This window comes from Neopsephotus bourkii, unplaced genomic scaffold (assembly GCF_033783945.1).
Source record: "Neopsephotus bourkii isolate Nb327-2 ecotype Australia unplaced genomic scaffold, CSIRO-AGI_Nbou_v1 NB_1760, whole genome shotgun sequence".
Lineage (NCBI taxonomy): Eukaryota > Metazoa > Chordata > Aves > Psittaciformes > Psittacidae > Neopsephotus > Neopsephotus bourkii.
Window position 1 is genome coordinate 7,744,267 of NW_026902234.1, and position 276,430 is coordinate 8,020,696.

Consider the following 276,430-nt stretch of genomic DNA (forward strand, 5'->3'; position numbering starts at 1 on the left):
GAGAAGTTGAATACCGTGAGAACAGTTGTAAGATAATACAAAATCTGTATGAACAGCCAAATCCGAAACTGGCAATTGAGCATTTCAGAAGACTTTTAGGAAAAATAAATACTTTTCTGTTGGCTTAGTGAGCTAAATTGACTTGATTCTTATGCCATTAAAGCTTTCTTGACAAATGTATAGAGTTGGTGTTACTGGAGTTACCTATCACACCCACCACAGGGCATTACAGATAACAGGGGTAGCAATGGACAACCTACATGCAGCTCTGACCATACACGGCTGGGTAACAGCTAACAGGGTTTCCACATTGGACGTGTCCTGATGTGTACACATGGACAAGGGATGGTAAAGGATGGCTTGCAACATATTAGTGTAAACTACATCCATATCTTTCCAGAGGATTTTACCCTAAAATACTGGAGTAAACTGAAAATTTAGTTGTGAAAAATATATGTATTGGGGTGTGGGGAGAATCACTGAATGGTTTGGACTGGAAGGGATCTTAAAGATCACCTAGTTCCAATCCCCCTGCCACAAGGAGAGACACCTTCCACTAGACCAGGTTGCTCAAAACCCCATCCTGGGGGGCTTTCCAGGGATAGGGCAGACACAACTTCTCTGGGCAACCTGTGTCAGTGTCTCACCACCCTCATAGCAAAGAATTTCTTCTTAATGTCTAATCTGAGTCTCCCCTCTGTCAGTTTAAAGCCGTTCCTCCTTGTCCTGTCACTACATGACCTTGCAAAAAGTCCCTCTCCAGATTTCTTGTAGGTCCCCTTTAAGTACTGGAAGGCTGCTCTAAGGTCTCCCCGGAGCCTTCTCGTCTCCAGGATGAACAACCCCAACTCTCTCAGCCTGACCCAAGCTTCTCCCGTAAGGCAGCACTGGGTTGGGTTTAGTACCAGCTATCTCCCTCTGTAGCGAGCAGCCCGGCAGTACGGGAGCCAGCCGCCTTCCCGCCAGCTCCCTGGGGCTGGCCGCCCGCCCATCAGCCCCGCTGCTCCCATTCCGCCCCGCAGCTCAGCACGGCCTTTCCCGGGGGCCGGGCAGGTACGCGGGGCCGCGCTTCCCCGCTGCGAGGTGTGTCCCTGGGTGGCGGTGACTTGGCGAGCGATTGGGTAGGACGGGCGAGCGGCTCCCCGGCTCCCCTGCTGGGCTCCCCGGCGCCGCGCTCCCGCAGTAGCAGCGCGCTCCCCAGCCGCGCCGCCGCCCGCCCGCCCCGCTCGGCTCCGCTCCGATCCTCCAGCGCCCGGCCCTGCCCGGCTCGGCTCGGCTCGGCCCGGCCCCAGCCGCCGCCGCACCATGCCGCATCCCTCGGCGCCCCTCGGGGCCGCCCTGCTGCTCGTCCTGCTGGCGGCGGACTCCTCGCAGAGTGAGTACCGCGGAAGGGGGTGGGAACCGTCCCTGCGGCACACGCCGCATCCCGAGCATCCCCCACCGCCGTGTGTGTGTGTGAGAGCGGGCTGGGGAGGTGCTGGGGCTGCGGTGTGTGTGTTGAGGGGGGCATGAACAGCTTCACGGGTGCGGCGAACAGGAAGGCGGTGGCGGTAGCAGCAGGGAATGCCGGTGCCGCGGCGGGGTCGCCAGTGTGAGGGGCCGGAGTGACACCGCAGCGACCCCCGGGCGGGAGGGGGGTGTGCTTGCTGCCCGCGGCGGAGCGGTTTGGTGTGCTGGGACGGGAGTAACTGGGCGGCTCGGCAGGCTCAGCTGATTACCGCTGCCTCTCCTTCCTCCTGCTCCTCTCCTCCTCTTCGTCCTCCTCGTCCTCCGTACACCCGCGGCGACCGGCGGCCCAGACGTGCTGCTGCGCGCCCCGGAGGCTGCCCAGTTCCTGAGACAGAGGCATCGGCGAGCCTACCAGATCTTCGAGGAGACCAAGCAAGGGCACCTGGAGAGGGAGTGCGTGGAGGAGCACTGCAGCAAAGAGGAGGCCCGGGAAGTGTTTGAGAACGACCCCGAGACGGTAAGGACGCAAAGCCGCCGCGAAGATTGGGGTGGCCTGTCCGCTCTGCCCTCCCTCCCACCATCAATCCTTCCATCCCTCCATCACTCCATCCTTCCATGCCTCCATCCATCTGTGGCTGCGTGCCAGCTGCCTGCACAGCTGGTGAAGCCATTGGGAGGAGCAGGAGGAGGAGGAAAAGGAGGAGATGGAGGAACTGGAACCATTAGGTGAATGACTGGAAGTCACCCAGCATAACTAGCACCCAGACTGTGCAAGGGCTGTATCAGTTCTGTCTGGTTAGGGTTAAAAATGCTTCCATGAGGATGGTCTGGGTGAGCAGCCCAGCCTGGCACCTGCTGTATGACTGCTCTCTCCAGAGAGTGGAAGGTCCCTGTTCACCCAAGGTGTGAATCCACGTAGCAAGACCGGTGCAACATAATGCTGTGCCTTCTCTGTCTGGACACCTTACCATCCCTGTTTCCTTAAGCCTCCTGTCTCAGCTGTATTTAAAATCCCCTTAATGTTGTGGCATATGTCAGTATAGGGGTTTCTCAGAAGAAGTATGTCATAAACACACTGTAATCCTTTTGGGCCATATTCAGCTTGGTCAGCATTTTGGAATCAGTAGGTTCATGACATACCACTGCAACAGCAGGAGAGCACATGTACGAGAACGTGGTGTTGCTGCATATCTAACACTAAGAGTGAATTCACATTTACAGTGTGCCGACTTTCACTTCAGTCTCCTTTTCACTTCAGGCAGCATGCGGTTGCGTTTGTGTTGCTTAATTAACCTTGGCTTACTCTTCCAATTATTTTACACCTCCTCTCTATGCTGTTTTGGATAGGCTGTTCTCGTTACAGAGATTATTTGGCATTGATTTAGCAGTGGGAAGTGGATTTTCTTGGTGTTCAGACCGAAGCTTGGTATTGCACAGCATGTTCCTATTAACAGTATGATGCTCTAGGGAGAAGATAGGACAGAGTTTGTGAGTGTGTGTATACACAGAGACACACCACAGGCAAGGGAGGAACTGAGGAGATGTTTTATTCTTCAGTCAGACGAGTCTTGACATGTGTGCTTCATTAGCAGGCTCAGTGCTGGGTATACAGAGCAGTAGCTTGCTGTCACAAGGCAGTAGTAAATACAGCAAAAACACTGTGATGCTGCCTTTTGTTTTTGTCAATCTTTAATTTAGAGCTTAATCCAGAGCACTTGCCCAGGCAATGTTTAATGGTACACCTCTTATGTGGACATGTGCATCTGCATGCATCAGTGTTTGCTTTTGTCCTCTAAAACTGAGCTAATATATGAGTATGGGTAATTGTAATTTGGCGAGAATAGCTGGCACAGCAATTTCCATATTCATGTTCAATAACATAAGTTTAAGCTCAGTATAAACATTCACCATATAGTAGTGAATGCAGGAAAAAATACCCCAAATATGGTTTTGTATTAGTCTGGAAAAAAGGTGATCTGAGGTCTCTGGTTTTGTAAACAGGCTTCTGGCCATGAAAGCAGCTAAAGTCAATGCATGGATAGATCACTTCAGAGGGTGGTAGACTCTGTAAATGTGTCAGGAGTCTTTAGCAATATTCAGTACTTATTTTGTATATTGGAAAAAATATATAGCTCTCCTACTGTAATGCAAGCAGTGAAATCACTTTGGTTTACATTTTTTTAACGTGTAATATAAATTGTCTAAGAAGATCCAGTCATGCTTTTAAGTGTGCTTTGCAGGGCAATGCAAATAATTTTGATTTTTTTGGGTGCATTTGTTTTATTACTACTGCTAGGTCTCTCTCTAGTTCTGAAGACCTCTGAAGAAATATCACTAAGGCTAGATGAGCTTCTAGTGTCTGTGCCCCTTGCTTATTTTACATGCGCTTCTACACCAAAGTACTGTATTTTATAACACTTCTAGGTCTGCAGTGACATAAGAGCCTACCTTTTCTGAGACACAAACCTCCCAAGAGCTGTGAACATGCTTGTTACGTGCAGTATGTGGTACTCCTTGCTGTTACTTTGCTTCAATTTGACTGGGAAGCAAGCATGCCGCCTATCAGGGGGTTTTGCAGCCCTTCCTATCCATTCTTCAATCAGTATGCGGAATGAAGGCAGCAGGTGATGTTCAGTAGCAGTTTTCTAATACACGGTGGCAGAGTTCACGTATGCAGGCTGTTATCAGTCTACACACTGGAAGCCTTCAGTGCTTTGTAAGGCTTAGGTGACTGCTCCTCTGTCAGTATCTGTGGATTTGAGTATTAATGCACGCCTGAGGTAATGGAAGTGTTTCTTAAATGCTAGGAAGATACCATGCTGTCATTTCACTGATGCCATATGGGATGCAACCAGGATGTTGTATCCTGGTGACTGACAGAAGAAGAAAACTAGCTGAGAAAGACTTGACTAAGGAAAGATGAAAACTGTTGATAAACAATGCCTTGCAGTTTGAGGAATTACAGTTACTGCGGTCACACTTAAGCACGTTGTCAGGCTGCAGCTGGTCCATGCTGGTAAAGAGAGGAGTTCTTGACCAAGAGTGATTCCATGTAGTTTAGTAAGGCTGAAACTTTTGTTTCTGCCTGCTGAACCTGGTCACATGGAGTAAGTACTTAGGTCATAGCAGAAACAGCTTCAGCTACTTTTTGCACTGCACTGAGCCCTGTGGATAACCTTGTAGTAGGAAAGCTATGAGGAACACATCAGTGCACTGCTTATCTGTGCTGCTATATCTCCCAGCTTTTATGCTTTAAAGCATAAAGGGAGCGTGAATGTAGGCATTTGGCTGGTTTTTGTCCCATGGAAGCAATGGTCTTTCAGCCTTGACAACTGAATTTGAGATTCATTAATAGCTTGTTGTTTCTCTGACCTGAAGAAAGCCTTGCCATATGAGCACAAGTATTTTTTCTCTTCCCTATCCCTCCATTAGGTGATCTAATGTAAAGGAAACGTATGAGTCTTCCTTAAAAATCTTGCCATTCTTAACTCTCCTATGGTCGTGTGAAGAGAATTTGCAGGCCTAATTTCAAGACCTGTAACTTAAAGATGCGATAGGAAACTGCATTAACTGATTCAATCAGATGAAGAAAGGCTGTAGTGTAGCTTGTGGTGCATATATATATATGTATACACACACATATATATATTATGTATATCTCATAATGCCCTTTTTGCATGCCTTCCGTTGTTTCAGTGATCAGCTTTCCAAAGCAACATCTGCAGGCAGTCAGCAGGAGATACACATTCTCTGAAACCTGAATGTGGGTGTTGCCACATGTGTGATTACTTACATCAACTGCTAAGAATAGTGTATTAGGCAGGGCTAAATAGTCATTCATTTGCAGGCCAGTGCAGCTTTTGTCTTTTATGTTACGGAAAATATAAATATCAGCTCACCCAGACTGGAGGAAGGAAGATCAATTGAAACATTTTTAGATTGTTTTCTTTTTTTTTAGGGGGCAGAACAAAACTCAGTCTGAGCCATTTGTATGACTATACATGGTAAAAACAAGTGTGAGCCTGGGTTAATGACTCCTGCAGCCTATCTATCTTTTTCATGAAGTTGATTATAACATCCTTAGATATTACAGCAGAATTCTGGGATGGTTCCTGTTTTGCTAGGTTGAGGTACCAAACAGAAACATGGAAAAATAATACGCTGTGAAAAAATAAGGATGGAAAACATGTTCATGGGAGGTATGAGGACCGTTTCTAAATGTGATTTATTATAAAGATATGCTAGGTGTGATAGATGAGATGAAGTTGCAAAATATCTTTGCGATAGAGATAAGAATGTTATCTTACTTGAAATGTTGATGGGGCCTTATAAAAAACAGTACTGCAGAAATATTTAACCTTGGTATGCAGTCAAGGTATTACAGCTTATTAACAGACTGATAAACTGCCCTGGAATTTCACTGACCTCTTCTAAAAATGTGGTCATCCAAGGGGCAGAAGGGAGAGTAGTTAATGGTGTTCTTGGAAACGCTGATTTCACTGAAGAGTAAATACAGCAAAATGTGCAAGCAGTTTCTCTGTTTTGAAAGGCTCAGCATAGGGAATGCACTCAAATGCAGCCTCTTGTAATTTGGTATCACAGTATTATCAGTACAGCATTTGTCACTGCACATCTTGCTTGTTGTTGTTATTGTTGAAAAATTACTGGTCTTCCTGCAGGTCACCATTGGATTTGCCATGCTGAATGCTTTGAAAGGTGTTAGGCCCACCAGAAAAATCTGATGTAGTTCAGCCTGGCTGCCTGTGTTTGCTGTTTATGGATTTGTCCCTCAGTAGAGTACCTTGGAGAGCTAGCTGGTTTTCATATGCATGCAGAATAAACATTTGATTGACAGGCAGGGACATGAAAAGTTCTCATGCTTCTCGAGGGACTTGCATCCAAACTGCTGTTAAAATCTATGGCTCTATGTAAAATACTGGCAGAGAATCACAGAGTAACTTTAAGGGGATTGAAGAGGTCTCCAGTCCACCCATCTAGTCCAGTTTCCCACTTAGTGGCAAGAGCAGCAGTGAGACCAGACAAGGCTTTTCAGGGTTTTTTGCAGTCATGTCTTGAAAATTACTGATCCTAACAAAGCATCCAGCAGCGTCAGCATTCTTTCTGCTAAGCTGGGTTAGGGACAAGCCGAAATGCAGAGGAAACAATGTACAGGGTGTGATAATGGCCAGTTTGGTTGGCTTTCATAATGTTAGTGGTTCATTGGTTTTATTTCTTTATTTGTTCCACTATGTGACAGGGTCATGATAACACAAGATGTGCTGCATGCATAGACTAGAGTCATCCAAACTTTGATCATTTAGGAGGGGTGCTTGGCAGACAATATTTAGGTCTTATTCCTAAGAATAGCAAGGTAAATACACACTTGTAAATACTAATGAGAAAAGTATGAAGGCATGTAGGGGGAGGAGAGTAGTTGCCGGGAATGTTGAGGAGTGTAAAATTTCTCGGACTAATTTAGTGAGTGTTGTGTAGTCTAGACATGAAAAATACTGATACCATCTTTAAATACAGATGTCATCATCCCTGTATAGAATATTCCTCTCTAGAATCAGGCAAAAATTTAGTTTTATCTGTTGTGAAAATTTTTCTCAATATGCTGATTTGTTATGGCATTTTGGAAGTGTGGAAGGACTAGATTTATAGCTGGTATAAATTGATGTATCTTTTCTTGTCGGTGCAGAATTCATCTGAGAGAGGGAAGAAGTTACTGGAAAACTCTGTGCTGGTGCTTTAGCCTGCTCGGATTCAGTATATGGAAGAATGGATTCCCAGGCACAGTGGTACCTACTTAACAGATTTTGAAAAAGAAAAATAGGGAGATTAGACTTTTGCCCAGGAATGTATTGCAGGAGAGAAGGAGGATCTTCTTGTGAAGAAATCTGCGTGTCGACCAGATGTTCTCCATTCCCTTTCTTCTCCCTGTAGTTTCTTATAAAGGAATACAGGATGGGAGAGCATTGTACCAAAATCCAGTGGGTTTAACTGATCTGGAAGGCAAACAGGTTGGGACTGTGGAGCAGGATGCATGTACCTACTTGGCAGTACAGACACAGCATTTGTGGTGATGGAGTTCAGTAGCAGGAGGGTGACAAACATATTCCTGCCTGCTTTAGAAAGCATTTATTAGCTAAATGCTTCTTTATCAAAAGTTATTGAGAATGGTGAACAAAGGTTGCTGTTTGTAAAAGCAGACACAGCTCCATTAGCTTTGCTGGACTCATGCCTATTTGATCTTCATCTGTTTCCACTCATGTGGGTTAAGCCCAGAAGTTCAGAATAGATCTGGAAATACTGAGACACCACATCATGAAAGTGCTATGTGCTAACCCTCTTGTGCATCAGGACAGAAGGAAGAAGAGAAGACAAAAGTGGGTAATATTACATTGAGGAGCTGTTTAAGCTAGAATGGAAAAAGATGCAAAGAATGGTAAATTGAAGTAGGGGAATTATACAGCTTTGGATCAAGAAATGGTAATGGAAAAACAGATAAAGTTAAGGTAAGGCAGTTTTTTTTTGGAGGAATGCAACTGCCTAAGAATCTGGTAAGAGACTGAGGAGAGGGTTTACTTCTCCTCCCCTCACATTACTTTTCAGGCTTTGATTTCACGTCTGGGAGCTCAGCTGATGTAGTTGGAGTAAGCAACTCCCTTGCCTATTCTGTTCATCCTTACTGCACAGCAATTTGTGCAACTGCATGGACCACTGTGAGTAACCGATCTAAAGAAGAGTGGCCTGGAGAGAAAAATCCTCAAGCCAATGAACAACCAAGCCTCGAAGTTTTTCATAATGTCTCCCTTCTGTATCTCTGTCTTCATCACTGTTTTGTTACGACCTGCTGTCCTAGAGGCTTTCCACCGTGCACACAACTGTGGGGAAGTATCCTTTACTGTTTCGGGTTTTCTTCCTGTTCTTTTGAGTGACACCTAGAGGAAGAGCAAAGTTGGAAAGTAATGAGGATACTCAGGTGTTGTCTTCACTCTGCACACCTGCCAGAACAAAAGGGTGCATAAGTGAAGAAGTAAAAGGAGAATGGGTCATGCTTGCACTGTACAAAATCTTGTGCATCTGGAGAGCTACCACATTTGGCTGATTCCTGGAACAGGGAGTCCTGGTTCACTTCCAGAAAACATTTAGGACAGGAACAGATGAGCAAAAGTTACTATTCTGTCACAAGGGTCTGGTATTGTCTCAGGTGTCACTACCCTATACCTCGCTTGCCTGTACCCCTCTGAGGCCAAATGCAGCAATTCCTTAAAGTGGACAAAGGCTGTTAGTGTGAGTTGCAACCTCTGCAGCTAAGCATAACCTTAAGAAACATTTAAGAAAATAAAACTAGGTTGCTGAAAGGGGAAAAATGCAGTATTTCTTCACTTCCATGTATAAAATGTTATAGAGCCTGCAAGAGAGAGATCACGAACATTTAAATCATGTTGGATAGTATATATAATCTGTTCTGTTTTAAATATGGCTTAAATAAGTGCAGAGTAATGACACCATGTAGGATGTTGAAGGGCCTTTTACTTACTCTGTTTTGCCTAATTTGACTGAAGTTTCTAAGTGAGTCTTGGTTTAACCACACAAAAATATTGTAACTATTGCTACAAATAAGGATTCAAACAAGCAACACTGAGTGAAGATCTGTTACTAAACTGAGATCTTCTTTTCAAATTGCACATTAATACAGCTGGAGGGAAAGTAGCCTTTCCAACCCTAACTATTCTATGATTCTGTAATTCTGAAGCAGTGGAGGAAACCTCAAGGCATTTGGGATTGGATTGCATGAAGAATAACTTCAAAGCACATGCAACCAACTCGTTGAAATGACTCTATAAATTATTTTTGTTGGAATATTTGGAACCAGTTGGACTTTGGAACCAGTTACATCCACTTCACATCATTACTGTGCAATCAAACCTCAGGTCACATATAGAAATCATCTCTCTGCCCCTCCTACATCTTTACAAATGCAAAGTATCTGTGGTTTTGTCAGCTGGGACATGCAGGAAGTTTATTTTTTTTTTTATTTTTTCATTTTATTACTTTTTTTTTCCCTGTAATTATGCATTGGTGGGGTTTTTTATTGCAGAGCAACATCTGCTGAAGTGGCACCTCAGTAAGATGGTGGGAAATAGTCCTGCCCCTTAGAACAGGGCAAGGGAAGCTGTGACAATAGATGCTTTTTATCGAGCTTTCAGGATTCTGCAGGGATGCCTGCTCTCTATGAAATGGGTGATAGTGGAGAGGGTGGTCTTGAATGCTTCTTGTTTGGAAAGATGGTGGAAGGGGCAGTCACAGTCTTTGTGCACCAGAATAGCTGGACAGCGTGGATACTTTGCAAACGGACACAAAATCTAAAAGCTACCCTAAGCAGCTATAACTTTGGTAGTAAGAGATGAGACTTGGAGCATGCTTTTGTAGTGTATCATGATCTGCTTGCTTCTTTAAAGCCTCACTTCCTAAATTGTGGAGAGAAGTTTTCTCAGTGCATTGCATGGAGGGAGCAGATGGGGCCAAAGCAAAACAGGAAGCAATCTAACCTGACTGAGCACCTTGCATGGAAAGAACAGATAGGGCCAAAGCAAAATAGGAAGCAATCTAACCTGGTTGAATGTAGGTATCCTTACAATGAGAAGGAAAGCTTGTTCAAGCAACATAGCATTGATTTGAGCATAACTTCTAGAACTACAGGTTCTACCTACATATCATCTCAATTGCAGAATTGCTTGATTACATTGTATGGGAGGAAGGCCTCGTTAGTCAGCATCAGGTTTGCCATGCATCAAAAGCCTAGGGCTGAGTTTCAAAAAATGCAGAGAGCTCTTGAGCATTACTGAGATTTGCATTCTCAGGTTATAACGGTTAAGCAGCTGTCAAACACTATGTTATAGCAAATTATGGTTGGTAGCGGCTGATTCGTTGCAAGGATAGCGCAGGACCGCAGTGTGGAAACACGAAGTACATTTATAAACAAGGAGGTCTGGCCATGCCCAAGACAAACATTCAGTCCTGAAGGAAAGAGGAAAAGGGAGAGTCATTATGTGGAAATAAGAAAAGGGCATGATGTGGGAGTTGTTGCTGCTCTCTAAGAGGTAACTAGGTAACTAAGAAAGTGCTTTTAAAAATTACCATTGCTAACACAAGTCTGGGAGATCCTCCAGTGTTAGCAGCGCTGCAATCACAGAATCACAGGGTGGTTGAGGCTGGCAGGCACCTCTGGAGGCCATGTGGTCCAACACCCCTCCTCAAGTAGGGCCACTAAGAGCCCATTGCCAAGGAACATGAACTGGCCTTCTGTAAACTATGTCTTTTATGTGCTGCCACTACGGCTCAAACATGATGATTAGATTCAGTGCTGATCAGGCTTACCTGACCTAGTCCTCAGGCAAAACAGACAGAAGCAGTTGGCAGGCCCTTTTGGCTGAGTCTTCCAATGTTGTCAATTGCTTTAAATCACAGTGAGTACATTTTCCTGGTGTAGACAGGGTCATTGTTATGTTTTCAGGAGGGCTATTTTTATACAGTGAGTCATGTTAACGCCTGTTCTGATTTGTTGTTCTTCCACCTTCTTTAAAAATGAAGCAGGACTAATGCATATTTGGCATAATTTCACAAACTTCTGAATTTTAACTCTGAGTTTGGCCATGGAGTTGAAAACAGATGGTGACCCCTGTCACACTGTAGGTTTCCTTTGGCAGGGAAACTGATGTAGGTACTTCTGTCCCTTCAGCTTCACAGCTGTCCTAGGAACTGTTACCCTCACACTGCTGTTCTCCTCAGCTGTTTCAGTGCAGGGTATTGTGGGGGTAGCTCCACACAAACTGTTCTTCACTATTTCACTGCAACCATTAATGTTTGGAAGAAAAAACAAGTATAAAAAGGAACATCCTGGAGTTTTGGGGGTGTTTGGGTTGGGTTTTTATGAGCATATTTTTAAATTTCTGCTCTTTTCATTTTAGACATTCCCACTAACAGTTGCATGACGTTATAAAGGTAGGAACAAATTCTGGATGTAGGTTGGAGAGGAACTTCTTAACCCCATGAAGAAGTGTTTGGTATCACTCTACCCTGGAATAAAAGCATGGACTCTTAGATTTTGCACTACAGTTGTGGAAACCACTAATCGGGTTTAACGCATTGAAAGCCTTGCTTCTAGCATGTAGATGTGTTCGTGTGAAAGGGGCACAGGCAGTAGGGCTTAAATCTTTCCTGATAAAGCACAGCTCTGTCACCTGGACAGCAAGGGAAGGGTCCTCAAAGTGAGCTGAAATAAGCAAGTCATCACCTGCCTGGGGGGACTGGCCTCGTGCCATACTTTCCACTTCACTGAAGTGGAAGGTATTGTCTTCCTCTTGCATGCACTGGGATATTGCTACTGGACAGATTGGATAGAAAGCATGATGAGGTCAGTGTCTGTACAGCAGCTTACACAGAGGATGTTTATGTCCAACGTGTATTTGTTTATAGTATTTTTATTTAAAAAAGCCCATTGCTTCTGCTTTTATTTTAAGCACTAATTAGGACAGAAATCCAAAGAGGAAGGGCTGACAACATTTAAATGTCGACTTTTTTACCAGAGTCCAAGCTGAAAATTTAACACTTAGTATAATTCTGTGGTGATTTTTTTTTCCCTTCATCTTTTGCCTGAATGGAAATACATTGTCACTGTATTTCTAGACACCTGTTGTAAGGAAAACTAATTATGGAGAAAGCTGAAAAGTTAATCAAACAAGATTGTGAGGTGGGCTGATGCCAATCTCATGAAGTTTAACCATGACAAGTGCAAGGTCCTACACCTGGGCACAGCTACAGGCTGGGCAGAGAAGAGATTCAGAGCAGCCCTGCGGAGAAGGACTTGGGGGTGCTGGTCAATGAGAAAATGAACATGAGCCAGCTTCAGTGTGCGCTTGCAGCCCAGAAAGCCAACCGTACCCTGGGCTGCATCAAAAGGAGCGTGACCAGCAGGTCGAAGGAGGTGATCCTGCCCCTCTACTCTGCTCTCGTGAGACCTCACTTGGAGTATCTTTACAGTTCTGGTGTCCTCAACATAAAAAGGACATGGATCTGTTGGAACAAGTCCAGAGGAGGGCCACGAGGATGATCAGGGGACTGGAGCACCTCCCATATGAAGATCGGCTCAGAAAGTTAGGGCTTTTTAGCCTGGAGAAGAGAAGGCTGCGTGGAGACCTCATAGCAGCCTTCCAGTATCTGAAGGGGGCCTATAGGGATGCTGGGGAGGGACTCTTCATTCGGGACTGTAGTGGTAGGACAAGGGGTAATGGGTTAAAACTTAAACAGGGGAAGTTTAGATTGGATATAAGGAAGAAATTCTTTCTTGTTAGGGTAGTGAGGCACTGGAATAGGTTGTCCAGGGAGGTTGTAAATGCTTCATCCCTGGCAGTGTTCAAGGCCAGGTTGGACGAGGCCTTGGGTGATATAGTTTAGAGTGAGGTGTCCCTGCCCATGGCAGGCGGTTGGAACTTGATGATCTTAAGGTCCTTTCCAACCCTAACTATTCTATGATTCTAAGAATAAACGAAGTTAGAACCTGTGATGATGTTACTTTATTTTAGAATGCTATTATCAGCAGGAACTGTAGACCTGGAGAAGTGCTTCTGATCAGCAAGTAGATTTGAGTTAAATTTCTATTAACAGCCTCCTGTTTAAATCACTTGCCTCTGTTATGTATCTTGTGAAATGAAGCTTGTGGTGGCACAGTGTTTTGGAATTTCACTCTTCTGCTGTTCAACTGTCTTTGAATCAATATACAGTCAGTTTGCATTTGGAAGGTTATTTGTGCAATGAAAATAACTAGTTACCATAATATTTCATTGAAAAGTAAACTCTGTGCAACTTTTCTAGCACTCAATTCATTCATCAGAGGTCAAATGAAAAATGAAGTTTTATGCCTTTGCCATCACTGACTTCAAGCAATTAGGCTGGTGGCCATGAATATGAAAGCTCCTATTTCTTGTCAGTGCAGAAAAAGTTGTTCTTGCCAGTGCCTGCATTATCCTGTTGGTGGTTAAACACATCTGAGCATTTTTGTGTCGTATATTGAATAAAGAGGAAACAGTAAAAAACATGTTTGGAATATTTCATCACATGCTGCTATCTTTTTCTCCCTGAGTACTGGCTGAAGTCCAGTTTGTGGTTGTAGCACAGCTGGGCACCCATCTGAGTACTTGGACTGCTTAGACTTACATTTATTTTGACTGTATTTTTTGTTTTTACTTGTCTTTTCTGAAACTAAACCTTAAAAATAAAAGAGGGAGAGGGGCTCATAATGAGGTCTGAGCTCCTCACTCAGTTTGTTAACCCAAAGAGATACTACAGAGCTTAACCTCAGAAGTTGCCAAGCCTGTTACCCTCATGTCAGAACTGAAAATCAGAACAAGTGTAAGCTACTTTCTTGATGCTTTCATGATTTAGGCTGAATATTTACATGGTGCCTTTCAATAACTGGAGCATATTTGCCAGAAGCAATTGCTTTTTTCTGGTGAATGACAGCAATGCAATTGATTGCATTAGACAATCTGGGTCAAACTGAATCATGGTGTGTGCCTGTCTCTACTGTGTGTACATGCCTGTATATATGCATGAGCTTATCCAAATATCCATAATAAGAGGAGAAGATAAAATAGTTCCTTATCTTGCACATGGTATAGACCAAGTTAATTTTGTAGAATACAGGGTATTTACTGTCCCAATCTCACTGCAGATAGTGGTATATGAAATTTCCTCTGTTGCAGGAAAGAGAATTATGCTTTCACAATTAGCTGAGAAATGGTTCATTTTAAGAATAAAAGGCATAAACACTGATAGAATCCATAAGTTTTCCCTCACTGCATGCCCCAATGACAACTTTAACAGCATTTGAACTAGTGTTTAGGCATTACAAGATCTGGTATGAAATGAAGTTGGAAAGAAATGCTGTTTTCTGGCCATGAGTTTTTCTATTTTTTTTAAGAATGTAGTTTAACGATCAGCTCAGGCCAGTCTCCCTCCCTTCCATACAGCATGGATGCATTTTCCTGCTGTTGTTCTGTGTCAGTGCAAGCAATTGTGCCACTGGCAAGGCCTCACCAAGCTGAATATTTTTCTAACATGCAAAGTTAAATCCACACCACAGCAGCAAACTGTTGCTCTCCTTGTACAGCTATGCTTTGTTGACACAAGGTAAGGAAGAGTAACACATGGCCATGTACCATGAGAGGAGTGGAAATGCCTTTTTCAGTCTAGTTTGAGATTAATGAATGTTGTCTCCTTTCACTTGCAAACTTCCACTATTCCCTGATGTGAGCAGACCGTCTGTCTCCAAGATGTGATGGAGTGGGCAGTATGGCAATGGGTGCTGCTAGAGTTGTCGGATGTTTGTCGTAAGAGCAAATAGTACCGTTTATTTTAGTGGTTGTGGTGTTAGCATGTTGCCTGTGTTCTGCATCAGCAGAGGGCCAAGGAGGAGGCACTGAGTGACTGAACGTACTTTCCCTCTGTGGTTTTATCTCTAGATTCCTCTTCCTTCCCCTACCTTATGCCATCATCAGCATTGTTACCTCTTGGATAATGGGCAAGTGGCTTCATGCTCTGCCACTTACCAGGTCAGCCGTTGTCAAAAAAATAGGTGGAGACTGGAGCTAGTGTTTCTTTCCTTTTTAAAAGACAAAATGCATGTGTGATACTGTGCTACTTCTGGCTCTGAATAAAAAGAAACTGTTGGTGTTTGGACCTTGTTAAACGACTACCACGTGAAGACCACCAAACTTAACAGCAGCTCTTAAATAAGTGTGATGATAAAAGCAAATATTATTAAACAAATCTTTATTTTTGTTTTGTTTTTCCTCCTACAGGAATATTTTTACCCGAAATACTTGGGTGAGTTGGAGCTTTCACTTGCACTTTGTGGCAGTGCTGGTATCTGGTGCCTAACACTGGAGCTTGTCACAGCTGAAGTCTCTGCTAAGGAAAGTGATGGAAATCTGATTGCAATAAACATGCTTTGATAACTTTTAAGATAGACTGTAAGCTCCTTATGTGATTTTGAGGTGTGTTTTACTTATGTATAGATTTGCATACAGAGATCCTTATGTGTTCTGCATGTTAAAATGTTGATGTTGCATTTATACCTGTAGCTTGCATCATTAGTAAATAATTTTAGCTTTTCTATCTTCCCTTTTTAACTCAGCTATTAACTGATCTCCTTATCTTAAAAATAAAAACATGCCTTTACTTATTAAACCATTGGCTTACTCTATTGACTGTATCATAGTCATGGCACCATACTGGTTTTTATTTGTATTTAATATGTGGTACTTAAGATCACAAATGCTGACAGTTTGAGAAAACTCCATGTGCTTTTTAGGCTTTTTAAGGGATTTAGTTGGTCAAATTTGATGAGCTACTAACATGCTTTTAGAATCATATTAGCATCTGGTTAAGAGATCATCCTTTTCAGATGGCTTATAACTCTACTGTACACCTGAGCTAAAATATTTTAATGAACTTGAGCATTTTAAGACATCTGGGAGAAAATAAAATTGCATCGATTTTGCCTCCATCCTCCAAATCCTTGCTCAATGAATCAGCAGGTCAGGTATCATTTGACACGCTTTGAACAGCTGCCAAGTCATCATTATAATAATAATAATTTCATTTTCTGTTCTTCAGCTTGTATTCAGAAATATGGGTCGCCGTATACAAGGAGTCCTGATTTCCTTACATGCGTTCATAGTAAGCACTTTCCTTTTGTATATTGTAGTTAAATATTCTTTCATTCTACCTGAAGGAGTAGGACCAGCTCAGCCATCTCCATTTTTGATAGTATTTTAGTAGTGATCTTCCTATACTGTAGGCATGAGACTCCATATCACTTTTCCTATTTGAGGAGCAAAAAAAGATCTTTTCCTTTTTATAACCTGTCACCACCTCACTGCTGTGTTTCGGTGCTTTGGTATTTTATGATGCACAACATTTCTTTCCCACCAATTTCCCAAGATCTGAATAAACTGAGAAGCAAGAGGGATGAAAAACAGGGTTTACCATAACATTATACCCTATGCTTGGCCTTTCATTGTCTTTCCTCTTAAATAGTACCCCTGTTATAGGAACCTTAATAGCTTACCCCTGTTAAGGAACCTTAAAAAAATCTTTAAATCAAACACAGGCTTGTGTCAGGCTTCTTCACAAGGATATTGGTTTCAGGCATGTGACTGTGCTTTAAATACCACAACCTTTACAAGTTTAAATCAATTTGGAAGTCAAACTGTTATCTTCATAGATGGGAAAGGGGTATATTTGTTCGCTGCTAACACTAGAGATCAGAATGTAATGAACACTTCTAATACCTTCCCAGTTCCATCTTGAAGCTTAGCAGTGCTAAAGGTATAAAGCTGCATAAAAGTTCTAAAAATGTTCTGGGAGCAGATCAGTTCACATGGGGAGAAAATCACATGTGTGTTAATTTATTTTCATTTTTACCCCTGTGGTTCAGTCTTTACTGTGAACAAGCTTGATTAGTCATGTCTTCGTACCAGTGCTGCCAAAGGAGCATCAGGATTTAGTCAACCTCTCATGTTTATAAACTTAATTACAGCAGTTTTTGAAGAGTGAATTCCAAAGTTTGTAAGTGGTATGTGAAGACTTGCCCTCATATAATGTAGCCGTATCACTTACAGATGTTCGAGTCCTTTGAACTGAGGATTCTAAGATCTATGGTAGTCATGCCAACTGTGGTATGCCAGGTAGTTCAAAGTGAGACATAAGGCTGAATGCTTCCTTTTGTTCATGTGTGTGGCACAGTGAAGAGGCAGGAGTTTCTGCTGAAAATGACATTATCAGCTGGGAACACTTGTTCCAAACAGCTAATCAGTGTTTTAGAAATGTAAGTTTAAATGATAGTGATGAAAACATAAAAGATAAATAATTGTTTTTAGGGATTTTTGCCCTTTGCAGATGCAGTGGTTTGGAAATAAAATTATAATATTTTCTCTCATTAAAGTATTAAAATGGCTGAGTTTTGGCTAGCCATTGTCAATTCACAGGAGAAGTAATGGAGAAGGAGCCTGAGATGCACTTGGAAGAATGACAGGCTTTGTGCTTGGCCAGTTCCAATGTGCCTCTTAATTCTTCACAGGTGCTGCTGTAGCTCTGTGAGGCTGTGCCCACAAGACACATTTACATTTTGTCTCTTAACAGCCTTTCTTCTCTCAAAATAAAGTAGTGGAAGGCTCTTTTAATCTGGCATTGCAAAGACATTGCACAATCTAAGGGCTGGAGGGTGATCAACTAGACTAGTTTATACTAGAAACAGGATAGAAATTTTAACTGTGACAGTAATTAGATAGCTTGGCAGAGTATTTGAGGATTCTCAGTTTCGTAAGATCTTTAGATCAGGGTTACAGGTAGGATTCAGCTCTGGATTCAGAGAGGTCAATGCAGGTGTTTCCAGCATGAGTGCCTACATGAGCAGTATTCCCATCACAATAGTGGAGAGTTAATATAGAGGGATTCCATTGACCAAACTGTGTCTACTCTGGGAAGAGCTGAATCATTCTATTGACTTTGTTGTACTGACTAAATCTCTACTTACTGCAATGAGAATTTACGACAACTGCTTTGCAGATAGATGCTTACCTTATGCAGAGGTACCTGTACTTTCTTCTGCAGATCTGCAAGGATGTCAGCCCAAGAATTAAGGATTTGTCTGGAAAATTCCACAGATTTTTTAAAAAATGAAGCTGCATGTGACCTTAAAAAGTACAATGGGATTTTTGTTAGGTCATGGGTGTCTGCTTTTTAATAGTGAGTGCCATAACCTTCACAACCTATCATTTTTCCTGATGAAGTTTTAATTTGCACTATTTTGTGAATATCAAAAAGTAAATTAGCAGAACAGAGTAATGAACTGGAAGCAGCAAGCTGTGTAAAGCCTTGTTTCCATAGACTTCAAAAATGGAACTGGTAGTTCTATTCCCTGTCTGCACTTACGAGCTATATATGTGCTATGAGAAATAGCTCAAAACACATTAAGAGGTCATGCTCTTCATTACTTTTAAAATCTGTCACGTAAATGAATGGAAACAAAAGCTTCATTTTCTCTTGTGGTGATTTAAATCAGGAGCACCTTCTGTGAAGCTGGCAGAATTACACAACTTTGAAGCCACCAGGAGAGTATAAGCCTGTGCCTCATGTTCTCAAGCTCTCATGATGAGAGGAGCAAATTACTGGCACAGTGGTGTTGCGATAGAAATGTCTGAGGTTGTTCCTGCCATTCACCATGGGTTGTGATAGAGTGTATTCAGGTGGGCAGCATTACTTCCATCTGGCTCTGCAAGGCACATCAGAATCCAGTTTGAGAGAAAGAATCAGAAGCTTGAGGATATACCAGATGAGTCATGCATAACCCTATTGACTTGTTTTGCTAATCAAGTGACTTTGAAAACCCTGCCATGTCTGGGAGGCTTAGATTGTGCTGCTTCCAGACTTGGCTTACTATACCTAAACCATTCTGTTTACGGTATACAAATTTTGGTCTGTCTACAAAAGAAAGATGCTGATTAGAGCTTACTCTGCCTTAACCTTCCCTGTCCTTCCCTGACTTTTCCACCTCCAGCAGTGTATTGTCCGGGCAGTGATTTATCGGGAGGTATTCTGGCAGTTGTACGTTCAGACAGCCCGTGTAGCTGTGTTTTCTTTTGTGTGGACTGGCCTCCTTTTTGTCAGGACAAGGGTATTCCCTTACCCTTCCTTTAGCTATCTCTGCCAAGCACTGTCCCTGGGTGTTTTATAGATAGGTGGGTAGGTAAATTTGGAAAGGTGATGTCAGTTTGTTGAACAGTTACTTGATAATCTGATATTTGTTACTCCAGCCCTCCCCAAAGTATGGTGACCGCCCTCTTGCTGCTTTTCTATGGAGAAAATCCAGTGTGCTGTCTGTAAACTGGATTAGAGGTTTGCCATTCTTATGCTGTTAACACATTGGTCTTTCTTTTTTTATTCTCATTCTACACAATAAAAAAAGCCTAAATTGGACAGCTCTGACAAAAATTTCGGGTATAAACCTTCGCTAGCCACAAATCTCAGCCCTGGTAAGATCCTCAGTTGAACTACTGGGAGTCATTTAAAAGCAAACTCATCCTATCTTGAGTACTTATTACTTTAGTTGCTACCTGCTTTGTATTTTCTCCAAAGTAGGGAGTGTGAAATTAACTTTCTTAAAAATAAGCTACTTCGAGTTGCTTCTTTCAGGGTGTGCCCCTCAGATATGGGGTGGTAGCTCATTCCCTTTTGCAATGAAATGAATTCCACTGCATGTGCTCCACAAAATTCCTGGCACAGCTTGTTCAGCATGTGAGCACTAAGAATTAGCTTCTAGTTTTGCCAGGTGTGAGTATTTCTGGTAGTAATTCCCCATTACTGTTTAAGCTTCCTGACTTTTAATGAGAGTGAAAGACCCAGTTGTTAGTAACTTCAATGTATTGTTCTCGTTTTGTTTATTCGTGGTTTTTATTCCTTATATAAATCAGATTTGCCAAACCAGTGTTCTCCTGACCCTTGTCACAAAGAAGGGACTGTCAAATGCGAAGATCTCAAGGGGGACTTCTACTGTGAATGCAAGCATGGCTGGCAGGGAAAAACATGTGAAAAAGGTAATTGGGTTTCATTATCTTTTACACGTGTAACAAACATGTATTGGGTTTTGTAATATTCTCAAATGGTCACTCATACTGCGCAATTTGAAAGTCACAGAATTGAACCTGGATTACATGCTGCTCATGTTTTTATCATCTGTGAATCAGGTAACTCTCTCACATCAACATTTTTAGACATTAATAGATCTCAGCTTGGTCTTGGCAAGGTACTCTAAGAAGTTATGCTCCAACTTCCTGTGTCATCCCTCTGAAAGAGGCAGCAGAAGTAGAGTTGTAGTGGCTTTTCAAGCAAAACTGCAACAGCTGCTGCTGTGAATCCTGAGGAAACAGATCACAGACTGCAGAGATAGAGAAGCTGGCCCATCTTCCGTTCTAGCATGCCTGCAGTGGGAATGGTGACTTTCAGCAGTCAAGTTGGGGTCTGAGTCTGATGGCACACAAACCAGTGAAATTAATCTGCTAAAGCCTCCTTGCTAATAGGACCTTATTCCACATCCGCTTAATTCCAGTGTGTATTTGGATCCCCTCCAAAGAGAATGTTCAGGCAGAAACTATTTGTGCAAGAAGTTCCAGGCCCCCAGAGGGATTTTCTCTATTCCCTTATGAAATACTGAAGTTATCTTCCCTCCCTTTGTTTTCTGGTTCCTTTTTAATTCTCTGCCTGCAGGGTTTCCTGTTAGGGCCACTGCTTTTCTGCCTTCCAATATGAAGTTACTGCCAGCAGTCACATTCAGCCAGTCCAGAATCCTGGCAACGAAAACAGCAAGAGAGTCAAAGCCTTTCCTTCTGATGTAAATATTGTGGGGAGATTATAGGATCCCTCACAAGCAGTATGTTTAAGCATTTGAGACAGTTGGCTGATCAGTATACAGTCAGCTTTGAGAGCTCAGCAGCTGATTAGTCTGAAGCATATCCCCTTTTTTCTTATAAAATGCCATGGAATGTGTTGTTCTACCCATCAGCTATCTCCTAAGTCCCATATACAAGCAGGATATAATGAGCAGGTAAGGCAGATCAGTGGTGTAATCCAGGCTCTTCTGGATCTAACAGGCTTTTGCTGTGAATTTCTCTGGAGCATGGTTTAGGTCACAGTGCTCAATAGCTGTGAAGTTGAAGTTTTTTGTCTTCTCATGAGTTCTGTAGTAGTAAGGATTTAGTGTCATTGTTTTATTTAAAGCTTTCATCCTGAACTTATTGGTCAGAGTATAATTTTAAAAGTTAGTTGCAATATAAAATACATTAGCTATAATTAGTTTGCTTTTCTAAACAGTGACTGATGATACTCTTCTGCATTTTTAGAGCTGTGAAGGAGATACTCAGTTACTGTTCCTTCTGTCTTTCTTTTTGTTAAATGAACTTGAAGCTACCTTTCTTGAAGTGTTTGAATGAAACCTCTGTGCTTTTTGTAACCATCGTGTTGCAGCTGTAACAGTGTTTCTTGTTTGGTCTTTCTCTTCCCCAACACCTATCCCATTCTCACCCTGCAGATGATTTACAGAGGTGAAAAGCTGACTGTGACACTTTTTTTTGATGTAGATATTGATGAATGCAGAACACAGAATGGTGGCTGTAACCAACTCTGCCTCAACAAGCTTGGCAGCTACCATTGTTCATGCCTCAGTGGTTACACTCTTAAAGACAGCAAAACCTGTGAAGGTAAGCTTTGATGGGCCTCTCAGTTTGCTTCAGTGAATGCTTAGTGACTTGTGACTCTCATTTCCGAGAGCTGGGTAGCACTGAGCAGCCCTGTTCTAGTCCCTAGCCCAGCTACCAGAGACTTGCTGGTAGCTCCTCTTGGCTGAGTGCTCCAGCCAATGCTACATGCCTGGGCTTGTCAGCAGTCACACCATGCTACTTGCCAATATCACAACACAGACGTGATTCACAGAGGATTTGTGGCTTGGATTGTGCTAAATTGGTTTAGCCGATCGGTGCTCATCCTGACATTGAGAGAGGGAAGGGCTGGCCAAATGCGTTGTTATGATTCTTTCCAGTCTCATGCTGTTGTAGTATACCAGCCATTTGTTTTTCTTTTGTATGTTTCTTATTTTACTTTCTAAATTTGGATATATGCAGCAGCTAATGAATTCAGATAGTGCAGATGGATAAATTCACTGCAACTGAATATTAATAGCTGTAGAAAGGCCCTGGTGAAGGTTGGCAGCTATTTTACCTAGCAGCTGAGAACAGAAAGTGAGGATCTGAAGTATTTGATTGAAACTGCAGAATGAATTTACATAACCAAAACTTGAGCAACTGAGATTTTAGAAGTGTTAAGAAACAGCATGCTGAGGCAGACTCGTTAATGATCACAGATGGCTGTTAAAGGTATGTGCATCTCATGAAGAAACAGACAAGTCCGTGTATGTACGTTCTATAGGTGGATGTGATGACACGCTTGTAAACAGTTTGCATACCTGATCTGAACAACATCATTAATGCTACCAGCAAAAACACACAGATCAGGATTTTATTTCTGTCACTTTACATAAATGAGTTTTATTTATTTTATTTCTGTCACTTCCACTGTGAAAAGTGACAACTCTGTAGATTACGTGGTATTCTTTTCTAATGGCAGCAGCCACTTAGAAGAGCCAGCCTCACTTTTGAATTGTCCTCTGGTGCCAGTTGGCACGGGCAGGTGGATGGAGAGTGGGCTCACAATTACATCTGGTTTTATATGTGTATGTATTTGTATAATACCCTAGTACTGTCTGCTAGAGCACTGTGAACATAGTGTATAAGCATTCTGCAGCTTCAACATGTGACCCTCTGTTTGTGAGTTTACTGTCAGCTGTGGTTAATGCTGGCTGAGATTTATCATTGCATTTCAGTTTTCTTTCGGATTTATTCCTGTCATTATGCGCACATACCAAAGAGTTAGGTTTTGTCTGTTGATTTTTAGACTGTGCTACATAGCATACTAAACAGACTACCATCGGCCAGTTCCCTCACACATGGAACATGTAATTGTAGTTTTAACATGTCCTAGAAAGCAAAAGTAAATATTAAACTCTCAGTACACTGCAAATGTTTTGTCAACACCAGGATTTTCCTGGGTATTAGTTAAAATGTTACAAAAACACTTATTTGTTTTTATGGTCCTCCAGTTCCAGCCTACTGGAACTGCCTTCATGGTGAAAGCCCACATCTTTCAGACATAGAATCATAGAACAGTTAGGGCTGGAAAGGACCTTAAAAGATCATTACTTGTTCTCTGACAAACTGGGCTGCTTCAATTCCCCTTTGCCACTACAGATCAGAAGATTTAGACCTTAGTTTTGTGAATACATGAAAAATTACTGTTTACCTGTCTGAGGAAGGAGAAGAGAAATCTGTGATGCTCCACAGGCTGCATGTTCCTTCTGTGTTTAGGTAAACTGCATACTCGCTGTTCCTCACTTCCTGCTTTTTTTTCCGTTTGCTGCTTTTTCAATCTCTATTTTCTGCCCCTGAATGGAGTGGGGCTTTTTGGTTTTGTGGGAGTTGTTCTGTTTTACAGCTTTTCTCCTGGCTTGCTTTGCATTGATTTTTCAAGTAGTAGTTAATGGCTTAAGGAAAGAAAGACCAACTAGTTTTGAAAGCCTGAATTCACTTCTTACAGCTAGCTAACCTTAAAGGTAGAGTCTTAAAGATACTGTCTTCTTTAGTTACCAAAATAACAAAGGGCTCTCTTGACCCTGAACCCACTCCAGTGTGTGAACACGAAGTGATTGCACTCTTCTGAAGTCATGTTATTTAATTGCTTGTTTTGCAGACATAGATGAATGCGCAGCATCAGCAGACATCTGTGGAGAAGCTCATTGTAAAAATTTAATAAGTTCATATGAATGTCTTTGTGATAAAGGCTACAAGTACGATGATGTGAAAAAGACTTGTCAAGGTAAGGTCATGAAATAGCACCATGTTAGCATTTATTGCATGATTCAAAGCTGTAAGACCCCAGAAATTTAATTTCAGGCTTCAGTAAAAGCTTTTGATAAAAAAATCTTGCTTACACACTGGTCTTCTGTTCCCTTTCTGTAGCTGTGAGTTTGCAGTTTGCAGTCATCCTTGAGTTCATTGAGTTTACAGTCATTTTTGATGACTTGAACCAAGCTGTATGAGCCAGAGTACTGAGCTTTCTTGAATATATGACAACTACAAGACCTGGTAGAAGCTCAGAAGCATCTGTGCGTGTTGCTGTCTCTCTCTGTAGGACGAGAAAAGTTACAGAGCAGTAGCTGTTGTTCTTTCAAAACCTGTCTTGTGATATTACACTGAACTAGGACTTTAATATGCATTGGAACCATGCACAGTTCTGCTGGCTACACTGCCTGCAAGCTTTCTCAACCGAGTAAGTTTTGAAAGTGTTCCAAAACTAGCATTGTTCCCTGCCTTTTGTCTGAGTTAATATAATGACTTGAATCACAAGCCACCCAGCCCTACCGGGCTGTAAGTGTTTATCTCTGCCTGAAGAGATCCCTGTGGGCCATCACTATTTGTTTTCCTGCATTTATCTGTGAGAGGATAAAAACAAGCCAAACGCAAACAAACAAACAAAAAAAAACCCAAACCAAAACAAAAAAAAAAAAAAAGAGAAAAAATAATGAATGAGAAATTCAGCTTTTACTTTGTTGAGGATCCGGCTGCTGAGTAGCAATGAAGCAAGCAGTCCTTAAGTTGAACCCGAGCTGAAGGAGGCACAGGCATACCAGAAGGGGCATGAAGGGCGTGAAGGGAGGAGGTCTTGTCTAGAAGTTAGAGGCCAGGGCTCTGCACCAGCAGACAAGGAGTTGAGCTCTGCTTCCAGCCTTCCCACTGACTTGCTGTGTATATTTGGGCAGCTGGAATCTGTCTGTGAAAACAAATTTGTGCAGATGCTAATTCTAACCCTTCCCTCCTATAAAGATACAGCATAGGGTAAGTACTGGCTACAGAGCACTTGGCCATGCTCAAATGACAGGTGCTACAAAACAGCACTAATCATGGGGGTTTTTGCTCAGATGATTCACATTTAAGTTAACTCAATTGGTGTTTTCTCCTCTCTTACTTGCTGTTTTTGTGTAGATATAAATGAATGCGAAGAGAAGCTCTGTGAACAGACCTGTGTCAACTTGCCAGGGAGTTATACTTGTCATTGTGATGGCAGAGGGGGAGTAAAACTTTCCCAGGACATGAATACCTGTGAGGTATGTTGGTCTTCATTGCTGTAACTGCAGAACAGCCCTTTATTTTACATTGCAGCTAAGAATAAATGATGAAGCTCTGGACTAAAGCCATCTAAGCTGAGTGACCAGCAGGACAGTATCATATTGGCAAATTCATGTGAGCTGGTGACAGTAGTTCTCCTGAAAAGAAATTTCCTTCTGAAAGTCTCTCTTCTAGGCTCCTCCTGTCCCCATTCCAGAAAGAACATGACAGTGATAGCTGTGTCACCCTCTGTTTTGCTATGGCTGCACAAGCTTTTCTGATTTAGACCCAGTAGGACAGTGTGAAGGTCTCAGGGTGAATGGTGTAAGTTATGGACCAACACTTGGCACTTAATGTTTTCCTCCTCCAGGCATTTGGGGTGGATGGGCTTCAGTGGCACAGACTGCCTCTGCAGTAAACAACCAACAGCAAGTTCTTAGCATATGTTTTGTGGTGGGCATGATGCTGCAGTAGAAATTTTGTGCTGTGCCTTATGAGTATGATTTCATTTTGCAGCAGGAAAACATTCCTCCAGGGCAAATAGGGGGGAGGAGGGAAGGAAAGAGGAAATGTTCTCAGTACCAAAACAACTGTACGTTGAGAGTTTAAACATTAAAATGCCCTAACCTACTATGTGAATAGCAACTGCATGAGAAAATAAGAGGAGGCATACTCTGTGATTCTGTTTCTGCTGTGTGAGGAGAAAACTCAAAAAATATGTTTTGATTATAGAACATAATACCATGTGTGCCTTTTGCTGTTGGAAAAAGCGCTAAATCTATGTACCTGGGGAGGATGTTCAGCGGCGCTCCTGTCATCAGGCTGCGCTTCAAAAGGAAACAACTGACGAGGTGAGGACAATTTAGAATGACAGTCAAATGCGCCATCTGGCTTAATGCATGCAATGGAGTTGTTACAGTAACAATTAGTCCTGTCATCACCACTGTTTGTTTGGATTATGGAGTCCTGTAGGGCAAAACATTATCCAAACTAGTAATTGAGAAAGGCAGCCTTGACCGCAGAGCTCCTAGGATAATTGCTGAAGTATAGTAACGTATTCTTTATTGTTGACGCTATTTTAAAACCTGACTTCACAACTTAAGTCTTTCAGGAGTGCATTAAAAGCTAGTGTGTTTTAACAGAGCTTTGTAACTGCTAGAGTTGATACTATCTGTATGGAAAGTACTTTGTGGTTGTTGAACCCTGCGTAACTAATTTATTTCTTGGCACCTGTGCGGTCAGACTTGTGGCTGAGTTCGACTTTAGAACCTTTGATCCTGAAGGTATCCTTTTCTTTGCTGGAGGCCATCAAGACAGCACATGGGTAGTGTTGGCTTTGCGCAAAGGACGGCTAGAGCTGCAGCTGAAATACAACGGGATAGGCCGCGTGACCAGCAGTGGACCGGTTATCAACCATGGCATGTGGCAAACGGTGAGTCCAGACCACTGCTGAGATCTTGCCCTTTCTTGGCTGGTTCCTGATGGGCTCTGTGAAGTGCAGCTAGACCTTGTGTATTCTTGAGGAGATGGTTTTCCAATCTACCTATCCATTCAATGCATGCCAGTACCTTATACATTCTAAAGTGAGAGTGGGATATTTTTCTTAATAAATTGAATTACACTTTATATGCATTATAAGCTAGATTGCATCACTAATTTGCACAACCATAGCAGACACAGTGCCTTTGAGATGCAGCAGTGCTCAGCTGACTTCACATGAGTTTGAGAAGATGCCCTCTGTGTGAGGGTTGAAAGAGAGTAAGAAGGAAGGAACTCCAGCTGTTATTTTAAGGAAGTTTCAAAGGGTGTTTGGTGTATGTGTGGTTGCTTTTGTTTATTCATCTGTTTGTTTAGTCACAGGGCTCAGACTTGGCATGTCTCTTAACCTACCCTTTCCTTTTTTAAAGTCTTTTGGCTTGTTTATACACAAAATAGACTATTTTCCTTGTTAGGGAAACCTGAGGTCTATTAGAACCTCTCTATCTACTAACGCAATGCCAGCAATCTCATGATGCTGTGCATCTTGGAGCTTGTAAGGATTCATGTTCTTGACACCCTTGCAGAACATTTCCTGGTGATTCTGGAAGCATCATGGGTGCTACCATTTGTGACAGGATCTACAGTAGGTTAGCAATTTATATATGCCTCTTCAGTTCTGCCTTTTCCTTTCCTTTCATTTCTTTTACTTTGTTAGATCTTTTGACTTTTAAACTGATGTGCATTTTGGGGAATGGGTGGGAAATTCTGAGTAAACTCACATCAGAGACAAATACAGATACTGGTAACTGAAGAATTTTCTGTGAAAAAAAAAGTATAAAAAAATCAGAATTATGCATTACGGAAAAGAGCAAGGTGGGAAAATTTTGTTTCTAATGAATAAGTAAAGAAGTCCTTGAGTGAATTCACTGTCAACTACTGACATTTGGTAATGTTTTCAGCAAACAAGGTGATGTTTAATTCAGTTCAGTGAAACAAATTTAGATTCCAAATGGAGCGCTATAAAGATTCAGCAAAGCTGTGGATAAAATGTATGACATGCTGGATCCTTACAGGTAGGAATAGCCTCAAGCCACTTCTTACTAAATTTGTTGTAAGATTTGTTCTGCTGATTTGAAATATGGCAACTCTGATTGCCTGCACAGAGAGGATGGAGATGAAAATCGTGAAAAGCAGCATTGATGACACTGGGGTGACCTAGGAGTCACAAAAAACAGTTGTTACCAAGGTAAACCATTTAACATGGAGCATAACATACTTGCTAAATGCCAGACCTCATTATGATGTAATTACAAACTTTCCAATGCTAGTTTTGAGGAGACAGCTGAAATGTATATTTTTTTTTTAATCAAGCAACACAAAAAATGTTCAGACACATAGGAGTAATGGGGTAAACAAAGGCTGTGCTTCCTTTCTGCAGGGAGAGAAGGCAGTATGATAAAAGTAAGTATAATTTTTAGGCAAGAATTATTGGTCTTCTGTCAGCCATTAGTATCAGGGCTTTTATCCCTTGGTACTATCATAATGAAGAAATTGCCTGGCCGAGTTGCTGGAGTTAATGCTGTTAATGCTGTGTCTGATCTGGCTAAAGGCAGAAGGATTTACCCACAGAGGAACGCAGCAAGCAGAAGGAGACTTTAATCTCTTGACTTCATGGTTGACTCACCTCAGAGACTTGGGACGCTGCTTGCGTTGCTGGAGTGCTTTCTCTCTTGCTGGGGTGATTTCTCCTTTCTCTGTTCTAGTTTCTTATCCCTTGGCTCTGGCCTGCAGTACTTCGTTTCCTTCTGCTTAACATCCAGGGTCACCCCTGTCCCTAAATGCCATTTAATCTATACGGCTGAGCGATCCACCAGTCTCCATTTTTGCCCCCTCCCTCATTTTTCCTTTTTTCTCTGTCCAGTATTGCTTTTAATTTGGGAAATCCTGTGGGGAGGGGTTGCCCTTTTTCTACCTGTCTCCGTTCATAAAACATGTAGCCACACATTTCATTTTCAGTATAGACTTGTGTGTACTTTTAAGCCTCACCTTCCATGAAGAACCTTTAGAAGTCACAGTACAGACTCAAATTCAGTTTGTGAATTTTAGTCTGGACTTCAGTATGCACAGGATTAAGTACTTAGTTTTGATAAGACCTGGAACAATGGAGTTTGGATACTTGGGACAACTTTACAACAGTTGTGAGAAAATAGTAATTTTACTATTTAACTTTCAGCAGATGAAAAAAAACCAGTAGCTATCTAAAAGCAAAATGTGAGAAAAAACACGAGCAGTGTATGTTTTTCGGTCTCTTGAGCAAAAGTTGCATACTTTTACAGAAAGACGAAGGCATTTGCAAAACTTCAGGCCAATATTTCTACCTTGGTATTGTCTCTGATGTTGATCTTTCCTAACCTATTTTAAAATGATCATTCCCAGCATTCAAAACAGAAACAAGTAAGCCTTGGGAAAAACTTCTAATGTAGTTATTCATATGCAATCCGGCTGGGTGAAGTGGTACATATGAACTCATGATTGCAGAGAATGCAGGTTGGCCTTCTGTTTGTTTTGCATTTCCAAAAAAGTCATCATTTTGTCTTATTTTCAATGGTTAGTTAGTACTGCTCTGAGGACAGTATGGTTAGCAAAAATAGTAACTTACCTGCACTGTTAAATGTCAGAATTGAAGGTTAAGCAATCAGCAGCAGATTCCTACTTGGGATTAACCCTGTGGCTGCCGGTAGTCCCATCCCTTTTCAGTGCTTCCCACTTGCCTTTCAGCAAGGAGCAGACAGGCTGTCTGTGTGCTGAGTTATCCAGGGCATGAACCCGAAAGACAAAGAGCTGACTGCCCTTATGGCTAACCATATGGGAACCCTTAGCTACAAGAACTTGCATGGATTCCCCCAAGCATACTGTGGCAGGCTTCTCCTTACAACAAAAGGAGGGAATTAGAGCAACCTGCTAACAACCAGATTGCTTCCCCTTTTGGTTTGTAGGTGATGGTGGTGCACCAGCAATTAAATATAATTGAATATAAGGAACCCAAGCTGAAACTGCCAGAAGGCAGTGTGAAGCAGACAGAATGCAGTTTCCTAAACTGGAATGAGTTAAGAGTTTCCATAGGGATTAACCCCTTCTCCTATGGAAGTTTCCACTGGTTTGGGTTTGTTTATACTGATGATCAGAAGCAGCTAAGAACTTGGCCAAATTTGTTAAAATTTCCATGTTACTACTTTCTATACAATCTAATAAAATTTTAGAGGGCCCTGAAAGTTGCAGGATTTCTTCACAGCCAAGTATGGGATGGGCATTGCTGCAGCCAGCTTTTCCCCTTTCCTGTTTGCTCCACCGCTGCCCAAGATCTGTGCTAGGAGCAGGGAGATGGGCTGTGCCAGCTCCTTGTGGCACTCCATACCCCAGTGATTAGGGCAGTGGTGACAGTGCCACTGACGAGAGACATCCAAGTGAGATAGCCAGTGTAGCTGGGCTGTGGCTGCCAGGACTTGTGGTCTTCTGTTCCCACCCACAGAGTGGATGTTACAGCCTGCCAATGCCCAAAAAAGCCTGTTTGAGACTGGCCTGTGTGACTCCATGGAATGCAGTCAGGAGGTGTAGTTGCCACTTAAAACAAGGAAGCTTCAGACAAGTAAATTCATGTCCTGTAGGATACAGCAGAGAGCAACATGCCAGGTGTAAACAGTGTTTTAGCAATGTAAACCAAATGGTACTAGAATCCACAGGAGAAGAAAATGTTTGACAGTTTGAATAATCTTTTCAACTACCAAATTCACTTAATATTCATTACTGAAGACTGCAGTCCAGATTGAGTATCCAGGTATAAACCTGTTCAACCCTGCCATCCTTTGTTACAGCCACAGAGTGAGAGCTCAGCATGGCTGATTGATAGAAACAGTTTGGGGACAGCTGCTGTCAAAATGCTCATGACACGGCCTACTAGCAGAGAGAGGGAAGAACAGCCACTCAAGTAGATACTTGGTTCCATACAGTGGCTCACTGATGGAGGCAGTATCTGGGTGTCCTAGGGAACAGAGATGTAGAGGTGAAGAGTGAGTAGGTGGGAAGGAGTGCTGTGCTGAAGATTATGTTATAGCGGAGGTGCACTCCTTTCTTCTTCTCTACAGGAAGAAAGGGGATGTCTTCTGCTAGAGCCACAGAACACCCTGTCAGTAGCAGGACCCAGGTCCCAAGGCAGGAGAATCCATGCTGCTGTTTAGCATCTTGCTGTATGTCAGCTTTGTGCTTCACCTCCTCATCCATTGCAGAGCTGGCTGCTTTATAGTGCTCCTCTGTGCAGCCTGGTCATAATCACAATGATGATTTTCTGTTTTTTGAAATTTCAGTGGTGGTGGGATCTTCCTGGAAGTAGCTGTTAGAGACAGGGAACTAAAACCTACAGTGACCTTTTGAGAGAAAAATTATTGCCAATTACTCATTTTTATTACCCTCTCAAACATGACATCTTCTGTCATTCTTTTTTTCAGAGGTTAATATTCAAAGACTGTGGCTGGAAGGCTTCTGCATTCTCTTCCACTGATCCAATAAAAGATAGCTGTCTTTCCAGCTTTTCCTTTCACATGCATTTGCAATAGGAAGATTCTCATTAATAATTCCTTATTGCATTTACATTTTGTGTAAAGCAGCCTCCAAATGTCATGTAGTTAATCCTCTCATATTTTTCTGTGGCAGTTTTGAAGTAGCTAGGCTGTCTACACCATTACAGCAACCCCAGGTTGCTTTCTAGAGTAAAGATTTACATATCAAAGTGGGATGTAACTTAAAAGGTGGACAAAGAGGCTTGGGAACAGAAAATGTTTCTCTATCTTGGAGATTTCAGTGGTAGTGTCTGTGCTTTAGTTGAGGCTGCAGATATCAAGTTCTTTTTTATACTGAATTATTCTATTTGCAAATTTATTTTTCAGATCTCTGTTGAAGAACTCGAAAGAAGTTTGGTTATAAAGGTCAACAGGGATGCAGTTATGAAAATAGCTGTCTCAGGGGATCTGTTTACTCTAGAAAAAGGGCTGTATCAGCTGAATTTGACAGTAGGAGGCATTCCTTTCAAAACAAAGGACCTTATTCTACCGGTAAGTATAGCACTTGTTTTGCACACCTGAAGGGCTTGATTTCATCTTCTCTTGGGGTTATGTAGGTTCTTCCTGAGAGCAGTTCAGCCTGCCCTGAAACAGGTGGAATTATCACCTTCTGGATACAACTTTGTCTCCATTAACTATAGAGGGAGCCTAAGGCAGTAGCAAAGGTGAGACTCCTGTTTTTTGATTGTTAAGTTTGGGTGAGATGTGTCTCACCCTTTGCCTGCAGAATTAGGACGTACAAAACTGGAGCACATGACAAGATTACCAGTGGTGATGCTGGCTTGGAAACCCTGAGTGGCGCTGGGGTGGTCAGTGGACACACAGCTGTGTGAGGGTACCACTGTACCCACTAAGTCTGGAAACAATGCTGGAGCACTTTCTGTGTTGTGATCAATGTTTGTGCTTCACGTATATTGTATCGCAGGTTTGCTGCTTGCATTTGCTGTTTCAGTTTAGTAAGACCCAAGGAGAAACAGAAACCTATATTTTTTTTTATTTCCTCCTAATTCAAGGAGACAGGGCATATGAATAAAAGATAAGGTGCTCTTTGGGTGAGATCGGATGATTGCTGTGTTTCTGAAACAGCTGCTGCTCAGGCTGTTTTGAATGTCCACCACACACGGAGTTAGCACCTTGAAACCCAAATTGGCATCTCATTATTTCTAAATGAGGTGACAAGCTTGCGGTTCTGTGACTGTGAGTGCAGCAGCTGAGGAAGGCTCCTGTTCCTCACAAGAAGTCATTTAGGGCCACTGCTTGTCTGAAACATTAAACTTGGGGTGTGGTCTGCATATGGGATTGAGAGACAAAAACTCCTGAGGTTTTTCTCCTGGCTCATGCACTTAATTCTCTCTCTACTTCAATTAATTGGCAGTAACGGTCCTGATTTAGACGCTTTGCAAGGAGCCTTCTCTTTACATACTGTCTCACATTTTAATGCTGGAGTTTGGTACAGGATAACATAACTAGAAGCTGTAAGGAACAAGTGTGTATGGAGTGATGTGCATGTCCTGTGGCTCAAGCACCCCTCCCTTAAGCGAGAAGCCAACAACTTATCCTGTGATCAAGTTCAACATCTTGTGTGTCACGAAGGCTGTTTGCAGTGACACAAAGGACTGTGTTTTTTTACTTCAAGTTAGCCTCTAGAATTCACAATGCAAAATTACAGGAGTTACATAGCTTTGGCCACAGAGTTTTAGAAGTAAATCACCTAATGATGTGTATCATGTAGAGGAGCTAGCAGAACCAATACAATGAAATCAGCACCTGCATTAACTAGTGCCCTTCTGACCTGTGGAGACAAGCTGAGCTTAGGGAAGTTTCCTGGGAAATGCTGACCACTTACTTGCTTGGGTTTGCAGGAAGGGGATTGCCTCCAATCGTTATACATGAGCATAACACATCAAAATGATTTCTGCTGTTCAGTATTCCTCTGCACCCAAAATCGCTTATTCTTCACTGAACAGTAGTTTGAGTTATGGTATACTGCTTTGTCTTCCTAGATAAACCCTCGGCTGGATGGCTGTATGCAGGCATGGAACTGGCTGAATGGGGAGGACTTCACTATCCTAGAGACCATAAAGATGAATGAAAAGATGCAGTGCTTTTCTGTAGCAGGACGAGGGTCTTTCTATCCCGGCCGAGGTTTTGCTGTGTTTAATCTTACTTACAGTAAGTACGTTATATTTTTATTTCTGACCTGTTGTTCTGCCATTAACCATACTTGTTTAATAAGTAGTTTAAAACTTACATGTATATTAGACTCTGTGTTGATCAATGCAGAAAAGACTGGCAGCTGTGGATGGAGAGTAATAGCTAAACTTGTGGTTCATAGCAAAGGACGACCTACAAATGATGGTTAGAGCCAGTAACGAATATGCCTAGCATGGATTAGGTTCTCTTTGTGTAGCTCCAGTTATGCATTTCATACCCAGGCTGGTTCCAGCTCATCCTTAACATTAGGGCCTTCACATCTCTATCAGTAGTGCAGGTGGTTCCAGCCCTATTCACTATTTTCTGCTAAATAGGGAGGGCTGCAAGCTGTAGTGCTGTATCTTGAATTTCTGATGGACAGAAAATCATTATTGCCTGTAGCAAAATGTCTAGGATTGGATTCATTTTTAATCATTGTGTGGTATTAGTTACACCTGGGACAAACACTAAGCATATCCCTGATAGAAACTGCATAAAATTGGTCTAGATGTAGTAATAACAAGTTTCAAACCAAGCTTGGCTATACACTGAAAGCACACTGAAAGCCACCTTTTCTTTGTTCTAGATTATTCTGTTTGTTTATATGTGCAATCAGCTGTCAGTGTTTTGAAAGCTGTACAAATGCCAACCATCTATTTTAGTTTGGTGTGTAAATTCTTCTGTGCAGAAGCCTTCTGTGCATCATTATGTGGATTTTTCTGCTGTGCCATTGTAAATTAGGGAGTATCAGGTGTTTGTCATCTCATTTAACACATGGATTCAACAGCTACAAAGTAAAGACAAGGCGGCATCTAAAGCACAAATGACGGCACTCAGCAGAAATGAGGCCTCAGCACCTGCATTTTCATATCTTTGTTTCTAGAAACACAACCCTCTATTTGGTGCTTTGTAATGGTAAACTTTATAAAGAACTTATTGTTTTGTATTTCAAGATGTGGTGAATGAGCAAAGCTAATACTCCAGTGAAGGGAGGCTGCAGAAGCAGGATTGAACTCTTTCTTTGTAGCAGCATCACCTTTTAAATCACAAAGGCACTGCAGCAGCAAGAAGGATGCCAGAAAGTTTAATTCAGAGTTCAGCCGGATGTGATAAAACATCCCATGTTTAGCTTCTGAGGGGGCTGGTGATCAGGCATTGATTAGGTATGTAATCAGTGTAGTGGGCCTATATCCTTTTTCACTTTGTTTCCTCTGTGTCAGATTTGTGCTTAGATCCCTCAATGATATTTGGACAGTCAAGAACAATTAAAAAATTGGGTGCCCTGTCTTTTAACATGCTTTTGGATATATCGGATTAACAGCCACGGGATTTTGAATCTCTTGTGTTAAAAAAGCTTAACCTTATCTTTTGACATTTTGAAAGGTAGCAGAATGCAGAACGTAACAAGAGGAAACCAATGACATTTTCTTCTCTGATTTTATGTTCAGGTGCTTTGGATTTTTATTTTTATTTTTTAAGTAAAATAAATGTGGCCATCCCTCCATATGCTCATTCATCTATCCTCCTCTCCTAGAACTGCACATTCTACCCATTTGACTTGTTTGTCCTGTGTTCGTCATGCTACGTATCTCTTTTTCTGCAGTGCAACCTATTTCAGGAAACGAAACGAAGACAAGTTGGGAAATAGAAGTAAATGCTGTAATTCAACCAGCAACAGATACTGGTGTGATGTTCGCTCTTGTTACGGAAGAAGCATCTGTCCCTTTATCACTGTCTCTGGTTGACTATCACTCCACAAAGAAACTGAAACAACAGGTACAGATGTAAGCATTTTTCTAGAGAGGGTTCCTTGTTGCATCCTGGCAATCAATAGTCATTTTCAAAAAACAGTTGTCAGTTGTAAAATTGGTCTAGGTCTCTTGGGTGGAACTGGTCTCTTGCATGCAGGCATATTTTGTTACTGTTTTCTCACACAGAGCTGTTTAATGCCATAAGCATAGAAATTCCATTCTCTGGAGCTCATCCAGAGCTCCAAAATCAGTTAAGTCCCAAAATTTCCAAGAGACAGCCTTTAGGTTTCACTCCAGGTGCTGTGACAGGCCAGTTATGATAGAGTCCTGCAGCTACTGATTTAATGGTATTCATAATAAACGGCTAGATTCTGGCATTAGACAAGTGTAAGCAAGAAATGAGTTCACAAAAACCCATGAGCCAACTTTTCATTTGTAGTACAGCACCTCTAGTGTATTTGGTTCCAGTGCAATATAACATCTTGTAAGACCCCCTAAGAATTGTTTCTGAGAAGACAGTTGGTTATGTCTTAATAGTCCCACTGGAACATTGTTTTTTTTTATCTATACTAATGAGTTCAGAACACAATCCACAATATTAATAAGACTAAATCTCTAGTGGCTCTGCAAAATCTTTGTAAAAAAGGCCACAGTGGGGCCATCCTGGTCTTGGATATGCATGGCTAGGAATATTTCTGCTCACTGCTTCTTTTTCCTTCTTTTCCCTGCTGTCCAGTATATCATTGTGGCCTTGGAGAATACAGTTGTGTCCAGACTGGCAATAAATCTTTGTGATAAGAAGGAACACTCTGTGGACATCTTCGTCAAGAAAGATCACTTATCCCTGAGGGTAGATGGGATAGCAGGAGAGGGTGAACTAAGCATCTCTGAGTTAGAGGATAGTCTATCCATCTTGGAGAACTCTTTGCAATCAACGGTGAAGACATACTTGGGAGGATTGCCAGGTGAGCATCCAGTTTTGCAGCATGGACTACAAACTCCCAACCCACCTTGCTGAGCTGGCAGTCAAGAAAACTGTCTCAATCCAAGCTGGAAGCCTCCTTCTCTGTTTCTGCTTGAGTAGGCTTTGCAATTCAGGCACGTGTTCTTAACAGGTGTGAGGGTGCACTTGGCAATTATCTTTTTTCCTGGAATGAGGGTGTCCTTCTGTGGACATCTGAAGCCAAAACAGAAAGAGGAGGTTTTGCTTGGTCAGCAATAGGAATAGTTTATCTGAAGAATAGTTGCAAGCAGGTTCATTATCCTAGACCTGATAAAACTCATAGGAGCTAGATCACAGGCTCCCGCAGTGCTTCAATAACGTAATGAACATGTGTGAGTGCTCCCTGTGGGGAGTACTAGGGCCTCACATTGTTTTGAGTGAAACCAGGGAAGCCCAGTGTGGCGATTCTTCCTGGCTGATGTTCTGTTTGAACTGATCACAGCACTACACAATTAACAGATTTCCTCTCATGAGAGGGTATGTAGAGCCACAGCCAAAGGGCTACCACCATTTATAGCTTTGCTCGTCGGGTTGCTCTTCTGTTCTGAATCTGGAAGATCAAACTTTCATCTGAATCATGAATTTTGGCCAAGCATGGGGGCTTGTTTCTTTTCTGGGTGAACTGGTTTATCAGTCCCTGCTGCTGAGAAGTGCAATTATGAGAACATTTGCGTCTCTGATGAACAGCAGTACATCCTAATTTGTTGAAAGCAGCTAAGCAAAATCTTGCCCCTACTTGCCCAAGCAAGGGAGAGGCAGCAGTGTTGTCTCTTGGTAGGCACCGAAGCAGCCAGGCTGGAAAAGGGTGGCTGAGGTGCCATGTGTGCTTTGACACATGGCGTGACTTTCCCACCATGAACAAGAGTTTACAGAGCATTCATGCCAATAATGTAAGTAGCATCTAGTCACACCTAAAAGGGGGAGGCCACACACTCTGGGATGTTCACACACAGGCAGGAGCAAGGCTGAATCCCCAAATGTGGCATTTTCCTATGTCAGATTGAATTGAACTGGCCATTGCACAAGCAAGAGAGGTCACCTGCTTGCTTTCAAATAGTTCTCATGTGCACTGCAGATACTTTCACAGCTCAGAAGACAATTCCACTTGTTCCAAGTTCTCTGTGGTTGGCTTAATCTAACTTTGCTGGGTGAAGCACAGGTTTTAATTAGCCAGAACTAGGTGCAAGATATCATAGCTGACTTCTGTAGGCTTAGCTACTGCCCATTTTCAAACTGCGCTGCTCAGCAACAGGAATTTCTGCCTGTGGTCTGCTTTTGTCATTGAGAGGAACCCAGCACTTGCATCAAGAAACCTTGTAACTTGCCAAACAAATAAATATTTCAGCACTTTGGTTGGATTCATCACTCTGGGTTAAATAACTGTACCAAATGGTCAAATCTAAGTGAGTTTGGCTTACTGAGATTTTGAAAACATTACGTTGGTTTTGGCTTTTTCCTGCTCCTGTACCCTGTGGCAAAAACAAAGTATAGTGGTCACACTTAATGTCTTTATTCCATTTGCCACAAATAAAGAAAGATAGACTGTCCCATCTTAAGTACAGGTAATACTGCAGATGTGGAAGAAATAATTTACAGTTTTAAGAGACAAGAGGGAATGTATAGGCATTTATTACATTTTCTGTGGTATTTTCAGTTCTGGTACATCCTAAATTATATAATTTATATGATGCATAGGTGTTTTTCCAGGTAATATTTATACCACTGGGGGAAGGAGCCTGTAAAAAAGGCTTCTGAGTCTTTTTTCTTTTAATTATTTTTGGTAGTATCTTACGTATCCTTCTCAAAGCCCACACATGTAACAGCAGTCTGCATGGTTCCTTAGGTGAGTGTTCAAGCCAACACTTCAACTTCTTCTGAGTCAAAATTCAGTTTACATTCATGTGAGTACTCCAGCCAAGGTGTCCCCTTCTCTTAAGCAGGCTTCACGGATGAAATTTGGTAAAAGGGGAGGAATAACAAATGGCTGAAATGACTAGTTTAAACAGCTACCAAGCAATGGTACTTTTCAGCCATCAAGCTGGAACATGTATAGTATTTGTGGCTTAGGGATCCCATGCAATTTTCATTCTCTCATTCAGTCCTAGGATCTGCCTGAGCTGTGTTTGATCACATCAGCTTCAAACTTGGCCCTGCATTCTCTTGCGGCAGAGCCCTTAAAATTGCACATAATCTGGGGTCAATAGGACAATCTATTGTTCCAGTTGCCCTTGCTTCAGGGTAAAGATAAGGGGCTTACTTAGCTACCTGCATTACTGTGAAGTTAAATAATCTTTGAGATTTCATTGGTTTCCATTGCACAACCAGCTTGACTGGGTTGGGTTTGGGTTGTAAATAAACTAATAACCTTTGGGGAAGGGTAGAGGACACAGTTCGTGTAATTTTTCATGTTACTATTTTACTGTGTGGGGTTTTTTGTTTCTTTAAATTCAATGTGAATGTGACATTACAGGAGTTGGTAATAAGATTTACTGATTTCCTCTACTCTGTTGGATTGTATTTAATGTCTTCTTTCCTATTTGTTTTTCTGCCTTTGGGAAACTGATTAAAAATATGTCACTAGTGGATCTCCTTAGCAAAAATTAGTCTCATTAGTCTTACCAACTCAACTGATGTATTCCAGCACCTTTCTGATGAACGCCAGCAACCTCCTTGTGCTGATACATAGCAAAATCACAGTAAAGATGAGTCTGCTGAGTGGTAGTGGCTGTCTATAGGAAAAGCCTTCCTGTCATGAAGTTCTTCCAATAATTTTTCGGCAGGTATTTCGGAGAGATAGAGAGAGGATGAGGGGAAGATATAACACTGCACTGTTGACAAAGAAGGACCCAGAGATAGAGGGGGGAGAAACACCGAGACAGAAAGCATCGTGAACGCAGTGTGCAACTGGAGTGAAGCCTTGCTGCAGTGCAGCACATAGTTTTATCAGGACTAGAGGATTTACAGAGACAAAGAGCAGCTGAGGAAGGCTTCAGCCTGGGAGAAGGGCTTTTGAGCACTAGAGCAGATGACATTTCCACACATCTGGCAGTGTGCTCTTGCCTTTTAGTGAGAGGGACAGGGGGGAGGTAGAAATCCCAGCGTGGAGGAGAGCTTGAAACTATACAAGTGACAGTCACCTGAGCATAGGTAGGGCAGGTATTTATTCAAAAGCCGCCATCAGAGATGTGTGTCTTCCCTTTCATACAGATGTTCCTGTCACTTCCACTCCGGTCACCGCATCCTACCATGGCTGCATGACTGTCAAGCTGAGCAACAAGGCACTGGACTTAGACGAGGCTCTCTACAAGCACAGTGACATCACCTCACATTCCTGTCCTCCAGTCGAGGCGGGTCAGTAGGTACCACTACAATGCGAAGGTTTTATATTCAGAAACTTTCAATGCTTTTCTTTTTTTTTAAAGATATAAATTATTCTGACCTACCGCACTGCGTGTATAGTTTCTCTTAAACACTGAAGTTATGTAGGAGCTACTGATCCTTGTGTCAGATTGATTATTGAAATACTCCTTTGCTTTGAGGTTTAAAGGTTGTAATATATTTGTAAATAGTTTGGAAGACTAATGTTAAATAAGTCAAAAGTACAGAATATACCAGAAGTGAATGTTATCTTTAGTCTGTAAGAGACAGTTTTATCTGTAATGTGGAAAACCTGGTAATATATGAGTGTGGACTGGAAGAAAAATAATAAATCTGTATTATTTTTTATTATCAAACACTGCTTTCTGATTTGCAAAATATGAGAGAATAAAATATTTACATACAAGTTTTTAATATATCTGTTCTGAGATTATTCTGTATTCTGTTGGTTGGACATAATGACTCAGGCTATGTCTGATGTGGAGATTACACTGGGTGGTTGGTTATGGGTTTTTGTTTGGAGGTGGGGTCTTTTTGTGTTTGTGTCAGTATTAGGTATCTTCTGGGCTGGAGAGCAAATGGTTGCTGCTGTTCTCATTGCTATTTTGCTTATTAAGCAAAAAAGAGGCTATATTGCTTACTGCCTCTTTCTGGTACCATAGATAGAAGACCCAGCTGTGACCTTTAGAAAAACTCTTGGTCAACGGAAAACAGAAAACAGAGTTGTGCCATCAGGAAACAATTAGTAGAAAAGACTCAATGAATTGAAAGCCATATGGCTTTTGTGTCAATAACTGCTAAAGCAAATGATGAGGTGTCAAGAACTGGAGAATATTATCTGGTGATGACATATTTTTGCTGCTCAATTTTTAGGTTGGCTCATTCACTGTGAACCTACTGGGAGCAGAGAGGCTTGAGAGCGTGAGAGTTAGCCAGGCCAGATTGCAGTGTGGTGAGAATATGCGTGGGGGTTTACTCAGGAGAGGTTGTAGAGTCATAAAGTGTATTCACATTTGAAGCTATCCTTGTGAAGCTGGGGTAAGATTTGCTTAGTCTGCTTTGAGTCCCTTAAGTCTTGTTTTGCTTGGTCCTTGTCTTGCGTCAGATCAATGAGCTGAGAGAGATAGGCATATGCTGTGTTGGGAATTCGAATACTGGGTTGATAAGTTTATCCCATGCTTCAGAGGGTTAACATAGAAAAGATCTAATTCTACAGGGTCCTTTATAAATTTTTCCTGGTTATTCTACATCATGTTCTGCCTCATCAAATACAGAGATGACAGATTACCTTAATAATCCAAATGTGTGACATCATCTGTGACCACGCTATGGACATACATGTCCCAGAGGAAAGGATGGAAGAGGGGGAAGACTATTCCAGACATATTGCTGGTAAGGATCCCTGCTTTATTTACCAGAGAAGAGGATGGTACTCTACTAGCCATTAGCCAGTATGGCATCATAGCTCTGTATTGTGAGCATATCTGTCAGCAGTAATGCAGTAAGGCAGAAAAGATCAGAGCTTCATCACTTTCAACTTGTTTACACTTACAGAAGGACATGTCAAAAGATGCTTTACACTCAGGTGTGACCAGATGTAAGTTTGAAAGGATAGTTGCTCACTAGAGAGTAGTAACTTACTGTGATCCTGTCCCTCTACTCTTCTCTCATGGGACCTCACTTGGAGTATTGTGTGCAGTTCTGGTGTCCTCAGCATAAAGAGGACATGGAACTGTTGGAACAAGTCCAAAGGAGAGCCACAAGGATGATAAGGGACTGGAGCACCTCCCATCTGAAGATAGGCTGAGAAAGTTGGGGCTGTTCAGCCTGGAGAAGAGAAGGCTGCGTGGAGACCTCATAGCAGCCTTCCAGTATCTGAAGGGGGCCTATAAGGATGCTGGGGATGGACTCTTCATTAGGGACTGTAGTGATAGGACAAGGAGTAATGGGTTCAAACTTAAACAGGGGAAGTTCAGATTGGATATAAGGAAGAAATTCTTTACTGTGAGGGTGGTGAGGCACTGGAATGGGTTGCCCAGGGAATATGAATGCTCCATCCCTGGCAGGATTCAAGGCCAGGTTGGACAGAGCCTTGGGTGAGATGGTTTAGCGTGAGGTGCCCCTGCCCATGGCAGGGGGGTTGGAACTAGGTGATCTTAAGGTCCTTTCCAACCCTAACTATTCCATGATTCTAAGTAGTTCTATGTTTTTGCTTCTTTTTAATTGAGCAAGGGAAACCACATTATTCCTGAGAGTGCTTTTTTTTAGAGTTGATGGCTCTTGATCACTTGTAATATGACGGAGAATGCAAGGAGCATTAGTTTAGCATCTCCAGTGAGAGCTGGGAATCCTGAAGATACTGTGGTTAATAGCACTTCCACACTGCAGTGTTTTGTTTTCAATGTGTTTTTCTATGGTTATTTTAGTCCTTTACCAAAATATATCCCTGTGCTGGTTTTCCCTGGGATAGTGTAAATTTTCTTCATAGTAGCTAGCATGGGGCTGTATTTTGTAAACAGGGTTGGTAACACAGGGATGTTTCAGGTACTGCTGAGCAGTGCTTACACAGAGTCGAGGCCTTTTCTGCCTCTCACCCCACCAGTGAGCAGGCTGGGGGTGCACAAGAGGTTAGGAGGGGGCACAGCTGGCACAGCTGACCCCAGCTGACCAGAGGGATATCCCAGACCACATGGCATCATGCTCAGCATATACAGCTGGGGAAAAGGAAGGAAGGGGGACGTTTGGGGTGGTGGTGTTTGTCTTCCCAAGTAACCATCACATGGGATAGATCCCTGTCCTGGAGATGGCTGAACCCTGCCTGCTGATGGGCGATAGTGAATGAATTCCTTGTTTTGCTTTGTTCACATGCACAACTTCAGCTTTCCCTATTAAACTGTCTTTATCTCAACCCCTGAGTTTTCTCACTTTTCTGATTCTCTACTCATCCCACCAGAGGGTAGTGAGCAAGTGGCTGTGTGGGCCTGAGGTGCTGGCTGGGGTTACACTATGACAATCTCCCATCTTTTTAACTTGGAGTAGCTCTAAAGAAAACAGTACAAACCTAGAAGATGCCTATTTTTTAAAGCAAGTAAATGAAACAAACCCTGCTTCACTTTGTTCTTTTCAAAGGAAGCATGTTAGCAAAATAGTCTTGTGGCTGATAATTTTGTCTAATTTCTGGGGTAGTTCCCAAAAAAACTACCATGTGGCATAAATGAATCACAAACATGTCTGACCTTTGTGTTAGTGGTACTGTTTCTGAGGCCAGAATTACTTTGGATCCTGGAAACATGAATACTGTGGTAGAGTATGGTACTTTGCAGTTTCAGATGTAATACTATGTGAACAAGACTGCAACTGCATTTTCTAAATCAATCAAATTCAGAGCAAAAATTTCTCCAGGACTTTGTACGTATATGCATGTATGTGAAGATAATTTGCATAGACCAAAATGTACCCTGACCCAAAATGTGGTTTATAAGAGAAAGCCAGAATTTGTAAATCTGGACAATAACAGAAAGGGGATGATATTTCGTGTCAAACTGGATTGTTTTTGATACTCTACAGCAGACCATGCTGGAAGAAGAGGTAGCTGCTTCTATAGACCACTGAAAAGAACAAAGTGATAAGCATTCCTTTGTTCCTTCTCAGCCGCTGTGCTCCAACCCAAGGCAAACATTGGTTTCCTTTGTGTTCCGTTACCAGGCTAGGTGCTCAGCTCAAAGGGAGCATGCTCTGGGCTTTGAGACACCAAAATGAGCCCAGGTGGTTCCCCCGTTAGCATTCATAGCAAGTAAATCATGTAGTTCCAATTACATAAAGGCCAGGGTGACTGTGCTCTTCACAGCATGCATTTGCACAAGGACTGGGCATTTTGGATGTGTTAAATTGATGTTTAGAAGAAAAAGAAAATTAATGGTCTCCTTTCTGACTTTTGTTCCTCTCAACCAGGTTCATATAACTCACCTTTGTCAAGGATACATGTAAGGTACCTTGGGCCTGATGTTAATACCACTGGCCTAAAATTGTGCATCTCAGGAAAAAAACTTAATTGAATAAAATATGGCTTTTATGATCCATACAAATTAACCTTTAATCTCATGTGTACTAATACTGAATCTGCTCGCTATACATAGAGGTACAGCACCTAAATTCCACCTTTTCTTGAAAGGTGGAAAGTATTATGTCAAAGGATGATCACTCTTAGTTCTACTTTCAGCTGGTCTGAAGGTGTCACTTCCTCTCAAAAGAAACTCTTAAGTAAGCTGGTTTTGTTTATATAGGGGTTTTTAATATTTTCATAATATGAAGCAGGTGCTTAGAAAGTTAACGAGAAATAACTTTCTTTCCCTGCTCTGCTCTTTGGTCTTTCAGGAAATTTCTATGGCTTCATTGTTGTCTAGACTGTAAGAACTATATAGCAAGCAGCACCACCACCCTTCCTGCAGGAGCAAAATGCAGTGAAGGGATGCAGCAGTCTGATGGATTTTCCTGCTGGTATAGCCACTCCTGCCCCAAAACACGGCAGCTGTGTGCTAAGAGGGATCCCAGCTAACGTGATGCACAGTAAGGGGGCAGGGCGCACACAGCAGGGACAAGACTTTGTTCTGTCAATGGCACTGCCACAGGTATTGCTGCTTAGCCGTGTCGATGTGTTTTTGTTTCTACACTATAGGAGAAAATGTAAAAAAAAAGAGGGAGGAATTCTGACCCTCCTTATGTTCTGTTTCAGCCATTGCAAAACACCTGGATCAGGCCTTGATCAGTTTAAAAATAAATAACTGAGGTTTAACATACACTTGGTTTGGTTCCTATTTTGACGAGAAATGAATTAAATCAAACACATGCAGCTTAAAATAACTCTCTGGAAACTGCACCTTTAGCACACTGACATAATCTTTTACTCCGCAGCTGGACTGGCCCAAAATTCTTTCTGTTTGAAGCTTGAAACTACTTGGTACTTTTTCCTCTCTTGTTTTCCTGTCCTTACAAATATACACAGTCTTAGGTTCAATATAAATATACACAGCCAATTTTATTGGAAAATAATTGCCACACTTCTTTATTAGTACAACACTTTCACCAAAAACAGTTATTAAATAAATACTACAAGCAAACAAAAACCTGGTCTCTTCCTACTCGAAATGATTGCCTCAGAGAGCACCTGACTACCCACTCAGACAACACAGGCTAAACCCCTCTATATCGGTTTAAGAAAGCAGAACGTGTTTCCAGAGAGTATCCTCATTTCTCGTCTTGAAGAAAAGTTATTCTGCAGTGTTCTGAGAAGGAAACACTTCATGCCAGGAAGCAACGCTGCATTTGACTGCAGGCAAAGTGGGTGGTGACTGATCACCCCGCTGTGATGTGCCTGCCCTTAGGTTTCCAGGTTTCTGCTCTGCTCACAGTGAGATGTGGGTAAAAGCAGAGTGGCCGTAACACACTCTGTGGTGGGTTCCTTGGGATGTCAACTGCCTGTACAGCAGAGTTTCCAGAAGTTTCTTAAAAATCAAATAAAAGCCTACCAGCTACCTAAAATAAATTCTTTATTCTATGGTGCATATGGTGGAGGCTTTTCTCCAGGCAACAAGTAAGTCGGTGTATAGAGGGCTGGAGCATTGGGAGGAAGACCATAGCTGGAGCTGGACTGAGATGGAGGCTGAGTTTCTTCTGATAAAGAAATGTCAGTAGATGATGTTCCTGGAAAATTGCTGGTGGGCTGCATATAGACAAAGAAAAACACCTTCTTCAGTAAAGGATTACAACCCCGTTTGCAGCTCTGTGTGAACAGTTTGCCATGTAAGTGTTATATAATAAGCCCCACGATTAGATTTCTCATGCACTGCAGCACAACACTCACTTCAGTTTTAAAGTATAGCTTAAGTATAGAAACGATGGTGTCGAGTGAAACACAGATTCCATCTGTAACCCAAGTCTTTTTTAATAGACATTGCACATACAGCTAGGCACTAGAGCAGAACAGGAATTTCTGCAGGAAAAGATGCTCTGGCTCCCTGGCTGAGGCACTGCACCTGCCTGGCTGATTAGGTTACATGTAGCTGCTTGTCTTCAGGCATCCCTGTGAAATTTCAATTATCTCAGAGGTAATTAATCTCAGCTATAATACTTGCATAAAAGCAAGGTCTCATTCCTGTGCCAAATGCAGACTCCTTGTAAAAGAAAATTTTAGAGGTGGGTCTCCCTGTAGGTCTTTCGCTCTGGCTGTCTCAGCTGTAATGGGGTTTTGGCTGAAAGAGTCATGAAAAATAGAGCTTAGGAAGCAGCCTATGCTCAGGAATAAGCAGTTTGTTAAAACAAAAGGATGCACGTAGGGACTAATGTTCTGGATAAAAACCTAACACTACTTTAAACCAAGTTTTGTCATTGATTTCAAGAGGGTCAGGATTTTGCTCTTCCTCTCTTACGACAGCACGTGCCAGTCCACGGGCTTCACCAGAAGAGCTATGCTCAGCTGTCCTCGGGTTCAGGCCTAAATTGCCCAGAATTTAAAAAAACAAACCAAAACAATAGCAGTCATGGATCTTTTTCAGGGAAATGAAAAATTCAGGCAAATGCTCCCTGCTGCTAAAAAATATATATATATAAATTAAAACCCACCATTTAGAAGCCAGTATAAGGGTTGGCACTTGGACAATGGCATCTCAAAGCTGCCCAGGGCCAGCAGACCCTATGCGATGGTGCACAGCTTCTTCATTGGGCTCCAGGTGAGCAGGAGAGGAGAATGCTGCCCTGCATTTATACCACAGGGTGACTGGTGAGTGAGAATGGGGATGTCTTGACAGGAAGGCTGACTGTGCCCTTTAACTCTCCAGGAGGCGGTGCAAAAATACTGACAAACCTGTTAGCTAGATCAGCTCCAGCTGTTGCATTTTTGGGTGGTTTGGCTTTTTTTTTCTTTTTTTTTTTTTAATTTATTTATTTATTTTGGAGTTGTTGCTTCCCTACACCTTCAAACTGCAGCCACTGTTTCCATCTGTCTGCCTGGAATAGCTTCTGTAATGAGTTCTCTGGCAGGAATGACTGGCACAACAACCCTTACTGCTGTCATCACTACCAGTCCCTGCACAGCTAACCATTTACCTGACCAGTTGGCAAGTCTGTTACCAAGACTAGTAGTGACTGAACTGCACTAGTAAGGGATGAATGATTTTGTTAGCACATGCCATCGTAAACAAAAGAAATGCTGGTTAAATCCTTGTCAAATGCATTCCTGTTATCACCCTTTCTATTCCGAACTTGGCTGATTTCAGCTTGTAGACAAGGAAGAATGAGGTGAACAGAGGAGCATTTACCACCAGCCCAGGTTGTGATTCTTTAAAAGACTCTTCCTCTCCAGCAGAAGTTTATTCAGTGAGATACTGGATTTAGCAGAGGACCTGCAATAATCTGCACAATGCGGGAGCCACAGGTGAACTCAGGTGTATAGCCTTTGAGCTAATGGAGCTTCAGCCCTTGCATGCAGAGCAGCACTCGCGCTAGGTGTGTTGCACGCCAGACTAATCCGAGGCCGGATGTATCCCCAGGAGGAGAACTATGACTGTAGATTTCCTCTGGTTGAGGGAAGGGTTCAAACTCCAGTTGTTAGTTGGTAATTAATTGCTAACAACTTTATTTCATTAACTCACAAATCAGGTAACTACCTGATCTCATTATCAGGCACCACTAGATGCCTACATGCCAACAGCCCCTGCATTTAGCCAAATGAATTCAAGCCCTAGGGCCTGTAGTTGCCTTAAGGACTAGGACCAGCTGAGTAGGGCTTGTGAAGACCTGAATCTAGGAGCTGGGCACTGCTTGGAGCACTCAGCTCGCAAGTAATGGGAGCAAATGATGATTAAGTTTCTGGCTGTTACTTACCAGGCCTACTTCTAACATTCACCATTTCTGGCTCTGGGTAAGTTTGATTTTTTTAATTTATATACTGATGCAGAAATTATTTCTCTCTAAAGTACAATGTAATGAGCTCATACATGCAGTAAGGCAGCTTGCTCCATCCTTCTCCCCACCCCACAAAAAGGATTAAATGCATTCCCTTCTGGAGCCCAGTGCTTCTTGCTAACCTCTCCTGGCATGGGGACAGCTGGTGGTGCCTGCCTCTGAATGTTTTGAAGGTGAGAAAAAACAGCTGAACACAGTTTTTAGAATAAGTAGAAATCTAGGTGAAGAAGTGTGTTTATTTTGGAATGCAGTTAAGAATTTGGGGTAAATGTGATACTGGAAACATTTCAGTTTCTCAGTGGACATAGGGCTGAACAGTTACAATCGATCCTCATGACTACTTACATGCATCTTTTCAACTTAATTGTTTTCCTTCATTTGTTTCTATCCCCTTCTCTCTCTGCTCTTGGCTACGTGCTAACTGAACTCTGTGGAACAGCACAGCTTTTAACTAAAAGCAAACAAAAAGAAGTGTTCTATTTTTCCTCTCAACCCATGGTGTCCAAAAGCATCTGGCCCCATTTATGTTAATAAGTAAGACATGCCAAGGACTGTTCTCTGGCTGTGAACCCAACTGGCACAGTACATATCGCAATCCTACAGCTGAACCTTTACCACAAAAACAGTATGCTGGGGTTTTGTTATCACATGCCATAGTAAACAAAAGAAATACTGGTTAAATCCTTGTCAAATGCATTCCTGTTATCACCTGTTACCATACAGTCTGTATGCACACTGTCTACTGGGAATGATCCATTGCTTTTGCCATCTTCTGACCCCTTCTTGTGTGTTGCTGGGAGACTGTTAGATGCTCTGGGCCAAACCCACACCAGGAACATGCTAACAAACCACTGGTGTGGATCATCATCATGGCTCCTGAGAGTTTGAAATGAGGCAAGGACAAGATCTATCACTGCAGTGTGTACTGAGTAGCAGCTTATGCTTTTCTGATGGAGTAAGAAGGGTGCCATTTTGTACTGTACCTGAAGAGGCAGTGGGTAGGATGGATATGTAGATATAGCTGCTGCAGAAGGACAGAACCCAGCGTATGTCAGGATCTGCTGGGCAGGATTGTACAGGATCTGAGGAGGAGGTGCAGTAGCACTGAAAGCAATCTGGGACAGAGGTACCTGTTGAGCACAGAAGACAACAATATATTAGCACAGTGCAGAGGGGGCTGGAGCAGGAGCTAGTCCTAACACCAGCAACTAGGCAATTTAACAACTTTCTGTTTTCAGACACAGTACTGGTATTACAAAGAAAAAAACCAAACCCAAGGAGCAGACAGAATGAGAGGGAGGTGTATCTGGAGTGAATTTTCTGACCAGAAATACACAGCTATTTTAATCTTTTTTTCCTTGGAAAAAGACTGCTGGTGCTTCCCAAGCACCAGTTATGGAAGCACTGGCAGTACTCCAGACCTAAGTCACCCTGAAGAGCACAGCATACAGCTTTGACCACCTCTCTTATTCGCTCCAGCACCAAACATCCAGTCCTTCATGATTTGCTGCAGACCCTTTCCAACAACAACTGCCTGATGCCTCGTGTATTTTCTCCATGCTTTCCTACACAGATCTACAAGGATTTCCTTTTCCAGGCCACTTGCTCTGCTTCCACAGCTCCCTCTGTCTTGTGAAATAGAGTTTGCTGCTGGCTGTCCATTATCATCCCACCATGTGCATATCTCATTTGTACTTCATAAAATCCTTCATCGTATCTTGTGGCTTTATTGGCATGTCACTTGACTACAATGTGATATGAGGTTTGCAGGAAGAAGTTATAGCTCGTATTAAACCTGCTAATACAACTTGGGGAGAAAAGAGAAAAGCTGAATGGGAAAGGGGGCTTGTGTCAAACCCTAATCCCCTGTGCTACATTACCATTTGTGAAGGACAATGGAGCTCTCTGTGAAAGATTTTCATGTCTTTTTACTTTGCAAAGAGAGACAAATCCAGTGGTTTCTTTACTCTCCTTTGTTTTTATTAGCAGATTCCTCTACATGTGAGAGCATGGAATTTTCTTTTTACTGAATAATAAAATACGGTGTTTGCCAGACAAGTGCTAAAAGCAGCAGCCAGGATTTATTTTTTTTTCTTCTTTTTGGCATTTCCTGGCAGATTTTTCAGTGAGAGACATAAACCATTGTATCCTCTGGAGATAGTGTGAGATATCTCTGTGATTGAGAAAGAGGTATATTAATTGTGTTTGTACATGGAAAACATCATCGAGGTTGTACCACATGAGGTTACCTGACAATCTAGGCTTTAGCCCCCTGCAGAAACTTAGCCCCCCAGGAGCTAGCGCAGAGAAAGGCTGGGGTCAAAAGCAGAGCCTGTTTTATGTGAGAAGGCAAGTCTGCCATCTTCAAGGTACCCAGCTCAAAACACCTCCTTTCTACCAACCCTGCAGGGTGGGAAGAAAGAAAGGGACATTCTGTTTCAGAACAGAGTAGTGAGAGGCAGCTAACGGATTTGCCTCAGACCCAAAGGTTTCAGGTCAGCAACATGGCTCATCCCAGCTGGGGCTGAACTCGCACTCAGAGCATTACCTTCTTCAGGCAAGTGAGGCCCTGGTGTGATCGGATCCTTCTCACTATGGGCATAAACACAGTAACAAACTCTTGCTTTGACCAGTGTGAAACACAGATGCCTGTTTGGCATATGTCAAAAACTTTCTGGTTTGGGTGCTGCTGTCCTCCCAGGAACCTCTCTCAACCCTCTTATGTTGTCTGCATCCACAGCAGTAACTCTCTAATTGCTAAGGATGAAAGCTACAACAGTCCTAGAAGATGCCCCAAATCTGCTGATTGAAGCACCTTATTATCAGGCTATCTGGCCTCTGTCTGGAGCCAGCAATGATTTGCAGGTATTGAAGCTGATTACGTGCTTTCATCAAGTATTCCAGTAATGACACTATGTTAAATCAGTCACATAAAATGCAAGGGTAGGTGAAGGCATTTTAAACTGAAACACCACCCAAGTCAAAGAGATAAGGAGCTATGAACTGGCCAGAGAGTGCTGGCAGCACTTTGAGCATGGGGAAACCAGGCTGAGGCCATAGAGGCTGAGTTGCTGCTCACTTTGTGCTGTGCTGTGCACTGCAGAGCAAGGCAGGTCAGCTCACTGATCTGACACAGCCCTGCCAAAGCGTTTATTTCTGAGCTACAACCACTTTTAATATCAGACTGCACCTGTAGTTGCATGAGTGCTAAGACATGAACACATGGCATGTAGCTCAGCAGCTGGGGGTTCATTTTCTTTTCATTTTTTTAGAGCAGGGATGAGGAGAGGGCTAAGGGAATGATGTTTAATCTGTTTAGATTCCCTTGAGGACTCCGAGAAGGAGACTAACTGAAAAAGCCATTAATCTACCCCCAGGACCATCAGTAGCTCTGACTGATGCAACCCTAAACCCAGGACAGGCAGATTCCTTGGCAAGGTGTGTCAGGAAAACAGCTACAAGTCATCAGATGAATACTGGGGCAGGGAAGTAGATTAACTTTTAGTACCAGTAAGTGGAGTTCCCCATGCGTTTCTTTACCTCTGTCTTCTGTAAGAAATAATCACAGTGTTTCACCATTTTGGTTATTCCAAGTGCATACTTCCATTTACATTATATGGTAATCTTTTTATTAAAGGTAACTGCCTAGCCACCATTGTATATCCAAGCACGCTGTAGATCTGAAAAGGAGGGTACCATCGTAAACACTGCAGCTCCCCAGCACCCAGCAGGTCACGGTGGGCAGCCCCACAGAGGAGACGGGCCACTGAGAGCTGACACCCTGGGGGCCAGGGGAGCCTGAAATGTTTCTCCCTGAGCCAGCACAGCCCTCTGGCAGGCAGCATGGGGAGCGTGCCAGGGTCTGCAAGGAATTTGTCACAAGGGAGAAAACCCACAATAACCAAAACAGCACTTCATTTTTTTCTGTCCAGGAAATACGATGGGTTTAGAGGCAACAGCACTGTTTTGCAAACTCTCCCCTTTGTAACATGTTTTGGCTGCCAGCGTTCCCCAGAGATAAACATGATGGGTTTTGTTTTTGTTTGACTACTGAGCCTGGCCCTGTGTTTTCTGGAAGTCAACCTTGGAGCAACGCCCTGAGGAGTTTCAGAGTGGGCTTTGCAGCTCTCCCTGCAAAATGCCAGTGAGCATTTCTGTGGGAAGGTGACATCCCGAAAGATAGAAAATCGTTCTCCCACACGCTCTGAAGTTGTAGCTTTTTGTATTTTGGTCGCTCCCTCTTCTGCTTAATGTTTTCTTGGTCCCTGTCTTCCCTCAAGCATTACTCCTTTAGTAACAAAAGCAAGTAGCAGATGAGCAAACCAGCTCTGGTAAGTCACTCAAAAAGACCCTGAAAAAACACAGGCAGGAGGAAAGAGCAGTCATTGCATTTTGGATTGCTGCTTTAGTAAGACTTCCACAAGCACAGCATAGCTCCTGTGCTAAGGTAACTGACACAAACTCATCTTTCCTTTAACCTAGTGAGGGCTTTTTTTCTGCTCCCACTGCAGAGAAGACGTTAAACAGCTTATTCAGGTCAGGTTTTTGGCTGGAGCCCCACAGACTGTCCAGCAGAGCCTGGGGGGAAGCTGCAAATCCAGTGTTGCTACTGTTTCCTTGCACAGCTTTATGCCACCCAGTCAGAGGACCCAGGCTTTGACTCTTAGCAAGGGAATGTGCCAGGTCATGGAGACCCCAGTTCTCCCAGGAATGTTTCTTTGGTTTGGTATCCCTGGCACAAGCAATATAGTGATGGCCCCTGTGCCAGAGGTGTGCCTGGGCTGGAGCTCATCCCGCTACAAAGCATCAACCCAAATCCCACATAAGCCTCTGTTTGTGCAAGACAGATAGATTAGACTCAGGTTGGTTCTCTGCACTCTTTCCCATCTCAGGGGAGCACTGTCAATTCCCTCAGGTGCCCTTGGTGGAGATACTTGCACCCATCTGCTAGGCAGGGGAAAGTACTTAGCAGCACTGGAGAAGTGCAGTGCTGTACCAAGGATTTTGTGTAAATGATGCCTGCCTTCCCCTCCTCATGTAGCTGCCCTTCCCCGTGTTTCCCACTGTGGTTGTTTCTGTTCCCCTTCTGCCATTGCTCCTCTCACAGGGAGGGGATGAATTAAGCTGGGAATGGTGCTTCCACTCCCGTCCATCAGGCAGCCACAACTCTTCACTGGTTTGCTCCAATTTGTTATCAACTCCTTGTAAGAGCCACCTCACATAAAGGACAGTTCAGCTGCACATTTCTTACGTGTGAAGGCTCAGTGTGCTTGTTTGCCTTAAGCTAGACTGCAAACATTTTGCAACTCTCAAAAAAGGTGAATTTCAAGTAATTCATATGGCCCTGCTCTGTAGTTTTAAGCACCCAACACATTGTAAATAGCATGGACATGCTTGCTAAGGGACACTGGGTGGTCAGAGAAGAGCCTTGGCTCACTGGCTGCCGGCTCTGAGCAGCTCCTTCCTTCTAGTTTGCCCCCCCCCCGGTGTACATCTCACCCACCTCTCTTGCTTTCTCTTTCCTGCTCCATCCCTCTCTTCTTTCCTTTCACCTGTCTTTATGTTCCCCCTGGAATAGTTACCAGAAATACTATGAATCTAAAATGACCTGTGCTGCTTTCACACCCCCCTTTGGCTTCTGCATTTCACCCCAATCCCCATGTCTCTGCCTGTTTAGTTTGGAAGCTCTTTGGGCAGGGACCATCTAGTCTTCCAAGTGCCAAGTAAATGATGAGCTATTTGGTTGGTCTTTAGGCACTGCTTTAGCAAACTGACATTGATAATCCCCAAAACAGCTACTTTCACCATTTTAACATATCAGAAAATCTAGGCTGATGAGTCAGTGTATTACAGAATCCCTCCCAGCAAACAGCTTCTTCTGAATGCAGTGGTGCACGTCAGCTAGTAAGATGGTGGTGTACCACAGGGAGCAGTTAGAGGGTGCCATTCCTCAGGGTAATGTGACCTAAATATGACTGTTTAAATAAGAATTTGAGTGGTACTTCAGAGTTAATCCCCATTCTTAGGAAAAGAACTACATGAGGTTAAATAGTCACACCTAGGACTTGAGTTTCACGTGTCAGCTACAGACTTGTATCCTCAAATTCCGTGCTGGCTCACACATTCAGTTCTGAATTAGAAGGAAAAATAGATGCCTCTAAGTGAATCACCAGCATCTGTTCACACAGACACCTGTCTTTTCTCTTCCATTCATGTATTTGACCAGGCTTGACCTACTTAAGCTGTGAGCAGCTGGCAACAGCTTAGCCTAAAGATATTACTTCAGAATCCCAGATCACACAGAAAGCATGTTTAAATTGCCTCCTTTGTGCAGTTACACTTCCTTGGTTTTAACCCATTTGATAACATCAATGAGCACATAAGCCCCCACATAAGGCAAAAGACTGTGGGCCTTACCATGTCTTTAAATGCCCCAAGAATGGCTGCCGTAATAATCCCCAGGAACAACCCGATGATGTTGAGGACTGTGGAGGACCACAGCAGCCTGTACAGGTGAACCACGTCCTGGCAGCTGCTCACACCAAGAAATTCATAGTAGCTGGAGGACTGCTCTGAACTGAAAGGGAATACAGACATCATTGCAGTAGGAATGGTTTTGATGTAATGCAGAAGACCAGAGGATCTGAATCTCTCCTGCTTGCTTTCCTCTTTGGTGGAGTAGTTTATCCATGCTCCCACCAAATACTGCTCAGATGAACTGGAGAAAGCTCTGCTGCAGACAAAAATTTGGCTCTAATAATGCCGGCATTAAATGAGTCCAACTAATACCAACGCTAGCTTCGCTGATAGATGTGATGTACCAGCAGGGACTCTTTTTTTTTGCTTAGGATCTCTGAACACAAGCACAGTCCTGGCGTATGGATGCTGCCCTTGCCATTTAGCTACCAGCTAAAGCATGCTTAGCACTGCTTTTTTTCCCCTGGCTCACCTGGAAATTTGCTGGCATCTCTGGAACCAAGGAAGGCAAGTCACTTAAGCATTAATTCAACCACAGGAAGGGAGATTTTGCCAGCTGGCTACCTTTGTTTATGGTGTCTGTGGTTCCAAATTAACAGATGCAATATGGTACAGTATAAAGATGTGCACTTACACTATGGATTGCACTATCCAGAAATCTTTCTTGCCTATATTTCTACACTGCACTGATTGCTGTAAATCAGGCATGTTGTGAAGTTAACCCTCACTGTCTTGACAAAAGTCAGAAGAATCCTACTGAAAAATTTGAAACCACAGTTTCCTGCAGCTCTTTCCAGTACTTGCCTTAATGCTATCCCACTAATGGGCTCCTAGAGCAGCCATCTGAGTTGGAAAGATTGTTTAAACGCCAAGATTTTGCACTGTTAGGAACTTGACATCAGATCATGGGGAAAACAGAAGTGAGCAGTTTGTGCTCACTCTTCTGTTTCTCCACCCACAGTGCATGGGGCAGCAGTGGAGATGGTGGTTAGGGAAAGCTCTATACAGGAAGGTAACACATGGAGAAACCTGTAATAACATTTCTGGGAAAAAACAAGCCAAGCACAGCAGTTCCTGGAAATGTCCAGTCAATTGTTTTGGGGCATGGTGAATCTGCTACTGTTGAATTCACTTGGGCCTTATGATGAGCCGACCTTAACTAAATAGGCTCATCACAGAGCCTGTAGCTTCAGCTGCCATGAGTCTGAGGAAATCTGACTTGTGATCCTGCCTGTGTACTGATCTGTTGCATGGGTGACACCAAGTCACTTTGTGTGACTGTGTTTCCTACTTCTCTCCAGCTGTCCTATGAACTGGAATTGCCAGGACTGCGGGGCACTGTGACCACTTCTTTACTCTGGTTTTGTCTATGCCAGTGCCATAAGATCTTGCTGCCCACTGTGGATTGTTGACAATGGCATGTTTAATTATATCATCCAATACTGTCACAGCAGTGATCAGTCTCGGGTGTTTCAAACAAACCCAATGTGCTAGAAAAATGGTACTAAGAACTTACGTCTGGAGGAGGAGTATTCCTGATGACCCCTTCTTACCTTATGTTTTAAGCAACAGAGTTTCAGTCACTTTATTTGATAACTCTGAATGGTTTTACCCCTTTAAGATCCCTGTTCTTTTCTGTATTGAGTTGGGCTTTTCAATTCAGTGTTAACATACAGCAGTTAGTTGTATACCATGGAAGAAAGCATTCTCAGCGTAAACATACTGTATTGCAACTATGATATTCCATCATTTGTCTGTCACAGAAAAGGTACCAATGTTGTACATAATCTACCTTTCCCATTTCATTCGTTTTGTATACCTCCATCATGTCCAGATTTAGCACTTCTTACACAAGCAAAAGACTCTAACTTTCGTAGTGGATTTTAATTGATTCCATTGTCCTGCACTCACTATGCTGTTTATTTGCATGAGACATATGCATGCACAGATGACTTCCCTCTTGTACCAGATTTCATTGTGCTTCTCTAGTTGAGGCAGGCCTTGTGTGGAAGCCTCACTGTGCCAGCCTTATTGCCCTACACTTAAAATGTTTCATGTCTGGCAGCATGCTAGCCAAGACTTACAGAGGACGGGGCTTATTCAGGGCTGCTAGCATGGGAAAAGGAGGGAAAACCAAAACAAAACAGGAGATGTAGGAAGGAAGAAAGGTGAGAAATAAACAGAGGGAAAGCAAGAAGAGTGGCTGTGGGTGAGCTGTAGAGGGTTGCAGAGGTTGCATGAGAACGCATGGTAAGATGTTACTGAGGTGCACAGAGGATGAGTCAGGCAGATCTGCTCTGGGAAATTCTCTTCAGTTTCTTGTCTATGGCTGCTTGCAGTTGAAATTTCTATGTTCTAGGTGGCCAGTCAGTTGTGCGAGTTCATTTCATCTGTCTTCCATATCATAAACCCTTGTACTTTGCTGTGATGTAGTTTTTCCTTACCACCTCTTTTACTCCTGTTAAATCACTGCTTGGCAGCCCTGTGCTAACCTTCACCTGATCTTCATAAGCATGTCCAGACATTTCCTTTCTTATCTTCTGACAGGTCATGCTTTGGCAATGACGAAATCAAGTGAACAGCTTCAGAAAACACAAGACCCTCTCTATCTAACCCATGATAATTTAGCAAAATCCCCTGCCTACAGAGCTAACAAAAGAGCTCTCCACATACCTACAACATGGTCTCTGCTTATGGATGCCTATGTTCCTATTTTTTTCCCCCAGTTTGGTTGGGTAAAAGAAAAAAAATTCATCAAATCTAATGGGGAAATTGCCATTGTAGGATCAACAGTAAACCTTGACAGGGCTATGACTAAATTGTCGATTTTGATCACACAGCAAAGAGCTTATGGACATATTTAAAGTAAAAGAAACCAAAATAATGCCAACACTAATACTCAACCCCTGACTTCTTCTCTGCTGGCATCAGGACTTCAGTCTCAGAGGAACTGGATTGCTCAGCATACAAGCCCATTGTGTTGCTTCTCCAGCCCTAAGGGCACCAGCCACAGTCATTTAAGAGGGACAAGCAATCAAGGATTTTTTGGAGCAATTGTCTGCACTCAGATACTTACTTCTCACAGTTGTACAGGTCACAGCAGTAGCATGTGTTACTCTTTACTTTCAGCTGGCATCTGCTGTTTAAGGTATAACATGTCACCTGCCAAAAGAAAAGAGACTGACTTTTATCCTCTGTTTCAGTTTATGTGAATCAAGCTACTGACCACAAACAGCAGCTACCGCAGTGTCAGGTGTGCAGTAGCTGCAGTACTGTTGTGCAGGCAGATCCTGAGATTCCAAAATCCATGACAGCAGGGCAGAAGGACCTCCCTGAGGTCCCAGAAGTTTCATCTGGGACATCAGCTCAGGCAATTGCACTATGGAGCCCAGAGGGTCCAGCACCAATCTGCAGCCAGGGCTGCCAGAGTTCTCAAACCCTTTGCTGCACTCCCTCGTGCTGTTTTGCTGAGCCCCAGAGTCTGCAGCTGTGAGATAAGATCCCTTTTGGCTGTGACACAGGGACCTGGGTCTTGGGAGATACACCAAAGCACGCTACTGAAGTGGGCAAGAGTGCCACTCCATTATAGTGGGGGAACAGGCAAAGAAATGGCCAATTTATCTGAACAGCTCCCAGTAAGTGGGAGCTCTGTCCTCTTAGTAGAAGAAGGAAAGAATTAGGAACAACAGTAAGAACAGTCTCCAAATTCATAAACAAACTGCTTAGAACTTCTACTACTAAATAAGTACCATTTACTGTAGGCTCTTGAGCAGAAAACTGAAAAGGTGTATTAGTATGAGCAGGAATTGCAGGGATGCACAGATGTTAGAACAATAAAGGCAGGCACAGGTCGCCCACTCGCAATCCAGACAAGAAATCTTTTTAATGACTTCTTAAGTATGATAAGCATTAATCAATTTTGTTTTGCACTCCAGACCAATTGAAATATTTTATGTGTAAACCTGTTTTTTTCCATGACGTTTTTAGCTTATTGACTTTGCACCCTGGAAAACTGCCATGTTTTAAAAGGTAGCAGGTCAGAAAAGACATTCTTCCTATACTTTTTATTTTGATAGAAAAAATGTACTGTAACCACTGAGAAGTATTTTTTTTTGTAAAATGCAAATAAAACGTATTATTGAATGGAAAATACCCTGTAATGGAAAAGTAAAAGGAGCATGCTTACGAATACATGCCTGCTTTTGAAAAGCTTCTGTCAGTTCTGCTTAGCCATGAACATGAACTGCCACTGTTGATGAGTCTCTGCTCCTCATGTGTTTGTTCCCAACAAAAGAAAAGCCTTAAACACATACAACTCAGCACCAAAGAAACTTCATCTTGTAGCTGGTCTCGTGCTTGCCACACTTGTCCTGAGCAGAATTTGCTTGAGCAGTGTAAGTCAGGTGACGAAGCTAATGTCAAAATGATGCCTTTGGATTGCTTTGCTGCCCAGGGCAAGGCTGTAACTGTGGTTAGTGTCTCATACAAATGAGCTCTTCTAACCCAAAATGGAAGTTTGGTTATAAAAGGATGGTCTCAGTCTAGGTTGCAGTCTGCAAATGGAGCTTATGGCTTGGTACAGACCTACTGCACTTGTCACAAGAATATCTCACCCTGAGATAGGACCTTGTTTCGTCAGCCTTGTTCTGTCTGAACTTACTGGGGTTTCACATGAGGGCTTGTCAGACTGAAGCCACATTCATCCACAGCCGTCCTCAGCCTGAGCTGCAATTTACTGCAGAAGAGGAGTATCTACCATCAACAACAGGGTAGGCTTGCTCAAGATCCTGCTTAGAAGTGACTGAAACATCACACCTGGCTCTTTCTCAAAGCAGATTGAAAACTAATCCTGGAGCAGAGTGTAGCAATGCATTTGCTACCACAGCTATTTTGTTGGAATGCCCTGGTGGTTTTGGATTGAGGGGAACTTAAGACTTTGGTTTTGACCCCCTGTATGTAGTCAAATTGGCCTAGGACCTGCATAAATTAAAATACCCTTTTTCCATTACATATGCATGACTGAGAGTAGAGGGCTTCACAAGATGGAGTGGGCTGCTAAAAAGGTGGTTTATTCTGATGCATGTCTTTGGAGACCACTTCTGATAGGAAATCAAAGTAGTTTTTCTTCTCTGAGCATTTAGAAGGCCAGTTTGCTCCTTTATACTGTAGAAGGCTAGAAGTACAAATGGCGGAGAACGGCAGACCTTACACATGGTTTTTGCTTGCTTCTGGGTTGCAAGACATTATTTTATTGGCCAAAGAAGTTACTGTAGTGGTCTATTTTTATCATTGCATTTTTAAAACATGCAAAGAGCAAGACTCTCCTTTTTAGGAGAACAGTGAGTAAACCAAAATAAGCAAACTACTGTGTGGTGTGCACAAGGGTGGTGGAAACATGCCATCTGTGTGTATCATGCATGTCAAGACCTATTATTTCATTTTAGTGACCAATCACTTAGCTTTTTCATGTTCTGGCTGTTTGTGCTTGTCTATCCTCTCAGCACCAATTGAAGAAATGTTCTTACCTCATCAATTGCTAGAAAATCAAATTCTTTCTGCTTTGAGGAAACTGAAGAACCAACACAGACAAACTACATGAGCTGGAGGCCACTCACAGGCTACAGATGGCAACCCAAAGGAAACCTGCACTCAGTAAGCAGTCTGCCTTCCTAATTAGGTGTTTGCCTGGCATGCAGAGCATGTCCCCTGCTCACTAGCTGGCTAACTTTGGAAAAGCAAAATCCAAGTTCAAATGCCACAGATCATTAATTCTGAATTAGCACATGCTGAGTCTAGATCAGCAGACAAACAGACAAGAATGTTATTGCAAGCTAACTACACTTTTAAAAGACATAGGGGTTTTGCCAGAATAGAGCACTGAGCTGTGGGTGCCCCATTTTCAGACATACCCAGAATCTGCAGAGCTGGGGAAACCTGTCTGGCCAGAACCCCAAGGCTGGGGTCATCTGCAGGGAGTCATTTGTGGTCAGTGTGATGCCAGCTACACTCTTATTACAGGAATCAGAATCATTTCTCAGGCCATGTCTGTATGTGCAGGCACACTTTAGAAGAGATTACAGGAAAGGGTGTTGTCACATATTGTAAGTTTGCCTGGATAGGTCTTTAGGCAAGGAGGGCAGTGAAATATATTTCTCATACATTTTCTGGAATCAGCAATGGGGTGCCCTAGCAGCAAGATTTAAGGAGTATTAGCTTCTTAACCTGGTAATATACTTTGCTAAGCTGTCTAGAATTATTAACGGTAACATTCCCCATGCACTTTTTCTTAGGCAGGGGAGGAATGGTGATGAAGGACATCTGGCTTCTTGTAAGTTATACCACTGTTTAGTTGTTCTCAGTCCTGCCCTACTTGATTTTCTTTACACTCCCACCAATTTACCACAATAATAAAACGAAATATAGCAAAAGAAACTAAATCTGGACTTCTCAGGAGGCTAGCCACTTGGGTATGGGCTCTTTTCTGACCATGTTGATGTCATTGATACAATAATAAAAAAGCTGCATTCACACCACTGGCATCCTTGGCCTTTGCTGGATAAATACAGAAAAGATTTGAAGTCTTCTGGACAATGCAAATGGATTCATTTAGATATTTCCTATTTCACTCGAAGGCTACAAAAATATCCTTAGAGAAAGATGCCAATGTGACAGATACATTCCAGACAGTATAGATGGACTAGGAAATTCATTCCAGTCCCAGAGTAATGTACTGGATAGAAACACTGATGATGAGTCAAAACCCCACTGACTGTAATGATTTGCAATCATCAGAGGCTTGGACAAGTGGGGAGTCACCTGTGGGATTAAAAACAGTAAAACCTGTATGGTTTCTATCAACCCTTGACCTAAATGCACAGACATGCTCTCAAACACCTGCATCCCTCCTCCCCTCAAAGCACAGCAGAAACAAACATGCGATGAGGTGAGTTTGTTTACCTCTGTCTGGTAGGCATCATATAGGAATCCTATTCCGCTTGAATAAAACTGGCACCTTTTGTTATACAAAGGTCTGGGTTCCTGTAAAGACAAAAATAGCCAAAACCATATTCAGTCTAGAGGAAGTGTGAAGGCACCATGTCCCATGTCTCCATGCCAGAAGCTTACAGTGCTATGGAGCTGAAGCCAATGCAGACACTTGGGTAAGTAGCAAAGACACCCCCACCATTGGCTTTCTTTCCAGAATGGCTCTCCTCAGGGTCTCCTTCCTCACTCTGCATGTGAGTAACATTTATTTTTCCCTTTACCAGTAACCTCTTTTAAGAAGACATCACCCCTGGCATTTAACCACTTCCTTGCTTGATGTCAAATAGTACTGCTCTATGAGAATGGTCCAGTTGCTCTTTTTCTTGGTACAGTTTCTTACCTAATGCAAGGAATTGCTTTGGGTCTTTATTTTTAAAGTATATCAACAATGCCCATACTGAAAACAAAGTAAAATAGCTAATTCTTTAAAGCATTCCACCTACTACACACAATTCTACTCCCCAAAGCGAAACAAAGAATAATGAAGAAATGAATGCATAAAGGGGAAGGTTTTGCCTTGTTTTCCATTTATGCTTATTGCAAAAGATGCATTCACTGCTCATATTTCATATTTTGCTTGTAACAGTTCCCACAAGCTCATATAAAAGAACACAGTGAAATCTCTTTGTCCAGATGGAAGACGTATGTTTCTGAACATGGCAAATGGCCACTTTGAAGGCTAGAGGATGCACATCTCAGCCAGTTTCAGGACTAGACCATATTTAACAACTGAAGAGTCTTCTGTGATCAGATGTCCACCCCAAAGCAAAGTGTGGGAATGACTTATGTTGGAAAAAAAATGAAAGGTTTTTTTTTTTGTCTTTCTGTCACTTATCTAGTCCTGATCTGTCCTTTCAAAATCACTGAGGTGCTCCCCTATATGTTGTCAGTCAGACCGCTTCCAAGAGAGATGGTGGAACCCACTATTTGCCATCCCCTCTTACCATGCTAACTTACAGCAAAAGACTACTCAAGTTGTTAGCAGAAATCTGCTCTGATTAACTTTCACTGCATTTTAAAGCTTTATGACCCACCCAGAAATTGCACTGCACTGCTTAAGATCACTTCTGAGTATTCTATGCTTGTTGGATAATGAAGTGTGAACTGTATAAATCTGCTGACCCAAAGTACATAATCAGTTAAAATGCAGAGCAGTGCAGGAAAGCAGACAGGTCAATGAATAAGGCTCATCCATCAGTTTGTTTGCCTTTCTGATTACTCTGACAAACCCAGGCAAGTTTGGACACCAACTCCCAAGGGCTAGGGAAAGGTTAGCTCGCTGCCTCCAAAAATGCTTATTTATATTACACAAGTGTAAAAAGTCTTCAGTAATTTTTTTTTCTCTAGAGGAAAAGCAAAAACTATACAAACAGTATGCCATGTCCTGAACTAGGACAACCTTCTTCCATAGGCCTGGGAAAGCATTAGCCTTTAGCCACGATTTCCAGGGACAGATCTGGTTGGGAGGACTAACAGGATTGTAGTTCCTCTTCTAGCCCAGGGAGCATAGTATCAGTCAAAGGTGCTCTCCTTTCACAGAGCATCATATTCCAACCTTGATTTCATCTGTTGTATGGGGATGAAATGAGAGACAAGGGGAGTGATGAGGAAAAATGGCTTTTTCTGCCATGAGAAGCAAATTTGTGAAAAACTTCTATCCATCTTATTCACAACAATAAGAAGTTTCAGATATGGGAGGATCCTGGAAGGGGGCAATGCTCAAGTGCATGGAGCTCAAGTGGTGCTCTCAGTCCTGCTGGTGAAGAGAAATGGCTTGAGGACTGGGCAGATCCAGTGGATTAAGAAGTGGCTGTGCATCTGGTGTCATCTACAGGAATTTGGCTTTTATGACAATATATTTCATGATCAAGGACTTCTTGGAAGACGTGGAATCCACCTGATTAATTATAGCATAATTAATAGCATTTTTGCCTTCAGTCTAGTCAGTTGGCTACAGGAGCTTTAACTTGGGAACAACAAGATGGGAGATGAGGAACAACAATCAAGTGAAGAAGTAGCTGACCAATGAGATAAGTGAAGTGAACAGGGTGATGTGGACAAAATAAATCTTATAATCAACAGGCTACATAGAGCCCACTTCAAGTGTACGCACATGAATAAGGAAGCACTGACAGGACAGCACACGGAAAGCTCTCATCCCTTTTCTAGGATGCTTAGCACTCTTTGAAATATCTGTACACTAACACATGACAGGCAGTTTGAGAACAGTCAGTTTGAGGTTCTGTGTGCAGTCACAAGGCAATGAGCTCACTAGGATCACAGAAGCATGGTAAGATAGCTCACAGGACTGGGTGCTGCTATGGATTGGTACAGGCTTTTTAGGAAGGACAAGAAAGGAGAGTTGCTCTTTATGAAAGAAAGCAGCAAGAATACATGGAGATCTTTTTAGGGACAGATGAGAAGCCAGCTGAGAGCTTATATGTCAGTATTAGAGGCCAGACCAGGATGGGCAACATTGCGGTGGGTGTCTGCTATAGACTGCCCAATCATGAAAAAGTAGATGAGGCTCCTTTAGACAACTGGAGACTCTGCTCATGCAGAGTACTTTAATTACCAAAAAGTAGTAAAGGACTTTACCCCAGCATCTGAGGGAAGCACAGTGTATCTGCTGGAGGGACAATACAGCATGACTCAAGTAATCCAGGAGGGTTCTGCAGTGCATTAACAACCACTTCCTAACATGGGTGATCAAGGAGCTGATGAGGAGAGAGGAGCTCTGCTGGACCTGGAACAGGAAGGACTGCTCAGGGGTGTTTCAGGGACACCCTTGCACCTGAGAATGACATGCTGGAGTTCAGAATCTGGAGAGGAGGGAGCAGGGAAAAAAAAAGCAGAATTCCAGCCCTGGACTTCAGGAGAGGAGACTGGCCTATTCAGTGATCTGCTTGGAAGAATCCCATGGGATAATCCTGGAAAGCAGCAAGGTCCATAAGAGCTGGTTGATATTCAGGGATTACCTTTTCCAAACTTGCAAACAGTTCATCCCAGCTAATAGGAAATTGATTAAAGGCAGACGGATGCCTGCAGTGATGAACAAGGAGCTCCTGATATAACTCAGACATAAAAAGGAAGTCCCCACAGCAAATAAATGAATGATGATTGAGTGCATAAAAGTAACAAATATTAGATAACACCAACTTTATTCAGGCACCCACAGAACTCAAAACCTGAAGCATGCAGCTTTTAAGTAGAGGTACACTGGGGATGCTGAAGGGTTGCCTTGGTAAAAGCTTCCATTTGAATTAGATTTTAATGGCACAGAAGCACTGTGGTCTGTCTGTCTACTAAGGTGTTTATATGAATAAAGTACCAGAGAGACACTAAAAAGTGTTTTAAAATTATCCAACAGAAAGTCATACTGCATTAATGCCCATTGGATTTTATAGGCCTCTCTAATAACAAAGGCAAATGAGACATACTTCAAAGCTATACAAGTATTCCTGACAGATTGTTGATAAAATATATCTTCACATTGCTCACTGCAGACTGTGTATGAATATAGGATACCTACAAGTCCTTGATTCTACTTGATTCTACAGGTTAAAGCAATACTGGTAGAGACAGAGCTAATTTAAATATAATATATGTATATATATATCATCTATTAAGAGTTGCTTTATAGCAACAAAGTTCTGTTTAACTAATTTGGTATCCTTTGATATCAGGAACTTCCTCAAACATTGTTATCGGAACAGAGCTATGCAATACCTCTCACTGCATGACTAATGTAATAGTGATATATTAATATAGAAAAAATAATGCATTCCTCTTCTCTGCTTCTTGAGAAACTCTCTTTAACTGAAAACAGGCCAGTGGTAAAGATCCGTTGATTAGACCTCGGCTGATATATGAAGAGGACAAACACCAGTAGGCTGGCAAAAACAGGAAGAATTCTATATTAAAAATAGTTGCATGCTTGGGTTTCCTTAATGGTGTAAAGGAAAAACATATGAATTTTATTCAGTCCTTCTCAGCACTAGAAAAGATGATTTCTTACGTATTTACATATGAGACTGTGTGAATAATGGGCAGATACAGTCAGATTGCCATCAGTTTAAGTTTAGAAATTCTTCAGAGGTGTCAAAAAGAAACCTGGACACCCAGTAATTATTTTTAATTTCAGTCAAATCAGAATGGCTCAGCCTTGAACCCAGCAGAGTAAACCATAGCTCTCCCTCTTCTTCCAATTTCGATATTGTCCTTGCGTATATATTAAAACCTGGGAGTGATGAACAGGCGGCTAAGAGGGAAGGCTTTATGCCAAGGAACAGAAGATTTGGTCCAAATACAGAGAGTTTTGGTTTGTTTGGTTGCTTTATTTTAAGAGCATACAATAAAAACCCCACATTCTCTTTGATGGTGGGAGCATTGCAATACATCATTTGTGTAAGGAAAGTATTCTTTCAACAGTATCTTTGGTGGATTTGATACAATGTCTGTGGGGAGGAGGTTGTACGGCTCTTAACTGAGGTATGGAAAGTAGATTTTTCTATTCCAGTTTTTGTTTCCTTGGAGAACACATATATTTTGGATAACATAGAGAAAATTCCATCTCCGTTATGTATTAAGTCCACTTTCTGAAAACTGAGATGTACCATAACTTGTATTGACTGAAATTTCTGCCATACTTTACAGACACAAAACATGGCTAATAATTCACTGAAATAATTATATAGTGAGTGCTATTTTTTTCCAATTACAGTATTTATTTAGTCTTAGCTTCCATGACTGCATTGATAGAATTGTAGATTAATCAGTGCCAGGGAATGTTCCCAGGCCTGAAACTCGATCATCCAGCCCATTAAATTGTTAGAACTGTGCCTGTGATGGACTTGGCCAGGGTAAACTGTCACTCTTCCAAAATCATTCCTGGGCATGGCTTAGAATTTTGCATGGGCCAGGAATCATTCCCAGTGAGTAATCTGGATGCTGCCATACTGCCTGTGACTCTAAGAGACTTTTAAGAGTAAGGGCATGGACTTCACCATGCCAGCTGGCCTCAGGACCACAGAACAGACCTGGGCACATGAGGAATACAGATAAAATTGAAGAGTCCAAAACCAGACTAATTTTTTAGTGTCTCATTAACTTGACGTTTCTCATTTTTTCTTTTTCTTCCTACAATGTATCTGTAGGTCCCTTTCATCTACAGCATAGCTAGCAATGAATAGGAGAATGAGAGGCCAATATTTTTCAAGTTTAATCCTAAAAGTAAACTAGAACATAACCCTTCAGTGCCAGCTCAGCCTTGTGCCAACACCTGGGTGCTGTAGAGATTACCAGTCCCTTCAAGATCAGGCCTTCTGAAAGCAGGCATGCAAACACGAACAGACAGATGTTATTAGCAACTAGCATTTATGCTTTTCTGGAGGGCTACGTGAAGCACAGGTGTCTGTGTCTGCTTCACACTGGCCTTCTGAGACCACATGGCACGTAGGAGCATAGAGACCCCAAGAGCTTTCAGACCAGAGACAGAAGCATCTCATGAAAGAAAGTGCCAGCATATTAGGAGTCTGGGAAAGAAAGCAGACTGGATCACTGTCTGGGGACCTGAGCTAAAGCTGATTGCATCCTACCCTGTACAAATACTGGGAGGAAATGCTACAGACCTTTTGTCATTCCTGTCTCTCTGACCAAGAGCTGTTTCTCAGCCCTTTTCAACAGCATTCTCAATGTTGGCCTCTCCTGAGGAAGACCTAGGAGATCCCAGGGATTCACAAGAGTGATTAATACAGACATCTTTGTTCATTCACTCAAAAACAAAAAACACCTAAAACCCCCCAAAAGTGGATTTTCAGAATTTTATTAAGAGCTTCCTTCCATATCAGCTGCGACAAGAAAGATATTAAGGAACATCTGAGCCTAAGGTACAAGTCAGTATCCTCAACAATGCAGTGAGGGGGTATCAGCTGTAAGAAATGAAACATCATACTTCTGTTTGCCCCCCAGCCTTGCATCTCCCACACAAAACATCTTCTGGAATCAGAAACAACAGTGAGTTTTTTTGACAGTTGTTTGGGGCTTTCACTCTGTTTGGGCCTTTCACTCATTGGCAGCTAAGTGTGCCATTCAGTTTTCAGATTTCAATTTCTGTAGCAGAAGAGGATTTTAGATATCAATTTATCTCATATCATTTCACTATTTTGAGAAAAGAACAGCAGTATCTCCCTGAGCTATCCAATTCCAGATTTCCAAATACTGAACACACATCAGCTGATGGAAAAGAAAATAAACTAACTACAACAACCATTTTAAACTGGCTAGCTCCTTACAGACCTGTATCTCCTTGTCTGCTTGACAAAGAACTTTCAACCTCCTGGCAAACCACCAGAATGCCTTACCCATAATTCACAAGATGTTAGATTTTTGTACCCGTAGCTTACTGATAGTTTTTAAACCACCACTGCTCATTTGCCTCACTGAAATTTATTTCTGTTAAGTAATGGCATTATTTTCATAACTTCTGCATTTCAGAGAGCAGCTGGGATTAGAGGGATCATTGCTCAACTGCAGGGACCTCTGGGCAGGATGGCTCCCACAGAAAAAGGTGCCTCCTGAGACAGGCCAATACCCTGGGGCTGCCCACCACCACCATGGGGCTCAGGGGGTTTCTCTTCTCATCCTTCAATATCAGGGACTGCTCTTATGGGAGTGCCAGGCACCAGATCCTTGCCTTTACTTGCACTTGGTTGAGCAGATGTGCTCTTTTAGTCTGTGCCAGGGATGCTGAAGAAACTGTTACTTGAACCAGCCACTGCATCTCTGTCTCTCTCATTCACTAGGAAACTCAGAACACATAATAAACTGGCTGTAAGTATTTGGCTGACAGCAACCTGGAATGCTGTGGTTGCTACAAAACTTGAAAGGAAGTCCAGATACTAGAAAATAAAGTCCTGAATACTATGGAGAGATGCCTGAAAGACAGGAATTGTTAAATAAAAATTTAAAAAAAAGATAATCTGAATTTTATTTGAAATTAAGGAAGCTGGGAAAGCACAGTTATGAGAATAAAATGAACTGTACTGGTGGACTTGGCAGTGTTAAATTTACTGTTAGACTTTATGATCTTAAAGGCCTTTTCCAACCTAAATGGTTCTATGATTCTATGATAATTCCTGCCATGCACCAAGAGAGTCTTTTCTAGTTATTAAAGCTTTTATCTCATTTGCACCAAGCTCATAATCAGTTTTTGAATCCAAATGTCAGCTTAGTTTTACTTCATAAAGCAGGCCTCCAAGTCTTACCATTTCTGCATTTCTGCTTTTTTCCTCCTCTGTGATACCAGTGTTTGCTTCCTATTTTTCCTTCTGTGTTTTGCCCTCTTGGAAGCATCACCTTGACTAACACCACAGGAAGTCCTGGGCTGAAGGGGGAGTGCACATTGCATGCTGGATTGGATGTGGAGGAGAGTGCTAAAAAATAAAGAGCAAGCCACTTCTGGACTCCCACAGTCCTATGCCTGCGCAGCAGCCTAGCCCTGAGTTTATGCTGCTGCCAAGGGCTGCCATGGACTGGACCTTCAGAAACAGAATGTTTCCATTTTTTTCTTTTTTTTTTTTTTCCCATTTTTTTCAAAATTCAGATGATAATTAGCAGACTATATTAAGAAACCGTAAGTCCTAGAATTAGGTTTTCACATATTCTTTTGACTTACTTAAGCTGCAGACTTGGCCAGTGTGTGCTGATTCAGTTCCTGCATGTATTGCCACTGTCAAGGGCTCCCAAATGTACAGCTGAACAAATCCTTCAAAGTGATATAGAGTGAGACAGAGAGACAGGATGTTTCTGTTGATGCCGCACTCATACTGTAACTACCACACATTAGCAATCCCCTGGTGCAAATTATACCTTCCCAGTTTTGTTTAAGTACTTAGAAGGCAGTCCCGACAGTATTTGTTCGAGTGCTCTGGGGGAGGTTATGCCATGAGAGCAATGCTGAACATTTCACCCTGGACTGCAGTCAGCACTTACTCTTTCTTGCGCTTCTCCATCTGCCCTGCATGAATTAAAGAGCTAATCTTCTTCTAGAAATGCTGGGCTCCAGCCTAGAGACCCTGTCTGTCTTGTCTGCTATGCTGAAATAAACCAACTCCAGTGCTGAAAATAGGAAAAGCAGTTGGTGTGGCTTAAATGCCACAGACCAGCTTTACTTCACACTGGGCTTTCTAGGGCCTCTTTTTAAGATTTCTATTTAATTTGAAAGCCGAGATGCTACGGAATCCTCTTCTCTTAATGCTTGGGAGCAGTAGATATTCATTTCAGGTCTTTCAAATCAGCAAGTACTTCAGAGTATCTGTATACTGTCATGGCTAACAAACACACATACATGCATCTATCTAACTTTGTATTTCCTCATTGATTTTTCTTCTATTTAAAATATATTGTAGTGATAGCCTCAGTCTCACTCTCCTTTATCTGGGGGAGATTTGTGGGCTCGTAGTACTGCCACAGTCAAATGAAATGCCCCCAGATGCTGGAGCTGCCCCATTGCTAGACAATGATGTTGAAGGGTTTTTTCCAACCCAGTTGATTCTATGATTCTATGATGTGTACAGACAGGTCTGGCTCATATGGATATAGTTCTATTGGGAGTGGTTAAATCATCTTCAAATAGTACTTTTTCCTTCAATGACTTTTGTGCACACTCTCACTGGCAGGAAGGAAGAAAGACATGGCCATCAGCCTTCTCCAGCATATACAGTGCAGTGGAACAAGTAGAAGAAATGGCAGCTGACTGCCCTGCACATCCCCATGGAGGCTCAGCACTCTGGGTGCCTTTAGCTGATGGAGGCTTAGGTTAGCAGGGAGAAAAGAGGTGTGTGCAAGAGCTGCTGACTTGACTCCATGCCTGTCTGCTCAGGTGCTGCTGTGCTGCAAACCAGTATGTCATCAGAAGCAGTTGCTCTGGCTGTACAGGGGAGCCACACAAGGCTCCAATGAGGAAGCCTGCTCCCGCCTTAACACCCCAGACCTCTGGCAAATCTTGGAACTGGAATATAACTGCTTTTCTTCAGTCAAGTTTTGCAAGCTAATGTCTTTCAGGATGAGGCTGTAGATCTTCCTATGAAACCTGCAACAGCTGTTTTGTGTAGTTAAAAACTTAGATTTGCCATTGGCTTTTATACAAGTTTCTAATGACGCAATTAGCTGATATTATTCAAGGCTGTAATTTTAGTTATTGCTTGATTCATTTTGATATTTAATTGCTCGTTATAGATGATTACTTACTTTGATTATATTACCTTGATTATAGGGTTTGTTTTCTGAACTGATTGCTCTGTCTTGATTATAATTATGTTGTACCATGTGAGTAATTAACTTTTCCACAAAAATGCAAGAACTGTTTATTCTGCTTCTGGTAATATAACTCAAATACATGAAATACAACCCATCTCCTCCCTTTTGCTTTAATGCTATCAAAATATGTAAGAAACATGGAAGTCTGTAAGTATGCTACTGCAAGAAATGCCATTTTGCAAGAAACTAGCCTTTACACATCTGAAATACTGAATATCCTGCTGACTGAAATGTAGGGTGTTTACATTTTACTCTTTTGTATTAATTTTACATTAAAGAGAAGGAAAAGAGGCTGCATTACATGCATCCAGTGGAACTATATGTATATATATCTATACTGAATATCTACATATACAGATAAAACACTAGAGGCTTAATTAATGCTGCAGTGTTGATTTTAATTTTCAGGGCATGGCGCACACACTGACCCGTTAAGATCTAAGTAATGTAATAACAACTCAATGTCTAAAATTCTTATGGTATTGAGCAGAAAACACACAGAAGGTCAGTGTTTATGCCCAGCAATTTGCCATGAAAGCTTGCCGACACGCATCACAGCACACTGGAAGCTAGGCTGACAGAACTCACCCAAATGGAAGGAACTGCAGGACTAGGCCCCAGATAATAACAGTAAAAAGTCATGAGAGTAGCCCCAAGGAAGACATGAGTTATGAAATTAAGATATTCTAAACAATCAGTGAGATGATTCATGCATACCCTGGCTGCTCAGGTACAATGAGCTTTTCCCCATCTCTGCTAGCTTGCCATTTTGAAGCTCATGTGTGTTTCTGAAGATCAGAATTGTTAAAATACATAGTGTTCAGTACTCCAGAGGCAAAAAATCCACTTGATATACTGCTGGCTGGGAGTGTGGAGAGAACTGCACCAAGGTATACACATCACAAAATTCTAGATAGGTTCAGGAAACAAAAATAAGTTATTTATGATATCTTAAAAATGTTTTTTTTTAAACTTGTAATTCCTCATCAGACTAAATATATTACAAGTGTGAACCTTCATAATCTATCTGGTGAACACATGTTAATAGGCTCTTAATAAAGCCATAAATGTTTATCAGTCAAAACTATTCAGTACCTGGGAACATGGACATTATTTGCAACTGAATAATCATCAGAGAGAGAAATTCCTGCTATGTGATATTATTATTCATAATAATGATGGTTTCTTCTTAAGATGAAACAAATAATACCTCTGCCTTTTTGAAATCTTTTGCTAGGGCAAAATGCAGCATACTTAAATACCCTAAATTTTTACTCTAGTAGAATGTAAGAACTTAAATGTGCTTTGCTTATTTCGATCCATGTAAGCAAACAGCACCTTTTCCTTTCCTTCACTTCACTAGTTTCTGCACAGGGCAACTCAAAGCACTGGTTTTCCTTTGAGAAATGGTGGGAAAAAACTGCTAAGCATTTTTGCTGTAGTCTGTAGTCTGCAGCCTGCAGGTGATTACTCCCTCTTCTATGTATCTGAGTACCTGCTTTGAAATTTTTTCACAGAACAGAAACATCTGTTGATAATCTAGAAACATTTCTGAGAATAGGAAACAATTAAGGAAATTATGCTGGTAGCACATCAGAGGAAAGAAGATTATGCTTTTCAGAGCAGACTGCAAGCCCTTTGCCCAGGGTACTCACCTTTCTTAGGATAAAACTGTAATTAACTTGCTTTGTATGCTTTGCATAAATTCCATCGTGGCTAGTGCTTTGTAAAGTAAGGTTAAAGATGGAAGTAGACAGTAAATCTCCCATGATCCAAGCTGCTATGCTACATTGCTAAATAAATTCCCCCAGCTACTGAGTTCTGGATGTGTAGGAGTCGCACAGATGCAGAAGACTATAATCTATGGAAAGAGATGCAGATTATAGAAGACTGTAATCCATTTACAAATGCAAAAGACCTATGGAAACTAGAACACCAATGTCATTTTAAACATGGATCAAATCCTGCAGACTTTGTCACCTTTCATTTTTTATCACACTAATAATATGATTATTAATGTTATTAATGTCATATGTATAATGACAAATGTGTTATTAATGTCATTATTAATAATATGATTATTAATCATAGTATAATGTGTAGGATTTCCCTCCATATCTCTGGATTTGATTTACAATATACTCAGTGGAGTTCACACCTATCTAATTAAAATGGATGCAAAGCTAAAAAAGAAATATTTAATTTTTGGAGCCAAAGAAACTGGAAGAGCTGGATTTGCTATTACCCCAGTACACTAAAAATTCTGCCTTTTTGTATCTTTATTTTACTGAACCTACCTAGAATTTGTTGTGCACTGACATTCTGCTCTCTGTGAGACAGGGCTGTGTAATTAAATGTCAGTGTTACTTAGCCACTAGATTTCATATCCTCAAACGTGTGGGTCATTCACTTAACATTTTCTAGCAGCAAACTCCTAATTTAAAATAAAAGAGTATTTTTCCTCCCTCCTATGCATGAAACTGTAGTAAAATGTCCCTTAATGCATCTTAAGGGAATTTTTACCTCAAAGGTGGATTACTGCAGCTTGAATGACCAAAATAATGACGCTGAAGAAGGATCTCAATGTGGGCCATTACATCTCAGTGAGGGAAGTCAATGGACCAAGGCTTGTGTCACTGGACTAGGGGAGGCTGGACCAATACTTGTTTTTCTCAGCAGGGCAGGCTTTTGTTCTGCACAGTGGTGCAGATGAAGCGCTGGGACTGCCTGAGACAGCCTTATCTCTGCCTGCGTCCTGGGGCTCCACAACAACAGGAGACCATGTGGTAGATACAGAGACATGCTGCCTGGAAAGGAAAGGGGAATCTCTCTCTGTAGTTTCCATCAAGTGAATTTCTCTTTGGCATCCGAACACAATGTGTGTGCTGCCTACTGGTTTAGAGATTTGTTTGGTTGGCAGAATACCAGCCCTTTTCCCTCAGGAAAACAAGTCACAGCAGGGCAGAAAAAAGGGATTTTAAAGAATTTGCAATTGGCTAAACCCAAAGGGAATTTTAATGAAAAAAAAAGATAAAGATTGGATCTGTATAACCAGCAGGCTTTGTTCCTGCCAATGGGAGAGGCTCTGCAAACTGGAGGGGGGATCTTAAGGCATTCTCAAAAAAAAAAAAAACCAACAAAAACGGGTTGCCATTATTTTTCTTACTGGAAAATACCTGGCAACCAAACTAAAGCACCATACCAGCCCCTCTCTGACGTCAATATATTCACTCTGTTTGCATAGTACTTACCTGTTCAGAAACAGAGCATCAGACTGCAGATCTGTGAGGAAAACTAACCTGAAGTTCTCCCCTGTCTCTGCATTCTAGCCCAGAAAACATTAGTGAGATGACTGATTCTCTGACAAGATCTTTGATGCATCCAATATATTCATCATTGGGTTGCCTTGTGTGTTACCAATATCTGAGGCATAGTGTTTTTAGTAGAGGCGTTATTTCAGTTATGTTCATGTTAAAGATTGTATTTTATTTGTAGATTTGAAAACCAGCAAACCTGAATCACGAATCTTTATAAATGGTTTTTAACTGGTTTTAATCTGTGTACCCCTAAACATTTTGCAGCAGGGAACAGGTCCTGGCACCACACAGACACCTGCTGACGAGAGGTAATAGCGTTTGTACCTGACCATAAAAATCGTTCACAGGACCCTCCTTTGAAGACCCTGCTCTAGAATGACCTTCCAGGTAATGCAGGATAAATAATTTCACTCCAAGACATCTGCATCGAGTTCATAACTTCTGAATAAGCTCCATGAGATCCTACAAAAGAAGTCTGGAATTCAAATATTTCAGTGACAGGGAACTGTCCATATCCTTGACAAAGCTGTTCTTGTAATTCATTATTGTCAAGGCTGTGCCTGCTTCATGGTTTGAATCTGTTTAGCACTGACTTCAATTCACTGCATTTGTGCTTTTGTGTGAGAGACTAAAAGCCTTCTGCTATCAGATAACCTTTGATTATGTAGATACCTTAGACAGAACAAGATCAATCCACCTCTCAACCTTTTCTTTGATTAACAAATAAATCAAACTTCTGAGTCTTGTTGCTAAAAGCTGTCACCTCAAATTTCAGATTTTTCTTCTCTGAACTCCTTCCAAGCTGGTAATATCCTTTGCAAAGCACAAAGAAACACCAGAGCTGGAGTCGGTAACCTAGCAATGATCCCACAGTCTATGCTTATATTGCCCAATAAAAGCCAGAGACCAGTCTCTAGTCCTGAGGCCACATGGTCCTGTTCACACTGCTCACACCCACACAGCTCAGTGTTATCCCTCTTGTTAAGATTTGTTTTAAAATGAGTCAGGGGGGCTCTGAAAGTGAGCTGAAGTGGCAGCTAACCAGTAGACAGACGGCTGATGAGTTTATTCCATAGCCGCAGACTAGACATAGCCACTAATACCTTACAAAATACCTGTTAGGTACTTCAGTGTCATCTTGCTATTAGACACTACTGGCCAGTAACTCATGGGTTATGTTGGTTCAATTAGCTACAATATCTCTCTGGAAGATTATGGTCAGATTTTTCACCACAGTGGTTTTCATCCTTCCTCAGAGTTGCTACTTTCTAAAACACAGGGGCTCCATACTAGAGCTAGGATGTCCTTTTTCTCTGCTCTGCTCCTTATGTATCAGGAAACTCTAGCATGAAAAAAAAAAAAAGGCACCTAAAAACCCTTCCTTTGGCCTGGGAAAGTTCTTCTGGCAAAACCACAATAATTTACAACAGCATCAATATAACTGTGGTTACTGCAGAGCAGATGTTCACCTGAAAAGAGGTGGTTTTGGCAGATAGCAACACAGACCTTCCAAGCTCTGATGCAGCAGGAAGCACTAGGCATTTGCAGATATCTGTTACTCATTCCAGGGCTCCCAGTCAGGCTAGACACCTGCCCAGCATGAGGAGCTCTTCTACCATCTGGGTTGTAACGTTTAAAGAAGAGTATTCGTCCTTCAGTTCAAAGTATACTCGGCTGTGCTTGGATGTGTGAAGGTAACTGCTACCTGACTGTGGCCATCTGATAGTATGAAAGGGAAATCTTGGCAGATTGACATAAAATGGTTGCAAGAGTCCTCTAACCCTTAAATTAATTAAAAATAATTAATCCCCTGTGTAATTAATTAGCACTTCAGGCATGCAGTCTGTGCTTCCCATCTCAGTGTCAGATGCGAGGCCTACTGCTAGTATCAGAACTGTGGATACTTGACCATTGGCTTCAAAATGCACTGCTTGCAAGCTTTGTATTTAAGAAGTTCATCAATAAAACATTTTTCACCTTGCGGGACCATCAATACAAAAATCACTACTAAACTAGTGCTAGTTTTCAGTTATAAATGCTTAGTGCTCACTCTAACACACCAAACACTAAAACCTTTTGTGGTACATGCTATGCCATGCTATTATATTAATGAGTCATACAGGATGGAAATGGAACTTAAAGCAATTAGCTGTAGTTTTGTCTTGTGTAAAAGCATCAAGAAAGTAAAATGCATTTAGTGTTCTTCTCCAGAGAAGGTAGTTAACTGAATTGCAAGGAGAAATTACTTATTTGACTTGCACTTTCTATCACCAGTCATAAAGGCTACAACTTCATTAGACAGGAATACAGCTATTTGTTTTCTTCTTCAAAGGAAAGACCAACAGGCTTGCCCAGAACATTTGCAAATGGCTTTTCAGGACATCTAGCCTGAAGCATGCAAGGCTTTGGGGTGTGATGTTAAGCTGTGTTACATGCCATGGTCTTATGAAGTCACCCTGTACTAAAATGCAATGACTATCACTGAAGTTGCTGGGCACCCCTGGTGCAGTTCTTGGCTGAGTTGCAATTTTACTGCTGCATCTTCTGGTGCTCTCACTGGCATTAAGCCAAGCTCTTCAGCTTTGCTTTTTCTTTTTATTGGACCCTCTCTAAAAAATCTGTCTGGATGTGGTCTGTGAATTCCACTCAACAAGATCAAAAATCAGCTCTTAGAGTCAAGCAGAGAGGACTTTCCCTGCCCGAGTCCTTCGTTTCTCCTAGAGCTTTTAGGCATGCCCAACTCTCATTTTATCCCATACTTCAGGAAAATGCAGCTGGCCATAGGTCAGTACCAACGTTCCGTGGTTCCAGCTGAGCATGCGAAAAGACGATACAAAGCATTTGTCCCAGGCTTTTAGTACCTGACATCTTCCTAACCTTCTCAGGAAGACCTTTCAGGCAATTTTCTCACTTCATATCTGGATTTCTTGCTGCTAGCTATTTTATGTTCTGCCTGGAGGATAACTACAAAGCTAAGGATCACATGGCAATGGTCATGGATAGGCTTACAGACATGAATAGGAGAGTAATAAGTACTTCAGAGAATGTGTATGTGAAGTGGAACAGGGGGTCTCTGTGTGGTGAGAGGAGGCTGTTGAATTATCTCCATTAGCTGCTGCACAACTGGGCTATTCTCATCTGCTAAATAACAGAAATGTTTCAAGCAAACACAAATGCAGTTAATGGATTCCTGTGACCACCGTATTTTCTGGAATAACATCACTGAGCAGTAGTTCCAACTTTGATTTGTTTCATTTGATTCCATTGGGTTTTTGGTTTGGGTTTTGGTTTTGTTGTTTGGTTGGTTTTTTTTTAATTTGTTTGGGGTTTTTGTGGTTTTTGTTGTTGTTGTTTTAAGGTGGAAACTGCAGCTGAAGGGACCAATGAAGAAATTAACTTTAAATAATAAATTACATCCACACATTTTATTTTAAATAAGCTACTGCTATGTTAAATCAGTCTACTTTTCCTTTGGTATTCTTCATTTTGTAAGTGGTGTGCTCCAGAGCTTTCTATAAGCAAAATGTTTTAAAATTAGCCTTATATAATTTAAATACCTCTTTTCTGAAATACATCCCTTTCCTAGAAGACTTTTTGTCAATTTTATACCTCCTTGGGAAGAAAATAAAACAGAAAATGTGTTTTATTATGCTATCCACAGTTTTACAAGAGCAGGAGAAAATGTGCAACAGTAATGGTCTCCATTCCACAGCTGGAACACACACTAAGAAAAATCTATAGTAATGTGATTTGTCCTCTTCACATCCCTCCCAACTCAGATGAAGTTAAAAATAAAATGAAAAACAAGGGACATTTCTTATTCCAAATCGATGTGAAGAATGCTGCATTTGTTGTTGGATTGAAGCCTGCTTGTCTTCAGCTAGTACTTCTCCCTTCAGGAGAAAAGGGACCTGGAGCTTTGCTATCAGCACCCTGACACTGGATACAGAAAAGTGAATGCTGCCCAATTCCTCCTCGTGAAAACTTTATGGCTTTAGTGCAGACCTGGACCCCTTTCTGACATGCCAGGAGTTTGTCCTTTCCCTGAATGGAGGACACTTTAGTCCAGTTCTCCAGCAGTTATTCCCTAAAGGAGGTGGCCAAAGCAGCAACAAGAGACAAAGTTATACCAGGTGTCATCCAGAGCAGGGCAAATCCAAGCGGAAGCAGGCCACCTGAGCATCATGCAGGGTCTGTATAGCACAATACATCGTTACAATCCAGAGTGTTTATTCATGCTCTTATTGTACAGCTCTGTTGTTTATACCAATATTATTCCTTCATTTCAAATGCAGTGAGGTTCTGAAGCCCACATTTGGTTTAGAGTCCTCCTCAATAATAAAAAAGAAATCACTTTACAGCTTTAATCCGAAACCTTATATTCTGATGCATTTGCTAACAGAAAATTAAGTAGAGCTCTACTGATGCTAGTGGTGTTATGCTGCCCCTCAATGAACATAAAGCAGAAAGGCAAACAGGCCCATGATATTTTGTAGCAGTGAATGGATCACACACCATCATACTTGCTATGTTATGTAGCACACTAAATCTGAGTTCTAGTGTCTATTGAAACATATAATTAATTATTTTCTGGTGCTTTTGGAAATCAAAGCTCAATTAAAAGATTGGGTTTAGATTGATTTTTAGGTATTCTATCACAAAAGACAGAACAGCAAACAACACATATCTAATATGTAAACTGGCATATTCAAATGACCCCACAATCCAGTCTGTCTTGTACTTCTATTTATCCTTTTGCCTAATATTTTAATTTGAAATCTGTGAGCCAAAATAAAAACAAAATCAACTTTGTTCTATGTTTGTCTAGTGCTTACACAAGAAGGTCATGAGAAAGACTCCTAGGCACTCACAGACAGTAATGAACTACTAGTAACACTACTGCAACTGCAGTACTGTGAAAGCCTATAAATGTCCTTTTGAAGAAGAGGTGGCAATAGGTCTGGTGGAAGAAGGAAGGCTGGTTTTGAAGACACACTGGAAATACTCTGATTAAGTGAACCGCTCTGGTTAAGTGAACCACCCGCCTCTTGAAGGCAGGCAGATAGTGAATTTTGGGTTGTTTGTCACTCAGTGACCCCTTCATGTCACATCTAATCAAAGCCTGCCACTTCCTCTCACTGTCTTTGCTCCAACAATATGTTCTCTTTGTGCTGTTGCAATCCACTTCCCTCTAAATACCTCATCCGGACTTCTGGTGCTCATCACCATCTGGTGGTTCCAAATGCTTACCGTGCCCACAAAGCCTTTGTGCAAAAGGGAACAAATGCTGGTGGTGGCTGAAAAAAATTCCCTTTCCTAAGTAGATATGCATTTATCACACTTGTCATTACATCATTTTGCATCACTTCTACATTTGGAACTCCCTAAGATATGAGTAAGCAGCTGGCACCATGTCTAGGTATTGGCATGATGGGCTTTCCTGATGATTTCCAAGGATAGGAGAACTATCAAAAAACCTAACATACTGTGAGACATAAACAAAAAGAAAATGCTATAAATGACACAGGCAATCAAAAATGGAAGATGACAGAAAATTGCTGTACTTACTATGTGTCGTGCTGCAAATACTCCATCAACTATTGCACAACAGAATGCTGCTACCACGCCAAAGCTGATAAACACGATGGAGGCTACTAACTGAGAAGAGAAAAACAGATTGAGTAATGTTCTCAATATATTTCTTTAAGTAAAACAATTACACTCAATTGGCTAGTATTCTTAAACAACAGTTCCCCCTGATGTAATTCACTAAAGATCAGTGTGGCAGGATGCCAGTCATGCATAAGGGCAGAAATTCTTGATGCTGAGTTGACATACCATCAAGTGTACTAAACAAGCCTAAATCTTTCTAGAGAAAAACATGTCAGCTGTAAGAGTTTTTAAATTCAGTGGTAATTTCTTTTAAATCAACTTATTTAATAAACAGCAGTGGTGTCCATAGGGTGAAAAGCCATACTGCTTTTGGCTCACAACAATTTCTACAGCCTTATGACAGCGGTACTACTTCACACATACAGATGAAGGAAGTTAGTAACTAGCCCATCAACTCTCAGAAAGCTTCTGTCTTCTCATATAGCTTATGATAACTTATGCCACAACAAAATCGACTCCCATCTGGCCCCTCAGTCTCAGAGTTGGCAGGGCAGGGCAGAGCAGAACTCGATACATGTCCCAGATGCAGCACAGACGGCACACTGCCTCTTTTAGTCTACCAGCCACAACTTCAGGCCACATTCTACCTCCCAAGTTGCTTCATTCATTAAGCATTATTAATTCTTTATCAACAGGACTGCCAATAGCACAACAAAGTGATGGTGAGATGGAAAGCTTGGGGAAAAAGGCTGTGCAGGTTGGGCATGCTGAGCCTACTGCTAGCCATGCTCCCTTTATCTTTGAGGATGGCTACAGCTGCAGCTCTAGCTGCAACTGAAGGACTAGCACAACCCCAGCTATGGCAAGTTTACTGCCTAATTGACTCTGAAAAGAGCAATAGGATCAAAAAGGCTGAGCACTGGTACGCATCTCTATCAGAGACCAGTGTGCAGCTAGCACACACTCTTGAGATGACACTGTCTTGTTTTGAGGGTATATCTGAAGGATGCAGTGGTGTGAGCAAGGCGAGATGAACTAAGTCCTGAAGGAGAAGGCCCGTATACACCTAAGCAAGATGCTCTCCTTGGGCTCATTAGCCCCAGTGCCATCAGATGAGGGAGAGATGCTGTCACTCTTTCCTCTCTCAGATTAAAGGTTTTTTGCGACTCGGAGGACTCTGCACCTTGAGTTTGGAAGAGTGGGTAATTGCAGGATAGAATGTGAATCTAACACACACCTTCTGGCTATGTTTTTAATGTAATGTACAGTTTTCATGTTTCTGGCATTTCTCAAAGTCAAAAGAGGAACCCTTCAAAGTACCGTATATGATAGGTTAATTCTAATATACAACAGTATTAATTTATAGTCAATAACTGCAACAGGCAAAATCATTTCCTTGAAAACTGATAGAGCAGCATCCACACTTGAGAGAGCACATGGACCAGGTTTCAGTTACAAACTTGGGACCTCTTTGTTATTTAGTAATTATTAGTTGCTCTCTCACAACACGTATTTCAGAAATGCTCAGGTATAATTACCAAAATTACAGTCCACATATCCCTTCTGCCTGTATAGAATCCATATCTGCATTACCTAAATACTGTTTTCACATGTGTAAAATCTGTAAGGCAATCAAACCCACTTGAAAAATTGACTTTTTAGCTTTTGTTGACCTAGGAACAGTACAATGTCAATAGCGTCAACAGGGGACACAACTGGTGTCAAAAAAAAGGTATATGTGGCAAGTAAGAAATCACAGCTACATAAACCCATAGCTTATGGACACACAGGTCAAAGCAATATCACACATTTGGAAATAAGAGCTCTCAGTAAATCAGCAAAAAGTACCACTTAAAAGCAGAAGAATCACAAGTGCTTTCTGATACACTCTCTTAATCTCTCAGTAGCCCAAGACTCTCAGATCATGTAATCAGAGGCCAGCCAGCACCGCCACAGGGACCGCTGTGTAATCAGAATCGTCAGCACGGGGAGGAAAGGGGCACACAGAAGTGGCTGAGGCTGATGGTACTGGCTGATCACCGCTGCAGGCCCCTTGCAGCCAGCTCCGTCCTGCCGCAAGGAGGCAGAAATCACAATAAAGCAGAGCTGGCTACATCACCCTTTAACCTCCACTATCCCTTGGCTCTCCACTACGGCAAGTCGTATCTTAAGATCTTAGCGTGCAACTCATCAGATCAAGAAGGCTGTGAGCTTCTTGTAGAGAGCTATTATCACTGCAGATCAGAGGGATGTGCAGCCCTGTGGCAGCTTCTTTTGCTGCAGACCCTGATCTCTACTGGAAAAAGTGGCAGTGTTTAAAAGTTCAGATTAAGTCATTACTGTCTGACACTTCTATCTTGTTTTTCAAGTCATAGCCATCAATCAGGTAATTAGTGAGCGTAGCCAGGTGTTTCCAAATTGCCTGAGTTTAAGATGAATTTACTGGAAGCTGACCCCAAGGTGGCTTTTTATTTCACACATGAGCAATTTATTGATGATCTACAATCCCCAAACCAATGTTTTCCACTTATGGAGATAGCTTAAATCACCTAATGTATACCTGGCCTTTCAGTTTTACCATGGTGCTATAAGAGATCACATATAAAGATGCACAGTAAATTGTAGCATTAGATAGACAGGAACAATGGAGTTGGCATTGCACTCCTCAGTCATTGGTGACCATTTACCCATTCAGCCACAGTCTGATGTTCTTATCCGTGCCTATAAGCAACTACTTCAGTGAGCAGTCCCTTTGAAACTGAGAAGATAATTTCTTGACTGAAGTAATATTTATTACAATGCTGAAGTGGAAGAATGTGGCATTCAGAGGTTCTTATGACTTGAATCACTTAATACGTATATATTCAAATTATTAAAGGAGTAATAATACAAGAACAACAAGAAAAAGTCCTTAAAATAAAATTACAGATTTATATTCTCTCTCAAACCTCCCACTGCTTATTGAGAATCTGAGAAACACGTAAACAAAGTACAGAATTAATTACTTCTTTAAACTGCAGCCAAGACAGCCAAATGAAGAGCTGTTGTACAATCAAAAGCTATTTTTCCTGAGTGGTAGGTGATTGCTGGAGTTGTGAGCTCAGGAGCCTAGCACTGTCAGGAAAGAAAAGCCGTGCAGTTCATTAAAACATAGAGAATTTTTGTTGACAGGCAAAAGAAGCAGCACTTAAAAAAAAAAAAAAAAATCCATCACATCATCTCATCTCCATTTTTAATAGCACTATGGTTTGTCAGCAAATTATTCATTGTTTATAACAATACATTTAACAGTTATTCAAGAAATTGTTTTGCTTTTGCCGTTTCATTGCTGTGCAGCCAGGCTTCTCTGCAGCCTACACTAACAGAACACATTTACTCCTGGTTCTGGTACTGAATATAATAATTTGGTTATTCACAAGGGCACCACAAAGCCTGTTAACAAACACTGAAAACTGTACTGTGTGGGCCTATCAAAACAAACCCAAAAGCCAGCTGTCCAACAGAGGTGTTTTAACAAAAGGGAGAGGAAATAACACTCAGAATGCGAGACTTTTCCACACAGTATTAACTGAAGAGTTGTTACCTATCTTCAGTCATAACACGGAACTATGAAAACACTAAAAAATGCAAAACTAGTAAAAGGATGGAATCCTAAATTCTTGCATACTCCTTCTTTCAGAAAACGCATGCATTTTGTTGCAGAATCCACCTGCCTCAGACAACCTCTTGTCCTTCAACAGGCATACAGCACTGCTGGCTGCACTGTGCCACCCTCCCTGTGAAGGTAAGCCTGGTGAAGGCAACAGAGCCGGGGGCACCCTGTGGCCAGGAAAAGCTGGTCCTGGACACTCTTCAGCTGTCAGAAATACACCTGGCACGGGTACTTGGCAACAACCACCTCCCACAGCGATTCCCAGGAGGGGTTTTGGAGCCAAGAGCTGGCCACAGACCCAATCCAATGACACAGCCACCCTGGCTGCAGCCATGCTCTCAAGCAACCACCACACCACAGGTCCCCGGGTACTCTGTGGGCTGCATCACGCGCTGCTGTTACTGTCCCTGCTCTGCGACGCACGGAGATGTGCAGCCAGTGTTTGCCAGCAGACACAGAAAATCACATTGCTCCCCAAGATAAGTACCTGCTCACTACAGGCTGGTACCTCCCTGGCTGTTTCCAACATCGCTGTGAAACTCTCTCTCAAGCTCGCTAGGCTCCTGGTCTACGTTCTCACACATACCTGTTTTCCTCATAGCTCTAATATAGCCCTTACCTGCTCTCAGTCAAGAGGCACAACTGCTCAGATAATGACAGTCATTTTCAGCACCAGATGCTATGTAAGATGCCTCATTCTCCTGATTTAGACTAAGTAGCTCTAAGACTTTGGAAAACACATGGATTTTTGTTCTCGAAATCACTTCAGTATCAGATGTAAATTACATTATATCTAACAGACTCACTTAGCTCATGCTAAATGGCTGCTTTTGCATTGCACAGCCTCCAATGACTCCAAGTATCATGCTGTTCATCAAGTCTGGGGTTTTTTTCCAGACAGAGGAAGAATCACAATTACCCTCATCAATGTAAATTGAGAAACACTGTCATCCAATACCTTTGGATCTGGAAAGTGAAGGCTTTGCAGAAGGCTGTGTAAATGTTATGCCACAGGTTTGTAAAGCCTTTTTATCCCCACATAGGTTCAAGTAAACATATTTGGAAAAGAAATTCATGGAGCAGTTTGTTGTAGGCTGCCCTTTATATTACATTCTCCAAACACCAGTTTAATTCTGTGTGCCTTTTTACTGATTTGACATCCCTATGTCTCCAAGTTCAGAACTTAAAATAGGCTTAAATAAATCTGCTGAGGTTTTTCAGTATGTTGGGGATGAAGCTGTGAGAGCAGAAGTTTACAAAAAGTACATCACAAATCCAAAACCGAGAATGATTTTCCACCCTTGGCACAATCTCAGCCAGGAGCTGCGTCTGTTACCATGGCACCTCAGCAGGGCTGTAGATTAACAGCCTGCAAAATTCACACAAATAAACTCATTGCACTGCATTCCAGATGTTGTTATCAACTAAGCACTGCCTGTCTTGTGAGGTGGCATGCTATAAAAGTACTTTCTTTGTGAGTTAATATTCTCTGCTTTGTAAAGCCCTCTCCTGTGTGGCCCCATCTTCTCCCACAATGGTCACTTATTTCCCCTGCCCTTGGGACTGTAGTTCTGCTGCTGCGATGAAAATTCAGCTCAGGCAAGGCTTCTACTATATAGGTTTCCACAACTAGGCTAATTACAGTGTTTCTCACTACACCAGGTAATATGCTTCACAATATATGGCCTGACAACTTATTCTTTCCAAATGTTAGTTCTTCAGTAATAGCATTGCTGCAACTGCGGCTCTGTTGTCACACAGCGGGAGATAGGATTATGTCACATCCTTTATTCATTAATGCCAATTCCAGTCACAGTGCTAGTTAACAATGGCACAAATTTGTAATGATGAAAGACTTCTATGACTGCCCAGCCTGGGCCTGAAGAACTGTGTCCTAGACTGGCTTCTAGGTGAAGGAGGGAAGAAATGTAAGTGCAAAATGTCTCCTGTTTTAAGAACACTGCTTTTGGTACAGCTCGAGAAGACAAGGACTGGGATCCCATGCATAAACACGTAACTTGCTTCTGACACCTAATGACTACCTAGTAATGTAGCCAATGCCCATGGCAGATACCTATATTACCAGGAAGGCCTTCACACAGAGACAGTACACACATGATGCTGTCAGGTGTTCAGCTCAAGTCTTGTGCTTAGATCGAGTGACCAAGTTAGAAATCTAAAGCCTTTCCACAGTATCATCACTGTTGAATTCAGCAGGTCCAGTTACATGGTTTTGAATATTATCAGCAGCAACACGGATCTTTGACTCAGATTTTCTTCCCTCTCACTGTTGTTAGAAGCACTTCAGGGCACAGAGCTGAGCCTATGCGGCTGCTTGCTGCCATCTGAAATGGCACCTTGCTCTCCTGTCCTTAGTTTGGTTCCCTGCTGTCCAGCCCTCTCTCTTGATCCCTCTCCCCAAGGGCTGCATCCCTGCATACCAGCTCCTGTGTTTGCTCAAGTACACAGCAAGCCAGTGCAATTCACTCACTAGGCAGAAAACTACCTGTTCCACCAAACAAGTTAAATCTGGCAACTTTAACAAGAGACAAGCACTAGACTCAGTGCAAAAGAGAGGGTGAGTCCATGTGGCAAAGACAGAAGGGACAGAAGTGCTGTCAGCAACTGTTAAGTTGTCTCACCTATTTCACTCTTTGCACTCGTAGGGATTATCAAGGTAAAAGCTAGGTCTTAGCTATAATGAATAAATTATACGGACTGGGGTTATTTTGCTCTTTGTGGTCAAGGAGACTTTTGGTTTACTGCCTGTGACGAAGGCTGCTCTTTTCCAGTATTGTGTCAGGGATAATTAGGAAAAACAGCAACATGAAAAGGCCAGTTGCTGTAACACAAGCAGGGAAGAGGTCTCATGAGAAATATGAGCAACCTCATATACACAAAAAGGCAGAAATAGATAAAGAAATATTGGGAAAGAACACAGAAACCATGAGAGGTATAAATTATTATGCCAAGGAGAAAGAACAAGATCAAATCCACTTTCAAAATAAGGGTGGTATTTTCATTCAGAAAATTTCTCTTCTTTTCTTGCCCCACATCCTGAAGGGCAGAATGATAAAAGGCAGAATTTGCAATATCTTCTGTTATGCCTTAGATACAGTTAATTTATATCATATCTAGGCATAGTTAATGCATATTGCTTCCTCCTCTTCCACTGGTGATGATGCTCAACTTTTGCAGCTAATTCATCAGTTAGGCTATTCACAAGGGCAAGGGACTGCAGAAGTGCCCATGAACAGAAAATGTGCAACAGGGGGACTTAATGGTCCCAGCTCTCTTCCAGCCCAAGAGGGCTTATGCAGCACAGTTAAGACAAGAAAGGGAGCACAGATTCTGAGTCTGCTTGCTTCAGCTCCTCCAGGCACACACAGAGATCTTCAGGACAGGGACTGTTTCATTACTGGTCAGATAAATAGACTTACTGAGTTATTTGGAACTTTATTTGTGCCATTTGCTGTGACTGTCACTTATGGAGATGGGGGCGATTAGCATCTGATCACATCAACACACACCTAGGGTTGTGTGATGGGTGTGCTGAGTCTCACAACAGGAGATGTCTCACACGGACATCTTTGCTTCCCATTTCTCTTTAGTGGATGAAAGCCCATGGTTCAAAACTACTCCTTAGTACCCGAGTTGTTAAGCTCCTCAAAAGGCTTTCACAGCCATCCACACTAAAGCATTTCTCCTCCCCTCCCTCTCCCTGTCAGCTAGCAGTGACTGCTGTTCTCACAGATGTTGAGCACAGTGACTTAACTCTATTGCAACCCCAGTTATCTAGAAAAGTGGCATGGAAAATTTTTTCCTTAACATTGTACTGTCCAAATAAAAACCTCACATTAACTCTGACAGTTCCCTTGTCTAGGTCTCTCAGTTGAAGTTGATTTCACCCTCTACAAATGGTGCCTTCAGCATTAATCCGTAATTAATATCAATCCACTTTGCATTACTCTTTCTGTAATTTGTCTTTCTTTCTAACCTGCTAAAGCATTTGAAGATGTAGTTTCTGTGAAAGTTGCTATATGAAGTAAAGATTAATTTTCCTGTATTTTTATCTTAAAGCAATGAAAGAATGGTGGGAATTAAACCAATAGCTATTATGAAACTTGAAACAAAGTTATTGAGAAGGGCTACCTGATTAATATATTATTTCTTCTGTCATAATCTAATATCAGCTACAAAACCAGACATAAAACAGCCAGGAAATTATTTAACATTTTTTATAAGCAAATTTTTACTAGAATGACCAATCTACTGAAGGAAATGACCTATATCAAGCAGTTTCTGTGCACATAAGCTTCCAAACTGGAGCCACAGTTAGACTGCAATTAGAGAATAAATTTGAGATATGCGTAAATGAACACAAATTTATATAATTCATTCACTGATGAGTAAATGCTTGTCTTGACTCAGTTAAAAATGTCACCACTTATGACACACTATCAGGTCTCCTGGGTTAGAGTTCCAGCCCCTGGACCACAGCAGATGTTACTAAAACAGCCAGCAGAAACACTGAACTGTACTTGGTTCACATTCTCCATGACAAGAAAGAGAAGGAATCCTTCCTGGGGCAGGGTTAGCTTCACCATTGGTGCTCTTTTAAGCCCCCACAGCATCTGAGTGCCCCTCTTCATATCCTAGTAACAGTATACCACAGTTACTGATTTCCTTCTAGCAACAACAGTAGAAGGAAATCTCAGCTTCACTCAGATGTTTCAACCAGTACTGCTGTATTTTCTTCCTTGTCTAAGCTGATACCACAGCTCTAATTACTGGGCCTCTCTAGTTCAAATAGGTGCAATATATATGCTACCATGTTTTAGCTGCTTTTAAAGAGGTTTGTTTCAATAGCTGCTCTACTTTTCTTTCAGCCCATTAAATACGGCACTAGTTATATGATCAAACCCCTTCCCTCTGTTTCAGCTTCTCACTGCTAGGTAGAGGAACACTGAGATTCCCCAGGGCAGTTCAGGTTTACTGTGTTTTTACAGGCAACACCCCTCCTGGGCCATCTTCTCCTTATTTCCCAAGTCCTTGTCACCCTATTCCAAGGTTACTTTCAGAATCAGAGTTGACACCCCCGAATTATCACTTCATTTCAAGGGCTGTCTTTTAGCAATGTACTTTTTCATTCATTTCCATCTTTTTTAAATCTATATGGGTTTTAGCTTTTTTAATTCATAGAGGTATGTTTCTACACTCCATGGTAAATCACACGAACTGATTCCAGATTACTTTTCAGCCAAAATTATGCATGCGTCAGTATGTATTTCTGAAACAGGAATGTTGTGGTGCTCCATCCAAAGTGAAGCAGTACTTCTCATCCAAGCTGCTGGGTGGTATCAATTGTGGTGGTTTGTATGTAGTGAAGCTGATAAGGAAATTCTCTTAAGGGGTAGATTTAATCATACCTAACTCCAGCTACTAAAAAAAAGTATGAGTCTTTGTCTCAGGTGGTTATTTGTGCTCCTCTGCAGTCAATGGAGACCCAGACACTTCCAGATACCTTCTATATCCACAGTAGAATGGGATGAATTAGCTTCTGATGGTATCTGTCTTTTTTCCACTGGCTATAGAGGGACCACAGATGAGGAACTATCAGTGCTGCCAAAACTAACATCTTTTCAACACTTCTCTCATTCACTTGATGTTGGCTGTGCTGATTTGTGCTTTCTCACTTCAGAACTTTCCTTCAGTCATCTGACAGGGATTTGCAAGGGAGGGAAAGGAGAAATGTGGAAGGAGAGAAGGGTGCCTAGGATTTGATGAAGACTGAGAGTGATGTTATCCAGAAGAAAAAATAAAAAACCAGCTGGATTTAACAGCTGGAGAAATGCCAGTGGTCTTGGAACCAGTCTAGACAAGCCTTAGTCCAGTAGGCACTTTAAACTAGTAAAAATTCCTCTTGCAATGTCAACAAAAGCACTTATCTAAGAACGGTTAAAAAAGATTATGGATTTAAGGATATCAAATAGTCAGGAAGCAAAAACTAAATACAGCATTAAAAGGAAAGCAGACAAAAGTGAAACATGAATCTAGATGCACTGATCAGCAGTGCTGACATTATAAGGATCCATCTTTTATTGATGAAAATGGAACAAGCTCATTTCATCACTTAGACAGAGATAACTGTTCAGAGCAGTATGAGAACAGCAAACCGGAAATAAATAGCATACAATGTGTCATAGAAGTTTATGCTTCCTGGTAAAAAATGGTGGAATTGCCATAGATCAAGACTACTGCAGGTGACTGCTTCAGCAGCAGGAACTTTTTTTACACCAAATTCTGTTATTGTCTTTACAAATCCACTTTCAGGTTGCAGTGACTGCACTGGTTCCTCAAGACACAAAAACACATGCTCTTTATCAGAAACACATTACCATTAAATTACGAACTTTCATGTGGTGAAGTTCTACCTGCAGAGTCTGGAAGACTGTATCTGGCCAACAGGGATACTCACCAGTCTAACTTAATCAAATTCTTCAACAAGAGGATCAAAACTGCCTGTCCTTTTATAGGACAACACTCACTTCACCTTCTCCACCAGGCACACATGAGCACTTATCCTGAATTCCTTACCAATACTTTCTATCCCCTATTCCTGCTTGCTAGGAAGAGTAATCAATTTCTTTATTGTTCCACAAACACATTTCATGGGTCATAAAATTTACTTTTTCAGCCTTGTGACAGTAATGCTTTCATTACATAAACAGCACAAGAAAACAAACTGGCATTTAAAAAGTGTCCTATTATGCACTCAATTCTGTGTGCTGTTTCCAAACACAAATCTTAAAGGAACCATATCCCAAAAGACTTCCACTTACTATGATAGAGGAGTTGCTGAAATTGAATCGGTGGCTCTAGTCACAGTCTAGAACAGTGTCAGCTTTTAAAATATAAGCTGTGCTGGTGCATGAGTGTTTTCATATATACACACACATATATATGTGTGTATGTGTGTGTGTGTGTGTGCGTGTGTGTATACACATATGTACACCTTCTGTTTCTATATGATTTAAGCTTCCAGAGGAAAAAAAAAAAAAAAAGCCATTCTGCTTACCAAGAAAGCTCTTCAAACAGGAGCCAAACTATCTGTCCTAATTTTTTCCCTTTGTAATAAATTTCCCATTTCTTTCTACCAGTGATGACAGTGAAAACACGGTAGTTTCTCATCCAAGACTGAGCTAATGCTGTATTGGGTCACAGGCTGGGGAACCTGGGCTGGGTAAGACCTGGGACTGGTACAACCAATAGACCAGCATAGCGCTGCGCGAGAGGACAAGAGCTACTGTGCTAGGCTACAGCTGGATGAATGTGGTGGTATCACTCTAGGTATGTCAAAAAGACACAGGCCTGTCAATGGAATAGAAAGAACACTACAGACATGACTGTATTTCCCATCACAGCTTTACTAACTAAACCATCCTGACAGACACACCTATAAGGACTGCAAAATGCAGTACAGCACAGTGTGAGTGGCATAGTGGCATAGATGTGTTTGTCATTATGCCAGGTTATTTACCAGCTCATGTCAGCTGTAAGCACATATATGTGTGTGTGTGAGCATATATTACATATTATATACGCATGGTTATGTCATAGTACATTTATGTATTATAATATTTACATATATATATTTGCATGACTAGGTGATGAATCTGCACTGTTAAAACCTGAAAGCATAGACCTGTAGATATGTGACATGAAATACTGATCCATAAAGAACGAGGCAGACAGGAGCTGAAACATCCCACAGACTTCCTTTGGTATTTCACACAGTGAGAGCATTTATTTTCGTCTTTGAGTCCCTGAACTTTAAAGTCCTCAAGACACTCTGGGGAAAATTATACTTCAGGCATTTTTAACTCACTGACAGCATTTAGACGATGGTTTCATGGCATAGTGAGTTGATATAACACTTTATTCCTAGCAAAAGAGGTAAGTCTTGTTCCCTCCTCCCACAGACTCCTCTCTCAGCCATGCAGCCCCACCCTCACTTGGCTATGAATCTTTTAACTCACTAATCCAGTAGAAACTGGTTTTGGCTGGGGCAAAGAAGAGGAAAGGAGGAATCTGCAAGACAGAGGAAGAAGGAAAGGAGGGAAGAGGAGAAAGGAAGACTTCTCTGTGTCAGTGGATATTCATATTCATATTTATTATAAATTGAAAATCCTCACTTTAATTCCACAAGATCAAAGAACTGCATAAAAGAAATTCCAAAATATTTTACTCAGTCCTTCATTCATGGAAAATGTAATACTAATAAGAGTAAAATGTCTCTCATAGTATTATACCAAGAAAATAATCAAATAAAGCAAACAACTTTTCAACGGTTGACAGTTTTATTGTCCATAAAACTTTCTTCTTTTAATTTCACTTGCCCTCACTTTGGATGGAGCTTTCACACCCACAGACACACACCTGTCCTCCTCCTCTTCAGCTGAAATAACTGAGCCTTCAAAACATCTCCAGTTATTTATCTCACTTCTACCTATGACTTTTGCTGAATGCTGTCCTGCTTTACAAGGAATAACTCAGAGTTCCCAGCCATACCATGGGTAGACTGCATTTAAAATCCTTCCCCAAAAAAGATTAAAAGGGATGACAAAGCTGCCAAATAAGGCAGCTAATTCAGAAGACTGCACTATGTTTACAGCGCAGAAGGAGACTAGACAGTCTACACATAGGCTGCTCTGCTCTGAACTCACAGCCAGAGAGTTATAGTATGACCTCTTTTATAATCTCCTCAGTATTAAAGAACAATATAATAATCACGTTACACAGGATTCTCCTTACTACACTTTAGCCATCTGAAACTCCAGAGTCTAGTCTAAATCACCCTTCAAGGCTCCCTCCAGAATAAAATGTCTCCAAAGAGCATCTCATTACAGAGATCTAAGAGGTAGGCATAAGAGACCAGGAAGATACTTTCAAAGAATAAGCTGCTTGATCAAACCAGCTAATAAGATTCTGTTGTATTTTGAAAGGAATGGAGATACCTAAACAAGAGCCAATCTTAACCTCAGTTAAGCATGTGTGTCAACCTACTAATTATCTTTATATAAATCTCCTTGTCTGTTTCTGAAATGTGCAGTTAGATCATACCACAAAATCTAGCACACATTTATGACTGAAAATACAGTAGCAGGTCTTCTCAATTTTAATGATGTTAAAGGTGTTAAAAAAGACAAGGATGACTGCTCATTTGTTCTGTTATTATTGTTTTTACATCAGTGTTGTTTTTCCCCTGAACTGTATGAAATATGAGCACACAAAAGATAATCATTGGAAAAAAGAAGTGATGTTGACTTTCTCAGACACCTGAATTCAGGGGAGAAATACCATTACCTTGGTAATGACAAAGATTGCCTTTATTTTATCTGCATGTCCCCTGCACTACAGTAAAGACTTCTATCATTTATTTGTTCAAGAACATCAAAGGTAGTCTCAGGAGATCTACAGAATTTCAATGTTTTTTCTCTCTACGTGAACAAGCTGCTTTAATTAGCTTAATATGCAATATGGAATCCATCAGCAATTAGCATCTCTGATCAAAATCTGCAGTAAACTCAGTTTCTTCCAGATGTTTGATTTGCCTAGAGAAGTAGATGAAGCACACAGTTTGAACAGGTGTATATATATCAGTACTCCTTTTTGGTGTACATATTAATAAGAACTATCTTTACACAAAGTGTCCATTGGGCTTTTTATGATGGACATAATCTATTTACAAGATTTTCAATTATGAAAAGAGAAAGAGGTTTGGCTTTTCTGAAATTGGCTCACACATGTAACTCCTTTAAAAACAAGGCTTTTCTTCGGAAACAGATGAAAGTCTAGTGGCAAGAAGATAATCAGAGATAATACTCAAATACTACCTCACATACCTCTCAACATAGGGTAGGAACACATGCACTGTCAGGGAAGTCTGCCATTAGAAACAGGAGGGAAAATTACTGCTTTGTTTCTCCAACTTCTGCTGTAGTTGGTTTTCAGCACTTAATTTGAAATCCAATTACTGTTGACAGAGATCAGGAAGCAAACATACTTAGGCATGTAGACTTAGCATCCCTTGAGAATTCTGACGGAATAGCTTTGCTTTTTCCGTTCGTGTGCAGAGCTCCATGTTTCAACTTTGCTCATGTCTCCAAATTCTGCTTTTGTCAGAAGCAGTGTCTCCTCTGCTAAAATCACAATGGCCATCTCTCTAAACAAGTCAAGGAGCAGTTTGAGCCAGTTAAGCAGCAGATTTTTACCCTAGTATCTCCTAGACATGTCAGAAAGAAAATTAGCTGTGTCTTAGCATGAAGAAAAAACAAGTAAGACTCAGCAATGGACGAATTCAGATCTCAGACCTTTTGCACACCACTGTCTTCGTCCTAAATAGTACTGAGGTTTGAGCTAACTCACACCTCTTGAGGGGTCATTTCTGCTTCTCTAACCCCTCCCTGTCCTCTCTGTCCCCTTTATACTCATCTGATTTTCTTCAGCATCTCATTTTCAAATTGGAAATACCTTTTACTGTAACGTAAAGAGATGGCAAGCAAGGAAACAAGCAAGGACACTTCATGTTTTACAATGAAATCTATTTGATTTGAGCAGTATCGTATTTTCCACCCATCCAGCACTAAGTGTGCTTTTGGAGCAAAACAATATACATCTCTGTTCTTCGATCCATGACCTGCTTTGCAGGGAACAGAGAGGCAAAAAGGGACAGCAACATATCATTCTTCAATTTTTGCTGTTTGCCAGTAAAAACTTCCCAAATCAGTGCAAATCTTTAATCAAGGGGAAATTTTGTTCTTCTGGTGCCAAGTTTTGCATAGCAGAACCAAGCACAAATGCTAAGAGCTGAAGTGAAATCATGCTAGTCAATGAGGCAGAGCCTGCTTCTGGAAGCAGCAGTTCCTTTGAATTAAGGGTTATACCTTGGTCAGCACATTGAACTTCCACTGTGGGCCCTAGGATGCCAAGAATGAGGTCAAAGAGGTGCAATATTATTAATGTTGTGTTTTAAGAACAGAACATTGTCCATTCTGCCTAACTGTGCTTTCATTCTTTCTCAAACCATGTGCCCGCATTTATTGAGTGCTGGGGTTTTGCTGTACTAGTTCTGTTAGTCATTACATATTTGATATTGCACTTTGCATTTCATCACCCATGAACATATCTGGACTTACAGAGGATAGGTCACAAGGAAATAGAACTTCAAGACAAAAAAGATAAATAGATTTAGGGAAGAAAAGGTCAATTTAAAATAGATCTTTTTCCAGTGCAATTGAATCTACAATCATTTTCATTAGAAAAAAAAAAAAAAAAAAAGCCAGATAATTGTCAGAGCTACACTGGGTTAAACTCAAATTATGTTGCAGTAACTATTCAAAGAAAGTTACGTTAAAATAGAAGCAACTGAATAAACAATTTCCTTTCCTTCCCACCCTCTTTTGTCCTGCTGCAGCGCATAGAATTTTTACTTACAGGACTACAATATTTCCATTTCTGCGCTTGTATAAATCTTTACAATCTTACTGATGGCTGCAAATTTGTAAAGCTGCCCTAAACCCTTTCAAGCAAATATACCGAGTTACACCTCAGGGAATAATTACTGCCCTCAGTTCAGTATGACATAAACCCTTACAATCTCATTTCTGTAACTATTGAGAACAAGCAGCTCAGCCTCTGCAAAGACAGTGTTAAAAGGCTTAGCCCACTGTGGATGGTGCTCAAGGCAAGACACGCAATTAAACTTCTAGTTATTTTCTTAGTCTGTTCCCCAGAAACTCTATCTTTCAACAGTCAGATCATCACTAGGTGTAATTAGTAGGAAGCAGTTTTCCTTGTTTCATGCTGGGAAGTGCAAACAGGCACTAATACCAAACATACCAGGCACGTATTTCTTCACAGTCCTTGTGTAAATGACACAAAATATTGAGTATTACATAGTTTAACCACTGCTTACCCACCTTACATGTTTTTCAGTCATTTTACTTTCTGCTAAGGACAGAAACGATAGAAAACTAAAGCTGAGTAGAGGAAAGCTGAAAGACAAAACAACCCTAAAATGTTATGCCTGTTATTAAAGTAGCATGAATGATGTGGAAAACAAAGCTATTTTCATCTGCCCACCACTGGGTCTGCAACTTAAAACCTACTGCTCATCCTGGTCTCTGATGCAGACATCAGAGGCAATAATTCCTAAAATCAAGTAAGCTGTTTTGTCAGTAGCAAAATTAATGAGGCCTGGCCTAATGCAGATTTTTGTCTCACAGGTCATGTCCCATTTGGATTCTCTACTGTTTAATAAGAGGTGAGCTGACATTGCAGCCTTTATCACCATATGGCAACCAATTCATAATTCTCTCCTCTACCCACCTACGAATTTTCATGAAAGTTGAAGGAAATGCACAGCTTTGAAGAGTCTGCCCCCCTGCTGAACTCACCTGACACTGGTCAACACATTCAAAAAAACAGAAGAGGGAACAGAGAAAGACACAAACATCATGGCTTTTTTAATATCATTCCTTTGGGAAACCCAGCTAGAAACAAATGCTAGAAGAGGGGAATACTTGCTAATGCATCACTGAAACGTAAAGGCAATGCAAAACAAAAGTAGTATTATGAAAGAAGTCTGCTTACAAATAGTGAGAACAAGGCTGCATTCATGAAGAAGAATACCGGAAATCACAAGACTGACTTCCTCACATAAAGAAAAACAAGAGGTTTGCAAAGCCAAGCTAAACCTAAATACAAATTACACAGCATTGTCAGATGATGTCAGACCTAGCCAGGGAATCTTGACAGCCAGAGCTCTCAGGTTTTTAATTCTTTTTAACACATACAGTTTCACGGAAGTGTTCCTGACTTAAAAGAGCACAGGAAGAGATCACCTGTTACTGTTGATATGATTGTGTTGGGCTTGTTCCTGCCCAAACTGACATGACCTGTGCACTGTGTCTCTCTCCCCATCTTTTTCTCAGCTACATGGTCTTGGCCAAGCTCTAATCCTACACACAGCTAATCCTACCTGGTTGATTTAAGTCACTAAACCAGCAGCGAAGTACTTCAGTAAAAAAGAGCAGGCTGCTTCTGTCAGCAGTCTGACCGCACCTTCCCTTGTACAGATGGAGTCACTGGGCAACTCATACTTCTCTGAAACTTCTCAGAAATGGTGAAACAAATAACTAACATTTTAAGTCAGATACAGCAGTTTTAAGTCAATGGGAAATCCCTGCTTTTTGTGCTTTTCAATACATTCTGATATGAAAAAAAGAAAAAAAAAGGCTGTTACTTACTATTTGTCGTCTGTTCTCTACCAGGTAGATGCCAACGATCCCTAGGAAAGATCCAAAGCCAAGCTAAGGCAAGAACAAAACCAACAGAAACACGAGGTCAGCTTATTTGGTCAAGATACAAATGCATTACATTGATATCTGAGCTGATGTATCATACAGATGGGATAACTTGGGTGAGTCAAGGGAATGGGTGGAAGTTACTGCTGGACATAAATCATATAAAGTAATGGGGAATGACCACAACTGCAGCTCTTTAATTCAGAGCAAAACTTGTCATGCCCATGGCAGTGGGGTTGGAACTAGAGGATCTTATGGTCCTTTCTGACCCTAACTATTCTATAATTCTGTGAACTAAACAGAGCCTGCAGAGACATATGCTTCTATAACCTGTCCACTGTTAACCATAGTCACACAGTTTTAAGCTCTTTTTAAAAATTAAGCAAAGTGAGAGAACAGAACACTTACATTTAGCCCATATATCATTATTTTGGAAAACTGCAAAGCTTTAGGCAACTGCAGGCAAAGAGTTTTCCTCAAAAAATTTACATGTTTCTGTCATGCAGGTAACCCGAGTTCAAACCCTTAGGACTGTTTTTGTTTGACTTTAATGACTAAACACTATCACATATTGCAGCAAAAGTCCTCACTAAAACAGCAGAAGGACCGGTACAGTCAGTTTCAGCATGGGACAGCTGCAGTACCAACAGCCACAGGAGAGAGGAAAGGAAGGGATGCTGGAGTAAGCTGGCCTTGCTGTTCCTGCAAGTACTGCTTCAACACCATGCTGGCAGGAAAAGTCCCCTCCTTATGATGGGCCCATGAAAGCTGGAAGAGGTAGAAACTCCTTGGAGTCATGGTTAACATGAGGTACAGTGGCAACAGATGAGATCAGCCTCTGATCAGACTTTCCTGCAGTCAGCACTCCCACAGGCTTATGTGGGCTTGGAGAAAAAGGGTCTTCCTGGTGCCACACACCTGAGATGTGACTGGCCACCGACTCAGAAACACCTGCAGCAGGAGCACAGGTGTCAACAGGTTTTTTCCATTGACTTGCCTGGCCACACACTGCCCTGCAGTCACCTCAGTATCAACCTCACTTCACTTCCATACTCCTTGCTGTGCTCTTCACTAGGGCTGACATTCCCAGACTCACCCCCAGTCACCTCCTCAGCTCCCACCCAACCTACCCATGGAGGGGGCACAACATTTCTGCTGAGGAACCTAAGGCCCTTTCTGGAACGAGATCTCTGAATACGGTTCAGAGCCTTTCCTCCAAGCACAAGGTAAGTTTTTAAGGACAACATGTCCCAGCCAAGGACTTAAGCAATGCCCGTAACTCCTTGCTGTTATGCACAAATGCTCACAGCAGAAAACACATCCCCTGGAAGCACTTTACTCGCTCAGTACAACAGGAATCCATCACACCCTCTCAAGAAAGCAAATGTAGGGAAAAGAGAGCTGCTCTTGAGTGCTTTGGGAAGACTTGTGTGAAAGGGAGGCACAAGGACTAAAAGCAGAGACTTTGAAAGAGTGAGCAAGAATATTCATGCTGACAGCTGAATGAGAGAGACACTTGGAACTGTGAACAAGGACACTTTGTTCAGGGAACAGCAACTTTGTAAATTAAGACAACTACATCAAAATGACACCTGGTTCTAAGCCCCATTTCTCATGCCAATGGGAGTAATCCATAAAGCCCCATTTATGGCTGACGCAGGGGACATGGAATGGAGTATTATTATCTATGTGAAGAAAAAATGAGGAAATTCTGAACAATGACAATTAAATCAGAAGAAACAGAACTATAGAGATCACAATGTAAGCCATGGCATTGCTGAGATTGGTTTAGGGTCATATGCACTCCTTTTTTTGTCTGTTTAGACAACAGGCTATTTGGGTTGGGAATGCGAGTCCAGATCAGTATGGTGATTGGGACGATTGGACCCTGTAGACTCCTGGTTGAAGCACTGTAAAAATAGCAAATGAAAATAATACAAGCAGTAGTCATAGAGAAGTGACATTAAAGTATAAACAATATTTATAAGGAAGTGAGGCTGAAGAAGCTCCAACTCTGTCTGGCTTTGCAGTCCATTCCACAAAGACATTCCTAAACCCAAACAGATGATCAAGCAATAATCTATTAAATGCAGACACTTTCCAAAGTGGAACATTACACTAACTTGTCTACACACAGAAATATTTTATGTTCAATTGCTTTAGATGCATAAATGCAGATAATAAAGATGTATTTATAAAAATGCTTTTTCCAAAACAAATTACAAGTGACCACGTATGCAAAGAAATCAAGGCAGTAACTTAATTTCTTGAAGCCAGTGGGAACTAAGCAGAAGCCCAAATTATATTATGGACTTAGCCCTGCAGCCCTGCTCTGCAAATGCTTCTAGATGCAAGTAAATCTATGCAAGTGGATAGTCTTATTCATCTATGTAGGGCTTTGCAAGGTACATCCTAAATCTGCATGGGTTTTAAGACAAAGATCCTTTACCTAAGGTCGGTGGCGATTTAGATCTCACCTACCACCCCTGAAGTTAATATTTTGCTACTGGATTCCATGAGAACTAGATCTTATTTTCAACTGTTATTAACAGTCTGACCTCATAATCTTTCCTTTCTTTGAGCCCAGTAGTTAAATGTAGTGTCACATTCTTGCCCCAGCTTTAGGTATCTGAAAGTGCATGGTAAGCTCTATCTTGGTTTTCTAAGCTCCCCCTGCTGTCACCAAAAAAGAGAAGCTCCTTTTGAGGGTCAGCTCATCCAGAAAGAGGTGGCTGACTGCTGACTGCAAAGGAGAGGTCATCCCGTGGTCCATCTGCCAATGGTGCATTGGAGGCCACATGCAATGAGGCACAAATGCAGCAGTATGGTCAGACACTTCTGACAAGGCTTCTGGCAAGACATCATGCAAGGTCTGCATAGCGCCTTTAGCTCCTTCTGAAGGTTTGTGGTATTTAGTGGATTCATGAAGTTTAAACTGATAATACCCATCACCCTTTCTCAGTTACTTCAATAACCCCTCATGTGCACAAAACATTCTGAATTTTATGAAAATTATTTAGCCCTAACAATCTTTTTGAGGTGGGAAAATGATTAAGAAAAGGTTTTCTTTTCAAATCATTCCAATAAATTCTAGCTATTCTACCTGGTTATTAATGACATTTTGTTATTCCTAAAAGAAGATAAATGCTGAAACAACCTGGTCTGTGCACATGGGTTTATTACCAGTTATGCTTATTAAAGGCAACAGTTCAAAAATCAAACTTCTTCCTAGGGAACAAATGCAGGTAATACAGTCTTCTAAAAGATTTTAATTCAAATTAATCTATTTTAGCTTAATGAAAGGAAAATTCATTATTTCAAGGTTTTATTCTTGGAGCTACTTCTTGTTCTATTTTAAAACACGACTCCTTATAGATCATTGTTCCAAAATTATCTTTCTGAAAGACCTATTCTCAGCATGACACTAAGATATAAGAGAACTTGCTTAGGAGGAACAGTTCTAACATGACACTAAGACAGAAGAGGACTTGCTCAAGAGGAACGGTTGTAACTCACCAATTATTAATGGGAATGCAAAAATGCATGCACAGTATTAAAAGATACATATCCATCTTCTCTGGGCATTTCATTCCAGAAAGGACAAGAAATGACAGTATCTTACAACACGTTTTGGTAGTGGTGAAGTCACATACATAAGCAGGTGCCTAACTACACAAATTTCTTTCTTCACCTTGCACTCTCTGCCTCCTGGCTAGTTTGAGGAGACCAGATGATGCAGATGAGCCTTTCTTAATTTGTTGTCCATACCCTCTTTTTCACATCACTGCCCAGGTACTTAAAATATTGGGGGTTTTGACTCCAGGGGTTTCCATGTTTTTGGATATCACCAGTCTCTTGGTCTGATATTAGAATGGGCCATGGGGGTTGAACTGACAAGAGTCTGACAGGGCCAGCCCTTACCAGAAGTCAGAAGCACCACAGGGCGAAGTAGACGCAACTCAAATCTTGGGCCCAGTGCAGGAACATGTTTAAATGGCCAGTTCCCAAGGCAAAAACAAGACTAAGGATTTTGAAAGAGGACCTTGTACCAGAGGACTGGCAGCAAGACTGCACAAGAGAATGTTAGGCAGGCTCCAGGGAGAAGTTTCCACGTGCCCATCCACAGGGCCTTCCCTGTGATAGACCCAGCAGAATTCTGGGCACATGGACAAGAGAGCAGAGTGGATCTTTCTGCAGTTGAAACAGTAAACCTCTAAAAGGTTGTTTGAATTAATCCCATGCCTGCTGTCCAGTCACTTACACACCCGATAGAGACCTATGGGAAGTCAAGCACAGGTTCTCACACAGAATCCTGTACCAAGCATACTGCTGTGCAGTGCAGCCTTGCCCCCTTCTGCCCCCTAACAGCCTTCCCCCTCTGGCACTTCAAAAGAACAGACTTTACCCCCCTACCTTATCACACACACTAGAAAGAGATCAAAACAAAGACACGTCTCTCCTGTAAAATGCAACAGGACTGTTCAGAGTTGAGGTTTTTTGTTTGGTTGTTCTATTTTTTTCATCAGAGCTTCCCATATCTAGCTGATAATAATTTCTCTGAATTATTACCTGTTATCTCTGTACCTAATAATCTAAAATAAGTTTCTGTACTCACAACGATGCCTGGATAGTAGCCTCCCACAGTAACGTTTTCTGTTCTTGTAGTAGCTGCCAGACCTATGGTCAGTATGAAAACAGACACTACCAGCAGAGAGACTGTGAACCAAAGCGAAGTCTTCTTCCTTTTTTCAAATTGTCCTGTAGGAAGTAGGGAGGGGAAAAAAAAAAAAAGAGAAGCAGCAGCTTTTCGTTGTGATCATGGCAGAATAAATATAAAACATCAAAAGATTTTCTTTTTTAATCTTTTCTGTTGGTAACCCGCTTTTGTTCTCCCACTAAGGAAAACTGCTGGCAGACAACAGAAGGAATTAAAAAACACAGAGTTAGATAGAGCTCAGCATAGCTTAACGCACACGCATCGAGTACATGCATGAGAAGAGTTTTTATTAAGCTGAACTGAAAGTCAGCGACAATGATAATTACACCTTATCTTCAGCAACATTTATAATTAAGTATTGCTCACATCCGTAAGTCAGATCCTGCAGGCCCTAGACGGTTACCTACATGAAGCGCCAATGTGACTCTACCTGGACAGAACATAAAAATTCATGTTTTAGACAAGATGAGTAGAAGCTCTGCACACTGTCATGAAAACGAATGTGATCTTCCTATTCAGTGAAGTAAGCAAGCCAGTCTATCTCTGAAGCAAAGCTGTAACAAATTTGACGAGGGAGTGATACATGGGATTACCTTTTTAAACCAGTAGCTGCTTAATGAAATACATTCAGTATCAGTGGGATTTGGATTCAGATACCAAAAGTGAATCTTGGCAGTATTCAAGGCCAGGCTGGACAGGGCTTTGAGCAACCTAGTCTAGAGGAAGTTGTCTCTGCCCATGGAAGGGGGATTGGAACTGGATGAGCTTTAAAGTCTCCTCCAACCCAAAACCGTTCTGTGATTCTATGCTACGTGACCCTAACTAACAACAGGCACCCAATGACTCGAACCATGGTCCCCCTTTCTGGTGTTTTTGCTTTGAATGGCAAGGCAGGAGTGGGCAGGATCACCTCTGGAGCACTGGGCCATGGGATACCATCCTACCCCAGGCTGTAACTGGGCAGCATGTAGCTCCAGAAAGAACACAAGAGGACAGGGGCAATGCCTCTCCCCTTTGCGGCCTCATGAAGCTGAGGGGAGATCTCAGGATGAGGCAGAGGCTGTGATGCTGCACTGAATACTGGAGGCAACAGCCCTCACCAGGGAGCAATAGGTGAGAGGGGAAGGCAGCCTTGTGTGGAAGGCAGACTCTGAGGGTGCTGCTGTAACCAAAAGCACAGGCAATGCAGGAAAGTAAAAAAGCAAGCAGAAACCACTTGCAATGAGTCACTTGAGTTTGAAGTCAAGTAACTTAGTTACAGTTCAAAAACCAGGCTCAATTAGTGATATTTGCAAACCAACTCAAGTAGTTTAAATTAATAAATGCATTTATAATAAAAATCTCTATTTGTTGACATCTCCCCAGTAGAACAGACAAAATGAGTCCAGTCTTTCGGTGTGAAGTGCAAGCATCTTCGCTGAAGATAAATATCGTATGTTGAGCTTATGCATGTACAAAGTCTTCCACCTAAAGATCAAGAAATACTCCATAAGACTCTCCAGACATCTCCCCTCTAGCCTGTGCCCCAGCTGTCTGCCTCTGCCAATTATCTGTTAATCCATGGAAGGTCACTGGGGACATGGAAACAGACAGGATCATCATTATCAATGAATTCTTCATCAAGTGTATGGGGTTAAAGGCAATTCTTTCAAAGAAGCCAGTTGACATGGCCAAGCGGGGAAAGCAGACTTCAGACTTTTAACCCCACAGATCAGTTGCCCTTCCCAAAGCCTAAAATGATTAATTCAATATATCTACCAAATTTTAAGTAAAATCTGATGCCCTTGCCACACTATCATCTTTGAAAATTCACAGAGATTAGAAAATCCCCAGTAACTGAAGAAAGGCAAATGCTCTACCCATCTTTAAAAAAGGCCCAAATGATGTTTTGGGGAATTACAAGCCCATCAACCTCACTTTGGATACTTGGAAGCTGGAACCAAAAATATGGAGCAAATCCTCTTGTAAGATATTTCTGGGCACGTAAGCAAAAGGTGACTGGCAACAATCACCATGGATTTACTAGAGCCAAATCATGTCTGATCAACCCATCTGCCTGCTATGTCAAAATGACTGGACTTGTGGAGCCATGGAGGTCTTTTAAATCTAGCCATGTTTTTAACACGGTATCCCATAACATCTCATAAATCAGTTGGGATATCATGGCCTGGATGGGTGGACAAGCACATGGTTGAAAAATTAGCTGGGTTGCTGAGTTCAGAGGGAAATTAAGTGATGTGAATTCAACAGAGGACCCCAGAAAAGATCAGGGGCCGGTGCACTCCCTGTATGACAGGAGGCCGAAGGAACAGGGTTTGCTCAGCCTGGAGATGACAGGGCTTTTGGCTTGGCTACCAGAGAGGGTTGTCAGAAGGACAAACTCAGGCTTTTCATAGTAGTGCACAGCAGGAAGACAGAAGACAGTGGCATAAACTGAAATACAAAGAGCTTCAGACTGGTTACAGGAGGAGAAAAAAATCTAAAAATCAACATTAGGACAGTCGAGCATTGGAACAGGGAGCCCAAAGAGGTTGTGCTGTTTCCATCCTTGATCAGTCAAAAAAGCCCCAACAAACCTGGTCTGACTACATAGCCAACCCTGCTGTGAGCAACTTTCTGAGGAACCTTCCCACACTAATTATTCTAAGACTCTATGGTTTTATGATAATCAAGGTTAGGCTAAAGATGGCTTGGGTATGTATGCTCATATCCTCTCTTATGAAACTACAACTGCAGTGTAGGCATAGTCTAAAGGGAAGTAGGAACACAAACCTTCTGAAAGTCAATGGAACAGATGATTCTCAGTCAAGTCTTTCTGAAACCACTGAATGTTTTTATTAAAAGTGCTTGAGGAGCTAAGGCTCCACATCTTTCTCAGATTAACACCTGTACTGGAAAAGGTTAACCAGATTGTATGGAGATAGACTAAGGGTGCAACCTGTCCTCCAGAGTTTTGATTATTAGTAATGATGTGCAGAAAAGAAAGACATGAGTCTGATTGTCCAGACTGAGTTAGCTTCAAATTATCTTAGAAAAAGCATGTTATTGGTATGTGATTGGAGTAAATCAGATGTGGATTTAGTGAGCTAAACCAGAAAAGAACGTCATTATTTATAGGGTAATTTTTTTTTGACTGAACTACATTTTGACTTTGAAATTTACCCATGCCAGAAGGCATTTATATATGTGATACCCTTCAGTCCTTACATTCATCAATGTTTTATCACCTGCATCTCAAATCAGAGGCAAACATCCAACCGCATCTCTTCTTTTTCATACTTCAGTTTGGAAACTCATAGCTACATGTAGTTAGCTATAAACTCCACCCTTAGGAGAGATAACTTACAGGCAGGAAGGCCCTTTCTGGAGCAGATGCAAGATCTTGTTCTCAGGGATCGCTGTATTCTGAAGAAGATGGGTAGAAATTGGGACTAAATTGACTTCTGCTCTAGCTGTCAGACTTTCCTTAGTCATGTCAATAAAAATCTTTGCTGTATATCAAACTGTGCATAATTACATGTACCTACATCATCAGTATATTGTGAGGCCTAAAGAATATTTGTATATCAGATGAAAAAGGCCACAGCTGCAAAGTATTCCTACTATTAGCTTCCTTCTGCTATTTTGGTCATGGTGGCTCCCAAGATTTGTCGAGCCTTTGTTTACTGATGTTTGTAGCAGTTGCCATGCAGCTTTTTTGATTTGTTTTTAATACATCTTCCATCCAAAACCCAATGCTAGACTATTCCCTCAGGAGCCCTGTCGACAGCACAGAGAGGGGGGCTGGCCCAACCTTCTTCCCTGACACTCTCTGTGACAGGGCTTGGACTGAAGGCTGACCATACACAAGAATAGCAGTTAAATTAAGAACAGAGGAAATGTTGCTGTCAGTATTTCTAGGCTGAATTTCCTTCCTGTAGGCTGATGCTCCTGTAATGCAGGCAACAGTTAATGTAGGCTATTGACTTTCCAATTTTTCAATACTGAAGTGTGTCTCTGAATAATTTTTACATTTATGCCCTTTAACTCTTTAATAATGATTCAGGACGAACATTATAAATTTTTAGTTTGGACCTTAATCCAGTTTAGTTATAGCTTCAAATTCATATCTCTAGCATACCAAAAATCAAGCACGTAGGAAGAAACCTTCTTGTCATATCCTTATTAGCATTAGCCTGAGGCTGAGATCGACAGAGAGTGTGAACATGTTATTACTTTCTATTGGCATTATTCTTCAGCAGTTTTGGTCAGTAAAGTATTAACTGAGTTTTGATGCTGTAGCAATGGGCACTACAGTAAAAATTGGGAGATAAATTAGAGAGATAATACTGCTTCCACATCACTGGCTTGTGCTCTGCCTAGCATAGACTTAAATTGCGCATGAAAAGGAACAGTCACAGAAACACTCTCTGCTTTGCTTTTGTTGGGCAAAGTACCTGCTCAAGCCACTCAGCCCTGCTACCCCGAAGAAAAGAAAGAGAACACTGTCAGAACAAGGAGACACCAGACTGCTGCCTCCTTGGGACAGAAAGGCACATGAGGAGAGAAACTGAGATCACCCTCCAGAGAGTAAAAAAGAAAAAAAATACCTGCTGAAGACCAAGTTCTGCTGCACTCAGCAAAATCTCGTGTTCGCTCATCAGCTGCAGGAAACAAAATTATATTTACAATGCTCTGTTCACCATAGCTGGGGGATAAATTCAATTTGTAGGAAGGCTATGGAAAATGAATGGTTCTGTGGGGAAGGGACAGATCAGACTGCTGGTAAAACGCAAAGTGGTGGGTTTAATGATGAATGGTAGGGCCTGGATTTGAACAAAGCAAAGGGTGAATTTAAAAGGAGAATGAACAAGTCAATGATGAAACATGGCATGGAATGCATCCAGGGGTCAAGGGAAAGAAAGAACAGAGTGAAAGAGCATCTCTCAGCCTTGGAGAAAAACTTGCATATGGCCTGCAATTTAAGTAAAAACAAACCAACAAAGGTCTACATTTAGACCAAGGCAACTATGCTTTGCTAATTTCACCACTTCTTTTAAAACCCAGCTTTAGACATCATAAAGTCTGTTAAAAAGTGTGGAATGATGTTTGGCAAGGAAAGAATGGCTGCAGGATGTAGCAATTTGCAGGGATCACAATCACATTTGCTGAATATTAGCACCACACAGTTTCATACCTTCCTCTTTGATGTAGTTAAGGTGATCTAAATGGAAACACTCATTTCAAATAAGTACCCCAGCCCAATGTATATTAGCATCCTAATACGAGAAGAGGGAGGAAAGTTTTCTAGCAGAAAGCACAGTGCATTTTTATTACCTAATGAATATCATTTAAAAATATTGACATGTTTCAAGGAGTGGCATTAACCATATATAATTTCAGCTGTAATTCACTATAAACAGAGGAATGTAGTACAAAACCTATCCATTGCTTTGCTGCTATCGAGGAAAATATTTAAGGGAAGACCTTTGGAGTTTAACTTCTAATTGCTGCAGTGCTCACTTCAGTGCCACCTCTCTCAGTTTTCACTGTGTATTTTCAAAAATGGCTTGTGCCAGCAAAATTTAATTAATCCTACATTGCGTCCCAAAATTAAATGTGATGGACTGAGATACTTGAAAGAGATATTCGTACCTGCTGGTGGTGACTGCTTTCCCTTTTCTGATTAAATGCCTGACTTGTCCAGAGTGCTGAAGTAATTACACCAGATGCAACAGCATTTGTTTCAAGCCACAAGATCACAGGTTTTATCAAGTCTTATCTTTATTATGAACTTGTTGATGAAGAATCTATGAGTGTGTTACACATTCAAGACCATAGGAAACACTACTGTGCGCTCTCAAAACTCCATTTAAAAAAAACCCAAACAACCCAACCAAACAAAAAAACAATTCCCCAAACCTTGCTCTATGATGTAGTGTAGCCATAGTAAGTGATACTGTGGAGTATCACTATGACTTCATTGCTTCGGCAGCAACTGTTTCACTAATAAGTAAGTGAAAGAGCAGCTAATTACTAGTTTAAAGCTAGAGTACAGATTCTTCTTTTTCTGCTGATAACATTTTAAAAGCATATCTTCCACTGCTACCTTTTCAACACCTTTTTTTTTTCTTAAACTTGGAAGAGAAAAAGGTAAGACCTAATGCGTTATCTTAACTGGCTGTTAAGATACTTGGGTACATAGCAAAGTCTGTGTTTATCCTTCCAAACACTATACAGGGTAATTCCTATCAATAAGGTTTGTATTTTTCAACTTTAATGAATTTCAGTGGAAAAATGAAATACTTGTCCTTTCTTTTGTGCATGTCTTTATTTTCCAGGATGTACACTGTAAATACAACCAGCACACCACTTTAGCAGCAAACCACTACATTAGTACAAGCAGGAGGAAAGATACACAAGCCGGATGGGAACCCACTGAAGGGCTACAGCCTCGCGACGGCCCCTGCCTGCCCCAGCCGGCTCCGCACCCTGCTCACACTGCCACCTGCTCCAGCACAGCACCTGCCCTTTCTTACCCAGCACATAAGGGCATCTCCCACATTAATTTTTCTGTTAACGCCCCACATACAGGTATTCGTACCATGGTTAAACCATCATCACAGCAGCTCATAAAGCGTGGCAGACAGCTCCAGAGAACTGGTGTTTAAAAACACGTCAGTGAGTGAGAGTCAGAGAGACAGCACGACCCGCACCAGCAATCTCGGGCTGAAATCCCCCAGTGTCCCACTTTGGGGACACAGCCCGGGCAAAGTCCCCGCTTGTGCCTTTCCACCCCAGTAGCCGGACCCGCGACAGGGGCGGCTGAAGCCACTGCTCCCCTCCAGGCTCGCTCTCCCGCCCGCCCCCGGCAGCCGGCTCCCGGTCTCCCGGCGCGTCCCCGGTGCTCACGCCCTCGGCGGGGCAGGGAAGTTGGCGCGGGGCAGGTGTCGGGGCTCACCTGTAGGGTCCAGCGCGCCCAGCGGACCCGACACCGCGGCGGGGGGCTGCGGCGCCATCATCCTCCGCGGACACCTCCGCGCCGCTGCGCTCCTCACCACGGCCGGTGCTGGCCGCGGGGTGCGGGCGGCCGGCGGTTCCGCCCCGAGGGGGAGCTCAGCTGGGGCCGGGGCGGGGCGAGCGGCGCTGCCCGCGGCGACGATGGCTTCGTGGCGCCGGACCAGCGGCTCGTTCTGCTTGTGCTGCCGTGTCCAGGCTGACCTTTGGGCGGGTGGGGGGACGGAGGAGCACAGCCTAGGTCATTATTTGCTCAGTGATCAATAGCTTAATTCATTTTACGTTCCACCTGTGTCCCAGGTTTGGTTTCGCTTCTTGATCTGTTCTTGGCCTATGGCAGGGGACCAATTTGTCACCTGGTGGAGATGAAGCTTTCCTTTCAGCTTTCCACTTCCCCTTTTTTTAAAAAATCGATACCAATCAGGAGTAAAATACTACCGCAACCAGAAATAGTAATAAAATTAGTAACAAACCCAGGCATCTTGGAGACATAGGTTATGGAATGCACGGGCTGTGACAGGCAGCATCAATACTCAGAAGATTCTGTAGGGCCATTGTTTTTCTTGTGTGGTGTCTGTCAATTTCTCAACCTCACTATTTCTCTCTCCTGTCTCAGTTGTCATTCCCACAGCAGATCCTGCCACTTGTCTTGCTGCTACCCTGGAGCTGCTAGTGCTACCAACTGCCTGGATATGTGACTTCTGTCTGAGAGAGTCTGGGAACAACCAAGAAGAAACAGCCAACAGCCAACAGCTATGCTGGTATGGTGCCTACTGTTCCCTTTGCAGGCTTCCCCATACAAAGAACAGAAGAACATTTTTTTTGTGGACACTGTTTTTGATAGGCTGCCAAGCACTTTGTGTACACTAAAGTGTGCTGTCCCGTTTGCATCAAATACAGCTTATTTAACATTCTTATTTCTCTGTTGCTCAAACCTGCAAATGGATACATGTGCATGTATTTCATTTTCATAATATTTTTTTCAGTCTCTGGCTGACTTCCCCAGGAAATGGTAAGATTGGTAGGATGGTAGAAAATGGAAAGAGACCACTATCTTCAATACCAGCTGTAGTCTATGAAGCAAAGTAAGCCAGGATGTGAGGCCAAGCACAAAGACACTTTTTTCTCTTTGTATCCTTAACCAGAGGGGTTGAAGAGACAAATGAAAATGGAGGTAGTATTTGTACTATTAATTACTAATTATTAATATAATTTAATTACATAGTAGATGGAGAAGACAGGCAAGGTGATGGTACAACTAAAACATTTATTCAAAAGTGACAATCAATAGGTGTGCTAAAAAAGCCTCAAAATCTGGTATGGAGTCTCAGGTTCAGGGATGGCTATGGATAGAGATTTCCATCAACACTAAATAACAGGGAGGGCTGAGGAAGACTTTAATTCCTCAAACCATTTGGAAAACAAATATCATGTGCAGCATGTATTCTTGGCTGTGATGGGCAATAACTTTTTTCTACCAGCAGCCACCAAACAGACATAACAGGACAAAGGGAAACTCCTCTGGAATTCTTTTCAGTAAACAAAAAGGAAGTTGTAAGTCCTTTCTAAAATAATTTTATTATAGAAAATAACCTTTGATGTATGACTCATGTTTTTTACTCCAAATTTCAGTAGAGTAAAAAATAGATCTGGTACTACAGTCCCGGATATCAGAGGGTAAGCATTAAGAAACTATGGAAAAATGACTGGTGAGGCTGCCTGGACCTAAAACCCCAAGCATTTGAATGTTGAAAAATCATGGATTTACTTTAACTCCAAAATGAAAAAACCTGTATAGCACTTTCATCCCCTAAAAGACATTAGAATAGGTCAAGAACAACTGTAGACATAGTGGATAAGTAGCTCCCTGAAAGAGGATATTAAAGTAGGGAGTAAACCTACGGGAAAGGAGAGCCACAGTTTGCAGGGTGAGAAACTGCAGAACCAGAGAGAAAGAATGGATAAAAATGTAGCCAAGCTAATTGTGGTAAAGAAAAGGATAACTGGTAGAATTCTTCAACTATATAAGTTAAAATAATTCAAAGAATTATTCAAAGAAGATAAATGCCAGGGATGGGATGAAGATTGAGGCTGCTCCAAATCTTGAATGAACACATTGCCTCAGTTTTCAGTAAAAGAAGTATTTATATGAGTGTACTGGCAGAGTACCTAAAGCAAGTGAGGATGACCTTAGCAGATGTGAAGTGGAAGCGTAACTTACTATGTTTCTTGTGTCAGGCCCAGGAAAATTGCACCCCAAATGTTGAAACAATTAGGGGCTATCTTTTAAGTCCTGAGCAAAGTTTTCAATGAATCAGTCCCGTTGGAGGCAAAGCACTATTGCTGGAGAACAAGCAACCTGTCTTAAAAAGGCAGAGGGAGTAAGTGGAACAGCAACTCCTTGCCTCATTTATTTAACTGTGGAAAGTTTTAGAGGTAAGTGAAAAATGGGTTCAATTACAGTGTGGTTCATCAAAGCTAGATCATGTCAGACTATCAAGATCTTTGACAGGGTAAGTGATTCCTGAGCAAAAGCAATGCAGTGAAGCAAATCTGTCTGGATTATGCTACACATTTAATAGAGTCCTTCAGAGAAAATGGCTTAACATGGAGCAGACAGCTGCAAGTATGGGTCACCATCAGGTGTGGAGATTGATAAAGGGAAGCCAAGATACCAAATGAGGCAGGCTGAGGTGCACCTCAGGGACCAGTCTGGAGGCAACATCACCAGTGGTGTTGTGTTTAAGCAGTGTATGTCTGGTTATGAAATGTGTAACCATCACAAAGCTGGTAGACATTGCTATTACTACAGGAATAGGAGCATACTACCATGTTAGAAATGGGTTAAGGTGGAGCTTACACTCTTAAAAACTAACAGTGAAGTTTTTTATTGTAACTTTGGAGTCTTCCCAGTTCAGTGTCATTGAGGAAGGATCTGTGTATCACAGGCAGTGCTTGCACAATGCCAATGGAGACCGCTGAACAGATGCGTTCTGGGATGCATTATTTAATACTTGTTATTTAGCTCGATGCATTGCAAGTCTGGCAGAACTTCATTTTATATTTATGTTTTTTATTTTCTCTAAAACCACAAGGATTTTTTTCACCATTTTGATGTGTAACTTGAATCTAAATTTTCTTAATATTTTTGAGGTCTTTGCTTCTCAGATGCCTGGCTCATGTACCTTGCTCATATGTCAAAATTAAATCATTTGTTAGATTAGTGGCCAGGCGTCCCCACACTCTAAGTTAGGCTCACAAGACTGTTAAAGAGTTCTTCTAGTGTGAGTGTTGCATGGAACATGGCGTATTTGTCAGGATAATCTTTGTATTCTCACCTGAAAAGTACCCTGTCAGCACTGGGCTTTAAGGTCTCCATGATGCCCTTTTGATCTTTCTTGTTCCTTTCCTAGGGCACACTGCAGCTTTGAAGGGTTTTGTATTTTGTCCTAAAGGTCATCATTATGGTGGGGAATGCTTTGGAGCTGAGGTTGGTCACATGTGAAATTTGTATCCTGTGTGTCCCTGAAGTCTTTCCTTCTTTGTTTTAAACAAGACCAATCTCTTTGGTCTTTCCTCAAAGGCTGTGTTTTCTGGGCTAGTGGATATTCCCATGGCTTCCCTCTAGTCACTGTGTCATCGTACTCTGTGTGGGCCATGTCTTTCTTAAAGGGTGATGCCCAGTGGCTGGGCAATATTCAGTTATTTTGAATTCTAAGTCTGTCTACCAGCATACGTACTCCAAGTTACTCAACAGTTTCTCCCAACATTATGTCCTAAGCAAATTTAATATACTTTATACGCCAAGGCCACCAGTGACAATGTACCAGGCAACGGTAGGACCTCAACACTTCATCTTCCAGGACCATTGATAGGCGTGAGTCCCCAGTTACTTTTTTCATCCCTTCTATTGTATGGTCATTTACACTGTCTCTCTGTAGAAGGGTCTGGTCTGGCACTAAGTCCTGCTATATTGGTTTCATTCCCTTGCAAGAGTTATTTTCTCAGCAACTCCTTTTGGGCATCCATTGTGGGCTTTCAGCGGTGGTGATGTTGTCTTTGGGGAAAGGTAGGTTGTTTGGTTTTAGTAAAATTCAAAGCAAAACCCCCATTCTTTCCAGCCCTCCTCCATGGCAAGGGTTTGTTTCCCATGCCCAGGCTCAGAGATGCAGTCACAGAGACTGTTAGTGTGAAGCAGCTTAAATGGTCCCCATGCTCTTAACTCTTCACCATAGTATTTGGCCTGCTTTTGTATTCCTCAAAACGTTTGGGTCTTCTTCTCCCAGTATTTGAACCCCCAACAGAAACATAAGCCAGTCATTGCTGAGGCTAAGCTTAGGATTCTTAATAGAAGAACTGAGCAGGCTTGCCCAGTCATACAAGGTCATGACAATGAGGTAATTAGACTTCCTTTGTTCATAATTTACAAACAGTATTTATTGGCATGGTTACTGGTACAATCCCCCTAGGAATACACTGCCTTAGTTCAGCTGGGCCGTATAAGGAAATCATGCAGGAAGTGAAAGGAACAAGAGTAGTCATGAGGTTGAGGTTAATGGCCACCGACTATTTGGCTATTAAAAGACAATTGCTCGACAATTCACTTCAAAAATTCTTCTTCCTGGAGCCAGCCAGTTTCCAAGCTGTGGTGTGGTTTTATTAGCAGAAGATTTAAAAGACACTGTCTGCCAGCTTAAAAGGGAATAGAAGATAACACTGCTCAGAGGCATCCAAGAGAAATGAATGACACACAGGTACGTATTTGTTAAAATCAGATTTAAAGTCTTTAATCAACTTCAGTAGACTTTTCACCCATTAATTTGTGTAGTCAGTTTTTTAACTCTATAGACTTTAAGCAGTCTCAACATGTTGTGACAAGGAGCTCCATGGGTACCTGTGTGCCATGTGAAGAAGAGGGATATCCCGGGGGGAGTAAGAAGCAAACTCTTGCTCTTTTCAGAGCAAGCTAAAAGTCAAGTTAAATGTCAGGTACATTTAGGAGAAGACATCTGCGGAAATGTACAATGCCCTTAAAAAACCCCACAATTGCTACATGATATCAAAAGTCATCACGTTGCTTATCTCCTAATAAAGCTAGATAATAGTAAGTCCTACGTATGATGCTCTGGAGATCATTCTTGTGGTGTAGCTGATAACTATGTCAAGGCAGCAGTACTGTGGGAAATGGGCTTGACTTCGCTGAAGACTGATATGTGTATTTTAGCTGAGCTGATAGCAACACTGTTTCCTTCAGGAAAATCTTATCATTCAGTGAAAGAAAATAATTTATTGCTTTCAAAGGATTTCAGAAAGGAAGACAAAACAAAATGCAAGGGGTAACCAAAAGGCAGAGATGAAAGTCTCCAGCAGAAGCTTGGAGACAGGTATAAAAAATAAGTATGTCAGATATAAGGTATTCAGAATCCTATTAATTATGTCTTCACTAACACAGACTATGAAGACACGAAATATCAGAAGATGTACAACCCATGATGTGAATGTGCTATTACAAAAATAAAACTTGCTTAAGATTTGCATAAATCTGTAACAACTAAATGAAGTCACTGTGTCTTAACCTTACTTCATGGAACAGTAACCATAGTCTCAATAAAGCATGAAAATGTCGGCTTTTTCAGGTGCCTTCCAATATAGAAACAAAATTGCTGAAAATGGAACTCTTTCTTTGATAGATTAATGTGACTTTCTTTGTGTAGACCTAGGTCAATGACTGAGACATACAGAAATAACATACCTGACCTTCGTCAGGAAATGCATATTGGTAGGAATTAGCTAATGTTACAGTGCAGACTGCACAACAGAAAGCCTTTTTACTGGAAAAACAAAACACCAAAAACACAACTCTGAGAACTAAAGTAAAAAAAAGAGTTTCTTTTTATTTTGAAATATTCTTACACTGATAGAAACTAAGTTTATATAAACTGTATGGGCTCCTCTGCAAGATTATTAATAAAGGTGCATTGAAATGCACCAACAATAACACATCAATAGTGTGACTGAACAAAAAAATACAGCCCTTATTTGTGTTGTGAACTGTTACATCAATTTTTACATAGGAAAAAATATATATACAGAGCTTTTTATACTAGTCTGAACAAGAACAGGTCATTGGGCTTTGGAATGCATGAGGAAACTCCTCTGGAAAATGGAGCTTGAATTTCAAAAATATGCTATCAACTTGAAATACAGATGTGGTAATGATGTTTTTATACCAGGCATAATTTCAGTCACTCCTCTAAGTAGTAAACATAAAGTTTGGTTATTTTGCCCAACTCAAGGCATCTTCAGAAATCCCTTTGGTAGCACAGTGAATTATACTAGCCATTCAAATTATAATTTTTTTTAAAGCCCAGAAATAAGTGGGGCATCCTGTACCTTTCCTCCTATCAGCTGCTCCCTAATTTAGTCAGGTGCCATTCACATCTGCTCTAGTAGACACTGTTGAAGTCAAGGACAATGTGTAACATTCTCAGTGAAGAGGGAGCTCTTTGCACCTCTCTCTTCCCATGCAATGTTGTTTCCTCAGTGTGCGCTGAGCAGATTTGCTCAGTTCAGTTTTAAAGTCTTAGTCATGACGTTTTCTTCCTTTCCCCTGACAGGCTATTTTGCAGATTAATGGAAATTAAGGAGAGTCAAGAGCCAAACTCCACAGAGAACCCCCTCGAGAGTTGTAATCTATGGCAACATTTATCAGACTGATCTTCTAATTGTTTAACTGATGTACTCCTTAAATAACTTACAGTACTCTTCAGAAACTCTGAATAATAAAATATGAAACTAGAGTAATATTCTGACATGCACTGCCATTTCTCCTGCATCAAAAATGTGTTGGTAAGTGGTACAGTAAAGTGGCTTAACTGGAAGAAGAGAGCGGAAGAAGATGAACAGAGACAAGTGTGCCAGTGCACCAGTCATGGAGAGGTGTCCCAGTAATATAGAGCAGGTCTCTTTCTCCCTCCCAAAACATTCCTTAGGAACCACCCTGGTATTTAAAGAGAGATAAGACCATGGGCTCTTACTGTAGTACAGTGTCTCATCAGTTTTACAATGCTCACAGCCATTGAAAATATCACAACTGCAACATTTATTTCACACAGGAGAGAAGCAGCTTGCCAATTCTTAAAAGCTTGTGTTTAGGATTCCATAAATATCTGAAGGTGTAACAGAAAGAAGGCCATAAAACCTGGCTTAAAGGCTGGGTCCTCCTGCAGGATGTTGTGTGATGCTGAATAAATAAGTATTCCTGGCTACTTGGCAGAATAACGCAGTGAACAGGGTAAATCACATTTAGCTGTAGAGAGTGCAGGATGTGCAAGCAGCAAGTTCGTGGTGTCAGAGTTGAGGTGGCTCTCCACCCAGTCTCACTAACTAGCCCTAGCTCACTAGTGGCCACTGCTTTAGGCCAGCTGCACCTTTCAGCCCTAGAAGGGATTGCCTTTACACCATCCCACTCATAGCTGTGCCTATGCTGGTTCAAAAACAGCTGAGGAACTTGGCCTTCAATTTTGAAAGGGAGGATGATGCTCCATTCACTGTTGATAGCTCTGTGGGGAAGAAATTCTTCAATTAAAAGTTAAAATGTCAGCACTTTATCTTCCAAATTCCTAGCTTGGTTCATTATGGTAGCACAAAGGAAGGGTTACAGCCTGGTTTATTTCTTCTACTTGATTTGAAAGCGCCAGAATTAATGGTGCATGTGGTGACATGGGCTACTTGGAGAGATAAAAAGGAGATATAGGGTTGAAATAAAGGAAGGTGACAGGTTTTAAAATGCATCTCTACCCTCAGGGCCAAGACACTTTCAGCAGTAGGTCAGAGTCTTCCAGGCACTTTGTTTTGTAAAATATCAAATTGGCAATAAGGGAAAAAGCATTAAAAGTAGTTGGTGGACCATAACTTCCTTCTCAGAAGGTTTAATAGTCAAGAGATGGACTGGCTTGCTGCCATGAAGATTTAGACATCCAAGTAGAAGACAAAAGATGCAGAGCCACTGCAGCCCAAAGTGTTTCACAAAGGAAGAAGTATATAGAAGAAAACTACATTTGGAGATTTTAAACTGTGTTTCACTAGCCCCAACCCCCCTGTGTTTTTCAGCTTTGAGGCCCTCGTGCATAGTGGTTAAGGGGAATGCATTACATGTTGTCGTTTTTCCCTCCAACCTCATTGACCAAACAAAGTGTTCTGTGAACTCATCATACTCTGATGCGAATGATAGCAATAAACTCAGTCTAGGAAGCACACATCGCTTTTAGGTTTCTCTTGTCCTAATTATTGTTTCCGTTAATTGTCAGTCATAGACATTTCTCCTGACCAAAAAGCTGTCACTTAAGCAGCAGAATTCTTGTGCCTCGACACAGTGTTTCCCACAGTGAAGGACAACACCCAGAAGAACCCAAGAGAAATCTTTCTACGCTGAAAAGATTCAAGCCATGAATAAATGTTGAGGCTGGATAAAACAATCGTGTCAGGCTAGTATTTGCAAGGACTGCATCCCTGGTACTAAACCTCTGTCTTTCCTGTCTGTGGACCCCCACAGACAGAACCTTTAAATTGAAGGATGCAAGGAGTTGTGCAGAAGTGAAGAGGGTGCTTCAGGAGTAGGACAAAATCAAAGCCCTTCTGTCTTTCTTGTTCTCCTTCATGCAGAACTGCCTGCTACCCTGGAAGGAAGCCCTGCTGATGCTGGCAGCGGTACAGGGGATCTGAAGTGTGGCAGCCCAGGGAGGCACTTAAAAAAAGATGGCAAAATGCAGTTACTCAAGAAGTTTTTCAAACTCCTGAAGTGCAGGCACTGAAGACAGCACAAGCTACAACCCTGGGTAGCAAAACCAGAAACATGCTCATTGCCTATGCACAGATGAAAGCAGGTAGGTAAGAGAACTAGAATGAGAGCAGGAAAACAGTCTCCCTCTCCAGCACTTTTTCGGTGACAGCAAAAAAAATGGTCACTGAACTATGGGTGGGGAAAAAGTAGTGTGAGAAGTGAAATCAATCAGCTTCTGTAGGCGGCATGCACTGAAACACCTATGGAGGTAAATGTGCAAATGAAGCCCAGCATCATTCTTCATTTCATAGGCTTTTCGAAGAAAAAATAGGTTATATTTAGAGATGAGTTCATAGTAAACAGATACCTTGATAAATTAGGCCATTCTTTTGCCTCACAGACTATGAATAATGGCTTACATCTGATACTACATTAATTTTGTCCACTTGCATCACTGTTCATTTGAACAATTGTAGACCTAAGGTGGTAAGTAGTTGTTACAGATTTGCTTCCAAGGTCTCTTACAGTTCCTTTCCAGATTCTGATCTAGACACTATTTTTCAGGTTGCTCCCTTTATCCACAGCATCTACACGGTTCCACACAGATGCAACAGCAACAGATGATTCACAGATTCCTGGCCTTTTTTCTTGGGGATCTATGAGACTGTGATCAGTTATCTGCAAACTAAGCATTCATTTATGTTGATAAGATAAATGAAACTGTAATAAACCTATTTTTTTCATAAACAATCTTCAAACACCTGTGTTCTTCTCAATGAATGTGTTATTCAAATAATACAAGGAACTTTCAGAAAAAGGTGCTGGCTGCTTGCAACAAAAATACAATATTGAATATTTATTTATGCTAATATTCACATCTCTTTCCTTTTCCAAGATCAACCTCGATATTATCCAGTTATTATATCGAAGTCACAAGTGCCATATCAACATCATGTCTTTATGCTTAGCTGCGTTTTCCCATCTTCTGTGGAACTTCTGGTAGATAAAATGGAGAATACCTCTTAGCACAGTTCTGTAACATCTTGATTTCCTTTTTTTCTTTTTTTCCAGGTCACATCTGAAAGTGTTTTTTAAAAAATAATTGTTGTTAGCCATGAAGCCATTGAAATAGATAATGAAAATCGTGATGCAGCAACCTAGAAGACATCTGATTAACATCCTGCCCTGCAGTTCATCCTTTTGGCTTCCATGGGTACCCTCATCACCTCTACTGTGGTCCTACCGTGAAGCAGACAGATCCTACAAACCCACAGGCAAATTCTGACTTCAGACTGGCCTGTGAGCTTCAAAGGGTCTTTAAAACATATAAATGCCCTTTGCACACAGTAAGCGCAGGATTGAGTCCTCTAAGCTTATAAGCTTACATTTTCCTAAGATACAGAGAAAGAACTAATAGAAGTGCAGTAATAAAGATTATTCTGTTGCCTGAACAACTGCTATATGGTAAAGGCCTGAAGGATTTAGACAGGCCATTCAGAACACATACCACCTCCAAGGAGTACCTAAAGGGTGCAAGATACATACCACACCATAGTAGAAAACTTGATGTAGGTACTTCTTCGCAAAGATACTGACAGTTTCCACATGACTCTGTACCCGTCTGCCCTCCAGAGGTACCAGACTCAAAAGAGAGTGAGAAGCTAACTAGTAAGTTTCTGACTTCTCCACCTATTATTTAAAACTGCTTTTCAATGTGCAATAATACATCAGTTTTAGGAGCTGGGCTATCTGTCAAGAGATCAGCTATAAAGGTGGGAATCTCCATTTTAACTTTGCAAAGCCTTCAGTCCTGGCTTTGTTGCATGTTGAGATTTTAAATTTTAAGCCTTTTTCAGGAACAGGTACTTCATTGCTTTGCTGCCTGGGTCACTGAGAAGGATAGGGAAGGGTATGAGGACAGGCATAAAAACACTGTGGAGATGGCGTCGGTGAAGCATTCATCTTGGAAAGGGAACAGGGAACATTTGCTAAGAGCTCATGCTAATGGGAGGGTATCACTTATTCATCCTCTGTGGCAGAAGCAGTTTGAAAGTATCGGGGATTTATAGTGTGCAAACTAGGCCCAAAGGATACAAATTAGTGGGGCAGGGTCCAGGTGAGGCTTTAAAAAGTGCCCAGTGAATGAAATGTAATTGCACATAGCTAAAGCTGCAACATTTCCATAACTCCCTTATATAGGCATATCTATTCCTATTTAAATAATGTGTACAGACATGCTGATGTGTCCCATTAAAACATATTGTTGGATTCATAAAAATATGAGCCATACCGTAAGTCCTCAGTGAGTCTTAGAATCAGCAGGACTTACCTTTTTTTAATTATTATTTTTTTATTTTTTTAGCTAATTGTAAGTCTTAGAATCACAGAATCCCAACACATCATCAGTAGGGTAAAACTAACCTGTCTCATGATGGTCTTAGAATTTACTTTGACTCATTGTGAATTGATTCTAAGATCTACACATTTACTTGTTACTGTAATTATTCCTAAGGACACAATATAACATGAGAAATAAGCTGTTCACTTGATCTATTTGTTGTTTCTGTCTTCTTCTTGTGTGCAAGCAGACATTTACCTCCAAGGCTTTCCTATGGTCATGATACGGGATTTCCCCAGAGGGAAGGAATGAAGGATTTGCCCTTAAAATACCCCCTCAGTGTTGTTGTATATCCTCACCTTCACGTTATGCTCACCAAGGAGCGAGGAGACATGAGTCTTTCTCACCATGATGGAGGGAGACTTTATGGCTCCCAAACCCAAGGTTTGAGCCTTCATTGCACAAATGTACCCATCCTGTCCCAGTGCCTCTGCATGTTGCTGAGGAAAATAAACCTTTTAAGATGAACTGGAATAACAATTTTACATAGCCCATATAGTACTGCTTGCTCATCAGTATATAATACACATTTGTTGAGCATTTATGCAAACAAAAAACCTTATCCATACAAAGGTTATGAACAATGTGTAACAAAATTCACACATTTAGCGGTTATAAAGAACAGCTTGTGAATCTAGTATTGGGCTCATTATAGTAAATCCAAACCAACAGACCTTGAAACCAGGACTTCATGGTAAACTTGAATTGGATCAATGTTCACAAGAGAGTTCTGGCTTTGGTCAGGGGAGTAGTTTTGTGGTTCCTTGTACCTGTTGGTCTACACAAGACAGAAAGGAGATAGACGCTATAGCTAAAAATAGCTGATTTCTGCATTTGAATAACCAGCTGTGCACACACTATATCTGTCTTTTTAAATAATACTTACCCCAAGGTCCAAATGAGTCAGTAGATGAGATCACAGCTAGTACTATATAGCAGCTTGTTTTGAGTGCTTACAGGTACTTAACTGCTTTATCCTTTAATAGAACTTTCAAAAAAGGGTCTTCATTTGGCTGTTACATTTTGATTTAGGTTCAAGTAAAGGCATTCTTCTCTTAAATAACTCCTTTAGTAATGACTAAGTTTACTGGTCTACTTGGCTGTTGCCCCTGGAGGGATTTCTGAGAAGATTAAAATACACATTTCCAGTGTCACTTTCTAGTCACTCGGGACCATTTACGTCCTAAACCAAATCAGCTTTTATGCATTACCTTGATTTTGCATTTCCTTTGCATCCAAATTTCTGCTAACCATCATGCCAACCTGGCATGTACAAGGTAAGTGGCATCAGACCCAAAGGCTTTCTGCCCTGACAGTACACTTAGGATAATTTAAGATTTTCAGCCTGGGTCCTCCTACATCTATACTGAAGCTTTTATACATGATGTCAAGAATCTGGCATGATTCGAGCTAGCACAGTCAAATGAGCTAAGTCTCAATCTTTAGAAACCAGAACTTCACACAGCTCAGAACAAAACAAGAGAAGTATTAGTGGTATTCAAGATTCAAACTGAACACAGGTTTCCTGAACACACTCAGATAGAACTCAGCTGAAACACCAACAGAAGTCATTCAAACTTCAGTACGAATATGAGAGTTATTTGATATCAACATATAGGACAAAGTGTCTTTAAAGACCTAATTTTGGAAAAAGTCCTTTTGCCAGGCATCATTTCATACCTCTACATTAACTCTCCCCACAAGTTACTGCCAATTATTCCCTCAAACCTTACCTTGTTAGCAGCAGATAGCCAAGTGTCACAGGGCTATGGTTTGTATTCACCATTAACATTGGGCATACCATTTATCCAGGTCCTCAGTTGCCCTTGACTACGATGGCATAGAGAAACACAAAAGCTTCTCTCTCCTGTATGCTTCTGGAACATCTCACTGGCACAAACATCCCCGGGCTGTAACTTAGGCCCATTTTTGTTCATTTGCAGTATGAAAGAAGAGAAATATCACTGGGGCTGTTACATGTTACATCTGAGTCAGTGACTGCAAAATCCAACCCGCAAAGCCAAGTTCTTTTTGTTCCTTTGGCCATTTTAGGTTGAGTGTTTATACTCAGTATGAGATGCCACAGTCTTTTAGGGTGTGAAGAAACAGCTCAAGGGGTGGAATTGAAACTACACTGAGGCTAGCTGAGGGCCAAACCTATGACCCAAAAAAACCCCAGGCAGCTGCCAAATAATACTGGAAGCACCTCCCTGCTTGACTCCAGCAGCAGCATGCCAGCTCCCGAAGCCTCCAGGGCCATTGCCAGGCTCAGCAGCTCAGCGCTTCTCCTCAGCCTAAGTGCCTTTGGAAAATATGGTAGTAACCATGTTTTATTTAACAGTTTCATGGCAACTGCGCTCATTCAGGCAGTGGGAAGTCTCTGCCTGAGGATAGCCTGTGTTCACTAGGCCAACAGTACTCTGGGAGGAGTACATTTGCTACTATTTACATTTGGTAATGAAGGTGGACTATCATTAGTGCCTCAGCCAGAAAGGAGGCACTGATTTCGTTTCTTATCTTGACAGTATTCACTGAAAAATGCACAAATAGCTCTTGGCATATGAGATGCAACTGCCCCATGTCAGGCAAGTATTCTGATCATTAAAACACCTGCTGCAAGGTACTCTACCTCTTCCACAGCCTCCACATGCTCAGCCAAGCCTTTATAGAAAAGTATTAGTGCCACTGATGCTTTGGAAGCAAAAGCAGGGGGAATTTTCCCTATAAGGGAGACTAAATATAGAGAGGTATTCGCCTGCTGCCTTTTGGGATGTACCTAAATCTTAAAGCATAGGATTACTATAAAATACTCTTCATGGCATAAATAAAACAAGAGCTGAGACCAAGATTCCTCCTATAATGCAAGTGACTTTTGAAAGAGGTCAAATAAAAATACACATCATTCTAATTTCTCATGTATTTAGATTGTTCTTTCTGAACACAAATGTTTAATAGATTTTATTACTACAGAATCCTCATAAATCTAGAGGACTTCCATACAGTTGAACAAAACTCTCTTCAACAGTCTGGAAGACTGTGGCCGTGTATTGACAACAAAGCTTAATATAACCCAGCCTTCAGAGACTTTTATTTATCAGCAAACAGCTCACTTGTATGCATGTGTGTGTTTGGCTCTCCTTTGGACATAAATGCCTACCATTTCTTTTGTCCTTTTAACTATAGTGCACCATAAACAAATACGAAGAGTTTCCTTCCTGAAGAACTTTGTTCCATTTTTTACTGCTTACTTAGACTTTGTTTTGTTTCAGGGTTTTTTTTTAACTGAAAGCTGCTTGTTTATGTAGAATCTGCAAATTTCTTATTGTGGCAAAAATTGCCTGCTGTACAGCAACCTACATTTCCCCCACCAAACAAGGATGCAGGTCTTTAATCTTAATATCACCTCCTCATCTATTTATGTGCGACAGTTGTTTGTGGAAACTTCTATCCTTTTAATTTTGATAAAGGACACCTTTAGATGAACGTGTACAGTTATTCTGCTGTGTATGTGCTGTTCATGCAGCACCCATTTGAGGATAAAAGATGGACAGGTTCTTGCTTTATAAAGCCTAAACCTAAGGAGAAACATAAATGGAAAGAAAGAAAATGGGATGTGAAGGTCTTAACAGGGTTGGAGGTTGGCCATGTCCTGCTTACTCAAGAAGCTTTTGGTTTGATTTTCTCCTCTGGAAATGTGGTTGAAGCAGTTATGCTGCCTGCAAGTGTTTTTTGAGTCGTGTTTCACTAACAACTTTTGAACCCTGGCCAAAGGAGCACCCCTAGACTTCAGCTCAAAACACACAACACAAGTGGCTGGACACTCTCTGAGATATTTAGGTGTGTAAGCATGGGGATAGGCACAGAGAGACACGTCATGAGGGACAGAGGGTCATGTGGGACCAAGAGGCCAGGGCAAGATCTCAGCAGAGGAAGGAGAATGCCAGAGGAAGAATTTCATGAGGGCCAGGAGGGAGACAGATGATAAATGCACCATTTTAACTTCTCAGATAGTGACTGTGCTTTCAACAAGACATAAATTGACCCCAACCCTATGATGACTTTACAAATAAAAAATGACTTTTTAATTAATTGCACAGTGAAAAAATGGAAGCTTCTTTTCTATAATGATGGTGTGCATTTTGTAGTGCTTTCCTGCTACCTAAATATATGGCAGGCAGAGTACTGTGGTGTTCTGGCAGCAGTTCTGGAATTATATTATCTCCCCTTCTCCATTTGGCATCGCAGAACAGTCACTCTTAATTGTGCCTTCTATCTGATTATTAACCTCTGTATCTGATCACTCTCCATCTTTTCTCTCATCTGCTTTTCATCTTCTGCATTGCCTCCCTCTAACTACAACAGACCTCCCTCAAGGTCCCAAATTGTTTCCTGTCATCTTCAGGTGCAACAGATTGCTTTGGTGATTTTGATACCTCTGCTTGTCTTAGTGCTGTTCATCTCTCACCTGAAGCTCTGACTTGTTGAGTTCTGACATTAGCCAAGAACAGGAGCAGTTCCTACAGGTGTTGGTGATCCGAATTTTGCCGCAGGGGATGAAGACCCTGAACCAGCAAGACCTGCATGTGATAGCAGCCTCCAAATAGCTTGGCAAGCCCAAGGGTGAAGATACTTTGTACTACAAAATGGGAATGAGTTTTGGTACCACACTGCCCTGTCTGTCTTCAGCAGGGCAAATAAATAAATGTGGTGGTGACTGCCAGCCCGCAGATGTTAGGTGAAGCAATGATTTTGCACTGTGGTCCAGAGACACTGACATAGTGCAAGCAGTGCATGGCACAGGTTGCGAAATGCACTCGTAATAAATGTTTCATATATGCAGTCATTACCTTCTAAAAATCCTCACAACAGCCCTGCATGCAGCCAGGGAGAAATTGCCTCAAAGTCATTGAAGTAAATACATTTATTTATTAAAATCCAAGGAGACAGCCAGTCCTCCTTGCTAGGAAGGTGATTAGGCCATCAGTTGGAGGCTGAAGCAGAGGAAAGGAATAAATGAAAGAGATAATAAATCCATCTATTCATATTGTGGATCATGAACGGAAAAAACTGGCAAGCAGCTGACATGTAAGAAGCTGGTCTGAAAGTTGGGAAACAAGAAAGAAAGAGCTTGACTAGAGGCAGACTTCACCAGAGGTGCAAAAAGACCCAAAATACCTAGTTATTATATACTTGGTTGGTAAATACCCATCAACATCCAGTTCCAAGCAAAGGTGCTGAGTACAGCGATGATGAAAATGTCAGATCAGGATACTGAATACTGAGCCTGTATTGCTGCTATCGATTACTTTGCTTTCATTTATATATACTGCTGGGTTGCTTAGGTTGTCAGTTAGGAGCTGTAAGGCTATCCAGAGTGATACCTCATTCCTTTAGAGAGACTTCATTTAATACATTATATGCTCTAAAGGGCATCACTGCAGAAAGAGGCAATAAAGCCACAAGCCAACAATCAGTTGCAAGAAAAAATGAGTTTTCATCCCATATTAGGAGGAATCTGAGATCTTCTGTCCTTTTTCCTGAGTGAAAACAGACATATCTACCTCCCAAATATTCAGTCACAAAATGGAAATTCTCCGGCATTTTGGACCTGGGTTCCAGAGCCACATTCATGGAACTAAGAAAAAAAATCCACACATCCTGACAAGACCTGTTATACAAGAGATAGTACTTGGCAGAAGTGTATCTCCGATGTAGGAATATACAGTATATCTACACCTACACATGCATTACCAATGCATATGCATGGTATTCAAAGATTAGTGAGCTTGGGTTAGATGAGGTAAGTAGAGTACAGGGGTTTGCATGTGCAGCTACAAATAAAAATCCTCCATGCAGCTGATTTGCCTGTTAAAACCTGGAAGAGGTTCATCCCCTTTGAAATACAGGACCTTTTAAGTGAGATGTCTACCATTCTTTTGCAATCCAAAATAGCCATCAGAGGCACCAAACTCATGTCATTTTTTACAGTCTTTGTGATATGAATAGCAGTAAGGCTCTTCTCTTTTGTAGGTTACTGTCAGCTGACATGTAGATAACATGTCTACCCCTACAATAGCTGTAGGTCCAGCCTTTTATAACTATCTGCAAAGCAGGGATGTTCTTCTTGTTTAGGAAGAAGAGCATTGCCTGGGAAAGCCCTGCTCAACCCATGTTTTAGCCAATGAGTGCTTGGAGGTTTCTTAAATCGTGTTAATTGTTTTTGTTCTCTCTGGAAGATTTTTATCCTTGTTACTGGAGGATAAAGTAGACTTTATCTGGAGCCAAGACTTGTGCAGTAGTGCTGCCTATCAATTCTCTGTAATAACATTTGAACCCAGTGGCCAAATACAATCACACTCGGCAGAGGGCTGGACTTCTCAAAGATAATATTGCTGGGGAAAGAGGCAACAAGGTAATGAAGGGAGAGGGAGTAAGTTAGTGCATTCACTGCAGAAGGGTTTCAAGGAGAGATCAACCACATTGGGAGGCTTGAGGCGAGAAAAACGTTGGAAACAGCCTCTACCAATTGCTCATCACAGAGCAGTTGTCAAATTGTCAGAGGAGTGTTAGCTTCAAAAACCCAGGTGGACCATTCACACTTAAAACGTCATGTACATGTCTGCGCATAGATGAATTTCCTTTCCAGCTTTCAGCTTTCCAATATATTTGCAAACAGATGAATTGTACTGAACTAGTTCAGTCCAGCTCAGTTTTGTTTAATCTACAAAATCACATTTGTTCTTCTTTTGTGATCAGCCTTAATAGGCAATGTTCAGGAGCCATCACTGTCAGGAGTCAATTGCTGAGTGCTTATGGCCAAGCACTTACAGAAAAGGGATATCTAGTAAAAAGTAAGTCAGTTTCCATCTTGTCTTGTCATGGGTTGTGCTTCTCCATTACAAAATCACAGAACGGTTTGGGTTGGAAGGGAGACCTTAAAGATCATCCAGTTCCAACCCCACTGCCAAGGGCAGGGACACCTTCCACTAGACTAGGGTGCTCAAATCCCCTTCCAACCTGGCCTTCACCACTTTCAGGGATGGGACAGCCACAGCTTCTAAGGGCAATCTGTGCCAGTGCCTCACCACCTTCACAGTAAAGAAATTTTTCCTAGTGGCTAATCTAAATCTACTTTCTGTCAGCTTGAAACCATTCCCCCTTGTCCTATCATTTCATGCCCCTCTCCAAAGGAGACTTTTCTTATACAAAAGAGGACAGCATTTCTTCTTCATGCAGGTCATATGGCATAGCTGTGTTGAGCACAAGCGGTGGCATACTGCACGGCTTCCTGAATACAAATGCAGATATGATGATTTGTGTCACAATATCTCATCAATGTCCTGGAAAAACTGTGAAGCCCACTGAAAGAATTATGATGGACTACAGGTATAGGAACTGAGAGGCAAATTTTTCCATCAGAACCCAGCAGAGTCACACACAGTGGCCAGTAATACCGCTCCAGGCAGGTTAGTGCTGCTTGCAGGGGGACCTTCTTCCAGCAAGAAACAAGGCTTTACACTTTCTGATTATGGAAGGACATCTGATAGCCCAGATTGCTCTACTATGCAATCTATCATTTATTCATTGGGCTTTAATGGGATTGAATAACTGTCTGCCACTCCTGGATGCATCCTGCTTTCTGCTCTGTGACTGATAGGCAATGCTAATATTGCAGTGGACAGATACATTGATTTTAGGGGGAGGAGATGTTTCTTATGTTGAATACTGTGGTGCTTCTCCCCACATCCAGAAAGCTACAGCAGAACTGGAAAAGACGCTGAGATACATCAGAATGCATCTGTGCATCATCAGTGAGGACAATCAAAGGTAACGAGTGGCCTTTGCCCCAGAAAACACTAAATCAAGAAGGGCTCTTCTGTTTGAAAAGGAGATGAGCAGGGGTGGCATAACAGAAACAGTAAGATTGCCAATGGCAGGAAGAAAGCCAGCAGGAAACAGTTGATGGTTGCCTCTTCTAATACAAGCACAGGGCAGTGAGACTGTCAGGCAGCAGTTTTAAAGAACAGAGAAAGAGCTGTTTACATACTGTGCAGTTAACCTGTGGGTTGCTGTGGCTGGGAACTCTTGTAAGTTAAAAGGTCACCTGGGCTCAGAAAATACCCAGACCTGTTGGGAAAAAGTCATCACCTGTGGTTCAGATAGTGGAAGTGTCCCTCTGTCCCCTTAATCCCTTGGGGGCATTTGGGTCTGGGTCTTACGTCCAGACATGATGGCAGGCAGCTGGGTGAAGGCTGCCAGGAGCCCCACAGCTGCCTCCCACACCCAGCCCAGCCTGTGGTGGCTGCTTGAGCCCAGGGATCTTCTGGGGCTTCCTGCCCCATGGCATATGGTGGGGCTGGATGAGGCCAGAAGGGTCCCCTCTTGTTTCTCTCTGGGAGAGCGGTCTTAGAATGTGGAGCATTTCCCCGTCTGATGATGCTGGACCAAAAGCCCCCATAGGGTTCAGCCACTTGAGCTGGGAAAAACCCCACATCACAGATTCTCTGCAGTGTCCTGCAAACCATTTGCACAAGAAAAAAACCCCAAAAATCACAAACCCAAAAAGTAATTTGAATGCAGAGTGTATGTGCTGGGGAGACCATCCCCTCATCCCAGTTCCAAGCCTCTCTCCTGGGGCCCCAAACACATGTGATCACATTCAGCTTGTTCAGCACCCTGTGTGTGCACAGGTGATACTTTATATGCCCTCCTCAGGTTGCTCCTCAAATAGTCAGACTTACATTATTTAACGATTCCACTGGTTTGGTTTGGCAACTAAAAAGACTGTACGAGGTCAACTCTAAGAGCCTACATGGGGGGATGCTACAAAAGCAGACCTGAAAGGCATCCTGCTCAAGTCAACAGCACCCATGACCCAGATGGAAACAAGATACTAACAGCTGTATTACTGTTACTGGAGAAAAATAAACATAACATATTGTAGGAAAGCAAATAATAATTTCCTGAATATAAGGTATTAGCAAAGGTCACTTTTCTTGGCTGTGTCAAGCTTTCTCAGAGTCAGCATCAACACAGGTGCTGCATCTGAAGTTAGCAGATAAACCCATTAAATCCATGAGAGAAAATAAGGAGTATTTATTAATTTGTAATATGTAAAATACATTAAAAATAACTAAAATTTAGAAATATTTAACTTTCACTTATTCATTCACTGTATGACTTGCATTTCTTAGAACCTGAGAAACAACAGGCAACAGAGACCTAAGATGCCCAGCCCATGTGCTTGCTGGTGATGGCATTTGGCAGTGTTTGCTGAGAGTCTTATGTTTTCAGTATGGTCCTTGAGAGACTCTTCCTTACCCTCTCCACACTGGCTTGTACTGCTGCTGGGGGCCAGAGAATACCCTCCTCGCATGCAACACATGCTATGAAATTCTGTTCAATCTCTGCTATAGTGATCTCGCTTAGAATTCAGAAGCTATCTACAATTGATCTGAAAACCTGTGGAAGAAGTTCCCAAGAAAAGCATGAAGACATAAGATGTTGATACACAATACTTTACACTTAGCTCTGGAGAAACTTAATTTTCCTAGCTTTCTGCCAGTAAAGTACCTTAAGTAGCAGTAAAAGCTGTTTCAATTGAAAAAAAGAACTTTCAGAATATATATATATATGTACTCTACTAATTGTGCCCTTTCTTCAAGGTGACCAATAATGAACAGTCAAACACACCAGTACCAAAAGCTCTGCCTTTGTGCTTCCTGCTCTACAGGCAGGTCCTCACCCACAGAAGCAGTCCTGATTTTGCTGGAGGGCTCTCTCACAGCAGCTATTACCCCAACCTTCAAATAAACCAAAAGATCTGATGGGTTCCTCCATCTACTGCTCTTCACACTGAACCTTTGCACACGTGATGATGTTCTGGAAATACCAGATGACACATGTGGTCAGTAGATCACAACCTGCTATCTCATCCATTATGTTATATATATCCACCAAATTAGTCCTTTATCCTTCGGATCAGTGCAATTGCACATGTGCATCCTTAAAATGTGTAACTTGAAAGGCAACTTCTAACAGCTACCAGGCGCACTCTGCTTTTACTCCATATTGTGCAGATAAGAGAGGGGGATCAATGCTGTACAGTATACCAAGCGCTAGGGATTATTGATCCTCTCAACTGTCTGGTTAAAATGACATTGATTTATAGATATATTTGCAGGAATGCTTAGGAAGGAGTAGAGACATGCATTCCTCATGGATATAAATAAAGAGAGAAAGTGCTGTCATCCTGTATTGACACTCTCCTTCCTATTCCCCCAGCAACACAGGATCCAAACAACGAGTCTTTAAGTGTTTCAATAGAATGAGACACATATGAGTTAGTGGTGTCTACACTACTACAACTACCCTGGTTTTGTTCAGTAAGTTTGGGGCCTGTGGGAGCTCTGGATGACTGTTGGTATCTGTTAGTGAGTCCAGCAGTGAACCAGTGGGGGTGTAAATAGGAATTCAACTAGGAACACTTTCGACATTTACAACAATTACTTTAGATTACTTCCTAAATAAGACAGAGATTTAGCAAGCCCACACTTTTCAGGCATGTAGCAGACAGCAAGTGCTCTTCAGCATATGCATTGCCACCAAGTGAGCACAAGCACATCCTCTTTGCAGGGCTTTTGGCTGACAGCTCATGGGGAATGCTTCCCCCTGAGCCCAGGTTGATGCATTTTGCCATGTGGCCTGGACCCTGAAAGCCCCTCAAACAGTTAATATGACTGAGATGGAAATATCCAAAACCAGCAACTTTAGTACAACCTGTGACATGAATACAACTCCCATGTCCAGTAACAAGGTCAGATTCCTCCCCTAGAAGCATCCCATAGTCAGAAGCATGAGGCAGACACAGCTGGAGGGAGGCAGTGTGTTATGTGGTTGGAGAGGAAACTGGGTGAGCAGTGGGATCTCAGAAGAGCTGGAAAGGCAGAGGCCAGGAAGTAGAAGGTAAAAGGCAGGAGAGAAACAGAGCAGCACACAGAGGAGGAAGAAAGCATGAGCAACCTCAACAGGGAGCAAAACTGCATTCCTTGATATCCTCGGGGTATATCAGCTTTTCTTTTTCTCCCAAAGCTCATCAGCTTCATCCAGGTCTCAGTGCCAGAGCCCTGGGTCCCTGAAGTGTGTGTTATTGTGACGGGATACAATGGAATTGGAAATTACCCGCATTTCCCTAATTTTTTGTCCGTGCAGTGTAGGTGCTCATTGTAACCAGGGCACCTCTTGCTGCAAGGGGCTTGGAGACGGTCTCACATGCAGTTGTGCTGACTGACTGAAGGGGGGCAGCAAAACACTGGGGAGCTTGTGTTGAAGGCCAGGTTAGACAGGGCTTACAGCAACCTGGTCTAGTGGGAGGTGTCCCTGCCCATGGCAGCGGAGTTGAATCTATGTGATATTCAAGGTCCCTTCCAACCCAAGCTATTTTATGATCCTATGAACTTTGGACCCCGGCTCAGTACAGCCTGTGTTTGGCCCCAGATGTCCTTTCCAGGAGCAGCTGATATCTGTTGTACCCACCCTACTACACACCACACTCAGCTTTGGAGCCCAGCAGGCAACCACACAGGCCACTAAGTGTTAAGTGCCCCCGAGAGCACCTTGGCCTCAGCTCAGGTGTTGTGAGGTCCTGCTGAAAGTCTTTGTATCCTGTTACCCATCCTCAGAGCTACCCACTAATAATTCATTTATCATGAAAGGCATTTTGCAGTATTGGCACTTAAAGTGACTTTATTGAGTCAAGAAAAAGAAGCTGTTTACAGGGACACAGTCACAAAGCAGGCAGAAAGAAACATCAGTGAGCCCTTCTGCCCCTTACATTCCCACTTAAGAGGGTGCTGCTGTCCTGGGACTGTGGGAAGGAACAGCCTGCTCTGTTCACTTGCACACTGAAGGATACTATTGGTGTTGCAGCTGAAGAAGGGAGATAGGTCTTGGATATTGGGACATTTTGGTGCTCCACATACAACTGAGGTCATGACTGTCTATATGACCACCTGGAGCAGCCATTAATACAGGGACTATTCAGGGACTTGTCAGTTCCTCCTCTGCCATAGATAACCTTTGTGACCTTGGACACATTGCTGAGCCTGTCTTTGTCTCCATTTCCAACCTGAAAACGGTGACAACAGCACTCCCCCCCATCCTCACAGAAGTATTGCAAGGTGGTAAATGCTGAAGCAGAGGGACCCACATATACAACTGTAATACAGAGTCCTGGCAGTGAGAAATGGGATTTTTTGTAGATCTACAAATCTTGGGAGTTCAGCAGTATGGCAACAGTTCAGACCAAAGTCATGATGGAGCTTCACTAAGAATGGGCATGAGCTTTAAGGGATTTTCAACTACGTCTAAATTTAGCTTGAGGGATGGGTCAGCATCCCAGATCTGAATGCTGCAGATCACTTTTGTTTAGTTAAAAGTGGGCTTTGCTGTGTTCCTCAGGGATATGGCCCCTCTAGGGTCCAGCTGCAATGTTCTGCTTCCCTCCTCTAGTCTCTGCACTGCTCTTTTCATGCTGTGTCAAACAGGGAGACAAAAGGTTCCCACCTTGATCTAAGTTGGGCTGAGAATGGTCTTGCTTCCCTGCTTGAGAACTTGAACTCTTTTGAACCTGTTCAAGGAAACCTATGAATAAAGCTACTGCTCCCCCAACACACGCCTGCCCAGGCACCACAATAACATTGGTGTTCATTGTGGTGTCATTGTCCCAGCAAACCCTGGGTGAGCAGAATGACACAGCCAGGATTCAGCCCTGATGGCCTCCATCCAGCCTTAGGAATTCAGGAATAACTTCAAATGAGTAATTTGTACTCAGCTCAGAGAAGTCAGATTGGGAGTTGTTTCACTGCTGATTGCAGGGAGTCCTGACTGGTCACATAAGCACTCTGACCCCATGACAGGCAACATGAACACATCCCCTAGCCATCCATGTTTTACCCACTTGCAGCAAGGCACAGACACCTACAGGCCTAAGCTATCTAAGCACATAAGTTTCACTGAAGCACTGTGGAGTATATTCACAGCTGACAGCAAGAGCAGGATACAAAAAAAAGCATGACAAAATAACAGCCGAGTCTGTGCTAGACCATTTGGAGGCCTGTTTATCCATCGCGTGAGCAAGAAGAGCCAAGGACATAGCACAGGTAACTGAGAGGAGAAAGGACTACTAACCTCTCACCAGGCTGGCTTTCCCAGGACCCACCCCTGGTCTTTCTTCTCCAACAGTCTGCCATGGAGCCCTTGAATAATTTTTGTAATCCTCTCTGCTGTCCTACAGTAGGTTTATAAAAAGCATTACCCCGTGTCCTTTTTAAGATGCTCCTTAAACTTTAGCAACTGAAGCACAGGTATCTTTTTTATTTGATTTATTTGATTTCTGTGTATATACGGTTACCCTTAAGACAAGCCTTCGTCTTTCTAAACTGAAAGAAACTCTTCACTTAAGTGGAGTGGCTTTCTAATTCACTGGCTTTCTAATTGTAAAGTATCTTTTTGCCATAGTTATTAGTCATTATGTCCTCTCTTACTGCTCCTCTTTACCCCTAGTTCTGCCGTGCATCATTCCACTCATTCTGTTTTTAGCTCAGCGCTGTTACACGAGACACATTCTAAATGATCTTTTGTTACTGAGCCACATTTCAAGTGTGAAGTCAGACTTCTCCTGTGACAATTTCACAGTGGTGGATTGCAACACAGAGTTTAAAGGGCAGGAGGAAAAACATTAACTGATAAACACAAGTGGGAAAAAAACAGTAAAACTGGGCACCATCTGTAGTGATTTGGGACAATCAGACCAAAGACCCTGTGTCGTTATGCCTGCCTCTGGACAACAACCAGTCAATGGCACTGCTGGAATCAGTTATTATGAAGACATTTCCTACTCACTTTCCTTCATACAGAAATAGTATTCAGTACAGACTGTGAGAGGTTATCACCCCATCTTTAACATCTGATTCATTGCCACATAAGCAGCCTGAGGTCTCCATCACAGTTTTGTATCTGCAAGGTATTTTTTTCATCCTGGGTTTGTCCTGAAATAGGAAGTACAAATACCCATGTAAACAGAATAACCTGAAAAAATGTTACGACTACCAGTTCAGACTCACTCACTGAGAAAATAAATCAGCTTTTCCAATTTCATTGAAAGCCCTGAAATTATCATTCTAAACTTGAAGGATAAATCCACGATTCAATCTGGCCAGGAAGGAAAATAAAAGTACGGGATAAAATATTTTCTGGACAGGTTGTGTTGCAGGGCTGGAAAAAGCTGCTCTGGAATTATCAAACTTGGTCATGTCCAAAATACGTTTTTGGCAAGTCTCATGAATGCCCGCCATCTCCATGTTCCCCTCTGTAAGCACACCAAGGGCCCCCCCTTTTGAGAATGCTTTAGAGTCCAGGGTAAGTAGCTCTCCATTGCTCTGTATGAAGAAGTGCTGTTACTCATGAAGAGTATGCAGAGCACCAGAACTAAAAAAGCTTCATGAATCAAAGAAGTCAAATCGTGCTCCACAGGTTTATGAAGGCAATGAGAGACTTCACTGTGGGACCAAAAGCAGACAGCTCACATGGTGAGACCCTAGGCTTGTAAGCACATGGTTCAAGCAGCATCTTTCAAGTGATTGGGGTAAATTGATAGCTAAATCAGATCTGTTGTTTTCTCTCTCTTCAGCTGATGGGTCAGGTTTACATGTGTGGCTTTCTGGTGACGCTGTAAAAGTTGGGTAAGAAGCAGGCTCACTGTCTTGCAAGGTAGTCAGTGATCTTTGCCATGAAGCCTGCCAATCTCAATACTTGTTTTCAGGAAGGAATAAATCTAGCTACAGGTGTGAGGCAACAAATACATCTTTGTGCTGGTCTTATAGCTTAGGAACAGAACAAGTTCTTTACAGTAACTGGAATATATCTTGAGAGCCAGCCCTGTATTCACAAGTATCTCCACAACTTTTGCTTTTAGCAGTAGTTAATTCTAAGTACTGGAGCTTCATAATGGTGCCTTGGGATCACAAGCTTCATTATCCATTATAGATGCTGATCAATATAAAGATACCCTGATACTGAAATTCTGATGCATAGCCATATTCTGAATTGTTCCCATCTCAGCAGGATGACAGCTAAACATAAAAGTGCCATAAATGTTCCTAACCCATTTTAATGAAACTCTCGGGTTTAAAATAATTTTCTCAGTCTGGCCTTCCCCTGAAATGTTGATTCAGCCAGCATTTGTATTGATGATATCTCCATTAAAACTGTTGACCTTGTCCCTCTCAAGACGCAGTTTTCTAAGTCCTGTAGCCAAATAGCTAGAAGTGGAACTGTTTCATCTGTAGCCATGTACCTTTTTAATGCTAGGTATCTAAATATAAGATTGTATCAGAAGACAGTGTAGCTTAGGCCTGTGATTTAATAGCTCCACAAGTAGGCACACAGAGATCATTTGATAATAAAACCTGCTTGTATTGATCCCTTGTCCTCAGATTTCTCTTACCTTCTCTTTTCTTGAGGATCCCTCCTTAGCAGTTACTGTCACACTATCAGGAAGCCTTCCAGTGAATAAAGGAGGCCCACTAGAAATCTGGAGAGGGACTTAAACTGAAAGAGAGTAGATTTAGATTAGATATTAGGAAGAAGTTCTCTACTGTGAGGGTGATGAGGCACTGGCACAGGTTACCCAGATAAGCTGTGGCTGCCCCTGGCCCTGTTCAAGGCCAGGTTGGATGGGGCTTGGAGCACCCTAGTCTAGTGGAAGGTGCTCCTGCCCAAGGCAGGGGGTTGGAACTGGATGATCTTGAAGGTCCATTCCAACCCAAACCATTCTGTGAAATCTTCTGCCTCTGAACAAAGACTGAATGCACTATTTTGCAATTATCTTAATCACTAAGGCACCATTTTAAAATGCTTCTCAGCATGCATGGTTCAGGAGCTGTGCAAAGGGAGGTGGGTAGCAGTTTCTAGAGCCATAGAAACATGCACAGCTCACCACAGAGGACCCAGGGGGTGCTGTCCCCCCACCATGCATGCTTTTGGGCAGCCCTGGAAGGATGCTCTGGTGGCTGCCTGTGCCAGCACCTTACTGCTGCTGCTGCCTGTATGGGTGTAGGACAGCAGCATCACTGCCCCACCATCACCCCTACTGCAGCAAGAGGTAATGAGAACTGACTCTTTGAGAAATAATATTGTTTGAGTTTGGGGTCATTTATAGCTGACGTGTTTTAAGTCCAGCTGGTAACTAAGAACCACGCAGCTGCTTGCTTACCCGCTCTCTTCTTGCCCCCGCAACTCATGGATTGATGGGGAGGGGAATTGAAAGTGTGTAACTCCCACAGGTTGAGGTAAGAACACTTTAGTAACTAAGGTATAACACAAACCACTGCTGCTGCCACCAATGATAATAATGATAAGAGGAATAACAAGGGGAGAGAATATGAAGCTAAAAGGAGGAAAAGGAAAACAATAAACACAAGTGATGCACAATACTACTGCTCACCACCCACTAATCAATACCCAACCAGACCCGAGCAGTGATCTGGACCTTCCAGGTGACTCCTCCCAGTTCCTACACTGAGCATGACATGCTGTGGTATGGAATACCCCTTTGGCTAGTTTGGGTCAGGTGTCCTGTCTCTGCTAACTCCTGGTTTCCAGTGCCCCTCCTCACTGGCAGATCATGAGAGACTGAAAAGTCCTTGATCCTTCTTGCATTGCTTAGCAACAATAAGAAACATCAGTGTGTTATCAGCACCGTTCTCAGACTGAAGCCAGAACACAGCACTGCAACAGCTGCTAAGAAGGAGAAAAATGATTGCTACAGCTGAACCCAGGACAATAGCATAGCACCATTGCATCATGCTTTTTGATAGCTCAGAATACTTTATTCAATGCAAACAAATATCTCTTTATGCAGCAACAGAAACCATACCAATTAAAAGAGCATCGGTCTGTTGTTGTAACAAGGCCAGGAGGACAGCTGAGCAGCTCCAGAGGGACAGGGAGTGTCAAAGGATGCCTGCATGCTAAAGTGAGCCAGTTCTAGCTGGCCTCATTTCCATGTATTAGCCAGGAAAAACACACACACACACACACACACACACACATATATATATATTTCATTAGCATCAGTAGGGGAAATAAGGCCTATGGGGATTTACCTCTTGGCAAATACAGTATTACTCTGATTGATAACAGAGGAGGAAGCAGCCATGCATACTTAAGGGAAATTTTCAGTGAGTATGAGGGGCATCTGTAAAAGTGTATTTTCCCAATGGTATTTTAACACTTACAGCTCGAGATGCTGCTTTCTACTCAGTATTGTTTTCTCACCCAGTTGAAGCTGACCCTTGCTTGCTTGCCCAATCTGATGCGGAGTTAAAGCCCAAAACAGCACACTCAGAAGCTTCATAAAGCCATCTGAGAATCAGTGTGCATCTAGTACTGATGCAAAAGAAATGGTCAGCCTGCCTGCAGCAGACTTTCACAACAGACATGGAGCAAGAGCACAAGGAGGTCTTGCAGGTTTAGAAACTTGGACAGAAAATAACATGGCAAAACAACAGAAAATAACAGTGCGGCAAAGTACAAGTTACAAAACTAGAGGGCAAATACATGAATAGCTATAAGGAAGGACTGGGTAAAGAAGCAGCACCCAAAACAGTTTGGAGAAGTTGCTGAATAACAACTACACATGAATCTGCAATCTGATAGGGCTTTGTAAAAAATGAAGCAAGCCCTGAGTCATTTTGGATAGCTCATGCTGAGACATCATGTTAACAAGCTGAAAAGCAGTGTTCTCTTTGGACAGATCCCAAAGTAAATTTAAGCCAATGGGCACATTGCCATTGATTTTAGTGGGTTTGTGGTTGGTGAGCCACATCTTCAAAAGCATTCAATTCTGGGCACCTTACTACCCTGAAGACACTGACAAGCTGGGAGAAGTTCAAAGGAAAGTGGCAGTAACAGAGTGCAGGAGAACTGTCTTAGGAAGTAAGATGGAAGAGTTATTACATTATTAATAGCTTGGCTAAGCAATATCTCAACAGTCTTTGAAGCAGGGAGGAATAAAGGAAGGAGAGGATGGTGAGGGGAAGCAATACCTCACAAAGTGGCAGTGCCTCTATAGCTATGGTGGGGCCAGAGATGCGGAGAAGCCCAGCCTGGCACACCTGGACAAATCTGAAGGCTGAGCATACCATAACTTCAATAAGATGGGATTTCTCTCCAGTGAGGAATGTCTCTGGCTGTCCCCACCACCCACAACACCCCCCCAGGCCAGGCACTGTGGTTCCCAAGGGGTGCCTGGCTTGCCCAGGGGTGGCAGGATGCCCTGACACAGGGCTGCCATCACCACTGTCCAGCCATGGGCTTGATAACAAGTCTCAGGAGCAAGGCCCATCAGGCATGCTCAGTGAGGACCTCTTGACTTCCCAGCAGCTCTGGTTTACTTGGTTTATTTGTAGCAGCAGCTTTTCTAGTGGATCAGGTGTCCTTGGCATGTTTGCTTTTCTTAGTTTTTATTTACATATGATATCATTATTGTTTCCTGTATAAGCTGGGTTGGAACAATAATGAATAGAATCTGAAGATTTCAGTTACGCTAACAGTAAAGTCTTGGCTTTACTTGACGAGTATCCCTTTTGCCCATGAACAAGGAATCAGTGCTCTTATCATGACTGAACAAAGTTAATGCTTTATTAATGTTGATCTATTCGGTGCTGAGCAAACGTAAAGCAGCTCAAGCAAGTACAGAGTGTCAGGAGCAATGTGTAAAGCAGGCCTAGCCTGCCGCGGCGTGCCAGCACACAGCTCTGCTTCTTAGGGCACCATCTCCAGGAGATAACACCTCAGCCTGGATCTAAACTTTAAAGCATGGTGCTATAGAAGTGGCCTTCAAGCTCATTACTGAAGTTTGCTAAATGCACACACAAATGCAGATCCCTCTGATCACAGTGGTGCAGCCGTCCTGTGCACATTGTCCATGACTGTTTTGAAGGGCTGGGGTTTCCCCCGGCCCATGTTTTGCCCTGCTGGCACCTAGGTCACAGGGAAAACGAAACGGAGGCTGCCTTGCCCTGTGAGACACCATGCCCGGAGTAAGCAGAACAGTGTGCCCTGAGCAAGCCATAACACTGGTGCTAGCATGGCTGCCCACCCTGGGAGGGGAAGCGAGGTCATGGTCTCACCCCATGCTCCTGTGCCACCTTCTCCTTCAGCCGTCCTTCCTTTCATTGGCCAGCCCAAGGTCATCAATGCAGGCAATAAGCACCAGCCGAGGAAAGCAAACACCAGTCCCTCTTCAAGCAGCTCTGGGTACATTAAACACGACAAAAGGCTCAGGGTTGAGGGGTTGGCACAGCAAAGGCACCACGACTGGGTGCCACAAAGCCAGGGCACTGGGACAGTACTAGGTGCTGAGGGGCAGCCCTGTATGGTCGGATGAGGAAAGCAGGCACTGGTTTAGTCCTGACGGACTATATAGCAAGAGGGTGCTCAGACCAGTAATCCTCCAGTAGGGCTGTCAAGAGCTGTCCACTGGTCAGTAACAAGTGACAAATCACTGCAGTGGCCAGGAGGCCTGCAGCAGATCCCATAGTGCAGACATCACTCCATCCTACCCTGATAAACCTACTCAGACAGACACTGCTCATTTTCATTCACAAACTTTACACAGGGATTCCATATTTGTCACAGCTGCACATGGGTCATGCCTGTGGCTCAGCCGTGCTATGCAGCCGGCGTATCATGAAGCTCTGATTTCAGTTCTGTGCACCAACACTTCCCCTTCCCACTCCTCCAGTAGGTTTGCCACCGTCCTTACCCTCTACATTTGCACACACACAGGTGTCAGTACCCTCTGCTCACAGCTTTCCATCTCCAGTATTCCATCCACCTTATGTGGCAGGAGATGAGAAGGAGGAGGTTCCCCTGGCCTCCTGTGCAGTTCAGTAGGTAAATAAAGGTGTCAAGGCCTTTGGTCAGCTCTGTGGAGACAGATTTCTCTCTATGTTCAGAAAAAAAAAACAGAGGAAAATCTCTGCTCCTTTCATCCCAAACTTTACTCCAGCCTTTCAGGGGAAATACCAAGTTCTGAGTCAGTTTGTTTGCAGGGTGGTGGAAAATCCCCAAATTCTACACTCAGGCACATAGGAAGATGCAGCTCTTCCTTCTTTTCTCCTGGTTTATGCTGCTGTGAAGCAGAAGAGGGAGGGAGGACAAGCCCATGAAGGCAACATGGCTGTGCCTGTCTCTGGGCCAGGCTGCATCCACAGCATGCAGCACACAGCCCTGAGTCTCCTCCAAGCCCCTCATGGTGTCTCTTTGGTCTCACTGAAGACATAATCTATATTTTTGCATGTTTTTCCAGGTCTAAGTGTTGGAGGAGGGGAGGGTTGTGCAGCAGGCAGACCATCAGGCGGGTTTTTTCACATGAAGCAGAAGGGGACCTGTTGCATGCTTAGGGATGGGGCTCAGCTACATGGGTGACCAGGCTCATTGACACTTCTTTAGCAGTGCTTGCAATCCCCAGGTCCTGTTGCTCGATTCTACCTGTGATATATGAATTACATACACTGTTGTTCGCTGTTTGTGCTGGGGTTTTGTTTGTTTTGTGTTTTTTTCAACAAGCTATTTAATAAACATAAACCTGGGAAATTAATATTTTTCCATTTCAAAGTCAAGTTGCCAAAATCATGCAAGTGACATTCAGTTTTTAACAAAAATTGTTTCTGTGGTGATCCAACCAGTGTTCAGTAAGGAGTACTTGTTCACAAGCACCAAGCGACAGCCACAGGCAGTTGGCTGGTGGCACAGATAGCACCACTTCCACAAGCAAGTCTTGTTTTTAAGTTCGATTGCTGGCTCAGAAGTCCTGGTGATTTCATCAGTAAAATGCAAGTTTATCAGCTTGTATCTACTGATGTATCACTTCCTCTCCAAATACTGACGTCTTTAATTTTCACTGTGAAACATCTGACATTTTCATTAACAATTTCCAATACTGGAGGAGAAATCTAAGACAGAAACCACCTCAATGCAAGTGACCACTGTTACATGACGCTGTTTTTCTTATTTCTGTTTTTTATGTAAATGCATTTTTTGTAATTCATTTAGTTTAGCATGTTTATGTATTTAATTTGTGCTATGTACATAGCTTATTATACTATAAAGACATACTAATTCTATTTGCACTTTTATGCTAATGTGGTTAATGCGTTTATCTAATTTGTATTTTTGTAGCTTCTAGTCAGGACCGATTTCCATCTGTAATGTTTCTCTGCATTATTCTTACCTTTTATTGTAGATATTGCTGTTAAAGTGATGCTTTTTCATTTTCAGTTCCGCTGAACTTTATTAACCCTGGTTCAGAAATAAGGAGAAATAATTTAAATCATCCACTTGAATCATGTGGCCTTCTTACTCTTGCCTAATAGGGCCAGCACTGTTGAATCTAGGCTAGCAAATTATGTACAGGTTGCAGGCAGCATTAAAAACAGCCAGGCACTCCCCCTCCATTTGAAATCTGGCTTTTCCTTCAACCACCGATTCCCTGCCTCTTCCGGAATACACAAATCCTGAGAAACTTCTTTGACTCCGTTGAAATGAAAGCATTCAACATTTCTCCTCTTCCATTGCCCACACGGTACCCTTGGGATGCCTCATGCCATTCTTACCCTCCCACACGTGGCTCTGCTCTCCTGGTTTTGCAGTCCCCTTCACAGTATGCAGCCACAGCAGGGCGGGTGTTGCTGAACTCAGCAGGGCTTTAGGTTCCCCAACGAATGATAGATGGGAACAGACAAGTATCATATAAGAGAGAGAGGAGCACATGAAAATCATTGACCTCAGTTTCATTAGAGTACAAACCACGAAGTTTCGAGAGGCTCCATTTTGCCTCCTCTACAGACACTAGTACCCTGGTGTTATCTACACTATCTTCACTGTGTGAAAACAGAAGTAACATTTTCCTTTTGAACATAATTTGGGATTTAATGTAATTATTAATAATGAATTTGCTTACATTTATTTGCCCACTGAAGTCTGTGTACTGTTAAAGTATCACCTTTCTGCTAGGAGAAAGTTCCCTTTCTTCAGAAAACCTCTGACTCCACATCTCACCAAGTCCAGTTGCTCTCCTCCATGGGATTCATCCGAAGGGCTCCTGCTCAAAAGCTAAATCCTGTTTAAGATCTGCTACATCCCTCCTTGCTTTTCCCCCTAACTTCTTCAAGCCTCTGTTTCTGCTACATGGGAGCCTCCATGAGCCTTTTAACCTCTGGGCACCTGTTTCATTTTCATCATTCAGGCCACTGCCCAATCTCCTTGTCTTATTTTAACTTAAAAAAATATACTTATTTGTCCTGAATATCAGCCACTTCATGGACAGTGACTGAAAGTACCTTTCTGTTCATCCTCTTCTTCTTTCTATTGGAAATAGAAATTGGTCAAATGTCTGTAAATCTGATTTTTCTTTTACTTGGTCTGGCTCCTATTTCATCATCAGAAAAGAAGTTAAATCACCCCAAATGGTGGCTATTACACTAAACTATCATGCTGCCGGGTCTGAGGCAGGAAAGCACAATAAATCTCTGTTAAGAAACTCCGTATTATTTAACTCACAGAACAGCCATATTTTTCCAGCTGACAGGCTCAGTTACAGCTCTTTCAATGTTCAAATAATCCAAAGTCTCTCAGCTAACCTTATATATGTCCCCATTTTAGAGACTTCAACCCCACCAGTCATCCTGTGAAGTGAGTGAAAGGCAGGCACATCAATATACCTACTTAAAAAGGATAAAACCCTGGCCCTGCTGAATTCACAAGGCAATTTTGGGTTTGATATTAATGGGATTCAATAACAGAGTAAGAGCATTGGCAAACTTTGTCAAGCAGCAAGGATACCAGCAAGCCCAGAAAGGCTTTCTAAAACCCAAGCTGTCCTTGCAGCAGGGGCATTTAGAGAGCCAATTGACTCTGCCATTTGCCATAAGTCCTTTGCTTTTCTATCTGTGTGAAGGTGCTGGGGACAGTTTCAGTCCTGCTCCTGTGGGTGCAGTGGAGGTCAGGTTTGGGTGTCTGCCTCTGAGCACACAGGAGCCTTTAGCTTAAAGCAGAAAAAAAAGGTAGAGAACACCTGTAGGTTCTCTGCTCTGCCTCATCATATATCTGCATGGCAAAACTTTTATTATACATACTTTGAAGCTGAGTTAGCATTGCCAGAGATCTCAAAACATTTCCTGCAGAAAGCAGGATAACACTGATCTGCATTTACCCAGCTGTGCAACATGGCAAACACTCTGGGAAATGGTGCTCTTCCCTCACCCACTCCTGCTGCAATCCTCTGTATCCCAACAGATGGCTACGGGTTGTAGTGGCACAATTATATCCACTATTTGCAGGTTAATGGGAAAAAAAATAAAAGAAAGAAAACTCGGAGAGAAACAAGTTCCCCTTCGCTTTATCTGCTCTGATAACAGCTATCACAGTAAGTCTATCGCAAGCCCTACAGGCACTTGGCAAAATGTGTAACTCTGCTGACCTGCTAAGGCAGTCAAAAGAAAAGAGAAGGGCATTTGATAGGAACTAACTTTTCCTCACCAGCCTCAACCCCAGCATTATCAACACCCTTTATAAAGAATTGTATCTGCTGTAGGTTGATGATAGTGATCAGGGGCTTTCATTGGTATAGGAAGTAATCTCGGTGACCTTCATTGGAGAAGGTATAAAAACCAAAGTGTTTTTCTTGGACGACTGTTTGGGCATTGGTTGAATTTCTTAGTTTCAAAGGAGGACACCTTTGGGGAAATTTTGTAGAAAATGGCAACTTTAAATGAAAAAAAGACCTGCAGCGAGCGGATGGAAAATTTCCGTCGTTTTGTCTGGAATCCAGAAACAAAGCTCTTCATGGGAAGGACCCTAATTAACTGGGGTAGGTTTTCACACACAAGAGTCTTCTCTTCCTTTTGGTACACTTCAAAACTTTGGGTGGAGGGTCATCCTAATTAATAATGTGGTGTTAGATATGTAGGAAATGTTGAAGACACCAGTTCTTATATGTGTTTCTGAGCCACATTCAGAATCAACTAGATCAAAACATTGATCCAAGCAGTTCCTGCAGATATCAAGAAGATTTAAAACTGGGTTTGGACCAAATACTTCAGAAGGACAAAACTTTACACGTTAACAGTTAATTTACTAATAGCTGAGGGTGATGGTTACAACGTGCTTCTGACATTGTTGACTAAAAGGGGTTCTGATACAGAGAGAATTTCGCTTATCTGGTGGGCTTTGTCCAAGCCTCTTGAAACACTTTCTGCTTTTCCAAAATTCCTTTTAAAATTATTGTCTGCTCAGTAGCTCTTCTGATCTCTTACCACTGCATGCTAGTGAGTATTTCAGCTGAGCCTCCCTGCCTGCAGCCAAAATTGTGTCTATGACAGAGGCATTTTCTGATCTACATTCTGGGAAGGGTAACCCTAACCACTGTAAGGCGGATGCCTGCTCTTGCAAATTTCCAGGTGATTTTTTCCTGCTGTGAAGCCCATGAGTGTAGCTTATTGGCTACTCTTAACACCAGAATTTTACAGAAAATTAAACCAAAATTAGCCTTTCCAGTTTGGAGAGAAGAAGATCTTATGAGGTGCTGATTACAGGGAATCAGTTTCTGACACCCACCCCCACGAATAACCACTGGCTTCTTGTAGGGCAACCACCTGTATGAAAGACACATTATAGAATCATAGAGCAGTTTGGGTTTGAAAGGACCTTAAGATCATCTAGGTCCAACCCACCTGCCACCTCACACTAGGCTAGCTGATCAAGGCTCTGTCCAACCTGGCCTTGAACACTGCCAGGTATGGAGCTTTCACCACATCCCTGGGCAACCCATTCCAGTGCCTCACCACCCTCACAGTAAAGAACTTCTTCCTTATATCCAATCTAAGCTTCCCCTGTTTGAGTTTTAACCCGTTACCCCTTGTCCTGTCACTACAGTCCTTAATGAAGAGTCCATCCCCAGCATCCTTATAGGCCCCCTTCAGATACTGAAAGGCTGCTATGAGGTCTCCACACAGTTTCATGCTCTTTTTATGTTAAGGACACCAGAACTGCACACAATACTCCAAGTGAGGTCTCACAAGAGCAGAGTAGAGGGGCAGGATCACTCCTTCAGCCTGCTGGTCACGCTCCTTTTGATGCAGCCCAGGATACAGCTGCATCAAAAGCTGCACACAGGTAGAAACATAACATTATTCTGCATCTTACACCAGAATAAGAGGGAAAATTGACACATTTTGCTGAAGGCAATTTCAGCTGTTAAAGGCAGTGAAGTGATACAGGTCTGCAATCAACACACCTGAAATGCTGACATATGTCATCCAAATAATATAAGGAGCAACTTGGTTTTGTTGAAGAAATACCTCAATTGTGTTGCTTAGTCCATGTGTAGTAAGTAGATAAATGGTCTTACTATATGAAGTTACTTCAAGAAGCCACGCAGTCTTTAAGCTAGTCACAGATAAGCACCAAATACCCCCAAAACCCTTGTGAAACCGAACAAATTTACAGCCAAAGTTTTCCGGGAAGTTATTCTTTTGAGTGTAGAGAAGAGCCACAACACCTGCTCCTTTGCAGGGAAAGCACCCCCGGAGGCAAGGACAGATAGGAGATGGTTTCTGCTGCTGGGATGGTCCCAGCCACGGAGGGAACTCTGCATCACCTGGCTTGAAAAATGAGATTTTGCCCCCATTTCTTTCCACAGTGTGGATCAGCCTCTACTACCTGGCTTTCTACGTGGTGATGTCAGGGCTCTTCGCACTCTCCATCTATTCTTTAATGAGGACAGTGAATCCATACGAGCCGGATTACCAAGACCAGCTGAAATCCCCAGGTACTGCCATAGTCCAGGCAGCTGCAGCTCAGGGGGAAAGCTAAAGCTCCCCAGGGTCCTGCAGTGGCTGCATGGGGCAGGGCTAAGAGGCAGTGGCAGAGCCCGGGTGCAAAGAAAGACAAATGTGGAATGAACCAGGTTGATTCTGCCCAAACATCCCCTGCAAACTGTAACGTCCGCCTGAAAAACTTTTAGGCTTAAAAAAAAAATATTGGTGCATTTATTTCATTTGTTCTTTTATATATTTTATATTTATATATAATATAAAATATATTAAATATAAGACATTAATATGATGCAATATGATACAAATGAATATATATATTTATTTCATCATGCCATTGAGACAACCACTGCCTGCCTGTAGCAGTCACCTGCAAGTGAGGAAGCCCTTCCCAGGCTGCAGGGCACCTCCTCTCCTCACGGGCAGGGCTCAGCCCCTGGAAAACTGTTCAGGCCCCAAGTGCACCAGAGGGTTTTGGGTTGCCTGCCAAGATGGAAAGTGCTGGGGTGAGCTGCCTGGGGTGGGTATTTCCGTGCTTGCCAGCAGCATGGAAAGGCCCTGGGACAGCAGAAATCCTTTCCCAGGGGGATTGCTGTGCCAGCAGCTAAGCACATAAAAAGAAGACAAAGACATTTGGGATTAGGAATAAAGATCTGTGGGACACGAAGTGAGACTGGGAAGATCATCAGTGAGAGATTGCCAGTGCACACTGCTAAAACTTCACTCCCCCTAATGGTGTTTTACAGCTACTGCTGTTGTATTTTGAAGTTTCCAATATTCATAAGTTTGGTGTTTGCTGGCAAAATAATTCCTGTAAAATATTCCGTGTGACTTCGAGAAAGCTGTTTCTCATGCTGCAGTACGATCTGTTTCTTTCAACCTGATGTGTCTATTACAACTGTGATTCTGAACAAGTCCTGGGGAAATCCAGCGCAATTGCTGGAATGATTTTGAAAGCTGTTCTCATAACAGCACACATACGTGGAAAGAATATGGTTTAGTAGCACTCTAGGCTTTAGGGTTTTGGTTGAGCAACTCACTGCTGAGATGGTTTCCCTACAGGGTTAAATCGTCCCCAGCAAAGCCTGGGAATAATGAGTCTTGAAGCAGTGTAATAGCTGTTACCAGTTCAAACAAACAAATCTGTGTCTGGCACCTCTCCTTTGCCTTTTTTTTCTCCCATAAAGGTGTTACATTACGACCCGATGTTTATGGGGATAGAGGACTGCAAATCTATTACAACGTATCTGACAACAAAACCTGGGAAGATTTAGTGACAACTCTTCAGACTTTTCTAACAGGTAAAATGAGGTTTCCTACTGAAGAAATGCGCTGTCTCATCTCCTGTATTAGATCTGAGGACCTTAACTCAGTGTTTCCATTTTACATTTGTCCTGAAATCACGGATTTTGAGTGGAAGTTGCGTCTTCTGAAAGGGCTGAGCAAATCACCTCATGAATTTATAAATCAAACCTATTTAAACACGTCTATTAAAAGCAGAGCCCTGCTTCAGAGCTTTCACTTTGTTTAATCCTAAATAGCCTTAATAAAATTCTGAATGAAGAGCGAGGAAAAAAGGTCTTTAAAACTAGTCTGTCTGAATTAATCTAGTACTGTCCATGACTACAAATATCAAAGTGCCCTAATAAGTCTTGTGAAGCTTTTGCATAGTGCCATCAGGGAGTATAGTCGAAGTAGGTTAGATGCTCCATTTGCCTGTTTATATCTTAACACATTTATGTTCCTCTTGAGCCTATATATCATCTCATACACATACTGAAAAAAATTGTATTTGAAATTGGGTTTATATGGAGCTATCAACACAAATTGACAGTCTTAACTCAATTTGATCTCTTTTTTTTTTTTACTTTGGATACTACATATAACTACATATAACCTCCAGCCTCATACTGGGATGCATAACTTACACATGAAAGAACTTCAGAGGGGAATTTTTCTTTCTCCCTTCACACATCTAGCATACACGCCAGCTGCTCAGCACCTGAACATCAACTGCACCAGTGACACCTACTTCTTCCAGGACACCTTTGATGGCCCAAATAAAACAAAACTATCCTGCAAATTTACGTCAGATATGCTTCAAAACTGCTCTGGCATCACAGATCCGACTTTTGGATTTCCAGAAGGAAAACCCTGTTTTATTATAAAAATGAACAGGGTAAGTACAAGCTCAAGGTGCTGAAGAGGAAAAAACTCACCAAGAAACCCCTAGTAGCTCAAGTCTGTGCTGGGGAGCTGCTGCTTCATCTGCTGCCATGGGTTCTGATCTCTGTTTCATTCTGGGAGGAGAAATTCATATGCTTTTCCAAAGAAAACTCCAGAGTTATCAGACAAATAATGAGACTTGCTCACTACCCCTAGAGAAGTAACGTAGGGCAAAGTGATGCCTGAACTGACTCTCTAAATCTTTGGCTTTCATGTAGTTTTATTAGCTTTTTCATAGCGCTCTCATCCAATGAACTATCCCCTAAAAGAGTTTTGTTCTGCAATACCACGATCATGTGCGTCAGCTGAGGCACTAAGATGTGATAGGAACTGAAGTGATTCCAGAGAGGTGATACTTGCACAACTTATTTCTCCAGGCAGCAAAGAAAATATTTAGCAGAACCTGCAAAAAAACAAATTCAAACCCAGTGGATATTCAGTGTGTTTTTTTTTTTTTTGGAGAGGGAAAAGTGAATCTTCTAAGTTTCCTTTATTTTTTTCTTTTTTTTTCAGGACATAGACAAGCATAAGCATTTTATTTTGTTTTCAGGTGAAATCCTGAGCCTTCTAGCTCAGTTTTGTAGAAAGAGCTTAAATTGTCCTCCAGTTCCTGACAGACAAAATCACTTGTTTTTTGGTTTTCACCCTCAACATCTTCAACAATCTGTGCAAGACCTAACTGTGAGAGGAGAGCTGTGCTTCTAGTTTTGGCAGGCTTTTCCAAGAAAAGCCTGTGCTTCCTTCAGCAAGGCTGCACACCAGCCCTGCCGGACGATAGGATAGTGCCTGGGAAGCTTTACTTCCATCCACCTTTGCTTCTATATGATGCAAGCCCACTATTTTTGCAGGATCAAATGGACCCAAGGGTTTCTGACAAAGCCAAAGTTTTCTAACAAGGCATAAGATGAAAACCAAAGAGATTCAGCTTTTCCTTTGTTGTCAGGCAATTAGCTGGTTTAAGAGACCCCTGGCTGCTTAGGCATCAGAAGGAGCAAGTGGCACATGTGGGTCAATGGGCTGGACCTGCTCAGAGCCACCTGCCCTGCCCAAGCTAGAGCCCATCTGCCATGACCATCCCGGGCACTGCAGAGCCCTGCTTCCCAAATACCCAGCCATGACATGGCTTTTAACCCAGGTACATTAGATGATCTGGTTGGCAGTGCTTTATGCTGAAATACATCAGCCATCCTTTGAAGCTCAGATAATGATGTTCTTGTTTTTCATCTCAAAACAATTCCCAAGATGACCAAATGTGTGTTTCCTATTTCAGATTATCAACTTTCTCCCTGGCAATGGCACTGCACCAAGGGTGAACTGCACATATGTGGTAAGTGTATGAGGTCTGAGTCTCCAAAATTTCAATCACTGCAGCTCTGGGAGTGAGTCAAGTGCAGTTGTGACCAGAAAGATCACCCTGCGGCTCTAGACATCAGATTGTTCTGGCTGACTACTGGGAATATTCTCAGTTCTGTGAGATGCCTTGCACCAGCAGGCATCATAGAATGGTTTGGGTTGGAAGAGACCTTAAAGATCATCTAGTTCCAATCCTCCTGCACAGGCAGTGACACCTCCCACTAGACCAGGTTTCTTAAAGCCCCATCCTGTCCTAAGAACAACCTAAGAACAAAAACCAACCAACGAACCAACCAACCAACCCAAACCAAAACCAAACATCTGCTTTATTTTACATCACAATTGTTTTTGTGTGCTGCAGAGAACATTTGTTGTTTTCTCTCGGCTCCAAGTAATGAAGTTTGTGCCTCAGCACAGTTCCTTCAGGTTCTCTGCCTTTTTCAGCAGAGTCCCATTCATCGAATCCACAACTGCTATGAAAGAACACTTGACTCTTTCCCTTGGCAATAGTAGCAGAAGGAGATTTTCTCTTTTATTTGGAAAATAACACTAAGGCCAGTGCTAAACAGATTGCTGAACTAGGGTTTTACTACAGGCTACGCAGCTTTCGGCAGCAGCAAAGCATGTTCCCAGTGCTGGCTTCTAACTGCCTAACCAGTGAAGCTTCTTCCTTACTTTACAAACAGGGTGATGAGTCTTGCCTGCTGGAAGTGGATTACTACCCTGTGAATGGCACCTTCAACTTGCACTACTTCCCCTACTATGGAAAAAAGGCACAGGTGGGTGCTCATATATTTCAGTATCACTTTTCTTCTTTACCTTTGCGTTAGGTGAAACATATGGAGCATTTCTTCAGTCTTACAAGAACTGGAGAGAAGGTTAATTTTAACACTTTATTTTTAAATTACTAAGGGTAAATTTAAAGTACTTTTTTCTCCCCTCCTCCTAGCCCAGCTACAGCAATCCTTTGGTAGCTGTGAAATTTCTCAACATTACGAGGAATGTAGAACACAGAATAGTGTGCAAAATCATTGGAGCTGGAATTACCTTTGACAACGTTCATGATCCATATGAAGGAAAAGTGGAATTTAAATTGAAAATTGAAGACTGAGCAGCAACAGAGACACTTCTGAAAAACACGTGAAGAGTAAACTCACCTATTATCACATTCATCCATATTTATTTTCTATGATTGCCATATAAATTTAGGCAAACAGCAGTGCAAAGAGACATTTTCTACTGAAATATGAGCCATAGAGCTAAAAATTAAGATACCACTCCCAGTCAATGAAGGAGATGAGGTTTAACTCAATGTACATAGTTTAATATTCCATGACTATTGTATGCTATTGCCTTCACACAGGTATTTGTATAAAACAAATTTCCTCTAAACCAAGCAGCTGTGCATTCATATAAAGTACGTATAGGATCAAAACATTTTCTGTCACTTTTAAAACCATAATAAATAATTTATGTATGATACTGAATGGTGGGTATTCAGAAATAATTTGATAGAAAAATTGATGCTTTGAGATGCTAGCAAGTAATATAATTCAGTCTCTCTTGTATAGGATGTATAAAAGTCTATTAAAATTATCTGTATCCCAATGCACTGGGTTTTTTTACTAGACAGCCAAGTTGGATTTTTGTAGTTGACAAATCAAGGGGTGCAAAAGAAATTGAAATCTGTGCTCTAGCTTACAGATTTTTATTGTACCGCTTACAATTTCTGTTTGTATATAACTTAATAAAAATGACTGGTAAGACCGTAAAATCCACTTACACCCAGGAGAACTGTGCTTGTTTCACTACTTGAAGTTGTCATTTGTTTGTTTTTCCAGTAGGATAGCCTTGTATTGCAATGATAACACTGGGGTTACTTGGAATGATCTGAAAGATGCTGAAGTAAGACTGACTCTTTAAGTTAATCTGAACTCAGAGAAGTCTAACAACCACGTATGGTGCAGAGACACAAGACTGCTGTGTCTGATAGTTAATTTATGTTAGTTGAAGGCCAGGAGGCTTCCTCCAGAGAATAAACATCACACACACAAGCAAAAAGGTATTAAAGAGAAGAAATAATTTTACCCTTCATTGCCTGGACATTTTAGGAGGTGGGAAGATGGAACAGGTTGACCTCCTTTACTACAGTGACATTCAGACAGCCAACTTGCAGAAAGAAACCAGTTGGAGCATTTCTGCTTCAGCACCAAAAATGGTATTTGAGCCTTTCTTAGAAAAAATGGACATTCTGCATTTCAGAAGCAATAAAAAAATTCATCCTCATGTAAGAATTTCCCCCCACACCCCGACCTTTCATGTTTAAATTTTTACAGTGGAGCTTTGCCTGTGTTCTAAGAGACTGAATGAAAATGAACTTTATACCCTTGTTGGAACACAGGTCTCCCCCTGCTCATCTTTCCAAAGTAACATGGAAAACAGTAAAATCATAAAATCACTGAAAGCTTTGGGTTGGAAGGGACCTTAAAGCTTATCTAGTTCCAACCCTCTGCCTTAGGCAGGGAGACCTTCTACTAGACCAGGTTTCTCCAAGCCCCATACAAACTGGCCTTGAACACAGCCAGGGATGGAGCAGCCACAACCTTTCTGGGTGACCCAATGGAACCAGCAGTCAGTCCACGTCTCTGGGGCAGCAGAGGGGGCAGGCAGCCCTTACCAAAGAAGAAAACTGGGCATATATCTGTGCCAGGCTGTCTGCCCTTTCTTCTCTTGGCTGTGCAGGAGAGGTTAGCCATGGGAAGAGGCATAGGGAAGACATTGGCACGCCATAAAACTAGTATCATTGGCACCATAATTTTTTATATCCCGTTTTAGTTTCCAGGCTTATCCCTTAGAGGTGTTAGATAAAACTTTTGAAGATCAGTGCAGAGAGAACAGAAACAAAGCTTTGATGGCATCTCCCTCTAACACCTCCATCTACTGTTACAAATATTCCTATTACTGGTAAAACCAGTAACTGAAGGGTAAAGTCCTAATGTCTATTATTAAAAATGATGAAGTAAACAGAGTGCAGAAAACACTGAATACAAGCTCTTTGATGCTTAAAGGATTTTTTTTTTTGTGCCATGACTGAGACTTCAGCAAGTTTGAGATGTTTTTCCCTCTTACCTTTCAGAATCGCCAAGTATTATATGTGAATTATTAAGTCTTCGCTTAATGGTCTCACATGTTGTCATTGCTATCGCTCTTGGGAATTGCTATCATCATTTTGTATAACTGGTTTTAATTTCTTAACTGCAATAAAAGTAAGACAGAGGTTGATTCTGCAGCAAATAAAGCTGCCTAGTCATTCACCAATTCTATCCAGTAACCAGATGTAGAAAACTAGCTGCATCAATAATGCTTGCAGAAAATATTTTATGCTTTGCCCACATACTCCCTTCAAACTTCATTTCTTCCAGTTACAAAAGCTCAAAAAAGATTATCCTGGTTTAACATAAAATATAAATGTCCATGGAAGAACAGGTGTCTTTTCCTCAATTTCGTTTGAAAACCTCTCTCACAGGGGACAAAGACTGTTCACTTCTCCTTTTTCTTCATACCAGAGCGGTAACAATGGATGCACAGCATTTCTCATTACATTAAGAGGAGAAGTTGGATGGAAAATTCCCTTTTTAGGATCCCACTATATCTCTCTCGTTTGGCCTAAAATGAGAAGCAACTGAATTCTATTAAGACCCTTGGGATAACGCCATTCAACTTTAACGTGTGCATTTACATGTAGTCCTACTGCTACCAAAATGGGAATCTACCTTTCCAATTGCAGTATGTTCCAGGGAATTACTACCATCTTTATAAACTAGATAAGTAATTTTGATTTTTCTGATTTTAAGTTCCAGTCCATAAATCTTGTGCCACTTGTCTTTCCAGTGCTGATCAGCCTGGTAACATGCCAGCCTTTTGTGTGACTTGACATAAATCCAGTAAGGTCTCCTCTTTTTTTCCTATACCAAGATGGAGTTCCTTAAGTCTCTTACTAAAACATCCTGGCTTTAGGTATCAAATAACTGGGAGAAGAGTTTTTTTTCTGTGCCTCTTCCTATTTTTACAATACCATTTTAAATGACAATGCTAACACATACATAAGGTGCTCACTATTGGTCTCGCTGTATGTATTAGGATGCAACATCCCTTTCTAATCCATTATTCGTTTCATCTCTACATCTAAAATCACATGAGCTAGTTCCTTTGAGCACCACATTGAAGACATATGCAGTTCTTGTCCACCTTGACACCCAGGTCATTTTTAGGATCCTGTATTTTCAGCATGTAGTCATACCTCCTGTAAGTGTAGCTTGAATTCTTTGTTCAAGAAATGTTTAGTTTAATCATAACATTTTTTGGACATTCCCTGCTTCCACATTAATCTGCCCTTTTCATAATTTACTTCTTTTTTTAACTAGTATAATTTAAAAATATCTTTTACTTTTCTTCTGGTTTATTAAAGAAAACATTAAACAGAAGTACAATCTTACCTGATGCAGATACCCAATCACTGATAATGCCCAAAACCTACCTTGATTCAGCAGTAAATAGTTCATAACATATTTAAAATCAGAATGCAAGGAAGTAGAAGAGGCAGGAAGTAGAAGAGGCTCAAATACATTGAAACATATTTCCTTAATTGTCTAAAAATTTGCAATCTCCTCCCAAATTCATTTAAAAAGACCTATTCTGTACTTTGTCATTAGTACTTAACATTCCAGGCCTTTAATTTTCTATTAGCTGTTTCCTTCAACAGGTTTTGTAATGAGGTTCAGAGCTGATCTCAGGCTGTCTAGACCACATTTGGACAGGACTTCCTCACATCACTTTGAAAAGTGCCACTCAAGCATTTAGTCTTTACTATTTCAAGGTTCATAAAAAATCAGCATTGGAAAGGTAGAAACACACCCTACCTAGCATCAACTACCTGGGTTGCCTGTTTTGAGAGCATTAAGCCTCAAGTATCTGCTTAATGTTTTACTCTTAACACATTCTCTCAAGTTCACACGATAAAAGAACACAAAGCTTGCAGAAAGTCCGCAACTTTGTTGTCTTTTGCGGTTTTGGGAGAGGTCTTGTTCAACATCTTCGTCGCTCACATGGACAGTGGGATTGAGTGCGCCCTCAGCAAGTTTTGCCGATGACACCAAGCTGTGTGGTTCGGTTGATACGCTGGAGGGAAGGAATGCCATCCAGAGGGACCTTGACACGCTTGTGAGGTGGGCTGATGCCAACCTGATGAAGTTTAACCACGACAAGTGCAAGGTCCTACACCTGGGTCGGAGCAATCCCAGGCACAGCTACAGGTTGGGCAGAGAAGAGATTCAGAGCAGCCCTGCGGAGAAGGATTTGGGGGTGTTGATTGATGAGAAAATGAACATGAGCTGGCTTCAGTTTGTGCTTGCAGCCCAGAAAGCCAACCGTATCCTGAGCTGCATCAAAAGGAGCACGACCAGCAGGTCGAAGGAGGTGATCCTGCCCCTCTACTCTGCTCTTGTGAGACCTCACCTGGAGTGTTGTGTGCAGTTCTGGTGTCCTCAACATACAAAGGACATGGAACTGTTGGAACAAGTCCAGAGGAGGGCCACGAGGATGATCAGGGGGCTGGAGCACCTCCCATATGAAAATAGGCTGAGAAAGGGGGGGGGCGTTCAGCCTGGAGAAGAGAAGGCTGCATGGAGACCTCAGAGCAGCCTTCCAGTATCTGAAAGGGGCCTATAAGGATGTCAGGGATGGACTCTTCATTAGGGACTGTAGTGACAGGACAAGGGCTAACGGGTTCAAACTTAAACAGGGGAAGTTGAGATTGGATATAAGGAAGAAGTTCTTTACTGAGAGGGTGGTGAGGCACTGGAATGGGTTGCCCAGGGAAGTTGTGAATGCTCCATCCCTGGTGGTGTTCAAGGCCAGGGATGGAGCAGAGCCTTGGGTGGCATGGTTTAGAGCGAGGTGTCACTGCCCATGGCAGTGGGGCTGTAACTTGATGATCTTAAGGTCCTTTCCAACCCTAACCTGTGATTCTATGATTCTTTTAAGGTGCTACAATGCAGAAACTTTCCATTCTGCTCTAAGCAGTCCTCCTGATAGGCCAGGGCCCATACCATTGCACTGCTTACAGCAATGTACCATGATGCATACACAGCGATGTGTTAAAAGATCAAATCTTTGAGCCAAAGTTTGTATTCCAACCCATTTAAAACATCCAAAAATGGAACAAACAGAAGTCATAGTAGAACAAAGAAAAGTACTTGTAAAGGTGTTACATGGGTGATTCTTGATTAACACCAGTCTCTATTCTTTGCCATATCAGGATATTGTGCCTTTATCACAGCAAAGCTGTGAATCAGTAATCATGGTTTTCTGCGACAAATGTTTCACTTGTTACTGCTGACATACTTTGAATGTCTCTCTGGACACAGCAGCTCCCCAGCTCAGTGACAGGCAGATGCAGCTAGGTGACAACCACCATGATGCCAGATGAGAACTACCAGTGTAATCAAATGTTGGAAGTAGGAAGCCCCCATGCATGTCAGTTGCTGCCCTTCTTCATTCTGCTCTCGGCATCAGCTGCACTTCTGCTTTTCAGAACTCCCACTGTAAAGGAAGACAAGTTTTCACTTCTATCCCCTCATCGAGCTACCTTTTCTATCATAGGAGTTTGGCAACTTTTGATGGTTTCTGAATATGATCTGAGCTTCCATTCATTTTCTGCTGAGTCTTTGCAGGCAATCCAGATGACCCACTTGTTAGTCTGTTCATGACACTGATACATGGTACTTTCTAAAATGTTGTTTGTTTTCTTTTCATCTCTTATGGGATCCATATGGTAATGGCTGGAAGGCATCTCAGGCCATCTCTAGTCCATCCCAGCTCAAAACATTGTCCGCTGTGAGGTCAGATTCTTCATTGCTCAGAGCTTTTATCCCGTCTAATCTTGAAAACCCTAAGTCAGCACAACTTCTCTGGGAAACCTGTTTCACAGCTTAACTCCAATGGAAATAATCTTGTTTCATTTGTGTGTTGTGTCACACCAGGCATCACTGTGGATTGACTCCATCTTTGCAATAACCTGCTTGAAGTACTGAAAAGCTGCCATTAGGTCTCTTGAGGGCACCTTTTATTCAGGCTTAACAAGTTCTTCTTCCTCAGCCTCTCCTCATATAGCAACTGCTCTGGACCCTCAGCATCTTGCTAACCCTCCATAATCCACAGAAGCTCAAGGAGGAATCAGAGCCCAAGAATAACCTTTCCTTTGAAAAATCTTTAAGTCCCAAATTTACAAAATAATGACATTCAAAGCTGCTGGCTTGTTGATAAATGAATGACAATTGAAGTAAAACAATCAAGGCTTTAACAATAAAGCCCCTGTGATGATATCCACATTGTTCTGGAAGGAGACAGATCTGAGAAGACCTGAGAGTTCTCAACTCAGTGTAGCAGTCAAGATAAATAGCACTCTTCTCATAAGCAGATAAGAGAAAACAAATCCCTACAGGAAGCAATTGAACTATCTGGAAAAAACTGTATATACTCTTCCTTTTTACTTATAATCATTCCAGTATCATTACATCACTGCTCTCCCACTGCTCCTCTTTAAGTTAAAGCAGCCTCCCATTTTCAGATTTCTCATTACTGTACAGATTTCACAATGTATCATGTGTTCACTGATACAGAAACAGAGATTTATGTTATGACAGCTACCTCCTTCTATGAACAATTTAATAAAAGGTCATCTTCAAAGACCTGTGTCCTATCAGCTCCATTGTTTTTTTCTTCTCTGCAATGGTTGCTTTTCATGGAAGGAAGATTTTAAAGAAATTTCCAAAGTCACCCTTGCTTCTCTTTACTTAAGACAATCAAATTCCAAAAGGAAAAGCAAACCAGTTTACTTTTGAAACAAAAAACCCCAAGAAATCCTTCTTAACTTATTTCACATGTCAAAACGGAGGGACAGTCTTTCAAAGCTCACTATCGCTTTAGAAAAACAGTGAAAGATGCACTTTGGTCCCAGGATTTATCTGCAGAACCATTTCAGAGATACAAATACACACTTTGTGACTTTTCCTCTTCTTCAGATCACAAAAAGTACTGACAGATTGAGAGTAACAGTACATTCTTTCCTTATAATGTTTTTCCCCAAACTGAGCCCTTATTACTATTCTCATTACCTTTCCATCATTTAATCTTCCTTAAACTGAATTCTAGCTTCTCTCTCTTTACAGTATTTTCTGCTTCCACAGACTTTCTCAACAATTTCCTGTCCATGATTTCCTCTGGCGTTCTGTTCCTGCTTTTGATCTTCCTTTTCCATCTGTACCTATGGTGTCACCCTTTTCAGAGATAAGAACCATGTGGTTATCTCCCCCTTCCAGCTCTTTTCACGCCAGGCCTGGCACTATTACACCTGTACTACATATTTCTTTGCTCCTTTTTTTCCTGTTTGAATAAAGTTTCTACTACCAGTCTTTTTTTTTTCCTCATTTCTTCTTCCTAACTTCACCTTCTTCCCTCTGTGAAAACTCTTACGTTTCAATCTATTCTTCCTTTTCTCGTCCCCTCCTACTACTTCTTAAGTCTCCTTGATTTGAAGTCTTTCCTCATTTCCACCTCCTTCCTCACCATTGGTCTCTTTTGTCCCTCCTCACCCTCCTTTCTCACCTAAACACAATGACCAGGTAACTGCCCAAAATCTAGCACATAATTAAAAATTCAATGGACTTTCTGTTACTGGTAGTCACCCTTACTAGAATGCTCTCCTGAAACCAAGGTAATATAGAATCAAAGAATCATTTAGGTTAGAAAAGACCTTTAAGATCATCAAGTCTAACCATATAATTAATTTGTTCCCCGACCCCTCCAATGGTGTTTCACTGAACTCTCAAATTCCATTTCAGAGATTCATCAGCAATCAAAAGCAATGTCTTAGAAAATTTATGTTTTGCGCACTTCCACTCCCATCTTGACTGTGTTTCATCTAAGATCTATTCCACTAATGAGAACCAAAACGAAACTGTCAGATGCTTGCAGCTTTTCTTACCTAGTATCCCTGTGCTCCTCTTTGCAGGTAAATCTTCAATCATACAATGGAGACTTAGAATGTAAGGGAAAAAAACAACCCCCATGGCCTGTCAGAAGCTCCTTGGTAACTGTTGTTGGACTCCGCAGAGAAAACTGCCATTCAACAGCAAAGATAATTTGAATCAGCTGATTCAACCATGATAAGAACCTTGCTTCTAGCACTAGCACTGCAAAGAATGGCATCTTTGGTGAGAAGCCAATCATGCAATTACCTCTCAATAAATGGTTTTCCCAGGCCCATAAAATTAAGTAATTCGCTTGTTTCACTCATATTACAAGGTTTGATACAATTAAAAAGCATTCACTGTGTATCAGCTGCTCTGTAGTAAGCACCCACACCCCCTTACCACAGAAGGGTGGTAAGACAAGTCACGATGAAGTCCCTCAGAGAAAAAAAAAAAAACAACACATGTAACATCATATTTACCACAGGGTTTAAGTTTATCCAGGATCCCTTATTACAGACAGCCTACTTATCAGACTGTAAGTTATCTCTGAGCAACTTCCTGAAGTTTGTGGAAGCAACAAATCTTGACTGACAGCCACCTGGCAGAGTGACTGGCCCCATCTGTAAGCTGCACTTTCAGGTGAACCAAAAAAATGTTTAGGTGAAGGGGAAATATATGGAAAATAGATGAAGATCAGTTTTGAGGACATGGGAATGTACAGTTGAAAGCCAGGACTGAGGAACATGGGATGAAAAGTTAGAACAGTAACTCTGGGATTTTAAATAGAGAAGCTGGACTGGACTACTAAAACTGGCCTGGCACGCTGAGTAGCAGTATGACTGAAGTAAGGAGACGTGAAAGAATAGAGCATACAGGGAAAGATACCGTAAGTTACCAAGAGCTGTAAGGACATATTCCTACATCAAAGCCAAAAATTCGGGACCTCTGTAGTGCAGATGCAGTACGCTGAGACAGTTAGTTCTAGGTCTTGCGACAAGAGGAAGAGAAATGCTCTAAAATAATCCTAAAATTAGAAAAACCACAGAGCTTGTTAAAAATGCCCATGCGCGTTTTATTAATAAAAACTAACAGTGCCAAGGTTAAACAAGTCAAACAATTAATAGTCTCTTTATATTCCATAAAATATTACAGAAAAGTTTATTTGTGTTTCAATAAAAAGACTACTGTCTTAGAAGAGGCAGCTGACAGTATTTGTGCAGTTAATTGTTTGTGAATAAATTCAAAAAGACTACCACCTGCCCTGAAATTCCTTTTATAAAAATGAACTATTAAAAATGATTGACAAATTTTGAGTTAAAAAACTTAAAACATTCTCTATATTTAATTTCAACTTTATAATAGATTACAGGAAGATGCTTATGAAACAAATACAAACATTTGTTTCAGTACATGTCTTTATATGATAGACTTATAAGTATGTAAACAACTATATAATAAAAAGTTTCCAAAGTCTGCCTGTAAGAAATCAGGCAAATTTTACCATAAGCAATAAATCATTCCAAACCTTCAAGACATTTTATATAGCTGCACCAACTGGCAGTAAACATTTGCCAAAAATCTTTGTTACTCATATGTCCCAACATACAGTGAAAAGCATATAAACTTGATGGAATCATCATGTTAGATATAATTTAAGGGAAAATAAGTTCACAACATTTCTGGAATTTAACATGTAAAAAAGTAGGACGTATCTTTCTTGTTTGGTTCTTTGGACACTGCGTGATTAACAAAAAACACTACATTAGCTCACTATTCCTCCAAAAGTGGCATCATCAAAATACACTCCAAATAAATTGCCATTCAGTGTATTCATTTTCCACAGAAGGATAGCATTTTATTTCTCAATGATGTGTCTACATTTTCTTTAGCAAACTTCGCAAGAACATTTGGGGCAAAATCCATTTTCCTTCAAGTAAAAAAAAAGAAAAGCAAACCCAAAACAAACAAGAAACAACCAACAAACCAAAACCCCCTAAAACACAAGTAAATAAAGGCTCTGCATTAACACACTGGTATCAAAAACACACATCCACACCACATTTAAAAATATCCTACATAAAACAATCCTTGTTTGCTTATCAGAGGTGCAATTTCTAAACTTAGAACTGCTTACCAATATTCTCCTTGAGGGACGGGGCAAAGTTATTTGAGACACTTCTCCCTAGAACAATTTATTCCTGAAGCTTGCTGAATTTTAACAAAAAATAGTCTACAAGCAAAGGGCATCAGTCGTCATCATCATTTTCATTAAAATCGTCGTCGTCATCATCGTCATCCCCAACATAAGAAACTGGTGTTTCAACTCTGGAGCCACTGTACTGAGATCCGTTGGAACTTGTAGCCAACATCCCGTCTCCACCATTGGAAAAGTCACTGAAGGAAAAAAAAAACCCAACAACAAAACCAACATAGCCAATTGGTATTACTTAATGATTTTTCCAAGTTTACTGTGCTCTTAATCATGCATCTAGTCTGTTCCTTTAATGAATCTGCCGCTGCTATTTTATAAACTGTATTGAACATGACTAAGTTATTTCTCAAAAGCAGAAACAGTTTAAGTAATTTTGAAGAGGTTCATATCGTGTTTCTTCCTTTAGGTTTAATACAAAGATTAAATCCTTTCACAGGTGCCTTAGAAGTATGCTTTCCAGGTAACTTCTAAAGTACATTTAGTGTTAAAGCTACAGAACCATCTAAGCCCTTTACTATTTTTAAGTAGCACTGGAAACTTGCATCACAAGTGAATCCTATCTTTAAGCACTGATCTTGACTCAAAAGACTTGGAAAATTGGGTATTAATAGCTCCTCCTTAATACTTTGTTATTACATGGCAAAGTGTATCATTGCTACATGTGCTGTATTTTTAACTTGAAATGGTTTTCTTCTCATACTTCCCTAGTTTAAAAAAAGCCCACTGTATAACAACAACAAAAAACTGTACCAAAAACCCACACCCCGCCAATCTCAGAACCACCCAAAAATTCCCCAAAACCAACACTCTCCCCAAGCAAAAAAACCACACAACCCTACTTCTTTGACATCTTGTATTTTTCCCTCTTGTAGACATCTATGTACACTGAAAATTCACCAACACTGAAAATTTATCTCCTGGATCAGCAAGTAGATTTAGAAAGTATCTTACTTGAATGGGATCTTTTTCCACCAAAATACACACAACCATTGTAAATATGGTCTGAAATATCTTGTTCCTAGATGAGTTAACTGTATCCGGAGGTATTTTATTTTAAGAGCCAAAACATTCCTGCCTCCAGTATTACTTGCTATTTTGTCAATCTTTTCTATCAAACGTGGTCACAAATTCTTGACAAAATGTTTTTTTCTAAAATTCACAGAAAAAGTATCTCCAACTTGGAAGACATTCATCGTTTTTAAACTGCTTTCAAGAATATGTTTGCTAGTCATTTTTCAATCCAGCTGATGCACATAATCTATCATGCACAGTGTTGTACAGAGCTAGTTCAACGGTCTGTAACCACACAGAATGAAACTGCCCCAGAAGATCACAAGGAAAACGTATGTCCAGTGAGACACCTTCAAGAGCTTCTGCTGCTCTGCAAATTTACTCAGAAGGAAGATAGTAAGATATCTGTTTGGCTGTGGTCAGGTAACTTATATTCTCCAGAATTATCTGCAGAAGCAACATCAAAAACGACAACAAAAAAAAAAATGCTTGTGTTCCTGTGAACTTGGAAAGTACAAACCCAAAACTGTCTCCCATCTTTTGGATAAACATGGAACTGGATTTCATAACCTGAGCTTCTTAGCAAGACAAAGAAATTGGAATGAAGGCATCGGCAGCAAAATCTTCTTCAGTCTTCTGCAGCCTTTCTTTGACAGTTTTTGGTACCAGAAAAGGTACAGATCTTGTAGTTTCCTACTACCATGAATATTTATACATGTACTATAATTACACATAATTTGTCACTCCTCTTTTCCAGCCTCCTAAGAAACAGAGGTAGAAGGAGTTCTTGTGCTTCTCACCAAGATTATGAACCACAGTCAGCCTCCATTTTTTCTACTGGTCTCTCAGCTAGTAGCAGCCTATTCAAATTTCAAAATCTTAAAAATACATGGGGTCTTTTTCACTAACTCCATGTACGTTAACACAGAAGGAACCTCAGTAAGAATGGGACACTTATTGCGTAAGTTCTGTTTCTCTAAAGATATTTTAGCAATATTCTCACTCAGCTTCAGTTGCCTAGCACAAAACAAGACAAATTCCTCACAATTCTGGACTGCAGGAATGGGCTGCAGCATGAACCATGTTCCTCACCATTGCTAGTCTTGCACATCCCTGAGCTTAACTGTTTTCAAGTTACTTTTTTCTCTGCATTCAAGTAAACCTGTTAGCTACAAAAAGGTGTTTCACTAGAAAAATACTTTCAGAAATGTAACTGTGTTATCCTTTTAAAGTAACCCAGATACTGTATCTTTAGAAAGACCTCCTTCCAACTCTGACAGAAGGCAGATGGGAGAGAAAAACCTGCCAGAAGATTATCTTTAGAGAACAAGTATAAAGCTGTATTGCTTGTCTAAAGAAATCCCATCAATACAGAATTTTTGCCTTTAAACACAAATGGATTAAATGGCCTAAAAATTAGGACTTCCTTGAGAATTTTGATGGTATAGCGATTTCACAAATAATTTACAAGGCAGAGCCTGTCAGTGATCCTAACGTAAAACACTCGTGGAAAGAGGTGAAGTAATCTATAACTTGCTCTCTCCTTTCTAGGCTCACCTAGAATCATGTAGCAGCTCCTTCTGGAAGTTATGCTGACATATATATGAAAGACAGGGAGGCGATTACAGGATTGTAGGAGGGCCAAAATGTGCCTTCTATGATGGAGTAAATGCACCAATGAACAAGGGAATAAGTAATCTACCTGGGCTTCTGGAAGGCCTTTAACAGTCCCTCACAACATTCTCACCTCTCAACTAGAGAAATAAAGAGTTTGACAGATGGACTGTTTGATGGATAAGAAATTGGCATGATAAGAGTTATAGTCAACAGCTCCATGTCCATATAGAAAACAGTAATGAGTGATGTCACTCAGGAGTTCATACCAGCACTAACACTATTTAATATCTTCATTAATGACCAACAGTGGTACTGAGCACACCCCTCAGCAAGTCTCCAGATGACACAAAGCAGAGTGGCGCTGCTGATAAACTTGAGGGAAGAAGGAGTGGGCCTACATGAACCTCATGAAACTCAACACAGCGAAGCACAAGGTCCTACACCTGGGTTAGGATAATCCCCAGTATCAGTACTGACTGGAGGATAAACGGAGTTGAGAGCAGCCCTGTAGAGAAGCACTTGGGAGATACTGGTGGATGAAAAACTAGACATGACCTGCCAACATGCCCCTGCAGCCCAGAAAGCCAACTGCATCCTGGGCTGCACCAAAAGGAGCACAGCCAACCAAGTTCAGGGAGGTGATTCTCCTCCTCTACTCCATTCTCACGAGTACTGCATCCAGCTCTGGGGCCCCCAACACAAGACACATACTGCCTTGGTAGAGCAGGTCTAGAAAAGGGAAATGAAGGTGATCAGAGGGTTGGAACACCTCTCCTATGGAGACAGGCTGAGAGAGCTGGGCTCGTTTAGTCTAGAGAAGAGAAAGCTCCACGAAGACCTTATAGCAGCCTTCCAGTACCTAAAGAGAGCTTATAAGAAACACTGAGAATGATGTTTTACCAGCACATGCAGTTGACAGACAAGGAGAAAGAGTTTCAAACAGACAGAGGGTATATTCGGTTGGATATATTAAAGAAAAAACATGATATTAAACTCATTTTACAACTTAGCAGAACTTGCTTATAAACAAGGACAACTTGTTGATAAGTGCAACACAAAGAATCTATCCAGTAGTGACTACCTAAGGAAAAGTCTTACATAGCAAGAGAAAAATAATATTTAAGTTCAGAAATTACATACATCCACAAAAAGCTAAACTCAAGTTGCAGTTTATCACTCTACCAATTTCTGAAAATGTTTAAAACCTAAAACCCTTTTTTAAAGTTAGACACTAATGATCAGTGGAGAACCTTGCCCAGTTTGTATCTTTAGGGAAGTATCTATTTTCTTGTCACAAATTCCAAACTAAAAAGAAATAATGCATTCAAGATTAACACCAGCCTACTCAATTTCTCTTCCACTATACAGGAAAAGGTTTCTTTAATGACACTAGTAAGAACTACTACTACTCAAGTAAAAGTGATGCCTGAGAAAAACTTAAACACATACCAATACCACATTTAATTAAAACAAAACTTTTTTCATCAAATATTTAACCCCTACTTAAGTTTATCTGTTGATCGCAGATTTTAAAAACTGATAATTTCATCCCACCTGGCTGAAAATCTTGTGCCATTTGATGCAGAACCTGATGAAGATGTGACATATACACTGCTGATTGATCCCTGAGCCATTTCTGCAAAACAAACAATATATATTTCAAGAATACTTCAAAACACTCGGTATTTCAGATAAATGCTTAATCCTTTTAAAGTCCAGAAAGGAGACTTGCAACCAAACCAACAGAACATACTGATGTACTATATCCAAAATAGCATAACTAAAAGACAAGGAGCTAGTGCAACAGCAAAAATGTCGAAGTACATAAAAAAAAACCCCAACATTAATTTTGAAGTGAGCAAGTCAGAAGCCACCAGTATTGCTTATATAATGAAAACAATAAAGTAATATAAAATGAAGCCATGACCATGTTCACACTTACTACCCCTTGCCTCTGCAGGTGTATCAACTCTAAATGTTCTCTTAAATGAACTGCACAATGCAAAGATCTACTTGTGTGGTATAATGCAAAACATGGTTCTGTGAAAAGCAACAGCCCATTCTCTAAGAATCTCCGTTATTTGTTCCCTAAGGTATACTAAAAAGTGTATTTATTTGAGAATTTGTTAGAAAACTTTAAAACAAACCAGTGGAACTTAAATTAACTGATCTCAGATATTTTCACATTGCTTTTTGAGTCTCATATTAACAAAACAACTCTTCTTGGAGTAACTGACCTGTCACATATGGTTCCAGAGCTTTAGGAACCAAACTCCTCGCAATTTTTAGGTCCTCTGCTGAACAGCTTCCAGATTCTAGCCCACAAGCCATTCCCATTCGTTTTAGTACTTCTATATCATCATGAATTTCAAAAGTATTGTCAAAATTAAATAGATACTCAAATCTGGAGAGAAAAAAATATCTCTATTAACTTCAATGACTTTAAGTAACTTTCTAGGTTCAGGAATTGCAGCATTTCAAAAGCTCAACACACAGTGTTAGTGGTACATCACATTAAGCAATCAAATTTTTCAAGATACATATACATTTGGTAGCAAGCAACTAAAACCATCATTATATACACTATATAAGTCTTTAACAGGCTTAAGAGTTTTACATTAAACATTTTGCATGCCTGATATTTTTTTCTTTATAGAGTAGGAAGGGAAATGGGAGTTGGGTGTTTTTTTCCTCTTTTTATGGTTTTCTAGTAAGCTAATAGCGCAAGAATACACTGCTACATTCAGATTTTATTTAGCAAATGAAAGAGCTAGCTTTCTGAACCAAAAGTAGAGGACAGCAGTTCTGAAAACAAAATCCATTTTCAATTCTGCAAGTTGCATTTCCCCGTGTTGAAGTCAGAGAAAAACACTCCTTGGTGTATGTATGATATAAAACTTTAGCACTGCTGCCTTGTTTTGCTTAACATCTATCCATAGTATGTCTTAAAAAAAAATATTAAATATGAAGACAGGTTGAGAAAGTTGGGGCTGTTCAAGCTGGAGAAGAGAAGGCTGCATGAAGACCTCATAGCAGCCTTCCAGTATCTGAAGGGGGCCTACAAGGATGCCATAGAGGGACTTTTCATCAGGGACTGTAGCAATAGGACAAGGGGTAATGGGTTCAAACTTAAACAAGGGAAGTTCAGGGTGCATATAAGGAAAAAGTTCTTTACTGTGAGGGTGGTGAGGCACTGGAATGGGTTGCCCAGGGAAGCTGTGAATGCTCCATCCCTGGCGGTGCTCAAGGCCAGGTTGTACAGAACCATGGGCAACATGGTCTAGAGTGAGGCTTCCTGGCCCATGACAGGGGGGTTGAAACTAGATGATCTTAAGGTCCTTTCCAACCCTAACTATTCTATGATTCTATTAATGCAATTATTCTATTTATTAAAATCTTTATAAAACTGCCTGAAATTGCATGTTCTGAATCCAGAAAAGGCACAAGTAAATTTATTTGTATTTCATCTTTAGCAAATCTAGAATGCGTTAGCATGGACATAAAACTCGTAATACCAAAAGCCTGAGAGAAAACTTTGTTAACTCACTTGTCATTTGAAATACTGCAGTCAATCACTGTCTTCTTGCTGGTGTTCACAATGATAAATGGCAAATGGATGACAGAGTTGGAAGGTGGTGGTCGATTTGCCTGTTGTTCTGCTTGACGGTTTCGCTGAACAAGGTTCTTGAAGGCAATTTGCTAGAAAAAGCAATAGTGATACAAAAAGTATGAATTAAACTTTTAAGATCCTGTTAACAACAAAATCCTTCAGATAAAGAATACCAGCAAGCTACAAAAAATAGCTGCAGCAAGTAAATGCAGAAAAGGACAGAATGATCATCATATTCCTGCATGTTAAGATGCGGGAAGAGACACGAATGAGAGTACTGAAAAATGTAACACAACAAAATTTCACTGAAAATAAAAATGCATATTTTAATAACTACATCAGGACAGTTTCTTGGACAGATCCTTGACAGAATGAAGAAACAACAGTGACTAGGAGAAAGAATTTTCATATAGCATCCTACTTCGCTGTTCACCATTCCCTGTTAGCTACTGCACTCCACAAGAACAAGTCAAATCATTAATACTGTCTTTTTTCTGAAAGTATACACTAAAAGCCAGTTAACATTTGGAATTTGAATATCTGATGTCAGGTTTCCAAATTACTCAGTTAAGGTTAGTGACTTTACTCTCAGATCTTAATAAAACTGCTTTTCAGAATGGAATATTCATATTTTAAAGACTGGCAGTTTAGGAACTAAAAACTCAAGTTAACCATTGACACTCAAGTATAAATCTTTTATTAAGACACCAAACTAAGAAAAAGTATTTTTCTAGTCATGGAATCAAATTAAATAAACACAAATTAAAAACAAAATCCAAAGTCACCACAGAGGCTGATAAAAGTCAGATAACTGTCGAGGTTGCTGTCCCACAGCTGTCTGTAGTTTCTTTCTGCATACTGTCCTTGAGATTATCATTCCTATCACACACTGTACTAGGGGGAAGGAGCTCAGCAACTGTTTTACAGTGGTGAACCTACTTACACAGCACAAGCAGTCGTGTCCCAGAAAGGTAAGACACAGAGAATTATGAGACACGGCCTCTACAGTCATCTGATTTTACCTATGGACTCTAGCAAAGAAAAACTTTCTAGATACAGGAACTGAACTGGAAAATTCAGACAGCAGAGTATGAATTACAGCTTCTGTCAGCATAAAACCTGTTTGAACATACTTTAAACTGCAACATAATTTATCATAACTCATGGGAAGTTGCTGGCTTCCCAACAGCAATGGGCAACAGCACACTCCCAGCTAAAATAGAGTGCAAGATTAAAACTTCATTTGCTTTATCCTGAAATTCACCTTGTAAAAATTTCCCATCCCTCACTGGGATAAAACACGAATATATATATGTTACCTTGCCCTACAGACAAGAGTACCTTGACTGTACCTGTAGAATGAGTTCTTGTAGCTGAGACTGTTTTTGCTTTATTCTCTCAAGTCTTCTCTGTTTCTCCACCTTAGAACAGAAAAAGGTTTGCTTGGTTTATTGGTTTTACGTAGCACTTTATAACATTTTCTCCCCTTAAAATCATCTCAATACCAGAGAACTGGAGGCAGGGCGTATGATGTCAGCCATTAATGTGCTACAGATAACTTAGAAATCTAACTATCGAGACTCACATCAGTACTACTGTAACAAAGAGCAGAATTGGAACACTGGGGAATAAAGTAAAATATATCTGGAAGAGGGTAAAAACATCTCTGCAAACAGAAGTTATGCCTCAGAAAAATATCCAGATTCAAGGAGGCAAAGAGGCTCTTCATGTAGTCTACTGATACTGGAGAAGATCCATAAAAGATGCCTAAAAGAAATGAGGTTTCTATGGAGCCCAAGGTTAAGTCTTCAAAGCATTAAATACATACTAAGTAATACCATAAAAAGATAGGAGACAAAATGGTAGGAAATAAACTGCTTTCTCAGTGTGGGAAGCTCACCAGCAGATTCCAACTACGACTTCATTTACAGACTGTTACTCAAATTACCGTGGATCAGAATAAGAGAATGAATAGCAACACGACAGCATAGAATCACAGAATAGTTAGGGTTGGACAGGACCTTAAGATCATAAAGTTACAACCCCCCTGCCATGGGCAGGGACACCTCACATTAAAACATCTTACCCAAGTCTCTGTCCAACCTGACCCTGAACACCGCCAGGGATGGAGCATTCACAACTTCCCTGGGCAACCTATTCCAGTGCCTCACCACCCTCTCAGTAAAGAACTTCTTCCTTATATCCAATCTCAACTTCCCCTGTTTAAGTTTGAACCCGTTAGCCCTTGTCCTATCACTACAGTCCCTAACGAAGAGTCCCTCCCCAGCATCCTTGTAGGCCCCCTTCAGATACTGGAAGGCTGCTCTGAGGTCTCCATGCAGCCTTCTCTTCTCCAGGCTGAACAGCCCCAACTTTTTCAGCCTGTCTTCATATGGGAGGTGCTCCAGTCCCCTGATCATCCTCGTGGCCCTCCTCTGGACTTGTTCCAACAGTTCCATGTCCTTTGTATGTTGAGGACACCAGAACTGCACACAACACTCCAGGTGAGGTCTCACGAGAGCAGAGTAGAGGGGCAGGATCACCTCCTTCGACCTGCTGGTCATGCTCCTTTTGATGCAGCCCAGGATACGGTTGGCTTTCTGGGCTGCAAGCACACACTGAAGCCAGCTCATGTTCATTTTCTCATCGACCAACACCCCCAAGTCCTTCTCTGCAGGGCTGCTCTGAATCTCTTCTCTGCCCAACCTGTAGGTGTTCCTGGAATTGCTAGAACCCAGGTGTAGGACCTTGCACTTGCCATGGTTAAACTTCATCAGGTTGGCATCAGCCCACCTCACAAGCGTGTCAAGGTCCCTCTGGATGGCATTCCTTCCCTCCAGCATTATCAACCAAACCACACAGCTTGGTGTCATTGGCAAACTTGCTGAGGGTGCACTCAATCCCACTGTCCGTGTGAGCGATAAAGATGTTGAACAAGACCGGTCCCAGCACAGATCCCTGAGGGACACTACTCGTGTTACTGGTCTCCAGCTGGACATTGAGCCATTGACCACAAGTCTTTGTGTGTGCAGCCATCCAGCCGGTTCTTTAGCCACGGAGTGGTCCACCTATCAAATTGATGTCTCTCCAATTTATAGACAAGGTTGTCATGTGGGACAGTGTTGAACGCTTTGCACAAGTCCAGGTAGATGACATCAACTGCTCTACCCCTTTCCATCAGTTCTGTAGCCCCATCATAGAAGGCCACCAAATTGGTCAGGCAGGATTTCCCCTTAGTGAAGCCATGCTGGCTGCCACCAACCACCTTCTTGTTTTTCATGTGCCTTAGCATGCCTTCCAGGAGAATCTGCTCCAACGTTTTGCCAGGCACAGAGGTGAGACTGACTGGTCTGTAATTCCCCAGGTCATCCATTTTCCCCTTCTTGAAAATGTGGGTTATATTTCCTTTTTTCCAGTCATCGGGAACTTCACCTGACTGCCATGATTTTTAAATATGATGGACAATGGCTTAACAACTTCATTCGCCAGCTCCTTCAGGACCCATGGATAGATTTCATCAGGACCCATGGACTTGTGCACATTCAAGTTCTTAAGATGTTCTTGAACCTGATCCTCTCCTACAGTGGGCCTCAGGTCTTCATTCTCAGTCCCTGCGTCTGCCTTCCAAGGCTTAGGTGGTGTGGTCATTTGCCAGTGAAGACTGAGGCAAAGAAGTCAGTAAGAACCTCAGCCTTCTCCAAATCCATGGTAGCCAGTTCTCCCGATAGCTTCCAGAGGGGGCTCATGTTGTCCCTAGTCTATCTTTTTACTCACAATGTACCTATAGATTCCCTTCCTGTTATCTTTAACATCCCTAGCCAAGTTTAATTCTAACTGGGCCTTAGCTTTCCTAACCTGGTCCCTAGCTTCCCAGACAACATCCCTGTATTCTTCCCAGGCCACCTGTCCTTGCTTCCACCTTTTATAAGCCTCTTTTTTCCCCCTCTAAGTTTCCTCAGCAGCTCCTTATCATCCATGGAGGTCTCCTGGCCCTCCTGCTGCACTTCCCTCTAGTCAGCATGCAATACTCCTGAGCTTGTAAGAGGTGATCCTTGAATATCAACCAAAAGTCTTGGGCCCGCCTACCCTCTTTGTAGGGCTATATCCCATGGAACCTTACTAAGCAGCTTCCTGAAGAGGCCGAAGTCTGCTCTCCTGAAGTCCAGGGCAGTAAGGTTGCTGCACGCTCTTCTCAGTGTCCTAAGCATCTCAAACTCAACCATCTCATGATCACTACCAACCAAGGCTGCCCTGCAGTGTCACATTTCCAACAAGCCCTTCCCTGCCGGCGAGCACAAGGTCAAGCATGGCACCTCTCTTTGTTGGCTCCTCTACTACTTGCAGGAGGAAGTTGTCTTCCACACAACTGAGGAACCTCCTGGATTGGATTGCTGGGCCGTACCATCCCTCCAACAGGTATCAGGATGGCTGAAGTCCCCCATGAGGACAAGGGCCTGCAAGCATGAGGCTGTTCCTATCTGTAAATGATGTCAGCATGTGCTGACAATGCTGGGTCATCTGGCATAGTAAGAGAGCTCATCATAAAGCACTCTTGAAAGTGTCTTGTAGGATTGAGTGATTACATCATTGACATTATTTTTGATAATGTGTATGTGCTAGAAAACATAATCCCATCCATGCATATTTTAGAAATAAACTGACATTCAATAGAGATCTTAAACTACAGCATCTAGAAAAACATTCAGCTCAGTACACCCCGGAAGCCAAAAATTTGAATTACCAGGCCAGGGACTAAGAAGATTCTAATGCAGCTGATACTCAATATATTTCCACAAATGACTCAATAGTAAAAGCAAACCTTGTACAAAGTAAAAACTAAGAAAAATTAATTGAGGGCTGTTATATGTCATAAGTACTTAAGTCCTGCAGCAATAAAGGAACAGCAATGCATATATATGGTGAACCACATGCAAAATCTATCATCACAAATGCATTATTTGTCTGGCCTCTGGAGAAAACAATCTTCGTAACTCTTTAGCACCACTACTGCAGTGTTGGAAATACACACTAATCTTTCAGTTTGATTAACTTGCATTCACTTCACATATACTCTAAAAGCTGTGACAGAGCTGTATTTCTGACATAGAAGAATAAAAAAAACCCAAGAAAACACCATAAACCAACTAAAAACATTAAAACGATCTGGAAGTTTAAATGTGCATTCTGTAAAGACAAATAAGACAGTCAAAAGGGATCATACTATTGTACCTTGTTATTTCAGGAGATAGCAAGAATACTTTCTATTGTATCAGAACAAATTAAGGATGTAAACATTTACTCAGACACAAAGCCACTATGAACTTCCTAATAAATATACCTCTAAATTCTGACATTCCTGAGCCGAGTTAGTAGGTAGACCAATCCATTTGATTTCCTTCTTCTCCTTAGAGATTATGTTCATGGCCATAAGGACATTTAAGGCATCATAGACACGGCGTCTAATATTCTTCTGGTCATAAGCCTGCTATAGACACAGCTCATTAATCAAACATACTTGTGCAAAAATATTTGAAAATAAATACATCACAGTAAATGGGTAAACTTGGGTAATATCTGAACTGTTTAATTTAGTAGTAGGAAAATACAGAAAAGTCTCATAAGGAATTTATCTTCCCCAATTCAGTTCACATGTAACTGACCTCCCATATACTTACTGATTCATTTGGTGAAATGTGATTATCAGTGGTACTGAATTCTGCAACCAACTCGTCTGCCACCTCATTGTATGAGGTAGTTCCTTTTCTTTGTACCTTCTCGCAAACCTTCATAGAGAAATGACGTAAACCCTTGCCATTCTTCTCTCCTTTTTTGTTCCGCTTCCTAAATATATGCATAATACATATTTTAAGATGATTTTAACTTTGGAACACTTAATGTCTCTTCTTCAAACACAGGCACACTGCTGCATAAAACCAAGCTTTCCCTTTTGTTTTGCTTTTACCCCTTCCCAACATTTTTTCCTATAGTTTTCCCCTACAATTTAAAATAATTAACAATTCTACTGTCTTGATGCTGAAACACAGTACAAATTCGTTCTTTTGTCAACTCTGCTAGCTCCAGTAGCAGATAATTTAACAGGGATATCCCTTGAAGAAGTCAACAAAAAAGACCCTTTTAATCTTCCAATCAAGAAAAAGAAGGAGTAGAGGGATAAATGCTGAAATATGAAAGGTGAATTACAGGAAATAACTAATCTAAGTTGACCACAAAAAAAAAAAAAGACTTGATTAAGCATTTTCTGCTTAAGTCTGACACCGACTGAACAGATGAAATCCGATATTGGCTCAACTCACTAAACATTCCATAATTACCAAAATACAGATCTGAAGTTACACAGTATATGAAGTTGCTATGAAAACTTCAGTCACAAAATACAGTAACTATAAAAGTTTTCTGCATATCTTTTAAATAAAAAGTTCCTTGAACATGAGGGGAAGTGTAAGTATCAAATAAAGTTCCTTGTAACTTGAGGAAAAGTGTAAATATCAACAAAATTAGTACCAGCAATGGAACCTCTCTTAATTCTCTGCATCTCCCTTCACTCTACAGTTTGAGAGTAGAAATCTATTTATGTGTAACAAGACACTGATGATGAACTTAGTTCTAAAAATAACCCCTACATTTCACAAGAGAACCTTAAAAACAAGCTTGCATGAGAAAAGACACCAGAAGAATGCATTAATTTTATCTAATACTTTTTCCTCAATAAGGACTACATTCTTATTTCACATGATACTTCATGATACACTTGTTCAATCCGAAAGGCGCTATTTTTAAATAAACCAGCGAAACAGCAATGTCAAATTAAAAGCTTAATCAAGTCAGATGAACTCGTGTTCTTTTAGGAGCAAAATCCTCTAAATGCAAGTAATATGAGAATATCAGTGTTTACATAAAATATTCTCGTTCCTTTTGTGACAAATGAGGGAGTATTCATTCTTGTGCAACTATTCCTCACTTAATACAATACACTTAATGTTGAAGTGCTCTGGATGGAAAGGTGAACACACCATGTCTCTCACACTGCTAGCCTGACAAATACATACACTGCCACAGTTAACCTTTAGAACAAAAGTTCCAAATAATGTATTAATCCTTTGTAACTTTCATTTTGCTCACCCAGCAGACCACGGTGAAGAATCGCCAGTCTGGTTCTGTGATACAAAATGTGTGTTAGGCGTATGTGGACTTCCTACCAGGATAGTATTTGGTGCTGAAGGTCTCTGAGGTGTACCAATAACCTACAGTAAAGATAAAATAATTTGGAAAATTATCAGAAGTATTCCAAGATATTCATATGCTGCATGATTCAAATGATGCATGATGCAAACACTACTATTCTTCTGCCTACTTCTACTGGATGCATCGATTTTATACACATTAGTACAAAACCCTTCAGACTACAGATTATACAGTTAGTGCACTCCCTACATAGTGAGGATTTATGTATTATCCTTACATGATTTTTCATGCTTCCTGGATTTCTTAACATTATTCAACACTAACTTTGAAAAGATCAACACACACAAGTCCTCACCGCCAACAGAAAAAGGGATAAAGGTAGGGGGAGAAACCCCAAATCCTACCAGACTATATATAAGAAGTTGCAGTAAATACAGGAAGTAGGAGCTGAAAATCAGTAAAAGCAGAAAGCAAATACAGAGATGCTGCCAGGAAGGTCAATTTCTGCAGTCAAGTCTCTATCACTACAGAGTCAGAACCAAAATGTTACAAGGTGAGGAAGAATAAGGGCCAACTTTCTCTATCACTGCAGTGAATGACATCCATTTGGGCAGAATAATTCCATCCTGAACATGTTATGAGAACACACTCAGCTGATCACAGTCTTAGTCCTGAAGATGTGCTATTCTGATCACAAATTAATACATACAATCGCACATGAAGCCATGTTCTCCTTAACTGAAAATCGCTAAAGCAGAACTTCCACATGATGTTTTCTATCTCCAAAATGTTATAAATGTAACACTCTAGAAAATATATTTTTAGGAAAACAAAATGATACTGTACAGATTTCTATTCTGTAGAAAGATATGACAACTTTTGAGGGGTACGTTTGCCTCCCAGTGGAAACAGTATGTTGCATCCCTGGCATATGAAACAAACATCAAATGAACCTACACCCACAAGCTTGCTAAGCTCTGCAGCCACATTCTGCCTCACCAACAAAAATTTCTTTCTCAGGCTACCTTCAGTACCTTAGCCTCCAAGAGTAAAATACAAAACCTGAAGAAAACAAAATGAAACATTTTATGCATTAAAGTTAAAATAAACCGAATTTGAATAATGTTTAAATACAGAATGCGAAAAGCAGTCTAGTGACTATTAAATGCGTCAGATTTCAGCTGCCTGTGATTTTTCCCATACTACTGTTTCTTTATGTAATGCCACCTGAGTAGTTAGCATACAAGTTCATTACACCTTCTTCTGACAGCTGGAAAATCGCAAGTCCTCCTCCTCTTTCCTGTAGCTTTCTTCCATACTTAAATAGTTTCTAATTCTTATGGAAAGTCATCTAATCTCCTCTACTACTTTTCATAACTGAAACTTCTGATTGTGGGAAACAGAATGAGGGTGTGGGAAGCCAAACAGGCACAGGAGACACGTGAACCAGCTCACTTTCTCCCCTTGAAAAAATACCGCCAGTTCTACTGCTGACTGGTCTGGTTCACCACATCTCAAAAGACTGTGAAAACCACTCGTGTGCTACTCCAGTAACAGACAATACAGAGAATAGAGGAAAGCTGTTAGCCAGTTTTTATTTCCTAGAATGTAGTTACAGAGGACTAGAAGATATGATTAACATCTTGCAGGAGCAAAAATCAGAGGATCTCATTCTATTCCCTAGTTTCCTAATTCCACAAGCAGCTTCATCATCACTTTGGTGCCATATCTAGAATTCGTACAACTGCAGTAACATGAAAACCAGGGGAAAGAAGAAAATAAACCATTTGGTAACAGCAAACCCTGTGCATGTACCACACTCTATAGTGTCTTGAAGTGTTCCAGAATAGGGTGTACACTTGTGCCCAGCAGAGGCTCCCTCTGTGCCATTATGGCCTATGATATCTAGTTAAAATATTATTTTGCTACTGCTGGTTACTGATTTTAAATTACAAGAATGCCTACCTACTCTGAATGTCCTCATTTGGAAATTTACTGATAACAAATGTACAACTGAAAGAACAATTTCATTCAGTTAAAACTCATTTAGCAACACTTCCTAGTGGCTGCTGGCAAGTAGTTTATTCACCACCACTGCTGGAAATACAGCACAGTGAATCATTTTCACTACATCTGTACAGCTGAAGAGGTAGAGTTTATAGATTCATGCAGACTCAATTATAGAACACTCCTTAAAGCTTAGAGCTGGGAAAGGCAGATGGGAAACTGCTTTCCTACCAAGAAGGACCCCCAACATAAGAAATTCCATTTCAGATGTTTACATGTTACAGTTGCCTTCCAGAAGATGAACTGAGATCAACTCTTTTCATATCACTGAATTTTCATCACTATAATTTCTCATAATCTTTGTATTATTTATTGCTTTACTAGTTCTTCAAAACCTCTTAATTTCATGTTCCTTACTCAAAGCTCACATTAAGTATTTAAGCAAAAGGTATCTAAATTATGCACTAAGAAAAGCAGCTCTGTTTTCAATTTCATTCCAACAAAATTCAAGCTCAATAAGCATGTGCTGTTGGACTTCATTTACATTTTCCTATGTCAGATTCCCAAGCAGAGTTTGAGTGAGCCACTGATTTTAAGTGGCAAGACTAGCCAAAGATAAAGTCACCTGAATATTCAGGTATCTGCGTGTTGCTTTGAGAGTCATCTTTGCATTTCTTTATGCAAAAGTACATTTGTTTTAACATAAGTTTACTGAAATCATAAACAAAGCTTAGACTGTCTACTGATGACAAGTGGTACCAGCTACCAACCTACAGATCAGATCTACAGTATGTGTAAGCAATAGTATAAGCAATATGAAAACCCCAGTGTCTCCTTACCACTTGTTGTGCAATGTTGACATTAGACTGTCCGAATGTTTTTGGCAGGAGCTGTTTTCCAAGCGTATTTACTGTAGAAGGATGAACAGCCAATAGAGAAACAACCCCTAAAATACAAGTAGATAGCTTCAGGTCAGCCACATTGTATTATTTTAGTAATTCCAGTTTCATCTATACTACCAATGCATCTTAATAGAAACTAGCTCTAAACTGCATAGAGAGTCAATATAAAAGTTACATTCACACATTTGAACCAAAAGAAGAAATCAAGATTCATAGTATGCTCTCTCAAACTTTTTCCTATGTAACTACAAGTCAGACGGCTAGTAAGAACATGTTTTAAATTCTTGTAACCCAATTTTTCTCTCAAAGCGTAGTAATAGAGGCAATGGGCATCTGACAGCGTAATCATCTCCTCTTCTATCTCTGTTCTTTGTAGCGATTGAAATCTCTTCCCACACCACTTGAAAAACACGCCCAATGTCCCAGGGTAGGACATACCCATCTGAGACATGCTGGGCTCCAAGAAATAAAATCTGGCTAGCACACACCTTTCCAAGAGGGTGTTCCCAACTTTCCCCTTAGTATCCCCTCCAAGCTGAAGGAGGAAATTACAGAACAAAAGTCTTCAAGCAAAATACATACAACACAGTAGACTAACCCTGCAGGGAAAGCTGCTCTCTCTCTGTTCATAAGCTACCCACAGTGAGCATCAATAGGTAAGCCATGTAAACCAAAAATTCAGCTACTAAATACCAACCCAGGTATCCAGCAATTTGATGCTCCAAGCCAGTTTAAAAACAGAACAAAGAAAAGAAGCAACAAAGACTGACTGCAGAAAAAGAATAATGGAACAAACAAGTCTTAAAATACTGGAGACATCTGTCATGCAGTTGTCAAGGGCAGACATCAGCCCTTTTAAAGATCAGTTTTAAAGGGGCCAACGACGCCAGAAGGGCTTGGCACAACTCCCATTCTGCTTCCTTTCCATGTTATACAATACAGAAGCAATAAGCAAACATTTTTACAATTTCATCAGGAGGGGCCCTAATGAGTCCTTCATGCCTACCATCCCCTCTTACGCATTCAGGTAGTCCACAGAGAATTGAGACAACTCCAATCTTGTTTAAGCCTTCACTTTCCAAAAGGCTTGTACTTCTTAGCTGCTATTACTACACCACATCAAACCAATAGCTTCACACAAGAACCTATTTTCAGTCTCCCCAAAACCTGCATGCAGCAGCCTATGTTCTTACATTACTAAACAACTTTCCAGTGTTCTTTCAGAAAGTCAGCAGCTATCTAGTTTGTAATAGATGTCTGTTATTCTCTCCTGTCCCTTCAAGTACACCCACCACTAGCACAGCCTGTTTTCTGTGTGCTCTTCTTCTCTGCAGAACACAGCAAAGCAATATAAACTACACTGGCTATTAATGCTTGTGTATCTTCTCAGCTTCCTGGAGGTCCTGGATGTCTTTTTTTAATGTTCTCTCACTGCTTTAAAAATATCAAAGCAATCTGAAGATTGTATTTCCAGTAAAAAAATCAGAGTTGTAAGTGCTTTCCAGTGTTAAAACACATCATTTATTTGATCACCTCTCCTTACCTCTGATGGTTCATGTTGCCCATACCCTTTCTAGTTCTCCTAGCCTCTGAGATTTATTTTTCCAGATGACAGGGATGGACACATTGTTCATGTTGTTTACAGCAAAAAACTCCATGGCATGTCTTCTATTGTACTGCCTGTTCTATTCCAAACAATTCCCCAAATTCAGTGTGCTTGTTCCCCACCAAACCCTGATACAACATTTGAACAGCACATCCTGCCATGACTTCAAGATCTTCTAGAGTGCTAATACCTCGGCTTGGGACACTTACTGTATCTATAGTTTGGTTTTCACCAATTATTAATCCAGGAGAGTACTGTCCCATTCTGACACCTTAGTTTCTTTAACAGGCTGATTAAGGACCTTGATAGCCAAAGGCTTTTTGATATTTTTAAGAAATCCAAGGACATGGCACTGATAAGATAACCCTTATCCACATGGTTGTTGACTCTTTCAAAGCATGACTTTGAAAAAACATTAACTTCACAACCTCCCTTTTCCTCTAGAAAAGCCCTGTTAATGCCTGCCCATTATCATGTTTGTCCATATGTCTTACTCCTCTGTTATATGCTCAGCCAGTGTGCCTAACTAAAGGTTGACTTGCTCATCTGCAGTTACCTGAGCCCTTCAGAAACTGGTGCATGAAATGTGGCTTTCTATTCTTCTGGTACTAGATGAATTATACATATACTGAGTTAGCAGCATAGAAGTACCATTGCTAGGCCCTTTAGGAACTCAAAAGTAAGACAATTCTCTGGACAAGGTGATTTATAACCATTAACGTCATCGGGTTTTTCCTAAGACAACAACTTCTAGCCACACTTCAGTAGGACAACTTCATACAGAACAGTATTGCTCTGAGACTCCCCACAATCATCTTGACCACCTATTGACACTTCAGATGCACTCAGAGGTTAGATCAGATGGCTTCCAACCTCCTTATTCATTTCATCCTGTGAATACAAACAGCTATGTTGAATCCGCGTGAAGGGAAAAGCACACACTATGCTTCTTCAAACTACATTAACATTCCCGTGGTGCTGTGCCAGAGTTAATCACACACCTGAACCAACCTGGCTCCTTACAGAAACTGTAACGTACGTCTCTCTGTGGCACTTTGTTCTTCTGGTGTCTTTCAGAATAAAGTAACTTCTTATGCTATCATGTTGTTTCTTAAAATCTTCTATGACGTAAAAAAAGACAAATGCAAAAATTTTGCACTTGTGACTCCATGCAACAGCACACATCAGGGTTCAATGTGCAGAAAAGGACTGGGATGTTATTTGTGGGAATCTAATCACTGCCTTCTCTTAGGTGGAGAGTTCTAGAGACTGACAGAGCACACGACAAAGGGAAAAGAGAGAACAGTCACAAGTTGTTGCACAGCGAATTCCAACCAGATATGAGGAAAAAAAGTCACAATGAGAACAGTAAAGCACAGCAACAGGTTGTCTGGGAGGTTGCCCAGAGATACACAGAAAAATTCAACTACTGAAGACTTTGTGCTTATAAACTGGCTCTGTGTGATTGTAAGGTTAGATCAGATGGCTTCAAACCTCCTTATTCATTTCATTCTGTGAATACAAACAGGTATGTTGAATTCGCGTGAAGGGAAAAGCACACACTGTGCTGCTTCAAACTACATTAACATTTCCTGTGGTGCTGTGCCAGAGTTAATCACACATCTGAACCAACCTGGCTCCTTACAGAAACTGTAACGTACGTCTGTCTGCGGCACAAACTGACTGGCAAGGAAAGACAAATGTAACTGGAATAAGAGTAACACAATTCACAGTTTGAAGCCAAGTCAAAGTCAAGCTATAAAAGGTATCATTCTAAATAGGAAAGAGCGTAACTGTTTAACAATGGGGGTGGGGGAGAGAAAAGACAAAATTGAGGGCATCTGGTGATGGGGTCTGGGGGTTTGGGTTTAGTTTTGGGGTTTTTTGGTGTATGTGTGGGGGGGGAAGACCTGTGGTGTGTTGGGCTTTATTATTTTTCCAAGGGGTGTTTTCAATTTGCCTCTGCCCAAGTGCATCCTACTGTTTTCTCATTTACCTCATGTCCAACCCTTTTCCCCATATGCACCTGCACTTTCTTCAAAGACTCACAATGCTCTGGTTTCAAAGTGCTTTTGTGAGTGTGGCTTTGCTGTTTGCTTGTCTTATTAACTTCACTTTGAAAGTGACTGACAGCTCAGTTTCTCAAAGGAATTCTACTAATTATTTGTTAATTCCTCTAACAGCAAACACTGCAATCTGAATATCCCTGTACTCTGTGGCCAGCATATGGTGAGTGTAACAGCATGTAGAAAGTGAAACCATAAGTTTGCAAACAGCTTTGCTGGCTCTTTTTTGACTCTTCCTTTTCAAAACAAAAACATAATTACTATTGCTAGTCTGGCACGTCTTCCACCCCTCCCACCCCCCATTCTGAAGACCTCAAAAAACATGGGAAAAGGCCAAATAAAGAACAACATAAATTTATACAGAAGGAGGTAACTACTACTTAAATTCTCAGTCTCCCAAACATCACCAGTTTGGAAGATTACTCTTAGTAACTTATAAGCAATCATTAAACCTATGGGGAAATAGAGCTCCATCAAGATGAAGTTCCAGAATGCTTCCAAACAGAAGATAATGATACAGACGGGATCAAGGAGTAATGCAGAATAACACTTGCACAGCAGAAGAAGCAGCACCGTTTAATAAAATCTGTTATTTATCTGCCTACAAGCTATTCCAATTAAGTGCTCTCTTCATACAGTGTGCAGTAAATAGTTTTTGGCTACTGGCTATGTTTAGGGGAGGCCTTCTGAACTGGACCTTTGCTTGCATACAGAAATAAATCAAATCATTTTACCAAGAAGACAGAATCCTTTGCAGAATTTTAGTGGTAAAGAGGACTGGAGATACAGCCAATTATGAACATTTTAAATATCCTCAGATGCCACAGGAAGACACAGCACATCTAACAGTAGGGAAAGGACTGCCCTCTACAGACAAAGCAGTAGATCTCTGCAAGAGCTGACTGCTCTAGTTCATGGAACAGTACCAGCTCTGAATTTGCCACTTCAGATCAAAGAGGATGGCCTGAGATTCTCCTAGCTTCAGAAGCAGAAATCCCATCCACTGTAAGTGCTCTACCACCTTCTGACACCATCTTTGTGTTTTCCTTATTTACAAGAGAGCAGTCAACAGAACAAGTCTACTTCCTGATAATGAAGTCTTCAGTCTTGTCAGTCTCCTAGCATAGAAGCAATATAGTATAGGCAAGACCTGGATTGGTAAGCAGGTAATTTTGCAAACACTTCCTGAATTATTATAACCTCCCCAAAAGAATGTACAGAATAAGAGTGGCTTGTCAGAATGCAAAGTAATCCCTACTGTCTCCTGCAACAGTCTCAACCAAACTCTGCCCAGCAGACAAATAGGTAGTAAATACTCTATATTATCAGTGGTTAGGAGTTAAGCAAAAGGTTATTTTAAGAAAAGTCACAAGAACTCCTAACTAAGGGAGCATCAGCCGAAGAGCCAATAGGTCTCTTTTAGCAAACCAAAAAAGACCAGTGAGACTTTCCATGAAGAAGAGGTCTAAGGAAGTGACACAGCGGTCATCACTTCTGGGATGTGCCACCTGGAATACTGCATTCTTTAGTTTGGGAATTAAAAAAAATATATATATAAAAAAATCAATAGGAATAGAACTTCTCTAAAGCCAGAGCACCTGCCCTGCTTCAGATGCAAATGTTGATGTAAGACTGCATAAAAGCTACAAGAATTATTTTGGGAAAAAAAAAAAAAAAAAGAAGGTATAGATTCAGTCTTCTATATGTGGATTTTTTCTTCTTTTTTGTAAGAGGAAGAATTTCAGGAAGGCTCCAAATCTTCACCACTGTCCAAAACAGGATTCATCCTCTATCTCATATCAGAGATTGTGCACCTGTGTTTGAATGGCAGTGAAGCAGGGGTCAGAAAGTCACCCATAGTCAAGATGGGGAATAATGAACAGAAAGTGAGAATTTCAGAGCTACAGAAAGCTGGTACAGCCATCTGGACACAACCAAGTAGGCTGAGAAGTGCCCAACTCATCTACACAACTAACACTGAACAAGAGGTAACAAAAGAAAGGTCTAAAAGCAACATCCTGAAACTGCAAGGTACCATATCAACATCAAAACAAGGAAAGTTTTCTGTATGGATTAAATCTCCCACCTCTTTCTCTATCTCAAAGCATCATGACAGCAGGAAATGGTGTACTAAAGTCTCAGATCCATTAACCTGTCTCAGTACAGTGTCCAGCACAAGGCATGACAATTATGTCATTCAATCCCAACACTAGATACAAAGGAAATAGAAATCAAATGCTAAGTAGCTCCCTCTAGGACTGTCTACAGTATTTTCAGTGCATTCTGCTTTACAAAATTTACCCTAAATCACTGAGCCTGAACCACGGCTTTCTTCCCCATGCAAGAGGAGGGAGATGGAGCTAGCATAAAAACATTAAAGGTGCCACTTAAAATGCCTTTTATCCCATCCACATCACCTTCAAAGAAAATCATTCATTGACACAAAAGCATCAACTTGACTAGTTTTATATTATTAGATTACATATATACACAGAATATGTATAAAGAGTGTAATCAGATGATGTGTGGAAGAAGACAGAGGTGACAATTATATCCCAAGAGCTGACCCCTCAGATGGCACTCCTGAGAAGTTGCCGTTTTTAATGTCTCTCTCGCAAACACCACAGATACTTCATGGTTAGTCATATGCTAATTTTCAGAAAAGACTGAACTCTTTCTGAGGTTATCAACCTACCATAAGGTGAGACAACACATACAGGATTGTCTCTGTGTGCCAAATCAATTAAAAATATCTCTGCTCATTACACACAACACACTACCCTGTTAAGACAACAAAAATGCTTATACAGCAGTTTTAAACATTTTTTACAAAGACATCAATCTTCCCCAGTGTCTAGTACAACTAAGGTCTTAAGTAATTTCTTACATCACCTGAAGACTTTTGAGTGATTCTTATCATCTTTAGGTATGACTACTAATACTTTGGCTATTACAAACCTGTCCTTCCAAATCTGTGTTGAAATAAACTGTGTGGTCTACCTTTAGACTTTTAAAAAGTCTTTCTAGGCTTTCCAAAATATTGCTCTCACTTGCAGCAAGTTTTCTTTCCAGACCTTGACTTTCGATAATAACAATAATTGGATTTACTTCAGCTGCAATAATACATCGGCATTTTATAACCGATGTTCAGGCATGTATCTATTTGCTAAAGCCTGAATCACTTGCTCTGAAATAGCTCTCTACTTTTAGAGGAAAAATTGCAGACACTGCCAAAATCACAGAGTTTGATCTTGCAAATCAAATTAACAGTAACATTACATTGCAAAAGTTTCTTGTCATATAAATAAAAAGAACAAGACAATCTTGCAGCTAGACAGTGTTGATATGTGACAGTCTAAATACACCTTTAAAATTTACATATTTGAATTCATTTTTTCAATTACCGAGATTGCAATGAACTAAAGTTTTTATGCCCACAGAATATGAAACTTCATCTTAAAGCGTAAGAAGTGAAAGGAGCTAAAGACACCTTTTAAAAGTATTCTCTGGTTACATACCAATAATGCCACCTAGTGGTATGACAGATCTAAATTTTCTTTCTGAATAATTTAAATTTATACCCAACCTCTCCTGGAGGTTGTACAAGCACTAGAGGAAGCATAAGCTTGCAGCCCTTTTTCACCACATATAGATTGCTGCCTCTTATTCTACACTCAAGATGTTTTCAAAGATGGACAATTTTAGAGCATTTTGTAGAACGGTATTTTATGTCCATGACCAATTTTCTCAAAATGACATACATTATAAATGATAATGTTTTGTTCAGCTTTCGTTTGTTTTAGGGGATTTTGTTTGTTTTTCTTGGGTTTGGTTTGCTTGTTTGGGTTTTTTTGTTGGTTAGTTATGTGGGGTTTGGGGTTTCTTTTTACTATTTTCTCCTCTTAGAACAAGTCTCCTGATTCTACAACTTTAGGACTTTATGAGCAAGAGGTTGCCCAGCATTAACTGTTCAGTGTAACTGCTGAGCAAGATGAGTGATGTCCCCTTTCTGTCACTCATCTAAGGAACCGCTACACACCCTAACAAAGCTCAGTCTAAAAATAAGCTATTCACAGTTCCCCAGATTTTTTCCAGTGCAAATTAAAAATTTACGTAAGTCCATTCACAGGCTATTCTGAAAGTGTTGCAGCAAAGCTGTTCAGGCTGTAAGAACCGTTGCGTAATAACCTGTTTTTGTCAGAAGAGTCAACCTTTGCTTATTTTTCAGAGTTGATTCATATACCTACTTCATCCCGTACACACCTTACAGAACTTTAATTAAGTGCTGAGGAACCATTTCAGGAAAGACATTCTGCTTTCTCCCAAAACATATTTATTCAAGCATGTTCTTATTACCCAGCAGACAAGCCATTTTTTGTCCTCTACCACCCCCCTTTATTCCTCTGGCAGCTGAGCTCATTCTCCTTTCACATCTGGCTGGCAACATGTGCAAACTGTATGAAGTCTTCAGTTTCTTGTTGAGGCTGCATTCTGAATTTGCTGAGTTGTTCAAAGTTGGGACTATTCAAAAAGATGGTGGAATGCACCCTCTGATATTACTAATCCAATTACACACTGAGTGCTGTGAGAACATGAGGAAAATTAACTTCAAAAAGTAGCCAAGCTCCTGCACTCTCCCCAAAGAGCCTGCCCTATTACTGTTGTTGGAGGCAGCAGACTGGGCTAAGTAAACCACACATCTGACAGTAGGGAGATTTTTGACGCAATCAGTTCTCAAACTCTCCTTGTGATTGACTTGCAATTTCCAGAAAAGATTCTTTGATTTTAAAAAATAAAAAGCCAAAGGGGAGGACAAACAACTAACCAACAAAAACTCTTCCACTTTTAATGATGACCACAAGAAAAGAATAGAAAGATTATTTCCTGACCTCCTTCAACTCATCTTAAGTGGTACACCAGATACACTTCTGCTACCCTGCAAAAAACTTACTGTTTGGGTTTTGCATTTGTTTGTTTGGGGTTTTTTTAAATACACTCTTGTGGACTGAATCCTATTACTTGTGAAAGGAACTGAAATTCTGCACAAACTTAGCAAGACAGTGGAGGACAGAACTTTTCCATATAATAGTATGTAACGCAGACAGCTACTTTTAGAGAGTACATACTAATTTTGTGTATAGTAGTTACATTTTAAATTCCAGCATTTAAAGACTATACAACCCCCCTAAAAATTATAAAAAATTGGCAACATAAAATGAATACTACTTCACCGAATAAATTCCTGTATGTATCTGAGTACTTTACTGACAAAATATTAGTTCTTTTAAGCTCTGATTAAGACTACAGAGCCTGCATATAAAACACAGGCAATTTAGAGGCAAGAAATGTAAAATGATCAAGCCAAGAGAAACAGTTGTTTCTTTTCAAGATTTAGCTGCTGTCCATGAATTTTAAGAGAGTCTCTCAAGAGGAGTGAGGTGCAGAAATTCAATGAGGCTAGCTTAGTTTACTTATATTATTCATGGTGGTAGACACTGAGAATAGAGCTTCAATGACTCTCAAATTGGAGGAGATGCAAACCAGGATTATTCCCCTGAATTCATTTTAGAAATTCTATAAACAACAAAATGGCCTTTACTTTGCCCAGTTCTACTTAATCAGCTACATGATAATGGAAGATTAACAGTTACAATTCCTGCTGTCTAGACTGCACTACCTGTTTTGACTACCTCCCTACTGTAACAAGACCGTAACAAGGTCTAGACAGATACACCTACACGTGTATAAAATGTTCTCTAAGTACCCGTCCTGACAAAAATCACAGGTTTTACTGCCAGCAGGGGTAGGGAAAAAGGTATTACAAATGGTATAGCTGTTAGGAACAGGTATCTACAAGCACGCTTTTTGTTCAGGTGTATGAGACTGTGTCAATGAACACACATGTGAACCGGTTAGTAAGTGTCACTTATTCAAACCTTAGTGCCTTCTTCATCAAAAGCGTATCACAGCAATTAGTCAGACAGCCCACTTCTGTGAAGCAATGTATATTTTAGACAAGGGAATGTCACAGAGAAAACCAAGTGAGATTCCAATCAAATACTTGATGTAACTAAAAAAACTGTCAAGTTAAACTCATGGTAACAGAAACTGTTAAGATCTGCAGGCTGTGAAAGCAAATGCTTAAATGGGTTTCCTGAAATGGTATATAAAGGCTAGATCAGTAACACTAATGGAGGTCACCTGTACTGGACTACAGGTTAATCTGAGAGTACTATCATAAACCAATAACGCATAAAGTCAGCAGATTTGTCAACAGTGAGGTTTATGAGAACATCAGACAAGAAGTAGGTGACTTGTACTGAATTTTACCCTACTTGGTACAGCCTACCAAAGTATACCATCTACCATGCACAAGACTAAACCGGACTATTGTAATTTGGAACGAACAGCAAAGGAAAACAGCTATTTCACCAAAATATATTGTGAGGTGCCTGCGAACCAAACATGGCATTGCATAAAAAACATTAATGATACCTCCATATAAATAGGACTGATGCTTCACTTGGGAATCGTATATATTATATGCTCACTTACATTCAAGAAGGCTAATGAAAGCCATCAAACAGGGTCAAGGAGTGACGATAATGAAAATACAGAGAACAAAAAGAACTTATGTGATGGGGAAACTAGGAAATAGTGGCTAGATGGCCTCTCAAACTAAAAACTCTTCAGATACCCTAATGTTATTTGTAAAGAATATGCAAGCACACTGCAGAAAGCTATTACATGAAAAAATAACACTGCCACCAGCAAAATGCATAAGCTGGCAAGAATATACTTAACTGGAATTCACAGAATATTTCTACAGTCTCATTATGGAACACCCTTCCCACAAGAATACAGGGAACAAAAATCTAATCTTCATATACAGCATCATCAATTTAAAGAAGAGGTTATATGACACAGCTGTCCAGAACTGCAAGCAACTGGAACTCAGCAGTGCTTCTGTTACTTCCTCTCACTATGCTAATTACAAAGTACAGCTCCTAACTCCCCAAGAGTTAAGATACTGTTGGTTTTGAGCTTAAATATCAAACTCAAATTTATTGCCTGTGGTTTATTAAACTGCTTCATTACACTACACTATCACACATGCACAGCCATTATCTGGAAGTCCAAAACAGTTCAGTTCAAAATATTTTTTCGGATAGGCTTGCACTAATGTGTATGCACTATCATAAAAACTGTCACAACCCATTTTAAACTTCTATACTCTTGCATTTCTCCCATTTGCTAGAACACGGAGCAAAGCATGTTTTAGACCATCCTGGCCTTTACACTTAAACCCAAGCTACACTATGGAGATCACACATCGGGTAACAAACTACCACTAAACTTCACACAGTTTAAAGAAAATGATAAACCAGAAAAAAAAAATCTACAGTTTGCTTGCTGATTATGTGATATAACTTCAAAAAGCTTTACAAAAACTATGCTAAGTTTAAATAGTTCAAAGCCAGTAATAAGCGTAACAACTAAAAAACACAAAATGGAGAGTCCTACTAAAAATTATGTTCTTACCTTTTCCAGGACTTAGGTTTTGGTCTATAAACACCTTAAGCTCTCCATTGGCTTCAATTAGTCCAGCCTGTTAAAGAAAGTAACTTTTATTAAAACTTAGAAACAGAGATACCCTTTACCATTAACGATGGAAGATAACATACTAGAAGTCTCTGCTGCTACTAGCTGTATTGGTCACATAACCAACACTACGTAATGGCATTGTTTGTGGCATAGTATTTGCAAAATTTTTTTAAAACTTGATTTTATAAATACCATGCTCTTAAAAAGCAAGCAGAAAATCATTTTATACCTACTTTGCTATTTTGTCCTAAGTTCTTACAGTGTACATGCACTGTTTTAACAGGCATCTGAACACCCTTCTAATCAGAACCAGACATCTGTGACAACACCATTCTCTGTGGAGATGCTATTTACCTGTCACAGAAGTTAAAAACATTACAGCAAAACCAGCAGAGGTGGTAAAGAGCACCTTAACCCATTTTAATCAGAAAAGAGGCATTAAGAAGAAACATACTGAGCCCTTAAGTGGAAGAGCTGTGTTTATAAAATAATCAACATCCTTTGAGAAAGATCACATTACAAGTTATTTTTAAAAGTAAGTTTTGGATAGAAAACATTTATTAGTGGCATTAAGTACTTGACTCAATAATTCCCTGGCATCTCCAGACAAAACAGTTCTGAAAAAAAAATAAATAATGAACACAGGACATACAGACTGTTTCCATTTAGAAAGAACAGCACGAAAATTAACACTTGTACTTAACCATAATCTAGCATGTGGTGTTACAGACGCTAAAAAGTCCCTAGCCACATTTTATGCATAGCTGGCATTTTTGCTGGCTGCCAAGTCTGACAGTCTTCAAGAGACAATTAAGTGGTTTGCTGTCAGTGAGCAGCAAAGCTTTTCCCTTCGTAGTCTACCTGAAGAGCCCTAGTCATGTTTTGCCAGAAGTTCAGCAAATCAAGCGAGCCACTAGAGGATGCTGTGGTGCTGTTATTTGGCAGATGTATGACAGCAATGATTTTCTTAGGACCGGGAACTTCACAAAACAAGGAACTTTCTGTCCTTGGTGAAAGAAAGGGGAGAGGGGAGAAGATGACCAAGGCCTGGGGACAGCCTGGAAAGTGAGCAGAAGAGAAATTTTGCTAATGGAAGCATAAAGACCAGTGGCCTGTAACGGCATGGCAGTGGTGAGGGTCTGGTAGCACAAAGAAACCTTAAGTAAGGAGACAGCAGAACTGACAGGTAGAATGAAGAGTCTGTGACAGTTCTGTCCTCCATTGTCCTAATTCTCCCCTCCTGAGATACCCCACCAAGTGTCAAATCAGCATTTTTTTTTAAGCCAACCTCAAGAATTTACCAGTATACAGTGCCTGTTTTCCATCTTGCCCACAGTAGGGATGCAAAGGTCCACTTGAAGAAATTTGTTATACTGCCCTACTTCAGGCACCAGAGCTTTCTATAAGCTTAATTCTTCATAACACTTACTATACTTACTACATAATTCACAAGGGTAACAGACTACATCAGACACTCTCAGAGAAAGAAGTTAATACTCATCAGCATGAATTGGTATCATGTACAAAGATGTTATTAGACCTACAAAGATGTTACTACAGCTACATTGTACAGCAATTTGACATTCCAGAACACTGGAACCCAATGGCTATATGAAGATGAATTTTCAAGTTTTACATTATACTCCCAACTCTACCTCAATTTCACAACAGAAGTGTTTAAACCACAAAGGAAGTGCAGCATCACTGCCTTTATTTCTTTAAATGCAGTCCTTCACAATTTCTATTCAACAACAGAAAGAGGTGGCTTGTGCTCAAGTATTCCTGCAAATTCACTTTTCCATGAAAATCAAGAAGATATCAATGAGACTGGAAAGACATTTAATATATTGTTTGTGATCAGTTGACCAGGAATATAATGGCTGTTTTAATCTGTAATGTCTTTCATTTTAGAAGAATTATTTCATTTTAGAAGAATTTAATATTTTTGAATTATTAAATCCATTCATTAATTTAATATACAAAAGCAGACTTACATCAAGCTCACACATCAGTTACAATGATAATCCAAAGCCAACTATTTAAGCAGTGATATTCAGCAAACTCGAGTATTAAATACAAAATACTATTTCAGCAATTACAAATCAGGCAGTTCAGTAAGCAGCTACTTAGTGGTCCCTTCCTATTTTTATTAACTATTATGGTCTCAAATATAACCATTTCTATTAATTAATTTTATCCTTAAGTATTTAACCAACCACTATACCCTAGTATCAACTAATGTTACAAGCTTCAAGTTTTCTTCTACCTAATTAAAATATACACTGGTAATATTGGCCAAAACAGTATGCAACTCCAAAAACCACAAGGTAACCTGGCATTACAAAGGGTCAGGTTACTGCTGCATGTCCTGGACCATGCTATTGTGTGATTGAAATTATGCCAGTCACTGACAAATGGGAGGACACTGCAAAAAACATTGTATTTAATCAATAAAGAAATACAACTTGGGAAAAATCAGAGAACAGCCATCACTGAAAGACAAGAAGAATCCCCTCAGGAACCACAACACTGATGAAGAGTACAGTAGTAACATTCCACCACCTTTCCGTACCAGTGGTCTTACTAAAGGTTCAGCTCTAACACTTAAAATGGCTGGTAAATATTCAACTTATTTGTAAGAGTATGCCTAGGAAAGACTCCAAGAGAACTATTTGGAAAGAATATGACCAAATCCCACAGCAAATAGCACCCTCAGCTGCTATTATTGATAAAGAAAACTAATTTCTAATGAAAATTCTGTTAATTCTAGCCTTCGTATGCTCTTCACTCTTCTGGATACATTATGCAATTCTAAGGTTATCAAAATTTACCACTAGTTTTGAGCCTTCTCACTCACAGATATAAGCTTTTGGGGGGAGAAAAACAAAAAGCAAAACTTCCATCCTGCATGAAATTCTGGTGCCTTTGTTCTAAAATGGAAATACTAAAATAAATATTTCCATGCATTTCAGAAAAATTCCCACCATTTTTCAAGCATGTTCTTTGGGATAGGAGACCAAGATTACTCCCTCTGTAACCTATGCAGCATAGTACAGTGCCCAAAAGAAAGAAAGAAAAGAAATAGAGGAAAATGTGACCACAGCTCCCATGAGGTCTATCAGTCACAGATTCACAATGGGAAGGACAACACGCAAACAAAAAAGCAAATAAAAACAAACAAAAAAACCCACACACAACCCAACCCCCCTCCCCAAAACCAACACACCCCAGCAACAGAACCAAACATATCAGCAAGAAGTATCTGCTTTTCCCCAGTGGAAAACTGACCTGCCAAGGAGGGTTTAGACATCAAAGATATTTTTTTTTCTGATGGGAAAATAAACATAGCTTTCAGGCCTTATCAGGCTACTCGTTACTATGTACTTTATTTTTTTTCATCTGATAATGCCTTTATTATTATTATTATTCCACATTTTCTTCTTATCTTTCCATGATTCTCAATTTCAAGATGCATTACTTCCTTTGATGATAACACTAGGGCTGCTTGAAATAATACCATGCTCTTGATTCTCAATTCTGAAAGCTTATTAAGTGCATACAACTTCACAATTTAGTACTGTTTTCCTCTTCAAAGAGACCCTGTGGCTAGCTAGGTATAATTCTCTGGCTACATTAAGAACTTCCTACCATCCTAAACAGGCAATAGACACACCCTTTATCCTTGTCACATGACAACAGAATTGGCAATTTAAAAAAAATGTTTAAAAAATCTTGACACTCAACATGGATTCTAAACTGTAGTAACTTAAGATCTCCTTTCCACAAATCAGAGGAATAAGGTTAAAGACCACTGGACAAATAAGTAAGTCTGGTAATTTTAGTTGTGGAAACTATGCTGGAGCGGAGACCCCAAATATTACCTGGGCTTTGTCCCATCACATCATTCAGAACTTCTAAGGAAAAGAAATCAATTGATGCGCTAAACATATCAAAACTTCAACTGAAGTTAGCTTTGGCTGGCTGTGAGGTCATCAGCCGTCAGGGGACTAAGGGCTGGAAAGTCTATTTTTGCTTTGTTTACAAGGAAAAGCTAAAAAGACTAAAAGTGCCCTCAGCCTGAAAGTCAGTAAACTGGGAAACATCTTTTTGTTGGGATTAAAGTTAATCTGAAACAAAATTTGCTCAGAATTACACTTATTTAGTAAGTTCCTTAGTGCAGACTATCACAGAATAATTTAGTATCTTACTAACAAGACAGAAGTTATGCACCAGAAACACTCTTATGACAAAAGTATCATGTCTTCCACAGCTTTGCAGATTCGTAACTCAATTTCTTAATAAAAACTGATGTGAAATTAATTCACTGAACTTTTAAATTAAACATAAAAGTTTCAAGCTGAGTGTGGACTGAAGGACAAGCAACCTATAGAAGCATGACCAAGAAGCTTGACTGAAACAAGATTGGACACGTACATGTGGTAAGTCTATCACATTTATGAGAGGAAGGTCCCTCCACTACTTTTAAGTAAAATAGGGAACAGAAGGGTGCTTTTACGCCACAGAAATACCTTTTATCTTACTTTTAGATAACAAGACCATTTTTAGTACACTTCATGAAAAAGAGACCTAAGAGCAGCAAAATGGGCAGAGAGAAATGGAAACAGAGGTATTTGCCAATAGGTACTGAGAACAGAAATCTGCGAACAGAAGGTTAAGCCCTCTAGATTGAAGCACAGCACTGGGTTCGACAGCAAAACGCGAAATGTTCGTGCCAAATATACAATAATGGTTACAGACTGGGAGTCAGAATGGGATAGACAGAAAAACAGGCAATCTGGGAACTGTCTAGGAACAAAACAGAAAATGAGGTAGAAAATTAGATGAAAGATGGCAGATTAAGGGTTGAGGTAGAGAAACTGGGAGTCACTGAAAAAGTAGAGGCAACAGAACTGAAAAGAACCTGTAAGAAATCTTTACTAAACAGAGACTGGACCCTTTGAGAGGGAAGAACACAGGAACTGGGAAGACAAATACAGTCTAGTCTAAACTATGACTGAAAGGATAAATAAGCTGGGACTCGGACTGAGAACTTAAAAAATACATCACGAAAGAAACAGTAAAGACAGAACCAGAAAACAGAGGAACTGGAAAGGAACAGTATACCTGTTAAGAGTACATTTCCTCCCAAAGGTTGTCAAAGGCATCAGGAGGATGCTTCTCCTGTCTAGAGATGTTTGCAAAGCCTGTTAGTCAACAGCCACTCATCTTGTGCAAACTGCACCTAACTCAACCGGTACACAAGGACAACCTCTACTCATTTCGCTGCTTAAGAGTAGGCAATAAATGTAAAGGCCCTATGACATGCAATTTTGTTACTTGCCATGTCACTGACAATGTTGAGGTTTGTTTTGGGTTGTTGTTTTTTTTTGTTGCCTTACTTTAATATTAGGAAGCTACAAACACACACAGTGGAAAATCAGCACAGCTACAAAGTAACGCTCTTTAAGCAACCTTAATTCTTTCACCCTGTCCAGGGTTCAGGAAAAACATAAGCACATGTCATTTGCAACAAGATGATAACGCACTATTTTTCCAATGGATTCTCATTCAGGGACCAAAGCAAACATGCTCTGGAAATGAATCATCACGTAACTGCAGGAAACTATTTTTTATGGGACATCAAATTCATTTTACAGAAATTAAAAGGCACTTAAGAAGTAGAGGACTGAAGCGAAGGGAACAAAGTTCTTATATTTTTAAAACATTAGGATTTCATTTTGCAAATGAAGTCAGTAAGAACTATTCTTTACTGTATAAAGTAATACAAAAAAACTTTTATAGTCAGGCTATAGGAGTTTGATCCTGCAAAATTCTCAGATGTATTACTTCACTGACTCTTAGTAGCTGCCTTCTGAAACAGAGCTCGTGTCACATCCTCAGTTGATGGCACCACCTTCAAGACTAATGTGCTCTGTCAGCCAATCAGCGATAAGCTGTACCACAGAAATGAGCTTTCAGAAAAGTATACTGGAATTATTAGCACTTTAACCAGCAAGGGCTAGTAAAAGCATTAGATATTAAAGATTTGGATCACACAAAACTGCAAAGGTAAAAACTAAATACAGATTAGTATCTCAGTTAAATACATCAAACTTATGTCTGAATATAGGCTCCACCAATTCTACACATAAGCTGGACACTGTGTGTACAAGAATGACACCTGAGGTCTCCTTACTGCAGAACGTATCAAGACCATTCTTTAGCTTTCTTGGCTGTTTGTTCCGAACACACAGAGCAGCACATCTAGAATTTTGCAAAAACTAAATGAAGAATTCATTTTGAAGACACGTCAAACAGTGGTCCAGTCTAAGCAGCAGCACAGATCAAAAACACCACTGGAGCTAAAGCCATTATACTGTGTTGTTTCTTAGAGTAATTCAATTGCCCAAGTGATACAAGTCTTGCAAAATTTAAAGCTGGCACCCCAAAATCTAATGGTGAAGCTGTAACAGTGAATCAAAATAGAATACAAGATTTCCACGGTGAGTATGACCAAAACACTGGTTTGCTACTTTGCCAAATAAACCAATCGGAAAACAAAAATCATTGTTTGCATGCTGGACCAAACACACATATGGAAACAGGTACCACCAGCAGCCACTTCCACAGCAAGCTCCTGGTGCCATTCTAGACTTGACATTAACAGATTTTTGGTTTTCCAGCCAAATTAAATCTTTACCGCCATTTATTCAACAGCATCTGAACCACGGCCGAAATCAACAAACTGTTGTTAAAAAGGGCTTGTTCCAATGCCATTTGCCTCACAAACATCCTTATCAGCCTATTATAAAGCTACAGCAGCCCACAATGTAATTTTCAAGCAAGACTGTCTAACAGTTAATGCAATACTGGGACACTTTGCAAATGTAACATGACACAAGACAAGTAGCTAGAAGCATTTGTGGGGATATGGACCACTGACAATCTTTAAAATCAAGCTGTCTGCTATCTGTCTGAGAACCACTTCAACACAGAGACGTTTAGCAAAGATTGGCCCATTTTTCCTCCCACTTCTAATTAGCCACAATAAATCTCCATTAAATGAGACCCAGGCAAACACTAAATAAGTGATCCCTAGTGTAACTTAACTTTTAAAAGCTGCATTTTTGTTTAGTGTGTTAAGTTGACAGCATGGTGTATTTATCCAGTAATACTACAAATACATATTTATACTGTCCTTAACTAACATATACAATCAATAAAGAAGTTAAAACACTTGAAGGGTACAAGAAAACGCTTTATTTACACAAATAAACTGGCAAGGTGAAAGGCCAACTTCTGAGCTGCTATTTTCTGACTTACAAAGGGGAAAAAAGGGGAAACTATTATTGTGTAATTGGGATGTAAAAAGCTTAAAGATCACTTCCCTTCTGCCTTCTTTAAAAAAGCATGTTTTAAAATTTTAACAACATTCGAAATCCCAGATCGAGATGCCTTTTTAGAAGACCTAATTTTATCTTATTTGATCTTCAGTTTGCAAACTTCTGAATACTTTAGAACTCACTAAGGTCAAACAGAAATGTTATTAAGCTACTGAGAAGTCACTGAACTAAAATGATATCAAAAAAAGCTGATTTACTTAAGATTCACTAAAGACTTAACTTTTCTAGTCTGCCTCACTGAAACTCCGAGTATATAACCAAAAATAAATATAAAAGGAGAAACACATGCTGGTATTTTAAGAAAAGTCTGAAAAACATTTTGAAAATTTCAATACTTTCTAGGCGCTGAAAGTGCATCATGCAAAAGCGATCCAAGATACATCTTTTTCCTACTTCCATTAGTCTTTTTTTTTAATCCATCCCAAACGTAACTTTTTCAGACCACAAAGACTTGCTCAAGATTGATGGAGAAGCACCACAGGAAAGTTATTAAGTACAACTTCTGTGGTGTTCTCGGAAAATTAATATGCAGAAGTGCAGAGCTTTTTCCCCCAAATTTAGCAAACCTATCCAGTAAAGCTGCAGTAAGAAATGAATTTGCTGTGGGGTTTTGAATATCCTTTGAGTGAAATATTTATTAATACTGTAAAATAATGTAATTGGATTGAACTACATACCCAAAGGTACTCCAAATACTCAATTAAAATAAACCATCAACATTCATCCCTGTATCTCTAGGCCTCTTACACAGTAACGTTAGATCAGGTCTTGAACTTTGTTCAGGCAGCACTTCTTACATGGTATCCCTCAGATTTACACATGTGCACACTGCTTTCTTTGCAAAGTTAGATACCTGGCTCATAGCTGCTACTCAGTAAAATTAATAAAAGCACCAGAATATACCGAAGAGATAAAGTAAATTTTAGGCAACCTAGAAATTAAGAGAAAAATCCTTCATAATGCAATTCAAGTAAAAGATGTCAGTAAACTATAATTAAAAAAATAATTATAATCTAATTCTAGAACGAGCAGTTCAAAAGCCAGTGCCATGGTCAGCAACCCATGAAACACTAAAATGCATGAGCTTTCCAGAAGAACAGCTCTCAAGAAAGATATTTTAGTCTGTGAGAAACTCTGAAGACTAACAGTGGTATGTCAGTTTAAGAAGCTCATGAAACACTGAATTAGTTTTTCAACTGCCTGTTCTTCATGAACAATTATATATTTTTTAAATGACTGGAAACAGTCAATGCGATGTTGGTGAATAACTGAAACAATCATAAGCAACTGCTACTATAGACAGTATTTTGTTTATGTAATTTACCTATTTTGATATATGCTGTTACTGAGATCAGAAGGAATCCTACTAATTACTTTTGTCTAGCCCCTTTCTCCTCAGTACACTCAGTAACACCATGCACTGGGCTACCCTCTCTAACAGATCCAGTTCCTGCAAGCAACTCCTGCTTCTTCTCTTCTACATAAACAGTGGCTGTTAGAGAGAAGACCCACAAGCTTCTCCTTCTTTATGGCTGCTTAAGAGGCCTCAACAGTCCATTTGCAACAGAAGTACCTGAGAGGCAAAACACGGTCACAGCACAAGTTGGAACTTCAGCGACACTACAGGAAGTGTTAATTTAGTGATGGAAGGTATGTTAACCGTTGATACTAGAAAGTATTTGCTGCCTTAATTTACTGATAATTCTCAATACATAACAGAATATGAATGGCCAGCAAGTATACCTCAGTCTTAGAGTGGAAACTGAAAGAAAAAAAGGAAGTTACCAAGTTTACTTTCTTGCTACGGTAATTCCTGCTCCTTCTTTTGCTGCTGCCTCATGCCTAATTTTAAGCATGCCAAGGATGGACAGCTCACAGTTCCAACTAGAGAACCGCACTCCCCACCAAACTATTAATGCCATGAATCCAATGAGCAGCAGAAGTCAGCTGAGGACCTCAGTGCGTACATCTGCCTCCACTCCTCCAGCTCCTGTCTGGAAGGTGCTACATTTGTAAGCAGTGAAAGAGTTTACAGCAGCTTAGCAAATGACACTGATTAACCAGAGGGGATGGCTAAGATGGAGTTTCTGGAGACTGTCTGCATGTGATGACCACCTCTGTCTCAGACCAAGAAACTTCCTACACGGTGCAAATGTACGTGCCAAACTGTACCAAATTCCACTGACCTCAACTTCATTTGTCATTCAGCCTCTGACAAGCAATAGAATGATCCCACTCCCAAGGTACACAAGTCCTTGAGATACTGTAATTGATGCTCTCTTGTCCACGTGTTTTTTCCCATTGTTTCTTTAAATTACACAAAAGGTAGTCTTCAAATGAAGTAATGAAGGTCTTCTGAACTGAATGAATGATATTCCATGGCTGATCTGCCTGATTCTGTCAGAACTGCTTCTCAGCGCCACCACACAATGATCATTTGCGTAAAACTAAAAAATTGCTATGCTTATTGCTATTACCAGGCCACAATGTGCTTATCTTTTTTTCCCCTTTACATTTACTGCATTCCAGATACCCTACATGTTATATAAAAGGTTTCTGTTTTTATTTTAAATATACTGATATACCCAGTTACTTTAACCCTCACCAGCTAGTATTTTTTTTGCATTATTATTTTTCAACTTACCCTGCCACATTATTTCTGATTATGCTCTTAAAACTCCACCTCCAGGCTCCTAATTAAGGTGTTCCATATGAAGGTATCTTTCCCCCAGCCCCCAATAGCTTCCTGACCACTGCTGAGAAAAATCTTTGTTGCTTATTTCTTTTGGTTGTACACACTGAAAAGCATTATAGGGATACATTTTAAAGTAATATTTAACAGAATTTAGACTTGGGTCAAATAGCTGATGAGCATTATCTTGCCTTCTTACCTAATCTGTACCTTTGTAATTATTTAATTCTTTATAAAAACATTGGAGTTTACTGGTATTCTCCATCATGCTTCCTGTTTGTTCAGTTACCCAGTAAAGTCTTAGTCTGCAAACTTTTACAAGTATTTGACTTTTCAAAGAAATCTTTCAAATTACCGTTTCTGTAAAGAGGTATAAGAAGAAGAGCTGGAAGAGAGTAACAAAAGGGAAAGTGCTCTCTCCTGTGGCAGGTGGGAGGAGGGGTTAAGGAGGAGCATGTTCTCTCCTGGTGCCCTGGCTCCACACCTTCCTCTTCTGCAGAGCTGCCTGCTGCACCCACGCCGGAGCAAGCACAGGCTCCAGCAGCAAAAGAGCAGGACATGCACCAAGCCTTTGTTCCAAGGCTGGAGCACACTGAAGCATGTTTGGCCATGAAAATGCCACCTGAAACCCAGACTTAGCATAGTAACAGCACAGTCCTTACCACAGTTTAGCCATCTCAGCTCTGCTGAGAAAAAGGGAAGGAAGGGGTGGGGGCAGTCATCAACTGTGCCATCTTCTTCACCACTACATCTCACAGTCAGTTAGTGCACTTGATAGGTGACATGGCAGAACCACAAGCCATTCATCACACCCATATTTCCATGTCAGAATGTTTAAATTTACAGTGGTGCAGGTCTTTATGGATTCACTACCCAGAAATTCAGTGATACAGTCTCTAACGTGATTAATGCCACTATTTACCTTGGAAAAGAGCTTAGATTTTGGACAAAAAATATGGGAATAATTCTCTTCTCTTCTGAAAAAGAGCTATACTAAATAACATCTCAATTTGCCAACATTAAACCAAACTTAACAGGACCCATAATCAGACCTGGAAATTTAACATTTCACTACACGTTTTAGACATCATGTAATGGTGGGTATGTAACAGTCTGCAAAAAGCTAAGCAGTTCATCTTTCCTCCCTGAGGCAGGATTAAGTATGTATAGAGGTTTTTAAGAACAGGTTAGACAATCCTTAAGACTGCATACCCTTTCTAGCTACCCTAATCGGGTGCTCAAGTACATCAAAAATTTTACCTAAAACCTGACCTAGATTTTCATTTTTCCAAATTCAGCTGATTAATTCTTGCAATAAGGACACTGAAAACATTTTCTTTTCCTATCTGTAGCATCTTCTTGCATTTCTGAAGTTTATTACTATACATCATTCCTCCGTTTTCTAGAATAAGCTACGTCTTTCAAAAATGAGGCTTGTCCTTAAACGCCTTATTCTCATTCTGCTCCCCTAGACCTCCCAGGATATTCATCTGTATTCAGATGCTAGTGTTTCTTCACTTAGTTGATTTCTCCCCCAAAAGCTAATATTAAACAACTGCGCTTGAGTAGCTCAATTAATTTGAACTGTTTCAATTTCACCTAGTTTAGCATTCCCCTTTCATTTTCTTCCCGCTTATATGGCCTTTCATTCCCTGAACTCTGCTATCTGCAACGTACTTGGGCACTCTTATCTCTTCCAGGCAAGCTCTGAGCAACTACGCATTTCTGGTTGCTTCTCTGCGCATTAAGATGTTTTTCAATTGCTTCTGAACTACTAAAACTCTCTACAAGGTTAGTTTGTTGAACTGATCGCTATTTCATGGAAGTGCTTGCTATCTGCAGGCTAGCACAGTCATATTAGATTGTAACCTGGTGGTTAAGAATTTGAATTGTGTCACTTTTTATTAGCTTATATGCTCTTATTTTTTTGAGGTTTGTTTTTTTCTCTGAGGGGATATACATTTGAATTTGAGTATGGAACAATATCTTGTCTTATTTTCAATAAGGAAATGTGAAAGCCCCATTTTATTAGGTATTAACAATGAATTACATCTTAAAGGCAGAACCTGTTTAACTTTTGTTTAGAAGTATTAGAAAGAGTAAAGAGTAAACACAGCTCAAGACGCAGGCTACTGAATCAGAGCCACTAACATTAACGGTAATGGAAGTCCATGATGAAAGCCCCCAAAGCCTGTTTTCAGATACACTAACTAGCATCTTTTGGTAGATAAACAATGGACACTTACAGAGAATGAACCATCTTCACTCCCTTGAATATAGATGATGCCTCCTTGAACTCAAGAAAGGAAATGCTAGTTGACTACAATAGTCAATGACAAATCTGTCATCTGAACAGTATTTGCTGGATTTTTTTTAAATCAATTCAAAACCAAGTTGGTTTAGTGTTCAGTATGAATGCACATGACACCAAAAGCCCAAGTGCTTTTATGAACATAGTGAATTCTTAATATTAATTACTCTGAATAAATGGCTGCAGATCTGAAGCTGGTTTATGATTTTGCATCTACAGAAAAACACAGCCTGTATAAAGTTTCATATATTCATTAATGCCAGCTATTATAAAGCATGACCTCGCTTGCTTTTGTTAACAGAAACAAAGATACTCCATGAGCTATGCTTCCACCTATGATGTGTTACAAACATACTTACATCTTTTGCCATGTTACCAAAGACTAGAAATCAGTCCTCTTAAAATCTTGACGTCTGCGGGACACAGAGACAATGGTGCTATTTTCTGGAAAACAAGTAAAGACAACATCAGCTGTTAAAATGAGAGGGAAAGTTTTTACAATTATTGACTACTGCCAAATACAATTCAGTGTTCAAATAACCGGTTTTAAAGAGGAAAAAGTTCCCTGTCATCACCAATTCATCCCCTAAGCCCCCCCCTCCTCACGATCACGTGTGGGAAACCCTCCTTTCCCGACAGCGGGGCTGAGCCCTGTGTGGACCCGACCCCAGCAGGGTCCCTGTCCAGCTGCGCCCCTTACAACACCGCAGCGCGGGGTGCGGCGGGGGAAACGATCCCTCCCTCGGCCTCCTCCTCCTCCTCCCCACCCCCATTTCTAGCAGCAGGCACAAGTAGGCCCCAGGGGCCAGCTCCCCCTCGGGGCCTTGCAACCCCCCCCCCCTTCGTCCTCCTCCTCCTCCTCGCAGGCAACCGGGCACACGGCAGAGGCTGCCAGCTGCCACCCCCCGCCCCGGGCACCCCGCGCCCCCCGACCAGGGCCTCACCGCCCGGGCGAAGCCCTAAGCCCCGCGCCGCCTCCCCCCGCCCCGGCAGCGAGGGGCCGCGCTAATCGCCTCAGAGGCGGCGGGGGCACGACGAAGGGGGGACGCGCCCGCGCGCCGGGCTGCACTGCCGGCGGTAGGGGGAGGGGAATGGGGCGCGCGGTCCACCCCGTCCCCATCCTCCTCGCACAACCGGCGGCAGCACCCCCTTCCTCCTCCTCCACAACCCCATCCCACCCCCCCTGTGCTCCCCATCCTCCTCCTGCTGCAGGCCGGCCCGGGCTGCCCGCACCTGAGCGGCCGAAGGCGGAGAGCTCCGGCTCCATCCCCCGCCGCCGCCCGCAGACAGGGACCCAGAGCACGGAGCGGGAGCAGCACCCCCCGCCCGCCGCCGCGCTGCTGCTGCTGCCGCCGCCGCTGCTGCTGCTGCTGCCGCTGCGGAGGCACCCAACTGCACATGTGCGGCGGCGCGCGCGCGGGCCTGGCGAGCCCGGCGGGAGGGGGCAGGGGAGGAGGGAGACCAACGGCCCCAACGGCAGTTCGGGCGGGGGAATGGGGGGGAGAGCGGGGGGGGAGCCGGCTGGGTCCGCCCACCTTCCCCGCGCTCCGGGGCGGGGGGAAGGGGCAGGAGGAGTGGGGGGTCTTCGCCGGCGGCGGGCGGGCTGTCACTTCCCAACCCGCCTCTGCCCCCGCCGGTCGCCAGCTTGGCGGGCTCCCGGGTAGTGACTGCCCACACACCCCCCTCCCAACACACACATACACGCACCCGGACCGCCCCCCCCCAGCCCGCCCGCGGCCCCACACACCTGTCCGCTGCCGCTGTCCCGGCCCGCGCCCCAACCACCGAGGGGCTGCACGGGGAGTGGGGGGGGGCAAAGGGGAGTGAGGGGGACAACCCCTCCGCGGGACGCGCGCGCTCGAACCCGCCGTTCTTGCCTCTTTTTTTTTTTTTATTTTAATTTTTTTTTTTCTGCAAACGGGGAGGGGGGTAAAAAAAAAATAAAAAAAAAAAAAATTGAAACTTACACTTTTGTGCGTCCCCCCGGCGTGACGCTGCGCGCTGACGTCACGGGGTGTAGCGTGCCTTGCACGGGCACACGCGGAGCGGCTAAGCCAACCGGCCGCCCGCTCCGCGGGGAGCAGGGAGCATGCGCGGGAGTTTCGCGCCTTCCGACTCGCCGCCCTGCGGCGCGAGCGCGCGGGAAGCATCGGCGCGAGATCGGTCTTCGGCTTGTAGAGCCGCGCTGCCAAAGGGCGGGAAGGCGGCCGGCGCCTCCGTGTCCCTTATCGCTGCGGGACACGGGGCTCCCCGCCTCGGCCCCGCCGCCGCGGGCAGGGACGCGCCGGGATGGGATGGGCCGGGCCGGGCCGAGCCGAGCCCGGCCGGGCTGAGGAGCGAACCCGAGCCGCCCTCGCTGCCGAGCAGGTTTCTGGGGGCGCGGGAGCCGGCAGGGCAGGGCCGGGCAGGGCTGGGCTGTGTGGTTGGTTGCCACAGCATCCTGCCGGTGCTTCCTCCTCACGTACTGCCCTGCCGTTACTTCAGCAAGTTGGCTGACAATCGCCATGGCTGCAATGAGGCATTTGTAGTAATCCAAATGGAAGTTTGTTACGCGGCCGCTGGGCTCAACTGTGAATGAGGCCAGACCTGTACTTGTGCGAATTTCTGACACCTCCAGGGTGTGAAACCTCAGCGTGCTACATGTGCTGGCTGTGTGCTAGCTACAGGGTGTGATGTAATTACACAAGAATGGTGTAATTCCTGGCAAAAAAACTCCCAGCATGCATAGTGGGAGCCACAAAGACAAAGCTGTAGTGGCGGATAGAGTCATAGAATAGTTTGGGTTGGAAGAGACCTTTAAGGTCATCCAGTTCAAACTCCCCTGCCATAGGCAGGAACACCTTACACTAGACTGGGTTGCTGAAGGCCAGGTCTAACCTGGACTTGAACACCGCTGGGCATAGGGCAGCCACAGCTTCCTTGGGAGCCTCCCCTTGATTAGAATATTGCAGCAAAGGGACAAACTGAAAAGCTGTGTTGGTAACAGGAGTGTGTATATGGCACTTCGATGGAGTGGGGGAAGCTTCACGTGCTTGTACATGCAATACTAACCATGTGAGGTACAAGGCTGTTAATAATGCGATCAAGAGGGGAGCAGGAAATAAAAGGGTTGGTTTTTTATCTAAAGCTGTGCTGCTTTGTAGTCATGCTTGGGAATGGAACACTGGTAGGGAATAGAAGATGCAACCAGCAGAGACACTATACAGGAACAGCAAAATAATTTAGCACAGATGTCAGAAAGACATATTTCATCAGTTGACTCTTTGTATTTAGTTACTTCTGTATCTCACTCAATTTTTAAGGCATTGGGGAGTTGTGTTTTATAGTAATGAGGAAATGGATGCTACCATCGTTTCTCAATAAATAGCAATCTCTGAAGTTTTTCATTCACAGTAATCTGCTGCTCACTGCTGTGGGGTTCTGTGGCAGCTCACAGAATCAGCTAGATTGGAAAAGACCTTTAAAATCATCAAGTCCAACCATTTCCCCAGCATTGCCAAGTCCACCACTAAACCATGTCACTGAGGGCCCCATCTACAGTTTTTTAACGCTTCCAGAGACAGTGATTCCACCACTTCCCTGTGCAGCCTGATCCAATTCCTGAGCACCTTTTTGGTGAAGAATTTTTTCCTAATATCCAATCTAATATCCCCTGCCACAGCTTCAGACTATTTCCTGTCATCCTGTTACTTGGGAGACCAGCCACCTCCTTGCTCCATCCTCCGTTCAGGTAGGAAAGTCGCCTGCTCTGGTAACAACTATTATTACCCCATTGCTTCATTCTTCTTGACTAAGCTCAATGGCAGTGGACATCAAAGAAGATGGAGATAATGAAAATACGTTTATAACTTTTCAGAAAGAGGCAAGGACTTGAACACACAAAAAACCAAGAAGCACCCCAAGCCAGCTGCAGAGTAAGGCTTCCTGAAAGAAAACATCTCCAGTTGACAGTGCTTCTCTCCACCCTATGGGTCATACAAAGACAGTTTAGACCCAGAGGCACAGTACATACCTCAAATCCCTGCCCAGGTTGCCCACACACCCCTTTTTATGTTCATTACAGAAACAAAACTTTGTAAGACAGCTGAATAAGCACAAACAGGAGGGGTGGGCCTGGTTTGATAGCATTTATTTTGACACAAGACTGCCTGCCCCAGCATATCCACTCCCAGGTGGTTTTTAGGAGAGGGTTGTTGACAGCTAATTTGAAGTATTTGTACCAGTGGAAAAGCCTTCAGCCTTTCTCTAATCTCTGAGCACACCTCTCAGGCATTTTGGAGCTTTAGGACTTTGAGTGGTGAAAGGCTATTCCACTTCACAACTCCTTTAAGTGTGCTTGAAAAGGAGAACAGATCACAACTTTAACCAGCATTAGTGCCGCAGACCCTTGCAACAGACACAAGGAAACTCTTTCAAGAAGTTATCTGATCTATAACCAAAGATGAATCCCAGAGGACATGCACGTGGATATATTTTGACTGATACTTTGCTTGAGAACTGGAAGTCTGTCATCTTAAGAGAGAGACCTGTGCAAGCTCCAGGCTTAAAGAAAGACTCAATACCAGTTGACAAGTAGCTTGTTGACAAGCTTGTCAGCATCTGCCCTGGCTGGGAGGTAGCATCTCCCAATTCTCAAATTTCTGCTGTATTTTAGAAAATTAAAAAAACACGAGCTTGGTGCCATAACCTTGAAAGTGTTGCCATTCCCTGATCTATATTTTGCCCCCAGGGCAGTATTGATTGTCCCTAAACCACTCTGGTCACACCATCATCCAGTTTGCTCTTTGTCTCCAGCCATCAGGAGTTTTTTCTTGGTCTCTGCTGTCCTCATGCTGTTTTCCACACTGGGCAGTAGTAACTACTAGACAAGAGGTAGTGGGAAAGCAGCAGAGAAACATGTCTCTTGGACTACTCCATGGAGCTGGGAGAGAGGCATGTCTTTTCCTTCTGCCTTTTGTTTCCTTTAGGGTGGGTGTGGTGGGCCATGCATCTCCCAGCCCTTAGGACATCTTTCTGCTCTTCCTTCTGGCTTCACTAAATCTGTTGGGTTTCTTCTTTTAAGGTCATCTTAATAGTGGATGTCTGGTACCTGCTGCTCCTTACAAGCTGTTGTCATTTCCGACAAAGATGTTGATGCTGTTAGCATGGCTCAACTCCTATTAGTTTCCTCCACCTCTGCCAGTACCCAGGTGCTGGAGCACTGCCAGGATTGCTTACAGAGAACTGCAGATTCCTTCCCTAGACAAACCCCAGGAGTGCTTTTGAGGTTAGAGTGTTCCTGTGTTCACTCCAGAAGGCAGCAAGACCACGCTAGGTTTTGCATACACCCTCCATCAAGCATCATCATACAGCGCTATTCTGCATGCGAGGCACACCCACACATGCCTCTGCCCACAAAGCAGAGGATGTCCAACTGCAAAAGAAGTAAAATACAACATATTGTGAGGCAGCTCTCTTCTCATCTTTGAGGATTATAGGAAACAGGAATTCTTACAGCTTTTAGAAAGCTATACATGCCTGTGGACTGGGCCACCATGACAGCAGTTCTTGAGCCATTGTAGACCCACATTGGTCACAACTGCAAAAGCCTACCTCACAGCTCCTATCAGGTGTCTTCCTACTAAGCGACTGAAGCAGCCTGCTTTGTACAGGATGAGCTGTAAGTAGGGTGGTTGTGGGTCCATATATACCAATCTGACACGGGATAGGGAAGTGACTCAAAAGTATGAGCACTACCCATGCTATCAGCTTTTAAAGTGTTTTGTTTCCTTCACCCTCATAGGGAGCAATGACCAATGGTAGCAATTAAGGGGTAACATATAAGAACTTGAATTTTCAGAGAGAAAACCACACAAAACAAGCAACCAGTTGCACCCACCTCCAAAACCAACCCAAAAAAACCCAAGCCAAACCTAAATCAGTTACACTGAATGAATTCCACTCCCTTCAGCTCAGCTTCACCACAGAAATATAATCTCGTCACTTAGGATGTTTCTATCCCATATCAGCTTTTCCATATTCAAATGATGCTGATCATTAGCTAGAAGAATGGTAGAACCACAACAAGCTGAAACAAACATTGCCAGAAAAGACCGCCTGTTCTTCAACAAATCAGTAGATTTTCCTTTCAGGGCTTCTGGATCTCTGCTTTAATTTTACCAATTTGACACAGAATATTCCAGAGTACAAGCATCAGGTTCCTGAAAAGCTGCAATTGTATCTAAGTTGTCCAATTGTGAAACACTCTCCTCATTTTCCATACAGGCACAACTGATCACTCAGAAATAAGGTCTGTTGTTTCTGTCCTAAGACTGTATCATGAGATCACCCCATTTTGACACAGAATCATGCATGGCACCATTTCAGGAAACATTTACAGTATCTCAGTACATCTGATTGTAAACAAATTTATTGTATGTCCAATAGGATTAGTAATTTGAACTTCCATCTAATAATCAGGCAATCCAAATCTACAGAGAGGCACAGAACACTGATACTCAGATGAGGCTCCTAGTTCTCTTCTCCCCAGTTCTCCTAAAGCCTAGCCAAGTCACGACTGAATCAAAAATTATTTGGGAAAGAAGTGATGGACATGATACTTGCTTTTACTCTTGGACATGGTATCAAAAGGACTCTTCACACAACTCCTTTAAAAGGTAATCAGGAAAATGTTTTCTTTAAGAGACACAAACCATCAGTATTTCCTACTCTGGAAAGTTCCAGTTAGGAGAGAAGTACAACTAGCAGTTTATTTCAAAAAAGGTTTACTCATCACAGCTGTAGTACTTTGTATAATAGTTTCAAGGACTGGGACATAATGGAAACCATACAGAGATCTCTACCATGGTCTGTCACAGACACTTTTCTTCCTCCCTGAAACATAGATGGCAAACTACATATGAAAACATCTTTCAAAACCAAAATGAAGCATTCAGAAGGGAAGCTTCTATTTCAAGAAGCTATGAGCTAGGTCAGTGGATAGAGTAACGTATCTTTCCCTAGCACAGTTAAGAAACACGTTTTAGTGGGGCACTTGAAAAAGAGTAAAAGGCCTGAGCTAGTAGATTTGTAAATGGTACCATAAAACTTTTTAATTACTTCTGTATTTTGAATACAAAATACTGAAATAAACCAACAAATCCATTTCAAGTTTATTTTGTGTTACAGATTCCTTTTCTAAAAAACGCCACCCTGTTTATTTATAGGGCAGCTTTTTCCTCTACATTTGTCACTGTTCCTTGGTTACTTTTGAAACCATTGGAAGAGAAGTGGAATTGCAATACATTTTGCAGCCTTTATGAAGCATCAGTGCCTGGAAGAAAGCCCCAAGTCCAGCGAGTAAGAGCTCAAATATGATGAGCCCTACCCTGCCCTAACAGTATATAGACACTCCAGACTAGTCCAAGATGCATTTTGCCAAGCCCAGCAGATGTCAGAGAAAACACTGGGCTACTGAGAAAACTGAGGCTACTATGGTAGAGGAGGGAGGTATTAAAGCACACAAATCCACCCAAAGCTCCATTTTGCTACTTGGAGGACAGCTTTCATTTTAACTGGCTATTTCAACCCAGGTAACATGCATTTTTCTAAACATTTTTGGAGTATTAAAGATCTTTCAGATGACACTGTAACACTGACCTACAGTGTTAATATATCTTTAATAGTATTTACTTTAGCAGATAAACCTCAAGATGATTTTAAAATCTCATCTGTAGAGCAGACTACAGTCTATGAGTGAGCTTTTTCTAGGACACTTAGAGAATGGGCTTTTACAAAGCTTATCCAGCTATGTGTAACATTTTAAAGAACACCACACATGTATTTCAGATCACATTCAAAACACTGTATTTTAAAATACCATGATATTTTAGAGAGAATAACAGTTTAGTCCACATAAATGTGACCTATCAAGTCATGGAGTTACAAATACACATCCAGTCTGCCATTTTTAGTTTTGTGCAAATTAATTTACCTAAAGTAACTCCAAATCTAGTAAAGTGTCAAATATCCAACCTCCAGAGTTACAGAACTGAAGTTTTTCCACATATACTTGAAATTAGACTTCCCAGTTTTAGTACATTTATTTTTTATTCAAAACAAATCAATCTGTAAACAACTGCCGTAGCAGCAGTTAGCAACAAAAATGGGTGACAAGTGTCAGTCTTCCAGTATAACTTAAGCAATGCCCCTTTTTACTGTCAACTTTTAATCAGATATGTAAATAAATACAAGAACTAGCACAAAGAAAAGTTGCCACTGTAAGAAAATACATTATATGCTGTGATTTGGACAAAAATATCATACAACATTGGCTGCATCATTTGCAGTATGAATCTGACTGCTTAAAACAGCTTGATGCTAAACAGTTAAACCTTTTATTGGTGTAAAGGACTATGCTTTTACTCACCATCAGAAATGTGTTTTGAAATTAAATTTCCTACTAGTATATTGAACTCCTAGATGTGAAAATGACTTAAGTCATTTAGTGAAAGAAGATACCATAGGCACCATAATATATATATATATATATCTTTCTTTTTAAACAAAATCTGGTGATGAACCAGCAGTAACAGGATGAAAATTAAAAGGCACATTCAGGCAAAAGATAATCAACAGAGTTTGCATGATGCCATATTTTAAAAAAATAATTTATGCTCTGAATAAGTGATTGGATCAGGAACAAATGTTCTGGCAGATTCTAATCTGTCAGAAAGTAAATTTTGTACAAGTTGTGCAATTCAAATTACATAACTATATTTTAAATACTGAATCTTGTTTTGTATTTATGTTTGTATAAGGCTTATAACCAAGTGCACATTAAGAGGACTGACTACTCAAAACCTCTTGTCTTCTGAGTGCATAGAAATACAATGAGCAACGAAGAGATTTCTTGCAAGAAGATGGATACTTGTATATGTGCAAATCTTAATCAAGTACTTGAGCGTCTTTCAGGTCTTGGAACACATTTCATAATGGCAGCTCTCCACAGGGCAGGAGCAAGTAGAAGGCTCAGAGTAGTCACACTCAGAATGAGAAGGTAGACCTGAAAATTGCAAATAAATGCCATTACCTCTTAGTTACGTGGTAAACTTAAGAAGAGATTAGAAGTTTGAGGAGATCAAACTCTTCTAGACAGTATGTTCAGGAGAGTTCACCTGTCTTCCTAGCCAATTCTGCATACTGCTATCAAAGCAAACGAGTGCATGCTCAAATAATTTGTTTACCTGGTTTGAAGATACAAGTACAAAAACAATGGTATGACCTTATACAAAACAAATTATTTACATGTACAGTGAAGAGGTCAATTTTGAAAGTTCAGTGTTTGCTAACAGGTCAATGGCTAAATACCATTTTATTAAAACAAAACCAAAACAACAACAACAAAAACAAAACCAACCAATCACCACAACAACAAATATTACCATATAAACCCCCCCAATCAAGCTGTTGTGGTTTAATGATACATTGGCTAAGCTGAGTACTATTTTATACACTAAAAAAAATCCCAAACAAAAATCCCTTTAAGTCATACCGCACATCATCTGAAAGAATGATCTTAGCTACGTAGTCTGAATGAGTCTTATAAAACAGCAGGAAGTAGTTTTAAGGTCTCAAACAGAAGAATGACTTACGGAAATTTTAGAGCTATATAAACCTGTACATAGATAATAACATGAGAGCTGCTACAGAAAAAAATGAGAGCTTGCAGGCTTCCATGTGCAGTGGGTGGGCCCCTAACCTGCTTCTGTGATTACGTATGGGTATCTTGAAAACTATAGACAAACATACAATATTTATAACTCCTAATTATATGCACGAATGAACATGAAAATCAATCACCTTTGCCTACAAGTGAACAGCATTGTGTAAGTTTTTCACACATGCTTTATCTGGAATAGCTTCCAGCATTATACAGCCCACTTGCTCACACAATGAAAAGCTTGTGGTGCCAGCAGAGTATTTTTGTGAGCAGAGATACAGAGGAGAAACCAAACAGCACTAGAAAATGAGGTCAGTTGTTTTAGCTCCATACTCATAATTTACTTAATTTCACAAAGCAGACTTCATCTTGACGAAAATAATATTCTTACAGCTTCTATATAAAACTAAGTTTAAGGTTTCTTTCCTGGGTGATTTTTTTTTCATGACTACTGAAAAAGCTGGTTGTTTCTTCTGCAAAGGATTTAAAATGACCAAGCTTTGCAGGTAAAGATTACAAGTTTGCTTGTTTGTTTAAATGTTAAGGCAATTTCCACTTCACCATCTCTGCTTTCTAGCTCTTATTTACTAATATTCACTTACTCAAATCCTGTACTCTCAGTTACTTCTTTCTATAGCTGTATCAAGATTTTAAAAGCAAGGGCTTCTCAGTGACGCAGGTGCTATCTACAGCTCCCTACTCAGTTAATAAAGAAGTTGTAAGAGCAATTAATGTAAAGCATTTATAACTAAGCTGTGTAAAACTAACTATTTAATATTTTAAAGTACAATATGAAACAAGTGAAAAACAGAACTAAGAACCCTGTCAGGGACATACATGTCTCCAATTGTATGGGTTGATTCTATTTGTTAGCAGTTGAGAGATACCAGTGTACTGGTATTTCACATACCAGTCATTATATTTCACAGTATTTCAAATACAATGTCATACAAAACACCAGTAAGTTTGTCAGATGCAAACCCCGAAGTTGGTAAGTATAGAACAGCTTACCTCCCGAGATATGATCCCTGCTCTACGTGCTCTGCTTCCCAGAACAAAAGAGAATTCACTGACTTGTGCCAGTCCTGCTGAGACAATCCACTTGATATACTGGCTGGTCTTTGGAAGAATCAGAGAAAGGACAAGCACTGCCAAGACAAACTTGAAAAGCAAGGTTTTTTGGGGGTTACTGTGGGTTTGTTTTTTAAATTAAAAAGTGCAGTAAGTAAAATAGTTAAATCTTTGTGAGATATATAGCATCAAATACAGTAATTCTGGACATAAACTAGTGGACTTCTAGTGTGTCTTCTGTATTAAGAAACAAATGTACATTGAACAGTAAAAATTAGTATATTGTTTACTATAATAAAAACATTTGATAGCATTGTCACAAATTCCAACCTAGATAGATGTTTCTCTATGTGTAGCTTACTTTTAACATTAAATATAATCTTTTTTTTTTTCCCCTAACACCCTAAGCTTGTTCTATCAAACAAAGCTGTAATATTTACTGTTATATCAGATGTTCAATTCTTGCACAGAATTTTCATTACGGCATGCAGCACAAAGGTTATTTAGACTATTACAAGATTAAAAAAAGAGGAAAAGAAAATACCTTCATTATGACCACAGACAGTGTAAGGAATAGTAAGACTGTAAGCTCATATATTACAAATGTGGGGAAAACATGAAGTCCTAGGAGGAAAGAAAATATTTCAAAGTTTAAGTCCACTATCATACTATGATAATTTTCTGAGTTAGTAAAAGATTTAATTGCAAGACTGTATTCAAAAATAAACAAAAAGCCCTAACATAGCTACCAACTCTACCTTCTTGATCACTAAAGCACTTCCTGCATTTATCCAACCATTATTCCTTCAGAGAGGTTTAGCACAAACAATATTCCCAGCTGAGTTAAACTGTAGATGACTGATGCACGAGCACTTCATTTCTAAAGTTTCTATCTTCCACACCAGTCAGCAATCCAGGATCTGAACTGAAACATGCCTCTAATGAGAACTATAAAAATACTGCCGGAAAACAATTCAATTGTTCTGCATAATGACTGTAACATACACTTTGCTCACTGTTTCAACATTGTTGTACTGCATGGTAATGGGACTATCACTGTGGAATGATCATATTTTGCACTGCATAGACTATAGAGCTACATCAGATGTAACTGTTTGATCCCATGACCCTCACTTGCCAACGCTGAAAGTCACCTGAACTGGAAAAGTCACTTAGGACTGGAATCAGTAAAAGGCAGAAAATCCCCCTGCACAGCCCTGACAATTAAGGAATTATATAAAACTCCATTGCTGCGAGGTTGTTGCGGTTTTGAGTGTGGGGTTTTTTTGTTGCTTTTGTTTGTGGGGTGTTTTGTGTTTCTTTGTGTTTTTTTTTGGGGGGGGGTTCTCTGCCGGTGGTTTACTTGGGTTTTTTTTCTTCTAATTACTTGGTCATTTTAATTCAATGAATATAGAAACAAGAACCATAAAGAACGCAGAAACTGAAAACTAAATCCTGCTAATATTAAACATAAGAAAAAGAAGTATTTGTTGGAGAAGTCCTAGAAGAATCTAACTCACAGCTGACTAAGTCCATGTTTTCTTCCTATGGTATGAGGAACTTCTGCAGGCAAACATAACTCTTATCTTTGGAACCTTATTCCTTTTTCTTAAAAGCTCTTAAAAAAAGGAACCAAAATAATGGTGGTGTTCCTGATAAATCCATAATACTTGGCAGTTCTCCAACCAAGTTATTTCTGGAGAAGGACAAGAATTTAGCTTTCTAAAGCACGAGGCATGTAAATCAATGCTGTAGCTTCTTATTTTAATGCAAGGCAAGTTTTCACTAGTTTTCCCTGCCCCATAGTGCTGTAAAGCCAGAAGAACTAGAGAGCTAAGGGTCATTTTCCCTTACAGTAAATTCACAGTGTATTGTGGATGGAAATGTATGTCAAGTATAACAGAGATTTTTATACAAGTACTACCTAGTTAGCATGTATGCACCCTGTTTTATTTCTTCATTTCTTTCCAACTACTGAAGTGCAAATGTAAAAGACTATCAGAATAACGAAAGAGATGGCAGAGTAAGAGGGGGAAACACCATACCAAAAAAAGAAGTCTAGTATGTGCACACATGCTCATGGAGGGGAAAAGCAGTTTTTGTACTACGCACATTGTTAATTCATCTTTAAGTTGGTCTCAGAAACACACATGAAAAGCAACTAGATAAATACAGCCTGTAACAATGTCACATTTGATAAGAGGGCCAACTCTGCCACATCTGGGATTAATTATTCTAGAAGGCTGTAAATATATCCTAGTGCTTTCACCGCTACTGGTGGAGCTACCTTTTCAGTCCTGCAGCAGACAAGCAGTCTGAAGTCCATTTGAACTGCTGCTTGATATGGAGATTATTACCATATTTCAAAGAGCTGAGGCACAAACTACCACAGATTTCTGTACCAATCCAGTGGAGGTGAGTGCCTGCAAGGTGAAGCAAGCCTAAGCCTGCTACTTACACTATTCTGAACAAACAAACATTCCAGAACACAGACAAGTTTGGGGGGAATAAATTCCACCACAGTGGATTTCAGGGTCATTACAGACCTTTGCCTCGGTCCTAGATGAAAACTTAGCATAAAGCCAGAAGTCGTATCAGACTGCTATACAAGCATATGAAGCCTTCCTGACATCAATGTCATCAGAAAGATTTACCTTCATGGACAGAAGGTGCATGAATATGGCCATTTTTTTCAATGGGTTGAATCATACTTTGTGACAACGCTCTAGAGTCACTGTGGACTTGTTCTCCAAAACAGAAGAAACATATCAACGAAGTAATTAAAAAACTTCAGCACCAACATCAGGTAGCATGTGGCATGCTAGCCTGTGTCACCAATAGCTTGGGTATTTTCTGTAGAGCTGAGCATAAGCCACTGGACTTCAATCCTAAGCAGTGTTCTTGAATAACTAGAACGAAGGCCTTGGGGTAAAGGTAACCTTACATCAACACTGAGGCAAAAAGCACAATTCACTCATATAAGCTGGTATGTGTTCTTCTTGTGGACAGTTACAGGCAAGATTTTGCACATTTTTATTAAGTACTTCTTTCTTAATAAGTAAACTCCCTCCCACCCTCCAATTAGACTGAGTCCACCAATCTGCTAGATAACCACTAAACAGCATGCAAAGATCCAAATGTCATGACCAGATCCAGTGTCAAGAAAAGGAATCTTGGAGATCCTTCTTGGCAAACAAGATTACAGAAACTACAACCCCACTGGTCAAATTTGAGCTAGTAGAATTAATCCTGAAACATCTAGTTCAAGATGCCCGTGCTCATCGCAGGGGGATTGGACTAAATTACCTTTGAAGGTCCCTTCCAACCCAAACTATTCTAGGATTCTGTGATCTTCAAGATATCACTCAGAAAAATGACGCTACTGATACATTCGGATGCTGTACCTACCGAGACTTAATGAACCTAAGACCACAGCTAGCAAATGCAGTAATTGCTACAGCTGTGGCTAGCTCATTAAGTAGCAATGGGAGAACCCAACATTCATGTCTACCTTTCTGCAATGAATTCCACTGTCAGACCTGAGAGCTCGAAACCTCCAAGTTTCATTGTGTTTCAGTAGGACAACAAAGCATTAGAGCTGGATTGATAAAAGAGGAAACTATGTATGTCACCTAACAAATTCCAATTGGGAACTTCCTTTGATTTCCCTCAAATTCAACAGAAACATTAAGAGGCTTATCAGAGAAACACTGCGTGCATGTTTGGTCTGGACAGTGGTAGTGCTGATGCTGACAGCATCACTCCACTTCTGAAGAAAAACACTGCACCATTAAAGGGTTTTCAGCATGTTGCATTCAAGGTCCAATGACCATGAGATTTATCCAGAAGGGAAACTTGGAGCCTGGCAAGTGAGTACATCTGTACAGTATAGTGAGAACACTCAGCTTTGTCAGTCACCGGAACTAATCTGCCTCCTCACCAGTGGCAGATAGGGTCCTTTATAAAAAGCATTCAAAACAAAATGATGCAGGTGTGGAAATGGAAGGATCCAAGTACTAGGTACCAAAACAGAAACAAAAAAGAAAATTCTCAAATTCTAAAGCCCAGATGTTCTCTCTGAAATATTAGTAAGGATGGAGGCCAACAGGAACTTCCTAACCTCAGCAGATTGCATAGAGTCAGAAACCTTGAAGAATGCACACAGGCTTAAAGGGAATGTACAGATGGAGAGCAACTCCAAGTGCAGCTCTTAATGCCTAACTGCAAAGGTGTACTATTCCCACAAATGCACTAATACACAACTTTGAGAGAAGTAGGCAATCAGGTCATTCTAAGGACAAGACCACTGTTACAGATACTACACAAACAAGTATTGTTCAACTCAGGTTTTAGGTAGGATTTCTGTAGTAAGGAGGATTTCTGTAGGATTTTTGAAGGATTTCTGTAGTAAGAACACATAAGTAGGCATTTAAGATAAGCAACATAGGAACTAACTTTTCTAAATCACATATTTACAGTCACTTTTCAATTAAGACTTTTTTTTTCCTCTATTTATTCCTTTAGTATAAAAAAATTCTAGTACTGCAGTAGTGTAGCATCCACCTGAGGATCTCAAGTGTTTCTGCTCTCTAGAGTAAGATGCTCGCTGCATATAGCAACAAGCCTTCTTACACGGGGGGAGCGAAGAGGGAGAGGAAAATCTTTCCCTATGGCTTTATATAATTTCAAATAGTAAATCTATGTATTTATAGATGCATATAGTTTGCATTTGTACATGTAAAAAGTGAAGAGCAAGCAAGAAGTGTTTTTTGTATTAGACTGCTTTTAAAAAAGTTTAAGGAATACTTTTTATCCCACTTGGGTTTTTGCAACATCTCATCGCTCCTTTTTAAAATCGACCTCCTTGCCAACCCCCAGAACTTCCTGTTAACCACAACATTTGAAAGCAACTGAAAGTAAAGGTGGCAAGGGTGGGATAATGTTTATTGGGAAGGAGGGGGTTTTAGTTTGCCTTTTTTTTTATAAGTTCTATTTTTTTACAAGCAACTGTTGTCACATCTTGTCAGAGGCCACAGCTCTGATTTTTTAGGTAACTTTCTTCAAAGTCAGGAAAAACACCCATTTTCTGTAAAACCATACAGACTTCTCAGGCAATTTTATTTACCTTCTCACAATTATAATGGTAACAGCAGATTAGAAAAGATTAATTTTTAAATTTCTATAACAGAACTAATAAAATTATTTTCTTACAGTATAATTTGGGTTATGTGGAATTCTGCCAGCATACCAACTGAGGTCTTGCAATTTTCTTGTACTCTACACCAAAGTCTTATCTCTAGTCTTAACTTATGCAGTTGCAAGAGTATAGGGCAGTATTTTTGTTCAGTCCTTTGTAAAATTAACTTTGCATTTATAACTGTCATGTTTTGTATCCGTGATAACACTATCTACTCCATCACCATCTTAGTGAAATGCAACTTGCCTGTGAGTATTCAGCAATTACTCATCCAACACTGTCAGTTATAATGGCCCAAGAGTTTTACTGTATCTCACCACTTTCCTCCCTTTATTAAAAGGGTAAATTATTCAAATAAACACATATGTTACTAAGCAATGTGACTGATCAGCATAAGCTATTATCATGGGCTGGGTAAAACAAAAATCAAGACTGACAAGCATAACACCCAAACAAAAACCTTTTCCCCTTAAAATTTTTAGGAATGTGTTTTAAATAGTGTGAATTCAGAATTTACCGTAAACTCTCATTAAAACAAGAACTGATAGTACATCATGGAAATTGCTTACAAAAATGAATGTTACACTTAAAATATTACCAAAGGAAAACCAATATTGTGGTCACTTAACAGTTTAGTATTTTAATAAAACAAAAATCTATACCCTCTCCTCAATTTGTAGACACCATTTTTTCCTCCTCCCCCACATTTGTAGGTTAATGCTATATTTTAATAAAGTTTTATTAGTAGTTACCTATGGATGCAAAGAAAATGATGGCAAGAAAGTCACGTATTGGTTCAATACAGGACATAATCTCCTCAGTAACCATGTGACCCTGAGAAGAGATCAGAGCTCCGGCTAAGAAGCATCCCAGCTCCATTGAAACATCCAACAGCTCTGTGATCTGTCAAGGAATAACAGAGAATCTATTGCTGTTCTCTAGCCCCAAGTGACTATACACCATTTTACAGTAAAATTACAAAACTACATTAAATAACGTAGGAAATTACTGTGTTGCTATGCAAGATCAGTAAGCTCAGTGTATTTCAGTTTTATGCAGTATTGGTTTTATACAAAAGATTGACAAACCTTTCATGTTTCCCCTCCATGTTACCTCCTTCCCCACAAAAAACATAAGTAAATTTCTTAATCTACATTGTAATGCTGTGTGTCACTTAAGGATAGCATCTGATTTCACATGAACAAGGAAGACTGTAACAGCTCTGGAGTCAGACTTACATAATACATGAAGCGTGTAAGAACAGCGTATTTTCCAGCTGTCAAACACAAGGGAAAAAAAAATAAAAATCAAAGGCTTGTAATTTGGAAGAATAGCCTCAATTTAGCAGAAGTCCCAGATATAAATTACATGTTATTATTGTGAACTGGATTTAAGTGTGCCTGTGTCCTTTACTGAGTAGGGATGCATTTAAGCATGTGAAGTAAACTGCTGAAATGAAGCCCGATATCTGTTTGAAAAGACTGCTTCATTCTCTTTTATTGTGTGAATAGGGTACTAGAAGGAAGAGATGAAACACATACAAAGAGACAGAACTAAAAACAAAGCAACTGCTTTAGGCAATGCTCGGAACATTAAAATAAGCAAGCAGCAGTTTTAGTAGGTATAAAGTATTTAAACTAATGACTTTGAAACTATGCTGCTGCAGATGGTCATCTTACTGAGAAAGCTCAATGCTATTAATATTAATAGAAGACTGAAGATTTATTTCCGTACTAATTTGGATTAAGCAACAATACACTCAAGTATATTTATGGACAACATTCATCACATCTTGAACAGTGTTACACTGTAAGGAATGAAGCTAGAACTCAAGTGACTTGAAATTAATGGAGGAGAGCAAAAGATACAGTAAACAAGTCTGCAAGCTATGCATAAAATGCCACCTAAAAATAAACCCCAGACTTTTGTGTATTGAAGTATTAATGCCCACGTGCTCATCACATAACTCCAATAGTCCATAATTTATTGCAAGACATATAAGAACACGAATGGGTTTTGTCAGCTAATGTAAATAGTTGCTTATCAGGAAAACCCAACAAAAATAACATTATAACTTTACTCTCATTTTAAAAGAAAAGGAGTTTTAGCGCTTTTTTGCCACAATTTGAAGCTGTCAAGGTGGAAGAAATATATATTTTAAAAGGCTTCAAAATCACCAAAAGATGAATAAGATAAACAGTTACAAGTAGGAAACACTTAAGTTCTTCTCCATCAAGCATTAGTTGTTTTAGAAGTCACAACCTATTGAGTATGACTAAAATCCAATATAGCCTCTTCGAATAAAGTTGGAATTATTTTTACTATCCAGCTGTAACACAGATACACTTAAGTATTATCAGCTGTAACAGAACTCCAGATCAAAACTTTTATAGCTGACATTTTAAGTATTCCCACGTACATGCTTAGGTTGCCATGTAAGATGGGATTTAGCAGATTTTGTATCAGAACTGCCTGATACTGTGCTGTTGTAAGAATCACTATTCAATCAGGGAGCAACTTAAGGGTGAAACAAACATGCTTGTTCAGAATGCATCTGACTTAACTGGAGCAAACTCTATGTCCATCTGGATTTGCTCCCACCACATAAAACCTGAATTGCCATTCCTTCACTCTATGACAAGTACGAGCTCAAGGGCCTGGTAGATAACGAGGCAGATTTTGCTATTTCTTGTCTGCTCACTAGGTAATACACAACTTAATGTCTACAAAATCTATAGGTCACTCTTAAGAAAAGTATGAAGTGAATGAGAGGGCAAGAAGAGAACCAAAAGTTACATAATTTTCTTAACCCTATCCCCCCTTCTCAGGTTTCTTCTTTTGATTTATATTCAGATTTATACAGACACTCCTTTCACTATTCCCATCCTGGTCTCTGGCTGTCTAGTAATAGTAGCAATAAGGCGATACACTTCCTCATATACTAGATCTGTAGCTTCAGAGTTTATTATATATAACATGTGGGTGCACATACACACACACTGGAGAGGGTTTGTTTTACTGGCAAAAAGGCATTCTCAGCAAAATTCCTTAAATAAGCAAAACTTGGAAAGTATTTTGCATTTAAAATTCCCTTTCTGCTTGCATCATTGTTAATATTTCGCTTTCAGCAAACAGAGCTCTAACAATTACTAATCCCTGGGCACTGCAATGTCATTTCCTCAACTCCTACATTACAGAAAGCTTTTTCAGTCAAAATTAAATTAAACGTTTTGTCAGCTTACATGTTTTTCCTAGTACAATTTAGTTTTCTGTTGTTTTCAAAGGTCCCATTTTACTCGAATTCAGGAAGGACTGCTTTGCTTTCACTCAAATATTGGATTTTTACGTTCTAACGTTCTACCAGAGCAATAAATAAAGAAATAAATATCACTGCTATTATGTGTTCCAGTTGAATTTCCACCATTTGTTCAGCAGTTATTTTAGCTATATTTTCTAATAATGTGTATCTTACTGATACTGTAGTCATCATAGAAGCTTAATGAACATGGTGAGCCAGTAAATTTAAAGAAATCCCTGAAGGAAATAAATACATTAGAATTCTAGACTTTAGTAACTTAAATCTGCCCAAGAGTAAAGAGGTGAATTCTAAGCTTGCATTTTGAAGAAGCCTTAATGAAAATAGAAATAATTTTTAGTGATCATTCCAAAATCTCCATCTCAACTGTATTTTAATAATTAACTAGAATATTTGAGATTAAGGAAGAACTGTAATCTTCTCCTTTTAATTGACAAAAGAAGAGTTCATAAGCATGTTATGAGCAATTGAAAAGTATTCTAGGCAAACAAGGAATGACATTCCTAATACACTGCAGGAAAAAGTATGTACATTTGCTCATATAAAGTACTAACAGCTATGTTTTCTTTTAATCTTTTTAGCATATAAAGTAAGCTGGCAATTTCCCTCCATTTGCTGCTGTCATCCCAGGTTAACCATAAGGCAGTCAAACTGAAAGGCACTTCTTCCCCACCATGTTTATGCACAGTCCTATGAACATATAAATATAAGTGCTAACCTTGTCAGGTCAGGTTTTATTTTTTCCCCAATTTCTTAGGAATCATTCAGCAACATAGTTTAAAAACATATCAAAACTGACCCCTGTTGTCATGCAGATACCTTAGCAATTCATTATCAGAACAGTATTTTAAACAATTCTTGTCATGTTTCTGTACATACAGAATGTGAAAAACCAACACGACACCAGTGAACACTCTGGCTGACTTACAACATATTCTTCAACTCATTGTGGTATGTACTTCAACCTAAAAGTACCAGTTTGGCCATGGATCCTAAATGGATATTTCAAACCATAAACTAGATTTGCTTACGTTGTGATTCAGGAGAACAGTTCCCCAATTAAGAAACAAAATGAAACAAAACAATACAAAACAAACAAACAAAAAAACCCCACACAAACCACCAACAAAAAAAAACCCAACCAAAACCAGTACCTCTGTAACTTAAAGCTCAAAAAGGAGTTGCTGAAAGTGTAGTAATGATCTACTGAACCTTCGTTTCTGCTGACAATGTGATACATACATGACCAAAAGACGTACAACTGTGTCTGAAAGTCAACTGTACTTTTATAGGATTTGCACTTGACACAATCCCCCTACCCAATCTACCTAACCAGTTGAGGGACAAAAGGGAGGGCAATTTCAGTTACCTCTGAGAATACATGGGAACAGAAAGAGGCGTCTTCAGCTCCAAACCTTGGTAAAATATATTTGAAATTGGTTATATCTCTTTTACTCTCAGTTAGTTTATCAAGACGAGACAAAGAACCTGTTTCAGATTTAATGAGTTGCAATATGTCTCTCAAGTTTTCTAAATGAAGCGCAGAGTCAGCTTCGGTTAAGACCACTAAAATATGCACTCACTTTACAAACTGAAAAGCTCTTTTAGAATTACACCAGTATGGAAAATTCTGTGTTTGCACATTATTATACAAACTCTGTCAGTATTTAGGCCTAGGTTTTCCACGGAAAAAGATCTTTGCAGGAGCCACGGCAGTTCAATTGTTTTCCTACCTGACACCCAAAAGCCTAAATTTATCCTTTACAAATACATGCATCATTTTTTCAAATAAGATTGCCATCCCTCATCCTATGTTTTTCTTCCTGACATAATGCAGCATCTATGCTTTATACCAGTTAAGATTTGTCTTCCAGAAGATTTTTTTTGTTGAGCTGGTCTACTGGACAATCAAATATGTTTTTGCTTTGCGTTGGGGTTTTTTCAGTATTATTTCTCTTTAAGCCTTTGTGCTCAAACTACAACTGGTAGCATTACCATAATGGATGTATCAGTGTCAGGGAATATCAAGCATCTCAATTGGTTCACTGAGGTTGCATGAAGTATCTTTTGTACTGTTCCTTTTGATACATTATTTATCAACTTTAAAAGGAAAGTTGTTTTCACTCAAAGTACACAAAATATTTGTTTCCCCCCGAAACGCTTCCCATGCTGAAGCAGCATTCTGGTTTTGCAGTATGAATTCAATACACTCAAACATATTCTCCCACCTTATATACGTTAAAGTCAGTAGACAAACTGCTTATACATTTGATAGGTGATTTGGGCACAATACACCCACTTCAATCACATGAGTCTATGTAGGCCATATTTTTAATGAAAGCAAGGCTTCTTCTAGATACCGGGGTATTTTATGCAACTTCTGTGGTTTGGTTGTTGTTTTTTATTCAAGTTGTTATACAAATGTTACGTCTGCTTGTTAGGAAGTAAAAACTAGTTTTGTTAATTCTCTTATTATATGGCACATTTGGAATATGAATAGGTGTTTAGAGGGATGGCATTTTTCATGTATGCAGAAGACATCAACAAACTGTAAAGCTGTGCTCCCACTAACTTCTTTCTTAACCTTCTCCCTGAAGGAGGTGAGCTTTCTCTGTTGGACCTGCAATAAAGTAAATGCCCCATGAAAAAAAAAGTGCAGGAACATTTTGGGATATTTTTTCCTCAGAAAGTCTCAGAGGACATAACAATCTGCACATCCAGGATAAGGAGTTTCAAACCCACAACATTATTAGTGACCATCACATTCTGTTCTCCAGCAAAATAGTTTTTCAGAGGGCTAAAACATGAGATAGAAACAAACAGAAAGAAAACCCAGATGAAAATGAGCCAAACACAAATGGGATACTAGAATCTGTGAATCTTAAGGCATTTCTCTACTTTCTCAGCTTCATTCCAAATAGTTATATTCCCACAGAAAATTATTTCATAATAAAAACCACATTGAAAATTTGCTATTGAAAAGAATCTTGCAAGCAAATGTCACAATCGGACACTATCAGTATCTCAAAAACCATCCTAAATTATTTTCAGAAACACATGAAGTAGCCAAAATTAAAAGTGAAATCACAATTCTTTAATTGGCTTAAGTTGCCAGCAGAAGTTCAACTGACTGACATTCAAATTTTATTTCTTCTTACTCATCTATGCTGTAATGTATGAATCATCTGTGCATTTAGGGTTTGTTTAAAAACATTTTAAAACCAAATAATTAACTACAGAGGTACACGGGTACACAACAGTAATTGTGATGGCTTTTGTGATACTGATGCAGTCAGCTACTGCATGTATCAGAGTACTTTTATTAATTTAAAAGATTACCGTTAACATAAGGAAGATGAATGCAGTTATTCCTAGGATGAGGATTTCTTTATTCCCTTTGCTTTCTGCATGTAACTTGCGATAATATGGTCCTATGAGGTAAGTCTTTATAACAAGACATATAAGAAAAACAGCGGCCAGAGAAAAGAGAATTTGACCAGTCAGTATCAGTATTCTCAATACTTCCTTGAAAATGCTGGAAGAAAAGAACAAACAGAACATTTCTTTCAAGTGCTCTCATGCCTCCCAATCAATTCCCCTTAAGTGAAAAGATCTAATTCCACAGATGTTCAAAACTGAGTAGGTACAGCAAGATATTTGGATACCTTAGTAAACAAGATGAATACTAAATCTGCCAAGTGCCCAGCAACCTCTTTTACAGCCTAGAATTTACTTTTTTGTGTTGACTGATCATCAAGGTAAGTTATGAGGCTCAATAATACTACTGCATAGTCTTTGACGAATATATGTCTTGAGGTAATAAAGTAACCAAAGAAATTAACTTATTTTTTTACAATAACAAACTTTTCATTACAAATTTCAAGTACTGGACAGGACTAAGGCAGCTAGAGCAGAAAGAATATCCTCATGCAACATGACAAGTACAAATAGTAAAGGGAACTTGTAGAACAGAGTGAATGTTTTTCATGAAACTGACATTAATTGTAGCACTTATGCATATTGGCAATCTACATACTAACTGGAAGGGGTGGGGGGAAGATATGTACAGTATTTTTTTTGTTTTACCTGGAATATGTGCTCACTCCTACTTGAATAAGTGTAGGCATGACAGCTATAAATAAACCAAGCTGCACATCCTGCATCACCAACATGCCAAGTAGTACGCTGCTGTAGTCAATATCCCCTATACACCAGCAAAGCAGTCATGGAAACAGTCATCAGAATCTATGCATGCCTGCAGTGCTCAGAAACTTAAGAAATAGCGTAATCAAATGGAGGCTAAATGCAGTTCTCAATGGGTTGATACAATTCAAAGCATTCTGTTTGGCTTCCCCTCCCCCCCCAGTAAATAATTTAAAACATTTAGAAAGAAAATATTTGTAAAGACATTAAAATATTATAAAGAATAATAAAATACATTAATGGGAAGCTTGTGTTACACAATAAAAGTATAGACTTTGCTTAGCAGTTAAGCACTAGCTATGCATTTACTGGAACTCCTTTCATGAAAATATACAATCTTTAGACTAACAGACACATGTAAGACCCAGCATGCATAAAGTATACACTTTGCATCTAGGCATTAGAATACAAATATTCTAAGGGGTGGGAAGAACTTTAATGCAGTATCCGTTAGGGAGGTTTACATGGAAGAAAGCAGGATGGCAAAACTGCTGAAAGAAACAATTAGAAGTCCTTGAGAAGCTAGCAATATGGCACTTAAAGGTACTTCTCTGAAGAGCTGTTCGCTAGGAAAGACTCCCTGCACTGGTCTTAGTTTGCTGAAAAAGGGTGTGAACTATTTCAGTTAGCCTTTCTGCCCTAATCTGATGACAGACAGGTTACCATGCTCTTAAAAAGCCTAAGGAATCCAGGAAACCCCTAATCAAGTCAAATTTTAACATGGAGAGTACTAATAGGGCTACACTATCTTTCTCCAAAGATGACACCTCATAAAGAAAAAAATACACAACACTGGTCAGTGTTGAAGGACAACAATCACTTGTAAACCAGACCTAACAGTGGTTTTTGTTTTGTTTCATTTTTAACCAGTTTCTCATAATATAACACTACAACAGTCCATATTTAAAATCATACCTACCTTCTTTATCACCTCGAACACTACCTGCAAGAAATCTTGACACCAATGGAGTGCTTGATAAAGATAAACAAGTGGAAATGAAGACACTTTGTGTTGGTCTAATTTGGAGCAGATGTCCCCATAGCAGACCAAAGGCAATCATCAAAACCGTCATATAGCAGGGTCCTTGCAAAGATATTTTCCATACCTTGGGAAAAAAAACAAGTTCTCATAAGAAAGACTGATAACACTTTTCTCACTGATAAGTTACAGTGATTTTCAGCGCAAGTAAGCAGTGATTTGGGGCTGCAGTGCTGGGCCACAGAAGTAACAGACTGTCATCCTATCTACGAGGCACAATAACTTCAGTTATTAGTTATTGTACCTCGTAGATACTCTAATGAACCAGAAGACTCATTATCAGAAATTAGGTAAATTTTCCAGAGCTCACAGACAAACCAAGGGCCAAAGGTCCAGTATGGGTTCAAATGTATTGAAATCATCAAATGGAAAGCCAGTTACTTGATGTGATTCCAGGGTGGGGAAAAAAAGGCAACAGCAAAGACCATCAACAGTACCAGCAGCCCACTCCACACTAGTGTGCATATAATTACTAGGTAGCAATTTATATACCAAAGTTTAGGAACCTCAAATTATTGATTTTTATCATTGATTTTAGATGGACTAGAAACAGACCAGGCTGAATGCCCATAAATTTTAACACTCTTCAATTAAAGCTTTTATGAACTCACAACCATCAGTTTAGGAACAAGTCACATGATGAAACTCTTTACAATACATGCAGTCTTCACGTATTTTGCAGCAGTATTTTCCATTATTAAAATCTAGCTCATTTATGAGATAACTTTTTTTTAAATTAAGACCAAAAGAAGATTGTAGCTTTCTGCTGAATCCTGATGGCCACATCATGTAATATTCTAGATTGTCCTAACACACTTGCAGAATCAGTTTATCAGCCAGTACAGCATGTATCATCAAATCAAAATGCAGAACTTGACTGAATTTTTTTACAACAGGACAGGCAAATGTCACTGGATATTCCATAACAGCAATTGCATGCTAAAACAAAGCAGAAATGGATTGCTATAAATTGTGTAAAATTTTTCTAGTAATCAAAAACTGTTTTACTAAATGAAGAGAAATAGCAAAGAGGTTTCTTTGAAGACACTGAACAAATTATGTGTTCTGTTCTTTCCAAAGAGTCAAAGAGCAGAAGCAAGAACCATATCTGTCTTTACAAAATGTGCAAAAGTACACCAGTGTATTATAGGGAGAGTGTAAAATCCTTAAAGATAACTGACAACTTGAACAGTAGCAATTAAATCCTGTAGTACAGAGGTATTATACAAAAATACCTTTCTTAATCTTTCAGGAGAAAACTCCAGACCAACTAGAAAGAGAGTGAAGAATACACCGAACTCTCCTAATGTCTCCACCTGTACAATAGACTTAAATAACAAAAAAACAAACAAACAAAAACAAACAAAAAAAAGAATCAGTGCACAGCAGTCTACTTATAATACAAATTTTAAGTCCATTTATAAACCAAATAATTTATTCTATATCCATTGTTAGTTCTGTTGCTAGTTATGTGACATCAGAAGTCCCCTCAACATCTTTAGGGTTGAAACATTTTTCCCCCATCACCTGGCTACTACTAGTTAATTTGGTTGGATAGTGCTGGTCACCCTAAATGCACATACATTGATCCGGGTAAGCTTGCTTGATTGGTGAAAATAAATAAGTTACAGTTCATGCATATACTATTTAACCCCCAGTGTTTGCATTCCAGAAGTTACTTTATTAGTCTATTGGTATAATCATTCTGCTAGACTGTAGCTGCCATTCTGCTATTCATCCTACAGACTCCATGCATAAGTCTCTTTGACCAGTACAACTACCAGCCTTTGCACTTCAGCAAAAAGGGCGCAACAGCAAGAAAAGTGGTTGTCTTCCTCTTCACAACAGAAAAATGGGGCTAGATCTGGCTAGCAACCTGTCACCAGTGGTGTTCCTCAGGGTTCAATTCTTGGGCCAGTTCTGTTTAATATATTTAGCAACAATCGGGATGCAGGAGTTGAGTGCACCATTAGCAAGTTTATTAATACCAAACTGGGAGGTGCTGATCCCCCTCTCCTTGAGGAACAGGAGATCTAGATAGATTGGAGCATTGGGCAATGATTAATAAGAGGAAATTTAACAAGTTCAAATGCTGGACTCTGCACCTAGAATGAAGTAGTGCCAGGCAGAAGTATAAGCTGTGAGAGGGGTGGCCGGAGAGCAGCCCTGCAGCAGAAGATCTGGGGGTGCTGGTGGACAGCAAGCTCAATTAGATCAGCAGGGTGCCCTGGCAGCCAGGAAGGCAAACCACATGCTGAGGTGCATCAAACACAGCATGACCAGCTGGTCAAAAGAGGTGATTATCCTGCTGTATTCAGTGTTGCTGCAGCCTCTTCTTGGGTACTGTGGGCAGTTCAGAGTCCCCCTGTTGAAGAAAGAGGTGAAGGTCCTCGAATGTGTCCAGAAAAGGGCAACACAGCTAGTGAAAGGGCTGGAAGGAATGTCCTGTGAGGAACAGATGACGACTCTGGGTTTGTCTAGTTTGGAGAAAAGGAGGCTGATGGGCAACCTCCCTACTCTCCACAGCTTCTGGAGGAGATGTGCAAGGGAAGGTACCAAGCTCTTCTCCTAGGATCCAGTAACAGGACTTGTGAAAATGGCTCAGAGCTGCACCAAGGGAGGTTCAGACTGGACATGAGGAAGCACTTCTTTACTGAGAGGGTGGTCAAAGCCCCTGGAACAGGCTTCCTAGAAAGGCAGCCAATGTGCCAAGCCTGGTAGTGTTTAAGAGGCATTTGGACAATGCCCTTCGCGTGCTTTAACTTTTGGTCACCCCTGAGTTGTTGAGGAAGTTGGGCTAGACCATCACTGTAGATCCCTTCCAACTGAAATAGTCTATTCTAATTTAAAACCCTAACACTTCTTTTCAATGTATTTACAGTCCAGAGCAGAAGAGGACAGGATCCATCATCAATAAAAGAAGTGGAAATGGAAACTATCTTCCCTGCCAGATTAGCATCTGGCTGCCTCCTCAGTTCCTCTGACATTCCAACATTTTTAAGACACATATAACTTAACCAGACATTACCATGCAACCTTAACATGTGTTGTTTTGCCTGCTGGCTTAAAAATCTGTTAATGCACACCAGACCACTAATCAAAACATGTGCAATATCTCACCAACCACAGCCCACTGCTTCACATGAGTTTGTAATCAGGATACACGTGACAGAGCTAAAAAGGTTCATGAAACTTCAGGAATGTGAGCAGGGGACAGGCAAAGAACTAAGGTGACTAGGACAGATGAAAGAGCTACAGAGATGCAAAATAACTCTCTAGGAAGCCAAGCTATCCTACTCAGGGAATTACTTGTTTTAAACACTTCCTCCACTGCTAACACTTTAATGTTTAAATAATTTGGCTCTTAAATGTGATGCTTTATGGTTAAAAACAAAAACAAGAAAACCCCACAACACAAAACCTACAGCTTTCACTTTCAACAACCACTTATGTCATGATTATATTGAATGAAAAATTGAAACAAAAAGTGATTTGAAGACCTTTAAGTTTCAAGGCCTCCTTTTACAAAGGTCCGGGCTTGGGGATTTGTTTTAAATACATCTGAGCTTGGCAATACCGTATTCTTTTAAAGCTACTTTTAAAGATTTCAACAAATGAAATCACTCAAGAAGCAACTTGCATACTTACCTTTATACTATTTAGTCCTGAGGGTCCCAAGAGTACTCCACAGATGATATACCCAAACATGGTTGGCAATCCTATTGTTGTGCACAGCCAGCCACATGGCAAAGACAACATTCCTATTGTCACAATATCCTAAATATGCAAGATTTACAAATGCATTAATATAAAACACAAATTTATGCTGAAATCAAAGTGGGTTTTTTTATCCTTTTATTTCAAAGGATAAATAGCCTGTAAAATTAAACACAGAATATTGCCCGTGAAAAGAAAACACAACTTCAGTAAACTAACCTGAACACTTTGCTGTAGGTGTAAACACTGTGGTTTTGCAGATGAAGCATCAGAGGTACTGACCTTCAGTAATTGGCAGCTTTGGGGATTTGTAATCAATTACTAAATATTTCAAATACATTAGAGAAAGTACACAGTTTCCTGGGGAACTGTGGGGGGAAAGCCACTTTGCATTAAAATAAAATGGTGAAACAGATCCATTTTGGTTTGGTTTTCATTAAAAAAAAAATATCCAAATAAAGTTATTCTTTATGAAGCACAAATACCATAAAAACCCATGTCCATGTAGTTTCCTGCATCCCTTTTCTTCCATTACAAGGCATTAAGAAGTAAACTCTCTCTAGTGACAACATGGAAGCAGCTTGTCAGGCACAGCAGTAGCTTGTTTTAATACTGCAGTCTAGGAAAACGGATGGTGCCCCAAAAGTGCAACAAGTTAAATCAAATAAAACCAGAAATGATTCATACAGCATCACTGAGTCTTAAGAAGACTGTACTAGAAGTAGGGAACGCATTGGCCAGATCACCAGTAGACAGGGGAATCATGAATGTTAGGGTAAGTTTAGAAGGAAAAAAATGCTAAAACTGTATTCAATCCAACCAAGCAGTACTGGCATCAAACTAGTGGGACTCAATCTTACCAAAATGAATGACAAGAATGTCTCTAAAATTATTACCTTTATGAAATGATGATCAGCACGAGGAATGGTTGAATCTCTGGGCTTGGTAAGGATATACTGATTGTTCTGGGAATCAATAAGCATGCTAAGACCTAAGTCATCCTCTACTTCTCTTTTTGAAGTATTGCTTTTGGAGTTGGCTTCATCTTCTTCCACTCTTAAAACTGCTTCAAAGTTTACACCTCTTACCTGTAAGAAAAAGAAATGGGGAGCGAGAAGGGGGGCTGTCAACAAAGTATACAGTAAAAAGGGAAAGATTATTAGCTGTGCTTAAGTTGCTCTAGAACTTGCTGACACCAATTAGAAATACTGCAGTTTCTTCTTAGAGAATTCTTTCAGTCTCTTTATCAAAACTTGATGCCCATAACTGAAAAGGTTATAATTTGGTTTACATTTTAGAAACAAAAGTTTTTCCAGACCTCTTTAGCCTAGTTGTCCAACCAAAAAATGCAAAGCCAGGATTTCACAGCTGTAAAATTGCAAACCAGGATTTCCAATTGCATCCAACCTGAAATGTTTGTGGGGTTGTTTGGGGGATTTTTTTAATGCTTTAACATATTTAGAACACAAAAGGTTTGATTAAAATAATTTTGTTCAAGAGAATAAAATGCTGCGAGATTACAAAGTGATATTCAGTTCACAAAAATCTGAATCGACTGTGTTCCAAGTAAAGAAAAAGTCACTGTCCTGTAAATTTTAAGAAGAGAATAAGAAGGTTTTATCTAGGTCTGTCTTCACCGATTGTAATTACAAAGTGGAATACACTAGGATGACTTAATTATTCAATGTATTTTTAATAAGGTAGATTTTACAAATATTCAAAACCACTTAAAGCTGTTATTTCTTTTAGATTCCAGTAAAGTAGGTTGCTGTCATTGCTACGACTGACTACAAAACATTCAATTTTTCTGGATTGCTGTATTTTGCCCAAGCAGCTCCCCAATTTAATGACAAAGTGCATTCACATAAGACATCTACAAAACAGGCTCCTGTTTACTGATTCCCCAGCATATTTCCCCTGATTGTTCAGATAAATACTGCATTTTCAATATTTAACCTGTAATTTTTACCCTTTTTTTCTACTCCTTACGTTTCTGTAAAGGAAACTTTTATCATGGGTATGACCTCTTCCCCTGTTTTTGTACACCATGCAATATGATAGGCCTCTAAAGAACTGGAAGTCACTAAGAATCAAACAGAGGGGGGGGAAATAATTTGAAACAAATTATGAAGCCTGCACTTGCAGCCGAGGAAGCCAGCCTCATCCTGGGCTGCATCAAAAGGAGCGTGACGAGCAGGTCAAAGGAGGTGATCCTGCCCCTCTACTCTGCTCTCATGAGACCTCACCTGGAGTATTGTGTGCAGTTCTGGTGTCCTCAACATAAAAAGGACATGGAACTGTTGGAACGAGTCCAGAGGAGGGCCACGAGGATGGGGACTGGAGCACCTCCTGTATGAAGACAGGCTGAGAAAGTTGAGGCTGTTCAACTTGAAGAAGAGAAGGCTGCGTGGAGACCTCATGGCAGCCTTCCAGTATCTGAAGGAGGCCTATAGGGATGCTGGGGATGGACTCTTCATTAGAGACTGTAGTGATAGGACAAGGGGTAATGGGTTAAAACTTAAACAGGGGAAGCTTAGATTGGATATAAGGAAGTTCTTTACTGTAAGGTTGGTGAGGCACTGGAATAGGTTGCCCAGGGAAGCTGTGAAGGCTCCATCCCTGGCGGTGTTGACGGCCAGGTTGGACAGAGCCTTGGGTGACATGGTTTAGTGTGAGGTGTCCCTGCCCATGGCAGGGGGGATGGAACTTGATGATCTTACGATCCTTTCCAACCCTAACTATTCTATGATTCTATGATTCAGAAGCAAAAATAGCTGCTTCAAACATCAGCATTTCAGCTGTTGAAGTGAGAGGCTGATTGCCATTTTTATGCATTATGAAAATTGTCTTTTCATACTTTTTTACCCCGAACCTATCTTTCTAGATAAATACATATAGTGTCTTTACCTCCCTAAGCTTCCCACTTACCAGGCTATTTTGCTTTGCAGAATGAGGTGTCCATTGCCAAGTCAATGAGACCAAACCATGTTTTAACATTTTCAGCTGATGGGGAAAGGCAGGAGCAGCTGCATGGCATGCACATTCAAACCACTGTCACAGTACTGGAGCAAAGAAAAGCTTCCCTACAGTCAGCAAACATGAAGAACTGTTTCTAACCAGAATACACAGTAAGTATCCAATCCTACAGTTTTTCTGTCATCCTTGCTTGTGACTCCCTGTCTCACACCCTTACTGCTACTCCAGGGATACTAAAACAGAGCTCAGAGGTTACTGTTAAATGTTGGCTCTGCAACAAAAAACATACTTTACACTTTCACACTGGAATTACTTCACTGTTCAGTGCAGTGTTCCCTTCTTGCAGAGGACTATTACTTTGCCTAAAACCAAAAGGCTAATAAGCCAACATCTGTTCTAGGATCTTCTTGGGAATTTCATGTTACAACATCAGCAACAGTGTTCACTAAGCACAATTATCTTATAAACTACATCAGCAGTGAAACATCTACTTTGAAGCTCTGGAACTCAAATTCATAAGGAGCTTGTTGTATGTTCCTTTGTACTTGGGAGCTTGTGTGGCTGGAATCTAACCAAACTTCACTGCACTCATGAGACCTCACTTGGAGTATTGTGTACAGTTCTGGTGTCCTCAACGTCAAAAGGACATGGAACTGTTGGAACAAGTCCAGAGGAGGGCCACGAGGATGATCAGGGGACTGGAGCACCCACTGTAAGAAGATAGGCTGAGGAAGTTAGAGCTGTTCAGCCTGGAGAAGGCTGTGTGGAGATGTCATGGCAGCCTTCCAGTATCTGAAGGGAGGCTATAGGGATGCTGGGGATGGACTATTCATTAGGGACTATAGTGACAGGACAAGGGGTAACAGGATAAACTTAAACAGGGGAAGTTTAGATTGGATATAAGGAAGAAGTTCTTTACTGTAAGGGTGGTGAGGCACTGGAATGTGTTACCCAGGGAAGTTGTGAATGCCCCATCCCTGGCGGTGTTGAAGGCCAGGTTGGACAGAGCCTTGGGTGAGATGGTTTAGTGTGAAGTGTCCCTGCCCATGGCAGGGAGGTTGGAACTTGATGATCTTACAGTCCTTTCCAACCCTAACTATTCTACGATTCTATATGCATAACATAGCATAGCTTTCTGTTGTATTCTGTCCTGTTCCATTCCAGTCTCTTCTGTTCTATTCCATTCCATTTTATTCCGTTCCATTCCCTGCTCTCACAATGAGTTGTACAAGGAGGAGATCCTTATCTGAAATGCCAAGGGAATTTCAGCACCAAAAGCACTTTCAAAGACACAAATGAGAATGGTTACAGGTGGAAAAAGTATTTATTTCTAAATGAAGTTATTTGATTTAGTTTAGCTTAGGTAATCTTAGTCTGTTTTAGCTTAGACCCTTCAGTTTAGCTGGAAAAAAAAAACCTCCCTTGCAGCCTGACAAAGTAAAGCCAAGGCAGGAGCAGTGCCGTGGTGGGAGAGCAGTACAAGAAGAACCCAGCCACAAAGGGCCAGGAAAGACCTGACAAGGGGTGGTGCTCAACACTCTAGAGGACAGCAGCAAGTCCCAGGGCCACACTGGGACCACCCTGGGAGTCCAGAAGGCTGCCTCCCCCTGGATGCGAGGCACAGGATGCATGGAGCATGACCCCCTGCCTTTGGGACACCATGACCCAAAGGAGCCCCATAACAGGGCTGGGCTCAGCTGCAGAGGAAGGCAAAAAAACCCAGGGAAGCTTGCTAGTCCAGCCTGGGGGAAAAAAGCCCTTTTCCCCCCCAGCTGCAGGACATGAGGGGCCACCTTCATGGTGCATGAGCACCAGGCAATAATGCAGCCAGAATGGATCAGAGGAGCCCTGACAAGTGGTCATGCTCAGTGCTCAGAGGAAGGCAAAAACCCCCAGGGACCAGTGCCAATCTGCCCCAGGGGAAAATTCCTTCCTGACCCCAGTGCTGGCGATCGGCTACTCCCTGAGCATGTGCGCAAGACCTGCTCCTGGCCCACATGCTGGTTGCGCCCCTAAGAGGACAAGGGGACACTGGCACTGCCTTTTCTGCTTCCACGTGGACCCATCTCAGGAGCCTCCAACAACAGCAAAATGCCATTGGCCTGATGAATCCTCACAGCAAGGACGCTTCCTGTGCTTGGCTGTGGGAGCTCGAGAGCACTGGGAGAGGGCACTGAGCCACCTGCGCATCCTTTATCTTCTGGCTACTGCCACTCTCTCCCCAGGAGATGAGGATGGTGAGCTCCCCAATGACTGAGGCAGGACCCCTCGATGATGCTTTGAGCGTGGCCCCTCCAGGAGCTGGAACTGCAGCACAGAGCCTCCCACAGCTTTGTGCATCTCCAGGCGTTCCCTCCTTCAGCACCCCTACAGGCAATTCCCCAGTGCCCACCAGATGAGGATGGTGGGTCCCCCGACAGCTGAAGCAGGATTTCCATCCATCTGATGAGATTTGAGCATGGCCCTTCCAGGAGGTGGAACTGCAGGAGAACCTCCTGCAGCTTCATGCAGCTTCAAGTGGTCCCCCCACCAACCCCCTACCCCCTTCCAGTAATTCCCCCGGTGCCCCAAGGACTTCCTCTCAGGTACCCTCAGGCTGCCAGCCCTGTCCTGGTGGTGGTGCTGGGGCCTCTAGCAGAGGACACAGGAGGATGTTGCCTTATACTGCCCCAGAACATTGTGATGCTGTGTTGCAAAGTGCTGGCACTATGACACAAGGGTGACAGGGCACCTGCAGCCCTGCCCACTGCAGCCCTGCTGTACCCCTTCACCTAGCATCCCTTGGAAAAAGCCTTTGGGCTGCTGGCCCTGAGGCAGTACCTGTACCCAGGAAGCCCAGGGGGATCTCCCTGTCCATGGTGGCCACACACTGGGCATCGCTGCAGGGTGTCCCTGTAAATAAATCTGTGTGTTCAGACTGTATCCATAAAGGCTTTTATACCACGTACAGTCATTTGACTGTGGCAATCCCAAAGGCGAAAGGAAAGGGGTTTGGGTTCCCTCTGCAAGAACTCTGCAGAAACGTGGAGAGCATACAGCATTTCCTCACCATTCCTTATCAATACACCAATTGGCATTTGCGACTACACTGCTTATGGTGAGGTGTTCTTGGAAAGGAGAATTCAAGAAATCTCTTCTGCATTTGTTACACAGTGTAAACAGCACAAACACAGCCAGATTGTACAGAGCCCTGGGTGGCATGGTTTAGTGGGACGTGTCCCTGCCCATGGCAGGGGGGTTGGAACTAGATGATCTCAAGGTCCTTTCCAACCCTAACTATTCTATGACCCTTTGAATCAAAATTCAAAATGTACCAAATATCATATGAAAGCAATGAAATTGGATAAATACATTTCTCATGTAGTGGAGTTCAGAGTCTAGTTCTAGGTCAGAAGCAGTATTAGGAAAAAAGGAAAAATGTAAGATTAAGACAATTATGGAAAACATTTTTTTTCTGTGCAATATAAATACATGACAGTGCATATTTACTTTTACAAAGCAAAGGAAATTGGAAAAAAAAAGACTATGCTAGAAGAGCAAGAGTAGATGGCACAGGTTCACAGCTCTTAAATACTAATAAATTTGAGGACATAATGGGAAATAAAATCCTGATTCTCTCTCAAAATAGCAACTCCAAGAAGCAGGTCGTACATAGCAGAACACAATGCACAAATGTTCCTGTCTTGCATTGCAGGTTAACTCAGATTTTTTTTTTGTCCTAATTTCTACCTACTGTACTTCTCTATTTGACTGTATTGCTTATTGATTACTCTGTTAGAGCTTCTTTGTTCTATATTCTAGTGTTCTAGCTTAAAAGAAAGCACACTAGCTGTTTCTTGCAAAGATGGAGATATAAGAAATCCTCCAGGTTGCATTTCACGATTCCTTTTCTTTCATGAATAGACATACAAGCCGAAGGATAACGCGGTACACTCGAGAAAAAGGATGAGTTGGCATTTTTCCAATTAACAGGTGTAGCAGAGGAAACCTCATTCCTATCTCTTTAAAACGTGCCGTTATACCCCGGCGGCACAGAAGAGGGCACTCCAGCCAGGTCATCCCTTTCCCACAGTTGGTCCTATTAGATAGTATTCCTACTGGTGGCAATTACTGCGGTCTGGTGGATACAAAATAAAAAGCTGCTTTCACTTTCTTGCAATACAAGCACAAAAAACGGTCTTGCTCTCTACTGAGAGATACTCAGCTGTGCCTCCTCAGAAGAACTCAAGAGCTATGCTCATCTTGGAAGTCAACCTGACCATCAATTAAAACCTTTCAAGAGCAAAAGCCAAACAAAATTGTAATCCACATATATGCAAACAAGGACCAATTCAGAAAGTCAGTCCCTGAGGACAGCACAATGGGACAGTAGAATAAACTGACATACTTCCAACTCCAAATACACACTGCCTTACCTGAGGGATACTGTCTGACATGCCACGCAAACAATTAACAATGCAAATAGGCCAAGGTATAAAAAGCCACAGAAGTGAGAAAAAAGCAAGGCCAAAAACACATTGCAGATACTTACCTTGAATAATACATCTTTTTCCCAGACTGCACAAACTAACTGCAAGGATTCTTGTTCTACCATAACTTCCTCAACAAAATGAAAAAGAAAAAGGTAGATACTACACTTAACACTAACTCTATATCCTGCAACTTCTAAATATCACCACCATCACTGAGGTGCTGTAACTCTCATGGGCTGTATCCGTGAGACAGATTACACTTGTCACTGTCAAAGTGTCAGTCACAGGGATGACTTTCAAATCAAAACCACAGAAAACAGTAGCAAAAAGTAGGTTTTGCTCACTAGGAGTGTTTAGGAGTTTTAAGAGTGTTAGCTCACTCCTAAAAAGCAATCATTCTACCACTAAATATGTTCTTTTGTCGAAGAGGAAGCAAAAACAAACCTAGAGTCAAATTTAAATTTTTTTATAGTCACTAAAATTCTAACAACTATTTAACACAAGAGAAACACACCTACAATACAAATATAAACTAAAGAATAAATGCACATTAACCAAAAGACTGAGTCTTAAGTATCACTTACAGATTTGTTGTCGTCAAAGGCATGCTCTTCTATCTCTTCTTCCAGTCTATCAGCTGCCTTCCTGACATCTTCTAGAATTTCATCAAGCATTGACAGGCTTTTGTTTTGATGTTGTATGTTCTTAAGGGCTTCAACCTGATGTTTTTCTGCTGCTAAGAGCTCAACATATTCCATTTCCTCCTGTTGAATTTTACAATACACAGATGAAGTGCTGGCCAGGCATTTGAGCAGAAAAACATTTGACATAAATGTATGCTTCCTTTGACACAAAACATCCTACAAGTGGAGCTGCAAAAGCAATGTAGATTTTATAATCATATTTGAAGACTGCTTTCTCTTCTGCCAGTTTTCACTGGGGGAAGTGAGCAAGAAAAGTAACAGTCAAACAAAATATTCACCCATTGAGTTTTCTAATCCATTAAACTATAGAGCTGCCCCAAGGTTGCAATCCAGAAAACACAAGAAAGGAATTACTTTGAGGAACTCTAGGAAACATTTCAGAGCCAAGTAAAGCTTAGATGTCAGTGCTTTAGCAGGGAAGCATAATAACCTTGAAAGCATAGCTTTACTGGCTACAACAAACAAACAAATTGGAAGGAAAACAGTGAATCTTGATTTTATAAGCTGGTTTGTAAACATGGGAAGAGGTCTGTTTATGGTTTTCTGAAATTACAATAACTGTGAAAACAGCTAGGGAAAAAAAAAATCAACACCAAAACAACAGATAGAAGAGTACAGATGAGCAGTCAAGCACGCAGGCTGAGGTTCCCTTTTGTTTCCCAAGAAGCATTTTTGCTATCAAAACTAAAATACTTTGTCCATCTTTTCAGTTTGAGCCTCTTGTGAACTTGCACTAATGACTTCTAATATCCACTTCTAAGTTTCAGAAGAAAAAAAATACTGATGTGGTTCAACATGGCATGAAAATATTTCAGTAGCTTCCCTGATAAAAATTACGGTATTTCATTTCTCTTTGGATATTTCAGGTTCAAAAAAAGAACTAAAAAATATTTACTGATCAAGACTGGACTTAACATGGTTAAGAAGACAATAACCAAACAAAATACTTTGTGTACTGACAGGGTATAATTTCAGGTTTGGGATGTTTTAGGAGGGACAAGGGACTTGAGGGGGTGGAGCTTCACTTTACATATCTACATTATTTTAAAGATATATTGATTGAGAGCAAGAACAACTATGAATGAGGGAATATATGCAATGGCAGGCTTTCCTTTCCATCAGATTCAGGATACTGAGAATATTTACATAAGAGACACCCTATATCTGTTCGTCAGAAGAGCCAGCATTACTACCAAGGGAAAGAACAGACTGGGCAAAAAATACAAGCAATCTCTAAGTCAGCCTGAATTCCCAGAAAACATAAGTTTCTGTCCCTATTTTGGATGCTCCGCCATACCAGTCAGAACTATCAGACAGAATATTGGTTTCCCTTAGGTTGTGTGTTTTATCTGCCTACCACACACACATACCTTCAATAACCTGGGCATCTAAAATGGTCCCAAATTCCTATGTTTAATAACTGGAGTGTTCCGTCCTCCGCATGTTTGCGGATGAACATTTTTCCCCTTGAAACCTGCAAGAACATGCATATAATGTCATTAATTCCTTGATACCAAGACAAGAGTATACTCAGTGCAGCCTGTAACTATGGCTTAGACCTTCTGAAATCTGGACAGTCAGATGAATATCTTTGGTTGTGATGAAACTACAGTATTGCTGTCTGTTGGTGTTTAGAATTACCATAGTTACACCAGCATGATGGCAATTATCCAGTTCCCAAAATAACTGAGGTTGGGAAAAACGTAACTATTAATGTGCTTGGCCCAATGTCAATTGCTTTAGTTCTTATGCAACACATAAGCAAGAGACACAGTCACTCTCATGCAGCCTCAAGGAAAAACATTTCCTATCTGTCATTCTCTGCTAGCAGACATTGCTTCCAAGATGTAAAAAACAGCCCCCATATGAGCTGCAGATTCTTTCCTCAGTCAACAACAACTTAGAACACCAGATGGAACTGGTAAGGATTAGATTCTTTCCCCTCAAAAATGGAACAGATTTTGGGTGGAAGGAGATGATCAGTCCTTTCTGTCAGCTGAGACAAACAGGCTGAACAGAGCTAGATAAATAAAGAACTGCAGAAAAACAAATAATGCTCTAATTTGCAAGAAGTTAACTTTCCCTGGAGAACAAGGTAGAAGAGCTTAAAAAAAAAATATCTGAGTTTAAGTTCCTTTAATTAATGAAGACCAAGGTCTTTGTAGTCTATTAAAGTGGCATCTCTGTTTTCACCTACAGTGTCACAGTGGGACCATCACAGAGAACAGTGTCCATAAAAAGGACAAGCTAGCTCAAACAGCCTGCTGCATGTTAAGCAGAAGTGCACCACAGCACACTGTTCTGGAACTCATGGTGTGATTGGAGACGTCTGATCACAAGGTACATACAAACAGTTGGTTAAGCAAGGTAATACAGATAGGGATTGTGTACTGAACAGGAGGCTGGAACGCCTAGGAACACATGAGCAAAATGAAGTAAGATGAAGTAAGACTTTGGGGCAATGCTGGTTAAGACAGTGTCACTGTTGCTCTTTAATAAGAGATGACAAAAACCACAGTTAGAAGAGGATGCATCTTTGCACTACTTGTGAGTTGTTTTCCATTAATGTCTGAGTAGGAAGAACCCAAGAAATTAGAAGCTGATAAAAAGTAGGTGAGATTTTGTTGCTATTTCCTGAAGTTCCACACAGGTTCCTGGAGCAAAGGAAGGCAGAAGTTAATGTCACCCCTTCTTCCTTCCCTGCCCCCCAAAATGATTCTGTGATACCTTTTCCCAGCAACAGAGCCAGCAGGAAATTCATCAGACATGCGTACATCTCTCAGCACTAAAAAAAATCTAAATGCTTCAACTAAACAGAAATAAGATGAAGGTAAGAGTCCAGTACTCCCTACAGTCATTTGTATTTTCCATTCGATCACTGTTTAAACAATTGAAAAGATGTCTTACAACTACATCAACAAAGTAATCATTACAGTAAAATGAAACTGGAACAAAACTGGACCCCATGTAATTGTCATCCTTTTGGCATGCATTTTCCCTTTTCCCATTATTCTTCATTTCACATTATATAACAATAGCTGTTGTAAGGTTAGAACAACAAGTATTCTATTTAAATAGTCATGCATGTGACATAAGAAGTGTAAATGATTGCTCATTCAAGTAAACATCTCGATATGATAATACAAGGAAGCCTGCGCAATCCATCCCCACAGAAGTTAAGTTTTAACAGGACACGCATCTAAACCACATCATTATGCACACAGGCCTCCTTTTATAAGAAAAGTGAGGAAGCACCATTCTCAAGTTCAAGGACACGTTACTTAAGTATTTTACAGTAACGCTGCCAAAAAATAGGTAAATGAGAAAGATAATTCTAGACAGCTTCACTGTTGCTATTTTAAGAACTCTGAAGAAAATCAAGTAATTTTATTACAATTGCTAGCATTTCTATGCAGGCTGGCACTACATTAAGTGCCAATATCAAAGGCATATTGAGCACTTCACTGGAATACAAATAGATCCAAACTACTCCCTATCCAAATTTGTCGTAATTCAGTCTTTGTTTTTACTCCACGGACCACTCCAGACTCCCAAGCCTGCATGCTAACTCCTGCTTCCACCAGCCTTTCTTGCCACAGTTCACTGCACAAAATCTCTTGCTATCTTCACCTGTTAAGATCTGCCCATCTCTTACAAAAAAATGTCCTTTAGAAATTCTCCCAGCTCTGATACTATGTAAGCCCCCTTCAGATACTGGAAGGCTTCTAACGATGCCAGAGAGAGACTCTTCATCAGGTACTGTAGCAACAGAACAAGGGAGGACAGGAAGATTTAAGCCGGGAAAGTTCAGGTTATATACAGGGAAGTTCTTTACTGTGAGGCTGGTGAGGCACTGGAACAGGTTGCCCAAGGAAGTTGTGGCTGCTTCATCCCAAGGCCAGGTGGGATGGGGCCTTGAGAAACCTAGTCTAGTGTGAGGTGTCCCTGTGAACGTCAGGGGGGTTGGAACTAGATGATTTTAAGGTCCTTCCCAACCCAAACAGTTCTGTGGTTCTATACCTCAATTACTCCCCACCCTCTGCTCTAGTTCCCTTGTGCAAGGGCAGACTCTTCTTTTAGGAGGCAGAAACCAAAGAAAATTCTTAATATATTTCTCCAGTGTTTGACAGGTAGAGCAAGGAAACAGAGCAGTTTAAATACCAAATGAACTAAGCGGCATTTTCTCTCAATGGGAGACTTTTCAATATACAGTCTGAGTACTACAAAGTTCAGTAGACAGCGGCAGATATTGCACACCCTAACAGGTCGGCATTGACATGAGAACTCAAATCTTCCATAAAGCACTTGTGCTCAACTGTTACCCACATGTGCTTTTCTTGGAACGCACTGTTCTTCAGACCTGCACTTTTTAGGCTAGGAGTGCTATACTTAGATTAAAAATCTAGTCATCTCATATTTTGCATGTCCATTTTACCCATATCTGTATGAATACAGAAATAAAAGGCAAGAAGTCATTCTGCTTAAAATGTATATTTTGAATGAACAATTCCCATTAAGTGGAAAATGACAGTGTTTTGCCAATTTATAGCATTATTTCCACTCTGATAATCCCACTGGCCTGTCTAGTGCAATTATGCTATGTGCACTGACTCACTTCTGGTATGCCTTTCCCTTTAACATATTTGTCATAGGTCTTATGATTATGTTTAGCTTTGTTTTCAAATAAGAACTATTGACTGCTAGTAAGTTTTAAGCTCTACAACAGAACTACTTTCAATTTTACAAATGAGAAAAATTCATGCAAAATCCATTGTAAACAGTAAACATTGCAAGTTTTATGTAAAGAATCTTTTTTATTAAAAGAGGCTGAAACTGTGCCATGATAAAATGAAAATCACGAGTAGTCTAGTAAATAAACATGGGGGAACTAACCTTAATTGCAGCTTCTCTCAAGGCTTCCAGTCTCTGTCTACTGCTTTCTTTCATATTTACAACATCTTTGTAATCACCCTGTAGAGCTCTCTGGAGACCATGGATTGCTTGAAAGACTGAGTTTTCACTTTCATTTAGCTCCTTTTGGAAGATTTCAAAGGTATGAACCTGAAAAAGTTTCTCTTCATCTGATAGTCCAGTATCCTTCTCAACTGCTCTTATGGCATTTTTTAGTTTGTTGAGAACAACGTTCTTCTGGCGAAGAAGACCAGACAGTTTTCTGCAGCTCTCCAACACCCACTGCTTTCTCTGAGCGACAACAGCTCCTTTCCCACGGTGCAGTTTTATTGCATGCTTTACTACATCTTCATGCTCTGCAGGATTTGCTAGCTGGACACAAGGCAATAAAACCAACGTCCATAAGGAAATAAATTCAGTTGCCTTCATTCTTCAATTTTTATTGCTGTTGGGAGAAACTGATAATCCACAACTGCTCAAAGCTTCCTGCTACATGGTTTCTGCATCTCCACTACACATACCAGGCTGCAAAACAGTACCAATCAGTTAACAAACATGATAATGTTGGGGTATTAGACCAAGCAAATGTAGAAATGAAACCCAAGACTGCATCTTGCACTATAATCTTTTAACAGTTCTCAAAACCAAGAAAGAGCCATGGTTATTGGTAGACTTTCATTTTCCTCTTGACTATTGTCTAGATATCATCTTGTCTTAAAAACACAGAATGGAAAGCTTCATTATTTCACATGGTAGTCACCTGCACTTCTTATGAGAAAAAAGCCATAAAAATATTAAGCCACAATGCCATAGGCTATACTTCAACCTAGCTCCAGAACTCATTACTCTTATTTACCTCTTGCGTTCTTTCAAACTGATCCTAAAGAATTATATCATAATCATTTGTTATTTTTATAGCTTCCAAACCATTAACACAGGCAACTATACAAAATATAATGGAAAGAAAGCTTAACTGAAACAGATTACACTGTAAGTTAGACTGGGGGAGGAGGGGAGGAATTTCTACAGTAAAGAAATAATATCAAAACTTCCTGGACTTCTAAGCATTATTAGCCTGGATCAAAGACTTTCACCTGAAAGGCTGCATCACCTTGAGGCATTTTATTTCAAAGCTAATTATTGATCCTCATGATTTTAAAATAGAGGTGTAAGAACACTAAAAGTAAAGTCAATTCATTTGCAAGCTCATTTCTGAGAAGCTACTTGAAGATCTATATTTAAACTGCTGTATTTGCTTCTAACACCAAGCAGGGTAGAATTTCAAAACTAAGAACGAATTTCCTTCCCCCAGAGCCTACAGGAAAACACTGACCTTACTGTATAATAACCAAGTTACATTTTCTTGGGGGGGGGGGGAAACAACAAACAAAACAAACAAACAAACCCCCCAAAAAAACAAACCAAACCAACCAAATACAAAAACCTACAAAAAAAAACAACCCCACATCAGAAAGCTATATTTAACAACACATAAATGTATGCACAAAGCATACATTTATCACTGAAGTGTAGTAGTCTAAAAATGCACAGCACATTACATGTTAGTATATCATCAATAGAGCAGGTATTTGCCTAAAACTTTGGCTGCAATCTTCATCACTGTACCAACAGCCTTCATTAGGAACCCTCATATGGACACAGTATAATCTGGAAGCTATGTATCTATTCTTTTCCTACAATACAGCAGCAGCCGCAGTCACAAGAATCCAAGCTAAGCATCATCAATATACAGAACAGGAAGCGAAGATGGCAAAGCACAGCCATGTACTACCTTAATTTTTAAAATACCCTCCGATCTCTGTTTCAGTCAGAACTGCAAAAAACTGCCTGTAGACGGTTTATTTCTTTTCAATGCATGAAATACAAGCCAAAGCATTTAGTTATCAATAGTTGACTATGGGCTAGGGTTTAACAACATGAAGAACTAAAACATTTAAAATTAAGAACTTAAAGTATGTAGCATAGCTACATCATGCTAATTTCAATAAAATAATAAAGTAGAACTATTTCAGAACTTTGATAAAGCTATAGGGTTTACTGTTTTTAAGAGATCAGGAAAAAGCAACAATTCACACCACCTGGCAAAATTCTAGAGTAATATTTAAGGAAATATTTCTTCGTATATACAAAATAAGAACCTTCCTGTTTAATACGCTTGGGCAAGAGATTCTGCTGAATATATTACAACTTATTCCTGCAAGAAAGAGGGTGAAGAAAATATTTATTGCATATTCAAGTTTCTGTCTGCAGGGAGTTGAATACTCCACTTTCACATATTACATGGTACGGCAAACCACGTACCTAAATCATGAGCAAAGACAGTAGTAAATTCGCCCATTGTTGCACTGTGCAAACTTACCACCGTAGTTCTGCCACGGTATCGTTTTGTTTCAGTAGCAGTGTTTTTTACCTGGCTATCAAAGAACTATTTAGGAAAGTAGCACCTTGGGTAGTGCTCAAAAGCTCTTAAGGGAATAATAACCCCACATATAAAAGCATATGATGCATTTCAGAACTCAAAAATACTGATAGAATAGTCATAATACTATAGAATGGCTTAGCTTGGAAGGAACCTTAAAGATCATCCAGAAGGGAAAAAAAAGAAAAGAGACAAACACTCTTCTCCATGCATCACTAAGTATCAAATTAGAGGGAACTCCTGATGCTGGGAGATCTTCTCAAGAACGGTGTGTCTCCTGATGGACTGCAGTTCATCTTCCCGGTTTTGCCTTCCTGAACACGATACAGTAGCGCCGGATTTCATCAAGCGGATGCTAGACCCTGCCTCCAACGCAAGCCCGATCCTCTCATCCAAAACGCTTGCGGCTCCTTCCCCACCTGCCCGTTTGCCACCACCCAAGCTCCTTCTCAGGTCCCTCAGGGCAGCCGAGGCGCGGGCACCTCTGCCCCAAAGGCACCCACCTGAGAGCGATGGCTGCCGGAGGGCAGCTGCCTACGCCACCGCCTCCTTCTCCTCTTCTCTTCCCGGGCCGGCTTCCGGGACCTCACCCTGAGGAAAGCTGGGGGGAGAAGGGGAAGCACAGGGAAAGATGAGGAGAGCGCGGGTGCGCCCAACCCCTTTCCCGCCCCTTCATGGCGGCGGAGAGAGCGAGGGAGGAAAGGAAAGAAGCAGCCGCTCCGCAGCCTGCCTGCCCGGCGCTCAACTTTCCGGCCTCACAGCAACACGGCCAAATCCACCACCTCCTCCTCCTCCGTCTCCTCCTCGCAGCCCCTACCCGCCGCCGGCAACCGCCCAGCGCTCACCTCAGGGCGGCGGCCGGCCCAGCCGCCAAGGGGAAGGAGACGCTGACGGAGGCGCAACTGCCGGCCCCGGGCGGTGTTTCCTCCCTCCGCCCCGCTCACCTGAGGGAGGGAGGGAGGCCGGCAGCAGCCAGGTGGGCGCTCGAAGAGCAAGAGCGCAGGGCGGCGGCCAGTAACAGAAGGCGCCGAGAACCCGTCCTTGCCAGCGGCCTCTCCCAGCCCCGCACCGGCCGCCAGCCCTCACCCTGCGCCGGCCACCACGCAGCCGGTGCGGCGGCACCTTTAAGCGCAGCGTCAGACGGGATCTGTAGTCCGAGCGCCTCCTCGCGGCATGTCATGGGAAACGTAACGGTGGATTCTCCCCCTTCCCTGACGCGTTCCGCCCGCCCCGGACGGTGCACGCCGGCACTCGCCGCTCAGGCGCAGCGCGGCCCAGCTGACACCCGGACCGCCGGTCCCCCGGTGCAGGGAAGGGCCGTGGGCTCCACCGGCGCGGCGGGAGGGCGCCCCCGTCCCGCGCTCCGCCTTTGCGCCTGGTCCCTCGCGCCTGCGCGGGAGGCGGCGCCGGGCGGTGAAGTTGGTCAAAGCGCCGGTGATAAAATGGTACGTTGTTTGGGGCGGGGGGCACGGGAACTGGGGAACGGGGACTCCCAAACAACACTCCCAACTCCTCGGACCGGCGAGCCCCGCGGTTTCCTGCTGTTCCCCCTCCGTCAGCGCGGGCTCCCACTCCGTTTATCGCAGGGGGATGGCGCCAGGCGGGGTTGGGTACACGGGGGTGAGGCGCGACAGAGGACAGACAGATAGGAGCGGAGCGGCCCTCCCGCCGCCGGGACTGGGGAAGGTCACCGGGGGCGGGGGGGGGATTGAGGGGAGGAAGGGAGGCGGGCAGTGCTGCTCCCGCTGCCGCCGACCGCGGGTATTTCGAGCGCCGGCAGCCGGCGCGGCGCGTACCTTTCCCTTTTTTGGGCTTGGGGCCGGAGGGGCAGGTTGCCGGAGCCCCGTGTCCCGCGCTCCCGCCGCCCCGCCTGCCGGCAGCGGGCGGAGCCTGGCCCTCCGATCTCCCCTTTTCCCTGTCCTTCCCTTCTCTTTTCCCGGGACGCGGCAGGTGCAGCTGGAGGTGGAAGGAAAGGTGCAGAGGTACTGGTTCCCTTACCTTGGGGGAGCGGGAGTGTTTGGGGGAGGCGGGTCCAGGAGACCGGGTGGGGGATCAGGGGACGGGCGGACGCGTCGCGTCCCATCCCGGGAAGGGTTCTCCCGGCGCCTCCGCCGTAGGCTGCGCTGTGCCCGCTCCGGCGCTTCGTTGAGGCTTGCGGTGTAGTGTGATTAACGTCTTGAGAGGGCCGTAAAGCTGACCTAGGCGTGCCTGGGTGCGAGGTGTCCCTCCTTGTTTGGGTCCCGTTAACGAGAAGACGCTATAGAAACGTAGGTTCAGCTCCCCACCCCCCGTTCTATAGAGTGTGTGTACGTACCGGTATCTGCTGCGGCGGACATTGCACACAGGCGAAGAGTAGAAACTATACTACGTGGCAGAGTAGTAGATCGGGTAGTCCAATGTGTTTCTTCTAATTCCTTCAGATAACTCAGTGTTTTGAGCCTGGAAAATACCCCTGAATACCTGGTGTTCAGGGCACTTGGGAGAGAGGACGTGGGTTTTGCTTCGCGGGTGCTGTCGGAGACCTTTGTGCTGAAGTGAGCATTGCTCAGTTTATTGCTCAGAATTTTATGTAACTGAGGCGGATCTTAGTGCAGAGACACTCTCATAGTTAGACGCTAATGGATATTGGAAGGGAGAGAGGCTACACAGAGCTTGCAGTCAAGGGATTATTGAATATTTTTCTATCAAGGTAACATTTTTGCAGCTCTTTTCCCACTTCACACATTTCTTCTTGCATAAAAAGAAATTTTACATGTTTTTCTTATATGAAATTAAAAAAATATATAGAAAAGCCCAAAGTCCTTATCTTGTTTACATGATGTGTTTCTTGTCTCAGGACCATCTGTAGTCAAGATGTCACCATCCATATGTGTACAAGAGATAACAAGTAGACTGAAAGATGGTCCCACATTTGCTGCTTACTGTTCACTGAATCAGGATTCCTGTTGTCTTGTTCTCCCTCCCCCCCCCATATTTAAGAGACCAGTAAATATTGTGTAATACCTGATGACTTAACAAGTAATGAGACAAATTTATCTGTTAAATTATTGGCCCAGAACATGTGTTAAGTATGGTTTAACAAAAATGGGATGTATCAGAATATAATAAAACCCAGAGTTTGATTTAAGCTATTTCCTCCTTCCAACTTCATATGAAGAATGTTGATCTGTGTTAATATTGGATCTGCTCCCTGTAAAATCCTTGTTCCTGCCTCTTGAGTGTTCCAGAAGTTTAGTGATGTGTCAGTATGGTTGCTGCAATTAGCTGCCATTAAGAGAAGCATCTTATTGGTTCCTGTATACCACTGTAACAGGTGGTTTTGTTGTTTAATGTATTAATAGTATAAACATCTTTTTCAGTATTAAAGTTTTAGATCCCATTTACAGTGATTTTATAGTCTCATCGAAACATTCAGCAAATCACTGACATGTCTGCTTTATCTGTTTTCTTTTTGCCTAATGTCTTCTGTTGGCAGTGGTTTCTAATGCAAAAGTGTAAGAAACGGTTCTGCCTTTTTTAGTTCATCACTTGAAATGATTAAACTTTGTATTGTTCATTGTTGCTAGAAAAATATTAGGAAAACTGCTAAGCAGTTTTTCTCTATGTATGAAGGAGTTACACAGAATCTGAGAATCTCTGAGTTGTGCCTTTATAATCTCATTTGTATAACCACTAGGCATATTTTTCAGAGGATAACCATACTGTTGCATGGTGAAACTCGTGTTTACCACTGTTTCAGAACAGAAAAACTTCTGCATATGTGAGCAATAAAGCAGAAATATGAATTTATTACTGCCAAACGTGCTGCTAAAAATGTATATATAGATGCTGTCATTTCAATTTTCAGAAGAAAATGCTGTCTTTTTAACTGCAGAAGAACAAGGCTTTGTCTTCCTGTAATTCTGAAGTGAAAGTTGTCATCAACAAGAAAACTAGAACCTTTTAAAGATAGGCCGTAGTAGTAGAATGCTGAAACAAACTTCTGGATTAGCTTCATTGGCTTTCCTGCTTCTTTTGCATCCCAAAGCATAAGCTTAAATCGTCTCAGAAGGACAAGGTCCGCCAGTTTATGGCATTTACCCAGGCTGGTGAAAGGACTGCTATTTACTGCTTAATGCAGAATGAATGGAAACTAGAAGTGGCAACAGACAACTACTTCCAGAACCCAGACTTGTACTACAAAGAATCCATGAAAAACTCGGTAGACAAGAAGAAATTAGAACAATTGTATAATCGATACAAAGGTAAGGCTTGGGGTGTTTTCTGTGGTTTGGTTATGGGGTTTTTTTTCTAATTATTTTCTTTGGGTGATATCTCTGCTTTTCCCTCTGCCATTCTTAAGGATTTATAGGAAAGATTGCTAGGTTTTGCTTCTCACTCTGTGTTTGTGGTAGCGAGGTAAGGATGCAGAAGGTTTTAAATGCTCTTAATGTTCACTACACAACTTCTGTAGATAATCTGTAGAATTGGAAGTAAAATCACAGTAGGAAATTAAACCTATCATGAGAAAATAGTGTCAGCTGTATGTGGTGGGAAATAGAATAAAGCTTATTATGCAAATGATTTGTTGCCTGTGGCTGATATTATAATATATGTACAGTGTACTTTGTGTGGCAAAATAATGCATATTATTCTTACGCTGATATTTGGGGGGGTTCTCTTTGTTCAAAGATAGTCCATCAAAATAAAAAGATGTTTCAGAAAAGCATTACAGCTAGAAGTCTGACAAAACAGGTACAGAATTGCAGAATGGTTTGGGTTGGGAGGGATGTTATAGATGATCTAGTTCCAACCCCCTTGCCACATGGGCACAGACACCTTCCACTAGACCAGTTTGCTCAGAGCCCTGTCCAACCTGGCCTTGAACACTGTTAGGGATGGGAAAGGCGGGGAGTGCTGTCCTGTCTCAGCATGTCAAATAAGAAAACTCAGAAACTGGTCATAGAAACTCCATTCTTACTTTATTCTTTGTGTTGGCATGTTAGAGCAAAAGTAATGTGCCTATCAGAGAGACCTGGAGTGAAAACCACAGGGAAGTGGATTAAAGGCAGAGTTGTTTCTTTTCCATTTTTTCTGTTTTACAGCAGTGTTGAAAAGAACAAAAAAGGGAAAGATAGTAATGGAAATACAAGAATGTATGTGATGTAGGTAATAATGCTTTCTTAAATGTGTTATTCATTGCATGACAGAGCATTGTGGCCTGGAATCATTGCCAGCCCCTGCTGAGATCCGTACATCTCATGTTTTAAAAAAATGAACTCTTAACAATTACTCAACTATGATTTCATGTACTTTTCTAATGGCAGTAGGTAGCTTGCTTTGTATGATAGTGTTTCCACCTTTTTTTTTGTTACACTTTACTACACTTTTAAGTATAGACATTCTTTATTTATCATATGGTAAAGAATTGTCTTGGGGGACACACGCAAACAGACCAAAATGAACAAAGAAAACAAAAAAAATACCAAACAACTAGAGAACCACTTTTTTTTTATTTGGTATAGGGGGATGTGTATATATATACATATATATACATATATATGTAAAAAATATATACGCATAGAAAATGGGTATCTGTCTATCTGTAAATCTTTTGCCTGCTCCTTGCATGTTAGTGCTGCGGACTGCTGGGTCAAAAATATATATAATTTTTTTTTAAATGCTACTAAGAATATACAAAATTTTTTTAATCACAACTTTTATTTATTTTTAAATCAGAAATTTTATTTATTATTAATCATTTTCCAGCAGTGGCAAACTGCACCACTTGACTTCTGTGAAAGGAAATCTAGTCAGTTTTATGTCTGTGTTTTGGTTAGCAGCACACCTTTGCAGTTCTAGCACCTTAATGCTTCAGTAAAATTGCAGACCTGAACAAAACTTTTCATAAAATTTGAGAGAAAAGAGCGAAAGTTTTGATTAAGCACCTTTCCTTCATGCACAGCTTAAACCTGAATCATTGCCCTCAAAACAACAAAGAATTCCTTTGTCCTACTGGGCCCATAGAATGCTACAGACATTAAACTATATTTGAAATCTGAGGTTAGAGGTCTTTAATTGTCTGTGGTTTTATTAGTTTTCTTATCTATTTATCCAGCAACTCTTGTCAAAACAACAGTTTCATTTTTGCTCCTAGTTACCTGGATGAACAACATGACAAGGATAAACCAGTCCTTGTCAAAATCCATGGGTATTTTTTCAAGTGATTTCAGCCCTAGTGCACTTTTTTGCCTTTAGTTCTTCAGTTATCCTCCAAATATACAAGAAATATGTTTTATATGGCTTAGAGCTAGATCTGGCATATAGTAGAAAAGTGTGTTTGCCTGTTATTCCTGCTCAAAGGTCACTCAGTTGTACTATGGTTGTAATTCTGTTTGAATGGGTAAGTCTTTGCTAAATTAACATCCTCTTTGCATTTAGCATTTCTACCACTGTAGTATTGGCTGGAAAAGTGGAAGAAATCTTTGCTTAACAGTGCCCCGCCCCCCCCCCACCCTCCCAAAAAAAAAGTTTTCTTTAGATTTTTTTTTTTTTTTTAATCAACTCATTGGATAATGACTTAAAATAGCATGGTTGAAAAGCTTAAGGAGTTGATTGAAAATGGTTGAAAGGTTTAAGGAGCTAGTCTTAAATTTACTTGAGGGTACTTTTCTGCATAGCCAGTAGTGATACTGAAACGTCTTCCTATCAAAAGCTGGGAAAGAGAGTTTTATAATTTGTAAACTGTCAGCCTGTGAAAACAGTGTGATTTCATTTTTTATTGCTGTTTGGCTTTTCCCTCCCTCCAATTATATAAGTTTATATGCAGGGGCTTTTGTTTGTGGGTTTTTCTTGAGAGAGAATTTTGCTTCAGAATTTTCACAGTGACATTTACCCTGTTGTAGGTAGTTAACGGTGGTTCTTACATTCAAAAAGGTAGTAGTGCTACTGAAACATAGTAGTTTAGCTGAAGTCTGTTGTGCTAAGGCATTGTTTGAGCAATGTTTTGGTGATTTCCCTGACTTAAAACTAAAGCCTATTGGTTGTGGTCTTTAACAGTTCTAGTGGATTCTCAAATATCTCTGTTGGGGGCGGGGGGTGGTGTGGAAATTTGGTAATTCTCACTTGGTAGGTGTGTTCTTGCTGGTTAGGGTTTTTTTGGTTGGTTGATTTGGGGGGTTGTTTTGGGGGGGGTTCTTTCTGTGTTTTGTGGGTTTGGTGATTTTTCGTTGTTGGTTTGGTTTGAAGTTTAAGACGTGCTAAGCAGGAAGTGTATTGTACATTTTGATGTGTTTATCAGCCTTACTGTTTTCAGGCATAGTCAGGCATCTCCTCAGTTAATTCAGATCCTTTATAGAGCATTATGGAGAGAAGACAATATTTCTTCATTGACATTAGCTAATGAATTTAGGAAAAACTGCAAACCAGTTTCTAGGGAAGTGTGCAGAATGCTTAATCTATGCAGATACTCTTCAAGGTTCTTTGATAATTAACTAGGTTTCAAGTGAAGACACTTGTGAAACTTACGAAAAACTGAAGACCTGTGTTAGGCATCATATCACAGCTGTGCAGATGATTATTTGTAAATTTTTTTTTTTTTGCAAGTAATTACAGTTCTTCTCTTTGTACTTTGAACCATAGACCCACAAGATGAAAATAAAATTGGCATTGATGGAATTCAGCAGTTCTGTGACGATTTAAGCCTGGACCCAGCCAGTATCAGTGTCCTAGTTGTAGCATGGAAGTTCAGGGCAGCTACTCAGTGTGAATTCAGTAAAAAGGAATTTGTTGATGGGATGACAGAGTTGGGGTAAGTATCCATTTCTGCATAGTTCATCATGTAAGGCCTGAGCTCTGTTTCTGTTTAAAACATTTTTAATTGAATTAAGTGTGAAGCTTCAAAAATCTGGTAAGGCTGGTGCCATGCTTAACAGATGCTAAATGCCTGTAGTGTCCCATCTTCCTTAAATTAGTGCTTTACTGCAAAGCCTTAATGATGGCCACAGTAAGGGTGTAGCAATATAATTCCTCTCTGTACAGAAAGAAAGGCAGATGGATATGCTGATCTTTTTATGTAATTCATAATAAACATGTGCATGGTTTTGTTAAGGTTTTGAGTTGGACCATGTGGTGCTAAAAGCTGGCAGTCACTGAAGATGCATGAAGGAACATGATGTAACTAATCATTATTTTATATTTTTTTTTCTTCCCGGATCATGAAGCTATTCTGGGTAATAGACTCTGAGGTTAAACCGCGCTGTCTCAGTTTAGCAATAAAGTCAAGCAGTTGTTGCCATGAACAGTATTTTCTGTGTAACTTTTCCTTGGAAGAGATACAGTATTTCTAATATATAGAGAAGTGTCACAATGATACTTTTTTTTTTTTTTAACAGATTGCATTAGATGGAGAATTAAGGTTTATTATTTCTGCATATTGTTTGAGCTAAATAATTTCATTTGCTCTCAAAATGGTGCCTTATCAATACTTTTCTACAGTAGACCAACTTCAAGCAAATGTAGTGGTTGTTTCTTGAGTAGGGGTCCTAGTACTCTGTTGTTACTGACCTCATCAGTTGACTTCTTTCTAAGCTTTCCTTTTTAGGTAAGGGTATTCAGAAATTGTGGTGAAGTAACTTTTGATGTCATCAGAAGTCTACTGCTTTATTTTATTCTTTTGGGCAGAGACTGTAAGAATGATTATGATTTTCTAGCCATCAACAGCAATCACATGCTCATGCTGTTATATTAAAAACTGCCACCATTATTTGCTATGACTGATTAAAAAGTTTTTGCTAAAACACCTGTAGATTCCAGCTTTGACTTTTGTTTTGAAACTTTATTGTGACATTACTACTATGTCCTGATGACTGTCTCTGATACAGTTCTACAGAGGTCTGTGATTTTTACTTTTCTGCTCAATGCATATTATGATATTCTTGGGAGTATAATCTGATCATACCTACTTGTCTCTGGTATAGTGCTTATTGAGAATTTTGAATGCTTTTGTTAAATATCAGTGGTGCAGTGTGTGATTTTTAGCATTGAACACAGGTGAAGATTTGAGTGAAAAGAAATTGCCTGAGGCTTAGTTCATATTGGACATTTAGAATACATGAGAAGATAACGGTATTTGTCCCTGTTGTCGAGTATATCAAGTCTTCATGAAACTCAAGTTCTCTGTTGAAGACTGTTAGCAGAATTCTTTCTTTTCTCCACCAGGTACTGCTGGAGGCTAGCAAACTGCTTATTTTTACCTGTACCATGCAAGATGGTTAAAACTGCATTTGCATTTTATGGGTTTTACTATAGTTAGCTATCCTTCAATAAAATATTTCTTGAATCTTCAGAATAAATACATTTAGCTACTGAGAACTTAGAAATACAAAATCTTAGTTATGATTATCTGCTCCTTTGAATCTGTTTCCTTTGCTTTGGATTTCTAGGTATAATTCAAAATATTGGTAATATCTGATTAACCTTGAATATTCATTTGATTCCTTGGCTTGGGAGAAACCCTTTTTCTTTTAAAGTTGCATCTTGTCAGTTCGGGTGCTTTCACTGAAAGTGCTCCAGGCTCATGTTATACAAGGGATGTGTTTCTGTTAGAATCTCAGTAACTTGGTTCTGTCTTAGCTTACCTGCACCAGTCTGTTAAACCATTTGTCAGCCTTCATGGTGTCATCAGAGCTTCATTTTTTTTTTCCCCACTGATCCACCAGTGTGGGGAGAAGATGACTGTAAATAATAGTTCATTTTGTTGAAAGTCCTCTAATGTTAGTCTGAAGTGTAAACATGTATAGCTCTTCGTTTAGGTGGAGCAGGGAATAAGTAATGTCTACCTAGATGAAGGCAGACCCCCACACCACTGTGTTACAGTGGCTATGAAAGGGAAAGGATAGCAGATTTCAGTGAGGTTTACACATTCTTTAAGAGCAGAATAACATTTATTGTTTGAGTTCATATGAGGAGACTGAGGAGAGAAGTTAAACCACTGACTTCTGCTTGGGTATTATACATAATGGATGCTTATATATGATCTTCCACTTAAAAATGTTTAATAAAAGCATATGAATGTTTATGTTGTTAAGAATGCTCTCCAGAAAGATACTCTGGTTTTTATCTTAACGACTGTTTTATTTTGCTCTGAAACTAAACCTTAAAAAATAAAAAAGGATAAGAAGAAAAAAAAAAAAGAGAGAATCTTATGTATTTACAAACAATGTAACCTCTTCTGAACAGGTGTGACACCACAGAAAAACTAAAAGCTCTATTGCCAAGACTGGAACAAGAGCTAAAGGATCCAATAAAGTTCAAAGATTTTTATCAGTTTACTTTTAACTTTGCTAAGAATCCTGGACAAAAAGGTCTAGGTAAGTAGAAAACAATTGAGAAAGTATCTACAGCCAGTGAAGTCAATTCCAAATAGTTAATATAATACAGTTTTCTCATTAGTGATTGTGTAGTAAATTCGTTATTGATTTATTTTACTGTCTTTTTCTCATCTTCTTGCAATTAATCTCTTCTTTAATGTCCCCTTGGTACAGATAATTTAATGGTGTTTTCTGATAGTATTGACATTCTTTCTCCTCTTGTCAAAGGAATTTCCTGCAGGTCTTACAGACCTGTCATAATTTCTTTCAAAGACTGAGCTAGTGAGCTCCTGGTATTTTCTGTTTTATTCACAACAACTGAAACAAGATTTCTGTATCAGCTAAAAAGAGGGATAAAACGGAGCGAAAGTTACTGCTCTTCTAAGACTTTTTAGGTTTAGCTCACAGTTTTCATGTAAAGTTTAGGAAAATAACATTATGGTCTTAGTTCAAAGCTGGTGAATAGAAATAGGCGTGCAGTTTATGAAATATTAAACTGTTATTCTTTATAAAGTTTGAGATGTGTCCCATTCCTCGTATTGCTGGAGTAAAATGGATGTGTTGTTTAAATTCTAATATTTTCTTCAAATCAAAAATATCTATAGCTTTTGAATAGATGAAGAAAATTGTAAGATGAAATCTGTTAGCCCTTCATAACTTATATCCATTTCTGAAAGACACTGTGAGGGAAGGAATTAACCTGTTCTGTGTGTAGAATAGAGCCTTACCATCATCAGTGTTCTCTTTAGGTTATGGGTGAGAAGAGCAAGTGTTCTGAGAAGGGTTTTTTATTGGTTTTGGTTTGATGGTTTTTTTCTGTGGTTTGGTTTTTTTCGTCATAGCCTCTTCAACTTTGTGTCTGTTACTTGGCAAGCACGTTAATAAATACTTCTTCTCAAAAACTATTAGAAGAGTAGTGAGATGGAGGATGAGAATATTTATTTTAGAGGTTCGTAATCAGAGGCTTCCGTTCCACGTTCTTCCTTGGGAATTACTTTGAATAATATCTCTTTCCCAATATCTTTTTTTCTTTTGAACAGTGGGCAGCTTTTAGCCAGTTTCCATTTTTCTTTATTTTTTTGCAACAATTTCATTTTTCATTCCATGTCACTCTCACGGGTCGCATGTCACCTTTCCATACACAAAAAAAAAAAAGAAATTGTCCTATAGTGGTTCTGTGAGGCTGGTTGTAATTGAAGTGCCTTAGCTAGTTGTTCTTGCCTCTCTTCATTACAAAGCCTAGTACTTTCAGACTGGAAAAGGTAAGTCATTCACAGCTGAGGCTGGAATTTATGGGATACCTAAAGAAATATTACAAATGTCTTCCTGTTTTAATTGGATCAGTTCCAACATGAAACTCATGTACTTGGGAAATATGTCTCAAAAGCTTTTCACCTAAGCCTGTACAAAGAGAGGAGGAGGGAAGGCAGCCCAACCCAGGTTATGGAACCAAATGTACGGTTTGTTCGACATGAGGAGGAAAAAGGGAACTTAGTTGGTTTCCATTACTTCTGGTTTTGGTATGGAGGCCCTTTCATTTGTAAGACTGTCTTCTTTGTTGTGTAAGAATGGTACTTTTTGGCAACAAAACAGCTAAGTGTCTTCTTGCAGTAAGATTTGAAGTATTAGTGGGAGAAAAAAAGTGCAAAAATTAAAGTTTAATACAAACTATAGAAAAAGTTGATTTGAACGGTTGCTGGTTTCACTTTTCAGGAATTTTAATAACTCCGGTAATACTGTTTCTTAATCTCAATAGCGCTTAGTCTTACATGGCAGTATTTTGGTGACATTTTTCATCAGACTTCTTCCTGTTTTGCTAAGAAGGTTCCAGATATTAAATAAATACAAGTGCCACTGCTGTTATTTCAGTGGAGATACACCATGTTTGTCTGATGTGAACTTGGATCACTATAGGTCAAGTAGAAAGAGAGTGCTGAACAAACATATTGAGTAATATGATATTTCTGAGTGATTGAAATCAGTGATAGCTTATCCAAATAAAAGCTAACACTGTATACTTTTGCAGCCGGCATCTTTTCAGGGAATGCCATTATATTCAGGGAGCAGAGAAATGGGGGAAAAAAAAATGTTTATAGGTTGGCATTTACAACTAACTGCTTCCTGCTGCAATTATTTTAAGAGTTATGTTTGTTCTCTTTCAGCAAAAAAAAATTTTCAGCAAGGAAAAAAATTCAGTTATCTTACAGGGGTGTCTGTATGAGCTGAGTTGCTTCAGCTGCATTTAATAGAGGCTTAGGTGTCTTTTTATTTTACCTTCTCTTCTCTTCTCTGTATACCCTGTGTTATTTTCTCCTAGAATGACAAACTGCCTGTCTTCTTCTCTCAAAAGGTGTTTGGTATTTGTGTCCCAGTGGCTATGTGCCCTATTGTCAAGTAGATGCAGGAATTCATTTCATCCACGTACAAAGTCTCTCTCGCTAAGTGCGGAGCCTTGGCTCAGCATGCTTTTATGAATTCAGTCCAGATAGTTAAACAGAATGTATAATTAGATATGTTACCAAATGAGCTGGTATAAATCTCTGCCTAGCTCTGTCTAGGTCATTTTCAGATACTGACCTCTCCTCCTTCCCCCCCCGGTGCACGTCAGATGAACTTCCAGTGCTACCCAAGTGTGGGATGCTACTAAGCTACTGCCCTAGCTGCTTGTCTTAAAAATGTTTCTGGTGACATGCTCTCATTATAAGGCTTTTGCATACTCATTCTTGTGTGTTCACATTTGAATTATGACTTGATGACTGTGGGGTCAGTCAGTTTATGTCAAGTAGGGATAAAAGTGAATGCTTTTAATTAATGAAGTGGAAATAAAGGAATTTTCGTAACTTTCGATTACAAAATATTTTATTGAGTTTTTTCTGAGGTGTGAAGTGTCCAGTGCTTCCTCTTATTACACTCTAAGTCACCAAGTCTGGCAGTTATTGCATTTATTGTTTAGGGGAGTGATCTGTGGGCTAAAGGAATACTGATTGATTTCTCAAGTATACACACCACCTATTTGAAAACTAAGCAAACTTGACATGGTACTAGTGATAAATGGGCAATCCTTATTCATAGCAGATTGTTAATAAAAACTATTAAAATGGTCCTTCTGTTGGATCCTTCAGGCTAAGTGCTAATGCATCCTTCTTTTTTTTTAGTAGAAAAATGTCTGGGATAGGCAGAGGAGACTCATTTATGCAGTTATTTTTCATGTTTATTTAACATATTGAAACTGTAAGAAATTACTGAAATACCTCTAAAATGTCTAAGCAATGAGGCTTTGGTTATGAGTCATTTTTATTGCTCTATCAGTATTCTAATTTTTCAGATTACTTTTTTAATCTCTTTCTGCTGTTTTAAGAAGTGATAAGCAGGAGTTACTACTTCATTTTTGCCACATCCCCATGAAGAACATGAGGAAATGCAGTGATTCATGAGTTCCTTTTTAATATGCCAGGTGGTCTCTACATTTAAAAGATAAACACTTACATAGTGTGTTTCCTTGTGCCAGACAGGATCATTCCTCACAAATGTCTTTCTAACTAAGTGTTCAGTGGTATGCTAGTGATATACACTAACTTGCTTTTTCAAGTTATCAGCAAGATTTGATACCTGATTGGCAGTGGTCCTCTGACAGTTGGGGGGCCACCGCCTTCACATAATAACTTAAATTTCTGATGGCAGGTTTCATACATCTCTTCCATGCTTGCTCAAACCTAGTGTTAGATTATATTTTTTTTCTTTTCCTAGCATATAACTTAAACCTTTGTTCCTGAATTCTTCAGTTCAGTACTTACCCGTCCAGAGTATATGTGCAGAATGTTTCCTTGGAGTCAGTAACAACTTTTTGGCAAGTATGTATGTGCCTTCCCTTAATCTCTGGAGTGCGTAAAGCTGACTACCTTGATAAATTTTGTATTCCAGCTCTCTGATACTGCAATTGTATCTTCCAACTCTTTTTTGGTTGTTTTTTTTTTCCCTTCTGGGATCTTATTGTCTAACTTTCCCCTGTCTTGTAGTACCCAAACAAGCTAGATAAGCTTCCATGCGCCTTAAATATTTTGCTCCTTGATTTACATCCCATTATTACCTTGCTTATGTGCATAACACTGATACTGTCTGCAGTTTGTAATCTATTATGTTACAGCATTTCTGCAGAACTGCGGTGCACCCAGTTAATTTTGAATCCACAGTCAGTTATTCCCACTAGCTATATGACTTTGCATTGCATTTCTCTTTAATGAAATCTTTCCTATTTACTTCCAAGTGCTTTTCCAGTTTATCCAGATAACTTTGAATTCTAATCCTGGCCTCTACCACGCGGTACTCCTTCAGGCTTTGTGTAATTTGAAGATTTGATAGAAGTTTTCTTTGTTGTATCATCTGAGTTATTTAAATATTAGTGTTAGATACAGGACTGACCCTCATGGATGAGTTATTTTCTACCAGTTTGGCAGAGAAGCACTGAGGTTCTTCTAGAACCTCTTTGATCTCTGTGAATTCTCAAAGATGGTAGGTAGCAATTTGAGGTTTCTTTAGTACACTGGGATGAATTTCACCATGTCTATCTTCACTTTGGGCACCAGTGCTTTCAGACTGAATTCCTAAAAGTTGTTTCTGAGAATCCTGTCCATTTTCATTGAACCTTTTTGCCTGGAGCATATCTTGAAAATAATCTGTTTATCCCAAACATTTATCTTTCAGGAGTTAGCAGCAGGACATGTAGTATCTCTTATTACACCAGCTGCCACTTGTAAGGGAGGGAGTGGGAAAGCACAGAAACCCTTCTTAAAATGTGTTTTGGTGGTACTCCACACAGTCATCTTTGAGATGCAGGGGATTTTGCTCCAGGAAAGCATTCCGGACGGATGTGTGTGTGTGCGTGTGCAATTTTGTGTTTTATTTACCTTTAGAAGCCTGTCTTCCATTGCTTTTTAATTTCTTCTACTTCTACAGTTCTTCTCAAAACCAATACAAGAAATTCTGCCTTTATGTAATTAAATGGGAAGAATCCTCTCCAGTAAATTAAGTTACATCTGTTCTGTCATTCCCCAAAATAGGTACACGGATACTCATTTGCAGAAATAGAACTGCCTTTTATAGGAGACTGTCTTCCACAGTTCATGTGGTGATACTAGGGAATCTTTATTTCTCTTTATATTTTCAGGACTTCTGTTGCTATAGTCTCATCCAACTTGAATGTTTCCACTTACTTTTATTATTATTAATATTGTCAACCAGTATTCTTCAGTCTGGACACATGCTGTTTAAAGAAGTAAAAGTAGTACAAGTCACCTTGAGTGATAACTTGTATAAGTAGTGAGATGCAGGAGGCAAAAGGATATTGCCTAAGAGCTATCATGATTAAGCAGAAAATGATGTTCTGATTAATGTTACTCAGGATCCATCTGTCAAGTGTCTTTCAAATACGTCTGAATAGATTTTATTATTATCTAAGAAAAAGGTGGATGCTTAGAACTGTTAAGACAATTGTTCTCAAAGTGCTAGAAAGAATTTGGAGGGAAAAATGATAGTAAGGCTTCAGCACAGCAGTTCCATCTAAATGGATGCATATTGGACCTGGCAGGTATAAGATTTATATTTATTAGACTTCATCTGAGTGTTTTGTATGTATTTTGAGATAATGTAAACAGTTTATTAAAGTCTGGTTTGCCAGGAGTCTTTTACAAAGGATTATTATGAATAACTGTGATTCTGTCTGTTTAATCTGCTCTCTCATGCTCTTGCTACTATATTTAGTACAATAAATCTGTAGATTTTGTATGGTGCAGATTTGGAGAGGTTTGTCTTGCCTTCTAGTCCCACATTCTATTTTTTTTTTTGCTGCAGTCTGAGCGATATTTTGCGTCTTAGCTCTTGGTTGAGTGTAATAAAGATTATAGATCTTTTGTAATTTTTATACAGAGCAGTTCAGTTTTGTTGGTTTTGTTTTAACACGATACTTACTGTAAGTCTCCCAGTGGGTCTCCCTTTGAGCCCCAACAAGACATGTTCAGGAGATTTCCTCATGCTCAGGAGTTTACTACAGTTTGTTTCAGCACCGTGGAGGAACTTAGTGCATTCTTTCATGGTCTTCAACTTTCAGCATGGAACCAAAAAGCAAATTTGGTCCTTCATCACTCCTTTGTGGTCCCTTCGCCTGCTTGCTGGCTCAAAAGGTTGTGCTTCCTTCTCTCTGCCAGTTTCCTGGGATCAAGCAAGAGATGATACATGAGGAGGTCATTCAGACTTGAATCAAATGTTACCTCAAGACCAGAAGAGTGGCTCTTTGCATCCGGTATGTGGACTTCAAGGAGGTTGCCTCTTCTATGAGCAGATGAGTATAATGTGCTCTTTTAATTGAAGCAACATCAACTTTGGCTTTCATCGTAGCACTATCTCAAAATTCTTTGAAAAGTTGCTTAGACATCAGGGAAGGATCTCTACCCTCTCCCCCTCCCCAGTTAGTCATCAAGATTTCTTCCACTTTCAGTGAAGAATTGGATTGATCCATTTGTAGGGTGTTTGTAGAAGTGAGTGGCTGCAAGAAGTTGGAGTTCAATAACTGAATTTCATGCCTACTTTGGAAGAGGTCTGTGAATGCTGTATTTTAGGTATTTCAGTGACCTTAGCTGGTCTGTGTGTATGGTCCTTGCTTTACTTTTTGTTCACATTTTTCTTTCAGAAAACGTCAGCAATTTAAGAGAAGTTTAGTCTAGAATAGCAAAGCTCTGATCAGCTCTTGAACAGCTGATCAGCTTTTGATCAGCTCTAATCAAAAAAGGCCAATAGTAGCAACAAAACTGTGGCATAACTGCCAGTTCCGGAAATGTCTCATTGATTCTTTTACTCATGTTTGGCATTTATTTGGGAAATATATATCCAGTCAACTTTAAGTCACCCGTTGTAGTTTATCTGGAGAGATTTGCAGAGACAGAAGGATTTTGAAACTGGCTACAGTCAGGTTCGTTAGTCTGCACTCTGATGTTTAGATAATCTTCTAAGCCTAGCTCATATTCAGCAGCAGTTTCTCTGCTTTTGTGCAGTTGGTGCTCAAGATAGTCACATGAAAGGTTCTGCATGGAATCAGCCTGCTTCAGCGTGGCAGATGCTGAGATAGAGTTAAGTACAGTTACACCTTCCCTAATTCCTCCAGAGCTCTTCTGCAATCCACATGCTGTGCTTCACCACTCTTCCGTGTCTGCTACAGGGACTTAACTCGAACACTGTGCATTATACATCCCTAAACGCAGAGCACTGGGAAGCTCTTTGCTTACAGCTTTGCAGGGATGAAAGGATCCAGCTCAGCTGGATCCTGAGTTTAGCCACTTTCTGTATTTGTTTCATAGCCCTCATCTGTTTTTCCCCTTCTCTCTTCCCATGGGAAAGCTCCTAATTGCAGATAAGAGCTATTTTGCTCTGAACTTCAGCAATTTAGTGAAGGGTTTTTAGGTTGAATCCTGATGGTATGTTGGTGTTATTTTGCCATGTGGGTGTTATTTGTTTATAGAGGAGAAAAAAACATTCTGATTAGGGAAGAAACCAATTCTTGTGTCCATGTTCTTAGTAATTTGGAGCCCAAAGACGAATCTTAAAATCATTGAGAGCTGAGGAAACAAGGAATCAAGTAACTCAGTAATTACCTTGCAAGTATTCAACTAATGTTTCTTGGTTAGACAGTGTGATAGCCCAGTTGTTGAGATACCTAGACACCGGTTTCCAGTGTTCCCACATCTGCACTAGTTTCAACATGGTGTCCAGGAATTTTATTGAAACAAATAATTTAGTGCAATGTAGTTTTTGTTTCAGCTTTACAGACGTATGATACTTGCCTGTGATCCCAGTGAGAAAACGAGATCAACTAATATAATAATAACTTTTTTTTTCCTCTTCAATCCTTATTAACTGATCTAATAAAAGTAACTTTTTCTCCTCCTGCTAACATTGGTACATTCTTTACTAATTTCTTGGTTTGGGTGTGTAGATGTACTGGGTAAGGCTGATTCATCCTGTTATTTTGGAAGAAAATAAAAACGTAGTTTGAAAGAGTACTCTTTGCATAAAATTCATTGGTGAGCACTGACTCATATAACAAGCTGCTTGAAGGCTCCCATAGAGGGGACATACAAAGTAACAAAGCTTTATAATACTGATAAGAAGATTAAACATCAGTAAAGGAAGAAAAGGCAATACTGGGCCAGTCAGTAGATCTTAAAACATGTTATTTGTTTCCAACTTCTAAACATGATAGAATATACCATTGTAATGTACAGAATGTAGCTAATATGCTGACCAGGGATTATGAGAGAAGCAGTGGCTAATATTAAAGTATTATAAACAACGTAAGATTTTCAGATGTCATTAGAAAGTCAAGGTAATCCCTGCAACTTTTTATAGCTTTATCTATATATCAGTAATTTAGGTGAATTAGTTTTAATACTCTGACAGCATCAAACATGACTGCATGAGCAGTCTTACTGGTAGGGCAGTCTGAGAGCTGGAAATTTCTTATTTGGCAGAGGGTGACGTGGGTGCTGCAGTCCCAGAGTGCTGTTTTGGCACACCAGGTCTAAATGAACTTCATTTCATGTTCCTCATAAATCCTACTCTCCAGCCAAGTCCTTGCTATCTGTTGATTTATCTTCTTGTTTTCTCCCTTCCTTGATTACTTGTGTGCACTGACTTGATTGCCCTTGTCCATAATCATCATAAAGGAATGAGGAGCTTAATTTGATTAATTTCTTATTCATGCAAACAGTAATGATATTTTTCTTTATTTTTTCTTTTTTTTTTGTTAGCAAGATATGCACTTGATCATATCTTGAAAGTAGGCACAGGTTGTCTAATTGATGATGTATTTCTCCTTCTGCATTAATTGTGCTAATTTCTTATCACTTCAGGCTCTCTGTTCAATCAGTAAAAGAGGCTGAGGTTTTTTTTAGAAGCAAGTTTAGAATGAAGCTTTAATGTTTCAGACTAAATCATACTGCATGCGAAATGCTTTACTTCTGATTGTGAAACACTGATATTTTAAGTAATTCAAAACTTTTAAAACATACCACAACATGTTTACTGTAGTAAACATTGTTTAGCAAAATAATGTGTAAAATAATGGAAATATTTTTTACCAACCTTTACCTCCTTCTTGAACTTGCTTTACTTGGATATCCTATATATTTTTAACATCTTTTTAGGAATTTTAATTTTAGTAACTTTGCAATGGTAATTGGTATCACTTTTAGGCGACTCTATTCTTAAGGTTTTATTACAGAAAGCCTCATAGATGCTGTATGTTAGCACATCGAGACTTGGTACCAGAAAGGCTGAATATCTAGATATTGAAGCTTTGTTTCAGTGTATGGAAAATCTCTGGACGATACTGGTGGGGCTGCATGATATACAGCACTGACTAGATATTAGCACTGCAAATAATTTGGGGTGAATGGGTAGCTCAGACTGTTATATAACGTACAGCATGTGATGTTGTATTTTTATGATCTTAAAATTGCTAAATGGTGAGTATTTAATCTTCTGAATATGAACATGGATGTTTCCAATGAAGTCTCTTCTAAACTGGTCCTTGCTTAGGCGGTAGTTTCCGGAGTGCTGGAAAGTATGCATCTGTAATTTCCTTTCCTTTTATAAAACTTGCATTATTAGTCTATAATGCAGGAAGTATATTTCTTGGTACAAAACCAGCATATTTTTATAATTGTAGTTTGATTTTATTTGTAATGGTGCCCTCATATCTATGCAGCATTGAAATACAGTAAGACTGCCTAAGAAATCCATGCAAAAAGCACACCTTCTTGTAGGGATGCAGAATTCTGATGGCATAAGGGTTTTTTGGTTTTTTTTTTGTGGGGTTTTTTTGTTTTTTTATATTTGTTAGTGCTGCAGATACAGCAGAAACATTTGTTAGTTTTAGCAGATACACAAACTCCGCAGTATTACTGTTCATTCACACTCCTGTTAGCATCACAATGTAGAACTTAAACTCTCTGTAACTAGGTCTTTCCTTTACAGCAGAAATTGCCATTTCTGTCCTCCAGTGCTAAGTTTTTCAGCATAGGTAGGGAATTGTCTTCAAGCGAAAGTGTAGCCACATCTCCTGAGAATGTAGCAGCCTAAAGGCCTTGTTCTCTCAAGTACTGTTAAGATTGTTTTAACTGGCACCCCTACCAGAAGTGATAGTCCCATCTAGTTCCTTTTGTTCAAGTATCTCTTGCATTAGTTAAGGGGTTTGTGTGATTGCAGTGATCCAACTGAGGAAGATGTACTTTTGAAATTTTTTTCCCTTGAGCTAATTTTAACCAAGATCAGGACCTCCCTCTGTTTGCTTCATGGGGAGAGCAGCTTTGGCGTGGACCAGTTTCAGCCCCTACAGAGCAGCATCCTCAGCAGGATATGCTTTCCTTGCCTGTAACTTCTTCCTTTTTCCAAAGAATATTTCCATCAGAAGTATAAAAACTCTTCATCTATTAAGGTGGTTTTTTTTTTTTCTTCAAAGTGCATTTTGTAATGTTGTCACGTGACCGATTTGCAAGATTGGCTTGGAAAGGTTGTCTTCATAAAGAAGCCTGAGTGAATAGGATCAAAGCCAATCACTTAACGGTGAAGTTTAGAAACTCTTAAGATTATTCATTTCTCCCTTCCTATTTCTTTTGCTTTTCATTTGGGATAGCAGATATGAATAATTAATCTGTGTATCTGAGCAGCAGGTAAATGCTATTAACTATTTTCTTCTGTTTACTTTCTGTGAAAAGTGAGCATGGTGCCAAAGACAGGAAGAACTGAAAGAAGTTTATCAGGGTACAAAGCATGTTCTATACTGAAAAGCACTCTGATCATAGTAGAACAACCACCTCCAGCAGCACTGTCTCTCCATAGCTAGGTACAGGCGTATTGCATTTCTCTACATTTTAGCTACTGTGCTTTGTTTAGGCCCCAGCCCTCTATGATACAGACCCTGAGAAATCGTCTGTTAAAATCTGCAGCTTCTCTTTCAGATCTGAAACTTAATTTCAGGTGATAGCGTGTCCTTTGTTTTGTAACATGGTATGTACACTAAAATACCATGCTCCTTTCCTGTAGGTGGAGGTCAAGCTTCTATCTGCTACAACAATACATTCTATTAAGTTTCACGTTTTGTTTATACTTGCTTTGCACTGAAAGGACAAACTGAAATCTTGTGGTTAGGACAGACTGTGCTTTATTTTGTGGTTGCACAGCACTATGTGTACATTTAATGCTGCTCTTTGTGGCTGAGCACAGAAGACATTAGGTATTGTGAGCTGCTGAGAACGAAAATAGGTTTTCAGAAAAACATCCTTTCTACCCTTATGCTGCATCTAATATTGCTCCTACTTTTCTGCTTTGGTGTGTGCCAGTGCTGCATCCTCCTGATGATGCATGAGCTGAACTCTGCTCTCAGATCAATGATCATGGTACAGAATAAGGGCTTCTTTCTTGGAATCATATTTTCAGTATTGGATGTAGGTGTTTGTCTTATTGGATGATTCCAGAAGAAGAGAATTATTGCTGTAAGGAGTGCTGTGTAATTACCATGCCGAAGACAAGTGTTAGGGCTTTTTTATCTCCTTGTGTCCTCAAAATCTCTTTAAAGTCAATGTGTGTCTAAAATTGGTAAATTAACAGGAATCGGTATATGCAGACTTAAATGTTTGGGTTTCTATCAGTAAGTATTGTCCCTGTGCGTATATCTTTTATTATTTGTATGTAGAGTTAGAACTACTTTGTTCTGTTTCTGTAGGCTGAAGGTAGCTTTGGTTTGGCACTGCTGGATGGTGACAAAAATATTCTAGTCTTTATGACTCTGGTGTTCAATATACAGTTTATACCATTACTGCTTGTCTCCTGCCTTTTGGGTCAGTGAGAGTAGAAAACAGTTCCTTATAATATTTTACTGATTTCAGAAGAATGTTATTCATTTGTATCATTATACACTGGCTGTAGCATTAATCATTTAACCATAAGAGTTTTATTGTGTATAATATGCTGTAATATTTACATGTTGCCTTGTCTCTTGCAGATCTAGAAATGGCAATTGCATATTGGAATTTAGTGTTGTCAGGAAGATTTAAATTTCTAGAGCTTTGGAATAAATTTTTGTTGGTAAGTATGTACCGTATTCCTTCCTGACTATCTTAGTCCACAGCAGTCTGATTTGCAGCCTGTGCGTTCAACGATAAAGAAAAAGGATCTTTCAATAGTTCCTTCAAACTTTTTTCTTTTTGAAAACCAATATAAAATATTCTGAAATCAAGCCAAATTAAATCTTTTCTATCTTATTTTCTAATTGAGAAGAATGCAAAAAGATGTAGCAGAACAATAGAGCATTCTGCTTGGTTGATCCTGTATCCTCCTACTGATGAAAGCTTCTGCATGAAAGGAGGCCATGACTGTAGATTGAACTTACATTGTCTTTATTCTCAAGACAGCTGTGATTATTGTCAACCATGTATTTTACCATGCTCTGCATTTTGTGCTACTAATGCATAAACTCAGTCTTTTCTTTAATGTCAATTCTGTTATGACTGACTTAACCTGAGACTTTTCTTTTTAAAAGGAAGTTCTTGCCCAAGTAATTACTTCAACTTATTTTTTAGTTAATACTTATGAACCGATCTTGACATTTTTCTATTACCAGTGCAATTCTGTGGGCAGTGGAGTAAAAATGCATAAATTAAACTTTAAAAATTTCAAAATATTCCTGTTAAAGACCTGAGTCATCCATCCATCTTTATACATTCACATTTCTATTTCTATGTGCTTGCAAAAAAACCCAAACACTGTCCATAATGTGACATAATTTGTAATTTACCTTGTTTATTATTACCTTCTTTTCTGTACTTTAGGAGAATTAAGAAATCTTTCTGCATTTTGTTCCGTAACCACCAGTGCCTAACAGGGGAAGTGTACACCTTTTGCAGTGTTTTCTGAAGTGTTTTCAAAATTTTTGAACAGTTTCTTTTGTATTCACTGAATAAAGTACCAATTTCATCAAGAGAACTTGTGAAAACATTTTGTATTTTAATTTCCTCAATATATACATAAACACATCTTCAGCTATAACTTAAGAAAAGTCTTAGTGGGTTTTTCCCACGGGGCTATGTTTGTTACAACGGACAGTTCTGCAGATCTCTGCTTCAATCTAGATGATGTGTTATGAAGTGTCTTATTTTGCTATAGATATTTAACGTAAATATTTACCTTAACTGAAATTACATCAACCTTTTTTTTATCAACTTCCAGATTTTTCAAATGAAATTTGTTCTTCTCAATACTTTAAAGTATTACTGCTTAAAAAAGAAACAACCAAAAAGCGCACCCCACAATACAAAACCAAAACCACAAACACAAAAACAATGCTTCACCAAAAAGTCTTTTCATGTAGTTGCAATTTTTTACTGCAAACCAGAACTAGATGGTGAAATTTAATTCCGTGTTAGTCACCCACTATCTACAGGTAATGCAGAAGTATCAACAGATGAAGGGAGATGTAGATGGTCTGACTTGATGATGCTCACACCTGCTTAGTAGTTGTATTTCCCCACACACTCTCTGTTCTTGGGAGTGCTAACTTTAAAAGTTGAGAGGATTCCGACTAGGACTAAAGTGTTTTGAAGTACTGCTCAAACCAGCCAGGTGGCAGGTAGTAGTTGTGAATGGGGTGATGCAGAAAGAGTATGTCTTAAATCAGACAAGGTGTTAGTGGAAAATACGGCAGACTGAGGAGAAAGGAGACTGGGCAGAAGTGGAGCAAGTGCAGGTAGTGCATTATGGTGAAGAACAGTATAGCTGAAGAGAGGCTGAGATACATGATTGATCTGGAAGGCAGTCTGGGGGTAAGTGAGAAGAGCATAGGTGCAACTGTAACCAAAAAGTTGAAGGAGAGGCTGGGTAAGCATATGCAGAAAGGAGTAAGGAAAAAAGGGCTGAAGTTTAAATGGTAGAATGCTAACCCATGGCTGCCCAGTTTCAAAACCTGGAATAGATGTCATTAGAAGTATAAATGGAATTGCTTTATTCTTTTCCATAGTAAATTAAAAACACACAGAAAGCAGAACATAAGAAATAAAACAACTATGAAAGAATTCTTCGACTTTTTGTCTTTCTTTAGTTGCATTTTTATTTTGTAGCTTCCTTTGGAAGCTGTGAACTTTATTACACAAAAAAAAATGAGCAAGACGAAAAAATATTTGTGAAACATTTCTGTATATGTCAATGTAAAACACCAGTGTGGAATTTGAAAATAGCTTGGATTGAACAATATCATTTTTTCTCCTTTATAGGAACATCATAAAAGATCAATTCCAAAAGATACTTGGAATCTTTTGTTAGACTTTGGAAATATGATTGCAGATGATATGTCCAACTATGATGAGGAAGGTAAGCAGCACTTGAATATCTTCAAAAATTGGTGCAGCAGAATTAAAAGTTTGCTTTAAATTAACAGAAGGTGCTGCTATCTTCTGTCTTAATTTGTTTACCCTTAGAGGTTTAGCTGCAATTATAGTGTCATACTTGTTGCCAAAACAGTAATGATAAGAAAATTAACTAGCTTGCTGTAATATGTAAATAGAAGATACTGTCACTCCATGAGATAGCACATGCTATTTAAAACTGCCATGCTACAGGAATTTCAGTGAAACTTTTTTTTGTACAAAAGTGCTGCTAACTGCAAGGAAATACATAATTTTTCTGCTTGCAAGGATGTCTACATGTGCATTGGGTTTTTTACCAACCTAAAACCAATTTACATTCTTGTTGCTAATCCTGCAAATCTTGTTTTGGGATGGCTATGTACAGAAATATTTCCTAAATTGTAAATGGCTTGGATAGGGATGCCATGGTTTTGCCATCAGCTAACGTTTATAAACTTTATAGTGTAGATTTTTATGCTGTAAATACAAATCTTAGTTTTTAGTTTGTACTAAGAACTATTACTGAAAGAAGAGATTCAGATGTTTAATTTATTAGGTACTTTTTCCAAGTGTTTTATAATGTCACGCTTGTTAAAGCTGGACTAGGCCAGAAATGTCAAAGTGAATTTCTGATACTTTATGTTTAGAGACTGCATCAATTTATTGCTAATAATGAGACATTAATTTCTGAATTGCTTAACTTCTTTTCAGGAGCCTGGCCTGTGCTTATAGATGATTTTGTGGAATATGCACGACCAGTAGTCACAGGAGGAAAACGTAAAACTTCCTAACACCAGGCTTGTCAATATGGACTAAACCTGCGTTCTGAACTGCATTAGGTAATGAAGATTTGTTAGCTGATAACTGTGCACATTGGTGCTGGTTTCAGTGCTTGCGATGAGATTCTGCAAACAAAACAGAAATTCTTCCTTTCTGCCTCAAGAAAATGATGGCTGACTCGTGGACACTTGAACAAACTCAGAAGATAGTCCAGGCTGTCTGTGGGCTACTGGCTTCAATTATTGTACTGGTTGTATCATATAGGATGTAGATTTTGCATGATTTTATACTTTGGAGAAGTTTAACTAGAGGCAATTTTATTAAAGTTTTGACAGCACAGCATGCCATTCAGTTCATGATCCAGAGTGAACACCAGCAGTTACATAAATAAGACTGTATGATATTGTACTTATAGTAAAAGCAGTATTTGTGGTATATAAATTAAATCCCTAAATAAAACTTATGCAGTATGTTGTACTTTTATAAAAGTTAGCTCCATGGATCTGTCCTAATACAGAATTGTAACAGAACAAGAAAAAACAAATTTATGCTTTTTTTACCTGTTTAAAATCTGTATTTTGAAGTCCTAGATGTAGAGATGGATTACATCCAGCCTTTTGTTTTCTCCGGGTGAGATTAACTTCCTCATTATTCTTCTTGAAGCGCTAGGACATGTAACAGTAGTGTTGCTGAGGAAGGCCTACTGCTCTTACACTATGTTGCAACTCTTTAATGCCCATTTTAAAGTAGACATTAAACAACCAAAGATGCTTTTATAATTCATGTACAATTATCGTAAATCAGTTATGCTTCATTGTGTGTTTCATGAATTTTAAATAAGGAACTGTTGGACTATGACTTTCAGTTTTATTTGTAGTATGACCCATATCGTGAATTGTAGCTGAATGCAGCAGCGTTATAAATGCAGTTCCTAGCACTTCTTGGAGATAACATATGTGAATAAGTCCAAAACCTTAAATGGTTGGCTTCCACTTTGGAGCGATAGGTAGGAGCAAGGAGATTTTATATTAATGATGGTAAGCATTCATGCTTCTGAATGTATTGTGCATTCAATTTTATTTAAGGAAAAAAAAAAAAGAGTAAAGTAATGCAATACCATTGATTTCAAGGTGAGTGGAGTTGAACCAATTTTTACCAAATCTGAATTTATTTAGTCATTTGTTTTCCCCCTTTCACCACCCATTGATTATGAAGTGTACAGTGTCTTCCAATGCCCGAGCACAAAAAAAGTTTTATCAGTATTCAACATGTCTTCACACAGGGCTCTTTCAAAAGCTACCTCATCAAAATGAGTTTGTCATAACCACTGTAAAAGTTTGTTAAAACAGAGTTGCTAAAGAGTATGTACAACTGTGATCAGTATATTTTCTGTAATCAGAGCTGAATAGATGCAAGATTTTTGGAAAAGATGGTGCATTGAGTTTGTAATTTATATCTGTTCAGCTCACATCAGATCATTTAAGTATTGCATGACAGCATAGTACTATATTTTGTAGTTGTGAGAGTATAAAAGCTTACAGTATTCTCTTAAACTCTAATATTTAGAGTTTCATATAAGCAGTCAGCTTTTCATTTGTGTCAATGCAACCTACAAGAATGTACATGCTGCATACAAAAAGTTTACCTTCATTCTTCCGCTTGAGAGAATTTAGGTAAGTTGTGTATGATGTTTAAAAAGCAGGATTAGGACAAATGTGAAGATACTAGCAAATTTTCTGTAATAAGAACATAGCAGGCAAGTTACAGATGCCCCATGAGTGATTTATTAGTAGCAGTCTTTCTACCCTAAGCGGTATTTCTAAATGTTAGATCTTGCAAGGCAGCCACTAGATGTCAGAGTCTCAGTCTTCAGATGCCTCTCTCTTCTGTGTAGCATTAGGTAATAAGTAATATTAAGCCAAATTATTACTTTTTGACTGCATCTTTCTGAAAGGACATTTGTGTACATAAATACAGGTATTTTGCAGAAGTCAACAGATTTAAAAACAGTATTGTGCTCTTTTTAATACATTTGACTTACCTCCTCTTTCTTCCCAAATCAAGCTATCTCTGTAGTTGTCCAGTAGGTATTGGACGAGGTGTAACATCTCATAACATCAAGTGCATTTATCTAGCCAAAAGCAATAGGATGCTTGTTACTCACACAATTGCCACTTAAAGTATATAGCTATAATATAACTGGCCAGAAGTAGTTTAATCTGTTGGTATGTGATATAACTGAATAGTTTCATAGCGCTAGAGCTTGTGAAGCATTTGTTCATGCTGAGAACTCCTTCAAATCAGCATAATGAACCTTCTACCTTTTAAAATAAATAGAGCATAAAAAATTGCATGTGGGTTAAAGTTTTTTGCCTTGTAATCTGAGGAAGAAGGAAGGGGCTTAGCACAGTATTCAGTTTCTATATATACACACACTTACTCCCTTACTCTTAAGCCTTATTCCTGTGAGGATTCTTCGTGGAAAACACCTTCCAATAAAGGAAGACTGGGCAAAATATCTCAAAATAGGAGTTGCTCCTTAGCCAGCTTCCTGGATGTAGTATGTTTTTCCCAGTCTTCTACCCATTTGAAATCACGTATACATTTTACATTCCCATAAATAATAACATGGAGTAACACCTTCACGCTTGAACTGTCATAAGAATAGATGCAAATAGACTGCTTTAAAATTATGAGTTCCTTCTGTATTTTAACAATTCACTGCTATGCACAGTTCCACATTACAGGGCACTCTGACCTGCTTTTTAGGTAAGCTGCTACAGCGGTAGCACCTAGGCTGGTCAATTTGTAATCATGTATGGCACAAGTTCAAGTTGTTTGGTGCATACAGTATCAATTCCTAGATACGCTGTATGTATTTTTAAACTTGGTGCCAAGTTCTTTGGTTTTCCATCCTGGAGTGTTTGGAACAGAGCCATAGGATTTGTACTTGCCAATTCTAAATTTAAATGTAATTTATTGTGTATGTCATGCCGAGGAGAGCAAACCTGCAGGCATCTGCTCATTCAATGCACCTGAGAGATTTTGCTGCTGAGTAAGCTGTACGTGTGTAAATCTTGTGGCAATGATGGAAAAAGGAATAAATAGACTGACAAAGGATTGAAGTCAGTCATGTGAGGTGTCTGTATGGTTTTTGTCAGCTTTCTGCTTTGGAAGCCTTGCAAAGGCTGATGGGATTGGGGGGGGTGTTTGTTTTCTGGTTATTTCTTTAAATTCTTGCATTGTTATTCCATCAGTCAGTAGAGGGCAGGGATGGTGGCTCATTAGTTTTTGATCAGTTATAATTGATGCCTGTTTTGCTCATTTGTGCCACCTTTAAACTTTGAAGTTTACTGCGTTCCGCTGCAGTGCTGCATCCACTCCATGTACCTGCTAATGAACAAATTCTTCAGTTTGCATCATTAGTTTGTACTGGCAGCAAGGAGTGCAGTTGAGGGCAAGTCTTACGCAGTCGTAGGCTCTGAGATGTGCAGGAGAAGCAGCAGACTTGGAAATCTGTGCAAAGACCTTCAGAGGTATGTATTACACTGTCCTTAATTCTCTTCCAAAAGTTTAAAGCCAAATAAATAAGTTATCCTCTGTACTTTCCCATTGGCATCACTCTCCAGTGGCTTCATCAACCACTGGCTTCTATGGTATCATGAGTCTCTTCCTTACCCCTTAAGAGCGGAACTGCTGATTCTGATACTTGAACCATGGCAAGCTCTTTTCAAGTGTCAGCACCTCTCAGTAGGTTGCCTCAGCTGACGCCAACCAGCATTTGGCACACCAAAAGGCATAACCCTTCTGAAAGGTGTAAATCGTAAGGCTTTTGAAACCATGAAAACCTTTTAAAAATATATATTCAGCAAAAGGTGGTTTGTGACCTTTGCAGTATATACAGTATGCTGGGTGGAATTAGGTGAGGATGGCGCATCTCTAAAATGGGCTTTTTTGTTATGAATTGTTGACAAAAGGGGTCCTGCAACTGCAGCTACTTCTACAACCACATGCAGAAAATTCCATATTTCAGAGAAGTGGGTACAGTGTTCACCTCTTAAGGGCATTCCAGTTTTGACTGAGTATAATTATTGGGATATTTCCTCTTGTTGCTTATACTTGGCAAATTCTCATGTGCTTTTTCTTGTGCCTCTTACAAGTAGTGAAATACTCATACCCTGGAGGATTTCCTGTCACAACACAGGCTTTCTGTCAAGAGAGTAAAGAGCAAAGAAGTCTGCGGTGCTGTGTTTTTTCTTTCTTTTTTTATGAGGCAGTGGTGTAAAACTGTATGAAAATGATTCATCCCCACTATTAAAGAATTGAGTAAAACCTGTTATTTTTTCCCTGGATCTCAATGAGTGTATTCTAGAATTAGTATTGTTTCCTAAAGGAATTATCCTGTTACTAAAGTGAAACCCTTCACTACAGTAGTTACAAAGGTGCAGATCTGAGACAAGTCTGACACCCATCTGGTGCCAACCGTTCTTTTCCAGGGTATGTCTCTGAATCCTTTGGACAGGTGAACTTGGAACCACGAGCATTCCTCTGCTGAGTGTTTTTGAATAGCGGAAGCATCCCTCAGTCATGGATTAAATACTTGGGGTGTAGTAGTATTTAAAATGCTGAAGGGCTTGTGTTGGCAGAGCAGAATCAGCCCATGTTCCATTTGCTGGTTCATTTATTCATGAAACTAACAGCTCCTTTACAGCCCGTGAGCCCTCCCCTGGGTGGTGGAGATCATTGATCCGCACCCCCTGACGTGGAGGAGGCAGAGATGGAGCCACGTTGGCTGAGGGTCTGCTTTTGTCTTCTCAAATAGGGTGAAAATACAGCATCTTACCAAGACAAAAAAGCCTTTCTATTCCGGCTTCAAGAAAGCTGAAGAGGGACTTTTTATAAGAGCAAGTAGTGATATAAGGGAGAATGGCTTTAAACTGGAAGAGGGGGGATTTAGATTAGACATTAGGAAGATGTTCTTTACTGTAAGGGTGGTGAGGCACTGCCTGAGGTTACCCAGAGCAGCTGTGGCTGCCCCATCCCTGGCAGCATTCAAGGCCAGGTTGGGCAGGGCTTACGAGCAACCTGATCAAGCAGAAGGTGTCCCTGCCCATGGGTCGGAACTGGGTAATCTTTAAGGCCCCTTCCAGCCCGAACAGTTCTATGACGTGATTCTTTGATTCCCATTTTTTTTTCCTGGATTCTCCCTGTCTGGTCATATCTGCACTGATGAGAGGACACCAAAGCTGTGTTTTTATCTGATTTAACATTTACCAAACATTTTTTGCCAGCCCTACTTGTTTGTTTATTTGTTTTTCCTATTATGAATAACTATGGTAAGTGAATACTTACTGATCTTAATAGAGTTACTTTATTTTGGCTGTGTTTAAGACATGCAAGTATGTTATTTTACAGATAATTGTCTCCTTTGGGGGAAGTAGGGGTAGATACAGTGTGCCTAACATACCTCTGCCCAGAAAGCTCATAGTGACTTGAACTACCACATGAAAAAGAGACCATGTGCAATTAACAAATTGAAGAAAAACTAAATTCTTTGTTGCATGTTCTGTTTTGCAGGGTTGAAAAGTAGAACTTCTCTGAAATTTCCTCTGGGTTTTCATTATAGCCATATTTCCAAAGCCAAACACTTTACTCCTAATTTGGGCTGTGTTACGAGCAGCCAAGTGTGCATGCAGCAGGGTAAAGTCCACTGGAGGCAAAAGGGCAGCACAACTGCCAGCCACATTCAGAAGGAAGAGATAAATGGAAAACTAAGAATAGCTTTGCCCATTTTCAGGACGGAACCTTCCATCTGACGAGGCCCTTACTACCTCTCCAAAGTGCCTCAGCAGGTGTTTTCTCCTGTCCTTGCTTTGCAAATTCCAGTTCCCATAGGCTTCCAAATTGTAATGCTCTGTGGAAATAGAGAAGGGGTGGATGCCGCAGAAGGGTGCATGGGCCTGTAAAGGAGACATCAACATCGGTGCTTCTGCCTGGTGTGTTTTTTGTGAGCTGCCTTGGCCTTAGTTGCCCATTTTGAGTGTTCACTTTCAGACATGCAGAACCAAAGGTAACTGACAGCACAGAGGTGACACTAAGATTACCTCTGTGCTGCTTCACTGCAATGGTGTGGGCAGTGATGCCTGTTCCCACAGCCACACAGGGCAGAGGGGCTGACATCCTCACTGCTCATGCCACGCTATCTCGCTGTCTCTAGAGGAGGCTGGCCACAGCCCCACTCGGCCCTGCATTTCCTCTGGTTCCTACATAATGCCCCCGGTACCCTAAAGCATAACTGCCCTTGTTTTTTTGCCTTTTGCATGCAGAATTGTTCCTTCCTAGCAGTGAAGAGACTCTCAGAGACCTCTTCTCAATACTCAGCATTTCCATTACCCAAGCTGTGATCTTTAAAATGAGAGAGTACTAACAGAGGCTGCTTTCACCACACTGGCACCTTGCTCCTTACAGTATAGAATAGGAATAGTGAGGCTTATCTGTGTTCTGAAACTGCACTGAGGTTTCTACACATGTCAATAACTGAGCCCATGATTAACTACTTAGTGCTCTGAGTGGTAGGAGGATGATGCATCCTTTACACTGCTGGCTTTTTCCATCCAAATGGCAATCAGTACTGCTTTCTGGAAGACATCCAAGAAAAACAAAGACCTTTCCCAAGTTATTCTTTATCAAAATTACAGTCAAGCCAATCACAGGTTTCTGTTTATCTACCTAAGTTTATATTTACATTCGTATTTCTGTCTCTATCTTTAAAGTAGTAGTAGTTTGTGAGTGTTTAAGACAGCGTGGATGGTGACTCAGAAGCACAATCTGAGTCAGTCTCAGCAGACTCCTTGAAGGAAGATACTGAGCCTACACGGAGATGTAGTTGTGGGCAAAACACATTTAAAAAGCTGCAAGACTGCAGATCCCCTTCTTGCAGTGCATGGCAGAAGCACGGCAAAAAATGGCAGTAACAGAATGAAGCGCATCATTGCACAAGTATCCAGTTTG

At 40.8% G+C, this 276,430-nt stretch overlaps 6 protein-coding genes across 28 annotated transcripts; 3 read left to right on the forward strand and 3 right to left on the reverse strand.

Moving 5' to 3' along the window:
• Positions 1–951: 951 nt before the first annotated feature.
• Positions 952–40,124, forward strand: GAS6 (growth arrest specific 6). Of its 2 annotated transcripts, XR_009729168.1 has the most exons (16): positions 952–1,375; positions 1,800–1,966; positions 15,318–15,342; positions 16,135–16,197; positions 19,992–20,114; positions 21,654–21,773; positions 23,875–24,000; positions 25,167–25,288; positions 26,022–26,140; positions 26,532–26,721; positions 31,709–31,873; positions 33,385–33,553; positions 35,178–35,350; positions 36,062–36,290; positions 38,036–38,229; positions 39,536–39,670. XR_009729168.1 is itself a non-coding variant. In XM_061377861.1 (15 exons), exons 1-15 carry the CDS (start codon positions 1,306–1,308, stop codon positions 39,685–39,687), a joined length of 2,013 nt encoding a protein of 670 aa, XP_061233845.1. In that variant the 5' UTR covers positions 954–1,305; the 3' UTR covers positions 39,688–40,124. The 2 variants fall into 2 exon arrangements, 1 of the variants encoding a protein (XP_061233845.1); XM_061377861.1 differs by lacking the exon at positions 38,036–38,229 and having other exon boundaries at positions 954–1,375; positions 39,536–40,124.
• Positions 40,125–44,722: 4,598 nt separating this feature from the next.
• On the reverse strand, positions 44,723–108,233 carry TMEM255B (transmembrane protein 255B). Of its 8 annotated transcripts, XR_009729144.1 has the most exons (11): positions 108,111–108,233; positions 105,760–105,813; positions 101,069–101,211; positions 96,397–96,459; positions 79,390–79,479; positions 61,100–61,180; positions 57,219–57,304; positions 54,083–54,242; positions 48,649–48,795; positions 48,375–48,541; positions 45,302–45,425 (listed from the first exon to the last, which is right to left on the reverse strand). XR_009729144.1 is itself a non-coding variant. In XM_061377723.1 (10 exons), the coding sequence occupies exons 1-10, from the start codon at positions 108,169–108,171 to the stop codon at positions 45,258–45,260; spliced, it is 1,053 nt and encodes a 350-aa protein (XP_061233707.1). In that variant the 5' UTR covers positions 108,172–108,233; the 3' UTR covers positions 44,723–45,257. The 8 variants fall into 8 exon arrangements, 7 of the variants coding, with proteins under 7 accessions (XP_061233707.1, XP_061233708.1, XP_061233709.1 ...); XM_061377723.1 differs by lacking the exon at positions 48,375–48,541 and having other exon boundaries at positions 44,723–45,425; XM_061377724.1 differs by lacking the exons at positions 48,375–48,541; positions 105,760–105,813 and having other exon boundaries at positions 44,723–45,425.
• Positions 108,234–143,169: 34,936 nt separating this feature from the next.
• ATP4B (ATPase H+/K+ transporting subunit beta) lies at positions 143,170–150,134 on the forward strand. The gene is made up of 7 exons (XM_061377834.1): positions 143,170–143,281; positions 145,112–145,240; positions 146,432–146,545; positions 147,224–147,423; positions 148,741–148,797; positions 149,510–149,602; positions 149,773–150,134. Exons 1-7 carry the CDS (start codon positions 143,170–143,172, stop codon positions 149,932–149,934), a joined length of 867 nt encoding a protein of 288 aa, XP_061233818.1. The 3' UTR covers positions 149,935–150,134.
• Positions 150,135–159,162: 9,028 nt separating this feature from the next.
• On the reverse strand, positions 159,163–202,207 carry TFDP1 (transcription factor Dp-1). 5 transcript variants are annotated; one of them, XM_061377721.1, is made up of 12 exons: positions 202,068–202,207; positions 200,460–200,544; positions 187,632–187,698; positions 176,355–176,461; positions 173,446–173,567; positions 171,981–172,146; positions 171,644–171,790; positions 167,658–167,726; positions 166,243–166,394; positions 164,933–165,099; positions 164,250–164,331; positions 159,163–160,249 (listed from the first exon to the last, which is right to left on the reverse strand). In XM_061377721.1, the coding sequence occupies exons 2-12, from the start codon at positions 200,469–200,471 to the stop codon at positions 160,102–160,104; spliced, it is 1,239 nt and encodes a 412-aa protein (XP_061233705.1). In that variant the 5' UTR covers positions 200,472–200,544; positions 202,068–202,207; the 3' UTR covers positions 159,163–160,101. The 5 variants fall into 5 exon arrangements, with proteins under 5 accessions (XP_061233705.1, XP_061233704.1, XP_061233706.1 ...); XM_061377720.1 differs by lacking the exon at positions 202,068–202,207 and adding an exon at positions 201,334–201,497; XM_061377722.1 differs by lacking the exon at positions 202,068–202,207 and adding an exon at positions 200,707–200,726.
• A 5,721-nt stretch (positions 202,208–207,928) lies between these two features.
• On the reverse strand, positions 207,929–245,107 carry TMCO3 (transmembrane and coiled-coil domains 3). 3 transcript variants are annotated; one of them, XM_061377713.1, is made up of 14 exons: positions 244,692–245,106; positions 244,350–244,447; positions 241,389–241,931; positions 236,376–236,555; positions 229,240–229,431; positions 228,275–228,403; positions 225,862–225,954; positions 224,507–224,693; positions 223,471–223,588; positions 222,724–222,919; positions 216,821–216,971; positions 211,416–211,495; positions 210,812–210,961; positions 207,929–209,143 (listed from the first exon to the last, which is right to left on the reverse strand). In XM_061377713.1, exons 3-14 carry the CDS (start codon positions 241,833–241,835, stop codon positions 209,030–209,032), a joined length of 2,037 nt encoding a protein of 678 aa, XP_061233697.1. In that variant the 5' UTR covers positions 241,836–241,931; positions 244,350–244,447; positions 244,692–245,106; the 3' UTR covers positions 207,929–209,029. The 3 variants fall into 3 exon arrangements, 1 of the variants encoding a protein (XP_061233697.1); XR_009729140.1 differs by lacking the exon at positions 211,416–211,495 and having other exon boundaries at positions 209,004–209,143; positions 244,692–245,107; XR_009729141.1 differs by lacking the exons at positions 207,929–209,143; positions 216,821–216,971 and having other exon boundaries at positions 210,824–210,961; positions 244,692–245,107.
• Positions 245,010–269,882, forward strand: DCUN1D2 (defective in cullin neddylation 1 domain containing 2). 9 transcript variants are annotated; one of them, XM_061377730.1, is made up of 7 exons: positions 245,010–245,291; positions 247,874–248,090; positions 251,467–251,635; positions 254,065–254,195; positions 266,245–266,327; positions 268,508–268,604; positions 269,351–269,882. In XM_061377730.1, the coding sequence occupies exons 1-7, from the start codon at positions 245,025–245,027 to the stop codon at positions 269,428–269,430; spliced, it is 1,044 nt and encodes a 347-aa protein (XP_061233714.1). In that variant the 5' UTR covers positions 245,010–245,024; the 3' UTR covers positions 269,431–269,882. The 9 variants fall into 9 exon arrangements, with proteins under 9 accessions (XP_061233714.1, XP_061233718.1, XP_061233720.1 ...); XM_061377734.1 differs by having other exon boundaries at positions 245,171–245,291; positions 247,694–248,090; XM_061377736.1 differs by having other exon boundaries at positions 245,180–245,291; positions 247,721–248,090.
• The last annotated feature ends 6,548 nt before the right edge of the window (positions 269,883–276,430 follow it).

What these genes read in the sequence shown, in the direction of transcription:
- GAS6 (XM_061377861.1), top strand. Translation starts at nt 1,306, where the DNA reads ATGCCGCATCCCTCGGCGCCCCTCGGGGCCGCCCTGCTGCTCGTCCTG. An exon ending in TGTGAAAAAGACTTGTCAAG is followed by an intron (nt 24,001 to 25,166) that starts GTAAGGTCATGA and finishes GTTTTTGTGTAG; the next exon opens with ATATAAATGAATGCGAAGAG. An exon ending in CAAAGAAACTGAAACAACAG is followed by an intron (nt 35,351 to 36,061) that starts GTACAGATGTAA and finishes CCTGCTGTCCAG; the next exon opens with TATATCATTGTGGCCTTGGA.
- ATP4B (XM_061377834.1), top strand. Translation starts at nt 143,170, where the DNA reads ATGGCAACTTTAAATGAAAAAAAGACCTGCAGCGAGCGGATGGAAAAT. An exon ending in AAGGACCCTAATTAACTGGG is followed by an intron (nt 143,282 to 145,111) that starts GTAGGTTTTCAC and finishes TTCTTTCCACAG; the next exon opens with TGTGGATCAGCCTCTACTAC. An exon ending in GGGTGAACTGCACATATGTG is followed by an intron (nt 148,798 to 149,509) that starts GTAAGTGTATGA and finishes CTTTACAAACAG; the next exon opens with GGTGATGAGTCTTGCCTGCT.
- DCUN1D2 (XM_061377730.1), top strand. Translation starts at nt 245,025, where the DNA reads ATGGGAAACGTAACGGTGGATTCTCCCCCTTCCCTGACGCGTTCCGCC. An exon ending in GATGGGATGACAGAGTTGGG is followed by an intron (nt 251,636 to 254,064) that starts GTAAGTATCCAT and finishes TCTTCTGAACAG; the next exon opens with GTGTGACACCACAGAAAAAC. An exon ending in GTCCAACTATGATGAGGAAG is followed by an intron (nt 268,605 to 269,350) that starts GTAAGCAGCACT and finishes ACTTCTTTTCAG; the next exon opens with GAGCCTGGCCTGTGCTTATA.
- TFDP1 (XM_061377718.1), bottom strand. Translation starts at nt 193,911, where the DNA reads ATGGTCTTGATACGTTCTGCAGTAAGGAGACCTCAG. An exon ending in AGGAATGTCAGAATTTAGAG is followed by an intron (nt 167,727 to 171,643) that starts GTATATTTATTA and finishes TTCTGTTCTAAG; the next exon opens with GTGGAGAAACAGAGAAGACT. An exon ending in TCTGGAACCATATGTGACAG is followed by an intron (nt 164,332 to 164,932) that starts GTCAGTTACTCC and finishes TTTGTTTTGCAG; the next exon opens with AAATGGCTCAGGGATCAATC.
- TMEM255B (XM_061377723.1), bottom strand. Translation starts at nt 108,171, where the DNA reads ATGATGGCGCCGCAGCCCCCCGCCGCGGTGTCGGGTCCGCTGGGCGCG. An exon ending in GCTACTATCCAGGCATCGTT is followed by an intron (nt 96,460 to 101,068) that starts GTGAGTACAGAA and finishes TTCTTGCCTTAG; the next exon opens with CTTGGCTTTGGATCTTTCCT. An exon ending in CCTACCCACTGCCTCTTCAG is followed by an intron (nt 45,426 to 48,648) that starts GTACAGTACAAA and finishes GTCTATATGCAG; the next exon opens with CCCACCAGCAATTTTCCAGG.
- TMCO3 (XM_061377713.1), bottom strand. Translation starts at nt 241,835, where the DNA reads ATGAAGGCAACTGAATTTATTTCCTTATGGACGTTGGTTTTATTGCCT. An exon ending in CTCCTGAAAGATTAAGAAAG is followed by an intron (nt 224,694 to 225,861) that starts GTATTTTTGTAT and finishes TTTTTTCCCAAG; the next exon opens with GTATGGAAAATATCTTTGCA. An exon ending in TGTCTGTGGTCATAATGAAG is followed by an intron (nt 210,962 to 211,415) that starts GTATTTTCTTTT and finishes TTGCTTTTCAAG; the next exon opens with TTTGTCTTGGCAGTGCTTGT.